At 43.1% G+C, this 220260-nt stretch overlaps 6 protein-coding genes and 1 non-coding gene across 11 annotated transcripts; 6 read left to right on the top strand and 1 right to left on the bottom strand.

Annotated features, from left to right (window-relative positions):
• The first annotated feature begins 3017 nt into the window (after positions 1 to 3017).
• NUP43 (nucleoporin 43) lies at positions 3018 to 15113 on the top strand. Its single transcript, XM_006262045.4, has 8 exons — positions 3018 to 3178; positions 4823 to 4945; positions 5157 to 5234; positions 7185 to 7365; positions 8803 to 8938; positions 9707 to 9858; positions 11163 to 11285; positions 13946 to 15113. Exons 1-8 carry the CDS (start codon positions 3059 to 3061, stop codon positions 14170 to 14172), a joined length of 1140 nt encoding a protein of 379 aa, XP_006262107.1. The 5' UTR covers positions 3018 to 3058; the 3' UTR covers positions 14173 to 15113.
• Positions 15114 to 17901: 2788 nt separating this feature from the next.
• On the top strand, positions 17902 to 49192 carry LATS1 (large tumor suppressor kinase 1). 2 transcript variants are annotated; one of them, XM_019488335.2, is made up of 8 exons: positions 17902 to 18027; positions 23681 to 24194; positions 28569 to 28719; positions 30413 to 31947; positions 40449 to 41031; positions 42307 to 42489; positions 42747 to 42853; positions 44779 to 49192. In XM_019488335.2, exons 2-8 carry the CDS (start codon positions 23844 to 23846, stop codon positions 45283 to 45285), a joined length of 3417 nt encoding a protein of 1138 aa, XP_019343880.1. In that variant the 5' UTR covers positions 17902 to 18027; positions 23681 to 23843; the 3' UTR covers positions 45286 to 49192. The 2 variants fall into 2 exon arrangements, with proteins under 2 accessions (XP_019343880.1, XP_019343881.1); XM_019488336.2 differs by having other exon boundaries at positions 17903 to 18027; positions 30416 to 31947.
• Positions 49193 to 51849: 2657 nt separating this feature from the next.
• On the top strand, positions 51850 to 51920 carry TRNAG-GCC (transfer RNA glycine (anticodon GCC)). The gene has a single exon. It is a non-coding gene; the product is annotated as a tRNA-Gly (tRNA).
• Positions 51921 to 52101: 181 nt separating this feature from the next.
• Positions 52102 to 82167, top strand: KATNA1 (katanin catalytic subunit A1). 4 transcript variants are annotated; one of them, XM_014605527.3, is made up of 11 exons: positions 52102 to 52195; positions 59226 to 59399; positions 60166 to 60323; positions 69591 to 69771; positions 72714 to 72835; positions 74457 to 74562; positions 74952 to 75110; positions 76220 to 76346; positions 77410 to 77544; positions 78181 to 78307; positions 81812 to 82167. In XM_014605527.3, the coding sequence occupies exons 2-11, from the start codon at positions 59238 to 59240 to the stop codon at positions 82008 to 82010; spliced, it is 1476 nt and encodes a 491-aa protein (XP_014461013.1). In that variant the 5' UTR covers positions 52102 to 52195; positions 59226 to 59237; the 3' UTR covers positions 82011 to 82167. The 4 variants fall into 4 exon arrangements, with proteins under 4 accessions (XP_014461013.1, XP_019343883.1, XP_059569885.1 ...); XM_019488338.2 differs by lacking the exon at positions 52102 to 52195 and adding an exon at positions 52252 to 52304; XM_059713902.1 differs by lacking the exon at positions 52102 to 52195 and adding an exon at positions 58634 to 58755.
• Positions 82168 to 85030: 2863 nt separating this feature from the next.
• On the bottom strand, positions 85031 to 116459 carry GINM1 (glycosylated integral membrane protein 1). The gene is made up of 8 exons (XM_014605528.3): positions 116289 to 116459; positions 101947 to 102006; positions 101594 to 101690; positions 98555 to 98706; positions 91817 to 91973; positions 90260 to 90390; positions 87776 to 87939; positions 85031 to 85936 (listed from the first exon to the last, which is right to left on the bottom strand). Exons 1-8 carry the CDS (start codon positions 116394 to 116396, stop codon positions 85828 to 85830), a joined length of 978 nt encoding a protein of 325 aa, XP_014461014.1. The 5' UTR covers positions 116397 to 116459; the 3' UTR covers positions 85031 to 85827.
• Positions 116460 to 120454: 3995 nt separating this feature from the next.
• PPIL4 (peptidylprolyl isomerase like 4) lies at positions 120455 to 157293 on the top strand. The gene is made up of 13 exons (XM_006262042.4): positions 120455 to 120564; positions 124762 to 124829; positions 124914 to 124978; positions 127714 to 127831; positions 130176 to 130318; positions 131176 to 131272; positions 132601 to 132717; positions 136010 to 136134; positions 136734 to 136800; positions 138359 to 138470; positions 139786 to 139882; positions 140349 to 140487; positions 155066 to 157293. The coding sequence occupies exons 1-13, from the start codon at positions 120495 to 120497 to the stop codon at positions 155300 to 155302; spliced, it is 1455 nt and encodes a 484-aa protein (XP_006262104.1). The 5' UTR covers positions 120455 to 120494; the 3' UTR covers positions 155303 to 157293.
• An 8943-nt stretch (positions 157294 to 166236) lies between these two features.
• ZC3H12D (zinc finger CCCH-type containing 12D) lies at positions 166237 to 192974 on the top strand. Its single transcript, XM_006262049.4, has 6 exons — positions 166237 to 166321; positions 173820 to 174218; positions 183721 to 183860; positions 185079 to 185313; positions 187620 to 187726; positions 189521 to 192974. Exons 2-6 carry the CDS (start codon positions 173860 to 173862, stop codon positions 190558 to 190560), a joined length of 1881 nt encoding a protein of 626 aa, XP_006262111.1. The 5' UTR covers positions 166237 to 166321; positions 173820 to 173859; the 3' UTR covers positions 190561 to 192974.
• The last annotated feature ends 27286 nt before the right edge of the window (positions 192975 to 220260 follow it).

Here is a 220260-nt window from a genome sequence, read left to right as displayed (position 1 = left end):
TGGGTAAAGCAAGTCAGCTGTTAATTCTGGATGGGTTTTATTTCCTGGTAATATTTGTTTAAAGGATAAGGAGAATATCAGTTTAGATCCATCATCATTTTTCCCTCAGACAGATCATTCCCAGCAATCTGAAGGGATGCTCTAATTAGTCATTTCAGACAGACAAAAAAGACCAAGAACTGTGGTCCACTGTGCATGTAATCTATTAATGAAAGGTGCAAAGAAGGCAGAGTTGCTCAGTGCTTTTCCTCAGTTTTCACAATAAAAACAAACTGTGACCAAACAGTTAACAAAATATAGACAAAGAAGGGGAAGGACTATAACCATAAGTTAAGAGCACATCTGAAATCTCTTGACAAACCTGAATTAAAGTCATCTGGACCTGACAGAATTTATCCCAGTTTGCTGAAGGAACAAGTTGCAAAAATCTAGTTCTGACAAAAAGATTTGCTAAATCATAACTGACAGGTGAAGTCCCAGAAGGCTAGATACAGGTCAACATACTCCCTCCCAGAAAAGTTGCCAAACTAAATTATAAAACAGTCTATTTTATAAGTACCTAAAGGAAGAAGGGGTGGTTATTAATAGCCAACATAGATTTGTTAAGAACAAATACAGCAAAATCAGTCTGATTTCCTTCTCAGCAGGGAAGGTAATTTGACAGATGGAGGGAATGTAATGGACATAATATATTTAGACTTTAGAAGGGCTTTTAGGTATGGTTGTATATGAAATTTTCATAAGTAGACCATCTAGCCCACATTTAGGTGGGTATAATTGGCTGAATGACTGCAACTTGAGAGTATAAATGGATTAATGTGAGAATGGCAGGAGGTTTCAAGTGGGGTTCCACAGGGATCTGCTGTAGTTTAATATTGTTATCAATTATTTGAAAGTAAGAAAAAGAGTTTCCTGATCAAGTTTGCAGATGACAGAAAACTGAGAAGAGATGCAAACACTTTGGAGGACAGGATTAGAATTAGATTTTGATTGCTTGGAGAACTGGGCAGTAGGCAACAGAATAAAATTCAACAAGGATGAACAAAGTGCTACACCTATGGAAGAAAAAAACAAATGCATAATGGGACATTGGCTGGGTAGTGCCATTGCCGAGACATATCTGGGGATTTTGGTGGATCAGAGACTTGCCATGACTTGGCAATGAGATGCAATCTTCAAAAAAGCATATGTAATTTTGTGCTGCATTACTAGGAATCTAGTACATGTATATATTATTACCAGGAGTATAAAAGACATGCAAAAGAGATCTTACCACTCTATGCAGTGCTGGTTAGGTCTCAACTACTGTATTGTATGCATGGCTCCACAGTTTTAAGGATGTGGAGAAACATGAGAGTATCCAGAAGCAAGTGACAAAGATGATAAAGCAGTTGGCATGCAAGCTGAAAAAAGGTTGAGAGAACTAGGTATGTTTAGTTTGGAAAGAAGAAGATCAAGAGGGGGAGCAGAGGGGAACCTGATAATAGTTTACAAATATTCTAAAAGGCTGCCATAAAAAAGAGGGAGCAACTGTTCTTCCATGCTGCAAAGTATAGGACACACAGCAGTGGACTTCAATTGCAGCAAAGGAGTTCTAAACTAAAACCAAGGAAAAAAACACTTTAAGTGTAAGAACAGTAGGCCGGTGGAAAAAGCTGCTCAGGGAAGCTATGGTATCTCATGCAGTGGAGGTTTTCAGGAGGCTGGATCAGTGGCATAACTAGGGTGGGGTAGGACAACAGCCCCACGTGCCAATGCAGGGTGCCAGGAGCATCACACAGCACTCTGCAGCTGCTGGGTGCTCGACATTGCCCCACGCTCTGGAGCCCAGCATCCTCCCCCGCCCCTCCCCGAGGTGCTGGGCACCATTTCTGCCTAAGATGCCAAAATTGCTGCATAAACCTCTAAGCTGGATGGTCTGGGAATAGCAAATCCTGCATAAGGACAAATGATTGGACTGGATATCTCTTGAGGTCTCTTCCAGTCCATGACTCTAGGAGAATTTTCCAAGTTGGCTTTTTTATTGTTTTTTACATCATAACCACCAATGAGCCCACACTGGAGTCTGTGGTCTCCATCTTAGATGAGGTCAGTCAGTTGCACTTAATCTAAAATAAGGAACTCATCAGGAAATTAGTGTGGACTTCAAATGCTTGTTCCAAGACAGAAATGAGTACCAGAGAAGGAGGGAAAAAGTGGGAAAGAAGCCTTTAAGTTGCTCTGTAAAATATAAAGGAATAAAGGAGTATATAACTATCCATCATCTCAGATTGGGCCCTGCCTGCTCTCCAAGGTATATATATATATGTGCTTTCAGAGGTGGATCCAGGGCTGGGGGGTGCCCTGGCACAATTCTGATTCCCACTCTACCCAGAGATTAAAACCAAGTGCACGGCAGTGGCAGCTGCATGTTTAGTCAGGCAGTGCTGGGGGGTCTGTTGACTTCATGGCTCATTGCAATGCACCTGACACCCTGTAAACCCTTCCCTCCCTCCAGGGTGTTAAGGCCCCTCTGCTCAGCAGCCCCCACGTTCAGCGACCCCGTGCTGGGCAAGGCGCTGTAAGGTAGCGGCTCCTGGGGACGAAGCTCCCATTTCACAGCCTTGCAGGCTGTTTGGAGCTCATACCAGTGAAGTGACATCTGCTTTGGCTTCAGTCTTCAACGGAGTAACAACTCCCGGCCCGCGACAGCTTCTCGTTTACGGGTAACGGGAGCAAAACACACACGGCGTCATCTGCACCCACTTTCCCCGAGCCTCGATCCGCCCACGTCCTCTTTCCGCCGCATTTCACTGTCACCTCTCCGCGCCTATCGCCAATGCTCCAGCTGCCGGCAGTGCGGACTAACCTCCGCACGCCTCCCCTCTCCCTCCTTGCCTTTCTCTGGGGCTACGCAACAGCCAAAGACCCCGCCCCCTCCCGCAGCCTCTCGCCTTTTCCAGAGGCAACATTTTGTCCCTACTCGCTTCCGGTCTGCCGAGACGGCTCCCGGCCAATGGGAGGGCGCGCTTAGCGGCGGAAGAGGCGGGGCGGTGTGGGGTGGCGGGCGCGTGCAGGCATGGAGGATTTGTGCGCCAAATTCGTGTCGCAGAAGCTGAGCAAGGTCCGATGGCGGCCCGTGCCTGCTACTGCGCTGCAGCCGCCAGAGCTCTTCGCCACCGGCTCCTGGGACAACGAGGTGTGGGGGCGGGGCGCGGGCCGCCGGTCCTGGGGTGGGGTCGGGCTGGCGCCTGGGAATGAGGGGACACGGCTGTGACCCTGGCCCTGCTCTGGGGGCAGCCCCGAGCTCCTGTCTTCCTCGGGACACTGCAGCTCCTCGCCTTGTTACAGCCGTGTGGGTGTGCCTGGTCGCCCCCGCGCTTCTCCCGGCTCGCTCCCGTGTGTTTGTGTGCCCTCCTGTTGGGGAGGGGGGTGTATGTGAACGAATCCTCCTATTGTGGGGAGGGTACGGCCCTGTAAGGTGTCCGTGCACCTTCATGGTTATGGCTTTTTCTTCTGGGTAGAAAAGGTTCAGCCTCTTAGTTAATTTACTAAGTAGGTTTGTTGTTAAGAAACATCCATGCACCTCTGCAGGCTGGGGGCTGGCTAGTTGGGCAGCATGTCTGCAGAAAAGGACCCAGGGGTTACAATAAGCTGGATATGAGCTAGCAGTGTGCCATTGTTGGGAAGAAGGCTAACAGCATACTGGGCTGCATTAGTAGGAGTGTTGTTAGCAGATGGAGGGAAATATTTCTTCCCCTGTATTCAGCACTGGTGAGGCCACATCTGGAGTATTCTGTTTAGTTTTGGGCGCCCTACTACAGAAATGGTGTGGACAAATTGGAGAGAGTTCAGACGAGGGCAACAAAAATGGTTATGGGGCTGGCGGACATGACTTCTGTGGAGAGGTTGAGGGAACTGAGTTTATTTAGTTTGAAAAAGAGAAGACTAAGAGGGGATTTGATAGCAGCCTTCAACTACCTGAAGGGTGGTTCCAAAGAGAGTGGAGTTGGACTATTCTCAGTGGTGGCAGATTAGAGCTATGATCAACAGTCTCAAGTTGCACCAAGGGAAATTGTGTTTAGATATTGGGAAGAATTTTCTCACTAGGAGGATAGTAAAGCACTGGAACAGGTTACCCACAGGTGGTGGACTCTTCATCATTAGAGGTTTTTAAGACATGGCTAGACAAAGCCTGGGCTGGGATGAATTTGTTGGGAGTGGTCCTGCTTTGAGCAGGGGGTTGCACTAGATGACCCCTGAGGTCCCTTCCCTCATTTTCTACAGCTCTGTGATTGGTTACTTAAAAAGCCCATTAGAGTGATCCCACAGTTGTTAGCTGCAGCCTCTGCCTCTATTAGCAATTTTCTAGTTTCAGCCTTTCATTCAGTTGGCGATCCCTTTATCATCCTTCTTGTCTCTATACCAGCTTTCCCTACAGAATGTGTTTCTGGCAGAGGAGATCTGGTTTACCCAACTGACTTTTTGTTTTGGTTTGTTTTTTTTTGCTGTCTTGCATGCATAGGAAGCAAAGTCCTACTGGTTCTGAACTGTCAGTCATTGTCAGCTGTTAAAAGCATTTGGATCACAGCAGGTCTTTTAGCCCTCTTTAGTCCCTTTGCTCCTGGTGTTCCTCAGCTTTGTCATTGACTATTAGAGCTCATCCTGGAGTGTTAGCTCGTGATGTCTGATGGTAGTTTTTCTTAATATTGGTCCTTTATTTTTCCTTTTCTTAAACTTGACTCTTGAAAGAGGTTGAAAGCTTTGATGTATTGACAAATTTGTCCAAACCTTTTTCCAATAAACTAGCATCACTAATCTAGTGATGCTTTTTCTCCTACAGGAAAACAAGATTTCCATTTGGTCTGTTGGAGATGCTGAAAGTGTGTGTCCCAATGGGGAATATCAAGGAGAACCACAGTTGTTATGTGATATCAGACACTATGGTGATGTTATGGATATGCAGGTAAAATATTCAGTGTTATTAAAATGATTATAAAAAGAACAAGTGGATGCCAAAATATTGAAAGTCAAATAATTTTTCTGAGGAAGGGGAGGAAATACATTTTTCAAACATTAATTTATGTGTATGCTCTGAAATCTAGACTACTGTAATGCCAAACCTATTTCTGTGTTGTTACATGTTCATAGTAGTAAGCTTAAGTATTTCTTCTTAGTTTTTGGATCAAGAGAGAATTGTAGCTGCTTCATCAACTGGAAGCGTAACTATATTCCGTCACCATCAAAATAACCAGGTAAATAACTTGTTCTGGCTATAAGTTAAACTTTGCTTTTTGCCATTTAAGCTTGTAATGCAAGTTGCTTTAGTGCTTGCGAGGAAAGATTCCTCAGGGGAAAAAAAATAAATCATGAAGTATCTGAAATTCTGAGTACTAAAATTGTGAAGAATTACAAACCACCATTTTTAAAATGAGGAGAATGGTACCATGTCTGTCTGGTTTTTTTTGTGCATATATGGAGCATTTCGTTAATTATCTGATAGACTATTCACCTGGGGGGAAGCATGTGCCACAGATTCTTTTTCTGTACTCATGTCACCAAATATGCTTACAGCTTCAGTGAATGGACTATAAATACATGACTTGATTCAGTTAATGGTGACTATTTCTGATTCTTTCTAATGATGCTTATTTTTTATGAAAGAATACCATCCTCCGTGTGTGTGTTGCCATTTTAATTTAGTTCTTGCTACTGCATAATAAAATGAACACAGAAAGGGTTGTTATTTTGGCAGTTGCTTTTCATTACTGATATTAAGTTAGTTTTTTAAATCAAAATCCAATTGCAGGTTAAATCCTGTGAAGAGACTGGATCCAGGTAAATGACCATCACGGGTCAAAGAAGATTCCCAGCTCATAAAAATAAATGGTGTACTTGGTTACCTGAGGAAGGGGAGGAAATACATTAGGCATTGAATACTACACCTCAGTCCACATTTTTTTTTTTTTCCCTGTTTATATGATAAAACATTGGCTATCTGAATATTGGTTAAAGTGCACAAATTCATAGGAACTCCCCAATGTACTTAGTAATGTAACTGCACTCATTTAACTATGTAATTGAGGACTCCTCTAATCAGTTCACCAATTTCATTTGGTTTCAAGACAGCTGTTGAAGACCTATGGTTAGGGGTCTACCTAAATTGCATTGGTATTTACTAATTTTCAGTGGTTGATCATGACAAAGTTCTAATTCTGTGGTCATTTTGTAGCAGCCCTGGCCCTCAGTGTTGATTGATTGGTAGAGTGTCCCCAGTGTGGGGAGGAGGGATGAGGGGGCAGCAGCTGTCTCTCCTGCTGCCCTTTGTGTTGCCCTGCCAGCTGGCACCTTCCCTTCCACGGCAGTGAGGACTGCTGGCTCCCACTGGGGAGCAAGCATTTAAATTATTTTTGTTGTTGTTGATTTTGGACAATCCCAGATCTTTGCGGTTTCCACACAACCTGCCAAACCGCAAATTAAGTAGATCCCTATCTACAGTATTTTGGAAAACTAGATAATGAGCCTTAATGAAGTGTAAAAAACTTAGTTCACATTTCTCATTAAGTTTGTATTGAATTTTGCTAAGTGCATAGTCCACTTTCAGTCTTGAGGCTTTGCACTTAAATGAAGTACAGTAAAATTTCTGCTACGCGGCATTTAACTAACTGGAAATTTCATTAACTGGAATTTCCAGTTGGCCAACCAGACACAGAGGCGGAGACAGGGGAAAGCTTGTACGCAGCAGTAACTGCTGCCACCCAGCACCTGTGCTGCTGTTATGCTTTCTTGCCCTGCTACTGGGGGTTTTCAAATAATCAGAATTTTTACATAACCAGCAATCCCCTTACCTTGGGGATGCTGGATAACAGAGATTTTACTGTACGTGAGAAATTGACTTTTCTTTGCCAGGGTTTCTTTTTACCTGCTAAGATCCTGAAGTAATTAAATTGAAATGGGAGTATTCAGGTTCATCAGTCACCATCCTTCTTGGGACATAGTGTGCAGTTATGCATTGAGGAGTAGAAAGAAATAAATTACCTCTCTCTTGCTACTTGAAAGATCCTCAGAATAGTATAGTTTGCTCTTGTTTTATCAGAACTAGTCTCTGATACGACTCCTAAATAGTTCAGAAAATTTAGTTTCTCATGCTGTGATAAGAGTGCTGAATAGAATACTTATAATTTATTTTCTATTTGCTATTTTAGACTTTATCAGTATCCCAAAAATGGGAGAGGGTTCATTGCCATGTAGATTCAGATACATCTACCTGTGGTGGTGCATCATGTACAGGGATCATTTGCAAGAACCCAGAAATTGTTACTGTTGGAGAAGATGGCAGAATAAATCTCTTTAGAGCTGAACACAAACAAGCTGTGAGAACTATAGGTATGTTAATAATAATGCTTACCCTTACATTTGTAATTTCAGAAAGGAATGCAGTACCTTTTATTTGGTTGCCACTTCCAACAGGGGCTAAACCAGTAGTCTTCAACGTTTTAGTCCTACAAGCCAGTTGAGTGGCATGGGACCAGTCCTCCAGCCGACCATAGCCCTATGCCTGATCTAGTGCATGGCCATGCTATCCAGCCCATGGGGCTGCTCATGAGTCTGGGAATCTGGCAGCAGGGCAGCACCCATTAATGCTGCCACCGCTACCCCTTCTGGACCTGTGGGGGATCCATGTGGGCTGGAAGTTGAACATTCTTAGGCTAAACAGTCCAGCATAACATTATGACATTTTTTAACTTCAGATTTGGAGGCCTGTATTTGAGAAACATCAGAATAGAAAAGGGAAACAGTTTCTTAAGAAGAGAGATTTCTTTTTTGTGTAGACATGGGCTGTGGAACAGTAACAACTGAATTACATGTAAAATGACCAATATGTAATTCTTTGTCTTTAGAGAAATAAAATTACTTCCTGTTGATGCAACAGAAGCCAGCTACTACTATAAAAGTATGAATTAACAAACATACTAAATGTTGGCAGTGCATGGATATTAGGCCAGGAAGAAAAGCAAAATTGCATCATGGAAAGTTTCAAAGCTTCCTTCTTTTATGAACCCAGCGGGCTTGGATATACAGGATATCCTGGCAACATAGGATGGTTTGTTAACAACTTGTAGACAAATTTAATAGGTCAAATTAAATCCAACCCTTGGAAAGTAACCCTGGCTTTTACTGCACAGTTTATATATTCTCTTAGGGCTGTATAGTTCTTTCAAGGAATATTTTAAAGTGTGCAATCTATTTTTAATTACCAGACTTAATTCAGTGGTTTTATATGTGGCTTAAATAAAATCTAATAACTTTAAAATAATAATAAGATATAATAGAGAATTCTGGTTAAGGAAATGGCTTCTTTGAATGCGGTTAGAAAGAACTTTACAAAGATGCAACCCACTGCATCTTTGTAAACTTGAAACTAGAGCAGACTGGAAGTCTTTCTAGAAATAGAGGGGGACTGAGTTTGTTCTTAGCACTAACTTTCAAGAGAAATCTTAGAAAAGAGGTTAACTTGTAGATTTTGATCTTGAAAGCTGTTAATAAATGCATGTTGCTTAATCCAGTGGGAGCCAGTCTTTTTTGATGGGCATGCCACAGGCTAGCTCTGCAGAATCCCCAGGTGGCACACCAGTCCCTTGCTCTTGTCTAATCTTCTGCTCTTTCTGTTCCCAGTATAGTGCTTCCTGCTCTGTTTTTGCTCCCTTTCCTATATGCTGCTGTGTTCCCTACTCCCTCCCTGATCTGCTGTATGCTACTTGTGGCTGTCTGTGCCACAGGTTGGCCACCCCTGGCTTAATACTTTCCCAACATCTCTTTCAGACAATGCAGACAGCAGCACACTCCATGCAGTGACTCTTCTTCGTATGACTGAAATTTTGACAGTAAATTCAATTGGACAGTTGAAAATATGGGACTTCAGACAGCAAAGAAATGAGCCATCTCAAATATTTTCCTTGTAAGGGTCCTCCTTCCCTCCCCATCCTCCATCTTGGAATTTCCAGCGAGTGTGTGCGCGTTAAGCAATAAAGCAATCTGTCGTAAATCTTGTGGATTATGCTTGTTGATAAAAGGTGATAAGTAATTAAATTTAGTATTATAATTGTACGTGGAGAATTGCAGTGTCCATTTCTCAATATATTATTCTTTTGTCTTGGGAAAGAGATACTGGATCATCTTACAATACTTAAAGTATTATAAGGGCTAAAAGCTTTAAAAGCTAATTCTGTGCTCCTAGTTACATATGTAAGAAATTGAAGTGGGCCCTGATTGAAAGCTTGCAAATGTTAGTGCAGAAATTTGCATTGAAATCTGTAGGCTTTGGATGAAGCCCAGGTGGTGGTTAGTAAGTAATTTGGACTCCCTATGTTTATCTAGCTTATGTCACAAGTGGAATGAGAATATGCTTGTTTTAGTGCCAGAGCCCTTCTTGTTGGAGAGCTTTTCTATACTTCCATATACTTCCATTTAAAATTGACATTTGGGCTTATTTCAATTACCAATAAATGATAAGGGCCATTGTTTAGTGCCTATCTAATTGTAAATACAATAATAGCATGGGCAAAGCATTAAAATTCATTATTTGAATGTCTGTTAACAGCTATTTAAAGCCTTTGGTATGGTTAACATAGCTGTTGGTTTTGGTCAACAATATAGTGTGCTGGGAGGGCTAAAATTTAAGTGTCTGTACAAAGAATTATTTGCTGTTGTTTTTCCCCTTTAATAGGACAGGGGACAGAGTACCATTACACTGTGTCGACAGACATCCTAACCAACAACATATTGTAGCTACGGGCGGCCAAGATGGAATGTTGAGTATTTGGGATGTCAGACAAGGCAGCATGCCAGTGTCATTGCTAAATGCTCATGATGCAGAAAGTAAGTGTCTTAACAGAAACAGATGCCATTACTTTATAGTTTTGTCAAGCTATGAATGGGGTACTTAATGGGATTCTTTTTATTCAAATACTTGATTTCATTTTATACCTTGCCTTACAAGAGTGGTTAATACTGTGTGTTATGCGTAACTAACAGTAATATCTCTTCGAACTAAGAATAAAAATGGATATAATCAAAACCAAGCCACTTCTTATGACCCCTTTAAATGTTTGTCCATGTTCCTGTAAGGCATAGTTATTGGTACTTCTGTTAGCCCATGCAGCACAGGTTCCTGTTTTGATAGGATTCATTTTAACATGACAATACGTGATTGAAGTAATTGAAAACTATGGGTTTGAGTAAGGAGGAAAGTGGTTTTCAGCACTTCCCATATGGCTTCGTTTTAGTTATTTTATGAGTGGGTTACACCCCTGCATTGGCTGAAACAGTAGTACTTCCCCTGTAGCAAAGAGACGGAGTAAAGTTATTTTACAGCACCGCATCAAGAAACATTTCAATATCTGTTACACTCTAATATATCAGATTGTATTAGGAGTATTATACAAGCTTATTTTCTGGAAGAAAACCCAAGCATTCACATTAAAGTCTATTTTGGGGGCTTGTTTTACTGAACAAGCCCCTCACAAGTGACCATTGTGAGGTTCTAGTTGGGGCTGGGCAGTGCTTGGAATGCTGACCCCTGCTGGTAAAAGTGTGCTGTCAAGTACTGGTTTCTGACTAAAAGCTTAGGTAGAAGGACAAGACCAAGTTATTTTTTATTGTGTTCTCATGACTGTTGTGGGTCAGCCCAGAAAGAGGCAGTTAATGGATGCATTGTGTGAAGGGGCCAGAGTTAGCACATGCAGCTGTTAGAAAGGCAGCAGTGTAACTTTTCTTTTTGCCTGATAGTCCACTGTACTGAAGCCTGCCATTTTCTTCCTCCTGACAGTGTCTTTGTGTCCTGGCTAGATGTCCTTGCTATAGTGGAAAACAGTTAATAGCTAAATATTACTAACTACACTTTAAAAACTCATGTCTTATTTTGTTTTTATGCAACCTGAGGCTTTGCGGGGAGGGGCAGGCACAATGGAGGGCAAGTGTGGGCAAGCTGCTTGCTTCTCTTACTGCCTGCCCCACCACCTCCACACTGCCTGCTCTCTGCTACCTGCCCCACACTGGATATACTTGGTGTGATATTTGAGAACGGGTGTGGGCAGTTTTTCTCCAAGAGTAATACAGTATTAACTACTCTACCCATGATTACATATAAGTCTGTAACAAGCTTAAATCTCTTGACTTTTTAGTGTGGGAAGTTCACTTCCATCCTTCAAACCCAGATCACTTATTTACTTGTTCTGAAGATGGATCTCTTTGGCACTGGGATACATCTGTGGAGGTATCTGAAAAACCATCTTTTCTCCATCAAGGTAAAGATTATCTGGAGGCACATCCTTTTGGGCAGGTGCAAATTCTGTTTTGTTTAAGTGGCAACTAGCTCAAAATTTGTCTGGTTGTGGATAGGTAATCTCTCTGCTTATATCAAAGTATTGAAATTGAGAGTGACTTAGGGAGGGGGAGAGAGAGAGACCTTTTATGGGTCTCTTAAGAGACCCGTAATGCTTTCACTTTTGTTGCTGTATCTGATCCCTTTGTACTTGGGTGAAGGAGCATGTCCAGAATTTTCACAGCTGGGTAGATTTCATAGATATTGGGGCTGGAAGGGACCTCGCGAGATCATCGGGTTCTGCCAAGGGGCAGGAAGTCAGCTGGGGTTAGCAAGGTAAGCATCCAAGCATTTCTTAAAGGTATCCAAGGTAGATGTTTGGATCACTTCTGGGGGAAATCTATTCCAGACTCTGGAGACTCAGATGGTAAAGACATTTTTCCTTATGTCCTGTCTAAAACAGTCTTCCAGCAGTTTGTTACTGTTAGACCTTGTCTTCCCTGCAGGAAGCCAAAGATAAGGAACTCTGTGTTGAAGAACAATAGATACCATATCCCTTCCTAAATTGTTTAAATAAATGCCATGTCACTACCTAAAGTCCATTCATAGCATCTTGTGAAGTAGTTTGAGTACAGAAGCTCATGTCTGAGCCAATTATGCTCAAGTGCCACCCTGGCCTACCTTCAGCTAGATTCTTTAAAGGCACTTGAATTATATAAAGCATGATAAAGTTGCACTTAATTGGGTGCCATTTCAGCTGACTACTGATTAAAAGTTTAATATGGTATGCTGTACATCCACTTCCAAGTGCTAGTGTGGCTCTGAGTAACAACTGTGGTCCTTTTAACACAAACTCGCTCATAGCCTTGGGGGACCATAATTTACTGGATATAGTAACAGGCTGACTGAAATGGTGGAGAGCTGAATTCAAACTAATATAGACAACAAAGTGGACATATGAATTGTACAACTTTTTTTGTCCCTCTAGACAAAATTTTTTAAGGCAGCAAATGGGAGAGCTCTTTTGTATGCGTGTTGAAAGAAATTGAAAATAAAAGGGTATTCTGACAAAAGATGCATACTAACATGGTACTCTCCAGGAAAATTTAGAATTATGCAAAATTAATTTACTTTTTACAAATTGAACTAAATATTTAACACTTTAAACCTTCACATGGAGGACTGGCCTGGCCCAATAGTGTGTGGGCCAGGCAGACTCTATGCCTCTGTGTGGGGCTTCCAGCACTCCAGTGGGAAGCTGCCCATGGAGGCAAGCAGAAGCCCACCTGGCCTGATGGAGTGTGACTCCGTGCTTTCATGTGCAGCTTTGCGCACAGTTCCCAGTCCATGCACCATTAGGCTTGGCTGGACCTCCATGTGGGGCTTCCAGCACTCCAGTGGGAAGCTGCACATAGAGGTACAGTCACACACTATTGGGCTGGGTGGGCTTCTGCTTGCCCCCACATGTGGCTTTCTGTTGGAGTGCTGGAAGCCCCACATGGAGGCATGGAGTTCACGTGGCCCTATAACTTGCAGTCTGTACCCACCCACTCCCATGTGTCTCCGCCCCCTCCCACACATGCAAGCAGGAGCTCCCCTCCCCACTTGTGCAGCTCTGTGCTTCCATATCACGGGGCTCCCAGTTGGAGTGTAAAATATGCAATTATGCGAAGGCACGCCTTTTATGTGCAAAATCGCGCAGGCACATAATTGTATAATTCCCCAAGGTGTAACAGGGGCAGACTTTGTTGCAAAAGTACCTTCAGCATTCTTTCATCTGTATTTTAACACTGAATTCTACTTTCCTATAGATACAAAATGTGACTTTATACTGACTTTTAGTGTTTAAAAACTTGAAATTTCAGGTTACAAAGCATCAAGATAAATAAAAGTAGGGGAAGTATTCAGGTACTCTTATGAGGTGTAGCACCTTAAACTTCCCTCTGGTGTCAGTTCTGAAGAGAAGAATTGAAACAGCTAATAATAAATCCAGCAGCATTCACATATTTCATGGCAGGCTTATAGCACTGCTGGTTAAACACTTGTTTCTAAATAGGCTGCTGCCCATAGTCTGTCTTCAATTTTTTAATGACAGTGCTGCATATTAATTTGACTATTAAATTTGTGACTGCATTTCTTTCTGTAGCAGAAATGAAATCAAATCTGGAGTATCATTTTGGGCAGAACAAATAAGAGGAGGGGATGCTAGGGTTAAATATTTCAGGCAAATCGGAAGCAGCCAGAACCATAGAGTACTGTTTGCAGGTTTTCTTGTATGAGTCTAGGCTTGCTTTAGTGTGAAAGTGTTTCTCTCCTAGAGAAACATTTCACATTTCCAAGCTATTTACTAGATAACAACACTAAGGAGGCTCTTTACAATTCTGTTAATATTCTGGTCCATTCAGCTAGAGAAACTGCTGGTAACAGGCTAGCAAAGACAAAGTATTCTTGTTGTTTTAGTGAAACAAAGATATCCCCCATTACTTGAGACTTGAATAAGTCCATTTAAACCAAAAATAAATGTACAATCTTAAACTGGTATTCTGCCATGTGAAATAAATGAGTAATATGCCATCCATAATCATGAACATAGCTAAACAAAGAATGAGCTAATTTTTTTCTCTCTTTCTCCCCACTCTTAAGGTGGAAGAAGTACATTTCTGTCACATAGTGCCGTTAACCAGCCTAATGTTAATCAGTCTGTAGTGAGTGCCTGGCTAAGCAATGATCCTACCAAAGACCGCATGGAGATCACTAATGTAATTCCAAATCCAACTTTATCTGTTAACAGTGTGGATGTCTTAGGACCATGTCTAGTATGTGGTACTGATGCGGAAGCTATTTATGTCAAGAGGCAACTTTTTGCTTGAATATACTTCAGAGGAACACCTGAGCAGTTTGCATGCCTCAAGAGCTCCTCAGGAGAGGTCCTCAGGATTCTAGTTTAATTTTAAAATGAAATGTGTTACTCTGTTAACAGTGTTTTGTACTGAGACCTATAATGTGGTCCTAGTATTGCAGAGAGAGCGCAAGTTAGCTAATACACTTCTGAGATCTGTTCCACTACCCTCTGCTTATTCATAAATTTAAAGGGGATGGCAGCTAGCTTGTTATTTAAGTGTGCCCTCCTTTCCATTTTTTTTTTCCTCCACTGCCTGACTTTATTTGGCAGACTGGAAGCCAGTCAGCCAGGAAAGAGATTTAAGTTAATACACGAGGGTCCTGTTAAGTGAAAAATACTTTTACATTTTAATATTAGCACAAAGTGTTGTTAAGGGCCAAAACTAACAGTCTGTTTCTTTTTGTTTTTTTAAGAGAGATGATGCTTTTCAAATGTGAGATTTTTATTTAAATAATCTTATGCAGTACTAGAAACCCTATTCTTAAGCTGGTGCGTGAGAGCTGAAGTATTCATGTTCAGTGAAATGCAAAATGACAAATAGCTTGCACGAGTAAGCTATTATAAGAGTTCTAAATATGATGAAACTGTATTGATTTAAAATAATGCTGGTGGTCTTTGCAAGGACACATTTAAAACCCACCTTTCACGATGTGCCTGTACCTGCTATGCTTCTGTAAATTCATGGAAGCCAGAGCTCTGACCATTACTATTCTGTATAAGGAAAAAATCACCTGTAAAAACAGGCTTAGGGGTTTGTTTGTTTTTTGTCAGAATCATGGAAGGCTAAGTCTAAATGATGCCAAACAGCAATTGAAGAGCTTTCTGATTTGGCTTTTTTCCTGGTGTTATGTTGCAAGCTTTTGTTGCAAGGAATCCTTTAATGTTTTTAATAAATATTTTTTAACAAAATGCTATTTACTCATTCTTTCTGCCTTTCACTTTGTACTATAATCTTAACTTGAGTAGATGGTGCTTCAAGCAGCTTACAGAGGGGCAAGCAATTTATCTTCTTGGCTTAGTTTTGTGTTGTTACAGGTGATCAATCCACCCTGGGCTCCTATACATGTGCAGGGAGCTGGCTTTGTGCTGGAAATACAGCACATCTGAGCAGACTTAGTAGAGTTGGCTGGAGCACAGAAATAAACATGCTCTAGCAGACTCTGGTGTCACATATATTAGTGTCTAGCTTTGAACTAAAGCTTGTGCGATGAGCTTTAGTTCAAAGCGCCCAGCCGCCATTTTTCAGCATGGGAGATATTGATACACGTGATGCTTGGGCTAATTAAAGTGGCCACCTGCACCTCCTGGAGCACGTGTAACAATGTCCCGAGCCTTTGTTAGGAAGGGAGGCATGTAATTAAATCAACAATTTATTTATAGAAGTCTATTTTGAATTGTGCATCCATGCTGATGTCCCACCATGATGTGGTTCTTTACAGGACCAGTGGTCTGTCTGTTCTAACTGTCTTGCAGGGTTGGGGTATAGCTGTTGCAGCTTGAATAGCCTAATTTTTCAGAGGTGGTGGCAAACTCAAGTCCGAGGGTATCACTTTGCAAAGGTGAGTCTGTGATCTGTCAGTTACATACTGCACGTGCTTTAGATTTTACCATATTTACTCAAATCTAAGATGTGGTTCCCCTCTCCTGCAATCAGCATGGTGGGGAGGGGAGAAGAGAGCCTCATCTTGGATTTGAGTTCCAACCCAGGGGAGATCATGGCTCAGCTCTGGCTTTGGCCCCAGGCTTGAGGTTAAAGCTGGAGCAGAGCTGCTGCCTGCCCTGGGCTGGAATGGGTTGTTTCGGGGAGGGAGCTTGCTACCAGGAGGAGTGTGAAGGGGAGAGATTGGTGGGTGAGGAGGGAATTGCAACCTGCCATCCTCTACCTTACCTTCTGCTCTGGCTTCAATTCCTCCAGCCCCTACCTGGAGCTGCCTCTGCTTCTCTGGCCTGGAGGAGCAGAGCTGCAAAAGTTGATAAAAGGTGGGGAGCAGGCATGGGCTGGGGGAGGTGGGAGAGCAGGCTACCGGGGGAAGGCAGGGAGTGGGGATAGGCACAGAGGGCAATGGGCAGGTGGCCAAGTGGTGAACGGGCACAGAGATTGTGGGGGTGGGACTGAGGAATGTCAGTGGGGGCTGGCAGGGGTCTGCTGCTTTCCCTGTCACAGCAGGGGGGCAGGGATGAATTCAAAATAACCTTTCACTAATTACTTTCTATGCATGGAAAACATAACAAATTTATGATGAAATTTTGCTGGGGGGGCTGGCCCTCTACCTGGGATTTCTTGAGAATCTATTGACAGCATTTAATAGAAACGGGGTGTTGTCTGTGGTGGTTCCCCTAGTTTACCTGTGGCAGGTTAAGGTGTTAGGTCTGCATTGTGTCAGGGTTGATGGTAGGCTTGCATAGAGTTTAGATAAAGGTTTGGAAAGGGATGATCCTGCTTCAGGCAAGGGTTGGACTAGACCCTGGAGGTCCCTTATGGGCTACTTACCTATGATTCTATGATTTTCCATGTGTAGAATCTAATTACTGGGAGTGGGGACATCTTAAACTTAGTCATCTTGGAGTTGGGTAAATATGGTACATCTAAATTAACTTGACCACCGGTAAGAACATAGACCCCAGAAACTGCATGTTCTGGATTTGAGTCTGATTCAGTCTGGTTCTGTAGGGACAGTCTCTTAGCCTCTCTTCTGCCTCTCTTTTTGTGTGTGTTGCTGGGGGTTAGTGCTGGAGCTCTAACAAGCCCAAAATCAAAATGTGCAGCTCCTAGCACAGGCACTCAAGCCCAGAACTGTGATTTGTGCAAGTCACTGTCTCTGCTTCAGTTTCCCCAGATCTAAAATAAGGTTGACAAGTCTTTATCCCCTTTTTGGGAGGTGGCAGGTACCAGCCCAACAGCTATGGGACATGATGGGCAGCTGGAGCCTGGGAGCTGCTGGTTCTGCCTCTGGATGGTAGAAGGAAGTCACTGGGAAGCAGCATGAGATGAGGCTAAAGATGGGGGGGCTGAGCCCTGCCCCCCATTAAGAGGACAGCCCAGGCTCACCCTATATCTTTCTAAGTAGCTGACACCAGTGGCTGGCCTGGCTGCTCCTTCCCACACCTGGCCAAGAGTCGGGCTGTAATTTGAACCCTGGCTGAAGCTGGCTCCCTACTCCCACTTCCTTATTCCTGGTCCCAGTTCCTTTTGGAAAGCTAATTTATACCCAACACAAGCTAGTTTATTCATGAATGACACATTCAAAAGAGAGAAAATTTAATCAGCTATGAACATTTCCCAATTAATATGTAAAACAACGCCCGGCGTTAGGCTCGGAGCCCTAAATAAAGATAAAACGAGGAAGGGATGATGGGGCAGAAGACTTCAGGGAGAGGCGCTACGCTCCCCTAAAGCCCCAGCAGCACATGGTACTGCCATGAAACCACTGCGGCGATAAGGGCCCTGGTGCTGGGGCTACTGCCACGTGAGGTGCAGCCTAGGAACTTCACCCGCCCTGAGCTGAGGGTTCGCACGTAAAGTAGCCGGGAGGGGGAGGGGCTGGGGCACCGGCCCCGCCCCCCGCGCGCGGGCCTGCCCCTCAGGCGGGCCCGGAACGCCAAGGCAGCAAGTATTCCTTTCCGAGGGGCGGTGGCGCAAGGCACGCCGGGATCTCGCCACATCCGGGAAGCCCTCGGCGACGGACCCGCCGACAAGATGGCGGCCCGGAACTGAGCCCCACGGGGGGGTGGGGGAGGGGACGAGCCGCCAGCGCCGCCAACCGACGCGGCGCCGCTCCCCGCGCGCCCGGGCCCGGGGCGCCGCGCCGCCGCCGCCACTCAGGTGGGTGCGAGCCGGGGTCCGCCGCCCCCTGCCCTAGGGCGGCCTGGACCCTGCTGCCGCGATCGCCGTGGGGGCGGGCCTGGCCTCAGTCGCTGCGGGCCCGTTCCGCTGTGCTTCCCCGGGCGCCCGGCCTGGAGCGGGATGGGCAGGCGGTGGGGGTGAGGAGTCTCGTTGAACTCTCTGGGCCGAGTTGGGTTGCAGAGGCAGCGAGGAGGGTGCTGCAGTTGCATATTTGTCTTCGCCTGCTTTGTTTTGTGCAGTGGTTAAACGTCAGCAGGTTTTTATTCGGCTTCGGTAATGTCTTGTGCCGCCTGGCAAACTTAGGCACGTCCTTGTGAAGTTGGGGGTGTTCTTGTGGTTCCTTGCTGCTGTCAGGAGATGCAGCTGTATGGGCACGCGACCCGCAGCTGCCATCCAGGGCAGGCCTTGGGCCAGAGGTTACCAACCACCGGTCTGTGCCTCGGTACCAAGCTGCAAAGGGTTGGCAGCTGGGTTGTGGTATGAGCCCCTTGCTCCGACCTCATTTGTCTGCCTGGGTGAGTGGCTTATGCTGCAGGCAGTTACATGCAGGGTTAAAGCTGGGCGGTGGGGCAGCCCCCAGGGGGAGTGTGCCCGATCCTGCTCCCATGCTGGTCTGCAGTATGAAAAAAGGTGGGAACCACTGCCTTGGGCCACTGCCATCCAGGCTCCCTGTCTTCTTGTTTCGGACAGTAGCGGCATTGACGATCCAGTGTGTTGTGGTGTATCGAGAATCTGGTAAAGGCTTCTGTGAGCAGCTAATGTTTTTTGGAAGTTTGGGCTGGTAAACTGAGATGCTGCTTACCTTGGTTTTGGTCTCCTTAAAATACAAAGAGGAGATAAGTGATACAGCCGCATGGAGGGGTAGAGAACTACGTGAAAAGGGATAGATAGATCTGGTAATATCTCTACCCTGGTCACTGTGTATTAGAACTGTGTGGTAAGAGATTGATGCATCTGAAAATATATTTACCACGGTCACCTGCCACACTGCAGGTGGGGCCACCATCCACTCCAAGTTCAGGGTAAATCTTCTGTAATTCTTCACAGTCAAGGTTGATTGTCTTCAGTGGTTGTTTTATGTGCGTGTCCAGAGATGGCTGATGAGGCCTGTCTGGGATTGACAGACTCTGCTGCATCTTGGACATGTGTTTCTGGGTGGGGTGGGTGGCACTGGATTTTTTATTTGGTCCCCAACATGCTATTTCTGCTGCTCCTGCTTTTCCATTTCTTGTCATGAGATTTCAAAGTGTTGAGACCCCCTTCCTCCATTTGGGTTGGTCCTGGGCAATAGTCTCCCATGAGTTATGGGGAGTACTGCCCACATAGCGAACTTATTTTTGTTTTAAAATGTGTATAAATTCAATGTTTGTGAAAGGTGATGAATTGGCAGCCTTAGGGCTTGAAGTTTCCTATGTGCCGCTCATGTATAGATCGCACACAATGACAGTAGTTGTTGCTTCCTTGTACTTTGTTAAGCTGGAGGCATCAATTTAAATTGGCTTCAAAGCAATTTAGTTCCCAGCTCCTCTTAGTTTTTGACCAGTAAGGTTAAAACCACCAACAGAATAATAAATGATTTCCAGCACTTTTTTTACAGCATTTGTTGTTTAAGGATCTTGGATCCCTTTACAAAATAAAGTATGTATAGCCATCTCATTTTGTAGAGGGGGAAATTGAAGCAGGAAAGTCACTTTGTAAGCCTATAGAGGTGAATAAACAGCACATTCCAGGGCTCCTGACTCCTGTTTAAGTGCCCTATTTGCTTGACCACTGATCTTAAGGGTGTTGTGTTTGTTTGCCTCAGTTACAAGGTGGTGATTGATTGATTAACAAAGCAAAGAAAATTATGGAAAAGCATGCAAGCGTGGAGTAAATAGGTTGTTTTTTTTTGCTTTGGAATTCCAGGATTATGTGAATGTGTTATGAAAATTCCTTGTAAGGTTTTTTGGTGAGGGGTTTAAGGATAAACGTGTGATAAAAGAATGAATTTTGTGTTTGTGCTCTGATGTGGTTATCTATCCATCAGAAGTGAAAAGAATCTGTTGGGGGGGTTTTGTAGTTTACCTATTGTTCATTAGATTATGATTGTTTCTGATTGCTACTAGATTTGGCTGAATTTTAACTGGTAACCAAAATACTAATAAAATGTTGCTCCTTATTGGCTGAGCCATTGAGCCTGTTGTGTGTTTTTTGTTTTTAATATGACTTTGGATAAGGGGAGAAACCCTGCATGTCATCTTCCTAGATGTGGAGATTCTTTTCAGTTCTCTTAGTGTATGTCTCCACCTCATTTTCTTTCATAGCCAATTAGCGAAGCAGTTAATGCAATCTCTGGAATGTACAAAAACAACCCTTGACCATTATCTGGGCCAATAATAAATTGGCAGTGGTGGGGGGAGGGATGATGTCTCTTGGCATTGTTGATTGAGACCTTTGATTTTTCTTACATGTATTATGTAGGGTTTAAGATTATGTTTTGTATGAGAGAGTTTGGATAGGGCTGATCCTGCCTCAGGCAGGGGGCTTGACTAGATGACCTCTGGAGGTGCCTTCCAGCCCTACTTCTCTAAGATTCTATGATAAAGACATTAAGGTAAATAATGATTAAAGAAATGAATTTGTTTCAGCATAATTATCCTTTAAGTCACATTTATGACATGCTTTCAGTTGAATCATGTTTCCCTTCAACTACTACTCTTTTTTTAATGTTAAAATTTCTAGTTAAGAATGACCCATGTTAAGGTTGGCTAGGGAAGCTTAATTGTCCTTGCATGTGCGTGACAGTGATCAAATTATTACATTATTTTATAGCAGGGATATCAAACTGCTTTGGTCCCCTAGGCCAGATTGGACTATTGGACTCCTTTCCCAATCAAGCAGTTGGTCCAATAAAAGAAAGCATTTCACTTAATAAAACTTACACATCGGTTTAAATCAAATTCTTGATAAGAGTGAACCTTTTTTTCCTTTCCCTGTCCTTTAAGGAAGGAGTGAGTTTGCACTTTGTAAATGTCTGGATTCTCCAAAGTAAGGCGGATGAAGCTTGACTTTCCAGTGATTTTTCTGGGAAGTTAAATTAGCAGAGTGTTTTTATTTGTTCAAGTCACCTTTGTGTGTAATAAAGAAATTAAAAAGGCTTATAATATCCACTTCTACCATTCTCCCAATTGGCTTTGAAGAAAAAAGCAAGACATCACTAGAGTGCACTGTTCTTTGCACCTTAGGCTGCCCATAGAATGAATTTGTTGTCCTGCAATGATGCAGGAATTACACAATTTTTTCTTTATAAGATGCACACTGATCAAGGCATGGCTCCATGAGAGTGACCAGACTTGCTTGTTGCACATATCAGCAAACTGCTTATATACAGCACAAATTAGCCATGTAGCATGCACATTATGGTTTTCCTTAACTGTATTTTACAAGTCTTTAAAAGTTGACTGTGTGTGTTCACACAGAATTAATTATTTCTGTGTTAGCTCCATCAAAACAGAAACTTATTTTTAGAATAATGCATGTAGAGGTTCTTGGTATACCTAACCTTTCCTCTTTAGAAAAACTATATAGAATTCTAGTACTCTCAGGTATAAGAGCATGCAAGCCCATCACAGAATTTGTCTTATCATCTGAAGGCAGGGGTGTTCAACTTTTGAGGCACAGGACAGGCCATGGGCTGCAAATCACGTGAACCGCATGCCACGCACACAGGAAGGGAGCCTTTTTCTCCCTTTCCCTGCAACACAGACATCTTGGTCCCATCCCTGCCACATGCACTGCCCATCTGCAGTGAGGGCAATCCAGCTCACTCTTTTGCTGTGTGTGCGCAGTGCAAAACAGCCCAGACTCTCCCCTGGTGTGCACACAGTCTGGGCACTCCATCCCTTTCCTACTCTGCCACCAGCTGCCAATAGCGGGACCAGTTGGTAGAAGCTGGAGGAGGAAGGGGGAACCCAAAGAATCTGGTCACTGTGGCAGGAGCTCACGTCCCCCGTGGTATGGAAGAATGGTGCTTTTAGTTTTTGCTAGACTTGCATTTTATTATTAGTGTGAATATTGCTTCATTATACTCCTATTAAGATATGAAATTGGCTTGCTTAGGGAGGTGGTAGATTCTTCATCACTGGCTTAAGATTTTTAACAAAATATGGTCTAGTTCAAATAGGTTAGGGGTTGATGCAGCTGATATTGGGTGAGGTTCTTAGGCTTACCTTACATAGGAAAATACACTAAATCATCATAGTGGTCCTTTTTTGGTTTTGAAATCTCAGAGTAGTGGAATAATAATAAAAGAACCATCAAGGGACATGTATGTTTCTTATTTTAATATATGGCCTTAAGTGTCACTTTGTGTCCTTCCTTTCCCTTGATTTTTCTCCATTTTCTTTCTAACTCCAGATTCAGGCACTACAATGACCATGTCTTGCTTTAGTGAGGTATGTGCTTGGGTGCTTGAAAATTAGGTTTACTGCTTACATTTTAAAAAAATCTTTGGGTACATCTTAAGTAATACCAACATATTAAGATATTGTTTCCAACAAGGTGATTTGAAACTTCCATGTACATTATAGGTCCAGATTCAAGAAGTAAAATTTTTCATAAATAACTCAAGCATATAGACTAAGGTTATAGTTTTCATTGGTAACATTTAATGAAAATCCATGACTTTATTATCACGCTTTTGAACAAAACACTGGGAAAATATTTCTTTAAAAACAGTTTCTATATTCAATTCAGATTTACTAATTTTAAATAGATTTGGGGTTTTCTGGTACTGTAATAGCACAAAATCTGTTGCACCTAGTTTTTTACCATATCATCACCTTGGCAGACTATTTAAAGTTGATTACTTCATAAGTGCCAGCATATATAAATGTTACTTCTGGGACTGCAGCCAAGTCAGAGACCTACATCCTAGTGAATAAAGCTGATATTGGTCTTCTGACAGTAGCATAGGATAAAAACAGTATTTATAAAAAGTTAAAAAAAGGAAGTTAGTTAAAAGTTAGTTTAGTTAAAAAAGATAATACACAATGTGAAGTGTGAAGCAGGACCGAGATGTAGAACAAACTGATAATATGCTGGAGATCTAAATTTACCTGATCAGCTTATCAGCTTGAGTAGTGGTAAAGCTTGGCGATAGCGTATAAGAGTCCATATTTCTAGTCTCCATCCTTTGCTCGATACCCTATTTTCCATTTGATGTATACAACTTTGGTAATTTTTCACTGGTGCTAAGGTAACAGGTTAAGACGGCCATCAGGATGAATGGTACTAGCAATGGGGAAATCAGTCCTGGTTTACTTTTCCTGTTTCTCCTTTTCTTTCCTTTTTATCTCTCGTCTTCTAGGCACGTGTCTACATTACAGGGTAATGTTAGCAGAGATTCTGTCATCCTGAGGTACAAAAAGATCGTGCACCACAGCCAAGAGCTCTGCCAGCAAAACCCCTGGCATGGATGCAGCTCTGACAGCAGGAGGCCAAATATGCTGTGATTTAGATTTGTTAAAGACTGCCTAAATAACAAGTTGCTTATGATGGCTTTAGTAAATATAGATGAAATGTTGCACAGATGCATTGCAAATAAACTTTCTGCTGGTAGCTGCATGTGTAACTGGAATGCTTTTTGTTACAGGGTAGCTGACTTGGGGCGGAAAGAATTTCAGCTCAACTGGAACCACAGGCAATAGAGAATATTTCATTGTTGCTTTTGAAAGTGAGTTGGGAAATTACCAGCCAGCCACTTTTGAATTTCGTGTCTGTGAATCCTGGTGGCAGTTGCTTATATACATGTTTTCATGAAGAGAAGCGAGAAGCCAGAAGGGTATAGACAAATGAGGCCTAAGACTTTTCCTGCCAGTAACTACACTGGCAGCAGCCGGCAAATGTTACAAGAAATACGAGAGAGCCTTAGGAATTTGCCTAAGCCCTCAGATGCTGCCAAGGCTGAACACAATATGGGTAAAATGTCAACTGAAGATCCCAGACAAGGCCGAAATCCCCCTAAATTTGTAATGTATCATAAAGCATTGCAGGAAATTCGAAACTCCCTTCTGCCTTTTGCAAATGAAACCAACTCTTCAGCCAAAGGAACTTCTGATGTCAATCGACAGATGCTTCAAGACCTACAAGCTGCTGGTTTTGATGAGGTAAAATTATTTTAAGGATATATATTTTGCCAGATATTACAGAAATACATACTTTAGTTGTATGAAGTTTTTGTAATTACAGTTTAAGTAGCATATGTATGATTGGCATACTGATTCCCTGAAATGCCAGTTTGTTTTTAACTGTTACCTAGCAAAAAATAGGAAAAAAACAATTAACTTACTAGTGGCAGAAAATAGCCTCATTTCCCCCTCCCCCTCCCCTGCATCCAGAATAATATATTCTTTCCATAAGATTAGTGCTAGTTGGCTTTTGTTATCATTATCCCTTGTGTAGAGAGGAGTAAACTTCTCAAAGTCTGGAATTTTCCTTGGAGTGCTCTAATGGAATTTTGCATTAGGCTGATCAAAATATGTTGCAGTTAAGAATTGTCAAGTTCTTGAATAGTAAGGAAACCAAAAGTAATTAATAAGGCTGAAATGCTTTTACTTTTCTTCTAAACTAGCATTTAATAATTTGTAATTGGCAGCAATTTAGATATGAAAATAAAAAGGATTGGTGTTGTTGACTGAGTAATAATACACAGTTGCATTTGTCATCTTACTATTCTGGACAATTAATATGCATAAATAAAATGTAACTTAGATATAAGTAGTGTCTTTTCAGGGAAAGTATAGAAATTGTAGTGAAGTCCCACAAGGATGTCTTTTGAAAGTTTGTACTGTAGCTTGTTATAAGCATACAGCTGAGATGATTGTTTTGTGGTTGTTTTAAATCATGTCCTCTACTCCACTATCTCTTGAACTTGTTTCCATTATTTCATTTTAATAGGTGAAAGAATCTGATGTAATCTACTGACAGAATATTTGTTTTCTGGGAATCCAGGATTAAAAAAATAATCATGTAGACAACTTTGTGTATGTTTACAATATAACTTTATGAATACTAGTGGGATTTAATTAGTCATTTATACTTGCATTTGTTGTGAAAATCAGCACAAAACTTGGCATGCAGAATGAGTGCAGATCTCAGATCCTCCATGTTCAAAAAATATTGTCACATGAATATTGATTTAAAACTGTCAAGATGCAGTTCTGAAGGAATGGTTCTGATAATTAATTACAACACTGACCAGAAGCTACAGTAGCAGGCTATTCTTAAATAAACCAAAGAATCAAAATACTTTGTGCTAGTTTACTTGAAATTTTTTAGGCAGGGACTTTGTATGCCATGTTGCAGTATTCTGCTCAGTGGTGATGTAAGTAAATACTTCAAGTAAGTGTAGTTAAGAGTTAGCCATGACTGCCCATATGGAAAAAAAAGGTTTTTTGCCTATCTTAACATTCCAGACTGGGGTGGGATTCAGAATTTATAGCTGAACTCAAATCTGTAGTTTTAAAAAAATACAACTGAGCAAGATCCTAGTTCATTTAAATATATAAATCTCAGTTTCTCCTTCTCTTGGCTGCCAAGGCTTGCTTGAGTTTGGGCTCTCATGCATCTTGTGTGTTACTGTGTTGTAGTTAGTTACAAGAAATATTAAAAATAATGAAAAAAATCTACATTAGGTTTTGCTTGTTTCTTTATCAGCTGATGAAGAAGCACACCTGTATGTCTCTAATTCAAGACTTTTTCCAGTTTTGTAAACAGAATCAACAGGGTAGGTGGGGTGGGCTCAGCTGTGTGGGGCAGGCGGTGGCAGCACTGGGAAGGAGGGGCTACAGGGAATTTTGGGGGGCTGTAGGTCCCCAAGACTCCCCCTAGTGCCACCACCACTGCTACCCACCCCATGCAGCTGAGCCCATCCTGAGCACAGCCCTGGCTTAGCCCCTCTCTGTGGGGAGCCTGGCACAACCCCTGGCCCCAAGTCTGTAGTAGGCAGCCCACCCTCACCCCATGCACAGATCCAGGAACATATGACCCCCCATGCCTTCTCTGGCGGTGCATCCAACAGCGGGGAGCTGCCCAACCTCCCAACACTCCCTGGATGAGCCGCCTGCAGCTCCACCCTGCGTTCTGCCCCAGCGTGGCAATGCCTGCTCTTGCTCCACTCCCTCCCTCACCATGGGGGCCTTGACCTTCCCCCCTACCCATGCCCCTTTCCTCTCCCACAGACTTATTGGCAGGACTCTGCTTTCCAAGCTGCCGTGCTGCATTCCTGTGAATTGGCTATCAGTATTGGCTGATATGGCTAGTTAATAATTGGCCATCAGTATCAGTCAAAAAAATCTTCATCAATGCACCCCTAGTCTTTTTAGTTGTGTGTCAAATTTGTGTATCTTTATGGTAGAATTCATTATTGAAGCTGGTCAGTTTTAATATGTATATAAATTATCCCTAAGAAATATTTTGTGTTGATTACTATTCTCATCATGTCTTACTTTGGGACAGCTATGTGTAGTGACAAAGTATTAATTTCTTTGTGCTGGATAATGCTATGTTCTTTGAGAGCCCTCTCTGACTTCTCTGGGCTGTAATGGTATGTGAGTAGTAAGATCTGATGCCCTTAAATAAGTTTTATTTTCTTTTAAATTTTGCAAACAGGATAATTTTATTGTCATGGCAACATGAATTGTAACTATTTTTAATCTTTTTGCAGTTTTTTTTTTACTTTGTGTGCCTACATTTTTAATTTAGTATTTTATATAGTAAGGTATATAAAGGTAAATACATTTTATATATAGGTAAATAAAGACTACTTAAATATATAAATAGGTTACTAGGTTATTACATTAACAGAGAAAAATAATGGCTTATCAAATAATATCTAGAAACTAAAATCTGTTATTCCCTAATGGTTTTGAAAACAATAATCAATTGGCTGTATGGGCAAAAATCTCCTTAATATTCTTGTAAGAATTGAGCACAGTCAGCTCATCAGCACATACAAATCATGTATGAACTCAGCATGCTTGCTTTGGTTATTTGAAATTGTTGACTACAAATTTGGAAGTTATAAGGCATTCTCTATTGGCTCTCTCTTCTACATTATGTTCAATGGTGAAGGATGTGTCTAGTTGTCAGGCAGCGTTTTCCTTGTATATTCAAAAGTATACATAATGTGAACCAATAGCAATATCAAATGTACTGGCATTTATAAAGTATTCATTGCTGTAGACTAAGAAATGATGAAGTGGTTGCCCAGGTTAAATCTGCTTGAGTTTTTAAAAAAAATTAATGAAGTAATGTGATTCCATGTCTGATGGGAGGGGTGCAGAAATGTAAACTGCTTCACAGTAAGAGATGTCTTCAGACATTTGTTTTTAAATAATCTCAAAAAGAATTAATCCTAAACTTTTTAAAGCATTAGAATGCTTGCTGTAGTTACTAGAGGGACCAAAACTAGCTATTGTTACAGGCTGACTAAACTCCGTATTAAAATATACATTGGCAGAACTGGATTGGTCTTTTCCCATGAGCTTTTATCATTTGAGGTGCATGAAATCTCCTTAATTGTTACCTGTAAAAAGGCCCTTCATATTGTTTTTTGTTTGTTTTTTCCAAAGTTGCAATGAGTCAGTAGAAGACAACATATTTAATCATGTAGATGGAGTATTTCAAATGAATCTGGGGGAGCTAAGCAAATGCAACTCAGAGAACATTTCAAATGAATCTGAATTTGAAAATCTGCAATTGGCTCCTTTGAAAATTCATCTCATAGTTCTTGAACCTCCTCACACCAAAGTTCAGTGGTAGAAGCCTCCTTTTACATACCTAAAAAAAGAATAGGGTCTAAATTTATCAGCAGTGATGATTATTAATGTTGCTTGGTATTGGCCTGTTTTCTTCAAACAGTTTCATTGCATTAGTTTTAAAGAAAGTATAGGTAGATAGAAAGTTTAAAGTTTAAAAGCCATTTTGAACTAAAAGACGAGCATTAGACAAAATTCAGATTTTCTAGGTAGAATTTGTTACTCATTACCTTTCAGAAACATTAAGGAAATCAGTCAGTTTTCAAGCCAGGCAATTTTTTCAAGCTATAGCTTTACAGAGGGCTAAACTGGAGCTTTGTACTGGACGCTGATTACGATCTTAATTATGCAGAGGTCATTGCCTCTCCATAATGTGCAGGTGTATGACCAAAGTGATTGTAATAGCAATTATGAGGTTTGAACAACTTGGTTAGGTACCTTTCAGTGTGATGCTTTAAAAGATAACCTTTTTTTGAGCATCTGGTTATATGTGATGCTAGTACAGTTACTTAGTTTGCTCAGAGAGAGGCTTTTTGTTTTTGTTTGTTTGTTTGTTTTTTGGGTATTTTTGGAAGTGGTAAAGGGAGTTTAGTCACAAATTTTATTAGAATAGAGGATGCCTGGCTAAATCCTGCTGGATTTTCAGAATTTCAGCTGCAGGGCTTTTGACTCTCTCCTTCTGATAGTGAAAAAACAAACTTTTTTTTTTTACTTTCCCTTTAGGATATGGTTGTACAAGCTCTTAGGCAAACTAACAGCCGTAGCATAGAAGCAGCAATTGAATTCATTAGTAAAATGAGCTACCAGGATCCTCGTCGAGAACAGATGGTTGCAGCAGCAGCCAGACCTGTTAACGCAGGCATGAAACCACCAGGTATGTGAATCGGGTAACTTAATAACACAATGTGTGTGTTCTCATAGGAAGGCAATGTTAAACTGTCAAACATTTCCATTGTCCACTCACAATTTGAGGGGATGGAATGTGGGACATACATTTAACTATTAAGATGATTGAGATACCATTTTTTTTAATGGAGAAAATTGTGAGAAATCCTTTTAAAAATATGAACATTTGCTTTTAGGGTATGTTTTCAGTATGTCTCACAAGAAATCCTGTTTTGATTTCTTTTTTTGTCTACTTTCTAATATTTGGATTTGTGTTACTTAACCCTGAATTTTAAGTTGCAACTGATGTCAGGGAGCAGGTACTGCTTTAAAAGATCAATAATAGCATAGTTTTTCTTTTTCTGTATACTTTACTTCTGCCACAAGTTGCCATATATTTTGCTGTTTTTATTTTCAGTAATCCATTTTAGGGTGTCTACTTCAGGAGCCCCTTGTCTGCTCTGCTTCTAGTTTAGTCCCAGACCTAGCTTAATATTTTTAAGGCTGATATTGTGCTTTTGCAGATTTTTAGATATGCCAAACTGGAGCTTATGTTGGAAACTCAGTTGTAGCCATGACTTGTGCTTGCTTTTTTGTTCTATTATAACCTGCCCCAAGGTGTATTAATACACTGGGGCACTGTTCTTGACAGTTTTGTAATATGCATTTAAATCTATTTACTTTTTTAAATGCTGCCTAGTAAATTTAAAAAAAATCAGTTTAGCTTCTGGGTGACTGAAGCCAGGTGCTGAATGATATAACTGTGCTGTTTTCTTGCTCATAAATTATCAGTATTAGAAAAGGACATTTGTTTTCAGCTTATTTTCTTTTAACCCAAATAAATAGGGTAACTGGAATTTGTATGAAACTTGTGATGAAATGCTAGATTTTGGCAGTGATTTTTACTCTTGCTTGTATAACGTGTAACCTTAAGCACTGATTTGGAAACATGATTTTCAGCACTAAAAATAAATATATTTAATCTCAATGTAGCCTTGAAAAAAAGATCTCTTAGATTAGAAAGATACCTGCTCATATAACAAATCTATATTGTAATTAATTTCTGTTATCTGGCAAAACTGCTAAATCTAAATGGAGTTGAAATTAAGAATTCAGTGCTGAATTGGGCTTTGTGAATGCATTGTTTGATTCCTACTATTCTTAATTTTTTTCTTACCAATAACCATGGTGCATCTTTCAAGCAAATGCATTTTTTTAATTAATAGAACTTTGCATATGAGGAACTGAATAAGTTTAACTGGAAATTTGTTTGAGCCTATTTGCCAAGCATATAAGTCCTGTCAGCACATTAACTGACTACCTTACTTGCTTAAAGGCCCTGAATCGATCAAGAATATAAATGAGTTGTCCATTGTGTGCATGTAAGATTGTAAATATCACTGATAAAATCTGTGTAAAATATAGGTTGATAACTTTTTATTTATACAGTGTTTCCTAATGAGATGTATCTAGATCAGTAGATAGGTATCTATAGCTTTCTTATTATTCAAAAAAAAATCTTGAGAGAGATACTATAGCTTTCAGTTGTATTAGTTATGTAATAGAAGTAATGTATTTGCCTAATAAGAAGTGATTGACTTAGTAGAGAAGTAAACTATTTCTGGCTGTATGTAGAATTCTTTTCAAATATTTGCTGTTTTTCTTCCCCCTTGTTGTAAAAGCAGGCAGCGTACAGCAATCAGTTAACCGCAAACAGAGCTGGAAAGGTTCTAAAGAGTCCTTGGTACCTCAGCGACATGGCCCTCCATTGGGAGATGGTGTAGTTTATCGCTCAGAAAGCCCTAGTTCTCAGTCAGATGTAGGAAGGCCTTTATCTGGTTCTGGAATAACAGCATTTGCTCAGGCTCACTCTGTTAATGGACAACGAGTGAATCCACCACCTCCACCACAGATGAGGAGTGTTACTCCCCCTCCTCCACCACCTAGAGGGCAGACTCCTCCACCAAGAGGAACAACTCCGCCACCTTCTTCCTGGGAACCAAATTCTCAAACAAAGCGTTATTCTGGAAGCATGGAATATATGATCTCCCGCATTTCACCAGTGCCACCAGGAGCATGGCCGGATGGCTATCCTCCCCCACCTATGAATCCTCCACCCATAAACACGTCTACACAGGGCCAGAGAGGTATTAGTTCTGTTCCCATTGGCAGGCAACCAATCATCATGCAGAGTTCTGCCGGTAGTAAGTTTAACTTTCCATCAGGAAGAGCTGGAATGCAGAATGGCAATTGTCAGACAGACTTCATGGTTCATCAGAACGTTGTATCTGGGAACTCAATGAATCGCCAACCACCTCCTCCTCCATATCCTATTTCCCCAACTAACAGACAAAGTCCGACAGCTTTGCAGATGCAAGCAGGAGGATCTGCTCCTCCTTCAGCATACACCAATGGAAACATTCCTCAGTCTATGATGGTGCCAAATAGAAACAGCCACAACATGGAACTTTATAATATAAATGTACCTGGTATACCAACATCCTGGTCACAGCCTTCAGTTACACAGTCCCAGTCATCACCTGGCAATGGACACGAAATCCCTACGTGGCAACCTAACATTCCAGTAAGGTCAAACTCTTTTAATAACCATCATGGAAGCAGACAGAGTCACTCTGGTAATTCTCAGCCTTCAGCCACTACAGTAACAGCTATAACACCAGCTCCCATTCAGCAGCCAGTAAAAAGTATGCGTGTGTTAAAGCCAGAGCTGCAGACTGCCTTAGCACCAACTCACCCTTCCTGGATGCCGCAACCAGTGCAGACAGTCCAGCCCATCCCTTTTTCTGAAAGTCCATCTACAAATATGACAGTTATGTCTCCTGTTACAGAGGCTCCCAATTACCAAGGTCCTCCACCACCTTACCCAAAACACTTGCTACACCAGACTCAGTCTATCAGTCCTTATGAGTCAGGGACCAAACCTAGCAAAGATGATCAGTCTGCTTTGCCTAAAGAAGATGAGAGTGAAAAGAATTATGAATGCATTGATGGAGCGGATAAGGAGAAGAAACAAATAACAACCTCACCTGTTCCAGTTAGGAAAAACAAGAAGGATGAAGAACGAAGAGAGTCTCGTATTCAAAGCTATTCTCCTCAGGCTTTTAAATTCTTCATGGAACAACATGTGGAAAACATACTAAAGTGTCATCAGCAGCGATTGCATCGTAAGAAACAACTGGAGAATGAAATGATGAGGGTAAAAAAACCTTTCTTCTTAATATTTGAATGGAACTGCTTTTGAAGTATGAATTTTACAAAATTTATATGAATTGCAGATGTGCTTCTCTGTGTTTGAGGAACAGCTAGCTCTTCAGTGTTTAAGGATGTCCAGTGCTTCTCTATAGAGACTAAGGTTTTAAAATATTATTTAATTTGGGTTGATTTGCCTTTTTAAAGGAAATAATCTTTTTTTTTTTTTTTTTTTTTTTTTTAAAGAAAGGAAATTATTATAAGATTCATTAGTATTTAGCTGCATGGCTTAAAATTTTTACCATGGGCACTCAATCCTGAGTTGGAAAAAGTGATTAGTCCCCAAGAGTGTGAAAAATGTTAATTTTAATTTGTTTTTTGTAGATGCAATTTAGGAAGAAGTGACCATTAATAGAGCCCCAGATAACTACCCCATTTGCTGTCACCAGTTTGTTTGTACAAATATATGATGGTATTTAAGAAGTTTAGTTTTAAAAATGTACTTTACATGACTAGTTATACATCATTCAAAAGGTACATTGCAAACAGCAGAAATTATCCAAATAAGATATTTGAAAGTGGAGAATTCATTCCATTTTTAAATGTTGCAGTCATCTCTCATTAAATGTCTGAGGATTTGATCTTCCATACTGTACAAACTTGCTGTTCAGTATTCCTGGAGGTTCTGGGCGCACAAAAAATGTAGGATCAGGCCACCATGGCTCAGATTCTTTTCTACCTATAATATGTCTAAGTCTTTGCTATCACTAGCCCCAAAAATATGTCTTTCACCTCAGGTGTGTGAATCCAGTTCTACTCAGGGAGCTATATACCTCTCCCATTCTCTCTATATGCATTCCTATGCCCCCAGAGGCCTATCCTAGTCTGTTCTGTTGGGAGACCTATCTGAAGCAGTGCATCTAACTGACAGGTAGCAAAACTGACTTCAGTGTGAAGTGAGAAGTGGGGGTAGAGGGTGGTAGTGGTGCCTACTGTTTGCTTAGTAGCCTGGGAGTCAAGGCATTTACTTTGCAAATGAGACATTGGTTTCTGTGTCCACCTTGCCCTTAGAAGATTTGAACCCAGTGATTCCCAGTCTTTGAAAATGCCTTAACCATCAGGGTATGGGTAGGCACAGCTGAGAACAACCTCCACCCCTGTTGTTGAAGCTGAGCTATTGGTTGGAAAGGATTACCAGCATTAGCGGTTGGATAAACAGCATTGGGAGCATGAGGAGGACCTAAAATCCAGGGCTTTCACTTCATGAGCAACGATTGTTTTAGCCGTAGGCTAATGGTGGGCACTGTTGCGTCTACATGTCAGTGTCAAATAGTTGTCTATGTGGCATTTCTCCATCTAAGGATTTGAAGAATTCAGAAGTTATGCACGTTTTAGAACAGAATTGGATTGCAACAGAGCTTAGGGTAGAGTTAGGTAGCTAAGATTCCACTTTAAGAAATTGTAGAGGAAAATAGGATCTGGGGCCCAGTATATTTTGATTTTGGGTAGAGTATTTAAGACTTAGTTTAACGGAATGTACTCATGGAACTGGGAAAGTAGCTCCTTGTATGGTTGTGCATAAACTAGCTTTACCAGGTTATTTTAGATTTCTTAACAGTATTCAGAAATGAAGATGAAACTAGCTTGAACTTGAATTTAAACTGTCTATATATGTTAAACCTACTCTTGATTCTCTCTACCTACTTTTGCATTTTTTTACAATTACAGTTTATTATTTAAAAAGAAAACTTTGTTGTGTAAAGATCCACACAGATGGCATGGAACAGAAGTTAAATTTGGAGGGAAAAATAGATTATTTTAGCTGTTATCTTAAAATAGTGATTTTTTTTTTTATTATTTGTAATAATACTGAAAAGAATTTGACACAAATATACTTTTAAGTTGATAGAGTTCCTTTAACTGAATCTGTTAAAAGATATATTGGCTTGACTGAGCTGCCATCTTGAAATGTCTCTCTTAAATCTCTATTATCCTGTTCTTTTAAAGCCTTTATTTAAACTATTATTATACAAGTGTTTGCTTAATTGCAGCCTGTGTAAGTTTTAGTAAAATTTCTTCCTTGAAGTTTCTCAGGATCTTTATTCTTAGTCATCTTTCTTTCCTTTTCACTTTCACTAACAGCTGATTTAAACTGTTAAAGTGTGGAAGCTTTGCTGACCTCTGTAGCCTCCATTACTATGTAGGCAAGTAAGACTTCGGAGCAACAGCATTATATTAAGAATAGCATGTCCCTCTTCTATAGGTCTCTGCATGTGTACCTGCATCAAAACTAAAGCATGAAACTGTTTTGTTTTTTTAATTACTTTTGGGTGTTTTGAGTGCAAGAACATCACTAATTTTGATTTGCAAACCTCACTTTCCTTTCTTACTTGGGGCACATAACTGAGTGTGCTCAACAATAGTGTAAGCATAGTTATTACTTATAGGATGACATTCATAACTCTTATTTTTTTCCCTGCATACTTAAAGCAGTCCTCTGAAAACAAGTTTCTTTTTTTATACCAGAGAGATTTTTATGGTTATATTCCTGTTACTCTCCTTCTGTAGGGAAAGTGAGCAAAAAGGCCACTAAAATGTTACACTGAGTGCATGTTCTTCAGTGGCAGAGGTAGATGGATATCTTAAGGAAGTTATTTATTGGAGAATGGGTATCTTGAGAATGCAGCTGTGTCTTAGAGGTGAATTAGTCATGTGTTTTGAAGGTATACAGTATGCAATTGCTTCTGTTACCATTCTGTTGTGTCTAATGGTGCCAAAGGTGTGCCTGGCACCTCTCCAAAACATCTTTGCCCAGAAGAGTGTATAAACTGAATTAGTCATGGTGTAGGTATGAACAAGACTAGGGTGGTGGAGGTGGCATAGTTATTCAGCACATTGTGGTGCTGGAGATCGTGTTTGTGTTTGTTTACATTTAATTTATTTATTTATAAGAATCATTAATGGGAGACTGTTTGGTTTTTTGTAGATGTCATGGTAGAACTGAGTTGAGAAAGAAAGAAAGTTCTTCACAGCTCAGATTGTGAAAAAGTATTATAATTGTAGTAGGTGATATGGAAGGAAGTGTGAAGCCATTTCTGGGAAAAGATGACAGATGGGATATTGACTCTGGGGAATTTTGGTGGAACAAAGTGATCAGGATGCAATATGAAGTATTACTGTTATGAGGAGCACAAATTTGGAGGTTCTTTTACAATGATATTTTTACATTTGATCCAGTAGAAGAGGTAGAGCCCAGCACTGTGACTAAAGAAGATGGAATAGTCTGGTCAGAGAAAATTATCTTGGCAGCAGAGTTTTGATAGAGCAGGTGAGGTGTAAATGAGGTCATAGAGGAATAAATTGCAGTAACCAAGAAAGATGGGAGATAGTGAGGGGTTGGATCCATGACTTTTCTCTGAACATACCCAGGGTCAGGTTTTAAATCTCCTTGTGAGAGTAGAGTTGGTTAGGAAACAGGTTTTCATTGTTTAAAAAACTTAGAGGAGCCTGTGAGGCCTTTCTTATTTTTTTGCAAAAACCTCTTGGGGGGGGGGGGGGGGGGATTTCTTCACAGCTGAATAACTAGTGGCTCAGGGAGACTAGTACGCTTTGGGATGTGGGAAACCTTTGTTCAAGGATCCGATTGTCCTTAGGCAAACCAAAACCAGACCCTTAGTCTCCCACATCTCATGCGACTGTCCTAACCACTGAGCTGTTGGCTTTGTCTAAGGTGCAGAGTCTCTTTCTGGTTTTGACCAAAAATTCTATCCTGGATCTAAGAAATCTTTTTCAAATTTAAGTTTTGTTGAAATATTTCTTTCTCAAGATTCTTTTTTGACTGACTGACTTCTTTTAAAATTAAAATCATTTGGTTGGAAAATACCCAGCTAGTTGTACTGGCACCTTTCTTTTCTGTGATGCGCGCAAATAATCAGCTACGATTGCATAGTGTACAAGTCTGGATAGATGATTTTTTTTTTTTTGGTTATTAAAAAGAATATACCTTTAGAAATTCAAACTCAAGGGTGCAGTAGTTACCTGTGTAACCATATTGCCATATTTTTGTTACTGTTGTTCTCCTTGTTTCTCTTTGTCATACTTGTGTCTTGTTTCAAGTTGCACTCTGAGCAGTAGCTTTCTCTTACCCTGTGCTTGTAGATTGTTTAAAATAGTGGTTCCCCAGTCCTCATGGTGCCAGATGCTACTGCATTAGGAATAATGCCTTAAGAATTTTAGCTGTTATGGAAGAAGAAAGGCAAGATTTTGTTACTGCCTGGATAAAACAATGAAGATGGAGAACTTGAAAAACCTAGATTATGACTGAATATTGGTGATGGTAAGAGAGTGGAGGGAGTTCAAGGCAGTTTGGGAAATAAGGCCAGGAAGTGAGTTTGGTTCTGGTTCGTTTAAACGTATTAGGATATGCAGGAAGAAATAGCAGAGAAAAGCTGAAATATAGCATTGAGTTTGAAAGTCTTGTTGTAATTATCATGATTCAGAAGTCATTCAGGGAGATTAAATCACTGAGGAAAGAGGTAAAAAAGGAGAGGTCCCATGAGACTGCTAGCAAATCAGCAAGCGGTAGAAAGACACTTATTGAAATTGAAGGGATAACTGGAGAATTAAGGGCAGATACTATTATGAAAGAGCATGGGGAACATAAGATCTTGAAAGAAAATGTTCATCATAGAAAACTCAATAAAGATAATGGGAATGGAATATAAACCATGAAATTTGCTCAAGGGAAGGTCACTGGAGTACTTCCAGTAAAGTGGAGAGACTAGATGGTAGGCAGGAAGGCATCTTCTTGGGTTGAGCATAAGAACTTGAAATGGTGTTTACACATGAGATGATGTTTTAAGAGGAAAAGAGTTCAGCGATCACTTCTTGGGAGATAGCATAGACCAGAGAATACTTGTATCAGGCAGAAGTGGCCATGAAGAGAGGAACAGATTTGTATGTTATAAACCAGAAGAGACTATCATTGGAATACTATAGTCCCATCTCCCATAGAGCACAGGCCATAGGACTTCTCTGAAATAAATCTTGTTTGAGCTAGCATATCCGTTTTGGAAAGACCTCTAGCCTTAGTTTAAAGGCTGTAAGACTAAGAGATCAAGTAGACAGAATAACAGAAGGGAGTCACTGGGGTGAAAATAAGGAGCAGAGGAAGAACATGCAGAAAATCTTTGTGGTAGTAGAAGGATGAAAATGTGTTTAAGAGGCAGAATTAAGAGTGGAGGCTGCATTTAATCATAGCAGGATCTTTAGAGAGGGTGAAGACTAGGACAGTGTGGGGGTTGTATTTCTTGTTCCAATTGTTTAAAAGTAATGTGTTTCTTTGGAGGAAAAGGAGTTTTGGGTACAGCCATGGTCCTTTTGTGAGAGGTAGGTATGGGCTTAGGAGGGATATTAGGGGAAAAAGGGCAGGGACCCCCCTGGGTCTGAGGCATGGAGTAGGAGTCGGTAGTAGGGCTGTGCGAAGCTTTGGGTGCTGATTAAATTTGGAGGAGATTTGGCCCAATTTGGTGACCGAATCTCCAAATCCAAATTGAATTGGGAGACCAATAAAAAGGTCCTAACCCATCCCCTGCCTGCTCCCCCAGCCCCCAAGTGCCCCCTGACTTCCACCTGCTCTCCCAGCCCGAATCTTTTTTTTAAGGGCCGGGAGTTGGGGCCAGGCGGGACAGCCATTGATGAGGCTGGGACAGCAGGCAGGAGTTGTGGCCTGTTCATTTCGGAGATTCGGCCAAATTGATTCGGGATAGTGATTTGAATCACTGAATTGAATCACTGTCCCCTGAATCTGCCAAATCCGAATCCGCGAATACTAGCCGCTTCGCACAGGCCTGATGGGTAAGGGTCAGAAGGAATATGGGAAGAATTTTTGTTTCCCTTTCCCTTTTTCTGAAGTAAGTGAATGTCAGGGTGGGGAAAGGGAGGGAATACCCAGAGACATGGGAGCAGGAGTGAGTAGGGTAAGGTAGATTGCTTTTGTATGTTGCTCTTTTTGTTTTGTTATGCTTTCTTGTTCACCCTAAAGATCCTACTATGATTAAATGCAACCTCTATTCTTAATCCTGCCTCTTTAAATGATCTTTCATCCTCCTACCATTACCAAGATTTTCTGCATGTTCTTTCTCTGCTCCTTATTTCATTCTGTTTTTATAAGTTACTTTGTCTTTTATTGTGAGCCACTGCAGGCTTTCTTTGGGAATGGTGGTGCATACGTTTTGAGAAAGACAGAATTTGACAGGGTGCAGTAAAGAAAGAACTAGGGACATGAAGAGTGTTTCAGGAGCCCAGGTTTGCCAACAAACAGAAGATGTGGAATTCAGTGAGGACAGAAAAGTAAAAAAAAAAAAAAAGGAATGGATGGTGAAAATGTGAGCTTGATGCAGCGTGAGTTAAGGTTGATGTAGTTATCACTAGCAGTGAGGAAAAGATGGACATAGAGATGATGTTTTGTGGGCATGGATGAAGAGTAGGGGAGTGAGAGAAGTGATGAAGATGAGAGGCTAGGAAAAATAGTAGTAGATGCTTGACATAAGCATGGTGGTTAAACAGTAATTGCTTGAAAAGGAGAGTCATTGAAGCTATGAATGAAATAATCATTTTAGTAATGCTTATTAACAATGTATTCCAGGGCTATCCAACTCATGGATCCTTCCTGTCTGCTGTTATTCCCATAGCTCCAGCATCAACAGCTGCCAGGAGCTACGCACTTGGGGTGTGCAAAGCTTCGGTCGCCATTTCAGTTCGGAGAAGATTTGGCCCAGTTTGGAGGCCCAGTCACCGAATCCGAATCAAATCAGGAGACAAAAAAAAAAAAAGCCTCCGAATTGATTTGGAAAAGATGCAGAAAAAGATTCAGAGATACGGAAGGCAGTCCTGCAGGGGAACAGAAACTGAGAAGAGGGATTAGGAGCAGTGGGGGGAAAGACTGACATATGTAGCTGGCCAGTGACCGTGATCTTTCCCTGAGTCCCCTTCCAATCAGTGGTCTGGGGGAGGGATGTAGAAACAGCATATATGCTTCAGTCTGCAGCCTTTCTGTCCCTTTCATGAGCTGTTTCTGCCTGAGCAAAAGAAGGGTGGGCGGCTGGCCCAGAAACAGATGGGTGGGCGGAGGTCTAACTGGCATAGGGAAGGCCCCCTGTTACAGGCTACCATCCCTGCTGTTTTCATCCCACTATGCCTTAACACGCACACAAAGTCACATGTCACGAGTTTTGCTTTCAGAAGTTTGAGGTGCAGTTTCCCAGAAACCCCTGTACCTATCTTCTTGAAACTTGGCAGGCCTTATGCCCTCAGGAGGGGCTATCATCCATGCTGTTTTCATCCAAATCTGCCAAAAAATGACAAAGTTAAAGGAATTTCAGTGATTCCCTGTTATAGTCTATGGCCAGATCACCAAATGTCTTTGAATTGGCGTCAGATCTTCCAAAGCTGACTTGGCCTAATTGGTTCGGGACAGTGATCGGAATCTCTGCATTGAATCTCTGTCCTCTGAATCTAATATTTCCCTATTTGCATAGGCCTACTACAAACTCCCCTTCCCGTTTCCTGCTTCTGCTTCGTGTCCCCAGCTCTGGGTGTGGGACAGGGCATGATGTGCTGAGGGAGCCTGAGGGTTTGGGGTAATCCCACATGGCACAGTGCAGTAGGTGAGGGAGGCCACATGGAATGGCTTGCAGTGTATGGCTGGGGGTGGGTGACTGGAAACCCTATGTTATGCGATCCTTACACTAATTCTTCTGCCAACTCATTGTCTTCCAGAATAGACACCACCTGAATTTTAAGGGTTAAAAACAAGCAGAAAAACTGTTCAGGCCTTCTTTATAATTCATAAGAAGCAGGAAAGGGCCAGAACCCTGGGAAAGTTGCCTTTTTAAATTGAGCAAATGAAAACAGAATAATAATGCATAAGTAATTAAGTATGCAGAGAAACAGACTGGGTAATTTAGTTGGAAAATCTGCAGAACAGTATGTTCACTTATCTATGTCAAGAATTAAACAAGGTATGACTCCAATAATCACTTTTCTGAATGAAGACAGCTAGGATCAATTAAAATTGAGTATCTAGAATATTTCCTAGGCTAATCAGTAATATTCATGGGAAGTGCGTCTGTGAAGCAGGGTGGGTCACCAGTTGGCTTCCCTTCAACCCAGCAATCCTGTTGCTTCTAGAAGGGTATGGAAGGCAACTGCCATCACCTTGTCCTCTCTTCCACCCCATTCCCTTCCCTAACCAAGAGTCTGGTGGTGCATGGCACCTTGTGCGTTTGGCTGTTAAATGTCCTTTAGATTGCACATTTTGTCTTGTTACTTTTGTTTCATAGATTTCTAGTATGTGTTAATATAAAAAGAAAAAAACCCTTGGATAACTGCTCCCCATTTTATGTTTTAAGTATTTGATTTACTTTGCCTGACCCTCCTGTGTGTATGATGATTGCCACAAAGGAATGATGCTGTTCACTTGACAGACGAGCTCTGTTTGTTGTATAGGTTGGCTTGTCCCCTGAAGCCCGGGATCAGATGAGAAAGATGCTGTGTCAGAAGGAGTCTAATTACATTCGTCTCAGAAGGGCTAAAATGGACAAAACAATGTTTGTAAAAATTAAGACCCTTGGGGTTGGAGCATTTGGAGAAGTCTGCCTAGCAAGAAAAGTGGACACTAATGCTTTATATGCAACGAAAACCTTGCGGAAGAAAGATGTGCTCCTTCGGAACCAAGTTGCTCACGTTAAAGCCGAGCGTGATATCCTTGCAGAGGCTGATAATGAGTGGGTGGTTCGCCTATACTATTCATTCCAAGATAAAGACAACTTATATTTTGTAATGGACTACATTCCAGGAGGCGATATGATGAGCCTTTTAATTAGAATGGGTGTCTTTCCAGAAAATCTGGCACGGTTTTACACTGCAGAGCTGACCTGTGCGGTTGAAAGTGTTCATAAGATGGGTTTTATTCACCGGGACATTAAACCTGATAACATTTTGATCGATCGCGATGGTCATATCAAACTGACTGACTTCGGGCTTTGTACAGGTTTTCGATGGACCCATGATTCCAAATACTACCAGAGTGGTAAGAGAAATACACGAGCTTGTTTTGGTTATCCGAATTGATGTCATTCCATGCTGATAGATGAATAATAAGAATGAATAGAAGAGTGATTGTGACAGTTTACATCTAAAAGTCAGAACATCTGTTGTAATATTTGGGCACCAACAAAATTATGTAAGCAGCGTTTAGTTGTACCAAAATATATCATTGCATATGTCATTCCTGCAAGGTAAGGGGATCAGTTATACTGATATTACCATATGTAGGTGAGGGGTTTTATCTGTGTTTTATGCCAGAAATCATGTCCCTAACCAGAAATTTCTTTGGCCTTGATCCAGCTAATTTTTAAATCAGGAAGTAGGCTCATAATGCAGTTCATTGTTTTGAATATTTTACCCAAGAGTTGTTGCATCTCCAAACCTCTCTAATGTGTTGCTTGTATATAACAAACTCCTGACTAAATCTCTTCTTACAAGTTTAGAGCCTACTTCACAGTTTATAAAATATAGAATAGGAGGACACACGGCCTACAGGGCAGATCCAGCCTGTGGCGCTAGGGGGCTTTTTAGCATTTTGGCAATAAGGAGCTTTACCAATGTGGTGGCCAGATGACAGGGCAAGGCAGTGGCAGGGGAAGCAGTGACTGCAGCTGTTGTGCTGGTGGTGGTGGCATAGGCCATGTTGCAAGTGGCCCTGTGCTCCTAAATATTGCTGAGCCCTGTTACACACGGGATTTGCAAAGATTGTTTGCTTCTTGCAGAGCAGAATGGATTTAACAATCTTCTTCAGTTGCCATCTCTTCCTTGCCTCCCTTTTAATATGGAAAAGAAGATGAGATTTGGGCTTTGCCCTTTTATTTATTCTCCTCCCCCCCCCAAATCCAACTCCTCCAAAATGATTTTGATTCAAAATTCAACTTTAAAAACAAAACAAAAACAGCTTTGCAGCAGAGTGCACAAGACCTGTATTCTAAGTCTTTTGGAGCAGGGGTTGGCAACATATGTGCCCACAGGTTGGATTTGTGGGGGTGGTGGAAAGCAGCAGTGGGGAAAAGCTGAGTCAGAACATCAGCCCACCTTGTACCCAAGTCTGGCTGTTCCAGCTCACAGCTCTGAAAAGTTGCCCACCTCTGCTTTACAGTTCACACTCATCAGTTTCATTTTCAAAATGCTGGGCTTCATTAAAAGACACTTTTTTCCTCATAAAGCAGAAACAAAAAATTGAGAAACATGGGTTTAATTGAGAACTTGGGTAAAAAAACCCCACTATGTTAACATCTTTATTTTAATTTTGCAGGTGATCATCCACGTCAAGACAGCATGGATTTCAGTAATGAATGGGGTGATCCAGCCAGTTGCAGGTGTGGAGACAGACTTAAGCCACTTGAGCGTAGGGCAGCACGCCAGCATCAACGCTGTTTGGCACATTCACTTGTTGGAACACCTAATTATATTGCACCAGAAGTACTGTTGCGAACAGGTAGGTAAATCTTCCTTAGTTCCATCACTTTGCAAAATGATTGATGTCCAAACATTTTGCTGATGCATTCTGAAGATCAGTACTTTTTCACAGGAAATAGCAGTGTTTTGCCAAAAATTGATATCAATGCCTTATTAATGTGGATAGATGAAAGAAAATGAGAGAGAAATTCTGCAGGTGTTCTATTACACTTTAAAATGTAAGACTGAATTGTGGTACTAGTGTTCTGGTTATTTACAGATCTATTTTTGTTTTAGGATATACACAGCTATGCGACTGGTGGAGTGTTGGAGTAATTCTCTTTGAAATGTTAGTAGGGCAGCCTCCCTTCCTGGCACAAACACCATCAGAAACACAAATGAAGGTAACGTGGAAAAATGTGATGTTAACAGTAGGAAACGTCACCTTGCTGAAAAAGCAGAGTCCAGATTTGTACAATACTTTTACTTAAAGCTTCCTGATTTTTTGTAATTAGACTTTTTTATTTAATTAGTGTATCTGACTAAATTATTTAGTATTTCTAAAGTACCCAAGTGTTCTTCATTGAGGAACTTTATAGAACTTTTATAAAAGTTTTTCCAGAGTTCTTAATTTGTTCATGCTTTGTCAAGAGTTGTGTTTTTACCCATTTTGATACTGAGTCTACTCTTAGACAGTGTGCTGACCCTTTAGTCACTTTGAACTGACATTACTGACATCAGAACAGGAACTTAACAGTTTGTCTCTCATTCCCTTGCTCCCAGAATTAGAAACTAATAACTATTTCTCAAGACTTGTATAGTTATATAACATTTTAGATTCAGTCCAGATTGACTAAAATAAATGATGTATTTGCTTTGAGGTACAGCAGAGAAAATGTTAGTAAAAGAAAATTTAGAACATGATACATATTCAGCCCTGTTTATAGGTCTTGTGAACCCTGTAAAAATCTTAGTTACAAGAGAGAAATGGCTAATGCTGTCTTACTCAGCAGACTCTCACAGATTTATTCTTGGAATAAATGCATTCATATATATTGAACTAATTATATGAATATATAAGTTTACATACAATTATATATTAATATGTAAGCATTTGTATATTGAATTGAAATGCATCTATCTAATCTGTGTATATGTATATATGTGTATGTATAGGTGTGTAATATCTTATGCTAATGTATGTATTAGTCCATTATTATTACATATATTTAAGACTAGATGGAATTGCTGTGAATTTTCAGTCTGACCGACATTACTGACTTGTCCAAGTTGTGACATTGATAACAACAGTAATTTTGCCAGTTCCAGCATCAAACCTGTAACTTCAGATTGATTTTTAGAAAATATCTTTAAGAAACAAATTTTAAATACTTCGAGTAACAAAATCAGTCACATCCTTATGCAAGTTGTTCCAGATAAAAATTTCCCTTTTAGGTGAAACCTTGAGCTTCCCTGTTAACCTTGTTTAGCTTCAGTTTTTGGTCTTTGAATTTTTATGGTATGTTAGAGTCCTCTACTACCAAATTCTTCTTTCCCCTGGAAATACTTGTAAACTGTAATCAAGTCTCATTTTAGCTTTTTTTTTGCATAAAATAAATTAATCAACTTTCTGTAATCTGAAAACTTTCCAGATCTTGACTCTATCTGGGAGCTCTTTCCAGTTAGTTCTTCATAAAATCTGGACACCATAACTTGAAATACACCCCAGTAACGGTCTCGCTAGTATCTCACACAATGTTACATTTTCCTGCTTTTCTTCATCCTTTTGTTTGTATCCCCAAAGACTGGGCTGGCTGTTAAATTATCATATCACGCTGGGAGCTCAGTTTAATTTGATGGTCTAGCATGACCCCAAGTCATTGTTTTCCAAATGAAGTCCCATCATTCTGTAAGCGTGGCCTGCATTCTTTGTTCCTAAATGAATTACTTTGCATTTATTTGTGTCAAAACAAGTGCATCTTTCTTTCTCAGTTTTTCTGTGCCTCAGTACTCCCTTTGAATAATGACAGTAATAGTACTCTCAAACTTCACAGGGTTATTGTGAGGAAAAATATAGCAAAGACTATGACACGCTAAAATACTCTGGATTATATAAATACCTAAAAATAGACTACAGTAAAACTGTCAGAAGTATGTCTTTTTTGCATTTTTGACAAAAAACTTCTTTCCAGGCTTCCGTTTGCAGTATGAAAACAGTGTTCCTTTTTTCCAGTTTTGAACAGTTTATTTCCAGGTTTCACTTTTATTTTGTTTGCAATTAAAAAAAAAAAAAATTGTTAGGTTTTCATTTTTTTTTTCTGTTTTGCAGGTTATCAATTGGCAAACAGCTCTTCATATTCCACCCCAAGCTAAGTTGACTCCAGAGGCCTCTGACCTTATTATAAAACTCTGCCGAGGGCCAGAAGACCGCTTGGGCAAGAACGGTGCAGATGAAATAAAAGTGCATCCGTTTTTTAAAACTATTGATTTTTCAAGTGATTTGCGACGGCAGCCCGCTTTCTACATTCCCAAAATTGCTTATCCAACAGACACTTCGAATTTTGATCCAGTTGATCCAGATAAGTTATGGAGTGATGAGAAGGAAGGGAATGTAAATGACACCCTTAATGGATGGTACAAAAATGGGAAACATCCTGAACATGCTTTTTATGAGTTCACGTTCCGAAGGTTTTTTGATGACAATGGCTACCCTTACAATAATCCAAAGCCCATTGAATATGAATACAGTAATCCACGAAACTTGGAGCAGCAGTCAGATGACGACAATGGACAGGCAGGCAAAGGGGTCCAAAATCGTGATCTAGTTTATGTTTAACAGAGAAGTTGAAAATGATTTAACTGAATGTTTTTTGCAGTTAGCATTTTTTAAAATGTTTCTCAATAAGAGAATTGATAGAAGGTGTTTAAGGTGAATATGTGCACGTTTAAAAGAATAATTTTATGATAGAATATTTTTGTTCTCTGCACATTGTTTCCCTCAAATGCAGGAAACTCCATTTCAAACATTAATTTATTCCAGCATTATGATCATTTTAATTTAGAAAAGAATTGAAGTTAGAAAAAAATAAATTATGTACCAAATTTTATTATCAATTCTTTGTACTCGAAGTACTCAAAATAGGAGAAAGTGATTTCTTTAAAAGGAGATGCCTGTTATCTATTTGTACATATGCTAAATAATTTAAAACAAAAAAACTCCCTTTGTTTCAGTTTTTTTTAATGACAGTTTTGCCTTGTGTTGACCAAATACAGAATGTTATGCTTACAAAGCAATCTGATTTATCTCTGAGACAAGTCTGCTTTGCTTTGTCTTCCCACAATATTCACCCCCATTCTATGTAAAATAAGCCATTTCCCTGGTAAGTATTCCCAATGCCCTACAGTAACTGCACAATTCACAGCTTTGAAACGAAGAAGTGACAGTCTTGGTCAAAATATGACTATAAATGGTAACGTTAAATTTGTGGAGGTTTTATTTATATTTAACTTAAATGACTTTTAAAATAACTGAATTTAGGGCACTGTGGTACTCTAAAACCAGCATGAGTGCTTAATACTAATTTAGCTCCCTTCCTATGGGCAACTCTTACAAGATGTGGGGGGAATTAAGTTTTTGGGGTTTTTTTTTAAAAAATTATATATCAGTCTCTTTTCTGATTGAAATGAAGTTGTAAAGTCTGTAAAAACTTTATAGCTTGGGGGAAAAAATTATAGCTTGAAAAATTAAAAATGATTCTGTTGCTTGTCCCAGCCTTTGATTTAGTGAAGAGGAAGTACTGAGAACACACATTGTGGCTTTTGAGAGAGAGAGAGAGAGATTTTTTTTGACTGGGAAAACCAGTTTCATTTGTTAGACTTTTAACCAATGGGAAACACTACTATACAGGTGCCTGGCAACAAACTTGATAGAGAGATATATCATCCTATACAAGCTGTCTCTGTTTTCATCATTCCATGTCTGGTGCCTCATCCTTCACAGCCTAATTCAAAGCAGAACAGTCTCTGTGGTGCTTTGTATGCTGAAGGCTGCATCTGCTATCATAGTACTGTTCTGAATGCTAGTTTCATTGTGTTAAGGAAGCAGCTAAGTGTTAAGTCTTAGAATCAGTCTATAGCTGTAACATTGAGTGTTGGATGGCTATAAGCAACAGTCCCATCCGCAAGAAAGGTGGTTTCTATAGGTGAGGGAGGAAAAGACTTGTGCCTCTCTCTCTTCCATAGCTAACCACTTTGGTGGGGAGAAGAGGAAAATGCCAGTGCATTTATTTTTAGGTTAAAATAAAAATCCCTGGTGTTTTGGCACCAGTGGGAACAAACTTTCCATCTTCTAATACCCGTCATGCATCTCTAGACATTAATACTTCTTGTTTACTGTGATCCAGGCCATTGTACTAGCATTCTGGCCTAATTAAGTATCATGAAACCATCATTCAGAACTTGTAGCAAGTAGGACTACACGCAGCCCTATGGTGCTATCGTAGGTAAATGTCTTTAAGAGGAGAGTCCTATCTTTTTTCTGGTTTCTTCTGCTGTGAAGGAACTCTCTTGTTGAAAAGACATATATAAAACAACACATTGTTTTGGTTCTTTTTAATAAAAAGGTAACTTTTTTTCTATAATCTAAGAGGGCATGGATCTGTAAAACATAATTCATGTCCTGTGTACCTATCTTAAATACAGCTGTTCTGTCTCACCAACTCTGATATTCATCATGTTTAGTTTTTACGTAGTAAAGTGGATGCAATGTATAAATACTCAAGCATTTTATATGCTCATAAATATAAGCTTTCTTTCAAAATAAACTATTTAAAAAATCTTCATAATAGTGACAGGTGTTCCATTGAAAACTGGCAATTTTGATCTCCTCTACTTGCAGTTACTGGTTAAAAACAATTCAGTTGATTTTTCATTGTTCGTTGACTCCTAAAATTTTCCTAGAAGATGTCTGGTCTAATTAACCATATCATTTTAAAGATTATCAGAACACATTTCTCTTTTCCCAGTCCATCAAGGTCTACAATGCAAAATGAAAATTACTTTATTAAATTGAATAACTGAGATTTTAAGTTAGTATGCAGGTTACTGAGATAAGTACTATTCTGCTGTTTTGGAATACTTACTGATACATAAAAGGGGAGTTGGGTCTTGAGGACCCAGGAGGGGTTCTAAGCTTTTTTGTTGTTGTTGTTACCTGGCATTACACTTCTGATGCTCCTACTTTCTGAACTTTGTGGTCTAGATGCTGCAGTAATTGATACATGTATTTCTCTCCTGGATATCCAAGTACACTACAGAAAGTCTGCTCTAGGAAAATAAAAAATATTCTCATAAGCCATTGTGATGCAGAGCTCTCCAATATGCTCTTCTGCTCCCATGTATGGAGCCCCCATTGACTTCAGTGTAACTCCAGACATGGATCTGAGGCACATTGTGATCCTTAGTATCTATTGTTTACTGTATGGCTATTTCAGTCCTTCATAATGTTTGCTCTAACACAGTGGTTTTCAACATTTTCATTTGCAGACCCCTAAAAAAATCTGAATGGAAGTATGAACCTCTTTGAATTATAGGTTTGGGTATTCATATACTTTTGATTGATCATAGCCATCTTTCACAAACCCCTTAGATATAGACTGTGGACCCCCGGGGGTCTGCAAACTACAGGTTGGAAACCACTGCTCTAACACCTTCCAGGGCATTGTAACATAGGTTTATTCCTATTGTGGGACCAGTTCATGCTAATAATGGACAATAATAATGAGCAGCTGTGAGATTCTGTAATCAAATCTTAGCTCAGCCTTTTTTCAAATTAAATGTTTTTACTTGTAAAGAATTAAAACTGAGTCATGGTTTGTCTTGTGTTTGCCCCCCATGTATACATATAAATTGTATTTATAAAATGTTCTATAATCATGTAACTGTATTGTAAATACTGTGCTGATGTATTGTTCAATGACATTCTATCCTAGGGCAGGCCCTCTTGCTGTATCTTTTTCTGTCTCTGTATTTGTAATAGAAGCTATGGAATATATGACTAGAAAGTCACTTCAAGATTGACTTAAAATCTTACCTTCTGCTGTTGCAAAATGAAAAGCTGTGAGTGGGAATGATTTGTTTGAACTTCTTCAATGTTATTGTAACTATTAGGGAATGCAGTGGGTGGGTTCTTAGATGCTGCTGTGGTTACCCAAGGTACCATTAGACTTGTTTCAGATGCCTTTGGTATTTAAAGTAAGACCTTTAATCTGTTTGCTTTAAGTCAACCAAAGCAAAGACATAGTAAGTTTGAGTTGTCATAACAGTAAAAAAAAATTAGCGCCTTAAGATGCTCTGTGTAAAGGCACTATACAAGTTTACTTTTCTATTGTATTTGGGAGAAGGGTGTTGGGGTGTGTGTGGGTGTGTATACTGTCTTTTGTATCATAAACATTCTGCTGACAAAACACTACAACTTTATAAAAGGGCTTTGAATGAAGAGAAGGAATTATAGCCTTGGCAGACAGTATAATTCATCTTTTCTATTTCTGAATGTAATAGTTATTGTTAAGCGGTGACATTCCCTCTGAGTATTTTCTGAATCTGTTTCTACTTCCTCAATATTGGTTTCTTAGTGTAACATCTCCTGGGATAATAAATAAAATACAATTACATTTTCTTTATGCAAAGTGGAAAGCAAATTCTTGTACTGCTAATCAAATACAATTTGATATTGTTTAAAAGTTGCTGGTCTTCCTCTGTTTTCTTACTTTCCTGTGAATAGCATTACTATAGCTCCTTACTGTTGAACCAAAGCATCACCATGTAGCAAGGATAGGGGATGTTGCTGTATTCCAGGATCTGACATTAGTTTCTGACCCCTGTCCTATAACTTGTCACTTAATAGTTGCAATTTATATTGCTTATCTCTTCCTTCTCCCACTTGAAAACAATCAAGATTACCATGCTTCAGTTCTGCTAATTGTCTCCTTAGATCATCACCAAGCCACTTCTTTTTGTGAAGGTACAGCATTATGTTAGTATTCCTGTATTAGAAATGCTATTTAAAACAAAGTGTTGGATTTTTCTTTTGAAAAAGTCTTCTACTAAGGCCCTTAAAAATGCAAACAGGGAATTATATGCATGCTTTTCAAGAAGATGTATGTTCTGTACTAGTTCTTTCAGTTGATTTGCTCGCTGGCTGGAAATGAAATACAGCTATAGTTTTGTTCATTGATGGCTGGTGAAAGGTTATCCTTTTTCCAAGAGGTCAGACCGAGGCAAAATACAAATGCTGGATTTCAGAATAAGTTATTGGAGTTTTAGAAACATGCATTTATGGCTGTAGTTTGTAGGGAAAGCCATATAGTGAATACCTGTTTGTTTGGGTTTTTTTAAAGAAAAACAAAAAATCCCTGTCTGTCTAGGTTGAGAATAGGACTAAAATATTCAAGTTGTTGAACAAAAACATTCTTACAGATGTCTTGGGGTAAGAATTGATCGTTTGGTGACTGTTTCAATTCTGCTTAGAACTTGAGGAGTTTTATTGCTCTGGCTGAGTTGTTTTTCTCCCTAGTGAACTGTCAAGAATCTCCTGGAAACCTAACCTTTTGGATCCTGCATGCTACTAAGTGACCTGTGTCTGAGTAGTTATAAATTGTTTACTCTCTTCCTAGATCATTCAGGTTCTTTTCCTAGGTGAAAACTTTATCTGACATGGTCTACCCTGACATCCTGGAACCAGTGCATCAAGTCCCCCAATACTTTTTGCATACTGTCCCAGGAGTTCAGACTTGAATACTCATTTTACATGTGGGAACTAAGCTAAAGCAAGTGAACACTTGTGCTTTGCAAGGGAATTTCTTAATTATGCCTAAGTTTTAATCTTAGTGCAAGAGAGATTTATGGTTATTTACATAAACTGAAGTAGACTCTCAGCCCTGGTTCTGGTCAGAGGTTTGTCTCCTACTGAAGGTGTACCTCTTGCTGCCAGCAATTGTTGATCTCTCCACATTGAATCCTTTCTCCTTATGCAGTGTGAGGTACCCATGCCCTAGCCAAACTGCTTGATTCAGAGCAGCTGGGAAAATTAATAAAAAATCAGCCTGGCTCACTAACTTCTCATTTCAGGTTGTCTCTTGGAGAAACAATGGTGCTACTTCTCTAGCTTTCTTATAAACCTCTCCTGAGGTGTCTAAGCGCGGGAGAGACAGCGCTGGTCACAAATTAGTGTAATTATAAAGATCACAGGTTTTAAAAAAATAATGCTTCCCAACAATACTGATGCTGCTTGTTCCGGATTTTGTGAATTTTAGAGTCTCGACACTGTAACTTGGAGAGGAATTGGCTCGGAGACAAAGTTTATCTTACAAAACAACAAAAAAGTGTTAGAACACTTCTCTTCCAGCACGTGTACTGGAAAGGGAGAAGAGCGGTTGTTGCCTGATGTTAGAGTTGGCTGAAAACCATGTCAGTCCACTCCAAAGCAAAGCACTTATTCTAAATAAATCTTTACATTGCAATTTAAGCAACAACTCACTTCTGGCCCCTGAATGAAGCTGGGAAGATTTCTGATCAAGCATCTGAATACCTTTCCATTGGAGAACCTGAGGTCAGGAGGACATTTTCTTTGGGAAGAGGGTGAGAAGGGGTGGGAAAGTAGTGCGCCGCTGCTTAAATTAAGCGAAATGGCATTTATTCTTCCGTGTCTTGGCAAATCTAGCGCTGATGCCCGTCTCCCCGGATGGACGCAGCGCTTCCCACATGCGCGTCCTCCTGCGAGGTGCAGAACAATCATGAGGGAAGCCCAGGAGGGAACGATGTCCCCAGCAATGCTCTAGCACGGATTAGGCCTTGCGACCCCTTCCGCTGCCCCCAGCCCCGGGCCTTCAAATGTGCTCGTTCCAGAATTCGAATGCGAGTCCAGCGACGTAACAACCGGACCGAGTGTGACGCAGTGCCCACAATGTTGTGTCCTGGTTGCGGGACAGTCTAGCAGCTCTTCAGCATACGCGGCTTTTCTTAGGTGGCGAGAGAGAAGAGTCGGGAGGGGTGAGGCTGGGGTATAGGCAGGTGACAGTGCCATAGAGAGTCAACGGCTCCACCGCACGACTGCTGCTCCTCGCTCTTTAGCGTATGTCATCCCCTCTGTCGGGCTGTGACGGAGGTGCTGTACACTTCACCTAGCGCAGATGAAGGTGTTGCATCCTTACCGCCAGTCACCGGCCGGGGGGATCCCTTCCTGTACAGTAATGGATGCTGATCCCGCTGAGCGTCTCAGCAGACCCCGGGGGAGGTGCGGGGTGGGTAGCGAGGGTAGCAGTTCAGACTTTTTAGTATAGCGTTGCGAGGAGAGGAACGAGTTAGGTTCAAGAAGGGCTGCGGAACATTTTTCTCCAGAGCTGCATTGGTGGTTCAGTGGTAGAATTCTCGCCTGCCACGCGGGAGGCCCGGGTTCGATTCCCGGCCAATGCAACTTCGGTTTTCTTTTTTCTTTCTTTCATATTTTTCCTTGCAGCGGTCATCAAGGGGAGGCGGAACATAGGTATTTCTCCCACACTGTCTCTGGGGGCCATATTCGGCCCCCGCACAAGACTGGTAACCGCGCCCCTCCGCCCCGGAAGTGACGCATTCAGATTCGCTTTCCAAGCGGGGCGCGCGGAGGGGCGGGGGCTGTAGTGCGCAGGCGCGCGGGCCCGCGAGCTGAGATCGGGCCAGCCGACCAGTTGCGGAGACGCGCGCGCGGGCCGGTGAGTTGGGCTTTGCGGGCTGTGACGTCACCGCGGTGGGGGAAGGGAGTGCGAGACCCCGGCAGCGGTTGGGGAGCGCAATCCCCTCCCCGCCTCCCGCCGTTGGCAGGTGCCCGGGCGCAGCCCGCGGGGGGGGGTGTGCATGTGTGTCCTGTGGCGGGCAGCACTTCAGCATTTAAGCTCCCCAGTTTTACACTCGTTCAGCTGCTTTGAATGTCCTCTACAGCAGCGTTTCTCAGCCCACAGACCGTGACCCGAAAGTGGGACCTAAGAATATCTGAAAGGGGTTGCAAGTGGTCACAGAAAAATTTGGAAAATCATGGATTTGAAGTACACTGATCTAGCTGTCATGTGTCAGATCCGTGTGGATGAAAGGAAAATTAATGTTATTGGCTATCGGTTGTTTGCTTGTTTTTGTTTTGTTGCGTTTTTTTGGGCCGGTGTAGCTGATAATGTTAGGTGACAAATGGTTGCTGCCCCTCCCTCACAGCCACATACACGCATGTGGCCAGGGTGCATCCGGGCAGTGTGAAGAGCAGCACCCTGTGGGTAAGTCTGTGGAGAGGAAGGGGCATGGGGTGGAGGGGCAGATCAGGGTCCTGGGTGAGGCAGGGAGTGGGGCTGGGACTGGGGGCCCAGTCGAGACAGTGAATGGGACCCGGGGCTGGGAGTGGGACAAAGCCACAAACGGCTTGTCCAGGGGGCGTGGGGTGGGGTGGGGAGGAGGTGCTGTGTGCACCACCCAGGAGAGGCATGGCAGGGCATGTGGCACCCTCAGATATGTGCTCAGGGTGGATGCAGGCTGCTTGGTGTGGGCTTGGGGCTCCCTGCTTTGCTGCCTTTCCCTTGGGAACCCTGTGCTGGCTGTGTGTCCCCTGCCTGCTCGGCAACTGTGGGGGCAGCAAGTTGTGCCTCCTGCTGCTGGCCGGACAGGGTTGCCAGGGCAAAGGCAGCAGAGCAGAGAGCCCTGAGGCCACAGTAAACAGCTGCTTGGCTCCAGTTAAAACATCCTTACATTTAAAAATGGTGGTGGTGGCACTTGAGCATTCACTAAACTTTAGTTCAAGTGCCACCACCACCATTTTTAAGCACTGGGACACTGATCCCTTGGACAAGTGCCTGTGGCTCTGCCCCACTTCCGGCCCTGGGTCCTATTCACTGCCCTGGTTGGGCAGCATCTCCAGCCCCTGCTTCTGTCTGACTCCCTCCCTCACTGTGGAGACCTTGATCTGCTCCCAACCCCAGGTCCCTTCCCTACCCCACTCCACAGACTTACCTGCAGGGTACTGCTCTCCATGCTGCCAGGTTGCATTCCTGTAAATTGGCTATTGAATTGGTATCAGTTGATATGCCCAGTTAATAATTGGCTATTGGTATTGGCCAAGAAAATCTTTACCAGTGCACCCCCTTCTTCTTTAAAGAAGGGAGAACGTGGGAAGCCACAGGTTTCCCCTGGCAGGCTGGCAGAGTTCCAGCCTGACAGGCTCCTGGGGGTGGGGGGAAGCTGGAGGAGGGTGATCAGGCAGTGGGTGCCAAGTGCATCTGCATCAGGGCACCACAGGTGACACATCGGAGGGGCACATGCCCTCCCAGATTTGTGGGCCACAGCGAGAACAGGTCTGCAGCCTGGCCAGACTGGCACAGGCAGGAGCCACGTCTGCAACCCAGCAGGCAGATCCCAGCACTGGAGGATAGAGCAGGGCAATGAGACTCATTGCTCCTGCTAACAGGACCCCTGTGCCAGCCATGCTGCTAGCTGTGTGAGGAATAATGGATGTGGGGGGCAGGGATCGTGCTGCCCTCACCTCCTCCTGTCACCACCATTTCCCTCAGTACACTACTCGACCCCGAAGAAGAGGTAAGGGGGCAGGCAGCTTGGGCAGCCTGAGGGAAGCAGCGGTGGTCAGGCCATGGCAGCAGGGTAGAGCTGTGGCCTGGTGTGCAAGCAGCTTGTGGCCAGAGGAGGTGAGAGCAGTGTGCCCCCCCCCCCCCATTTGTTACTCTTCGCACTGCTTGCGGTGTGACTGGTGCAAGGGTTTTGGTGACGGTGGCAGCAGCAGTAGCAGTGAGTCTCAGTGAATAGAGATGGTTCCTGCCTGTGCTAGTTCATATATGTTACTGGTGTTTCATTCTGATCACAGAAAAATGGATTTTTGGTTACTGAAAAATAGGGGACTTTTTTATCAGAGAAAACTAGGATCCCTGGTCATGAATTAAGGATACTGGCAGTTTGCATTGTGCAAATTGCACAATGATGAATGTCACTTGAGAGTAATGAATTGCCATATGTTGATATTGCTATTAATGTTTCCTGCTGATATTGATTTCTGTCTTTAAAATTAAGACCTTGAGCTGCTTTAATCTGTAGTGTATAAGAAGTATTTTGGGACCAGAATACTTGTGTGTTTTCTGCTTAAACTATTTACTGGGTTGGGAGTGGCCATCGATGTCTACAAATGGGTCCTGGAACAAAAAGGTTGAGAACCACTTCTCTTAGAGCCATGGGTGTGGAATTGTCATTTGTCCTGTAAATTCATGAACTGCTTCTGTTGATATCCATGAGATGGCAGACTCTCAAGTCTCTTTCTACATTTGTTTTAAAACTTGTCTTTCAATGGTGGTCAGTGTTTTGTACTTGATGCAGGTTTCACCCAATGCTGTTCCTGGCCATCCTAAATCCTGGGTCCATTATGGGCATGTGAAACAAGCTAGGTTAAATTCTATTGTTAATGATGGGAATGACTTGATGAGCAGCAGTTGAGTTCCTATTTCAGTAATATCTGGGGAGTCATAAACATGACAAGTCTATTTATTATACTCTGAATAAGTTAAATACTGGCCTTTGGGGATGCAGCATAGAAGTACACATAGGAGTAAACCTGTTTGAAGTCTCTTGCCTGGTGATAATTTTACAAGCTTATTTTCATCATTGTTCCTATTTGCCCATAGATGTCTTGCGTACAACTTGGGGACTGGTCGTAGTTGATAAAACGCTAGACTTGCTGTATTGTGTAATAGATTTAAGTGTTTGTAGATATTTCTCAGTTAATATATATGGAAGTGCCTCAGTGTTACATTTTTTTTCTTTCCTATTCTGTCTTGTTTATTTAGCAAGAGATTTGTATGAGCTCCTTCCTATAATAGATGTACAAAAAACTATAACTCTTGGTTCCAAAATGATACCTTTTATTAGACCAACTGAAAAATGGCAAGGAAATTGTCCTTTTCTGCAAGCTTTTGGGGTCAAAGTCCCTTTGTCAGGCTCTGGGAAAAGTGTAGATGGTACAATATGGTAAAAAGTCCCCATAGGTAGGAAATAAACTTCATTTTTGCACAGAGGAAGCTGAAGATGGAAGGCTGTCCCTTTGGGTCCATGAGAGTGTCTTTGGGGGCTGTGTTGAGTAGCTCTTTGATGTGTTGATCAGGTAGAATTCCTTCCCTGGAGGTGTCAGATGGCAGGCAGGGAGGTAAAAAAAACAACAAACTTCCTTGTTCTGAAATGAAGTTTAAATTCCAAAATCAGCTAAAATTTAGCATCTTCCGTGTTTCAGGGGTGTACTTAGTAGCCGTGTCAGTCTGAGACAAAAAGACATATAAAAAACCAAGAGTTCTAGTTTTTTGTGTCTCTTTGTCTCAGACCAACACGGCTACCAAGTACACCCCTTCCTATAATAGAAGCATTTTCCTTCAGACTAGTTTTATCTGCTTATCTTCTTCACTTGCAATAGATAGTGAGAAGAAAGTGTTATACTGTCCCCCTAATTCACAGCTTCTGACCTTGTTCTGTGAAAGACAGTGTAACAGCTAGCAACAGCTAGATGTTTGTATCAATTGCAAAATAGCAAACCAGTGGTACAAGTAGGAGTAATTTGCACCTTGGTAGTTTAAAAACAATCTCAGTTAGTATCATGTCATGCTAGAATTCACTGGAATTAAGACATGTATCTTTTTACTTTAAACAGTGATGTTAAATAGGAAATAATTTCAAAATATGTTACAATTACCTGTGCCTTTTTAGTACCCTCACCTAGCTTGAGAGATTCCTAAGATCTTACTTGTTGAAAAAATGCCTGCATTTCGTTGGAAGTCCCAAATAAATCCTGCTGATCTGAATTTCTCTTTGTTCTCTTTTCGCATTGTTTGCCTGTTTGGCTTTTCTGTGGGCATCCATCCCTTCCTTCCTCCCTTTTTCTTTTGCCCAGAGCTCATTTACCATGGCAGTTCAACATCCATTTTTTGTTTTATTGTGTTCCATTTTCCTGGTTAGTAGTTCCATGTCTTCTTATTGTTTTATTCTAGGATCATTCACTTGTTTTTGCTTGTTGTTTTCTTGCTGTTTTCTCTATATACAGGAGAAAAAACTGTTTCTTATAGATGTCCCACTGCAGTAATATGTAAAATACAGAATTCTTGCACTGCTCAAAGATTTGCATTATATTTAACGCGCAGCTGTACATCGCTGTTTTACTCTTGGTTTGAAAAGCTTGCCACTGCCTTTAACTTGCCATTACTTGACTTAGAGCATGTATTAGCATCTTGCTTAACCTGCAGATTCAACCTGGGAAAGGCAAACGGGTGTATCTGGTAGGATGAGTCTGAGTGGAAGAGCTTGCTCCTAAACGCATTAGTCCAAACCGATGGCATTGTCTGCGCTAGGATCCTTTAGCTAGCTCCTGAAGAAGAGATTGTTAGCTTTCTTTTAGGTAAAAAGAAAATAGTTTTTTTCCTTAGAAAACGAAAACGCATCGTTTTCCCAAAGTCTTACTAACTTGGAATATATGTTCTTCATATCTGTTGAACTGATGGTTATTTTATATTGTGAAAAGGAACTGGGTGTTGTAGATTAAGCAAATAAAAGCAGAGCCAGACAGATAGCCAAAGTTCTAATACTTGTAGTAGGGGTGCACCAATAGAGTTTGGGGGCTGATACCAGTAGCTGATTTTTAAGGAGGCATATTCACGATACCAATCCAATTTCTGATACAGTTGCATGCAGCTGGAAAGTCTGTTGCGATGGACAGAGAGGAAGGGAGAGAAGGGGTGTGGAGGGGCAAATCAAAGCCCCCGTGAGGAGGGAGGGAGTGGGGTGGGGTACTGGAAGGAGCCATGGCTTGTCCCAGGGGCAGGGAGAGGGTGGGGGCACATGTACCTTTGGATCTGCATGGGGTGGGGTGGGGTAAGTTGCAGGCTGGGGCCAGGGCCACACCTGGCTCTTCCTGGTGCTTAAGGGGCCTGGGCTGGGGCTGCACTTGAGACAGGCGGAAGCAGCACTGGGAGGAGGTTATGGGGCACTGCAGCCAAACCAAATTTTGCTGTAGCCCCCTCCTCCCAGTGCTGCCGCCACCCAGCCTGAGCACAACCCCCAGGTGCTGGGAAGAGTCTGGCGCAGCCCCCGCCCCCCCTCACGCAGATCCAGGAGCACATCCCCCCCTGGCCCCGTGCCCTCCCAGGGTGTGCACAGCAGTGGGAACCGCAGCCCCCACACAAGCCATGGCTCTGTCCCGCACCCTGCCCCGGCTGAGCGGTGCCTGCCCTAACCCCTACCCACTCCCTCCCTTCCTCACCATGGTTGTGGGGGGGGGCATTAATCTGCCCCCCACATCCCACCACTCCCCCCCTCCTCTTCCACTACAACAGACTTACCAGCTGCATGCAGCTCCTCGCTGCCGGCATGCTATACTGCAGCTGTGTGTATGCATGGGCATTTATCTGCCAAATTATCAGCCATGTTAGGCCGATTTCCGATATAATCAGTTTTCTTTATATTGGTGTTGATCCTAATGCTGCTTGTCCTGCCACTGAAGGTGGGTCTGGATCTGGCCCCTGAGGAGCCCCACAGTCCAGATCTGGCCTAAGGGGCCAAACCAGTTTTACAACCCTGATTTAAAGTAACCTGTATAATTGCTGTTGGCATTTTCTTTTAATAAATAAATTGTATTTGGGTTAATGATATGGTCAGTTGAATTCCAATAATATAAAGGCCAAGAAGCTAGAGAGACTCAGAGGGATTGGATGTTATATGTGGGTAATAAAAATATCCAGAATTGTCATAGTTGATACTGAGTACATGTATCCTTGGTAAGGAAACAGAGAAACAGTTGGGTAAAGCATTAGAATTTTTGTTTTGCTTGTAGAGACTTTCTGTTCTGTTCTATTCCATTCTATTCTATTCTATTCAGTTTGATCAGATCTTTTAAAATGGAAAAAAGATCTTTTTTCATAAATTCCTTGGCACAGTGCCCTACCTTTTTGAGTAATTGGAAACATTGCATTATAACAAGATTATTTTCAGAGTATGTTCCAACATGTTAAAGGTTTTTGACTGTGTCTGTTTTTAGTTTCAGCTGTCTCAGCAACTACTCCCTGCATGTGTGGATTACAGTGATAGTAGATTAGGAAGCAGGTGGTGCTGTCAAGTTAGTGCAGCTGGTGCTGATTTCTTCTGTGTCCTTTCAGTTACTGGGCCAAAACTGGCTGTCTTTGAGCTTTACACATGTCTCCTGGGACCTTCTTTAAAGAGGTTGTGGGGGAGAACCTCCTTTCCTGACTGAAGACTCCAGGTTGGGGGATCTACTCATTTGACTACTTAAAAATAAAAGAAAAACTTGGCTCTTGGTGCTTTCACCTTACCCGCAGCTCATGTAGCATTAATAGTGCTGTACTGGTAATAAAAACACTTGCTCACAGCCTATTGTGAAATTCTTCTGTCTACAGGCCTAGGATAAGGTGGGTCACAGGGTGTTTAGCTGTGGTTCTTAAAGGATCTTTAGTATAATAGATTATTTCTTGCATGATGCAATAACTTACAGAATGAACTGCTCCATATATACTTACGGTTATGGAAGAGTACGGTTTCTCTATATTTATCTGTTGACTAAATAGTTACATTTAGAAACTCATCTTCTAACTAATTCATTCATTTTTTCTATTATTAAATGCAACAGAATATACCTGAGAATCTGAAAAGAATTTCAACATTAGTTTTGTATTTTTTACTAAATTTTTAATGTAACTTTTCATTTTTTTTCAGTTTACGTTGAGCATGAGTCTTGTTATGATCAGTGAGAATGTAAAGCTGGCCCGTGAATATGCCTTACTAGGGAGCTATGATACTGCAATGGTCTACTACCAGGGAGTTCTCGACCAAATGAACAAGTACCTCTACTCTGTCCGAGATACGTGTCTTCAGCAGAAATGGCAACAGGTGAGCAGCATTATTTTGTCAGGAAGCATTTTAATGGCAGAGAACTAAGCTAATACAGTCTACCTAGTTTAATCATGAGTAAGAAATACTAAAAAAAAAAAAAAATCCTAACTGTTCTTAACAAGCTGTTGTGTTACTATATTCCTAAGGCTTTGCAGGCTAATTATTTTTTTTCTGGTGGCACTGGCATTATAAGGAATGGAGCACAACACTAGCTTCATACTGCACTAACTTGCTTGCCAATTTGACTTCTCATTGAATGGAATAGTGCCCTTGTTATGGCTTAGTTAGTTGAACTTTTATATTACCATGAGGCAGACTTACTCCTTCACTTGAATGTCTTTCAGTAGTGGGGGTTTTGGCTCCCTCATACAAAATTAAGGTTACTGCATTCACTTCACACTGATGAAGAACAATAGTTTCTCTGAAGACAAACCAGTCTGTTAGGTTGCAGTCTCCTCACATTGTACATTTTTCTTAATACTGATGTGAAGGCCAGCATACTCCACAGCATGGAATCGGCATTAAACATGTCTCTTCAGTTATCTGACTGATCCTTCATATGTTTAAAAAAAAATCACAAAGACTGATTACACTATTTCGTGTCTAGCAAAAGAAATATTTAAAATATATGAGGCTGAGTTAAAGAATCAAGATACAAGTTCCACAAGGTTCTTTTTGCTGAGTGGATTCACAATGGCTTTAGCAGGAGTCTGTTAAAAGTTTATTTGCAATATGCTTTAATATACTTCATATTTTGCATCAGGTTTGGCAGGAGATAAGTGTGGAAGCTAAGCATGTGAAGGATATCATGAAAACATTAGAGAGTTTTAAACTAGACAGTACTCCCTTGAAAGCTTCACAACAAGAATTACCAGCTCACGATGCAGAAGTCTGGTCCTTGCCAGTACCTGCTGAACGTAGGTAAGAAGAAAATTATAGGCACAGATAACATTTTATAGGGTAAAATATGGTCTAGTTTCAATATGAATTTGCTCTGTAATAACTCCCCTCTCCTAGGGCTCAAACACAGTATTTGAAATAATTGATGCTTTAATAGCCAGATGTTGGGCCGCGAGTGAAATTTTCTGCATTTTGCTTCAGGATTTTCCTTTCTTGTCTCTAGTAGCATTCACAGCCTGCTTTTTAGGAGTAACTTTAAAACAGTCATCTTCTGATGGTTCCACGAAACTAGCTTTCCACTGCTGTACTTTTCCTTCTTCTTGTGTTGCAATGATACTGCGTGCAGCTAGTGTAAAAAGGAGGTAGAAGAGGTATCTTACTTGACCACTTTTCATAGTTCCCATTCTTAGGACCCTAGTATATAACTCCTCTACTGGCCTTTGCTGTTGCTTGTAGTTTTCCTCAGCAGGAAATGAGTGTGAAGTTGAAAATGAATGAGTGTGAACTTTGAAATGGGTGTGAAGTTTGTTGTTTTTTTGGACTGTTTCTGTGCTGCATAGCATTTACAACAGCAACAGTGAAACCAACATTTCAATAGCTTTGTCAGGCAGCAGAGGCCCAGGGGCTGCTTGCAGACTAAGGGAAATATTTCAGTCCTCATTCTTATTTGGAAGGCTGCCTTAGCAACTAAAAAGGCACAAATGTAAGCTTAAATTCTGTAGAAATCAAAGGCTTATGTCTTGATCTTACCAACTTTTACATTGTTTGATTTCTGCACCCCTGCAAAATTCTTTGACTTAACTGGACTCCATATAGGAAGAAGAGCTTACAAGTTTAGCATTTAGGTCTTTGACAATGGGGGTGTGCTAATGACTAAGTAGAGTTTTTGTACCTTTTTAGTTACCCAGATCCTAAAGGTAGAATTGTGGTTTGGAAGCTTTCATAAACAGTATTTTTAGTGTTGCTCAAGAAGTATGATTACTTAAAAATGGAGTATTTGACTGCTTTTAGTCTTGGGTTATAGCGGGTCCCAAAAGCCACAATGAGAATTCAAGCCACTTTGTGCCAGGATTATCCTTGTGTTGAAGGTTTGTTGTAGAAATCAAAACAGTTGAAGGGTGGGTCAGAAATGACAGAGATGTACAACATGGTAATTGCCCAGCCTCCCTTTCTAAATAAAATAGAACCTAAAGTGCTACATGGCTAGAAACCTAACTGTCTAGTCCAGTGGTTCTCAAGGGTTTGGCCCTAAGGGCCAGATGAATGGTGTGGGGCTGGTCCATGGGCTGGATTGGGGCCCCACATTGCTCCTGCCTGAACCCATGCCCAGAGGACCCCACATTGCCCATATCTGGCCCTGCAGATTAGGATTGGGTTCCAAGCCTCCCCCCGGTTGCCCCTACTTAGTCCCTTGTGCTAGGATCAGGCCCTATACTGCCCTGCACACCTGATCTAGCATGTAGGGCCGCAGCCTGCAGGGCTCCTTGAGGGTCAGATGACAGCACCAGCAGCTAGATCTGGCCTGTGGGTCAGGGGTTGAGCATCCTTTTTCTAGTCAAATATTTAACTCTGTCTGCTGTGTTTATAAATTAACTCTTTTCCATTTAAATCTGCCCATTATGATTTTATTTTAACCCTACATTTCTTCCTATTTATATTAAACTTCATCAGTCTCCTTTAAATGAACAATTCAATAATCTTCAGAATCTTGGTCCCAGATAGGTTTTTTGCCTGCAAATAAATGGACTTTCCAACAAGTGACAGAATTGCATCCCAAAGTGTCCTGACAGGGGTTAGTGACCATGAACATAACTTACTTTGCAGGGATTGAGGTTTTTGTAACCATGGTGCTAGGAAGTCAGTAAGTGGACTAATGCTTCATATGGCAAGTGACCAGGGCTTCCTGTCAGTCATAATGCTCGCTCTTGCAGCTTACCTTATCTTTCCTTCTAACCTGCATGTTGGAAAATATGCTTCTCTAAGAATTAAGGGGCATTAAAGCTTTATGAAGGTAAAGGAGCCCCACAAATTTTGGGGATCAGAGATCCTCTCCACATGTCCACTTGAATGACTTCTTGAGGGCTGCTCTCTGCACGTGTACTGTATTTCATAAAAATAAATTATATAGCAATTTAAATTGGCTTTAACATTGCAAGTTGGGATTTTCTGAGAACAGACTCTCAGGAAGGGTTGGAGAGTCATCAGTTCTTTTAATGAAAGTGCTCAAAGTAGGCAATTTAGGGCCTTTTAAAACAGGGGTGTCAAACTCATCTGGCCCTATGGACCAGGCTGCACGAGAGCCAGTGTGCAGGGCACTGCCTGCGGCCTGTACCCCAGGTCCCCTATGCTGTGTACAGTGTCAAGTCAAACCCACTCACTGTGTGCAGAGCAAGTTCTCCTATGCTGCGTGCATTTCCAGGTCCAGCCAGTGTGCTGGATGGAGTAAGGGGCTCTGGGGCTGTAGTGTCCCATGTGGCATATCAGGACATAGATTTCATAGATTTTTTGGTTCGGAAGTTACCTTAGTAGTTCATCAAGTCTCACACACTGCTCTGGGCAGGAAAGAGTGCTTGGGGTCAGATGACCCCAGCTAGGTGCTTGTCCAGTCTCTTCTTGAAGATCCCCAGGGTAGGGGAGAGCACCATTCCCTTGGAAGCCCATTCCAGGTTCTGGCAGCCCTTACTGTGAAGTTCTTTCTAACGTCCAACCTAAATCTGCTCTCCATCAATTTGTGGCCATTGTTCCTAGTTACTCCAGGGGGTGCCCTAGTAAACAGAGTATCTCCTATTCCCTGCTACCCTCCCCTGCTGAATTTATAGGCAGCCACAAAATCACCTCTCAGCCTTCTCTTGTGAAGGCTGAAGAGATTCCACAGGTGCTTCTCAAGCAAATCCCAGGATGTCATTCTCCCATTGTACTTGGCCTTGGTGAGGCTGCAGCTGGAGTACTGCATCCAGTTTTGGGCTCCTCAATTCAAAAAGGATGTAGAGAAGCTTGAGAGAGTGTAAAGGAGAGCCACGCGCATGATCAGAGATCAGGAAAACAGACCTTATGGGAGAGGCTGAGAGCCTCCATCAAAGCTGACCTCGTGAAGGAACACCTTGAGAGGCTGGATACCTTCAAGTCAGCCGGCCCTGACAGTTTACACCCAAGGGTACTCAAGGAGCTGGCAAGCATCATAGCTCAGCCCCTCGCACAGATCTTTGAGAACTTCTGGTGAAGTGCTGGCAGATTGGAAGAAGGCCAATGTGGTGCCTATCTTCAAGAAAGGGAGAAAAGTGGATCCAGCAAACTACAGGCCCATCAGCCTGATCTCTGTCCCGGGGAAGGTCTTGGAAAAGATTATCAGAGAGGCCATCCTTAACAGATTGGCTAACGGCAACATCCTCAGGGATAGCCAGCACGGGTTTGTTGCAGCTAGGTCTTGCTTGACCAATCTCATTTCCTTTTACGACCAGCTGACCTATCACCTGGACAAGGGGGAAGAGATTGATGTCATATATCTTGACTTCAAAAAAGCCTTCAATCTAGTATCCCATGTTCACCTCTTGGCAAAACTGGCAAACTGCGGCCTCAGCCGCACCATGATCCACTGGCTGGGGAATTGGCTCTACGGTAGGACCCAGAGGGTGGTGATGGATGGAAGTCAATCATCATGGTGCCCTGTGACCAGTGGGGTCCCTCAAGGCTCTGTCCTAGGGCCTATACTATTTAACATCTTCATCAGTGATGTGGACATTGGTGTCAGAAGCGGACTGGACAAGTTCGTTGATGACACCAAACTCTGGGGTAAAGCATCCACACCTGAGGACAGGAGGGTGATCCAGGCAGACTTTGACAGGCTCAGGAAATGGGCGGACGAGAACCTGATGGTTTTTAACACCGAAAAATGCAAGGTTCTCCACCTTGGGAGGAAAAACCTGCAGCATGCTTATAGGCTTGGCAGTGCTACACTGGTTAGCACTACAGGCTAAAGGGACTTGGGGGTCATGATTGACCACAAGATGAACATGAGCCTTCAGTGTGATGCTGTGGCTAGTAAAGCAAGCATAACACTGGCTTGCATCTGCAGGTGCTTCTCAAGCAAATCCCAGGACGTCATTCTCCGGTTGTACTCGGCCTTGGTGAGGCCGCAGCTGGAGTACTGCATCCAGTTTTGGGCTCCTTAATTCAAAAAGGATGTGGAGAAGCTTGAGAGAGTGTAAAGGAGAGCCATGCGCATGATCAGAGGTCAGGAAAACAAACCTTATGATGAGAAGCTGAGAGCCATGGGACTCTTCAGCCTGGAAAAGTGCAGGCTCAGGGGTGATCTGGTGGCAACCTATAAGTTTATCAAGGGTGCTCATCAGGATCTGGGGGAACATCTGTTCAGAGCGCCCCAAGAGATGAAAAGGTCGAATAGTCACAAACTCCTCCGTGACCGTTTCAGGCTGGCCATAAGGAAGAACTTCTTTACTGTCTGAGGCCCCAAGGTTTGGAATAGACTGCTGCCAGAGGTGATTCAAGCATCTACTTTGAACGCCTTCAAGAGACATTTGGATGTTTATCTTGCTGGGATCCTATGACCCCAGCTGACTTCCTGCCCCTGGGGCAGGGGGCTGGACTCGATGATCTGCCGAGGTACCTTCCAGCCCTAGTATCTATGAGATCTAGGTCCCTCAGTCTCTCCTCATAGGGCCTTGCCTGCAGGCCTCCAACCATACAAATGGTCCTCCTCTGAACCTTCTCAAGATTCTCTGCATCCCTCTTGAAGTGCAGCACTCAAAACTGGACGCAGTACTCCAACTGCAGCCTGACTAGTGCTGCATAGAGGGTTAGCATCACCTCCCTGGACCTGTTTATCATGCATGATAAAGTGTGGTTAGCCTTGTTGATCCCTTTGTTGCATTGATGACTCATGTTCATCTTGGAGTCAGCTATGATCCCTTTCCACTGCTGTGCTGCTAAGAAGGTCATTCCCCAGCCTCTAAGTGTGGGTGGTTCTTTTTGTCCAAGTGCAGCACTTTGCGCTTGTCTTTGTTGAACTGCATCCTATGTTGTTCTACCCATTTTTCCAACCTATCCAGATCCCCCTGGATCTGTTCCCTACCCTCTGGTGTGTTAACTTTGCCCCACAATTTGGTATCATCTGCGAACTTGGACAGGGTGCTCTCCATGCCCTAATCCAAGTCACTGATGAAGACATTGAATAGCACTGGTCCGTTGGACCGAGCCTTTTGGGACTCCACTGCCCACATCTTTCCAGATCGATATGGACCTGTCCACCACCACTCTCTGGGTGCGACTCCCAAGCCAATTTGCCACCCACCTGACCATGTAATCATTTACATCACAGCCTGTCAGTTTATTTACAAGAACAGAATGAGAAGCTGTATTGAAGGCCTTCTTAAAGTCTAGGTGGATGACATCTACCTCAACTCCTGCGTCTAAGCATTTTGTGACCTGGTCATAAAAAGAAACAAGGTTAGTCAGGCAGGATCTACCTGCAAAGAATCCATGCTGATTTCCTTTTCAGCATTATTTCCCCTGCAAATGTGATCCGTAATGATTTTTTCCAGAGTTTTCCCAAGGATAGAGGTGAGACTAACTAGCCTATAGTTTCCTGGTTTCCCCCCTCATCCCCTTCTTGAAAATGGGGACCACACTGGCATTTTTCCAGTCCTCTGGGACCTGAATGCTTGAACAGCTGTGCCAGCGGCTCTGCTATGACACTGGCCAATTCCTTCAGCACCCTTGGATGAAGTTCATCCAGGTCTGCTGATTTGAACACATTCAGCCCCTACAAGTGCCCCTTCATGAAGTCTGCACTAAAAGTTGGTGGGCTGGTGTCCCTCCTGTGTCTGTCTATGATCCAGTTGAGAGGTTTGTCTTTGTCTGTGTCTGGGAATACAGATGCAAAGAACTCATTGAAGAGCTCAGCTTTGTCCCCTTTCTCTGTCACCATTTGCCCTAATTTGTCCTGTAGGGGTCCTATGCTACCCTGCACCTTCCTCTTGCTCCCTATATACCTGAAGGACTTTTTGTTGTCCTTAATTTTTGTCACCAGCCTAAGCTCTAATCCTGTTTTGGCCTTCCTAACTGATTCTCTGCAAGTGCGAGCCAGGGAGGTATACTCCTCCTTGATAGCTACCATGGGTGACTGGTGCCGCCTTAGTCAGAGGGGGCACATGTGCCCCCCAGCAACCAGTTCCCCCACGGCCTATCTTGGGGGGGGGGTCCCCCTTGGCCAATCGCTGCAGCCGCTTCTTGGAGCACAATGATGCTCCACTTCCCGGCTGGTGCTTCCAGGGGGGGCACCAGCACTCCTGCCTGCCCCCCCCCCATCATCTAAGCAGCAAGCACAGCCAGTCAGGGGGTACACCAGTGCTCAGGGGGTGGCATGTGCACCCCCGTGCATCCCCTATGTGGTGCCACTGGTAGCTACCCCCAGTTTCCACAGGCTTTCCTGGACTTTCCTGTGCAGCCAAGAGGGTTTCTTGGCCTCTTTTTCCCCTTTCATGCACAATGGGATTGTCTCCTTCTGTGCTTGTAGGATTGCTCCCTTGAGGAATGATCACCCTTCCTGGACCCCATTTCGCCAATGCTCTTGAGCTTTAACACCTCTAATTAATCTCCTGAGCACACTGAATTAGCCTTTCTGAGGTCTAGCACTTCAGCCCTGCTGATTAGTTAACCCACCCTTCGCTGGATAGTGAATTCAGTCAATCGATGGTCACTATCCCCTAGGTTACCTTGTACCTGCAGATTCCCCACCAAGTCCAGCAAGGCGTTTCCCCTAGTGGGATCGTATACCTCCTGTGTTAGGTAGAGGTCTTGTATGGAGGTTAAGAACCTATGTGAGCAGTTAGATTTGGCTGACTGCTCCTCCCAGCAGATGGATGTCAGGGTAATTTAGGTCACCCATGACAACCTTATCTCTTGACTGAGAGGCTATGGCCTCTGAGTTTGTGGCCATTGTTTCTAGTTACTCCAAGGGGCGCCCTGGTAAACAGAGCATCTCCTATCCCTTGCTGCCTCTCCCTGACAAATTTGTAGACCACCGCTAGATCACTTCTCAGCCTTCTTTTATGGAGGCTGAAGAGATCCAGATCCCTCAGTCTCTCCTCTTAGGACCTTACCTGCAGGCCCTTAACCATAAAAGTGGCCCTCCTCTGGGCTCTCTCAAGGTTATCCACATTCCTCTTGAAGTGCGGTGCCCAAAACTGGACGCAGTATTCCTGCTGCGGCCTTACCAATGCCGCATAGAGGGGAAGCATCACCTCCTTAGACCTGCTCATGATGCACTTCTTAATGCATGATAGAGTGCAGTTAACTCTGTTGATCACTTTGTCATATTGTTGACTCATGTTCATCTTTGAGTCAACTATGACTCTGAGATTCCCTTCCTCTGCTGCGCTTAGAAAGTCATCCCCCAGTCTGTAAGTGTGTTGGTGATTCCTTCTCCTTAGGTGCAGTACTTTGCACTTACCTTTGTTAAACAGCATTCTATTTTGTTCTGCCCACTTCTCCAGCTTGCCCAGATCTACCTGGATCTGTTTCCTGCCTTCAAGTGTATTTACTATAATTTGGTGTCATCCGTGAATTTGGACAGTGTGTTGTCCACACCCTCATCCAAGTCACTGATGAAGATATTGAACAGCACTGGTCCAAGGACCGAGCCTTGGGGAACCCCACTGCCCACATCTTTCCAGGTCGATACCGACCCATCCACCACCACTCTCTGGATGCGTCCCACTAGCCAGTTCACCACCCACCTGACCATGAAATTATCTAAGTCACAGCCGCTTAGTTTTTTTATGAGAATGGGATGTGAAAAGGCTTTTTTTTAAATCCAGGTATGTGACATCTACCTTGACTCCTGCATCTAAGCAATTTGTGACCTGGTCATAAAAAGAAACAAGGTTTGTTGGGCAGGATCTACCTGCTATGAATCCATGGTGGTTGCCCTTCAGCATTATTTTACCTGCTGGACTCCCACAAATATAATCCTTAATCATTTTTTCAAAGGTTTTCTCAAGGATAGAAGTGAGATGAGACTAAACAGTCTATATTTACCTGGATCCTTCTTCCTCCTCTTTTTGAAAATAGGGACCCACAGTCCTCTGGGACTTGTCCTGAGCACCATGAGTGCTCAAACAGTCCTACCAGTGGTTCTGCCATGACACTGGCCAATTTTTTCAGCACCCTTGGACGAAGATCATCTGGGCCTTCTGACTTGAACACACCAGGCCTCTCTAAGTGTCCCTTCACTAGGTCAACACTGACCCTTGGTGGGCCAGTGTCCCACCTGTGCTTGTCCATAGTTTAATTTGGAGATATATCATTATCTGTGTTCAGGAATACCGATGCAAAAAAACTCATTGAAGAGCTCAGCTTTGTCCCTCCTATCCATCACTAATTGCTCTAGCAGGGTCAGTCTGGATCATACATGTCCACCGGCTGGGTCCAGCCCACAAACCATAAGTTTGACACCCCTGTTTTAATTTTATTTATTAATTTTTGTATTTCTGTTTCTTGGGATAAGTCAAAGGCATTGGGAAGGGATGTGTGGGCAAGAAAGAAAGCTTGCATTCTTAAAGTCTCAAGATGAGATTTGGAGGCAGGTTTAAATTTGCTTTTATCAGTAACAACTAAAAGTTCTGCTTCAGGAGAATGGTATGTTTGTGTACCACGTGTTCATCTCTGAAACTACAGTCTGATGCTTTCTGTGATTTCATAAACCTGCTACTGAATTAAGTGTAGCCTTCTGATAGAGAGCCTGACTGAGTATCGATAACACTGAAAATGTTGGGGTTTTTTGCATTTTTCTCTTGGTTTACAGAGGTCATGTAAGCCTCCTGAAGGGGTAGAGTGCTCCAGTGGGTTCTTGACTTCCTAAACAATAATTAAGCTTTCCTGAGAAACCTTTTCAGTCCATGCCATGATAAAGGAAAGTGAACTGTAGCAAAGAAAAACTGCAATATTTCTTTTTGTTTGTAAGCTCCTCAGTACCAGGACTACCTTTTATCTTTTTGGTACATAGTACTAAGGTTATTACATGTGCCTGACAAACGAGTGTCAAGCTTCTAGTGGTGGTGGAAGGGAAAATGGGGTTGAAAAGAGAAATTTTTGTGACTTAAAAAATAAAGTTATCTTTGAGCAAAATACCATTGTAACAAAATAAGTAAATACAAATGACATATGTTAAATAATCTTTGCTTGGGATAAGCAGCTTCTGCACTCCATAGTTAAGATTTGGCAGTGTTAAGTAACGCCCACCAATGGCTTTTATGTATCACGACTAATCAGACCTTCACCAGGACCAAGAAAACGTCAGTCCGCTCCATGCAATGATTGCAGAGGTCACAATAACCGTGCAAGTGCAGCAGTGAGGGGCCCTCACCGTCCTTCTCGAAATCCTAATGATAAAGGGAAAGCAGTCCGGGGCCGAGAAAAGAAGGATCAACAAATCAAAGGAAAAGAGGAAAAGGTAAAAACTTGTGGGTAGCTTCATTGTATTTCTATGCCAGGATAATGGTGCAAAGGAAATTTAGTTTGAAAAAATTGATCAGCTGTAATGTGCTTTTTATATTCAAAGCAGTGTACACACAGAAAAGCTCAAAAAACACGTTAGTAGATTTGTTTATGGAGAAAGACTAACACAGAAGGGTTGAATGATTGGTTGAAGGTTTTGCCTAGATTAATTAACAGCCAGAAATAAAATTAAGTGCTGACTTTTTGCATCACTATTCTGTGGTATCCATGAGATTAACTGATTATAGCGGTAACAGGAGACTATTATTAACACGTAAAATCCACTTTTGGCTTTCCCAAATCAAAGATTTTACTGTATAAACAAAGGTCAGCACTTCCCACATAATTGTTGGAGGGACCTTCTTAATTTTTATAATGTCAAAGTGCTTGGATACCACGGTCATGTGTTTAGTAACAGAAACTATTTGGTTTTATTTTTTTAAGTGTCTAGATCCAACATGTATAAAGCATTATATGTTTTCACATGTTAAATAGTTAAGGGACAAATCCAGTAAGTAGTAAGTAATGCATGCGTTTCATACTACTTGGTAAGAAATGTTCTGCTCTCATTGAGGTCAGTGAGAGTCTCGCAGCTGGTTTCAGTAAGAACACGATTGAACCCTAATGTGTGAACTGGTAGCTTGATGCTCTATAAAGAGGGAGAATTTCTCTCTCTTTAAGGTCGAGAAAAGGGGAGAAAAGCAGGACTTTAAATTCCCAACACCAAATCCTAGCTGAATAATTTATTCAATGGGAGAGGAAAGGAAGAAAGTGAGGTGTTATCTTAGAAGCTAGCTGATTACGTGGATAAAGCTTTATTGGTGCCAAATATTTAGCATTTCTGTTTTTATTTAAAAAAAATTAAATTAAACTATTTTTCTAACCTGCTCTAACAGCCACAGTATTCAGTTTACAATATATAGGATCTGAAATCACATCAACACCAAAAGATTTCACAAAATAATATATTCACAAAATATTTCACTTTCCAAAGTGAAGTTCTGACAGGAAATTAAGAAAGAGTCTTGCTGTTTCAAAATACACATCTAGAATTTTTGTTTTGAGACCATTTTAATTTTGTATTAAATAATAGCAACGTTAATAATAACAATAATAGTAACGTGTTAATAATATTAATGTTAATAATATTATATTATATATTCTAGTCTATTATCTTTATATATTATTAATAATAGTGACATGTTTATGGTTGGGAAAACAAAACCCTTCAAATGACCCAAACAGTCTTTTTCCTGGAACTTTTCTGTGCAGAGAGTTCTCAAATTTTCAGTTACTTTGAAATCTGTAAGTTCTTCTATCCTTCTGCACAGTCTTGATTATTACTTAAAGGTACTGTGAAAACATGAGAGAGGAAAAAATGTTTTGTAGGACATGAGGGCAGAATGAGACCTAGGTTTCCACAAAACTTTCAGCCACTGGTGAATATAGATTTCATAGATATTAGGGGTAGAAGAGACCTTGGAAGATCATTGAGTCCAGCCCCCTCCCCCGGGGGCAGGAAGTCTGCTTGGGTCAAAGGATCCCAGCAGGATAACAAAGATAGTGTCGAATAAGCAGTTGTTGGGGCAGCAAATCATAGTATGGCTAAATTCTTAGAATAAATAAAATATGTATGCATGAGTTAGGCTACTTTCATAAGACTTTGAGGACCTTAAAAGTGATGGGATAATAGATACCTCAGACTTCTCCTTTACACAGTGCCATCTCCTGTTATTGTGCCCAGTCTTGCTCCATTGAAGCCAATGGTAAATAACTTGATTTCTTCAGGTTCAGAATTATGTGCCACTAGGATGACTATTCCCCTGAGCCTTGTTCATTTTTAAGTGAGAAATTTATGAATTAAAATAAATTCAAAATGTTTATTGTCATAAAGCATTGTTAAGTGAGCTTGTACAAGGCCCAAGTAAAAAGTAGGACAGTTCATTTACAGTGGAATAATTAAATACTATGCAATGTAAAGCAGTGATTTTTAACTGGGGTGTCATGGGATCCTGTCTGAGTATGCCACGGGGAGCAGTGCAGTATTGGCATTGTTAGCTGTGCAAACACCTACATGGGATTCACAGGATAAACCCAGAGATTTCAAATAGGTATCTGTTCTAACCAGTTGTGGTCTTTTTAGAACTCTTTGCAACAAAAAAATAGCTCTGTTATTTTCCCATAACCAAAAAAGTTTGTGAAAGGTAAGAGCTGGCATTTTCCAAGAGGTACCTTGGGTCAAAAAAGATTGAGAATCACTGGTATAAAGAATGCATGAATGTCATTTAACTTTGTGTTTGAATAACGCTGAACCTCCTCATGCATTAAATGTGCACATTGCCATAGTACATTATCACCCACTCTGGAAAGAAAGAATAACTACAGTTACATTTGAACTGATTTTTTTTTTCTTTAAGTCCTTGTAATATAAATAATGCCTATCTTCCATTTGTGGAAAAACAGTACCAGTTCTATAGGCTGATTCTGAAATTGGAATGTAGTTTAGTAGCTGGAAGGAATTAGATTAATCCCATGTTTATTTTAATGGGAGTTAGGTGCCTAAGTAACTTTGTGGATCTAGGCCTGAGGCCCTACAATTATTTGAAGCAAATAAACTGCAATGACTGGCAGGAGACAGTTAGAAAAATATGACTTTTATTATTTTATATTTCTAATAGTTAACATGTATAAAAAATATGAGAATGGGAACATAATGGGTTAGTGTTATCTAGAACAGATGCATTCCTTGCCTTGGTAGCTGAGATGACATTCAGGTTTCTTAGCCAGTTCTGAACTTCCACGTTGTTGGATAATAGTGTTGTAATTGAAAAGCCAAAAATGTATATGCAGTACAGCCCTGGTATGGATTTTGTCACAACAGTTTTTTGTTTTTTGTAGAACAAATCCTCTTCTGATATTTCAGAATCTGAGCCAAAGAGATTTGATGGTACAGGATATGATAAAGATTTAGTAGAGGCTCTGGAAAGAGATATAATTTCTCAAAATCCCAATGTGCGATGGTAAGTCTGAGTGTTATCAAGCTTGTATTTTTGTGCTTTTTTTTTTTTTTCCTCATTGGAGGGTGGCTGTAATTTCCAGGGTTAAGGCTTTTAATACATGGAATAATTGTATCTACAAGAGGGATTGGCAATATTTTTGGGCAGAGTGCCAAAAATACCTGTGACCTTGACTTGTAAGATGTTGGTGTGCCAGGGCTGCATAACAGGAGAGCCATGAGGGGCCTGATCCTTGTTGTGGCAGCAGCACAGCCCTGGCCCCTTCCCAGCCATCCGCCCCAAGGCACATGTGCCAAGCAAAATGCCATCAAGTGCCATTCTCTGGCACCCATGCCAGGGGTTGCCTACTCCAGATTTACAAGTTTTCTTTGTGAGTTGAGTGGGTAGCTAAACTACTTTCTTTCAGTGTTTATTGAAAGAAACTTAATATGATAAAAGACCTTGCCAAATCCATGTTGTATCATGGTACATCAGCAGTGGGTCCCTTTTGAAAAAAGCAAAAAACAAGTGTGACCTCTAATTGGCGATGTATCATATTTTCTCCCATAAAACACACCCTGGAATATAATACACATCTTGTTTTTGAAAGGCAAAAGAAAAAAGATTTTTCTATAGTTTTCATTGCATGCAGCTCAATTTGGGCAGGCTGTTTTTTGTGGGGGTATATTATATGTGAAAAAAATAAAGTAATTCCTTTTATAGTTGCCTTTACAGACAGCTTCAAAACCCAGATTCATACAAAAACAGCTTTATTGCTCAGCTCCCTTGTATTCAGACTATCACAAGACTAGGAGGTTTTTGTGAGGATTCGGTGAGAAAAGCTTGTGGCTAATAGGCTTTTTAGAAATGGTTGTACTTTTTGTGTATCAATATAAAAAGGGAAAATAAATATTTATATACTAAGCTGAAATGTGTGGGTTTTTTTTTTCCTTGATTTTTACGTCAGTTCAAACTTTAGATTGGAATTTAAACATTCTTAGAGCAAATGTAGACTGTTCCTAATGTCTTGCAGAACGTTACTTTTTTAGCCACTTGCTGGTTTGTGTGGGGCCACTATGGAGGATGCATCCAAAGTGAGGTGATGCTACAAACTTAAGATAGCATACAATGTTTCTCATTCTAATAGAGGCAGCTCTAAAGTTTACCAAATGCTTTACTCTTGAAAGAGAATTCTCAAAAACAATTTTTTTTTAATCCCTTCCTTCAATACGCCTTTATTAATTGGTCTTCAAGCTTTATAATTTATAGTTGTACAGATGAAAGGTGTCAATTAATGTCATAGTTCCCACTGGGGAGAAATTTTATAGCACACATGGTGCTTACTTTAGCATGTTTCCCCAGACTGCCTTATCAACATATTTCCTTTTTGGATGTGGACGGAAGGGTGAGGGTGTGCGCAGAAATGTAAATTAATCTGTTAATTGCTTGGATGCACTCTGGAACCTGTCAGTCCAGTGCTATGCATAGAGATGAGGACACTTCTCTGATATAGAAACTAAATTAAGCTCAGTTCATTCACATTTTCTATTAAATAGTTATTTGATGATGAGTGTTTGCATCTTGAATTGAATGCTGGTATGACCCTTCTGTTACCATCTACTTAAATTCCTTTCTTCTGTATCAGGGATGATATAGCTGACTTAGTAGAGGCCAAAAAATTGCTCAAGGAAGCTGTTGTCTTGCCAATGTGGATGCCAGAATTCTTTAAAGGCATTAGGAGACCATGGAAGGTAAGAAAAAAATCTTATTCTATGACATATAGTGAAATTTTTAATATCTGTTCTAAGAGGAGCACCTGAAGTTATAAGTGTTCTATGTCTTATGAAACCAACCTTCCCTCCTAAACCAGACCCCTTAGGGGAACTAGTTTCTGTTCTGAATACTAATCAAGTTAAGCTATAAAGTAAAATAAGTATATGGTTATGGGCTGTATTATTGGTATTGCTTAAGGCCAGTAATATTACTCTAGCTTGTAATGCAGCTTGGGCAAAAGCTTCTATTGAATATTTTAATTCTGAAGCTATAAAACAGCTTCTTATGTTTAGATTGTTGCACTGAATTTTCTTCACTAGGTTTAATGCTCAACCTTAATTTCAGACTTTCTTTTTGTTTTAAATAGGGTGTACTGATGGTTGGTCCACCCGGTACTGGAAAGACCCTCCTTGCAAAAGCTGTAGCTACTGAATGCAAGACAACATTTTTCAATGTCTCTTCATCAACACTAACCTCAAAATACAGAGGAGAATCTGAGAAACTTGTTCGCCTGCTGTTTGAAATGGTGACTGAGAGCTCTTTGCAGGGAATAGTGGGTTGTAACTTCATCTCTGGAATAGTGAAACCTAGGCAAGAGCTAAAACAATTAGTAAATTACACCTCCAAATTGCACATACAGGTGTCTGTAACGACTTACACTGCAGTCTAGTCATGGATATGCATATTTTTAGCAAATCACTTTAAAAATTGACAAGGGTTCAGCCTTCAATTTGGTATATACATTAATATGATAGGTTATGCTTGAGGCCATAATTCCCTGGGTTCATGGGACTACTTCAGAATCTGAGTTTTCTTATGAAAAAAGATATGTTGTTCTTCATGGTTGTGAAGAAGACTTAGAAGCTGGAAACAATAGAACCAAGGGAGTGATTTCTGCCTGAGTTGGCAGGCAGTCCGAATCAGTAGCTCTGAGAGGTGTAAAACTGAGTGCATCACACTGGGATGTTAACTCAAGACTCGCAGCTTGAAGTGGGAGACTTGGCAGTCTCATGAAAACAGAGAGTGGCTGTAGAGAAATGTTGTGGCCCTGCCCCCTCTGCTATTTATTCATATACTCCAGCTGCTGTGGACCTTGTGATGTTGTCCATGAACCACTGGGAAAGTGAAACAACTGCCACCTTGAAGTGGAGTCTAGGCCCATATTGTGAGGCATCTAAAGGCTGCTCTACACCAGAGAATTATATTCCTATAAATTTAAGTGTGAATTTAAGCCTATACCAGAATTTATTCTAGTATAATTCCCCGTGTGAACAATCATTCTAGTTCTGATGCCTCCTATTAAGTGACTGCACCCTTGACAGTTTTGGGTAGATGTGATGTTAATTTGTTATGTAGGGCTGTGAACAGTTGCCATATGAGACCTTGGGGTTATTGTGCTTCAGTAAGTCATTGCTATATGCTGTTGTGTCATTACTAGTGAAGCCCCAGATATGTATAGATGGAGGTAGAGGTGGGAGAGGATACATACTTGTTGGATATTTACACCTGTTGTATTCAGTTGTGTTGCATTGTTGTGCTGTTTTATGGATGTTTCTGGAGACATTAATTTAAAAGAAATAAGGTTAAATAAAGCCTGAAATATATTAATGCCATGTCAACTTCTGATCTCCCTAGGCTCGGTTTTATGCACCAACAACTATATTTATTGATGAGATAGACTCTATCTGTAGTCGCAGAGGAACCTCAGAAGAGCATGAAGCCAGCCGTCGGGTGAAGGCAGAACTGCTGGTTCAAATGGATGGTAAATTAATTAGCAATTGGTGGTTCTGGATTAGAGGAGAAAATATAAAGGTTCAAATTTCCTTGACCCAGGGAGTGGATAATCTAATTACAACATTTTTAAAAAGGAAAATTAAAAAGAGGTGCATTGATTGGCAGTAGTTCAAGTTCCAAGACACTGCAGATACGTTTAATAAGTGCTCCTTATTGACTTCCCCACCTCTCTCCATAAAAGCCATCTCAGTATCCTCTTGCAAACTGAATAACTAAGCTTTCTCAATCTTTGGAGTCCATGTTATAACCCTACTTTTAATGCTCCCACAATTTTTTTTCTCCCTAGTTCCACCAATAAAGTAAAGCAATAATTTGCAACTGAATCCTTGCAGCCTCAGGGACAGCCTTCCTTTAAGAACTGTCACGTAGAATTCCAGGTGACTTTCTATTTGTTCTGTAGAAGCGGCATAAGGTTATCATCAGTTACCTATGCTGGTTTAAAATTCAGATGATACTACTTTAATCTTGACCTTTCATTGACTCCATTCCCCTCTTGCTGAAGGAAAAAAGGATGAAGCTGGACAAAAATGAAGACACTAGTTTTTTTTAATAGCTTTTTCATAAAAACTGCACACACAAGTCACTTCTATGACTAGTCTGTCATTTGCTATAAAAGAAATTCAGTTTTACTTGTGCAGAATGTTAACTTTTAATTTTATCTTTGCTAAACACTGCAGAAATGTACTTAAAGAAGAACATTTCATCCTGGGTTTTTTTTTTAAATGCAGTAATTTAAAATTGCTAATCTGCAGAGTGAGTTATGACAGGGTTCCACAAGTAAGAAAATCCAGATTATTTAATTCTAGCAACCTGATGCACCTCTCACTTCGATCTGTAGGGGAACTTCTGTTGGTTTAACTAAAAAGAAGGTCAGACCCCTATAATCTTGCAGTTTATAATCACAGCATGCCTGGTAGAACTGAAAATTAAAGTAGAACTTCAACACAGTAGAGGAGCTCCATTAATATTACAGAGTAATGGGTGCTTTCATCTGCATATATGTATGAATTTCCTATCCCTATCTAACACAGGTGTTGGAGGGGCATCTGAAAATGATGATCCTTCCAAGATGGTTATGGTACTAGCTGCTACTAATTTTCCTTGGGATATTGATGAGGCCCTAAGACGAAGACTAGAAAAGAGAATTTACATTCCTTTACCATCAGGTATAACGACTTCCTTTTTTTATCTTGGGTATGGGGAGAAGATCAGAAACTAAGATCGCCATTCCTTAAATTTTGATACCTTTTATATTTGACTGATTAGATTAGATTGAGATATAGCGAGGGAGGTCTAAAATTTAGAAGCGCCTTGGGGGTGAGGTGGGGGTGGGCAGGGCAGGGATATGCAAACATACGTATTAGCTACTTTAAAAGGGGAGATGGGGCTGCTGCTCCAATGTGTGTAACAGCTGGTATGCTGTGACTTACCTCTGCATGAGCCTATAGTCATACAAGTGAGCCAAATTGCCCTAGCTGACCTTTGACGAAGCAGGGTTAAAGTTGGAGCAGTTTTGCTCTGCTTGTATCACTACAGAATTATGCAGGTATAAACAGCTGCAGTCTAACAGCTTGTATATCCCTGCCCTGTGGGCTCTCTCCCTCCTCCCCCAGAGGTGCTTTTAAGTTTTAAACCTCTCTTGCTATATATCTGGGTCTAATCTGAGACCCCAGTCGAATATAAAAGTTATCGAAATTGAAGTAATGGCAATCTCAATTTTTGATAGTGATACAGTTGTTACATCTATCTTGTCTTCAGAACATGGGTTGCATTGATTTAACCTTTTTGTGTGTGTTGTTTAGCAAAAGGCAGAGAGGAACTTTTACGAATAAACCTGCGAGAGCTTGAATTGGCTGATGATGTTGACCTTGAAAATATTGCTGAGAAAATGGAAGGTTATTCTGGCGCAGATATCACCAATGTATGCAGGTATGTTGGTTGCAGCCCTTATATAGACAAACTCATTATTTGATAATGGTTTGCCATAGTGGGTTTAACATATTTCAAACCAAGTAGTTCTTAGTAAAATACAGACTGATTTAGGCACTCTTGCAGTTTAAAATCTAGCAGAAAAGCTAGCTACTACACAACCATTTATTTAAATTTCTATTCCACAATTTCTAGATATCATAAAGGTAAAAAAACAATTGCGACAGTCCTAATCAAAATGGTATATTAATGAAATGTCATGTTTTGTTGTTTAAACTGAATTATCCCTTTTGTGTGAAGTTTTCCAGTCCCTGGGGTGTTAGTTTTAACTTGCAGAGTTTTTTGGATCATCCCATTGAGGTTCTGAGGGTGCATATCCCCACGCAATCATAAAAGATTAAAGCAACAGAGAGCCATGTCAAGTGAGATGGGAATCCTCAGAGTGAAGGGATGCCTTGCATAAGGTCTACCTGGGCTGCCATAAAACCTTAATTACCACTAAGAGCAGGGGTTGGCAACCTACAGTCCACAGGCTGGGTTTGGCCTGCAAGAGGTTTGGATCTGACCTCTGAAGGTCCAGTTCAGTCTGTATTATATGAAGGGCACACTGCCAACTCCTCAGCTGTTTTTATCATCTTTTTGCTAGTGGCATGGTGAGATTACCTTTGAGTTTGTAGCTAGCTGCTGCGTCTCATGTGAAGGGCTGCTCTTTGGTCCCTGGAGGAGATTGCTAGCTATGGCCCACATTTGCAAAGGGTTTCCAACTGTCCTGGAGCTTTGACCTAGTGGGAAGTGTGTGAAAAAGAAATAGTACTTTGAAATAGTACTTCACAGAGAAGGAAGGAACCTGCGGGATGATTGTTTGTAATTAGTTTAGCTGTCAAGTATGCCATGAGAATTTTCATATTAGAGTAAAAGGATTGTTTAAACACAAATTAGCTGCTTTAGCTTTATCCTGCAGTTACATGCTGCATTTCTTTTGTGGTGTAATATTTTTGTGTAAGTCAGCTTGTGTCTTGCTGCTCCTCCAGAGGCTGTTCTGTTGTTTGTAATTATACTGTTGATGCTGGAAACTGAGCATGAGATGGTGACGCACCTTGTTTAGGTGGTAATACTCCTATAGCTTTTTCTTTGCATGGATTTATACTGTATGAACACTCACTTGTTCCTGTCTTTTTCCTTGGCGCTTACTTGAACAATCAGTGTATTAAAACCCATAATTTGGACTTTACTGCAGGAACAGAGGATGCCTTTGTCTTCTGTAATATTTTAGCATTTTTATAATGCTGTGTTTTGAAAGTATCGCGTAAATCTTAATTCATTATAAAGCCATTAGGGCTAGTTCTAAAAATCAATTTATTCTGTTTCTAACTATGACAAACACAAAAAACAAACTACGTCTTGGATTGAAACCAGGTTTTTTGATAGAAAGATGGAAAGTATTTATGTTAAGGCAAGTTAACATGACTTGGAATAGAGCACAGTCTCTGTAACCGTTGTAAAACAGCTCTTTAAGTTTCTAGTTGAGGCTAGAGAGTTAGTACTGATTCTGCTTTTTAAGGCTCAATCAGTACTGTAAGGGTGGTGTCATACGTTTAATTTAACATTTACTAAGTGCAGTTAAAACATGACCAAATGCACATTTAAGCAGTTCAGTACGTGTTAAGTGCCATTGTGGGTTGCACAGTTGCTCCCTTTCAGGCAAGGATTATCTAACCTATTAACTTTAATAACTCACAGCATTCCAATAATTTGCAACTGTTGCAAATAAACACATGGCTACATCCTAAATGGAGCATCTTTAGTATCCTTTGATATGCCATTTACTTGACCCCACCAGCAAAGGGACTTGGATAGCTGAGCACTGTGCTGACACACCTTGTGCTCAGTTGATGTGTTGGTATATATAAAATGGGAATGAAAAGTTTGTTATTGGGATTCTCTCCTGTCACAGTTCTAGGCCAGCTTAAACAGACAGAGCGCTTGTCAGCAAGTTTAAATAAGTACAAATACTATAAACCTGCATCTAACATCCAAATCCTTTCCTGGTACTTGTTTGTGGTGCTAAGTAATGTCCCTTCCATACCTAACAACAAAAATACAAGAAAAATCTTAGCTAATGTAGTTCATACCCTTGGGAATTTAACCAGAATTTAATTACAACAACGTTCACTCATGCCATCATCTCCTTACTATAGCCAGTTGTTGCTCTGAATCTCGTGGCTTCTTTCATCCATCAGCATGGAACAAAATTGAGATTGTATTATTGCCTCCCATGGGGCTGGGGCTATCCTTTCAGCTTTTTTACTGCCAAATCGAAGCAGTAGCTGGAATTTGGTGAAAGACTTGTATTAGAGACTTAGTTATTTTTGGGTATGAACTTGCTTTTCTGACTTAAACTTATGGTTTTGGAACTTGAAGATTTCAGCAAATAAGTTCAAGCTGTGCAAACTGAAACTTCATCAGTCCTTTTTGTATGTAGACATTCAGCACAGCTCAGTATCTCCTACACTCTTGTTGAACCAACAGAGGACATCTAAATACAGTCAGTAAATGCTTTGATGTAACAGGAAAAAAACAAGGTGTACTTGAAGTCACTTCAGTACAGGCTCACTGGAAGCAGCAGTTGGAGGTGCATGTGACTTGAATATATTCTGTAATCATTTTGTCCCCTAGCTCAGATTGGCCACTTAGTTATTAATTTTACAATGTGAGACAATAGATACCTTATGTAATACCTTGGAACCAAGTGTAGAGCATAAAAAGCATTCAGCATTAAAGAATAGGACTTGTCTTTAAAGTTAAAGAACCCTCCTTGCGCTGTGCTTCCTTCTGTTTACTGCATGCTTCTGAAAGCCATGGCAAACACCAATGGGAAACAGCAAATTTGGCACTGAGGAGGCAGCTTTAAATGGGCACTTTTAATGGTTCCGTTAAATCCCCAAACATACACAAAATTAGACTGGCCTACATGCTGTAGGCTGCTGTTCCCTGGCATAGGTTGTCTGGAAATGCTTTAAGCATTTAATGCCCTAATAAGCATCGTAACTTGGCACATTCAGATTATTTGGCCATCCCCAGTAGCTAGAAGTGTTACTTTCATTAGACTCAGTTCTGAAAAGAATTTCTCTCCAGTTTTGTCAATAATTGCTTGTCCCTACAGCGATGACAAACATGCTCCATTTTGAATACTGTATCAAGCAACAGGGACAAAGCAAGATGCACTCGCATTACTATTGCATATAGCCAGTGACGCAGAAACTTTCCAGGGTTTGAGGGGTTGAATTTCAAGGATCCTACTGCAGAAGGAAAGGGAGGCCCATTGGCTAGAGTGTCTGTCTAGGGGGCCACATAAATATCTAAGGTAGAATGACAGCTACGATGAACGTTTACAACTCTTGGTTCTCCAAACTGAAATTGTGGCCTAATTTGAATGTTTAGTTTAAGTCTTAAGCAACCAAACCTACCTTCATCCTAAGTAACTTTTTTTTCCCTGCCCTACAGAGATGCATCATTGATGGCTATGAGAAGGCGTATTGAAGGCTTGACACCAGAAGAAATCAGAAATCTTTCCAGAGATGAAATGCACATGCCTACAACTATGGAGGATTTTGAAATGGCTTTGAAAAAGGTTTCTAAATCAGTATCTGCTGCAGACATTGAGAAGTATGAGAAATGGATAGTTGAATTTGGATCATGCTAAGACCTCTTAACCAAACTTACTTTGAGAAACCTGCCTTAAGTCTTAAAACAGCTTCAGAAGTGATGAAAAGTAGTTCCAATGCACTGAGTGCTATTTTTTAATTTTTGTAATTATTAAGAGTAACATGATTCTAAATAAAATAATTTTTTAAACTGCAGGTTACCTCTACCTCTTGAATTAACTCAGACCAGTCCTCCTTTGCCTATCTGTTAATGTTAATCAAATGCAGTAGTGGGACTTGTTCGCTCTGCATTTAGGACAGAAGCTGGCTTTATGTGATTGTTTAAATTTAGATTCTTGCTGTTGACTGAGATGGAAACTCCAGTTCCAACAGAGTTGCCAATCCATAACAGAGGCAGGAATGTTAATAAGAATTTTTGCATCTGGTAGTCTTGATGCAGTTTTATTAAGCTACTAACAGTTAATGAATTCAACCCAAGCTGGAGAGGTAGGAATAGACCTGATTTTAGGTTATACGGATAACCATTTTTCAGCATATACTATATGACTGAAATCCATTTACTACTATGGCCATTGGCCAACGTTGTCACATATGCAGTCTCATTTTATAGAGTGGATGTAGAAGTGCTAGAATGCAATAGGAACAAGCAGTACTGCTGTGAGAAGAACTGCAGCAAACTAGTGAAAAAAGAGGAATAAGTAGGAAAATCAGGCTGTCACTAGAGAGAGCTGGAGGCTGCGTTCCTGTGGCCCTCATGGTTACCCAGCAGTACCATTGCTGTGGTGAATTATTTAAGGGGGCACTGAGGGAAATGCTGACTCTACAAAGAGCTCTTCAGTACTTGGACCCTGACCTAGGCAAGACCTAAGATGCAATAATATACCTAGTTGAACTCCTGTCATAATTCATTACCTTCATGATGCCCAAAGTCCCACCCTTGCATCTCCCTTCCCATTTCAGAAAGGTGGTTGGATAAACTGCAGGTGGAGAAAGGTATTGCCTTTTGAAGTAGCCAGTAGCCTGAAAGAATTGGGTAGCTGGCAGGTTTTGGCAGTAAGGTACAATTTTGGCTAACCAGTCAGCTTATTGCAAACTGACCCAATATTTCAACTGACACGAAACAGAAATGGCATCAATGACCCAGTACCTGCACTAGTAATGTTGCAGTGTTGTAGCTATTTTTGTAAAGCATAAATAAACCAAAACACTTGTTCAGTTCAGTGCTTAGAATGAGGTGGACACTAATAGTGCCAGCTCAAGGAGGGCTGCTCTGCTTTTTCTTGGCTATGATAATAGACAGCAGCGACACCACTATGATTCCCTGCAGACTTGAGTATAAATGTCCTGTTTTGTCCTTTGGCACAGATGACAAAACCAAAGGAGGAGGTGCTTTGATCCTTTCCAACACCTCTCACATGGGTGAGCTTGTTTTGTGCGCTGCAGTTAGGACATCCTCCTCTATCATGCTAAGCGTTGTTGGCACCAACACGAAACAGTTGCTTTTTCAGTCTGTTGTCCTTTGGAGAGCTATCAGCCATAACAAGTATCTTGAATGGATTTCACAATATTCACTGTAACACCCTGCCACTCAGCTTAAGAAACGCATGCTGAAGCTGCAGAGTGATCCTTATAACAAGTCTGAGCCTTTTGAGTTTTTCAGTGAAAACTTTCAAAAAAAATATTTTTGCCTTTTCCCTTTAAATGTAAGTGTACTAGTGACCTAGTACCACCGCAGAAATAATTCAGTGGTTCTAGGATTGCATGTGTTATTGACAGCTCTCTTAAAATCCCAGCCAAACTGCAGTTATTTTTCCCCTCATTCTGTGTCTAGAGAACAACTCAAATTACACTTACTGACCCCACAACACTTGCCACCATCCGTTCTATTTTTCATTCATTAGCAAGTTAGTTGTTACAGCTATGTAGTTATATTCAATCACTTTGGGGCCTTAAAAAACCCGCACCCCTCCCAAATTTGCAAGGTATTTTCAAATAATTTAAGTTAGACTAAAGCCATGAGTGAAACAGTAATTTTAAAGTCTCCCTGAGGCTGTGCTCTTGTGTCCTTCCTTTAGTAGTGTAAAACATGCACTACTAAAAAAAAGGGAACATCTGCCTCATTGACATCAACCTGCATATAAGGCATTGCCAGCACTCAGTCTGGAAAACTATTATTCTTGCAGCTGTTCAGCTGATGGTTAAATTTCCAGGTGTCTAGTATAGCTTTCTGAGTGGGGAAAGTAAAAGGTAGACCAGCTTCCCCAGAATCACTCTGGGGAAGCTGCCCACCTACATCAAAATATTTTGTCCTGGAAAGATCTGCTGCTCTTCAATACATAATGTTCAGATCTTTTCATTTTGAACCAGTTAGTGAGCAATGCCTGGATGATGTACCAATGCATCATAAAAAAATTGTGACCCTCCCCCCGTCATTTAAAAGAGAGAGCTAGAACTGGAATGTCATGCCTACACCAGGCCATACTCCTATGTGGCTAGGTATGCTTTATATCCTTGTATCTTGGGTAATACATCCTCCTTATTACATTTTCCAGTGTGTGAAGTGCAGCAAGGCAGACCATGGTTTTGGGGCTAACAACCCTGTATGGTGTCTCTTCCTAATGCACTCTCTCTGTGGGAATGTATGTCACTGATAGAGGCAGCCACCTCTCTATGAATTGTCACTACTGCGGTGTCAGCAGTTTTACTGGTTAAAACTCCCCTGTAGGCATGGCCTTACCGTTCTTCCAAGAAATGTGCAAGGAATATATATTGCCCTAGTTCATAGCATTTTTTTAAACAGGACTAGGCAGTCCAAGTGTTCAAAGACCTAGTACTCCATTCAATGCAAGAAACTGCCCTTTTGATCTTAAGTCATGACACTGTAGCAAAGATGGGTATTTATTTCCCCACCACCACCCCTTTGTAACAAATAATTTTATTAGTTGGAATAGCAAGGTCGAAACTAGATTACAATTTGTTTTTTTCTTCAGCTAACATGTTCTGCAAACTGCTGTTTTCTTTAGCTACATTCATTTTAGAACTTCCACAAACCACATAGTTTATTAAACAATTTAAATGTTAATTTATTTGAAAACTCATGGCAATACAAACTAGTCTGGGAAAACTGAGCCTCCACTCAGTACAGTTAAACCAGTCTTTTAAAGATATTTTGCTCTTCTTGCTGAGAAAATTTACATGGTACTGCAGTCCATGATATACAAAAGAGCACACTAAACCTGCCACACAAGTTTACAAGTGCTATCAATTTTTAGTGGAGCAGGGGCCTCATACAAAATTGAGTGTTGAATAAAGTGCTTGAAATACCAAATTGCCTTTCAGTTTTGTCTTGCATACACAGTAACTTGCTATTATAGTAGTACAAATATTTTATAGTGATTATATTTTCCCCACAAGGCACACTCAATAGTAGCAGACCTAAAACGAGGTTGGCCAGTTGTTTGGTCTTACAGGCACATGTGTAATTTCTCTGCTCTACTCCTGTCCCCTGTGCTAGATAATTACCTAGGGAATTCAGGACATCCTGTATTTCATCCCACTACAAATTCAAGGACAGCTGAACTGGGTTCATTTAAGGGAGCCCGTTCTCCATCCTAGCATTTGGGAAATTACTTCACAGAAGTTAAAACCTGTTGTAGCACTTGTGTTGGGAAGCTGCTATTCTTTGCCAAGAGGAGCAGGGAAGGTAAGTTAGTTTTGGGTCTCAACCTTGAGTGTTCCTTTAACGCAATCAGCCAACTTACAGGTTTCTTAGTAAGAAACAAACAACATAAAGTTCAAGTGCCAAATTTTAGGTCAATTAAAGTTTCATACAAAGACTCAAAAGTAAACCCGGTGTTAAGTACACAATTTCTCCTCTACGGTGTCTGGTTTCTCTGGAACATCCGGAAGGAGACTAATTGTAACCACAGGAACAATGCGGATGTCATCCATGGAAAGCAGTCCTCTGAAAGATACATATTACTCTGCATTAGAAAAGGGTAAACACACCAACTTGCACTCTGTACTGCCTGTATAGGAACCTGCTCCTTGGAGGGTTTGGGCAAGCAGCAATGAGGTTTCACATGGAAGTCTGGAGACAGTTCCCCTGTGTTGATTTCAGACAGCTACCTCAAGAGAGCTCTAATCAGGTGCTTCCTTGTGGAGCCTGAGGGCAAAGATCAGGCCTTTTCTGGTTCTGCTTAGTTCAAACTCTCCTGGAAAGGCATAAGTTTTATCTACAGTAGGAAAGTAGCTTAAGTGGCCAATTCCAGTCTGTTCTCTGCTCTATCCCCACTCTGACAGTTGACTTCACCTGCTCTAGTTTAACAGTGTCCTTTGTGTGCACTGAGGGGGCAGGAGGGGACTACGGCAGATGCTTTGGTAAAGGGCACTCGTAAGTAGCTTCTCAGTTTACTCACCCATTATGCCCCTTTCCCTAAGGGCCTCTATAGAGAAACCAGGATCAATTGTACCAATTACACCATTCATTAAGTGCACTAAGAAAGCTGCAGCTGCAAAGTCACATGCCGGGCTCTCCATTTCAAGCTAACATGACTAATCCAAGTGTAAGATAGTGGGAAAACACTAGATAGATCTGACCTTTTCCCTCTTATCTGTTCCCTCTGACACAAGAGATTGGTAGAGCCAGTGCATGACAGCTCTCTCTCAATGGGTTGCTCAGAAGTTTGCGGTCAGAATCTAAATCCAGACTGACTGGTTTAAGCAGTTAAGTATACATTATAAAACCACATAAATGAGTGGTGACCACTACCATTGTTCAGAAGGGGTTAGTTTTTAACACTACCAAGTCCAGGAGAGAAATGTCGACTAGGAAATATATGTAATGGTTTCAATGTTCTTCAGTTCGTCTCAGGAAGGTAGGGCGAGTCTAGTCACATAAGCGCAATGTATTTTATTTGTTATTCACGATGTACTGGGGATTTGGCTCACTGTCAATGCTAAGCATATGGTGTGCAGGCATAAAATTTATGTGGAGGCTGCACGAGGCAAAGGAAAACACAGTTAAGGATACCTGGGATTGCTGCAGCACATTTCCCATTCTCTCTCTCATTTGGGAATTGGGTGTAGCCTTAAGTCTCACAGCCCAGGAGTTAACAAGATCAGAATGACCCATACTATTTTACTTCCAGCACAATGTAGTTAAAAATCTTCATGTCCATTTTCTTAAGCCTATGGGGGATGGCAAAACCCCACACTTTGCTTGTGGAGCCAATGCTTTTTCTCTCTGGCTATCTACTGTGCCAGACTCCAGGTACTGTTTTCCATTGTAAAAGTGTTGTTAACATGTGTCTTATTAATTACCTCTGAGAATGCAGCAGATGAGCTGCCACCTGATGACAGAGGAAGCAGAGAGAAGCCTACGTATTTCTGCTAGCTGGGGACAGCATGAGATTGACTTACATGGTTTGATGGTTTTCAGATCCTTGGTTGAAGCGTAAAGAATTATTGGTAGGGCCATGTTGCATGGCAGTGAGGTTCAGCCAGAGTTTTTGGATCCTATACTTGACCATGATGCCTTTGTGGGAGCTTAAAAGTATCTGGCCACAGATAAAAACTCAGCTCCTAAACTGGATTTCTCAAAGGATTCCTCCTAAGAATTTGTAATAAGCTCAACAAGAATTTTCAAAAGAAAATATTGGGATGGGAGTTGTTTTTTGTTTACAAACTTTTACCTTGGGAGAATACTTCCATTGGGAAGTTAATGACAGTGGCTGCCTCCTTGAAACATTCCTATGATACTTGTACTTCTCTTTTTGGGGGATAAAACATAAGAATTACTTACTTGTGTTCACAGGAGGGAAACAGCATCTTTAAAACTCTTATTATAAGAGCTGCTCCTATTATTCCAACCACAACTACCTCCATCAAATTAAAGAACACAGGGAAAGATTCAAGCCAGAAACTGCACAACTTGTTTCTCAATTGTTCCACCCACTGGCACATCACCTGCAACCAAAGAACAAGATTGTTTATGACCTACTTCAAGGGCAGTTTGTCTAGCTCCTGCTAAGTCTGAAAGCCTTCGGGCTTGGGAGGGTTTAACGAACGCAAGTTTTGAATTTCCAAAAGCTACTGATCCTAGCAGAAAAGCACAGATCCAGTGAAGCCTGACCTAGATTTAAAAAACATGTTCACTGCTGATACCCAGAACAACCTTTCCTATATGCATGTAGCAAAGAAGGGAGAGCTGGTGGTAGAGCAACAGTGTGCGATACAATGGTATATGAATCAGCCATCTGAAGTATGCTCAATACACCACAAGAGGGTAGTATGACCTTGGGTCTGTCTGGAGCAGCACACTGCTGAGTTTGGAACTCTACCATTATGGTAAACATTAGCTGTACTTTAGTTTGACAGCCAAGGTAAAACCAATGGAGACAGTGCTCTTTCTTCCTCTTGCACCACACGCTATACAGAACACACGCACAACAATAACAGTTCTTCCAGGAAGGGAATACCCAGAAAAATCTTCCCATTTGTCATGACTGGTGCTGACTTCTATGTGCTAAACAGCAGTTGCAGAAGTGCTGCATTTCCTGGAAAGTCCCTCCCCTTCCCTGCAAAAGCTCTATTCATTCCTTCCCCAAAAATTTACATTTGCAGCTGCAGCCTCTCTTACTGAGATCAAGCTGCCTTTCCAAAAGTAGCCTGGCCTCTCTGCTTACACAATGATTTAAGTTGCAGCAGTGAGGAGAGAGTCCACACTTCATGTAAATAACTTTACTGGTCAACAAAAGCATCTGTGATAACATCTTTACATTCATCACCGTCTTGAACTCTTTGCCCTTCCTCTAGAACAAAAGAGCAGGGGCATAGTCATTGACACCAGTGTGAAAATAATTTATAACCGAAGGAAATCCTTTTTACACAACAGAGTTTGTGAGCCTCATAGTGAGGTCAGAGCTCAGTATGATTTAGACCAGGGGTTTTCAACCTTTTTGGGTCAGTGTACCCCTGGCAGCCAGTTAAGAAGGCAGAAATCCCCCAGCGGTCAGATGAGGCGGGGCGGGGAGGGCGCGCGCGCGCGGCAAAGATAGCAGCAGAGGGTATGCCCAGTTGAAAACCCTTGGTTTAAACCAGGATGGTCTAACTCTCAGCTGCTGGTCCTGCTTCCCCCACCCCATTGCTCCTGCTGCTGTCACCCGGGTCTCCAGAGGCGCTCCCCCTCTGCTTTTTGCCCCTGCCTCTGGGGGCAGAGAAGCATAGCTTGTAGTGGTGTGCTGCAGGGGTTCATGGGATTTTAGGAAGAATCTTAGTCATCAGTTTTCAGAAAGCAAAGCCAACCACCAACTCATTACTGTCAGGAAGAAACTCCTGCTACGTATAGATTATCCCTTACTTGTCTACTTTTAGGAGTTTTCTTGTGTTTTCCTTTTAAGTACTGACTGCTAGCCACTCTCAGAGAGAGGAGGCAGGAGTCCTCAAGTCCTTAGACAATCTGGACAACCAGACCTTAGACAATTGCAATTACTACATTCCTATAACACATAACAGACTATAACCTCACTGAGATTGCAGCTGTCTGGCTGTGCCTACACAAGCAGCAGACTGCACAGTTGTTACTGCAGTAATTTAGTACTTGCATAACCAAGTACTAAATGACTGCGCAGTAACCAGTATTACTGTGTCATAGTGTCTCCGCATTCTTTTTCTGATGCTACTGTGCAGTAGCTTATTATTACTGCACAGCAGCATCGCATCACAGTTAGTGACCCCAACACTACTGTGCAGTAGCATCTCATGTAGATGTGGCATCTGGGTGCTTTTTCAGATAAAGCAGGAATGGGAACAAAAACTATAACCAGCCTCTGAAAGATGCACTTCATAAGCCACTGTACAAATGCAAAAGAAAACCCCAAGACAGAATTCTGAAAATGAAAAAAACTCACACGTTATTCTTTAAAAAACAAAAAAAAACCCACCAAAAAATCCCCAGCTTTTAATGCTCTTGCAGAAGCTATATATGTTTTTATCTGCTGCACTCCTCAGCCAGATATGCATGGAAGTAGGCTTATAACTTTCTACTTGCTTCTGAAGGGAACAGTATAGATACACCTAGAGAAGTTATTATAGTAAATTTCAGAACCAGTTAGTACAGTGTTAATGGTTCAGTCTTTATCAACAACACCCTAGTACTGCAACCATCCATTCCTTTTCTTAGATTTGCCACCAACTCTCATCCATGTCTGCCACTAAATGCCAAGAGAGAAAACTTACTGCTCCTTTGTTAACCGGGCTTTAGAAATGTACACCAATAAGAGATTACCTTATATGAAGATGGAGGCTCTGTTCCAAGAGGTGTCTCTGGTAACTTGCCAGGTAATGTCTCTTCATCTACTGTAGTTTCTGCTTGCCTGAGGAGGTACTGACTGGTGGTTTGCAATGGATCCTGAATGTCTACTAAAGAAAGGATTAGTTAAGAAGTTAAATGTTTTAGCCTCCCCATTTCATTACACTGTAATGCAACAGCTGACAAGACAAGCTAGAAGTAAACTACGTCCTGGTTGACGCAAAAATGAACATGAGTTGCCAGTGTGACGAGGTAATAACACTCTTTCTTGCATCAGCAGGTCCATCATGAGCAGGTCTAGGGAAGTGATAATTCCCCTCTACGCGGCACTGGTGAGGCCGCAGATGGAATACTACATCCAGTTTTGGGTACCGCACTTCAAGAGGGATGTGGATAATCTTGAGAGGGTTCAGAGAAGGGCTACTCGTATGGTTGAGGGCCTGCAGGTAAGACCCTATGAAGACAGAGATCTGAATCTCTTCAGCCTCCGCAAGAGAAGGCTGAGAGGTGATCTTGTGGCTGCCTACAAACTCATCGGAGGGGCCAGCAGGGAATATGCAACACTGTTTACCAGGGCACCCCTTGGGGTTACCAGAAGTAATGGCCACAAACTGAAGGAGAATAGACTTAGATTGGACATAAGAAAGAAATTCTTTATGGTAAGAAATTCTTTACGGAATTCTTTGGCCATTGCCAAAATATGGAATGGGCTTCCAAGGGAGGTGGTGCTTTCCCCTACCTTGGAGGTGTTCGAGATTAGACAAACATCTAGCTGGGGTTACTTAACCCCAGCGCTCTTTCCTGCCTGGTGCAGGGGGTTGGACCCGATGATCTACGAGGTCCCTTCCGACTCTAGAAATCTATGAATCTATAAAAGAATGTTGCATTTACATGCACGCTGCACAGTTATCAGCATTTACAGGGAAGATGTAAATCAGTGATTTTTTTTCATTTGACCTCTACATGAACTTTGAACAACACAGAGGTGGTGCTACCAGGTACACTTAACTGTGATCAGCAGTTATCTGCTAAAAGGTGAGAAAAGATCTGATTAATGTGACCTAACAAAACTGCCAGAGTTTTATTTACAAAACTGAAGTCTGAACACATTTTTCAATACAAAGCAAAAAAATGAATAACCAAAGCCATTCCCTATAGTTAATAATAAGCCAGACAGGAATCTCCTCTATACTTTGCATTTCCAGTCTCAAGAAAGTGAGCTTTTGAGAATATTTTCTTGTAACATTAAGCCAGTAACTTTTTGCTATGATGGCCCAATTAATGCCAACATTTCAGAAGAGCTTCTGAAGAAAAAGCTAATTTGAAAAAGAACAATAGGAATAACACATGGACTATTATAGCAGAGAAGTAAACCACAGCAACCAACGTCCTTGCCTGGTCATGAAGAGACCGTATCTCTGGCATGTCCCTTCACATGTGCACATCACAGTTTCCCTATCTAGAAAACAGGAATGGCAATCCTTACTTGCCTTTATGAAGTGCTTTGTGACTGATGAGCTAACTATGACATACCTTTTCCTGGGAGGTTGGGAAGTGTAAATAAGACATCATTATCCCTGGGGATGGAATAGAGCATGCTTTCTTTCAAAGGAACAGAGTAGTTGGAATGTCTCAGGACTCTCTGGTCCTTAACTAAGATATCCACCTCAGTAACTTCCTCCTGCTGCACCTGCAAAAGGAAAAAACATTTCAATATTACTGTTCTGAGCAAGGGCGAGGAATAGGAGTGGCTGAAAACAAGTAGTGAGTAAAATGGGCAATGTATTCAGGGCTGGATGTACAGAGCTCACTGACAAACTGACCGTAAACTCCTTTTTATTTATTTAATCATTTCCATGATTTCTATCATATCCAAACAAGTGATCTTACAGCATGGGCAGGCAAAATATGGCCCATGGGCTGGATCTGGCTTGCCAACTGACTGGATCCAGCACACGACTGCCCCCATAGTTCTCCACATGAGACTGAGACTCCACTTGCTCCTGCCAGGGCAGCCTGCGCCACACTCCTGCTGGCCCAGGCCTGGCCAGCAAGCAGCTTCTAGTGGGGCTATTCCCAGTGCAGCTGCAGCTGGCCAGATGCTGCTCTGTTCACCTCACCTCCAGCAGGAGCCACCCAAGTGAAGCTTCCTTCCTGCCTGCCCAGAGTGCTGCAGCAGGGGGAAGAGCAGGAGAAGGAGCTGCCACTGGAGGCAAGGGGAGCAGAGCAGCACCCAGCTGGCTGCAGCCGCACCGGGAACAGCCCTACTGGAAGGTATGTGCGCTGGCCGGAGTCGGGGCCAGCAGGGTTCTGCTCCCCTCGCCTCCAGCTGTGGCTACTGCTCCTGCCCCTGCCGCACCACTCTGGGTGGGTGGGAAGCCTGAGCAGGGCAGCTCCTGCCCACCGCATGGAGCTCTGGCTCCAGCTCCCAGTTGCCTTCCACCTGCTTCTCCTGGCCACAGGTGGCTACTTTTCGTGGAGCGGTGTGGCAGGAGCAGCAGCCATAGCTGGAGGCAAGGGGGGCAGAACAGTCCCAGCCAGCATGCACAGCTTCTAGTAGGGCTGCTCCCAGTGTGGCTGCAGCCAGCCAGGTGCTGCTCTGCTCCCCTCGCCTCCTGGTGACAACATGAGCCCGGCTGGCTGAAACTGCATTGGGAACAGCCCCACTAGAACCTGCGTGCTGGCCGGGGCCAGGGCTGGAGGGTGCGGGCGGGAGCACAGTATGGGCTGCCTTGGGCAGGACTCAGCCCTACGCAGAGTGCTGAAGGGGAAGCTGCCGACTGGGTGAGCTCTGCTGCTCACATTTAACTGTTCACATACTGATAACCAGGAATACCTTACTGGTTATCATTTGGCACAAGACAGGGAACAGTCCGGCAGGAAAGTGGGGTCACGGTGCCCCTGAAGGCAGGCAAGAGGGAGGGAGGGAAGAGCAAGGAGAAGGAGGAGGGGGACTAGTGCCAGGTATGGCAGGGAAGCAGTAGGGAAGCCACAAGAGGCCTGATCCTTCTTGTGACAGCACAGCCCCAGCCCCTTCCCCATTATCCACCCCAAGATGTGCGTATACCCGCTGCCAGCAACAAGCTGAGCCAGAGCTCCACAGACCCTAATTCAACCACTTGCAGCCTCTCAGCTGCCTGCCATGGCCAGCCTGGGCTCCGGGCAGGCTGGTGCTGCCTGCCATGGAGCCTGGGCTGCTTGCAGCTGGCAGCATGGAGGCTGCAAGCAACTGCACTGGGGTCTGTGGAGCCCTGGCCCAGGTAGTTGCTGGCACCAGGTACACATGCACCTTGGAGCAGGTGGTAGGGAAGGGGCCAGGGCTGTCCTGCCATAAGAAGGATCCAGCCCCTCGTGGCTTCCCCACCATCTGCCTGCCCCAAGGCGTGCATGCACCTGGTGCTTACAATGATCTGGGCCAGGGCTCTGTGGACCCCACTAGAGCTGCTTGCTGCCTCCCCACCACCTGCTGCAAGCAGCCTGAGCTCCCCAAGCAGCTGTGCACTGGCAGCAGCAGGAGGCAAGGGGTTTTCCCAGCTCACTGTTGCTGCCTGGAGAATGAGTACAGGTAGGGGCTGCTCCCTGGTGGATGGATGTTATCAGTTAACCATTTAACCAGTAACATTCCAGGAGTTTAAACCGGTACTTAATTAATCAGTAGCTACATCGCTAGTATAACCCAGACGAGGTCTGCAATGTGGAAATTTATCAGCCAAAATGAATGCTGCAGCAAATGCAAGTAGCAAGTGTGAGCTACTGGCTGAATGCTCTTCTCGGGCAGTGCTCACCAACTGCCTAGCAACACTGTAAGCATATTATTCACAATCTGTTCATTGTCTGCTCATAACCAGCAAAAAAAACCCTCGAAAGCCTCTAATATAAAAAAGATACAGTTTAACCTGCTAAAACTAGCAAAGTCATTCAGAAAGGAATGCCTCCTATTTTTGCCCCTCAGCCAAGTATCACTGAGAAAATATTAAACCTGCACAGAAATTGTTTACATCCTCACTGAATACGCAACTATTTTTCAACCATCTCCTTCTCCATCAGTCATCTGTTTCCATTGGTGAACAAAGTAAAAGTCCTTGTCCTTATTACACAACCTCTGCTGCTTCACAGTCATCCCAAAAATGTTGCACTTGTAGTCAGTCCTTCAACCTCTGAGCTGTACAGTGGGTGGAGACTGCCTCTGTAGTGTGCAAGCTGGTGTGTAAGTGAGCCCTGTCTAGCAGAAGCAACTTCAGACATGCTTCTGTCAGGATGGGCCCTCTGCATGCTGTGTGTCAATTTCTTCAGGGTCTTGACCTCTGAGATTACTAAGGCAAGAAGTCAATAAGAACACGAACCATGTCCACTTAAAACAGAAAAATTAGGAGGCACCACTTTCTGACTGATCCTCGTATGACATTAGGATACATGCTCTTGTTCACCAGTGGCTGCTGGTGGTGGTGGAGACTGCATCGAAAAAACAGATGTGCATTCAGAGATGATTAACTATTTTTTTGTGCAAGTTTAAAATTGTTTCAATAATATTTGGCTGAGAAAAAGAAGAGGCATTAATTTCTGACTGACCTTCATAGCTTCCTAGTAAGGTCTTCCTAGTACATATCAACAGTGTAGTTAACATAAAACATGGCTAAGTTATATTCACTCATAACTAATGCTTCATTGTAAAAAGTTTCAAATAACATATACCTCAAGGGTGGCCAGAGTTACTCACCCTGGGAGCCACACCTGATCCTCCACTGAAGTTCAAGAGCCAGAGAAGGGGTGGGGGTGGGGGAGGGCGGGTGCTGAGCGACCTGGAGTGGAGGTGACACCCCCCCCCCTCCCCCATCTGAGCTGCTCTGGCTTATCCCAGGGGGGAGCACGCTGCAGCCCCTGCCCAAGCAGCCCAGTGGCTGAGCTGGCAGTCCTGGAGAGAGGAGGGTAGGCTCGGGGTGCGCTCCCTGCAGGGAAAGCCAGAGCAGCAGGAGGTGCAGGGCTGTGCTGTCACCGGGAGCTGCCTCGGGGAGAAGTGGGCGGGGCTTCAGCCAATTTGCAGAGAGCCACAACCACCGTGCCAGTGAGCCGCATACGGCTTGTGAGCTGTGGTTTGGCCACCACTGATGTACCTAGTTCTTAATAAACTACAATCAAGTAGTCTGACAAGCTGCTGGATTCTCTAAACAAACGTGCAATCTGCAAAATGCCTGTAAATGAAGTCCTGGGCTATTCTGATAATTCCTCATTAACAAAATACCACTGCTACATTGCAGTACTAGATTTCAAAATAAAATTTCACCTAACACCATGTGAGTAGAAAACAATAGATGTGCATTAGACTATAGGCTTGAAATTTCTCTTGGCAACTTGAATCATATTGTGTGCTCAGTGCCAAACCTCTTTGGTTTGAATATTGGTTACCAATGCAAAGGAAATTCTGGAAAATAAGTCCTACACATTTTAAACACTGGTTAGACCTACTTCCTCACTTCCCATCTAGTTATAACTACTCTGCATATTTTCAGAGATATTGGATTCTTTTTAAGAGACCATCAGCCCTTAGTGTTCATCTGAAATCTTGTTTTATGACGTCACTTTCTGGGGGTTTAAATTCACACACAAGAACCTAAAAGGAAGAAAAATCTACATGGCCTTTTATGATGAGACCAAATGCTGTGATCTGGTGTGAAGCTAAGCACTCCAGTGACAAAGCACTTGAGCACAATTTGAATTTGGAACAGAATAGAACTACTCATGCTTACAGTTAAACGCATGCTTAAATGCTTTCCTAGGCTGCTACTGGCAAGACAGAGCTAACAGTTCCCTGACCTGAAAGGCTGACTATCTCTGCAGAGAAGCAAGGTTTGTTTGGTAATACTTTTTTTTACTGGACCAACTATGTAGCTCGTCCAGTAAGAGACAAGAGAATATGCTAGATGTGAATCTGCAAGAGGCAAGGTTTTCCTGGTCATATCTTTTACTGGACTCCAGTAAAAGATACTTCCAAACAAACCTTGCTTTTTGCAGGTTCCCTGGACCATCATGACTGCAACACCACCACTACCACCACCACCCTGTTCATAGTTTCATAGTAGCTAGGGTCAGGAGGGGCCTGAACACATCATCTAGCCTGACCCCCTGCCACAGGCAGGAATGAATGCTGGGTTCACAAGACCCCAGACAGGTGATCGTCCAACCTCCTCTTGAATATGCCCAAGGTAGGGGCGAGGGACCACCTCCCTGAGAAGTTGGTTCTGATTTTGGCCACCCTAACTGTAAAATATTGCCTTCTAATCTCCAACCTAAACCTATTCTCCATCAGCTTATGACCACTGTTCCTTGTCACCCCAGGTGGTGCTGGGGAGAAAAGAGCTCTGCCTATTTGCTATTGATCCCCCTGATGAGTTTGTAGGCAGCCACCAGGTCCCCCCTTAGCCTCCTCTTGCTGAGGCTGAACAGGTTCAGGTACTTCAGTCTCTCCTCATAGGGCCTGTCCTGCTGCCCTCTCACCAAGCGGATGGCCCTCCTCTGAACCCTCTCCAGGCTGGCCACATCCCTTTTGAAGTGCAGTGCCCAGTACTGGATGCAGTACTCCAACTGCGGCCTGACCAAAGTCGCGTAGAGGGGGAGTATCACCTCTCTGGACCGGCTTGAGATGCACCTATGGATGCATGACAAGGTATGGCTGGCCTTGCTGGCTGTGGTCTGGCATTGGCAGCTCATGTTCATCTTGGAGTCAATAATGACTCTGAGATCCCTTCCCGCCTCTGTGCTTTCAAGACGGGAACTCCCCAGCCTGTAAGTATGCTGTGGATTCCTTCTCCCAAGGTGCAGCACCCTGCATTTGTCTACGTTGAACCCCATCCTATTCTCATCTGCCCACTTTTGTAGTCTGTCTAAATCTAGCTGCAGTCTCTCTCTCCCTCTCTCTCCTCGCCTCGCCTCACATCTTAGTGTCATCAGCAAACTTGGACAGCGTGCTTTCCACCCCGTCGTCCAAGTTGCTGATGAAGATGTTAAACAGTGCGGGCCCGAGGACAGAGCCCTGGGGTACTCCACTGTTCACATCTCGCCAGGTTGAGTACAACCTGTCCACCACTACTTTCTGGGTGAGCCCCATCAGCCAACTTTTTACCCATCCAACTGTGCAGGCATCAATGCCGCAGTCACTTAATTTATTGATGAGGATGGGGTGAGAGACAGTGTCAAAGGCCTTCTTAAAGTCTAGAAAGACTATGTCCACAGCGACACCACCATCCAAGGATTTAGTTACTTGGTCGTAAAAGCCAATCAGGTTGGTCTGGCAGGACCTGCCTTTAGTGAACCCATGCTGATTGCCCCTGAGCATGATCTCCTCTGCAGGCCCCCCACAGATATGCTCCTTGATGATTCTCTCCAAGAGCTTCCCGAGCGCCGAGGTGAGGCTTACAGGCCTGTAATTACTTGAGTCCTCCTTCCTCCCCTTCTTAAAAATAGGGACCACATTAGCCAGTTTCCAATCCCCCGGCACCTGGCCAGATGACCACGAATACTCATTCAGCTGGGCCAAAGGCTCTGCGATGACCCCTGCCAGCTCCCTCAACACCCTTGGGTGGAGGGCATCTGGACCTGCAGATTTAAAAATGTCTAGCCCTTCCAGAAGATCCCTAACTACATCTGCACTGACTGAAGGCTTGATAGAGCTATCCCCAAGACTGTCCCTACCTCTGGTAGGTGGGATATCCTGGTCCCTGTTCAGGAAAACAGAGGCAAAGAAACTGTTAAAACTGTTCCTCACTCATCTTTGTCAACTTTACAAGTAACTGAAGCCAATGAAAGAATCCTGCAATTTTTAAAAAAAGCAAAGTCTCATTTAAAAAACAAACAAACAGACATTGTAGGTGAGCTTAGCTTTCCTGGGTAAATGCATTTTTTTTTTTTTTTTTTTTTTTAATGGAAGCATATATTTATATACAAGTGGACTAAAACAGGTAGCTGCAATATCAATATGGAAAAGCTCTTATAAGACAGTTAATGCTATTCAAATACAAAATAGAGTAGTAAAAATTCTACTCTTTAAAAAACAAATCAACCAGTCAGCCTTAGTTTGTAGTAAGACACCAAACTTTGAAGTCTTGTATTTATAGCACAGACCATCCACGCAGATAAGCATCCCATCTATCCCTAACACTGATAGTTGCTTTAGCAGGTACATATCATTCTCAGAACACTGCCCCACATAATTAGAGTTAAAAGTTTAAACCACTGTTCTGGATTTAGAAAAGGCTAACGAACACAATCGAATTTTACCTGCTTTCCATCGATTTCTGTCACCTCTTCCTGAATGACAATTAACTGCAAATTGGAGGTGGAAGCCAAAGGCCACTCATGAACCATGATTCGAACACTGACAATTCCCAAATGTCTTTGATCCAGTAGGTTATCAGAGTTTCCATTCTCCACTGTCAACAGATAATTATGCAGTTAACAAGGTCACAAAAGAGAAACACACACCAACCCCACAAATGACACAGATGAACATAAAAGTGTCGACAAATGTAACTGGCTAAGAATAACATGTACTCAAAGATACCAACTTCTCAATGCCAATAAATGAGTAAATCACTACTACTTCTCAAGTACAACACCCAGAAGGCCAGCTATGCTGTAACATGGGTAAAGCAGCCTAGTCTTCATTTTCACCTGCCCTACAATTTTCTGTCATTGCTATTGCTGGTGGTAGCCACCATAGTTTTTGCTGCTATGTCACTTAATCCCACTCACGGTAGAGCTAAAATGATAGAGGGCAACTGTCTTCCTGAACTAGCATTCAAGCAATCCAGCTGGCACTCTACAGTTACTTCTCTGTTGCATTCGCATCTCAGTTGTTCAACATGATGCACGAGGATGAGGATGCAGACAAACCAACTGTTTGTACAACAGCTTAGTTTATACAAAACTGCTCTGATTGTTTCTGTAGGTAAGAAGGTCAAATGCCCCCTCCCCAACACTACTTTCTGGATACCTCCTTGGCTCAGACCCCCTCTTCCTTTTTCAAATAGCCATTAAAGAGAACTGCTGCCCTCTGAGTTCCAAATGGCAGTTATCAAATTCTTCAGGACAATGTACACTGCTCTTCCCCAGAACCAACATCTTCAGGATCCAAGAATTCTCTCACGCTGTGCAATGGGGTCTCCCTTGCCCAAGCTAGGCTTCTCTCCCTCGTAAATTGTTACCCATGCCTTCTTATGTGCCTTCACCAATCCCATGTTCTAAGGCTACCCACAAGACCCTAGCACCCAACCAGAAACGACCCTAGCAGGGTGCAGCTTGTGTGGGGCCTGGACATGAAGAAGCTGGCAGCAGCAGTGGGGTGGGGGGTAGCAAGCGGCTGGATGTGAAGCTGGTGGCAGCAGTGGCAGAGTCACCAGCACTAAGTGGGCCCTGCAGGACAAGCCACAGCCGCTCTGCCCAGCTCCGCAGGGTCCCCCAAAGCTTGGGGCCCAGGGTGGTCCCCCTGATTGGCGCCCCCAGGGATGGCCCTGCAGTCAACATCCCGTTAGTAGATAAAGAATAACCCTCTTCTCTTATTCAGTGCTTCCCTGTATACACCTACTAATCCCTCCTATCCCACCACTGTGGAAGTAAAATGAAGCTTGCAGTGGAACACTTTCAATGAGGATAGTAAGGCATGTTGTTCAAGGCCAGTCTAGACATCATGGCTGGTTGTCAGTGCAATGCACAGCTTGTAGGTTTTGGGGGAGACATAAATGTCTTCAATCATCCATCAATACTTTGGCATTTCCGTAGCCTTCATATTTAAGTCCCATTAAAAGCAAAATGTCTTTTTCCCCAAAACCAAAACAATGGTTTTAAACAACACCTTCCCTCATATCGCCCCTCACAGCTTCCCCTACCATCTGACCCCCCTGCTACAGTGGTGGTAGGGACAAATTTAAGATGAACCTCTGATAATTAGATTCTATACATGGAAAATTATAACAAATTTATAAATTTTCCATGTATAGAATCTACACTTGCAGATTTCTTGCAAGTTATCTTCAATTCTGGTAATTACAGTATGTAATTAATCCTCAGAACAGGATCAAATGGTATATTCTGTTCTTCAGATCATGGAAACAAGGCAATTAGAGAGTGGTGCCAAAAGTATGCATTTCCAGCTCTGGATCCCAGGCCTAAGACAAAATAACTGGTTTCATCACAGTTTCAGATTTATATAATACATTTGTAAAACAAACAAAAACCTCCACCCCAACTGCAGATTATTGGCTTAGAAACTAATGAAAGCAGGAGTTGAAAGTACACAGCATCCTGAAAGATTAGGCCTTGAATTAGTCAATAAAACCTTGGCTTGCATTTTTGAGTCAACTGTCTCTTAAGTAAATTACACTTTGAGATGTTTTAAAATCTGTATCAGAGATAGAAAGAGATAGGAACATACCTAACTACAAGCGACAAACAGCAATGTGTTACTGCCTGCCCCCGCTGTCCCTCCCAAAAGGAGCTGTGTTAAATTAATAATTTATCATGCTCTGGGTTTTCAAAAGACAAGGTCATGTCTCAGAGAAGCAATTTTAAAAGCATTAGCATGTTCTTAGGAAAGATCGGATTATAAAGGGGAGATGATCTCAGAAACCAACCTTGAGACTGATCATACCTAGTGCATCAAAAAACCATTCTGAATATAAGAGGATCTTCAATCAAATTAACATAATAGTCTCAGCTTCATTCATTATGCAATATGCTGTGTATCTCCAAGAATCAAAACACTTTTGAGTGGCACTTGTTGAACCACAGCATTGAATTAGTGAGGAAAACAACTATTTCCTCTTCCACAGGACAATATTAAGATTGCATGCAGTACTTGCACAACATAGCAGCCTAACCTATGAAAACCTTGCCTGGCCCACTGGATGTGGAATTAAGATATCTCAACAAAACATACTTGAAGAGCCACATAATTCTAATTCCAGTTTCTCCTGCTGAACTTTTTGGATATGTTCCAAACAATACAGAGCCATTAGCAGGGTGGAGTCACATCCTTGCATTTACATGGCTTAGTCGGTGCTACAAAACCCTCTGTTTTCAGAAATACATATAAGAGCTGTATTTCAACTGAAACCGTTTAAATACAATCATATTCATGCATCACAGAAACAACTGAGCAAATCAGATTTTTCCCCCTTCACAAATTAATTCTGTATTTGACTACCCTGGAAATAAATTGTTTTTGTGCTGACCTTTGGAGTGTATTACAGTAACAAGTTATGCTTTTCTTTGGATAACAAGGAAGTAGATATCTCAGACAAAGAGCTGAGAATTACTCACTTATTAGAGTTGGACACTTTATCCGGATAACACCAATCTTCATAAGAAAGTCATTTACATATACTTGCCCATTAGCATAGGTGACATTAAAGAGAACCTTTAAAAGAGAGAGAGAAGGTAGTTAGGAAAAACTGCATACTTAAATTCATCATGTCACATTTTCAGTTTCAGAATTACATAGTAAATACAAAGAGAGACATTACAGAATAAAATAATGACATCAATGAATCAGAAAAAGTAGAATATTTAGCACAGGTTCATGAAGTCAAATCCTCCCTTCATATCTGCATGCCCAACACCTACTGGTTCATAAGTAGAATTTGGTTCATAACACATTCATAGGTCAAACACACCTGTTTTCCTTGAAGTTCCCCATTGGCTCTCAACACAGTAACGTTGACTCTGATGGTCTCCTGAAAAACAGTAATGAAAAAGGCAGTCCTGTAAGACAAAATGCATCTTACAGTGCAATAAGATGCTAAGCCCACAGACTACTTCTGTATGCTATACTTGGAAAAAAATGGGATGTGTGTAGGACAAGCAAGCACATTCCCCAGTTGTCCCATCTGGAAAATAGTAACCTGTGAAATGTGCTTGTCCTATTCAACACCTGTTCTTTGTTGAAGACAAAGAGGTGTTGAAGAGGTGAATAGGACAAGTCCTATTAACTTGTCCTATTCAACACCTGTTCTTTGAAGAGGACTGATAAGGAAAAGAATGACGACTGCTCCCTATTTAGTGGAGAAGTGTAACTGTAAAAAATGTGAGAGATCAGTAGGGATCCAGGTTTTCTGTATGCAACAGAAAAATATGAATTTTCTCCTTTAAAGGAGAAAAACGCAGGAAACAGCAGGTTTCTCCTTGCAGGTTGGCAGAGTTCCAGCCTGCAAGGAGCTGCTTGGGGCTGGGGGAGTGGGAGGAGGGTGATCATCACAGGCAGGGGGTGCCACATACATGTGCATGCACACACATGGCAGCAAGGCAGCATGGTAGAGAGCAGTTCCCGCAGCTCCCTGCAGGTAAGTCTGTGAGGGGGAGGGAGGCATAGGTGACAGGGGAGGGCAGAGGGTGGCAAAATGGGGTGGTGGCAGCAGTTTGCAGTAAGCCCCGACAGTGAGTGAGGGAGTTGGGGCAGGGTTGGCAGCTGGGGCTGGGGGCACTGCCCCACTAGGACGGTGCACGGTGCCCAGGGTCAGAATGCATGGCTGTAGGACCCAGCTGCATAGCGGGATGGAACCATGGGTGGCTCGTCCCGGGCGGGGCTGGCGGGGGACCTGGCTCCCCACTGCTGTGCACGCTCCCAGGGAGTGGTCAGACACTAGAGGTGATACATCAGGGTGGTATGGGGGGGAGCAAGTGCCACCTGATTTGTGTGCCAACAGCAGAGTACGGGGCTTCAGCCTGGCTGAACCGACATAGGCAGGAGCCATTTCTGTGGCCCAGTGGGCAGGACCCAGCATGGGAGGGCAGAACAGAGTGGCAAGACTTGTTGCTGCTACCACCGGGACCCCCAGGCCAGCCATGTCACCAGCAACACAAGAAGTAATGGACTAGGGGGAGGGCTGCGCTGCCTATTCCTCCTCCTGCTGCCAGCCACTCACACATCTGGCCACAGCTCTACCCCAAAGAGGAAGTTGGTTGTGGGGCAACATGGGTGGCCTGAGGGCAGTGGTAGCCCCTGAGCCCTGGTGGTGAGGTAGAACCGCAGCCTGGCATACAAGTGGCTGGTGGTAGAAGGAGGTGAGGGCAGCAGGGTGTGTGTCCCATTCCCCCCCCCCCCCCGCCCAAACGCTCTGTTACTCATCTTGCTGCTGGTGGCACAGCTGGCACAGGGGTCCTAGAGGCAGTGAGTCTTGCTGCACCGCTCTACCCTTCTGCACCAGGTCCTGTCTGCTGGACTGCAGAAGCAGCTCCTGCGCATGCCAGTTCGGCCAGGCTGCAGCCCCATGCCCTACCATAGGCCCACAATTCTGGGGGGGGGAATGTGCCCCCCACACATTTCCCCCCAACATGTACTCAGGCATCCCCACCCTGCCCCCACACAGTGGGGGAGCTGAGGCTTGGGGGAGGGGAGCAGCAGGTCAGGAGTAAGGAGGGGCATCCACAGGGCTGGGGGGGGTCTGTGGCTTGAGAGTGAAGGGCACTGGCATATCAGGGCTGCTTAGCACCACAAAGCAACAAAGGGAATAGCCACAGCTGGACCTGCATCCTGGTAAGTGAAGGGGAGCTCTGATTTTCCATGATTAACAAAAAAACAAAATAAAAAAAAAAAAATCAAAATATATAGATATTTAGAATTTATTTAATGATAATGACTGAGGCACTGGTAGGCTTCCAAACTGCTTTTAAATTGTAAATAAATCACTAAAGCATTGTGTTCAACTGATACTTATATAGGTAGGGGAGTTTCATTTTAATCGTGGGAAAATGCAGATTTTGGAGTTCGTAATCAGATCAGAAATCATCAAGCAAAGCCCTCAAGAAAATACATCATTCAACATATGGGTATGCTTGAGACACAGCAGCTAGAGATGGCTGAGAGCACTTATTTAGGCTGGAGGGCCACTAAGCCAGTGTTGATGAGCTACTGAGGGCTGCACATACATACGCACACATGTGTGCGCACACACACACATGCACACAGGAGCTCCCTGCAACAAGGCCAGGGCTGACCCCAGAGCGGGAGCATAAGCCTGCCTAGGGCTGCTCCATACTGTCCTGCCCCGCCAACAGGGCTCCTGGCCTATGCGCACACACCCCAACCCCGCAGCACCCACGAGCCGATGGTGGGGCAGGATGGGACGGCACCGAGGCTAGGCTCCATTACCCCAGAGAGAGGCTGAATGAGCTGCATTCGGGCTCCGGCCTCTACTGGCATTGCAGGGGCCACTGGATGGAAGCAGCCCCATCCACTCACCCATCTCTACATGGCAGGCCCTAAGTGAGCTGCACTCAGGCCCTGGCCTCTGCTGGTGGTGCATGGTGCTGGATGGGTGGGTAGGGCTGCTTCCTCCCAGCGTCCCCTGTGCCAGCAGAGGTCAAACCCAAAACCTAAGTGCATCCCTCGCAGTGCCTGGAAGATGGGAGTCCAACACTGCAAGCCCTGGGCACCACCCACCAGCAGAGGCTGGGGTCCAAGTATGGCTCACCCATGGCCATACGGGGCTGGACTTCATCTCCCAGGCCACTGCAGGGGATGTTGGGTAGAAGCAACCCTGCTTGCCTGCCTGGCAACAGTAGAGGTGGAACTGCCACCCATACCATCCACTAGCAAAAGCTGGGGCCCAAATGTGGCTTGCCCAGGGCCTGCCGCATGGTGCTGCTGCCCACCAGATAAAATGAACTGGTGAGCCAGAACTAGCCCATGGGCCGTATTTTGCCCACCCCTGCAATAATGTATGCCACCTATTCCACTCCTAACAAGACTGTTACTTACACATTTTTAATGCTTCATCCAGTTTTACTTCCCAGAAATATAATAATGCTATTTAATACAAAATTTTCAACCATTAAGTAAAGGGCACAAAGTAACACTTCTTTTCAGTTTTCAAAGTTGCTCGTTCATTTCTCCACTACTTTTCATTATCTTTCCAAGTCACATACGCATTCCCAACCCAGACATTTCCCACCCTTTCCAGACCTGGATCCAAGAGATTTGCTCACTTCTCAACTACAAATTGCCTTGATTTATGAAATTACTGCCTCCCAGCATCATCCAGTCCCTTAAGACAGCTACAACCTCTCCTCCTCTCTTATTGGCAGGACCAAGTGACAATTCCTTTGTATCTGGTACCTTTCCTCAAAACCTCCCTAACCTGCCATGGTCCATTCCCTTTTTGTAAAACAAGGAAATAAAAATCTTCCTGGAACTTGACAATTAGTAAATACATTACCCTTTTCTAACAAAGCAGAGTTATTTCACAACTCCTCAGTCAACTATCGCATCTCAGCCTTAATGGATTTCACTGGGGTTTTGCTCTCTTTTCCATATAGGTAATGTAGCCTCTTGCTGCTGGTTCATCTTCTCCCTCTGCACAGTATACTTTGGTATACCTTTCTTAATCAAATTCCAAGCATCTCAAAGAGTCGCACATCACTATTTTACTGATACCTACCAAATATTCTCCAGCCATATAGATACCTACCCTGGGCTTTCAACCATGTTTTAAAGAGTTTAGGTTCACCTAGATTTTACAAGTGGCGTTTTTTTTTAAAAAAGGGGTTTTTTTACAAGTTCTAAGGGACAGGGAATGCCTTATTATCTGCATATATTACATAACAAAGCAAGGCACCATTCCTAAATAAGACTTTGCATCTTTGCTGCTATTTAAAAGATCCATAATAATTATTATTTCACATCCCCTACACTGGCCAGTCTAAACTACACCTGAAATGGAGTTAGCTGGAACTAGGGTTAAATTAAGAGTGAACACAATTTAAAACCCAATGCTCCCTGAGAAAATGACTCATACAAAAGGCAAATCTGTTCTCAGTGCCTGTTACAGGAAGCAGATATCTACACCACCTTTTCTCAGTCATCCAAGAGAAATGAAAACCCACCAATTCATTTGGGGAACTAAAATTAGTTACTCCAAATATAGGTCAGATCAACAATAAAACTATAGGACTCGGACCACTGTACTTTCAGCTAATTCCCTTTCCCTGCTAACGACATTCTTCTCTTTAGGTCCATACTAATTAGATATTTAGAAATGGATACCTGATTTAGCTCCTGACCTAACATTAAGAGCAGTATTGTATTACTTTACATTTACATCTTGCATTGTATTTCTTTAAGGTAGGAGATTTACTAAAACCTTTGCCTTGTGATTTTCAAGCTACTTTTGCTGGGTGAAGAAGCCAAGGGCACAATTTCAAGGCTGTCTTAATCTTCCCTCTCTTTTTAGGTTTCTAGTGCAATTTTAAGAAGTATTCCACAAAGTTATTTTTGTTATATCTCTCTTTATATGAATATCAATATATATAATCTCTCTATAGAATGACTCATTTAAAATACAAGTAGGGGAAAAAAAGAGCTCCATATAATTGTTCAGAAAAATAATGAATAGGGAAAGCTCATGTTTTGTAAGTGTTCAGCTGGGAAATGAAAGGCATAAAGGAAAATAGATGTACTCACACACAAGCAAATGTAAAAGCTTACTAAATGAAATTATGCATTATTCTTTTGGTTTTTTCAAAGTTTTTCAATCCTTCCATGGTTTTCCAGAGTAGCTAGTCTTAAACAAAAGCATATATTCTAAACTTAAATGCATCAAGTTCCTCATCAAGTAGGGGTGCACTGACAGAGATTTTTTGGGCCAATACCGATAGCTGATTTTTAAGGAGGCATACTGGCCGATACCGATTCAATTTCTGATACAGCTGCCTGCAGCTGCAAAGTCCGTTGCGGTGGAAGGGGACGGGGGAGGGAAGGGATGTGGGGGGTGCAGATCAACATCCCCCCGTGGTGAAGGAGGGGGCAGAGGCAGGTGCTGCCTCACCGAGACGGCATATGGGACAGAGCCATGCCTCGATGGGGGGTGTAGGGCGACTCCTGCTGCTGCTTGCACCTCTTGTGCCCCAGGATCTGCATAGGGTGGTGTGGCTAGGCTGCAGCTGTGGGCTGGAGCCAGGGCTGGGCTCAGGGCGGGGGCTATGGAGCGGGCTGCAGCCACCCCAAATTTCACCATAGCACCGCTCCCAGCACCACCGCCGCCACATGCCCAGTGCAGCCCTGGCTCTTCCTGGTGCATGGATGAAGGCGGGGCGTTGAGCCACGGCTGTACTGGGTGCACAGCACCAGCAGCACTGGGAGCGGGGCTATGGTAAGATTTGGGGTTTTGGTCTGGGGTTTTCCATCTGTAGCCCCCATCCTGAGCCCAGCGCCCACCAAGAAGAGCCTGGCACAGCCCCGGCTCCAGCCCGCAGCTGCAGCCTGCCTGCCCTATGCAGATATGGGGGCACCCCCCCACCCTCCCGGGGTGCAAGCAGCGGCAGGAGCCACATCCCTCCCACCCCCCAAAATGAACCGTGGCTCTGTCCCGGATCTGTCCGTCCCCCTCACCACCACCAATGCCCCTTCCCTCCCCCCTCCCTGTCCAGCACAATGAATTTACCAGCTGCATGTAGCTCTGCTCCTTGCTGCCCGAGTACTACATGCATGCACAAGCATTTATTGGCCAAATTATTGGCTGCGTCGGGCTGATTTCCAATACAGTTAATTTTCTTTATATCAGTACCGACTGGATACTGGACTGATGTATCAGTGCACCTCTACCATTAGGTAGAAGAAATTAAAAGTTTGAAGCAATTCCCCATCTATATGCTGTCAACATGCAGTCACAATGCCTAAGTCCAGACAAAGCTGAAGTGCTGATAAGCTGCCAAAACTCCAAAAGGCTGTAGGTCCTGATCTATTCAGGCCATAGGTTAGCAGCGTGAAAACATTCCCAGGGTCTTTAGTCTGCTTGTGTTAAGACAATAGTAACTCTTCTTTTGAGTAGCCTCTTGACATCCTTGTTCTTTCCACACATATAACAGCCTTGTTCCTAAGCCTTATAAATGCAGGCATTTGCTCCCATTTGGTCATACTGAATCTATCTGCATGCTAGATAGAGGTTTTGAAGTTTTTCTCAATCTAGAGTCCAAAGAGAATTCAGTGTTTTGGCACTAAAAAATTATTTACTGTTATTTTTGCCTCAAACATATTTGCACTGGTACCGAAACAGCTCTCTGACACAGTGAAGGAGCTGTTATCTCTGAAAGCTGCTAAACCCAATCCTAAAGGCCTCAGACTGAGAATAAAGTCACTCCAGAAACCAAGTAATAAAACTCAAGATGCCTATTTTGCAGTACAGTCTGTGTCATTACAAGGATTACTGCCTGGTTTTTAAGGCTTCTTTGGCTCTCCCCCTTTTTATTTATTTAAAGTTACTTTAAAGGACAACTTTATAATAGTATCATGTTAGCATTAATTTGGGTTTTTGGTTGTAGCCGTGTTAGCCTAAGGACATTGGCAGGCAAGGTTCTTTGACTAGATGTGATGTATTTTATTAGACAAACTGAGCAGCTGGAAAAAAGTTCTTAGTAAGCTTTCAGGCACAGTCATCCTTCTTCAGGCATAGGGAGTCTCTGCTGTTCTGAGATTCTAAGCCACTCTCATTTCTAGGTAGCCACCTGCTACCTAGAGGTCTGTAGAAAAAACATTTAAAGCTATGTCTATGTCCGAATCTCTGAATTGATTCAAAGGGTTCCAATTCCATTCAGAGAGATTAAAGGGTCCTCTGATTTGATTCAGATTCAGAGATTCAGCCACCAAATTGGGCTGAATCTCCACCAAATCCAATCAGGGACCGAAGTTTTACACAGCCCTAATGATAACCATTCAATAACCCAACATGTCTATTTCTGCTTCCTGTTTCTATGGCAAATCACTTTGAAGTCCACAGGAGCTAGGATAATTCAGCCACAATTCAAGTATCAGTATTTATCAATCTTTTCATGATCCTACAGGACCAAGAGTCACAGGTCTTACCAAGCATCCTCTAATTTAGCTTTAGGCCAAAGCTAATTTTATCATCTTCAATAATTTTTTTCCTTCTCCGAAGGAAAATGTACATGTCCAATATGCAAAATTACATTCAATAACAAACAAAATCATAAAAATCATCTCATTTAGAACTGTCTAAATACACATAACTTTTTAAAAACAAAACCAACAAAATTAGACCCTGCAGCATTTGGAAAACTGAGTTTAGTTTCAAACCTGAGCAGGAGCTGAGACCAGCTGAAAACCAGGTGTCTGTTTTTAAATTGCCAATGTCTCTGCCCATGACACTCTCACCTGTCAATTCACTGCCACATACACATGCCCTCAGACACAACCTGATTTATAAGCCCCAATATAGAAACAACTGAAAAGTTATTTATGCCTGTTACAGGAAGTGGATGTCTATACTGGACTCTTAAGATTTCCCACTATTGTTTTAGCACTTGTACACTGTGTACATGTACAGTAGCATTTCTACTGACATATGTGGATCTGCCCTAAGCAAATTTAGAGTGGTAAAAACAGAGCAAAGGCCAGTGTGATATTTGTGCTTCTCTCCTTCTTAGCAACAAAATAAAACAACAGGATTGTTCCGAATTTAAACAAAATCTGTAAAAATGGCAAACCAGGCCCTTTTTTCTTATTCTGCACTACTCAATTCTGTGCTATGTTACAAAGGAATCCAACTGTGAAAGTAAGGGCAGGATGGAAAGGCACTGCCACTGAAGGAAATGGGAGCAGGATAAGAAAGGAATGGTAGTACAGGAGGAGAAGAAGGAGAAAAAAAGAACAGAATGAATTTACAGGAAATATTCACTGCCCACCAGGCTTTATAGATTTTTTCAATCCATACAAATCATTACAATGTCTACATAGGTTTTTTATGAAAAATTCATTGCAAAGTCATGCTGCTTAACCACACAGGAAACCTGGACTCAGGAACAAGGTTAGTTACAAAGCCATTGGACATGAGACATATTTGTATAGGAAGAAATTATCTAATTCAGGCCCCCATACAGTTTCCTTAGTACAGAGTTACTCCTAGGAAGTCCAGCACATTCTTGCTATGTCACACACATAAAGGCCCCATCTACAAATTCTATCACATTACAGAGTCTAATTACAATTCAGACATCCCCTAAAACTGATAACAAGGTGCTTTCTGGACTAAAAATCTCTTATCACAAGCTCACAGAATGGTACATGGACAACAGCTTTTGAGGATTATTACCATGGGTGGCTCCAAAATTTGGTAAAGGGGGTGCAGAACTGACTGACACCATAGGGGTGGCTATGCCCTCACTTCAGCTGCCCTCCTGCCCTGCCCTGCCCCACCCCACAGGGATAAGTAGACTATGCTATGGAAGCAACAGCTGGGGACTTAAAGGCCCCAAATCAGGTAAGAATCCCCCTCTCTCCCCCTCTGTGCTTCCCTCCACACCTCTCATTCCACTCTTCCTCCCCCCACTGCTGCCTCTGGCTGCCCCAGGGGTGGAAGGAGCTCCAGAGATGCTCCTGACCTGCTCTAGATAGGCTATATGGGGGGGCCAGGCTCAGTTGGGGATAGTAATACTGGTGGCAGCAGGCAGGTTTCCCTTCTGTGACCCTGCTCCCAGGCTGGTAGAAAATAAGGGGGGAAGGAGGGGAAGGAAATCAGGCAGGGAGGAGGAAACCATCTGCCACTGATCCCAGTTCAACCCAACTCCTCACACAGTCTGGATGGAGCAGGGCAGGAGCATCTCTGAAGTTTCCTCTGCCCCTGGGGCGGCCAAAGACAGAAGGGACAGTGACAGCCATGGACAAGGAAGGAAGAGAATGGGAGAGAAGAGGAGAGGACATGCCACTGAGCATGGAGGGGAAGGGAGAGGGGATTTCTTACCTGATTTGGCGACTTAAAAAAGTCCCTGGCTGCTGCTCGCAAAATCTGGTCTGGGTGGGGGGGGGTGCAGAAGGTGACTGTACCAGTGTGGCCCCTCTGAATCTGCCTTTGCCTACTGCACTGAGAACTGGAAGGAGGAGATCCTGTTATACAGGCACAACTAGGACTTCCTGTTTACTCATAAGAATAATAATACCAATAAAAGTTTGTCAAATAGACTAGAGATAGTAAAAAACATGGTGGTCCTGGGGTAACACACTAAAAGCTAGCTCCCCTCTGTAATTCAGAGAGAATTTCATGACACAATAGTAAAAAAGGTCACAGCTTCTAAGGTTGAAACAAGCCTAATAATTGACTTGGAAAACAGGTTCCAAATTTCATATTTTAGGCAGGTCTAACCAGTTACAGTGTAAGCTAAGAAAGATGCCACCCAGAGGACCCAAACATTTAGTCTGGTTTTAAAGTAGAACTATGGTCCAGTGATACTTCAAACTGTAGTTATGTTTGTAACTGAGTTAAGGAACAACTATGCTGGAACCAGGTTCCCTGATATAGGACAAAAATGACAGCCCCTGGCCACTTTACAAAGATTTTTCTTACAAAAAAATCCACTGCTGAGCTTTTCTACAACTAACACTTCTACAGAACACTTATTATTAAAGTAGGCAGTATAGTATTAGCGTAAGAACTTAAAATTACACTCCACCTGTAAGAGAAAATTAGATGATAACACATGACACCTGCTTTTCTTGCATGTGCACAATTGCTTGCTTACTTCCTTCTTTGCAGAAGTTCTTCATGTAAAAATGCTTATTCTCCTCTTTTTCCTGGTTACCTTCTAGAATTTCTCACTATTAAATCATGTTCATGCTATGACTATTTTACCAAATGTTTTCAAGGCACATACTTAATTCCAAGACAACAGGAGAACATTATGACATCATATTGCATTCATTTAATAAAATATTCATGGGAAGATGCACAAAGATTTCACAGCAAGTTTGGAATACATTCCTAGTTATCACTGCAAGACAGATTTCTTCTATGGTTTTAACAGGGCATTATTAACATGGCCATATTCTACAAATATTTTAAAAAGGTGACTATTGCATACATCAGTGCACACACATGTGGTTTACATAGTGAAGGTTACATTATCTGAACAATCTCAATAACATTATTTTTCTGCCTTGAATTAAGAACACTCCCAAAACATTTCAGTATTCCATAAATAGACATTATTCTGAATACTATTATTTTTCTTGCAGATAAGCAAAATGCCACATATCTGACAAATATGGAAGCCACTTAAAGTTAAAAAATGGAATCTAAGTAATTAAAGATAAATTATCAAAAAGCAAACACTCACAATCTAGACGCTCAACCATTTAATTTATTTAGGCAGATAAAAATCAGTGGTGGTACAGATGTAAAACGGAATAATAATAAAGCCATAAAACCAAACCAACAGTGCATTTGGACATCTCTTCTCATCTGGCTCATACTAAGAAACATTTAATTAAGACAAATACACTAATTCTTACCCAAGCATTCAAAATTATATATTATACCTAAAATTTTTGCTAGTAAAAAACTCCTTTGTTCTGATTTCCTAGCTTCCTTTGTTTGATCAGGTCACTGAGGACTTGAAGGGTACATTTCAAGTCAGTCTTACTCTTGCATCATTTTAAAACTTTTCAGTACATCCTGAACATATTTATATAAGACGTACTTAAAAAGTAACTTTGGGAAATCAATTCTGAATTTCTACTGTAGAAAGACATCAAATGACTCATCCAAATTGTGACCAAAAGATTGCAAAATCCAAAAAAAAAAGAGGCGGAGATAAAGCCAGTATTTTAAAAAGGGCCTATTTGAGAAGTCAGAGGTATTGTGCAACAATGGAAGATCTCAAATACCAGAGCTAAACAAACTATTTCAAACTTATGAAATTGAAACTTATGAAAATGATTTACAGGCCAATTACTTTTATGCACACATTTCAATGTTTTTCATTCTGTTACAGTTTCCCATAATACATTTCCTGAATTAGAAAAGTTACCTTCTTAACCTACACTTGGAGACTAACTTTAACTTCAGAGTTAAACTAAGATTTTCAGCAATCAGTAGTATTCCACCTAATTGCCATTAAAGTGATGACTGTACACAGCGCTCACTCACAAAACATAGTTGAAAATGCTAATCATTTGCTGAAGTTGTGCAACATCCACATGCCCACAGACCCTGAACTATTCAGAGCTACGATTACTCTGCTATTATAGCCCTTGTGTAATATTTAGGTTTGTGAAGCCTATTTTCAGTCCCTTCAGTAGATATACTGCAACTAGTCAGTTCATATTTAGACAGGAGAGATTATCCTGTTCAGCACTCAATATATTTTATGTCTTCTATATCCAAAATGGTCCTCTGTACACTACAAAAATTTGCTCAGCTAAAATAAACATTTCCTCTGCCTTCCTCACTCCATATGAGGGAGTCTTTCAGATGACTGCCAACTGATATAAGAAACATTTCAAACAGATCTCAACCTTTAGGCACAAAAGTAAGACTGAGTCAAATCTATCTATTCATGCCACAACTGCTGCTGTACCAGTTTCCACACGCAGTTAACATAAACAGTTGTAAGAGATGACAGCTTATCATCTTTTACAAATAGTAAACTCTGCTGAGATTTAATCTTACAAATACATGCACAAACGCTAAGGAATAGTTCCTTGGTACAAAAGGACTTCAAACACAAGGCACTGCAAGGCATAACAGCACAACCCTTTTCAGGTACCTGGCCTTGGGATAATGGAATCCACAGTATGCAGGCAATGCCTAAGCCAGGGGTTGGTGACCCACAGCAACATTTGCTCCAGCCCGCAAATGGGAGGTTTCAGCTGCAGCTCTCCCCGTGCCACATGGGAAAAACTGGCAGCAGCATGTCTGCCCTTCCACCTCTGACCTGAACCGAATCACTCCAGCTCACATCCTAAGAAGAGTGCTGACTTGTGGCCTAAGCTTCCTCTACAAAGCATGGAGAAGATTAAGTGCCTCAACAGAGGCTTCATAACAGTGTCAGTAGGCTAAGCTACTGGATGGGAAATACCAAAGAACTGTTTGTCTAAAATCCCACTCTTCTCAGGGACTTAGATACCTAACCCTTGGCTGCGAGGAGCTACTTGTTAGGTCAAGCTTCAGAGCCCAAAGCCCTCTGGATTTATGCATTTAAGTCATCTCACTGAAAACCTGAGAAGGGGGTCATGCCTCTGTTAAGACACAGCCAAAGGAGGCTGGTGATAGCAGTGCCTCTATTTTGTATATACCAGCCCAGGGGTTACGGAACTTGTAAAGGATACAGGAGGCTCCTATCAGTCCTAGGATTCTGCTGGAGGGGGTTCAAATGCACATCCAACAGACTGCCACAATCACCAGGTTATTTGCTAGGATGAAGCAGACCAGCAGAGACTCCCTATGCCTGATGAAGGGTGACTGCACCCAAAAGCATGCAAAGAACTTTTTTCCAACTACTCAGTTGGTCTAATATAAGATATCACATCTACCCAAAGAACCTTGCCTGCCTATGACCTTAGACCAACATGGTTACAACCAAAAACTCAGCAGGATAAAGCAGAGGCTTTCCACTGAGTTCAAAGGTAAGGGAGAGGAACTGTTTCCACCACCACCTCCCTCATGATCTTATTGTCCTCTAGTGACCATACTTTTTAATTAAAGTGACCTCAGCCACTGTGTTTTATGTGAAGCTCAGTCATGCTGGTGTGTGTTAGGGAGGACCAGAGCATGTCTGCCAGACTAGGCCCCTCAAAGGAACAGGGGAAAGAAACTATCAAGATCAGGATTAGTAGTATAATTAGTAGGCATGACAGAGGTGCTGAGTCTTGCCAACAGGGAAGCAGTTCTGTGCCAGCACAGACGCAGTAATTCATGTACCTGAGGAACTTTACTGGCAAAAATGTTGGCCCTTAGTTTTTAAGGATCACATTCTTGGACTGACACCTAAATTTTACCTAAACCAATGGTTCTCAGCTTAGAAAAATGCCAGCTCTTATCCTTCCAACTCATTTCTTGACTGCAGGAAAAAAACAACCAAGCAATTCTTCTGTTGCAAAGAACTGAGAGAGACTGTAACAGGTCAGGATACTTGTGACACTATGGTTTCCTGTTTGAAGTTTCTGGGTTTCTCTCATGAATTGTACATAGATGTCTGCACATCTAACAGTGCTCCTACTTCATGGCACCCTTAGAAAAGCCTTGCAGCAGCCTGCTTAATAATTACTGACCTAAGTGTTTTGGGGAATCTGGGGCTAAAACGTTTGCATGGTCGGAACCTCAGTCTCATACCCAAGAATCCCCCCCAGAATAGTTGAGTACAGTTCCCCTATCTGCGAGGAAAGGCAGACACCAGGAAGCAAATATAGATTTCTTACCTTACAGTATAAAATGTGCTACTACAGGCCTTTTTTTTTTAAATCAGATTTCTTAGAACATTTTTTTCATTTAATCCAAGTTACAGGGATGAGATCATGATAACAAATTCACATGACAGCTGTTGTCAAGATAACCCAGCAGCTCTTTCCTCAATTCACATTTCTGTGGTCAGATGCTCTGACGTTTGCTGCTATTGTAATTAAAGGCTGCCTTAGCCTCAATTCAACTAACAGCACAGGAAAAAATGCCCAGCTTTTTGTGGTCATTCTAGAGGTCACCGTACACGTGCCTCACAAAGCGTGCTCTGCCCAAGGAAAGGCCCTTTGCATGGCAACAAAAATCTGTTACACACAAAAACCCGAGACAGCTAACCACAGGAGAAAACATTTCAGAAGCACGCACAAACACACATGCATGCACACACAGCAAGTGTGCTCACGCGCACATACACGGGGGCTGGATTAGATGTCCGTTCCAGCCCTTCCCATGACCATGACACAACACACAAGAGACGCACATGTGGACCCACACAACCCGCGAAGACACAGACACGAAGTGCACACTTCACATGCGCAACCTAGATGCCCAAGCCACGGGTCGGCAACCTGCGGCCCACAGAGCCACAGATGCATGTGCACTCGCACACACACAGGCAACCCCCTTCGCTCCCCCCCTCCGCCGGGCTCCCGTGGAGGGGCGCTGCCCGCCGGCGCAGCCAGCCCCGGGAGACAGCAGGCGACGGGCAGGGCGCGGGTGCTGCCCCTGCCGGCCCGACACGCGCCCGCCCGGTAGAGCACGCCCCCTCCCCCGCGCACCTGTCCGAGCGACGCCGGGGCGGCCCGGGCGGGCGGCGGCAGCAGCAGGAGAAGCCCCAGGAAGAGGAGAAGCAGCAGGAGCCCGCACGGCCCCGACGCCGCCTCCATCTTGGGAACCGACCCCCGCCACACTGCCAGGCGCCGCCGCGGCCGGGGGCGGGGCCGCCGCGGCGGTGACAAGCGGGACACGCTGCCCCGGAAGCTCCGTCGCGGATTGGCCAAGCCCGTGGCCAATGGGCTGAGTGCGACGGCGCTTGCGTGTCACGCCTCGCCCCGGCGTTGCCTTTGCTTCACCACCTAGAGGGCGCTGAAGTGCCGCCCGAGCCTAACAGCCGCTGCCTGCGGGAGTAACGCATGCGCAGTGGGGAGGGCTTTCTGGCCTGGAGTCCAAGGGGCAGCGAATAAGAATGGACCTTCTGTGCCCCAGGCAGCAGCCTCCTCCAGAACCAGGTTTCGCATCAGAGAGCTGTGCCCCCTGCAGCCCCCTTCAGAGAGGAGGCTGGTGGTGCCTCTGCATGGTACAGGCTGATTCTGGCCCTCAGTGGTGTGGGCCTCGTGTTCAGTGTTGCGAACTCTCATCATTTTTGGCATTGGTCTTAAAAGTCTGTGCTTGTGGAATGTGAAAAAAAACCTGAGCTCTTTTATGTAGATACTTAAATATAAATAAAAGAAAGAGCTAAGTTTTTCACATTCCCCAAGCATAGGCTTTTAAGAGCAATGCCAAAAATCATGAGAGTTGGCAACACTGTGCATTACTTTGCTGAACACCAACATGGCCACTGTTTCCATCACCGCTCTCTTGTCATGCAGATTGTGGTGTGCAAAGGCCCCTTGGAGAGCAGGGCCATGAGTGCCCCGCTGGTTGGTCTGTGGTGTCGCTTGCACACGCTGGCAGGAGTAAGTTGAAGTGACACTTGCCTGGTGATGTGTTGCCCTCCACCAGTGGGGCATAGGTGGTGTGTATTTTAGGGGCTGGGGTACCAACAAGGACCTGATGGTGATACCCACGTAGGGGGTTGTTCTGATCACAGACTTAAGGAAATATACCTAAAATGCACTAGCTGTGAAGTAGTTACATGACAACATCTTAACATACAACCAGGCAGAAAAATAAGGGGCCCAGCCCTGTCCTGGTGAGTTTATAGTGTACATAGAGGCTTACATTAGTATTTTCAGTATGTTCTAAAGCAAGTAGGCATCCAACTCCCTTTGGACATCTGGGCATGAATGCCTAATTTTTTGGGCCCCAATTAAATCCCACCCTTTATACTTCCTCTTGAAATCCCTCTGCCCGGTGTCGCCCCCATCCCCCAATGGAGCACTTATTAACCTGTGACCTCACTCCTGTCCCTGTTATCATTTCAGGTTGTCCCAAGTAATTAGTTGATGCATGCTCAATAGCCCCAACAACGGATGTCGGGGCGGGGAACCATTTTCTCTGTGAGTGCAATGCCTATGTTCCTGTTGTGTGTCAAAGAGGCCTGCTAAAGTTCATATTCAACTTGACTTCCTTCTTCTGTTTTCTCTATTTTGGTTTCCTTTATCCCTTGATCATTCTTAGGTTATGTTAGTGAAACCAACCAGCCACTATCCTCCAAAAGGAACTTCCACAAAAAATTATGAAGGACACCTTATCACCAATAGGAGAACTCTTTCCACCAAACCATTACTCCACCTCTGGCTTTGTAGTTCTTGTCCCCAGAAGAACCCTACCTAAAACCTTTGGAAGACAAGCCTGGAATCAGAAATTTGTAATTTTACTGGACACCAAAAAGTATAAATTCACTGAAGACACTGGCTTTATAGCTTGTGATAACTCACCACTTCCTCTGCTAGCTTCTCTTTGCTCCACAGGTTACAGTTGGTGTCCGGGAGGGTGTGACAAGGGATGGATCACTCTAGACATGCCCCCAGTTGTTTAATTGTTGGAGGGCGGTGAAAAAGGTATCTGTCTTGGGAGCTCCTTTTGTGGTTGGGGGAGGGAGGGGATAGACAGAGCTGGATGTGAAAGCAATCATTGCCACAGTGGTAGCTGATTGTGCCATTGTAACCAGTACAGCAGGAGTTGATGTAGTCTTGGGCACCATGTAGCTGCCCTGAGCATGGAGCTGTGCTGCTACCCCTCTAAGTGCCCCATTCATAAATTCTCCCTCTAAAGCATCTACTACTGTAACTGTCAGAGAGGGAGTATTGGGCTAGATGAGCCATTAATTGCTCTAACTTGCACTTAGCCCATATTGTCCTAAGTGGTAGACTGTGACTAATTCTTTTCCAGACCTGATAAAGGCTGCTTGAAGCCCCAAATCTCTCTCCCAACTGTATAAGGTGATCCAGTAAAAGAGATTCCTCATTTCCCAAATCTTGCTTCTCTTGTAAAGCTTTAATTACCTCGTTTGAAGAACAGAATCAGGTCTGCTAATGATTACTATTAGGATTAATTCCATCCCTCTTTTTCCTCTGAAGTCTTCACAGGAGATTTGTGCTTGGTCAGTTAAACAAGGTGTGTAGTCAAAGATTAAAATCTTCTACAGAACATTCAACAGAACATGTAGTGTTTCTATTTACGCCCATGTTGTTGGAACCACTGGGAAATCAACGGTGTTGAGTTTAGAGGGGGATAGGGGAAACTAGGGAGGTTGCACTGGTGCACTTGCAACCCCTTTGATTCCTGTTGATTAAAACCAGTTGCCTGGCAGTGGCATTGCCGAGTCAGGCAATGTTGAGGGAGTCAATCAATTTTATGGCTTCTTGTAATCCACCTGATCCTTTCTAAACTCTTAATTCCACGTGTTAACAACCCTCTCCTTTTTAATGGTCTTGATGTTCCACCAATCCAGCCCTCCATTGCTGTGCACTGTTGCTATCTCTTAACAAAGGGGCAGGCAAAATCCGGATTGGGCCTACAGTGGACTCTATTTCCCAGCAGCTCCTGGCTGCATCACTGCAGCTGGTTTCTATGGAGACCCCAGGAGTGGCAGAGCTGTGACAGCATGGGGCCAAGTTTTCCATGGAGACAGGTCCCAGCAGCATTGGCAAGGCACTGCAGCATGGCAGGGAGCTGCTCCAGGGCCCTGATCTTGTGGCAGTGACAGCGTGGTCCAGAGCTGGGGCAGAGCTGCTGCCCACGTGCCTTGGGCAGGGGCATGCAGGCAGCAGATCGCAGCTTTGCCCCAGCTCTGGACCATGCTGGCTGTCATCACTGTAAGATCCCAGCCCAGGCCCTGGAGCAGCTCCTGCGCCTTGCCAGTGCTGCTGGAGCTGGTCTCCATGGAGACCCTGGCCCCCTGTGTTGTCATGGCCATGCTGCTCCTGGATCTCCATGGAAACCAGATGCAGGCAGCCAGAGACACCATTTTGCCCACCCCTATGATAGTGGCTCCCAGGAACGACACCCCTACATCACTGCCCTGCAGATTGAACTCATTCCGGTGAAGTCATATGTATGTTTGCTTCAGTCTTAAACTGAGTAACACAGCCCTTGGCTCCTAGCCTTAGTGAAACATCTAGTTTCAAGTGCAGAAAAATAGGCATTGCTTCCACGTGAGGATGCACCTCACTCTCTACACCTCATACTTCTACATCCGCCCACAGATGGGAGCTACATTAAAGTTGGTGGAGGGGGGAAGGGACCTGGCACTTCTAAACCCCAACTGCGGAGAGAGGGGTGTTGGCTGTAATCGTGTTGGTCTAGGGATGTAGGCTGGCAAGGTTCTTTGGGCAGATGTGATATCTTATTAGACCAACTAAATAGTTGGAAACATTGTTCTTTGCAAGCTTTCAGGCACAAACCCACTTCTTCAGGCATTGGGAGTCTCAGGCATTCAGGGTCAGTACCTGAATGCTTGCAAATAATTTTTTCCCCCAACTTTTTAGTTGGTCTGATAAAAGATATTGCATCTACCCAAAAAGCCTTGCTTGCCTGAGCCTGCAAGTAGGGAACAGATACACCTTCAGAACCGAAATCTAGAACAGAGGGCCAACTCCCACCTTCCGCATGCGCACTGAAGGCATAGGAGACGCAGGCTTTGCCCCCGAACAGCCCCGCCCCTCCCTGCGTCCTCCAATGCGCATGCGCACCGTAGCCCTCCGCAGCGCAACCGATAGGGGGCTCTTGTCACGCGGGGGGGGGCGTGTGCGCATGCGCGGAGCGCTTCACCAAGCGCCGGTGGGGGAGGGGAGAGCGGAGGCGGAGGGTAGTGCGGGGCTATGGCGGTGCTGCTGGAGACCACGCTGGGCGACCTGGTGATCGACTTGTACACGGAGGAGCGGCCGCGCGGTGAGGCGGGGGCGAAGAAAAAAGAGCCAAGGGCCGGGCCGGGCCGGGCCAGCCACTGGGCGACTGATCGAAACTGCGCTATTACCAACCGCCACTCGCGCCGTTAAAGGCCGTGAAGCGCTACGCATGCGCGAGGGTGTTGCTAGGTGGGAGGTAGTACGCATGCGCGAGGGGTGGCAGGCAGAGGCTGGAGGGTGTTCTGAGCCGCCCGTGGCGGGCGGGCGAGCTGGCTGCACCTGCGCGGTGGCTGAGTTCTGACGTAGGAAACAGTTGGGGGGGGGGGGCAGAGAGAGTCATAGACCTGATAGTCCATGGGACAGGGGTGACCAAGCTGGGGTTCCTGAATGGATAGGCCAAGAAGAAGAAATTGGGGTAGTGGATTAGGCAGGGAGCAGAAAGCAGAGCAGTGGATCAGACAGAAAGAGCATGGATTGGGAATGGAGCCCAGGGCATGGAGCAGAAAGCAGAGCAGTGGGTTAGGTGGGGAACAGAAAGCAGAGTGTGGACTGGACAGAAAGGGCAGTGGGTGGGCAGGGAGCACAGCACATGGAGCACAGCACATGGAACAGAAAACAGAGTAGTGAATCAGGCAGAGTACTGAGTACTGGGCAGAGCTGCAGATAACTGGGTTTATTTCATCTGGGGAAGAGAAGACTGATGGGGGATTCAGTGGTAGCCTTCAGCTGGCGAGAGTCCAGCAGAGGGCACTGAAAATGGTTCGGGGTCTGGGGCCCATGACTTCTGAGCTGAGGCTGAGGGAAGTGGGTTTATTTAGTCTGTAGAAGAGAAGACTGAGGGGGGATTTAATTGCAGCTTTCAACTACCTGAAGGTGGGGGTGGGATTGAAAGAGGATGGAGCTAGACTGTTCTCAGTTGTGGCAGATGACAACAAGGAGCAATGGTCTCAAGCTGCAGCAAGGGAAGTTTAGGTTAGATATTAGGAAAAACTTTCTCATGAAAACGGTAGTATAGCAGTGAACATGCTGTCCAGCGAGGTGGTGTAATCTCCATCCTGGGAAGTTTTCAAGACCTATCTAGACAAGTTTTGTCTGGGATGATCTAGTTGGGGATGGTTCTGCTTTGAGCAGGGGTTTGGACTAGATGACCTCCTGAGGTCCCTTCCAGCCCTCATTTTCTATGATAAGGCAGGGAAAAGGGCTCAGAGTGTCACTCAAGGAGGGCAGCTTAATCTGTAGCATACCTGCCAAAAAGTTTGGCCTCTAGTGGTCCAGGATTTATACTAGAGGAAGAGATTGTTTTTGGTGCTGTCTGTTTATTGTTCATTGGCCCAACTGTATAGTTATCATTTATACATATAGTTACCACCTTGGGATACCAAGTATGCCTCTTCAGGCTCTGGCCTGAGGAACGTCTGATTAGTGCCCAGAAGCTTGTCAAATTTCTCTGCCAGCTATGCAGTTGGTCAGATAAAAGATGTCACCAAAACCCCTTTACTTTTGGGGAGCTCCTCTTAGAAACCAGGTTCATAGGGGAGGAATTGGTGTAAGTCAGCAGCTTGAGCACTGATTTCACAGGATCTGAATTGACAGAAACCCTGCTAGAAAACAGCTTGGTTGTCTCTTGTTTTTTATTTATACTTTGAGCCCTTTTTCTCAAGAAAGGTCATATTTCCTTGTTTGGTAAGGATTAGAGCATGTTTTTGCAGCCAGATGCAGCATTTATACTAAGTTTGGTTCTCCTTTCTAGTCTAAACAGGAGGACGCACTAAAAATCACTCCTGGGAGACCTTCTCCTGTGAGAGTGAATGTTTGTACATAGTTTCATAGTTGGTAGGGTCGGAAGAGACCTGAGCAGATCATCAAGTCCGACCCCCTGCCATGGCAGGAAAGAGTGCTGGGGTCAAACAACCCTGGCGAGGTGTTCATCCAGCCTCCTCTTAAAGACTCCCAGGGTAGGAGCCAGCACCACTTCACTTGGAAGTTGGTTCCAGATCCTAGCCGCCCTGACTGTGAAGTAGCACCTCCTGATGTCTAGTCTGACTGTACCCTCTGCCAGCTTGTGACCGTTATTTCTTGTCACTCCTGGTAGTGCTCGGGGGAACAGGGACTCCCCCAATGCCTGCTGGTCCCCTCTGACTAGTTTGTAACAGGCCACTAGATCCCCCCCTCAGCCTTCTCTTGTGGAGGCTGAACAGGTTCAGGTCCGTTAGCCTCTCCTCATAAGGCCTGCCCTGCTGCCCCCTGATCATGCGGGTGGCCCTCCTCTGGACCCGCTCCAAGTTGTCCACATCCCTCCTGAAGTGCAGTGTCCAGACCTGGACGCAGTACTCCAACTGCGGCCTGACCAGTGCTGCATAGAGCAGGAGGATCACCTCCTTGGACCTGCTCGAGATGCATCTGTGGATGTATGACAAGGTATGGTTGGCCTTCCTGACCGTGTCCCCACACTGTTGGCCCATGTTCATTTTGGCATCAGTAATGACTCCAAGATCCTTTTCTGTCTCTGCGCTGACGAGAAGTGAGTTCCCCACTCTGTAGGTATGCTGCTGGTTCTTCCTCCCCAGGTGCAGCACCTTGCACTTGTCAGTGTTGAAACCCATCCTGTTCTCATCCACCCACCCCTGTAACCTATCTAAGTCCAATTGCAGCCTATTCCTCCCTTCTAGCATGGCCACATCCCCCTACATCTTAGTGTCGTCAGCAAATTTGAACAGGGTGCTTTTTACCCCCTCGTCCAAGTCACTGATGAAGATGTTGAACAGTGCAGGTCTGAGGACTGAGCCCTGGGGGACCCCACTGCCCACACCCCTCCGGGTCGAAAATGACCCATCCACCACCACTCTCTGGGTGCGGCCCTCCAGCCAGTTAGCGACCCACTTGACTGTGTAGGTGTCAATGCCACAGTCCCCTAGTTTTTTAATGAGAATGGGGTGGGAGACCGTGTCGAAGGCCTTCCTAAAGTCCAGAAAGACTACGTCCACTGCTACCCCTGCATCTAAGGATTTTGTGACCTTGTCATAGAAGGCCACCAGGTTGGTCTGACAGGACCTGCCTCTAATGAACCCGTGTTGGTTGCCCCTAAGCATAATCTCCCCTGCTGGCCCCTCGTGGACATGCGCCAGGATAATTCTCTCAAAAAGCTTACCTAGGATCAAAGTAAGACTAACTGGCCTATAGTTTCCTGGGTCCTCCTTTCTCCCTTTTTTGAAAATGGGAACCACGTTGGCCCTTTTTGCATTGTGGCCGAGTTGCATCAAGCCACAGCAGAAATTAAAATTGAAATGCACAAAACAGTGGAAGTAGGTTTTTTATTAAATAAAGCAATTTTAAATATGCTGGACATGTAGTGGGGAAAGGAAACCCCCAAACATCTCACATTAAACTATCTAACTTAATGAAAGTATTGTAGTCAGTGAACTGATTTTATGGTTGCCATATCCTTCAAGATTTCAGAGCAAGTAAATATCTTCAGAGGCCTCATTTTTAGTGCCCTGTTGGTTTCTGAACTTTGGCAACCAATGTCAACTTCTTCAGTATTATTTAATATATTTGAATCACAGATTTTAATAAAGATTGATCTTTGATTTAGATTGTCATACTTTCACATTTCATTTTAGATAGGATTATTTTTTAAGAGGAATAACATTTCATATAGATTTTGATTCCAATTTAAGCCTATTTTTATTTTGAAACAGAATTCATTTTTGCAATTAGGATATACATAAGTAGAAGGGATTTGGGATGTGAAAAGTTTGTGGTGGTGAAGTTAAATGTTTAAGTTTTCTGTATGCAGACCTTAGGTTCCATGTATAATTTCAAGTGGATGTGGATTTTATTTACTTAATTTTTTCCTTATTTATATACCTCAGTTCTTATCCGGAATCAAGTTGTCATACTACACACAGTAGAAATCTTGGTTTATACAACAAAATACCAAGTAAATGCATTAGCTAGTAAATTGAAAGGCCAACTATGACTTTGTCCCTGGGACCTGCTATTTAGGAAAGCGTGGAAACAAGGGAAGGGAAATATATGTAGTTGCTTGTTGTACAAATAGTATATAAAATCCTAAATATGACTGGTGAATTTAGGTTCTAGGAAGAGATCTGTTCCTTAGATGTACAGAAGCGCTCAGAGAATAAGAAAGTACTAATACGGGTTATAAGAAAACCTGTGTGCAAATGTAATTATTAATAGAATTTTGTTTCCTACTAAGTTTTGGTACAATTTCTTACAGCTTGTCTGAATTTTCTGAAGCTTTGCAAAATCAAATACTACAATTACTGCCTAGTTCATAATGTACAGGTGAGTATATAATGGACTTTTTTTTTCCTCTTTGTCTAAACTTACAAGTACCCAGACTAATTGCTTTGTACTTTGCTGTTATAGAGAGATTTTATTATACAAACTGGTGATCCCCAGGGGACTGGACGTGGAGGGGAGTCTATTTTTTGGTGAGTAAAACATATTTTTGTAGCTAAAATGAAGTGATCTAGCACTTGACCCCATCTGGACTTGCTTAGCTAAATTCAGCAGGCAGGATTCACTGTTGGGGTATAAGGTGCAGACCCTTTTGAGGGTGCGGACAGGCATCTGCCCCATTCTAACTCCCCATTCAGGCCCCCACTCTAACATAAAGCACCATGAGTTAGAGCACCCCCCTCAGCCCAACAGACATTTACCTGTTGGATCGGGGGGGCAGAAGGGAACGGAGTCTGTCTTGACCAGCCCTCCTGGCCAACAGGATATAGCCTACCTGCACTGCCCCTCTCCCCAGCCCTGTCCCCCTCCTTCCAGCTCTGGGGCTGACAGCAGGGAGGGAAGGAGAAGCAAGCAGCAGCACTCTGCCAACTGGGCTTTGCATGGCCTGAGCTGTAGGGGGGAGTGGGGTGGATTGGAGCCCCTTCCCACTTCATGGACCTTCCCCTTCCCCTCCAGTTGCTCCTAGGCGGGGTACTGGCAGGGGAGCCAGACCAGGCCCTTGAGGCGAGGGTGCTCTGATCCCCTCCCATCCCCACTCCAGCTCAGGCTGGGCAGGCTGGCAAGTTGTGCTGATCCTTTCCCCCATCTCTGCTTTACCCGGCCTGAGGTGGGTGGGGGGAAGGAGGTGGAATGCTGCTTGCCTCCCTCTCCCACCTCCCTCCCTGCTGACCCTGGGGTGAGGCTGGGCTGCATCAGTGCAGCCCTGAACACAAGAGAAATTAACCCTAGGGAACACAAGTTCACTAAGGCGCTTTTTTAAAAGCAGAGTGTCTTCATCTGATACCTCATTTGAGGAGGGCTAATTTTTCTCATGATTGGCTACTTTAAAAGCTCTCTGAAGTTATGCACGTGTGTCACAGCATGGCTGTAGAGCACTTTAAAGGGCCCAATCATGCGAAAAATGTAACTACTGTCTGCGCCCTGAATCTCTTGATTCCTTGTGTATTGCCTATGCTCTCTTTTGGTCCTATATACTGTATTTTCCCAAACAGCTGTCTTGGATTTGGGTAAATAAAGTACTTAATCTTCATTTTTTTGGACAGCATACTACCCTCTGTACTTTTGACATCAATTTAATGATGGGTGTATACATGATGGTATGTTTGGGTACCCATACAACGTGGACCAAATGAGCCCCTCTGTGGAAGGCAACTCAGTGTGTGATCAAACTAGTCTCTGTGAAAGACAGCATATTTCTCCCATAGTGCTGAGAAATTTGGAGGGATGCCATTCTAGTTGTATCTTACAACAAAACATCTTTATTTTTAAAGGAGATGGAACAGGTGACTCTACTAAAATTTCTATATTTATGTGTGAAGATCATGCTGAACCCTCCATCAAAATCTGTAAAATTGTTATTTGAGTTCAATCACTTAGATTAAACATGTGCAGTGTGCTTTCTTGGATTGAAAATTGGAGAATCTGGTGTGGGTTGTTTTAGAGGGTTACATTCAGGAAACTGGAGATTAAAAAGAAAATTGTACTCTTCTTATAAAACTTCATCTTCCAAAGTAATACATTTAGCAGATGGAGTCATTCAGACAGCTGTAACTAGAATTTTAATTAATTTTGAAATCTTCCATAACTGTATCCTTCGAAAATGATGTTTTATGGGGAAAATGAGTTGAAATCATGTGAAGGATGCGGGGAGGGAAGGACACAAAAAAGACTATTTATCTCCTGGTAATTGAATCATGTAGCAGAGTGCAGATAATTGGACTGTTGCATATTTCATTGTTTAACACTCTTCCAGACTTGTTTTGGAGGGAGTGCACAGGAAAAATGCAGGTTCATACTAGACTATAATGGAGTCAGAGAGAGATGGCTATAACATGGGCAAAAGTTGTAGGGTCAGCGGGAGGAGTACTCAGCTGTGTCTTTGGACCGTTAAGGGTCCAAATGTATTGATATGTTTAGTCATTAGATCACAACTAGTCTCTGCCTCATTTGCACTTTTCCATATGGTATACAAATGTTACTTTATTTGCCTTACTGTCTAATTACTCATGTGCTTTCTCCCAGAAATGCCAAGCAGACTTGCTTCTCTCTTGTTCTGCTGCACTTAGTGGGGTTGCATCAGGTTTGATTAAAATTGGTATAAACAGGTTCACATCTCTTACACTGAAAGTGTTGTTTTAAAATGATTTCATTAAACTTGTGTAACTGTGAGTATAGACCCAGTCTCTTAGCTGAGGGGAAAAACAAGTATGAGATTAGACTTCAGGACTTTAAGCAGTGTATCCCATCTAGTATACCTTGACAGTTGATGTGTGAAATTTAATTTTTAGCTCTTCCTGTTAGTTAGTTTTAGACTATGCACAGATGTATTAGTTTTCTCTTTGTTTTAAAAGAGGAATTCAGAGTGTCAACCACTTTTATATGTATAAAGTTACACTTAAGTTTTCCACACTGTACTACAAGTCAGTTTTTACAATAATTTTGACAGTCTAGCAAATTAACATTTGTACATTGTCATACCTAGATACCAATTTTTTAAATAAATTATAAAACAACTCACTAAAATGCCTCCAAGAAAAACTGTCTGTATTGTCTATGATACATATTGGCTCACCTACTCCCATGTAGATTAAACTGGCAGAGATGCAGTGTAAACTAGCAGTTTTATTACACTGTTCTATAGCATTTGTTTCATTGTTGACCTTTTTTAAGTCCTGCTGTTCCATAACTTTATTGTATATATTTTCAGTAAACTGTATGGCGATCAAGCTAGATTTTTCGAGTCAGAAAAGGTGCCAAGAATTAAACACAAGAAAAAAGGAACAGTGTCAATGGTGAACAATGGCAATGATCAGCATGGATCTCAGGTCAGCACACAGAATTGGGATGTCTTGCTCTGAATCCAGAATAACCAAAGAGAAGCTGAAGAGTTTACTGAAAGTTCATTACAATGCAAATAACAGTTACTCACACATTTCTTCCTTTGCTATGGACAAATCTGTCTAAATAAGGGCAGTGGGACATACATTTTGTATAATTCCTAGTGGCAGCCTATGTAGTTGCCCTCTGAAAAGAGGAAAAATTACTGTCTGGAGCTAAAAGCTTTCCCAATTTAAGACATTTTCTATTGGAATTTTATCTTTCAGAAAGGTGATTTGTTCACAAGGTGCATCTACATGTTGCTGTGCTTTAGTACTTCATTTTGGAAGCACTAAAGCATGGCACAGTATGAGCTGTTACTGTGTCATGCACGCTGTGCATGGGTACATTTTCCAGCTACATCGCTGTACTGGTGCACTATACTGTGGGAGTGCGCCGCTACAATGAAGTAGCTGGTGATCACAGGTAGACCCACGTGATCACTACATTGCCATAGCACACCATACGGCGATGTAGTGCGACCAGTAGATGCACCCACTGTGTCAGTAACTTGACTTGCATGTTCCTACTAGTCTGTGGAATGAAAGGTAAACCTCCTTTTATCAGTGTACTTTAAATACATACCTGGAGTATGCACTCATGGAAACTTAATGTAAGCAGTGCTCATTAAGTATACCACATTTAAGCACTGCTTACATCACTGACAAATACAGTTACTTACAGAATATTACAGTTAGCTTACAGTTAATGGGAGAGCAGTTACATTGTAAAGTAGATAATGGGGCTTCAAAGTAGTTTTGCACTTATGTGGTTTATGCACTTAATATGCAAATAACTAGACTTTACAGTGTAAGCAATAGACAAATGGGACAGGCATTGTGTTATGCAGTTCAATGAGTTATGCACTTATCTGGTAGGCAAAAACGTGGAATACGTTAGTAAATAGATACTGATAAGGTGTCATCAGTTATTTTTTAATGAGCTTATAACTTTTTATTTTTAATAACCTTGCTTAACTTGGAGAATGAAATCATGCTTTATTACATGTGTTCTCCATCCCATTCACATATTAGTTTGTTATTGTAGAACTGCTCAGAGATGCTAGCTTGATAGAATGCTAATCATTATTTTTGGCCTCAAAAAGACAGTGTAGTCTAACTAGCCTCTTGTGTAAGTATCCCTTACATCTACATTATTTTAAAAAATAAAATCAGTTTTCTCTTTTGATCTTAGGAAAATCTGTCAGTTCCTCCTAGCTTTCATATCAATAGAATTCATTTTTAATTCATAGCATTTGGTATCCTAAAATATTTCATTTGAGAGAGAAGTCATGGAGAGAAAATTATGTGGAGTTGGCAAAAAGATACAGTATGACTGAGATTAGGTTAAATCTTGCTTTACGCTTCTAGCCATAATAATGACAGAACAAGGACTAATGTTATCAAGTTGTAGCAAGGGAAGTTTAGGTTAGATATTAGGAAGAACTTTCTCATGAGGGAGGGCATTAAAGCACTGGGAAAGGTTACCAAGAGAGGTGGTAAAATCTCCATCCTTGGAGGTTTTTAAGACTGGCTAGACAAAGCCTTGGCTGGGATGATCTAGTCTGGGATGGTGCTGCTATGAGCAGGGGGTCTTGAGGTTCCTTCCAAACCTAATTTTATGTGATTCTATGCTTCTCTAATTATGTCCAGGTAAATACACCAGTGAACCCAGACTTTCAGTCTGATTGTAAAAGATGGGTATCGTGGTTACTTTTAATAATTACCTGCTGTAATAAATGAAAGTTGTTTGGGTAGTTTAAATTCTCATAGTTATTCTACAGAACTGTGTCAGTTTACAGTGGTGCTCAGTGTTTTCGTGTCACGGGCCAAATGAGTGACATGGGGCTAGTCCATGGGGTGGGGGGGGGGCCTGCACACCTAGATCTGGATCACGCTGCCCCCAGCTGGCCCTGTGTGTTGGGACTGGGACCCTGTGCCACCTCTACCTGGCACTGTGTGCTGGGATTGGGTCTTACACCACCCTGCATGCTGGATCTGGTGTGCAGGAGAATAGTCCGCAGGCACCTCATGGACCTTTAGGGGAGCCCCTCAGGCCAGGGGACAAGAGACTGGAAGCTGGATCTGGCCCACGGACTAGGAGTTGAGCACTCCTGGTTTACACCACTTGAGGGTCTAGACAGAAATTTTAATATCTTAGCTGCAGCTGACAAGAGAGATAACAGTCTTGCACTGAGGTCAATAGGTGTTTTTTCAGTGAGTGCAGTACAGATTACAGCGTGGCTCTGTTTTAGTACTTGTGGTAAGCAATTTTGTATCTTGTCTTTTTTAGTTTCTTATTACCACTGGAGAAAACCTAGATTACCTTGATGGCGTGCACACTGTGTTTGGAGAAGTAACAGAAGGCATAGATGTATTGATGAAAATAAATGAGACCTTTGTTGACAAGGAGTTTATTCCTTATCAGGATATTAGGTATGACTGGGTTTATCTGCTGCTTTAGAGGGTGCATTATGATATGGCAAAAACTGGTTTCTTGATCCTTCTGGAAGCGAATTAATATAAAAATGTCAGGATGTTTGTGACTGGTACGTAGAATGCTTCTTTATTCCAGTCCTAATGGTTGATATTATGTCACTATGTGTTTTAGAGGGATTTAGGTCCTTCTCTGAAAGTGGGCATACCCACACTGAAGGTCATTACAGCTATTTTATCAGTAGAAATATAAATTGTGGGCCTAAAATCTGCATTTTCATTCTAAAGCAGATTATGTTCATAGAGCCACATTGACACGTGAGTTTTCATGATCAGGCTTGCTGATGGGATGGAATTGTTATTTAGACCACACAAAATAATTTTACAATATTCTTAATCTCTATAATTACTTTAGGGGAGTTCATCACTTCAGGGGAGTTCAGTTCAGTTTTTTTGACCCCATGTAACTAAAAATGCCTGTAATGTCCAAGTCTCCATTGATAAAGTATGCAGAGGTAAGAGGTTAAGAAAGATTGAATTGATGGTATTCCTAAGACTTAACTAGGTAAACTGTTAGTCTAGAAACAAGTGCCTTGAAAAATTAGCCCATACTAATTAAACCATTCATTTTACCCTTTATATCCCAGCAGGCTTTGCATGTACCTCAGTTAGCTTTACTAAAACAGTATTTCCAGCTATTATTTACTAGCATAACTATATCCAGCGTTTACACGGTTAACCCAACAGTAATATATAAACATAAGTATTACAAAGATTGTTTTGTTGTTAAGAGCCATGCTCTTTGGTACTTAAATAAAATCTGTTAATACTTGGTTTTATTTTAAATTTATCATTAGGATAAATCATACAGTGATTTTAGATGATCCATTTGATGACCCACCTGGTTTGATGATTCCTGATCGCTCTCCAGAGCCCACTAAGGAACAGCTGAATGTGAGCATTCTTAACAGCTTTAGGTGTTGGAAGGGAATATTTGGGCTGAATAGATAGGTCTTCATTGCAGGCTAGATCCACCTAAGTATTTGTGTGTGTGAATTATCCAAATGGTTTAAATGAGGCTATCCAGGCTTCTTTTCTTTTGAAAAATAATTCAAAGCTTATTCTTTTTTTCTCTCTTAAGAACTTTTATCAGCATTTTGATATAAGAAAATAGTTTTAATTGGAGAGTACTACTTATACCAGCAGACATACTGATGTGTTTTTTGTCTGCATTCCAATGGAAGATGTTTCCTAAGAACAGTTCAAATTATAACTCATTTAATTGATTCTGTTCTGCAGTTATTAGAGCTGCTATATAGAATTTACTGTTTGTGGGGAAAGAATGTTTCAAGAGCAGGAACATTATTTTTTTCAGTCTTAACAAGTAGCGTGGTGATTTTTGTTTTAGCACTGGTCTGGAATAGAAGGATATCAAAGATGGTATATTTGCATTCCCTATTTCTAAATAAGGGGTTTGGTAGTCCAGTGCTTACCATGCTAACGCTTGAAAGTTTTTTATACTGAGAGACACTTGGGGAGGAAACAGAGGGATAAACCTCTAGCTCTGTTGAAGTGTTTTTAACTGGGAAGTTCAGAAAAAGTAACTACTTAGTTTTAAATATGTTTACATGTGGAGGCTTGACTAGATGCAATAGTAGAAAACAGACTTCCTGTCTTTGAACTGGAGTGGGCAAAATGACAGATCAGCCCAGTGGCCAGATTACATTTCCCAGCAGCCCTTGCCTGTGTCGCTATGGCCAGTTTCGATGGGGATACCAGGAGCAGTCGGGCCGTGACAGTGTGGGGCCAGCATTTCCATGGAAACCTGCCCAAGCAGCACTGGCAGGGTGCATGGCTGGACAAGTTGCTGCTCTGGGGCCAAAACTGGATCTTGTAGTGGTGACAGCATGGTCTGGAGTCTGCTGCCTGCATGCAGGCAGGGCTGCTGGGAAATGGAGTCCACATTTCTAACACTGTTTTACTTACTTCATTTTAGGGAAGTGTATCCCTCTTTCCTAAAAATATTTTAGTAAAATGAGTTGGCATGTATGTTTTGGGGAAGAAGTATGAGATACCGAGGTGAAGGATGTTAGAACATCTAACTGAATCTAGCCCAGACCAACTGAAACTCATTACTGTACTAAGCGAAGGCTGTTTCCTTGTCTCTGGCAATCTTGGCTCAGTTCTTCAGTATGTATTTCTTATTTCTACCGCAAAATACTGTAAAAACGATAAAGCTAGGTCAGGGTTCGGTGGTATTAAAATGCTGTTTCATTTTTCAGAGTGGTAGAATAGGAGCAGATGAAGAAATTGATGATTTCAAAGGAAGGCCTGCTGATGAAGTGGAAGAAATTCAAGCAGAGAAAGAAGCAAAAACTCGAGCCATTCTTCTGGAAATGGTAAACCTCTCCCTTTCTTTGCCTCATCAGAGAGAGTGCTTCCTTGTGTGCATATGTACTATACATATCATGTGTAGGTGAGTATGTATTTAAGCCAACTGGTTGCCTTTAATTTTCTTAGAGATATGAGTATCATCCATCACCAGATTTTGATACCAGGGACCCTGAGTGAATTAAAGAAATCAAGTATGGGAATTTGGTTGTTCATTGTTAGGAGGATATTTCTCAGTAAGACTGATGCCATCTTGGTTCTAAACTAAGGACTAAAAGAAGATAAGGGTTTGGTAGAGCTTGCTAGAAAAGCTTGTCCCATTTTATACCTTTATTCTACTAAATAGTTTTTTTCTTTGTTGTTGAAGATTTTCAGCATGTTTGTGGCAGGGTTTAACTTAAAATAATTTTTCAGATTCAAATAGTGGAATTGCAGATACAGAGGAGAGCAGTGAGGCTTCTTCCTGCTTATAGAATTAGAAAAAAATAATAAAATGAACTAAAGAACAACAAGCAATATTATTAATTTGATTTGAGTATGGTAGCAAAGTGCTCAAGTGACTGCAGTTTCAAGGCCACATAAACAGAAGTAGCTGTGTGTTTTGTTTTGTTTTATTTTTTAAATTGCTGGTGGTAGGCATTTAATGTATAGCAGAGATTGATCCCATGGTGTGGCCAGGATGGGCCCCTATCCTGCAGAAGGATGAATGAGTGTTGAGCCCTTCATTCTGTAGCATGTAGCTGTATGACTACTGATACATTTTTACGATCAGAGCAAACAAGGTTAAGTTTGTGAATTATTAGCTTAGTAGTCCACGCAGTGATTCTCAGTGGGTACATCTATACATGTGCTGTACTGCGAAGTAGACTAATTAGCTGTCTATTCTACAGTACACTGTCTATTCTAGTGCCAGTATTAGGGTGCAGTAAACTAATAACTACGGCGTAACATAGTATGTCGGAGATAGTAAAATCTTACAGTAGAGTAATTAACTGCGCTGAAATGTGCGTGTAGGCACTGACCAGAGGCGTAAATTGCTGCTGGTCAGCCCAGCCAGCTGGAAGCCTGATCTGCTCTGGCTCAAATTGCTGCTGTCCTGGATGCACATGTAGACACTGTACCTAGGAGCAGTTTAATCTGGCTTGAACAGCTCTGAAGTTTATTGCTTTGCATTAATTGCAGATGTAGATGCACCCAATGTAAAGCAATGCATATTTTAGGGAGCAATACCTATAGGGTGCAGAACAAAATAGATTATATGATCTATTTTCCATAACTAATTTAAAAACCAAAACTAGAAAAGTATTAAAATAGCTCGGACTTTACAAACATGATAAAATTGATACTGAAACATGATACTGTTCAGCAGTATTTGGAATTTAAGCTCATACCATGGTCTCCTTTCTGAAATGTATTTTCCTTATATTAGTTCAGTAGAAAAATAGCTAAATCTGCCTTGTTTCACAAGTGTATCAACCAAGAGACAAAAGCCAAGAAGTAGTTAAGTAAAACAAGTCTACCAACGTTAGTGTAAATACAGTCTGTAATTATACAGCTGAGTATCTTGCATGCTTGCATTTTTTTCTTAGAGACACTTAATAAGTTGCATCGCTTCCATTCTAGTGAGAAATGTTTGCCATAAGAGTGTAGGCAGCAAAGCTGTGTGTACTGCAGTTAACCACTGCTAATTCATAAGCCAGAGCTGACTATCAGTTTGGTTTTTCTGTTTTATATGACTGAATGATACTTTCATTGTAATTTCTCATTTCCTTAGTAGGTTGAGGCAAGCTGGAATTTAATATGGCTATTGCTAAACTTTAGATGAGGGTAATTCCACCTTCCAAGAAAAACAGCACATAGAGAAATGACCCAATTCTATTCTTTCTCTTAATGTCAGCAGCGAGTCTTATGATTGTATGAATGTACATGGCAATACTGAAGCATTCTTATGTCAGCTGTGTCTTACCCCATCCACCCTCTTATGGTTTATTCGAACTATTTTGAGAATGCATGTGCACAATTGTAGACCTCTCGGTACTCTTGCAAAAGATATAAGTGGTGCCATTTTACTGATGGGAAAATTAAGGTAGAGAATGTCGCCAAAAAAAAAAGCAGGAGGTCTTCCTGAGCTTATTAGTACATTGAGTTTGCCCAGATTTAACTATGCTGTTTCTGTAGCCAGAAGCACTCAAAGGAGTAATGTAGCTGGCACCACATCTGACTGCCTTTGAATGGCCAGCATGCATTTATACCTGAGCTGAAAGGGAGTAGCTTTCACTATATATGTGGACTTCTGTGGATGTGGCAAGACTCCTTAACCATTCTGTCACCGTGACCTTCAGAGTGTAAAATGACTTGTCCCAAAGGCATGCTTATGGACAGGATTGAGAGTAAGAACCCTACGATTTCCTAGTTTCTTGTTTTAACCAAGAGACAATTCTGTTTGCAGAAAATATTCTTTTTAAGACTTCAGAATGATTTGCAAACATTTTTCCAGATTGCTATTGATTGAGTCTTGGAAGCATGTTTAAAATTTTCTAAAACCAGGGGTCAGTAACTGGATGAAATCTGGTCCACAGACCTAGGGGATTTATGCTACATTTTGGTAGGGGGAACGTGTTTTGTGACTTTGCCCACATGGCAGTCGATCACTGGGGAATAGTGGCGGCAGCAGCACTGAGGGAGGCAGGCAGGATATGCATGACTGTGGCAGTGCATGCTGTGTTGGAAGCAGCCCATGCTTGGCGCTAAGGTCTATTAAAGCAACCTCCCTACTCCAAAATGTTGCCAACCCCCGCAAGACAGGTCCTGGCTCCAGGATGGCTATGGAGTCCCCTAAAAGATGTTGTGATCCCTGTTCTGCCCTGCTGGTCTCTTGGGCCACTGCCTTGCGTTCGTTTGCCATGCCTTGATGTCTAGATGAGATATGCGAAGCTTCCCTCAGAGATCAAAGTAAGGCCTTGGTGTTTCACTATGTCTCGTTCATCCCTAGGTGACCTCCTTTGGGTCCTGATCCCCATTTGGGCAAGATGCTTCTGGCCTTTCCCTTGTCCATGGGCTCCCTGGCACTGCCTTACTTGCCTTTGTGCCTCGGGGCTTGTCATCCCTTAACCGTGGCCCTCTAGGCCTTGACTGCCTTAAGGGCTCTCTGCATTCTGAGTCAGATCACTTTCACCTCTCTGTCTTTTCTGCTACACCCTGGTCCAGGTATTTTGTGCTATGAATGTACTTAGGGCCTTGAAATGCAGGAAGCTTTGTGTGGAATGAATGGCAAAGCTTTCTCTTTTGTTTGTGCTATAGGTGGGAGACTTACCAGATGCAAATATCAAGCCACCAGAAAATGTGCTGTTTGTCTGTAAACTAAATCCTGTGACCACAGATGAAGACTTGGAGATAATATTTACACGGTTTGGGCCCATTAGAAGGTAATCACTGCAGAACTGTTTGTTTTAAATTATTAATTCCTAAAGGAAAACCAAACAGTGTAAGTGGTCTCCTTTAGACTTAATTTATCATCACTTATTCTGGTTTTCTCTGGAAAGCCACCCTGACTCCCTTTTATGTCATGTGGCAGTGGACTGCTGGCTGACATGGTGGGGGTATTTTGGCCCAAAGTTGCCAGACTGTCACATGACTTATTTTTACACATTTAGCAGGAATTTAGAAAGTGAATATAAGATATTTGATTTGTCTTAACTTAGTTAAATGTTCTTTGATTGTTCATAGTTTAATGTACTTTCTATGTTTATGATGGAAAATAGATTGTGTTTTATAGTGAGTCTTTGTTTTTAAAATGTCAGACCTAATCCTAAAGCCCATGTGATTTTGCATAATTGTTGCTTACCAAAGCAGTTCAATTTTAGTCACTCATCAAAATCATAGAGATAACTGTGTGAGTAAATCTTATAGGATCATCGCAAAAGATGTCTCATTAAACTAGCAGCAACCATTTAAAATTGTCGTTGCAAACACATGCTTTCAAACTGAAAAGTGTTGACTTTTTCATTTTGTGCCAATTCTTTAGCTGTGAAGTGATTCGAGACTGGAAGACAGGTGAATCGCTTTGTTATGCTTTCATTGAGTTTGAAAAGGTATGTTCTTGTGCATTTTGTGAGTAAATTTTGCTTCTAAAAATACTCATACAATATGCTTATATTATCTCCTCATACTTTCCCCACATTGGATGGAATGGCAGTGTGCAATCTTGTCAAGTGTATGTCGGGTAAGGTTCTCATTTGACTGTGGCCTGTGGAGGATGCAATTTTAGCTCAGGAAAGAAATTAAGAGCATGCCTATGTACATCTGCATTCAGCAAATAATTTAAGAACATTTTGTTTTTGGATCCAGTGGGACTTAAGCATTTTCCTGAAGTTAAATATATCCCAAAATGCTTTGCTTAAAAGGGAATAATGAAAAAATGGAAAGATAAATAGTGCAAGAAGACAGTAAAAGATAAAGAAGCGGGAATGAAGATGAAGGATAATTGCATAGTGTGATGATGTTCTAGTGTAGGGGTGCTCAAACAAATGTGGCCCACCCAGCCTTGGAATCCAGCCCACTGGACTCCCCATGAGTTGTGAAATTAATTTGGCTGTGGGGAGCAGTGGCAGTTAATATTGCCACCCACCCCCCTGTCAAAATCCTAAGCCCATGTGGTAGAGCAAAGCTGAGCCATGCCCCCTTCCCTCCCTGCAACTGGGTTAGGGCCACACTCCCATCCCCCCCTGCCCCTGCCCACTGTGGGACTGGACCACTACCCCATCCCTCTTCCCAGCCAGGTTGGGGCTGGGCCATGCCTGTACCCTGCCCCTCCCCCTTCCTGGCTGGTTCATGACTGGGCCATGGCCCCTTCCCCTCTTCCTGGCCAGTTTGGGGCTGTGCCATGCCCCCTCCTCATACCGGGCTGGATCAGGGCCGAGCCAAACCCTCTTCCCCCATGCAGCTGGATCGGGGTTGGGTTGCCCCCCACCTCCTTCCACATGACCGGATGGGGCCATGCAGCACCTGCTCCAGGCACTGAATTGGGACCACCAGCTAGATCTAGTCTGTGGAGGGACTCGGCCCTGTCCTTTGGCTCACTGGCCAAAAAGGTTGAATACCACTATTATAGTGTCTATAACTGGCAGCAACTTTTACCAGTTACCAAGTAAGAGCATCCTGTCCTTGGTATGTGATTTGAGCAGTAAATATTGTTCTGAAGGTGTAAATCTTTTTTGGGTGGTGTTATTCTATAACCTGCAGAAAGGTGGTGTGACTGAAATGGAAAAGTATATCAGACCCATTCATGTAATTGAGTTATACTCTTTAATAAATCAGTTGTCTTAATAATTTCTCTGAACATAGTTTTCTGAACATAACACACAATAGTTATATACATTTATGCCAGTATAGATTGTTCTAAAAATGGAACATTTGCACTGAGTTGACACAAGATGTCATCACACTTAAAAATAGAGATGCAAAGAGCTCTGTAATTTAGCTCATTCTAGAAACAGAAATATGTATTTTCACCCATTTGTGGCTTATTTATTAGGAATCTCTGTGCTGATATTGGATTTAAACTTTGGATTTAAACATTGATTTCTTAGGAATATTTTTATAAATCTTAATAAATCTTGACTTAAAATTTTCTGGAAATATCAATATCAGGAGGAAGATTGTGAGAAAGCATACTTCAAAATGGATAACGTGCTCATAGACGACCGGAGGATACACGTGGATTTTAGCCAGTCTGTTGCAAAGGTGAAATGGAAAGGAAAAGGTAGCTTTATTTGTCACTCTTTGATTTTGCACTCCCTTCACACGCTAAGCTAGTGAATAGGGCTCCTAAACTAGGATTGTTGTGTAGCCTAAGTAGTTCTGCTACAAATGTTATCCTCTTTTAAGGGAATAGAGTAATGTTACTGGCTGCATGTGATAATTCAGCAGACTACTAAATCAGCTATATTTTTCCTTTGTAATAGGTTTACCCAAGCTTTAAAAGGGATCTTTTAGGATAGTCTTTATTAGCTGCATGGAAATGTAATTCAGTCTTCCTTTTAGGTTTCTGTCCTTTTCTCAGTGCACAATTATAATTGCAGAATTAAAACTGAGACTGTGTCTCCACCATGTCCCGGTGCTCTTGGGGAAGGATGCTTTCACATATGCCCTATCCACCTGCTTCTGTTCGCATGTGTCAAACCTGGAAATGCAGCAGAGAATCTGCCTGGGTGTGCTGCTACAGCTGCTCTCAAGTATGCTGGCAACAGAGGTCTGAGAAGGCACCCACAGAATGGCTTTGCTGGTACATATCTGGGTTTTCTGTGTGCAAGCAGAAGGAGATGGGTAGGGCCTGATTAAGAGAATCAGTATCTCTGAGAGCACCAAGAAACAGTACAGACCTACCTTGCAGTGTGTTGACATTTAATACTCCTGTTTGCAGTACCAGCCAACACCATAAGGTGGCAGCAGCTAGTTTTAAAGTAAATGTGGGAAGTATGAAAAATGAGATCCACTATGCCCCTCTGTAAATATAAACTCATGAAAAGGATTTTAAAAGTATGCATCTGTTTGGCGGGATTCTTCCCCTGCCCCCCCCCCCCTCCCCCCCCCCTGCAGTATCTCTTCCTCCAGGTGTCAAAATGGAGCAGTAAGTTGTTTAATTCTGAAAATAGGAATTTAAGCTTTAAGTAGATCAATGTAGGACTGGCTCCAGCCCTTTAAAAAAAAATTGGAGAAACACAACCAATTGCTACATTGTGTCCTGTGATCTTGCCAGTGTTCTGAATCCAGTGGCAAGGAGTGGCAAGGAAACAATGGCTTGGTCAGATCTTCTCTGGCATGCAGAACTAGGAAAAGAAAAATTGTGGCCTGATCACACTCCTATGTTGCACTTGGTTTGGTCATGCAAATTGCGAGGCCATTTCTGGAGCTGGCGACTTCTGTATATCCTTTTAAAGTAACGATGAAAGTTGGGGAAACCTTAGCCATAAAGTAAACAGCAGTTTTTCCATGGAATGTGTGCTGTATGCCTGTGGCTTTGCTGGCTTTGTAAGGGGAAGATGAATGTCTGACTGATGCTGTTTTCTTCTGACCAGGTGGGAAATATACTAAAGATGATTTTAAAGAATATGAAAAGGAATCTGGTAAACCTTCCAAATTATCTCTGAAAGAGAGAGCTAAACCAAAGCAAGAGTATCCTTACCCATTCTTTTACCTGCGTGACACCTTTACCTGTAATGTAATAGGCTTCCAACTAGGCATAATGAAAACATAAAAAAATTACACTTTCTCTAATTTTTCAAGCAAATGTTTTGGCTTCTGCTAGATTAGAATGAAATGTTTTTCCCTTGTTCATTTGCTATCTTGAAAAAAATACCATCAGGTCATAATGAGGTGTTTTACATTCAAATGACACAAATTATAACAACCTCCCTGCTACAGAGTAATGCATTCTAAGCAGAGGTCAGCCAACTTTACTCTTGGCAACTTCAGTATCGTGTTTATGTATGTGTTGTTTTTCATTTAAAAAAAATATTGGCCCTCTAAATGTTTACACCTGTGGTCAAGGGTGGGTACAGTTGCTTTGTGAGCGTTTCCTGTTTTTAATGTATATTAATACTAAATTAGTGTTGGTATGGTCCTTAACTATTTGCTGTAGTTCCAAGTACAATCTGATGCTGGATGAACAAGAAGAGGAATCTAAAGCTAGTCACTCACACTCAGGCAAAAAGCACAAGAAGAAGAAGCACCGGCATTCTGATGATGAAGAGGACAATAAGCGGACCAAAAAATCCAAGGTACTGAACTGTCATCCTTGTGCTGGGAACTTAATTTGATACTGATCATAAAAGGTTTCCTCCTCTTAATAACTTCCCAAAAAGAAGAGTTGGTTCTGTCCCTGAAGACCTTAACTGCCAAGTCTCTCAACTAGAATATTTTTGAATGAAGGACAAGCTCTGCAGTATCTGAGACTACCCAGATAGTCTTTAGTTTCCATGATTTGGCATACCTGGATACCGTGAGAAGGCAACTTCTCTTCTAAGTAGCAGTGTTTCAGCACTGAATATTTTATTTGCCTGTTACAAATGATAAATTAGTATAATTTTAACCATATTTTCATGGATGTAAAATATTTTTAATGCACTTGCTGGAATAGTGCATGTGAATTTCCTCTTATGGGGGCTCAGAAACTGAGTCTGCTTATGATTTTTACTCAACTTTTAGGTGACTCAGAGGCATAAATGTAACATCTCTGTTCCTGTAGCATTCTAAATTTGCATAAGATGACTTGGGGTTTTATATTATAAATGTGAGTAATTGCTACCATTTAGGGGCATCCCCTTGCTTCACTTGTTCCAGTGGTTTAGGGTGAAATTCTATTTAAAAAGTAGTCTTATAGGGTTTTTTTTAAATTTCTTTCTGTAATATCATTCATGCAAAAACATAGTTGATTAGCATTGTTTTTTAAAATGTTGTGCTGTGGAGTTTATGGCAGATTTCATAAGCCTTAAGCAAGGTTGGTTTGGTAATATCTTTTACTGGGCTGATTGTATAGCTGGACGTGTTTGGCTACAAAATGCCCTTCCTCAGGTCCGGAAAAGAAGCAGGTACCACTTTAACCAAATGCTGTTTAAAGCTATGATTTTTTTTTTCCTTCAGTTCCATTGTGTAAATGAAAGTAGTTCAATGATTCTCAACTAGGGTGCTGTGAGATCCTTTCAAGGGTGTTGCAGGGTACTGCACAATTGTTAGATGTACAAACATGATTCACAAAACTCACAGATTCCAGGAAGGAATTCATGATGTTAAAAACATTCAAACCTGTTGTGGTCTTCGTAAGTTCTTTGCAACAGAAAAAATTCTCTATTTTTCTGTAGGCAAAAAAAGATTGAAAACTGAAAGTTGGCATTTTCCAAGAGATGCCTTAAGTCTAAACTCAAGGCATCCCTTGTTAAAAAGTTTGAGAACCACTGAAATAGTGACTTGAAGGACAGTAAACTTGTGAAACAGAGAAGCTACCAGAAGTAGCTGCAAACATACTAAAGTTGAAACAGAAAAACCTACCCTATTTCTTGAATCCATGACAGGCTTCCCCCACAGCAGTCAACAGGGGCAGGGAGTGAGTAGGGAAGCCTTGTCTTAAATTTGAGTACCTATATGGGGAAGGTAGGCTGAAGCCAGAGCTGCAGCAGCCACCTACCAGCCAGGGAGGGAGGGAGTGCCAGTTTGGGGGGGTGCAGGAGAGACCTTAAGGTGGCAAGGGAGTGCACAGAAGACACCTGCAATGTGCAGCATGGGAGACCACACAGCTTGCCCCCCTTTCAACCTCCCCCATCCCTTGCTGCTTACTTTTGACTGTGGCTCTGGTTCTGGCCTGGGCTCTGGCCCCAACATGACTGAGCCCAAATCTACCATTGCTACTTCTGCATGGTGGGGCTGGGGCTGCTGCCATGGCTGGCTGCCCTGGAGCTAGAGCCACCGCAGAAGCAATCTGGGTGAGGGGCAAGCATGACACAGGGAGTGGGGCAAGGGGTGGTGGGTCAGGCACAGGCTTGGGTGGGGGGCAGGCACTCGAGACAGGTGGAGTGGGCGGGGGGGCAAATGGCAGGAGAGGCAGACACAGGCATAGGGGAGGACAAGAGGCAGAGGGACAACAGTTGGGAGGTCTGGCCTCTTTCTCCCCTAGTGCTGCCTTCCTTACCACAGAGGTGGGGGAGCAACAAATTAAGATGAACCTCCAATAATTAGATTCTGTTCATGGAAAATTATAACAAATCATTTTCTGTGTATAGAATCTAATTATTATAGGATTGCCTTAAATTCAAAGTCATCTTGGATTCAGTTATGTACGGTAATTACCAAATGTAAAAGGATAAGACTATTCAGAAGAGAAGAGAACTTTTATTACTTACAGCACCCAGGGAGGTTAACAGAGGGAGCAAGTAATCATAATGAGCTATAAAACTACTCTCTCTGTTTAGTTCATGATATTTTGTGTCTGGGGGAATATTGCTATCAAAGGGTGGTCCTCTTCAAGTACAGGCTATAGTTCAATCTTTCTTATAGGTTCCAACATGGAGTGTGTGGTTAGCAGGTGTTTGCTTTCTGTATTGTATTAGGTTTGCACAGGTATTTGGGTGGTTCTTTCAAAAATGCACTTTATTTCTTTTCTACGGTGTCTTTGCTGCATAAAGGTTGGTGAAAGAAGGCTTGTGACTATTTTCTTCAGAGCAAATATTATCTCTGAGGACCTGGCTATAGATTACAGGCTTTCTTGGTGTGTTTGGGATGATTATTAGTTTTTTGGAGATAAATGTGGTGGTCCATAGGTGGTTTGTATATAATACTTAGTAGCAGGGGTTGTCAACCAGGGGTATGTGAACTCCTGGGAGTACTTGGGAAGGCCCCAGCGGGTACATGGCAGCGGCGCAGAGAAGCAGGGGTACTTGGGGAGTGTACCGCGCGCTGCTGCCTGCCTCCACGTGGCACGGTGGCAGTGCATGGTGCCAGCACCCGTCCCCCAATCAACTGGCTGCAACCAGTTGCCGGGGCGGCCGCCCCCCCCCCCCCCCCCTTGTCAACCGGCTGCTGGGGGGCCCCCCTTCTCTCGCTCGTCCTGGACTGTAGTCCAGGAGGGATACCCACCAGAAAGGATACACTCCTTAAAAAAGGTTGAAAACCCCTGCTTTGTAGAATGCCATTCTGAATGTAGATTGTGGCATCTGGAAAGTTGATGTTAGTGTAAAAGTATTCCAGAGAATCTGATAGAAGGGCAGTGGTGGTTGGAGCTGTGGTAGAAATCAGTGCTAACGTCATCTGTGTATAGCAGGTATAATAAAGGTTTGATAGGGCAGTTTTCTCAAATGTCCTCTTCATGAGCCACCTTTAAGAGGTTGGCATATTGGGGTCCAAGTTTTGTCCCTGTACCTCCTCTGCCCAAGATTTGGAGGAAATGTCTGGTGAAAGTAAAATTGTTGTGGATGAAGGTGAATGAATGAATTTGTGCAGTATCTTGTGGTTGTAAATCCAAGTGTAGTCCATGTATGTGTGGGTATTTCAGGCAGGAAGTAATGCCTTCATGGTGCAGGATGTTACTGTACAGGCTATTGACATGCATGGTCACAAATCTGGCCTCCTTGGAGAGGTGCTTAGTGTTTGGGATCTTGTGGAAGAAGTCTGTTATGGCTTGTGGGAAACTTGCTTTTTGAGTGACAAGTAGTTTTAGGATGGTTTCTGTGAATCCTGGTAGCTCTTCAGTGAGGGTTCTGAGTTTGAAATGGTGGGTCTGCTAGAGTTTTCTTATTTATTTATTTTAAGGAGTATGTAAAATAAGGACAGGGTTAAATGTGGGAGCAGTAGTGTAGACCAAGCATAGGCATCTTTCCTAACATGTCACAAGAACTCCTGGTGGAAGAAAAAACCCTGAATCAGTGTATACTATAGCTTTCACTATTTATGACTGCTCCTGAAATAGACTGTTTGTTTAATTTTCCCAGCCTCCCTCATTGAAGGGAGAACCATTTTATGTTGTGTTCAGGCTAAATTTTAGCAGTGTGAACAATTTACTTCATTGAGAGATGGTCTTCCAGGATTAGAGTACATATTATTATATTTAGAATAACTGAACTATATGTAATGTATGATTTATATTGGCCATAAATAAGAGATAAGAAGCAGTGGTAATTGCATTGTATTTTCAGCTTGTGCTTGCATGTTGGCTAAGCTGTTTAGACGTAGTAGTTTGAGATGGACCTATTGTATTGGTCACAAAGTACTATTTTCAGGCCATATTCTGTTGTGAGGTAAAGAAATTATGGCATCCATCCTGCATTTTAGAGGCAGTGAGGCACAGGGGAGACAGCGCTCAAACAGGTGACCTTGATGGGCATAGATAAAGGGCTGGAGGTACACTGAACCTGGCTTTCACATGCAAGCATGGCATTTCAGACTGAATAACACACTGTAAGTTATGCTTAATGTAAAGCATTAAGACACGCTCTAAACTTTAGAGCGTGTCTTAATGCTATACACTAAGCATAACTTTAGAGTCTAAAGAGTTCATATAACCCTACTCTTCTATCACGTTTCTTATTTTGATATTTTTTTCATAACAAGATCAGAATTGATCCCTAAGAATTTAAGGGTTTGTCCTTATTCTGTTTCTCCATAAGCAGGACCATTGCAACTAGAATTTATTATGCTTCATTACGTAAGTATATTAAAATCTACATTGAAGGAATTTTCATGCAAAGTCAAGTACTCAGATATTGGGAATACCATCACTGAAGTTGACCATGCAGTCTTAGTTTGGCTTTCTTTTGGTATGTCCTTTGTCTGTTTATTTGATTACTTACTATTTTTTCTGTAGGGACCCTGACTTATTTAGTGATCATACAGTTTATTCAAACAGCAAAAACAACCAAATTGGGCAAAGAAAGTTTGCACCATGAGGTGCCAAAGTGGAGGCTCCTGTCATATGGAGCAGAATGCTGCTGTGAGAGAGGTGTCACCCTGGGGAGCCACCATGGTGAACCTTTCCCTGGTCCTGCAACTGTTGCAGTTGTATGATGAGCAAAGATTTAAAGCCCTGAATTGGGCAGTAGTTTTAGGGCAAAGGAAGGCTTAACCTGGGTCTTGGCAGTAACACGCAGTGCCTTCTCTCAAAGCGGCATCCTGCTGCTGCTCTTAGCTCCCTCCCTGTGGTCCGGTGCCATCTTTTCTGAGCACCCAGGACTTGTGTGCTAAGTTCTGGCCTACCTTTAGCACCAGCTTTGGTCATTAGCTGGTTAGACCCTTTAGATCCATATCACACTTCACTTCAGTTAATGTAATATCTGGTAGGATGTTATTTTTTACATGAACGAATAGGAAGATGCGAGAGCTTGTCAGGGTTTCCCAATAACTGAAAGTAAGTTCTTCATTTGCAGGTTCTTGGGAGGGTTTTTCAGTGCTTGATCATGCCGTACCTGGAGGGTCCACCCATCCACTTGTATCTTAGCTTGTGCCTCCAAACCCCCTCAGCTGATGTCCAACCTCTTACCACATTTCATTTCTCAGTCCTCTGTATTTCCATTATGACTGTCTATTTTCTCTATGCTGTCCAGGTGCCCATAGGAATGTCTACCTTCTCTGTTCTATGGCAAAGCGCACAATGCCCCACCTTACCCAGGTGCTAGAAGGAGCCATTCCAGGGGAAGCCCTGCATACTCTGTAGCACTAGACTGAAGTATTTTCCATCACAATTTTGAGGATAACACCCCCCCCCCCCCCCCCCCCCGTTTGATGCCTAGGAGGTGTGAGAGGATGGAGCATAGCTATTGTAAATGGCATCCTCACAGTTTAGTCGCCAAGGAAGTCTCCACTGATTATATATGAACTGTGTTTTTCAGAGGCTCACGATTCACCTGAGTTTGGGGAAACTTTCTTACGAACAGAGGGAAGTACACTGCTGAGATACCCCTGTTCAGATGTTAAGTCCCTACTGTAAAGGTGTTAGAATGTATTGACAGCCAGTTGTAAAGACTTTTTAAATGTAAACCAAAAAATGCACTCTTCTTGGAAACATCTGCAGGATTTTAGGTGAAAACTTTAAAAAAATCAAATTGAGGCAAACATCTGATTTAGAAATTTCTAAACTGATCAGTTAGCTTGGCAACATTTTTATTAGGAACTGAAAACAGGGTTTTATAATGGGAAGTATTGGGCAACTTTAACTGCGTTTGATGCTACAGGCTTCACTTATAACAACAGTGATTAAAGAGGAGGGAGGGGGTTTTATGATCTCAATAGTTTCCGTGATGCTGAGTTGTTTTTCTGCTAATTGACACTTTTTTTTTTTCACCTTCAGTGTGTTTTGACTCATCCTTTTTTATAGTCCACCACTTGTTTCCTGAATCTTCAGGTTATGTATTCATGTTTAAGAATTATTTTTGACTCTTACCCTGTGTTTCTTGATTCCAGAGGTTTGAGCTAGTTGGGTGTTGTGGGGTTTTCTTCAGTAGGTAACAGGATGTGGGTTGGGAGCAGGTGGGTGCAGCGGTTTTAAGGCCAGTGAACAGGAGCTTTCAATACTTCACACACTTCTATTTGAGAACAGTATATTTATTTATGGCTTTGTTTCCTTTCCAATGTTTTTACTTTTGCTGTCAGTGTATGCTGCTTTGGATTTTCCTATTATAATGACTGAGTCTGTGGGAGGAATAGCAGTTTTTTTGTCCAAAGGATTTTTATTAATCATACAGCCTTGCTAACTTTCAGTTTTGCTGTAACTTTTAGTTGTTGATTTTAGCAAAGCTGCAGTTGGCATCACAACTACAAACCCAAACTCCCTAGGGGTTTGTTTGCTTGAGACCACCATGGTCTTGTCTGATTGCTGAAGGTAGTCCCAGAAGCCAGAAGCATGGCTTCTAGAGCAGGGGGATCCCTGGATCCTTCTGACTCTGAAGATCCTGGCCTTGCAGTTTCTTGCCCTCCCTGGTTCTCCATGGCCCTGATTCAAGAAGCTAGCACCCAGTATGCTCCTAAGAGAGACACTTAACCTCCTGTTGGAGCAGCCCAGCACAACCCACCGTTCCAAGCAGCACAATATTGGTGTCTTGAGTAAAGGCATTTCTTGGGGCAGAGGGCAGCCAGAAGTTCTCTGTCCCCTCCAAAGAGATTAAGCAGTCTCTCCATTCCCAGTCCAGCCCATACAACCCAGAGCACCCCAGATGTTCAGCTGTTCCCTTTCCAGTCTCTCAAGCTCCCCAAAACTTTTCCAGTTGTCTCAACTTTCAGACTGTTCTGACCAGAAGTTTACAGGCTGCTTCCCCAGCCTGCTGTCCCATTGTCATATTTATCTCATCCTGGGTGTGGGGCATCTCACCTTTTGTAGGTATGTCAGCAAAGCTATTCAAAACTATTTTGATGCTAAAGGTTCATCTTGTCTTGTCCTGCACATAGCTAGATGTGGAACTTAACCCTTTGTTGTTTGTATACAGGTTAATGAGATAAACTGAGTCACAAAATACTATAACAACATGAATACAGTCAGCCCAGAAATAGCAGAATAAAATCTGTAGTCACAGGGGTTTTTTAAGTATTTTTGGCCATACTGTTTAGTGTGAGTCTGCTGACCTTGCTGTTTGTCAGATATTGTTCTCTTCTGGCTTTAAGCTTTTAATATGTCAACAACCAGGTTTGATCTAAAGTTTCTTATTTGAAAAGACAGCTGCTAGTATGAATGCCTATTTGATCTTTGCACTAGAAGAATGGGTTTGTTTATGTGTAACATATGTGGTGGTAACCCTGCCTTCCCATGTGGAAATTTGGCTCCTTCAGTTGCTACCCCACGCTTTGCCAAGAAAGCCCCCTTGTAGCAAGACTGCATCTTGCATCCCAAACCTGAGCTTGCAGACAACTGCCATGAAAAAGTAAAGCCAGAAAAATTCCTTCCCTATCCCCGCCCATTGCATTTGCACAGGGAATTTCTTTATCCCTGGTCTCTAACTTTGCAGTGAACTAAGAAACAGGATGTCCTCACTTAACCAATGACAGGTGTAAGATTCAGTATCGGAAAATCAGGAATTGGCAACCAAGGGATTGATCTTGTTTTCAAAGTATGATCTTCCCCTTTCCCTTTTCAGTTAACAAAAACATGTTTATAGTTCTGGTTTGTCATAAGATGCTGGATTTTAAATAGGTCTGTATGTGCAGAGGAGCAGTTAAAGGGGGGGAAAAAGCAATAAAAAATTAAGCTTTTTGTTAAATATTAAAATGGTTCTCATACAAATTCATAATATGTAACATATGATCTTTTCTATCCATAACCGAAACTCTTCTCCAGACTGGTCATTTTGTATATTGATATACAGAAGCAGTATTTTCTTTGGTCTTAACAAATGCAAACTTGCCCTGCCCATGTATTTCCTGGAAGATAGATTTGAATTGAATAATGGATTCCTCAACTGTCCAGATCAAAAGGGGCCACTTCACATACTGTCTTTAATTTCTTTTAACTGGCCTGGCATTTGATTTCCCCACAGTAATCATACAGTAATTCCATAGCATACAATAATAATACTTTTTCCCAGAGCTGCATTTAACTATCTAAACCACAAAAACATTCTTTCTCATCCTGAAATCCCCTACTTCAGTCCATATACACCTTCTCACTTCTGCAGCAAATGAGACAGAGGTCATTCAAACAGAAGTCTCCTCTACTTACAGCCCCCTGAGACATCCTGACAGCAGATCCATTATGTGCAGTGACTAAGGTGGGCTCTTATAGAAATAATAGAATACAATTGTGTAATTGAAGAAAGTATCATGATGTATATGGACATGGTGTTTGTCAGTAGGGCTGAAATCTTTAGAATCTGCAGTACAGACCCCTGCTGTTTGTGGTAACCAAGTAATTGGTAGCAGCAGTAGGTAGTCCCTAAAACGGAAATGAGGCACATGCTGGCAGTGGAATTTGAAGCTGTTTGAGAGCAGAGGATTGTTTAGACTCAAGATTCCTGATTGAGTTCCAGGTCCTGGTGAGCAAAGTGTTCTAGATTTTTGTGCCCACTGCCCTTGTCCCAGCACTAACTTAACTGTCTTACTCCTTGGCAGTGTGAATTGATTAATCTGTAGCTAAATATGTGTGTTGGTGGGGGGGAGGGCAGGCGGAAGGGATGACCTTAATTTGTATCAGCTGTTCTGCAAACATTTTATGTAGCTGTTCCTATCCCGTAGGAAACAAACTAAATTTGGGCATCTTAGCCCTGAATGAATAGGGTAAGTTAGTACAGTTTAGCTTCTATATAATGGAGAATATAAAGCAACTGATGTGTAAGGTAAGTCGCTTCCCACCTTTAACTTGGTATAATTTTTGTTTATCATACAGTCTCTGCACAGCCTGTCCTAAACCTCGTCCCCTACCCTGTCCAAAGCTCCTTCTTCAGCTTGTCATCTCTGTCTCCCCAGCTTCTTATCCCAGTTTGTTTTATATCCTGGCCTGAGGGAAACTTCAAACAGCATAAGCTTTGGATAGTTGGCTCTTGATACCTCCAGTCTCACAGCATGATGTGCAGGATACACTGGATTTGTGATCAAACAAGTGTGGAGAGAAATGGTAACAAAGCCATTGTGCTCCTGTGAAATGGTCCCATTGTACAAGTTGTCAGCAGTCCTTCAATATGAGGATGTCAGTCTTTCATTAAATAGAGAAGTCAGTGGTGAGTCCATAGATGATTGAGGAGGCTGGTCAGAGATCCACATGTTCAACTGCAGACCTGACAAATAGTTCTGGGAGAAAGGAGCAGATCTTGGTGAAGTCAGGTCACAGTTCTTTCCCTTTGTCTCTCTTGCCTATTCATCTACATGATGGGGCAAGTTTTCTCAAAGTGATTGATGCCTTGTGTCATGTGTTATGGTACCACTGTGGACAATTCAGTGCTCGAGTCTCCCACCTATTGATGTTTAATATTGCCTTTCTTCAGATTAGCCTTCAGGGTGTTCTCAAATCTCTTCTTTTGCTCACCTCTAAAGTGGTGACCATCGGTGAGTTGGGAGTATAGAAACTACTTTGAAACCCATTTGTTAGGCATCCGTATCTCCTGTCCAGTGGAGTTGGTACCATATAAACATGGCTCAATGGTGGTGCTGCATGCTTTAGCGAAAATGCTAGTGTTCATTTTTCTGCCCTGCCAGTTGATGTGGAGGATTTTCCAAAGACCTTACTGATGGTAACATTCAGCTTTCAGGTGTGTTCAATATGTCATCCAAGTTTCACATCCATTCAGCAGTATTGGGATGACAGCATCCTGGTAGACAAGAAGTTTGATTTCGGTCCTGATGTCATGGTCATTGAAGGCATGATTTTGGAGACATCCAATGACAACTCTATCCCTCTCCTATTGGAACTGGAGTCAAGCAAGATAGAGAGCACCGATGCTCTCTTCCATCTATTTATCCAAATCCAAGATGACTTCAACCTGAAGGTGACCTCCCTAGTAATTAGATTCTATAAATTCTAATATTATAAAAGCCTTTCTCTGTCTGTCTGTCCGTAATGCTTTAGTCACGCTCTCGTTGGCTGACTGAAACGGCCAGTCAGAGTGCAAATAAGTGTTTGGACGGGGTGGCTGCATGGCGGAGCGCTGCCACTGGTGGGGGCACAGAACGGAGCGGGGGGTGAGGGGCCAGTCTGCCCTGCTCCCTGCAGGTGGTGACGATGGAGCAGAGGGCGGGGTAAGGCCACCAGAGCTGGCCTTGCCCCCCCTCCCCCCCCCCCTTGCTCCTTAGAGGTGGTGTTGGGGGTGGGGGCGAGGCTGAGGCCACCGGCACTTGCCTTGGCCCACCCCTCTCCTTTCCATCATTGCCAATGTGGGCTGACACCATGGCGGTGGGAGGAAGAGCGGGTCCAACATGGGTGGGGGAGGAGTGGGCACACCGTGGCAGCAGCAGTGGTGGGGAGGGGAGGGGAGGGGAGGAGTGGGCCCAGACCCGACGCAGCAGGGAGGAGTGAGCCTGAGGTGGGGGAGAGCAGCGGGCCTGGCCCAGCCCGGCCCAACGCAGCAGTGGCAGGGGGAGGAGAGGCCTCTTCCTCCCCTCGGGCCCAGGCCCACTCCTTCCCCCCCCCACCTTGCATTGGCTCCAAACTCTCTCCTCCTGTTCCCCTGCCACCGCCAGATCGGCCTGGACCTGCAGCACCCCTTCCCCTGCTGTGGCAGGCCTGCTTCTCTCCACCTCGGGCCTGTGGTAGGCCCCCTCCTCCCCTCCCCCTGCCGCTGTGGTGGGAAGGTGGGGATGGGCCTGGACTCCAAGCAGCAGGAGGGAAGGGGGGAGTGGGCCCAGATTGGGAGTGGGGGTGGGGGCATGGGCCTCAGTCCCTGCCCACTTCCACCCCCCATCATTCTTAATGGGCAATTGCCCAGTTTGTTGTAATTTTTCATGTATAGAATCTAATTAGTGGAAAGTTATCTTAGATTTGTTCCCCTACAGCTCTAGTGGCGAAAGCAGTGGCAGGGAGAGAGGAGCTGCCCCTTGCCCTGTCTGTCTGTTTTGCCTGCCCCCTGGTGACATTGCCCCCCTCCTGCCTGCCCTTCTTCCCCTACCCCCATGCCATGTGCCCCTTGCTGCCCTCCCTGCCTGACCCACGCTGCCTGTTCCCCTCACTCCTTGACACCCCCATTTCTGTGCCTGCCTTTCACTCCCTACCCCTTCCCTGCCTGCTCTCTCCTGCCTGCTATTCCTCCCCAGTGCTTGCCCTCCCATTATCTGTCTCCCTTCTGCTACTCCACTCTGCTCCGGCTCTGGGGCAGACAGCAGTGGCAGGCCCAGCCCTGCCTTGCCCAGCTAGGCAGGAGTGGCGGGCACTCTGAGCCAGGCCAGGTTGACCCTGAGGCCATGCCAGAGGCAGAGCAGAAGGTAAGGTGGGGCAGCCACTGGCAAGGAGTGGACTGTGTAGTCTCCCCTCAGATGGCACAGGCTCTCACTCCCTTCTACTGCAAGTTGCCTCCACACCATGTGCCTTGCATCTCATTGCTGACAGGCTTCCATCTGGAGTCAGCATCCAGCGTTGCATGGAGTAGAATCTCTTTAACTAATCAACTGGTTGTATTTCAAATCCCAAATAACCGACACTTCTATTACTGATCTTCAGTTGTGTTTTGTGTGCCTGTTCAAGTTGAAGAGCTGTAGATCAAAATGTTTGGATTCACTGTCAACAAAGACTAGAATTCTTTACCAACCCATCCCAAATCAACCTGCTGTTCCTCCCCATATTATATACAATTAAAGGGCAATCCTTGGAGAATACTGAGCATTTCCCTTACCTGGGTAGTTGCATTTTCCCAAAACATAAGATAATGACATTCAACACTGGATAAAATCTGCTGGTGCTGCCTTTGGACATCTCTGAAATGGGGTCTTTGCTAATGACGACAGGATCCAAACCAAACTTCTCATCTGCCAAGTTGTTGGCATCCCTATCTTGTTGTATGGATGTGAAATTGGACAACATCGACAGCACCTGAAAACTTTGCATTGTACAGGCAGAAAACCTGAGACAGAGGTGAAGTACCTCTGTAGATCCTCAAAAAAAGCCTTTTGCAACAGAAAATAGTATGTGTAGCCTGGTCTGCTTAAGCAACTGTGCCTGTGCCTGAGTGCAACATGCATTTGTATTTAATGAATGTTACAGCCTGCTGGCAGTAGTCCATATAGCCTCTCTTTCCTTACCTGATATTTTTACTTGGATATACTTTATCTCAATTGTATTGTTTATGGTCACAGTTTATACTTACAAATTTCTCTCCACTCCCCTTTACTTGCAAAGTCCTAATCTTGAAGGAAGTGTTGTGTGCAGTTTTTGTATTCGTTAAAAAGATCTCTTGAAGATTTTCAAGTTTTCTGAAAACATTGACAGTCTGATTTAGCTTAGTTAGTGGATTTGGAGAATACAGTCAAGTTTATCTGCTGTGTAGTAGATATAAGGACTCCACAGCAGACTGATCATTTGGTGAGTGTTATATTGATTTAAACTGTTGCTTTCCACATTTATCACAGTTGTATATATAGACTGGGTATTTGCCTTTATTTAAAAGGCATGTTTATACTTGCCTCTGCTGTGGGATAATGTGTAATTTATGCTTGAATAGTATGTTGGCTGCTTCCTCTTGAAGAATTGCTATCTTATTCTGTTTTCTGATATTTGCATATTAGTGAAATGTACCTTCTCCCAAAGAACATGATAATGCTAGCTTTTTTAAAGGATTCCAAAATATGGGGCTAAGGTTAGCAACTGGGATTTTACAAGACATTTTAAGACAGTGGTGAGCAAAATATGGCCCATGGGCTAGATCCAGCCCACGGTTTTTGTAGGGTGAGTCCCACACGCACCCACAGCCCCCCTCCCACTGCCATACATGCAGACTGTCCACCCACACACCCTCACACACCCCAGCTACCCTCCCATACAAACCCCATACCCCCCCCACACACACACGCTCTTTCCCCCCACACACCTACAGCCCCCTACAAACCTATACCCCCCCACAATATACAAGTGTAAGACTTCATTTTAAGCTACAGTACGTTAAGCTACAGTTGTGCAATCATCTCTATGTATACTGCACAAATACATGTAAACCAGGGCAAAAATATTTTTTTAAATCAAATTAATGTTTTAGATGTTTGCATTTTAGAATATAATTTGGTATTTTTCTGGTATTTTTGATGGCAAAACCCCTTGCTGAAAGGAGTACTTCCGGAGGCAAGGGGGGAGGGACTTCTGGTGGCATAGGTCAGGGTTTAAGGGGCAGGACTTCCAGTCCCAAGATGGTGACAAGGGGGTGGGGCACTGGCTAAGGGGCAGGGCTACCCATGCAGCCCTCCCTCTGCTTGAAATAATTGCTTCCTCCCCTCCCCCCACTGTTTTAAGACCTTTGTTCAGGGAGAGGCAAGGGAGATGTAGAAAAGATGGTCAAGTCTCTTGAATAAGAGCAGATTGGCTTCAGGAGAGGATTAAGAATTGTATAAGTCACTTTTTGTAAGTCATGGTTCATTATCATAAGCCACAAAAATCTAAAAAACACTTATAGAAGCCCTTTTGTCTGGGTGCCATTGTCTTAGCCTTTTTAATGGCTAAAAGGTCCAAGTTGTCTTAATTGTCAGACATTCCAGTACTGACTCAGCTGTTGTTTTTCTGACCTGCATACTTAGAAAATGACTAAGTATCTTTGTGTTTTGATCATGTAGATAATTGCCATAAATGATGCACTTTCCAGCTCTAATGCCAGGTGATGTTTTGTTCACAAATTTTGAATAGCAAGTTTTCTTTGAAAATTTATACTCTTTAAAATTGCATTTGATTCCTATTTCAGTCTTCTTCTAGCTTTCCCTGGTTCATGTTTACGCAGAACTTTGCACCCTTGCAGTGCTTTGCTGTTAGGAAGTAGAGATGGACCTGAACAGAAAATTTGGCTACAGGTTCTCCCCCACCCCTTGCTAGGTGAAGTCATATTCTGAACCCAATTCTGAAATTTTGAAGATGATCCCAACCTTGAGGACAAGCCTGACAAAATCCCCTTAGCTGAGACCTCTAAACTTTACCAGTTTGTCACTTGCTTTTTTGCTATAAAACTAAGAACCACAGCAGGCAACCACATAAAGGCCAGTCTTTCAGCTGACATGGGCCAAAGGTTGAAACCTTACATGACACTTCTTGACATAGCTACAGTTTATAGCTCCAGGTCTATTATGCTTCACATAATGGATTTGAGTTGCCTAGAGGTAGTCCAGTGTTCTGAAAGCCAAAGATAGGTGCTTACCTACTTTTTTGTTTTCTTCATACCTTTCACATTTTTTCCTCTTCACCTGTAATTGCATGCTGCCAAATTTCCTTGACAGGATTCTGATCGAAAATATGAAGGAGAATGCTGTAAAGAGAAGAGAAAGAGTGAAAAGAAAGACCGACATCATAGCCGTAGTCGCAGCCGATCTCGAGACAGAGATAGACATTATAGCTCCAGCAAATCTAAAGAGAAATACCAGGAAGACGCTCAGGAACGAGAACGGAGCAAAAAGAGAGATGGAAGCAGAAGTCCTAAAAAATCAAGAGAGAAAGAGAGGTCCAAATACAGATGATGGAGGAGGATGACAATGATCAAATGAATGGAACTGAAATACCTTTCTCTTTCTTTATCACACCTTTGAACAACTCTGCTGACACTGGAACAGAGCTGTCAAATTCTGTCTGCTGTCATTTTGGTTTGATACCTCTAAGAGCACCAGTGAGCAACTTCCTATAGAAAGAATACTGCTTGAATTCTGTCACATTGTCTCAATAAATCATGTTTTATTTTATTTGTATTTCTCTGCTAAATCCATTGATGCACTCAAGGAAGGCTCTTGAGTTCTTAAAAACCCTCTCATGCCCAGGTATTACTGTGATAAGAATGGAATAAATCCCTAGATAGTTAGCTTCCTCCTCTTCCCCCTTGCAAAATAAATAGATATTATTTGCGGATGAATTCTCAAGGCTTCTTACCTTTCTCTGAAATCCAGGTCTTCAAAATGGACTTATGATCAGAGTGCCAAAGCAGCTGAGCTGTGCCCAGTGGTGCCTGTGTGAGGCGAAAGCACTGTGAATCTAGGTGCAATAGTTCCTCATCTGTAGGTCATTCTGCTGGCAGCTCATGTGAAGATGCTTGACCAGTTTATTGTAACACTTATTACAGTAGTGCCTACAGTAGTGCTTACAGTCAAAGAACACAATACCATTAAATGATGCATTAGGCAATGAGGCAGTTCTTGGTTCACAAAGGCCTCTTATCTGTGTCAGACAGGATATAATAGATGGACAAAACGAAGTGACAAGATCAAAGAGGGCTGAAAGAATGAGATAATAGAAATGGATAGAGTTATCAAATTCATAGGTTCCCACTTAATTGCCAAATGTCACATAGGACATTCATAATAGAAGTAAGTGAAATCATTTCCATATTGACAGAGGCATGTGTGGCTATTATTGATTGGGTATAATTTTTTTAAGGAGTTTAAGAGACTAGGTCCTGTTGAAATTCAGTGGGTTATTAAATGCCAAAGTCATTTTTGAAAATGAGAGAATAACTTTAAAAAATGATTATGTGCATGCATGTTAAAATCAAAGGGGAGTTGAGAAGAGGCATTTGCACTGATGTAGAGAGGGGGGCATGCCTACACAAGATGCTACTGCGCAGTGGTCTATATAAATACTAAATAAATGCACAGTAACTGGAGTTACTGCACAGTAGCTGTGGCAAACGTGTCTCAGTGCCACAAAACACTACTGCTCAGTAGCATCATGCTATGGTGCGGTCAGCATCTTCTGCAGACATGCCCACTGAGAAGGATAAAGGCACTGGAGAAAGTATAGTATGATTAACATCTGTCTGCAATGGTTTAGACAAGAATATAGTGGCATGGAACAGGGGCTTGGATTAAATGATGTCCTGATGTTCTTTCCAACCCTGTTTTCTATGATTTACTATTGTTGCTATTCAGTTTTATATTTCCTATGTCTTTTATGTGTGTGACAGCTTGAGGGTTGCCTTACAAATTCCATTTTTGTTCTGTGAATACCATTTATGACTGCAAACGTGAGTGTGCCACTGCAAATTCATTTTGTAGATTTGTTTATAGATTTTATTGAGTTTTATAGTTCATGTAGGAGGAACCTGACCACTCATACAGAGGCTACATTGGGAAGCTGTGACTGAGTAATTAAGGAGCATGAATATTGGAAGTCTTCCCTAAAAGAGCAATGGGTGTTCTGCTAGTGGGGCCTGTGGATTTGAATAGACTCCATCCAGAGGTCCATGTGAAGTTAGGGATTGGAAAATCCCTCACAGGAGGGCAGGGGCTAGATAGTGTGTTAAAGGGGGTAAAGGAAGCTATCTATTGCCCCATGCAGGCAATAGATCTGGGTCTGCAAGGTCTATCAGGGTCTTCAGAGCAGATGAGTTGCCTGGCCCTAAAGTACTTATACAAAACTACAACATGCATGATGGTGAGGACACAAAGCTGGGTTTGTGTTCAGGAACTTGTGTTTTGTAACTCCTGTGCTTTATTAAAAATAAATGTATAGTATCAAAGAATTTCTTTGCTAAGCCTACATTCCTTGCCTTAACTGTCACATTGAATCTACAGGTCTCTTGGGAACAGTTTAAGCAACTTGAGCCTTAGAAGACCTGAGCAACTGGTTCCAGGACTGTGGGAGTCCTGTTGCCCAAGCGTGTCAGACAGGGGCCTACATTTGAGAATGTATTAGAATGACCTAGAGCTGAGAATAGAGACAGGGCACTAACCATATCCAGGAAGCTCACAAACACCTGAGAGTCAGCAGAAGAATCCAAGTGCAACAGACCCACAACTGGTTCAGGTTGCAGCAGTATTTCTTCTAGTTCTAAGAAACATAAGAGGTAGGGCTTTTGTCTCATGTCTTGTTTTTTACTGTCAAAAATCTTTGACATCAGAGTACCAGAAATGGCTTCTTTTTGTGTGTCCAAATAAACATTTAAGAACTGGAGGCATTTTTTTATTTAATTCGCTGACCTTAATGCCGTTGGAAGAAGTAGAGTGGATGGCCTTGGAAACTGAAGTATTATTTTTCTTTGTAGAATAAAGAAGTGTCAGTGCAGACTTTCCATGCTGCCTTACTAATGTGTTCAATTTGTTGGGCTCAATGAGGAGGTAACAAGGTAACATCGATGGTCCTTTATACATATACCTGAGATCAAATGAATTATCTTAGGTTCATTTTGGCCTAAATATCTATAAATTAAACTTTATCTTTCCTAGGGCAACATGGTAATCCATTCTTGGATGTGTACACCCATTTACTGAGGATCTACGTTGGAAGTCAGTGGAGATACGCACAGACTTAAGTTTTTAATCAAGGCCCAGAATCTGGACTTGAAGCAACTGGTTCCTTTCACGCAGGCAACTAAATAGCCATCCAAATGGTTAAAAAATGTAATAGCATCTAAGCCCCATTCCATTTAACGTTGTCTAACCTTAAGCTGCTAAAGCGTTTAAATTCCTTTTCACAATTTTACCTGGTATCACTTGATCACCCAAACTGTGTTTAGTAGCATCTGCTTGTCTGTTTAAGCCAACATTTTCAAACTCGAAGACACAGCTAAATAAAAGAGCCTGGTGCTTGGTCCTTTGGAAAATTTAGGATCCTCATTTACTTAGACGTAGGCTTTGTACAAATATTCATTTCTAGTGGCAGAAAAATTCCAGTGCTAGAAAAGATCTGAGGAGAGGGAGCAGTACAGACATTCAGTTGGCATCTGTCCTCTCTCCGCTACTCCTTGCACGTTTCCCAAACAGGTGGGCCCAGCCTAGGAAAAGCATGGGGTGCTCCAGTCCTCTCATTTTGGGGGGCCTGGAGCAGCATGACAACCCCACCGCCTGCTTCTCACACCAAGAACTCTGGCATGAAAGGCAGGTCATGGGCTCATAGTGCTGTTCCATCCATTTGGGTTCTGATGCTCAGAAGCTGAACAGATAACCCTGTGACAAAGTCCCCGCCTGCCCCACACGCCTAGGGCTACGGTGTGAGGAACTTTGGGGGCTTTACCCTGCTACTCCAGGGAGAGCCTCCCAGAGCCTGGTTCTGGGCCTGATCTGCTGATTTTCCCTTGCTACCCCTTGCTGCTCAGCTTGGGGGAGAGAAGGGGAAAGGGAAGAGGGGGTAGGCAAGGGGAAGCTGATCTGGTCAGGAACCAGGCTCAGGGAAAGGCTCCCCAAGCCTGTCTCCTGGCTCTGATGGCTTTTAAATCACTACCCTACCATCCAGCTGAGCAGCAGAGGGTGGCAAGGGGAAGCAGGAAGCTGGCAGCACTACTCCACAAGCTTTGAAACCAGTGCCTGACAGTCAAACAGATGGAATAATGAGGCAAAGCCCCTGCCTGCTTCTCGCACTAAAAACTACATTAAAAGCAAGTAGAGTGCTAGGCTCTGTCCTTCATGCAGCTCCAAGTGCCTGGCAGCTGAGCAGAGAGAGTGCTCTGGCTGAGCCCTTACCTGCTTCTCACATCAGGAACTCCTGAGCAAGAAGCAGGCAGGGAGTAGCTCATGGCTGCTCCTCCCCTCTTGGTCTACAGGATGGGTGGAAGCAGCTGCCCCCGTGCCTGTGCTGGGAGCGATTTCTATCTGGTTGTTCCCAGGTTATTTTTTCTCCCAGAGCAGCAACTTTTACTTCTGGAGAAAAAGCTTGCACAACTATACACAACTGGTTTCTGCAAGAAGAACACTGATGTCCTGGTAGAAGCTGAACATTTATACATAGCCATATAGTGCTTTTAGAAATAATGCTACTATGTAGATAACTCTTATCTGAAAGGTTGCTAAGGAGGGAGTTCATATTGCACACAACTGATATTTTTTCAATGGTTTCATAACTCGGAGAATCCCTAGACCAAAATCATTCAGAAGCCTTGTTTATCCAGCTTTTACAGCAGTTGAAGAAAGCTGACTTCTTGTAGTGTGGTTCTTGATGTGAATGCTCATTTTTCCTTTTCGTCAGTCTTACGTTAATGTTCAGCTTAATGTTGACAGCTTGTGCATGTGGCATTAAAATAACTTCCCTGATACTGTTCATAGTGAAATTGAAAACCTCAGAGCAGAACCCTCAGGTGCCTTGCCTTCACTTAGCTGTGGCTCTAATTCAATGCAGGGGGATTTTTCACAAATTTCAGGGTGCTAATGCAGTTCTATGAGTTGAGCCTTGGGGTTGCCTCCCCTTCCTTTTATAGCATTTCCTTCCTGTAAAAAGTTTAAATTTTTCTATTGCTCTGATTTTCACAGGAGCTTTAAATAGATCTCTTTTGTCTACAGGCAGCTCTAACTGCATATTTGTCTACACACAACTAACAGTAACATTTCACGGGCAAGCCCCACATTATCTCTAAATACTGGTCTTAATATATGAAAAGTGAGTGCAGGAGGCCAGAGTCTCAAAAATTACACCTTAAACTTTTTGGGTGGGCAATGACAGAAACAATTTTTAGAACCACTTCAAATGTGATTGATACAGAAGGATGGATGACATACAGATGAAAAGTAAAAAATCATAATCCTGCACCTTTCTACATACATTCTTTCTACATATTAAAATCTTTTTTTGCTCATGGCTTTCTGTTTTGCTCTTCTCAGATATTTTTATATTTTGTCAATTGGCTCAAATATGGCTTTCTTATAATTTCATTCTATTCAGGTTCAGGTCAGTTTTCTCATCACAGTTCTACTGTCTGAAGGATGCATCAGCTGGTGTTTCCCTTCTTTAAGGCAATGACTGACTGAGGAAAGTTCCAGTTGAGTGTGTGTGCGTTTCTTCATGCTGCTTTTTGGGCATGGGGGATCTTCTCCCAATTCTAGGTCACTTTTTCTGTAGTAAAATCCATTCTTAAAATTTGCTTCTTCCAAAATTCTATTAAATATAAGAGTTGTAATAATTCTGATAAATACTTTTAACTGTACCACTAAGGTAGGCATGTCTGATCTGAGTAAGCATCTTGACCTATCCCATTCTTTCTCTATAACCTGTCAATTCATAATGGCTGATCTAAAGATGTGTAATATCCTACCAACTGCAGGATAAGGTGAATTAGGGGTTGGCAACCTAGAGCCTTTGGGCCAGATCCAGCTTGCTAAACTGAGATGTTGGTGACAATGGGGGGACATAGCAGTGGCTGAGTTGCAGGAGCTGGCCTGTTTTAGGACTGAGCTGCATTACTTTGGCCTGCCACTCCTGAAAGATACCAATCCCTGCCTTATGTTATAAACTGTCTGAAACGGGGATCTTTTCTTTCTATTTGTTTTCAAGAGTACATAATGCACTTGGTTATTAGGTAAAAAAAATCTGAAAAATGTTAAATTACAGTAAGATTTGTAACTCTAATACTTATTGTATATAATATTTTATCTCAAGCCTTTGCTCTGATTAACTTTGAAATTGTTTTGTTAGTGTTGAACACATTATGGCCTTATAAAAACAATGTAAGACGTTGTACCTGTTAGAAAGGATGCCATAAACCCTTGCAGTGTTCAGGCAAATCTTTAAAGCTGAAGGATATTTAATGATCTCTCAGGTTGAAGGGTTATAAACTTTTGAACCTGCAGCCTTCTTGGAATGTTTTGAATGTGAGAAGTGTAATGCAGAACTGGGTAAATCCAGCAATTCTCATGTAAAAGGGGAAAGAAAAATAGATTTTATAGCTCTTTAAGGCAGTGGGGCTTTTATCCTGTTTTAAACTTTAATTCTGTTCATATAGAGTCAAATCTTGGGTTGGGATCATAAGCATTTCCAAAAACATAGGAATTCCCTCTAAGATCCCTATGGCTAAGTACAGATAGTCAAAAAGCCTGAGGCTGAATTGATTCCGTCTTCACAGGTTAGTTTAAGCTGAGTAGATTGAACCGATAAGCAAATGAACAGACATTCACTTTTGATTCTGGAAATGCAGCCACACACCTGCAGTGGCCCAAGCCAGAAGCCAGGGGATGCTAGAATACACCTCCCTGCTCAGCTGGAGCAGACAGCTTGGGCCAAGGCTAGCCTGCCCACCTTGGGCGGGGGGGGGTTGTGGGAGAGGAGCAAAGCATCCTGGGATGCTGGGAGACAGTGAGTTAACTTGAATCTGGAGGGGATCTGGGACAGAAGCTCAATTTAACTTAAATCAATTAAGCCTGATACTATATCCATCCAGTTTTATCTTTAATCAGTTTAGGCCGCTTTGAAAGCAGTTTATGTGCACTGAACTTCTGGGCTAGGGACAGACATTCAAAAAGCCTGAGCCTGAATTGATTCAACCATTGCAGGTTAGTCTAACCTGGCTAGGCTGAACTGGTTTGAAACTGGACAGACATTCTGTCTGGACTGAGGACATTCAGGCAAATGCCTGCAGTGGCTCAGGCTAGAAGCCAGAAGGTCCTAGAACAGCCCTCCCTTGCCTTCTGCAGGGAGCTGAGCTGAGGGGGGCATGGCCAGGCCCTGGCAGGACTCTCTCATTAGGGAGGTCTGCCTGCACCATCCCAGGCTTTTCCCCACTGGCTGCTCAAGGGGTGGGAGTGTTGCCAGCCCGCAGCCCTGGTCTAGCAGTCTGAGGCAAAGGGTGGGGGGATGCAGTGCATGCATCTGTTGATGATATGAAGCTTTTCAATCTCCCTCCCTGTTTCATCAACTGTCTGCAGCAAACTGACAGGCGAGCAAGCCAGCCAGGGGGCTGATAAGTCTTTATCACTCGATTATCAAAGCAATAGCCTCTCTCCTCATTACCTCAAACTTCTTAAACAGCTTACCAGCTGACTTGTTGGTTAGCTCCAAAAACCCTAAGCGGTCACTGTTCTGTCTGCCCCTTCCAGTGAAATTGGAGAGAGGGACACTCAGAGACACCTTTTGGCATTAGCTAGCATACCACATGCTGGCTATGGTCTGTGTTGTGGCAGAAAGAAGGAAAGGATCTCTGCTTAAGCAGCGAGCAGGCGGGGGGGGGGAGGCACAGGGAAACCAGCAGACCCTGCTGTGCCTGCAAGTTGGTGCCAAGCTTCAGCCAGGGAGCAGAGGGGAAGGACCAGCCCTGCTGTGGAACAGAGAGCCCAGCCCAGAGAGCATGCTGGGATGCTGGGGGACTCTGATTTAACTTTAAACCAGCAAGGGGTCTGGGACAGACATTGCATAAACCAGTTTGAGCCAAATCAGTTAACTGTGATACTATATTCAACCAGGTTTATCTCAAACTGGTTTCAGCCATTTTCAAATTGGTTTATGTACACTGAACATCTGTTCTGTTACAGGGTTAAACCAATGTCTGATCACTTAAAGCTTATTTTTTTGTGTAATGTCTGTCCCTTGCCCTGTTGTGTTACAGATTTGAAACGGTTTCCAATCACTTATACCAGTTTATGTGTAATTTCTGACCCTCATTCACGATTCTGTGATCAGTGCTGCCTAATTTGCAGGCTTGGGTGCATGCTGTGTGGGTGCAATTCATTTCTAAGAGTTCAGTCCTGGGCTTGGCAAGGAGGCAGTACAGACGTTTAAGACAGTTTAAGCCCAGTTTAAGACAGTTGTACCCATGTAATATACAGCATTTATTTATATAGAGAGAGAGAGCCTACATGAGCCCCATCAGCTAAATCACCTACAAGTTCCTGTAAGACTGCAGGCTCAATCAAAGTAGTCATATCTGTTACTTATTCAACAGCAGTGACAAACACAGGCTGCTACAACTTCAGATTGGTAAAGTGTTATCCCTTCTGGTACTGGCCATTTTGCAGCATAGTGAATTCCCAAATCCAGAACCTGTTTGTCTCGATATGAGAATGCCTCCTAGTGCATTCTCCTTCTGCGCTAAGCATGCATTGCCTCAAAAAACCTCTCCAACTATATCCGTTTCCCTGAAGAACATAACAACACCTTTAAGAAGCAATAAATCTCTTGGCAGTGGAAAAATATGATGGGCTTGTCACTAGAAGGAAGCACCAGCAAAGAAAGGAAATACCTGTAAAACCACAACTTGGCTGAAAATTATTATTATTACTATATTGCTTTGCCGTATAAAAGTTTACTGAACTTTTTATTAAAAAATATGGTCCGACTCTGTCTCTAGTAAGTGCCTCAGTAGTTGTGGGGTTGATTGGCTAAAATTTGAATGATGTTAAACTAATATTGGACATTGTGGGCACTGTTTAAAACTGGGCATAGTTTAGCTTTTGTAATGAATACAAGATGAGTGAATTTCTTTCCTCTGTAGTGTAGACTAATGAACATAGAGGCTGGTTACATGTATTATGTGTGTTACTGTACTTCACTGCAGAGGATGAAATTATTCCCCTTACATCACTCCACAGATGTATTCAAAGAACTGTAATGATTTATGTAAATGAGCCACGGGTCACTGTCCTGGCTGCAGTAGAGCGTGTGTTGCATGGCGGGAAAAGAGTAGGGACCATAGCCTCCTCTGAGAGTTCATAGTCTTTGCTGTATTGCTGTTACAAATGAGAATATGATCCAGAGTTATAAATGGTTGCACTAGGTTTCCTTTTTCTCTCTACCATTACACTTCTGTGTGGTGATTTTGCCATAGTGTTGTTTTGAAAGTTTAGAAGTGTACAGAAAAGCCCCTCTCCTCTGTTAGTGAAGAGCTCTGAATATGCTGCAGCAAAATCTGTACTATAGGAAACAAAATCTTGTATTATTTTTAGCTCTAGTGGAGTTTCACTATTTATCATATAAACTGTTCAGTCGTACCTTTAAAAAGGTTCTTTACTTCCTGTGTGCTGGAATGAGTTTAATGGGTTTTATATAACAGACAGAGGCTGGTGAAGTATGAGATTTAGGACTGTTCTGTTGCTGATTATTTAGGCACTCTACTTCACAAAGAGGAAAAAAAAGACAGTCCCAGGCTTTTAGAAGTCATACTATCACTTAAGACTAGATGTAATGAGTGGGTCTAACAAGCAGTAGGATGGTATTGGGAAGGGTGGATGGAACCCAGCTGTGGTACCACATGGTGGTATAAATTGAGGTCAAGTAACGTAAAGGGCTATTTTTGAAATTTAAAATAACCAATTGAATAAAACAAATCTCTGACCCATAAGGTGTAGAGGCCTTTTCTGAGAGAGGTCCCCATAACAGTGACGTAGGGCCCCTCTTAAATGTGCAGGTAAAGGCGCAATGTGATCTAATGCACAATTCAAACAGTCATGTCTCCTTCCATAACATACATGTGTGGCAGGAGGCGAGATTGTGAATCAGATCCCATCACACCTTGCTACTGGTGCAGCTGACAGAGCTCCCAGCTGCAGGGGTGCACCATAAGCTCCTGCTACTGGGAGTCTCATCAGCTGAACCAGGCTCCCAATGTGGGGGTGCCCCAGAGGTTCCTGGGGCAAGGAGACCACAGCTGATGTGGTGTCCCAGCGGTGGGGACTGGCAGCTCCCGGGCTCAGGATGCACATGAGCCCTCCCAGATGGAAGTGCCAATCAGCTGATAGAAATCCCAACCACAGGGGCCCCTGGCCACATATTCAGTTAATGGCATGGTAGGAAGCAGCCCAAAGTTATTATGTGTATTTTGTGGAATAATTTTGCAGCTTATTCCACTTTTTATCATGCCATTAATTGATGGAACATGTGGCCAGGTGACCACTTAGGCCATGATTAACTGGTCAATCACACCTTAAGTGTAATGTGTAAATGAGGCCATAATCTACTTTTTTTTTTCTTACTCTGGTAGGGGACTGCCTGCAGCATCCTAAACATCTTGGTGATTTAAAACCACTATTGTTTTTGAGCCTTCATATGTTCCAGATGTCCAAAAAAGCTTCTGGGCTAGGACTCTCATGGTGAAATTTTAGGCCAGTAGGTTTGCTTACAACCAAAGTTAGGGGCAAGAGGAAAATAAGTTGGGATTCTAGCAGGGAGCTAGGTTCAGCCTTAGCTATGGAGAGACTAGTGTGTTCCTGAAAATAAATGTTCTTTCTAATCCAGGAATCCTTGAATAAAGAAATCTTGGTGTTAAGTAATTTAAATGGCTTTTGTTGCAGGTTGGTTGAGTAGATCCCTTGCATTCAGCCACCCAGGGAAGGATTTATTGAAATAGATGCTAATTGGAATATGAGCCCAAAGGATGGTTCTTAGAGGTATGTATGAATAAGAGCATTGGGGTGGTGACCAGATCTTCCTTTGCTGCTTCTTTTCCTTCCCCATTTTATGCTGGTGAAGTTTTCTTGCTGGAAAACTTGTTTGAGAATGCCAATGGCTGCTGGGAGCTGTCTGTGTTGGGAGTGGCTGAGTTTTGCATATATGACTCACAAGCAGTTGGTCCTAAATGTTTAGTTCCCTCTTCTTGTTCCGTTGAAAAATGAAACAAAAGTCTAAAAACCTGTGTAGTGAAATGATAACAGCCAGTCAATTGAGGAAATCAAGCCTCTGCATGCTTTGGGCTGTAACCTGCTTGCTGCACTTGTTTGCTTTGAGTTGACATCAGACTTACAATAAGCTTCTAAGTACAGCAGTGACTTCCGTGTGGGCTTCAGACTTCAGCTGGGTGCACTAGTGGGACGCTGTTTCCCTGACACAGAGATTGTGATATCTGATGTGCAGTGCTGCCTGTAAGTACAAACTTGTCTTTTCTTTTTTTTTTAATTTTTCCAATGAATGCAGCGATGAAGCCTGGTGGGAGAGGGGAAGTTGTCTTTCCCCTACAGGATTCTTCAGAGCAACAAAACACATTAGACTGTCACCTCACAGGTTGCATGTGTGTGCTGTTTTGTTTGTAATCCAAGAAAATAAAGATGCCTCTTTAAAACCGTACTGAAAATAATGTGTTCCTAAGTAAGATTCAAACAAGAAATGGCAGATTTGGGGGCTGGACCTGATGATCTTGCGAGGTCCCTTCCAGCCCCTTACAATCTATGAATAAGTGATGGTGTCCCAGAGACAGCTGACGAGCACCTAGCAAAGGGGCTGAGGGGGGAGCATTAGTGCTATTTCAGCTGCCCACATGCTCCTGGCGCTGCTGTTTGTGTGTGTTACTGAGGAACGACTGCCAGCAACTCTGGCTTAACACCTGCTGCAAACAACCCTCAGGGGCACAAACTGCAGCCAGATACTGGAGCAACAAAGTAAATTGCATCCTGGTTATGTTCCCGTCCCTGACTGCCCTTTGTGCCAGCAAGGTGAATGGGAGCATGACTAGGGAACCTACATGCTGGCCTTGTGCCATCAAAATTGCTTCCTTGTGTCAGGGTGACCCTTCTGTTGTGATTGTTGCATAGATCTATCGGAAATGCAGTTCAAAACAGAGGCTTGGGCCCACAGTACTTCTTGCGGCAAGTACAGTAGGGGGCCTTAAAGACAGATTGGTTGAAATTTGTTCTTAAAAACAGTTTTAGACGAAAGGAATTAGAATATAAATGCAGTGAATCCTTAAAACAGGCCAAGCACCTTTGCAGTTTGTTTAATTTCAATTATGGGGGTGGTTTAATTTTTTTAAACTTTTTCTTTTATGTTAACTAGGCATGCCTGGGATGCTCTTAAGTCCTTGGCAAGAATTTTTCTACAAAACAAAAATTCTCAAGAAACTCACAGTGCTTGCTGTTTCATAAACCATTTACAAATTACATCCTTTATGTAACAGCTTAATACATTCTAGATAGTTTATGCCTTTTAGAGACATAATATTTATGCATTTATGTGTTATACCTGAGTTAGAATAGATCTGATCAACAAGCATGTCACTTTGTGGGATTTTTTTTAAAGACAGCTTTTTAAAAATGTCAACAATGTTTTGTATTCATGCAACTGGTCAAAAATGCAAAATGTGTATTGGAAATGTTCATACTTTTGTGAGGAAAGAAATAGATTTGCCAGTTTTTATCCAGAACTTCAAATTTGGATATACTATATTTACAGTTCTTGAAATTTGGAATATTTTGACCAGGTCTAATCAGAGGTATTGATCAGAGGGGGGTTCTTCATAAATACACGGGTAGGTAAACATCTGGGAAGGAGATGAAGGTGCTCACTTTGAGCTAAAGAATGATGTTGGCACAAGAACAAATGGGTATCAACCTGCCATGAATAAACAGAGGGTAGAAATTAGAAGCAGGTCCCCAACCATGATAGCAGTGGGATTCTGGACCGGCTTCCCAGTAGGCACGCTAGCCCAAGACCCAGAAAACAAACCCCTTTTTGAAGATGGAACTTGATCAGTTTATGAAAGAGGCATTATGATGTGATTGATTGCCTGTAGCAGCAGGGGGAGCTGGGCTCAATGGTCCAAAAATCCCTTCTGGTTTTATGTTCCTACCTGGCTCTGAGCAGCATCTTGATTAACTCTTTATTCAAATGTCTGTTTGTTGTTTATTAATCCTTTGTAAGCTGTTTATAAATGGAGCCTCAGGGCAAACTATGACCAAAACTCTTAGAGTGAAGTTATGCAAATCTAGTTACACTTTCCATTTTGTGATTTTTTTGCGGTGAAAATGCCAGTCACAATATTGCTCATTTTTGCATTTTAAGAGACACCAAGTCTATTTATTTTTTTTATTTTTTTTTTTATTTTTTTTTACAGAACTAGGCCCTGGCTGATGATGACATTGTTGCTATTAACATCATTTCCTGACTTAAAAAACCCCCAAACCTAGCCATTCACATACCCTGATGGAAAGCAGGTGTACAAGTTCAGAAAATGCCTAGCTGGGGAGGCCTGTCCTAGTCATTTTTCAGTCCAGGCATGGGTTATGAGAGCAAAAATGCCTCAGCCTGGAGCACAGTGGGTGACTGCTGTGTCTTTTGCTCATTGCCAAACCAGCAAAGTTCATGCTTCATGAGTCCTGCACTAACCCTTCAGCTTTGAGCCACTGTGGGGCTTTTGGGACTGGCTGTTGAGGTTGCCTTGGGCCTCATGCCTTTAGGCATATGTGTATGTCCCATTAAAAGTCAGGAAAACCTATGCATGTACTTAAACACAGGGCAGTTTTGCTGAATGCACACAAATAAGACAGCAGTTGCCTTTATGTACCCTCCTGTACTTTGGTTACCTTGTGCTTGGCCCAATGATCTGCTTTGGGAAATTGTGTAGTTTTAGGAACAGGTTAGATGAACACTTGTATGGGATGGTTCAGATAGGGATGATCCTGTGTGCAGCGGTGGGTTGGACTGGGTTACCCCCTCCCCCCAACCCCAAGGTCCCTTTTAGCCCTACTTTTATATGATTCTGCACTACTACACTGCATCCATTTTCTGGTTGGATCCACAGGCCAGAATATGGCACAGAGGTAGGTGGCAAAGGTGATTTTTATATCTGTAAATCAATTGTTAGCAAGTAGAAAGGTTCTGGATTTATTATATGAGACCAATTCCTGAATGGCCAAGCAGTGATTTTCATTTAAATCAAGTTTCTACACTATAACCTTATAAATCTATCATGCTCAGGACCGAGCACCTGCCAGAAATTGGAAAATTTCTGATTTTTGAAACCAGAGTGGCGGCTGGTCAGGGGAAGCAGAAGCAGCTGGTCCCAGAGCAGCGGCCACATGCGGCGCGGCCATGCAGAGTGGTGGATGGCAGTAACAGCCACTGCATGCAAGCTTCCCCCTCTGCTGCTCCTGGACTGGCCGCTGCTACTCCCCGATGTAGTGTATTTTTAAAAAGTGCTGGATTTTTGAGAATTTCAGATGTTTGGTGTCCGGATTTATGAGGTTATACTGTATTTATGTATATTAAAATGTTTCTCCTTTTAGAAATGAACTTATTTAACATTTAAATTTGGTAACTGAGGTGAAAGCCTAATTTATTATAATGTATTAAAATTTTATTCAGATTAAATGTATGTATTTTTAAATTAAAGTGGAAGCAGCACACACTTGCTGCTGGACAGGTGGAAGTCATTGGCAATGGCCCCAGAGTTTTTTCACTTCATTCAGTTCAGTTCAGTCCGGTGACCAGCTCTTCCATATTTCAGAAACCAGAACTTAACTATGGTGATCAGAAGCAAGCTGGTCACCTGGTTAACAATAGATAATCCTACCTTTAGTTAATTAATCAGTTTTAAATTCAAAATTAATTTAGATCAAGCATTTTTCCTTTAGACATCCAGGAAGCTATAGGTGACTTTAATTAATTAAGATAAACATTTTAAAATGATGCTCATGTATTTTAATTCAGACATTGTATCCAAATGCATCTTTATCCAAATCACAAATAACAAAATATTAAGTAAGAAATGTCATGCAACATTTTCTAACTTAGCAACAAAAAGTAAAATGTAAAAACCTGAATAAATATATGGTAAGGCCTGTAATTGCTTGTGTGAATTTGTATAGACACAGCATATCCTGCTGCATCAGTCTTCCTTTTTGGGAGAATGCAACCAACACGTATAAATGCAGAACAAAGAAAGAATTTTTTAAATCAAGGATTTTTGCTCACTGGTTTATTTAAATCATTATTAAAATGTGTGGTTTAAATCAGTACAGTGACCAACTGTTTTAACTAACTCATATATTTTTATTTAAGTGCCAGCATGATACAGGGAACAAAAATGTGAAGACAAGACTTTGTACAGTTTTATAGGTCAGGCCTTGATCCTGCAGTGGAACCTCTGGGGAACAGGATTCTTCCAGTACAGTTTCAGGAGCAGCATTGATGACTAAAAAATAGATGCAAACAAAACAGGGCTGTTGTTATCATTTATATCGCAGTAGGCTGCATGATGTGTTTAGCACTGACTGTGTAGACAGGATACAATCCTTGTGTCCAAGGATTCAGATATGGATTTTTAAGATCGTGGAGTGCCCAGATCCCCTTGAAAGTGAATAGACCCAGTTTCTTTAAGCTCCTGTGAACATCCCCGCCCTGCTATCTATGGCCCCTGTCCTACAGGTAGACTCCTTCAGGAAGGTACCTGGAACCCCATTGCTTTGTGTATCAGGCATTTTCTGTCATGATTCCCTTTGCAAAATTAAAGTTTTAGAAGACAGCATGAGAATTACCAAAATACAGGTAGTTCTTGTTTATGCCAGGTGTGTTGGGTCACTTTTTGACCAGCATGAATTAGCATAGCTGTATTAACTTGATGGAAGTATTCCAGCTCACACAAACTAAAAGTTTGTTCCTCCAAGATCTTTTGTTTTATGTCCTACATTTGAGTCTGGAGAAGCCAATAGTACACGTCAATTCCAAAAACAGTTATTCTGAGTTACTAAGAAAATTATTTTTTTTTCCTTTTCAAATAGTTCACCATTAATCTGAATCTTGGCATCATCCATTCCTGTTCTAATGCTCATATGGAAGAAGGAAAAATAGTAACGTGACCTGTGAAATAAGAATTTACCAGGGCATGATCTGCTTTCTCAGATGACATTGTAATGTGATGAGCTGGCATGGGGAATGAGGCTGGACAATGGTAAAGAGCATCAGCCTCTACTACCTGACCTAAAAAGAACAGGTGCCATAGCTTAGAGGCCATACCTGAGTGCTAAACCTCTACTTGTGGACTAGCTGCTGTGAGGAGCTCCTAGTCACATCCATACTTCCTCTGGCTTGGAAAGCTGATTCTGATGGTACAGACAGTCAAAATGTTCAAGGCAGAATCAATTCAGTCTTTGCAGGTTATTTTAAACACAGGTTAAATTGAAACAGAAGTGAACAAACATTTACCTTTGATACAGGAAATGTAGCCACATGCCTGCAGTGGCTCAGGCCAGAAGCCACAGCTCTCTGGCTGTGTTCACTTCTTTTTTCTGCTGTCCCCGAGGTCTGTGGGATTTGCAGTCCAGAATCACAGCAGTGGGACTCTGCAGGGCAGTTCATCACTTCCTCTTCCTGCTTCCTGGTGTCTCTGGAATTTGTAGCCCACAGTTGCAGCCAGAAGTAAGTTTAAGTAGGAGAAAGGGTGTTTAGCCCCCACCTTCCCTGGCTCCCCAGCCGGGGTTTGTCTAGGGGGCCAGTCCCCCCTTGCAGACTGGGCTGCATCTCCAGCCAGGTTTGTGTCCATCCCCCCCCCGGTTGTCAGCCAGCCCTCCCTCACTGCTCCAGCTAGGGAACAGAGGGGTGAAGCCAGCCCCACAACACAGCCCAGCCCAGCCCAGGACTGGAAAGCATGCTGGGATGCTGGGGGACTGTGATTTAACTTGAACCAAGAAGGGTCATAACAGCTGAGGCTACTATCTAAACTGCAGTGCCCATGGTGAATGAAACCAGGTCTTGTGAATTTAAAAGCATGAATCTCCACTACTTGAACGTGGGAACCCTATTCTTTCACTCAGCACTGGCAGGTTTATAGCCCTGGGGCTGTGGGTAGCTGTTGGTTGGCCAGACAATCAGCTCCCCTGTCAGTGTGGGTTCTGCAAACATGCCTGAGGACTCTCTCTCTTATCATAATCATTTATTTATATTATCATAGCATCTAAGATCAGGAGCAGGATTACATTTTGCTAAGCACTGTACAAACACAGAGCAAAAAGACAGTCCCTGTGTCAAAAAGCTTACTTATTCTGTGTTAAAAATTAACAGGAAAATAATGGCTTTGCTGAACCCAACAAAAGATTTGATTAAGAATCAATAGCACCAAGTTTCTGTAAGAAAGATTTCAGTGGGAGAGGAAGCACATGCAGTATATGACTTTGACCTTTAGACACACTATTGCCATTGGACCTTGGTTAATTGGGACTCTGTTATCACTGCCAGTCCATGCATAGTCCCTGGGATTGCCCTGGCCGACCTTCTGGCAAGATCCTATGCTACTCAAGAGGGGAACCTCTGCCTTCAGTCCTGCAGGGCTTGTCAGCCCCTCAAGGCTGTTGCTGCACTCTCTTCAGCCCCCTTCCAGCAGAGTTTAGTCCTGTTTGAAATACTAGTGGCTCAGCTATACTATTGCTCCCATTAGTGTTGTTTTTCCTCGGGCTGCAGTAGCTGATGAATTTAATGAAAAGAGCCAGTGCAGTCACTGCCTTAAGGATACATCTATGCTGCAACTGGGAGATATAATGGCAGGGTGGCAGCATAAGTCTAGCTGGCAGTGGTCCCACCAGCAGTGATGATGTAGCAGCTAACGTAGCATACCTAAGGACCCTAGGTATGGACTGGGGTTGACCCAGACTGGAGTTTGCATAACTACTATTGTTACCAGATTAGGTAGATTAAAGTTAGTATGGGTTTTCCTCCCCCAGCTACAAATCATACCTTCTCTTGTTAGGGAGATGTGTCATGTATGTAGTGAGGGGCTAGAGCAGGTTAATTTACTCTAGCTAATGCTTGGGAATAGTCATTTCTGAGTTATCTGTTTCTCTCAGCAGTGACTGCAACTGAGTTTGAAAGCCCTGTTCACAGAGATTTAGCTTCCTACCACTACTTCTACTTCTTTTTAAAAGCAACATGTTTTTATTCTCTCTACATTAAAACTTAACTGAAAATGAAGATAATACCAGGAAATCATTAAGTCAGACCTCATCGGAACATATGAATGATTTCACCTGAACAAGAGTTGCACAATATCAAAACTTTTTGGCTGTGTTTATTTAAAAAATGGGTTTTTTAATAGTTCCAGGTAATATTGTAGATCACACATTCCATCTGCATCTCTTGGCGAAGTTTGCTGTGTTTACTGAATTGCTACGACAGCTTATATCATTCCAATTAAGTGTAAAAGATTTTTATCTGTGGACTATTAACCGCACTGAGTGAACTGAAAAGCTCCTTCTGCGTTGCATTTGAGATGATTTCCTGTGTGATACAGTGGCTTGACAAACGTGAGAGTTATGGCGTATGCATGTGAACGTACCTACATGCGTATCTCTTGCTGATGGAGTAGTGTGATACCTGTATGAATGTCCCAAATTTCTGACAAAATGTGGGTGCTCTGCTAGGGAGCTCTTCTGGGAGTGGGACAGAAGAATATCCATGACCTCTGAGGACATGCTGGGGCATTTGTTTAACAGAGAAGACACCAGGTTTGACTGGCCTCTTGCATATGATTCATTGCATGCTGAGCAGGTAGATCTGAGACAGTAGGTAGTTCTTTGGATACCCCATGTAATCATATGATTTCTAATCTTTCCTCTCTCTGCCCATCCCCAAATTGATGCCTGTTCAACATTGCTGAAGACAAGAGCATTCTCTAAAAGGAAAACAAAAGCTTGCTGAGATGTCCTTGTCTGGCAAACCAGTAACAGCACGCCACAGGAGAGGTCCTGCTGCAGAGATGGACGTACAGCAGGGCAAGCTGGAGTTTTTCTGTAAGCTGGGCTATGTCAAGCAGGACATCTTCAAAGTGCTGGAGAATCTGGGCCAAGAGGCCCTAGAAGATGATGTGCTGAAAGAACTGATCCGGATGGGGAGCAGACCTCAGGCCCATGGCAGTCAGGCTCAGCACCCACTCCCAAAACTTGTTGCCCGTGGATCATGTAGCACTCTGGCAGTGCCCAAACGGCCTGAAGAGGACACAGCTGACTCTTCCAGTAACTTGAGACCCATTGTGATTGATGGCAGCAATGTTGCTATGAGGTAGGCAATTTCCAGGTTGTTCCATTTCTCAGCAGCTTTGTGTATTAATGCTGATGGCCTCATGCTTTCCCTGCTTTGGGTGTGAGGACCTTTGAGGGTGATCCATCATCTATCTCTCTCCCTTTCTTAGTGGGGTGCAAGTTAAAGTGTATTCCTCTTCTCTCACAGTACCTTTTGACTACTGGTGTTTAAAACACCATTGCTTCTACATTTTGCTCGTCCAAAGCTAATTACCAATTTCTGTTTTCTTTCACTTTTAGTTCAAGTACTCAGGACATCTAAATCAATATACTGAGGAACTACTGGGAAGAAAAAAGTCACCTAGTAGATAGTTATTTAACTATTTATGGTAATACTATATGTGGGGGGGGTTAATATGATTAAATTTTACAAATCTACATAAATAGTAACAAAAATAGCAGCATGGTATTTCCATCCATGGGACTCAGTGGATCGCTGGTTAGATCCTGGTCTATGCTTATAAATCCAGCCAAATTTGCAATATGATGATCATCACTCCTGGCAGATCAAAAACATACCAGAAAAGTACGTAGATAGAAGGGGAAAATAGATGTCTTCTTGATTTGACCAAAACTGCAGTTGTTGTATTTCAGTTCTGCAAACAAAACCCCAGAACAGAACATGCCTGGTTTGTGTGTCTTTGGTCTGCAATCCTGGCTTACTTGAATGTGGAGTAGATTCCATCTGCTCAACTATGCCTCTGCTGCTGAATAATCTCTCTTCTCCTTTAAATGGCTATGTTCTTTTTGGGGGAGGAGCTTGAAAATGGTGTGTTTCAGAGACCAGGTTGTGGGGTCTAGATAGAGGCAACTTAGATGAATGCTAAAACATGTGAATGCTTATCCATAACTGAATCTGTGGAGTTCCTATCACAAGTTTTTAGGGCACATGCTTTATGGTGTGGCAGCGTTCCCATTCTCCAGGTAGGACCTCTGCCCTCATTGATTTTGTGAGGGCTTTTAAATAGGGTGGGGAGCAGAAAACAACCAATCTCCCACCTCCACTCCAAGGGTAGTGGCAGAAGCTAGCTGTATCTCACTGTGGTGATTACTTGAGTAAGTCCTGGGAGAAGGTGGTAGCCCAAGAGTTAGTGTTCACTGATGACTGATAATTGACCAGAGAAGGGTCTTTGGTATAAGGATGAGGATGAAAATGTTAATTTTAATAGATGGCACAAAGTTTTTGAGACAAACTTTTATGATGGGACTTTGTTGATTTAATAGCTGGTTCTGATTTACTTGTGCTACGTGGGCTGAAGTTGAATCATTGTAGCTCAGACATGTGTTGCACCATATTCTGTGTCATTTAGCTCACAATAAATTAGGGAACTATTTTTTTTAAAATCCTATTACTGCATTGTAAAAAATGAAAAGGCCAAACAGTTCTTGAATTTTCTGCTGAAATTCCCCCCCAGGGAAGGTTCCTGGGAAACCAGATGAATGTACTCTCCATGTTACGATGGTTAGTACTTCTCATTTTCAAACCATGTTACCGGTATTGACTGGTAAATTGTCCTACATAGTCCATTGGAAAGTATGCATCATTTGCCAGAGTGGTCAAGCACTTACTGATGGCCACACAATGAGTCAGTGCCATTTAGGATTCAGAGTGTTACCCCAGCTCTGACATTCAGAGTTCTTCATGGTTTTCCTGCTCTGTAGCCTTGTACTTTTGAGGTCACTCGGTAGTGCTATACTGTAAGTGCGGTGGGTGATCACTACTGTGTTGCATTACTTTGCTAGGTTGTGTAATCAAAGTGCATTTTTAAGAAACCATCCATTCTTTGTACATTTAAAAAGGAAGCCTTCAATATATCTTTTTGGTGAGGAGGGAACCACAGAACTGAGACAGGGAGAGACAGTACATTTCTCTACTAGATTACCACATGGGTTGATGTCTCACCTTGGAATTCCTGGCTTTTCAGATAAAGTAGTTTTCAATTTAATATCAAATAAATGCTCAATCTTCCTGTTTGTTCTTTAATAGCCTTGAAGTTGAATCTAAAAATTTACAGCTCCTCCCAGCTGTCTACCAATCTCTGTCTTCAGGGTTATCACTGGGAAGTTAGTGATAATTGCATAAAGATTAAAAAAAAACCCTAGTTGACACAATTGAGAAGTTATTGCCTTCTGTTGAACAAATAGAGAATGGGAAGAGCTGTTTTCCATTTCCTTCTGTGGAAGCCTTTCTGTATTGTAGGTAATTGAATTTGGCTCTGGAGAGCCTTGAGGCCTCAGTAAATGTGATAGATATCAGACTAACATGGCTAACTACTTCTCGTTGAAGTCAGGCCAAAAGCAGGGTAGATTTTCACCTTATCGGCTAACTAGATCAGAGATGCAGAGCGTGCGCTTTCATGAACCTTGAGTGCATTTCATCAGGTGCCAGAGCAACTCTTTGTCTTTAAGTCTTGTGTAGAAGTCGGTATTTCAGGATTGTCCCAGACTTGAGGCAGGCAGCCACTCCTCAGCACAGGGGAAAAAACACGTAGGGTAGTCCTATTGTAAACATTTGTAGGGAAAGTAGAAGGAAGAGGGATTCTTTGTTTCTCCATCCTAAGATTTTTCCTTGGGATCATGTAAGCCTTCCCAGAGAGATGAGCCTCACTTCGACAAAGGCTGCTGAGAGCTCTTCAATCTATCCAAGCTGTAAAAGCTGGCAACTGAAGAGAGACAAATTCAGAGTAGAATTTTTTAACAGTAAAAGTAATTACTAATGAAACAATTTACCAAGGGTTGTGGCAGATCCTGTATTCACAAACCATAAATCAATATTGAAGGTTTATCTGGAAGATATGCTCTGATTCAGCCTGAGCTATTGGACCTCAAGCACGAATTAATTCAGGGCAGTCCTATGGCTTGGTTTATGCTCACATTTCAACAGCCCCTCCTGCTCTTTAAAATCCAGTAAGATGCATTCACTCTCTGAGAGGTACTAAGGAGCGCATTTAGCTAAACCAGTTCAAGTGACTGCTGCTGCTGACAGACCATAGACAGCCAGTGTATGGTATGTAGGGGTGGGGAAGTCACTTGCTAGCAGCATGCTGGGATTCAAGGAGGCAGGAGTTCTGTTCCCTTGCTGGCTGATGACCTGCAGTGCGACCCCAGGTAAGTCATCTCTCTGCCCACCTTATGTGTGTGATCTTCATTTAGAATCAGATGTTGAAGTCTTTGGTCATGTCCAGATGAGCACAGCTATGCTGTACATGGGACCACAGACGCATCTGCAGTGCCAAATACTGCACGTTCAGGTGTTCTCTGTGCTGTAAGGGAGCTGCGCAAGCATTTTTTTTGGACCCCTGGATATCCAGGGGTCAAAAAAAATCCATGCAAAAAAAAAAGTGGGGCAGCACATGCAGGGTAAGTACTTACCACTCAAAACCGGAGCCATGCTCCAGCTGCTGGCCAGGCTTTGGTCAGCAGGATCACCGCTGCTGCAGCCCCAGGACCCCAGGTAAGGCTGCTAGGCCTAGCCCAGTGCTGGCCACAGCCTCCTTTACATCCACCCGGGGCAGCCTGCCATGCACCACAGAGCACGTTGGCACAGGTGTTCCACTGGGACAACTAGTTGTCCCTGGGGAACCAAGTGCCCATGGTCATGTGGACATGGCCTTTGAGGCAGTAATTGTCTAGTTGCTCAGTGCAGTCCTGAAGCATATATAGATGTTTGCTCTCCCAGGAGAAATGCTCCCAGGAGTGATTTAACCCTGGTTGTTCCCAGGTTATTTTTCTCCTGGAGTGGCCATTTTTATTCTGGGAGAAAGAGTCTGAATATCCATACGCTTGTGGTTTCTCTTGGGGGAGTGTCTGCTCTTCCAGGAGAAAATGAATGTCTGCACAGGGTCCTGATCTTGTATGAGACTTTAGGTGTTGCTGTAATACAAATTAAAATAATGTGAATAGTGTATAAAAAGAGATACAAGTCTTTTGCATTTACCCAGTATATCTGCTCTACCTTCTGAGGAATTTAAATGCTGAAGATATTAGAAGCCAGTAACAAATACTTTTAAAAAATATGAAATAATGTCTTTGAAAAGAATCATGAAATTAGTTGAATAAAGTATTGGGTAGAAGCCATCAGAAGTTATAAAACCTAGTGGAAGAAGAAAAAAGTTATTGGGGTATAGTTTTCGCAGCTGTATCTTGTCAGTTGAGCTGTGGTCTGGATGGAGTCTTTCTGGGAAGTAAAGCTTGATTTGGGTGCTGTCTTTTTATTTAGATTCACCTTACTGATACTATACGTATCCAGTGCTAATCCTCAATGTGTAGGTTCTAGAGCATTGTATAATAATGGTGGAGATAAGTGTGACTACAGATTTGGGTAAGTGGGGCACAGGCATACAATGATTTGTCTACAATTGCTCTGCAAGCTGGAAAGACAGGGTAATAAAACACCTGTACACAGTGCTCCCAGTCTGGTGCTGTGTACCACTGAGTTGGCTGTCTCTTGCTTGTAAAACCCCTGCTTGTGGAGATGAGTTGGCTTTTCAGCAGGGCAGCTTAATCCATTTTGCTGTGCTACAAATAAAACTCCATGTCCAGACTACTGGGGAAAGCCTGAGAAGATCCAGTTAATATAAGTGGAAGTCTCTTGTAAAAGCTGCATACTGCTATAACATATACAATGCACAGCTGGGAGGAGGGAAATCTGAGTGCTAGTCTCTGGTCTAAAAAACTGTTCTGATTTCCTTCCAACAATTGTCTAATATGAAATACATAAGCTGATGTGAGAGCAGAGACCATAACCCACTTCCTTGCTCCCAGTGGAGTGCTCTCACTGCTGTGCTAGAGTCAGATGACTCTTTTCCTGGTATTTTGTGGTCCCATGAATGTTGCATTTTGCACAGTGGCCCATCTTTGAAATGAGGAGTATGGAAGGTGCCCCTATCCAGCCTTGTTTTGTAGCCAGTTAGCTAGGGCATTTGGGGTGGGGGAGGAAACGTGGGCTTGTGTGCCCTCAGCCTGAGGACATATAACCCAGATCTCTCACTTCCTGGATGAGTGCTCAAGCCACTAGACAATTGAATAAATGATGGGTGCTGTCTCCACGCTCTTTAGGTACCTAACCTTAGAGAAAGACTGTGTGCTCTGGATCCTGAATGGACAGACAACTAATATACAGCTGTGGGTCAGGTGTCTAAGCTCTAGAGAGGGTCTGGAATATAGACAGTCTCTGTGCCTAGTGTTTCCTAGTATCTCTGTGGGTTTCCCTGCTGTGATGGATTAGATTTTATTGTAATATTTCTGATTTAAATGTATTAATGATGCAATAATGCCACATGCCTCAGTTTCCCTGATTAGCTTGTACAGGAGGGAAAGAAGGGGCTGAGAGAGATTGAAGCAACAGCTGCCTTGCCTAAGTGAGGATATGTGGATATGCATTTCCAACAACAGAACAGAATAGCCTTGTTGATGCTTCAGCAGGGATTGGAAAACATCCTTTGAAGGTGACACCCAGGTGGTGTCAAGATAAATATGTATCAAACAATGGCTGGAGGAAAACTTGGAAGTCCCTGAGGCACTTGCAGGGGGAGAACAGCTGAGCATCTAGCTCAAGGGTGGGCAAAATGGTGGATCTGGCCATTGCCTGGACTCCATTTTCCAGCAGGCCCTGCCCACGTTGCTGTGTCTGGTTTCCATGGAGACCTCAGTGGTGGTGGAGCTATGACAGCGTGGGGGCAGGGTTTCCATGGAGACCAGCCCCAGCAGCACTGGCAGGGCATAAGGCTGGGTGTGGTGTTGCTCCGGGGCCAGGATCTTGCAGTGGTGACAGCATGGTCCAGACTGCCAAGGCAGCGTGGGTCTGGACCATGCTGTCACCGCCACAGGATCCTGGGCCCGGAGCAGTCCCTGCCCAGCTGTGCACCCTGCCAGCACTGCTGAGGCTGCTCTCTATGGAAACCCTGGCCCTGCGCTGTCACAGCTCTGCTGCTTCTGGAGTCTCCGGAAACTGGCTGCAGCGACCAGGGCAGGGACTGCTGGGAAATGGAGTCCACAGCTGGCCCAATCCAGCCCATGGGCTGGACTTTGCCTGCCCCGATCTAGATGTTCCCACTCATTCTGTGGCCTATTTAGCCCTCCCTATTCACTCTCTAGGGGCCTTGGGCACCTAACTATCAAGGTGATCCACCCTCCTGAGGCAAGAGGTCTGGTGTTTTTCTTTGTTCAACTGTGCTGAAGTCTAAGATGGAGGCAGCTACAAGGCTAATCTGGCTTTAGCTCTTAGGCACTCCAGAAAGTTTTGCCTTTTACTTCTTTCATAGGGAGCTTAAAATACAATTCAGTGACTGGAAAGCCCTAGGTAAAGATACTGTGATGGAGGAAACTTGGCTTCACTAGACACATTTATGTTTTAAAGTAGGATGTAACAATTATATAAAACCCCTTCAGGTTATCCTAAGTAAAATGTAACTCTTAATCCTTCACAGGTCAGATTCCTTCCCCAGTCTTCTGTGGGATCCCTCTACCCTCAGTTTATGTGTGTATAATAAAAATAATGGAAGTACTGATGACTGTATACACGTGAGGTACTGTGGGTCAAAAACTGTTCTTCTTTCTATCGTGTGACTTGGGTTCAAGTTACTATAGATTACAAGGCACAGGTTGCTATTCACAGGCTTCAGTTGTTACAAATACATTGAATTCTGTAACAATAAACAGGCTCTTTTCAGACACATAGAGCACAAGAGTCCAGAAAGGGGGTTTCAGACTGGCTAAGCACCACATCAACAATTGGGTGAAACAGCACTATCAAGAAATAATTCTGGTGAATTATTATCTACTAGGGGTGTGCAAAGCTTCAGTCGACGATTTGATTCAGAGAAGATTCGGCCCGATTTGGAGGCCGAATCACTGAATCTGAATCAAATTGGGAGACCAAAAAGAAACCTCTGAATTGATTCGGAAAAGATTCAGGAAAAGAATCAGAGATTTCGGAAGGCAGTCTTTCAGGGGAACAGAAACTGAGAAGAGGGAGGAGGAGTGGGGGGAGGGAGACTGACATCTGTAGCTGGCCAGTGACTGTGATCTTTCCTTGAGTCCCCTTCCAATTACAGTGCTCTGGGGGAGGGATGTAGAAACAGCTCATAAGCCTTTGTCTGCAGCCTGTTTCTGCCTGAGCACCGGGAAGGCCCTTGTTACAAGCTATCATCTCTGCTGGTTTCATCCCACTGCGCCTTAACACACCCACAAAATCACGTCATGAGTTTTGCTTTCAGAAGCTGGAGGTGCAGTTTCCCAGAAACCCCTATCTCCTTGAAAGCTGGCAAGCCTCATGCCCTCAGAAGGGGCTACCGTCCCTGCTGTTTTCATCCAAATCTGCCATAAAATGGCAAAGTTATAGGTATTTCGGTGATTCCCATTATAGTCTATGGCCAAATCTCTTTGAATCAGCACCAAATCTTCTGACGCTGATTTGGCTGAATTGATTCAGGACAGTGATTCAAATCTCCGAATTGAATCTCTGTCCTCCAAATCAAATAGTTCCCTATTCGCACAGGCCTATTATCTTCGTCTTCTGCTCATTTTAAACTTTATATATTTATTTAATTTTACCAAACTTCTGCCTTTCCCCGCTTTGTTAAAGTCAGTGGGTATAAAATTGTGTAAAACTGAGGTAGAAGAATGGGGGAGCAGGCCCCTGGTCCGCTGAACTTTATTTATAAATGCTAGCATGAAAGAGAGAAAAGAGCCTAGATTCCTTTTCAGATAGGGTGACCTTACATCCCAGTTTAGCTGGGACAGTCCTGGATTTTGAAGGCCAGTGCCAGTTGGCTTGTGTGAATTCAAATGAGTGTCCTGGAAATGCAGGCGTATGAGGCACAGTCTGGCAGGAAGGCAGAGCAGCACGATGCTCCAGGGAGGCAAGCAAGAAGGCACCACTGCCTGCCTGGCACACTATGCCCCCTCTCCACCCCACCTCTGTCTGCAGCAGCACTGTTGACTTGGTAGAGCCCGGGGGAGCGGGAAGACGGTGTCCCAGTTGTCCTGGATTTCCTTATGGTGAGCCCATTTTAAAGGCATGTAGCTAAATGGATCTTCTGAATTCTAGACCGCATTTATCTGTAGTTGAGGAAATCCATGTGCCCTTCAATAAACAAGAATTCCTATAATGGATAAATATTCATTTTAATTTTTATACCATTGCCCAATGCATTGTAAAGGGCCTAGGATTTAACCTACACTCCGGTAGTTAATATGAAAGATTTATGCATCATTCTTGCATCATTCATCATTTTCTCCTTTTCAGGTCACTACTGCAATTATGACTAGGGACAAAATGAAACTTTCAGATCCCTTTGCCTAGTCAGGGTGATACAGATTGTTTATCTAATTTGTGTTTTCCCTCCATTCTTCAGTGTTGAAAACATTAACATGACTGTGGAGGTGTTGTCCAGGAAGTTCAAAGTACAACAATGAGGTTTCTGTAGATAATGTGTTGGTATTTATCCATTTCAGGACCTTTGGGTTGGGGTTTAATCTCTGTCCAGTGATTGTTGTATACAAACCCATGCATTTATTTTCTTGGGTAGGGATGGCTAAGCAGAAAGAAGTCACCTTCCTAGGCTTCCTATTATAGTAATTGACAAGCAGCAAGAATATCATGGCATAGGACATATAACACACCTTTCTGCTAGGTTTCTCTTTTGTTACTTTTCTGTGTCCTAATGTTACCCCTCTGTGTCTTAATTTATTTTGAAAGTTGTTAACCCTGACTTTTCCCATAACTGGATCTGCTACAGCTTACATTGGGTTTACTCTTTCTCTCCAGCCTGGAAAGACCAAACCCAATAACCAGTCAGAATAAGGTGGTCTGAGGCATTAGGCTGTTGGGGCTTCCTACCACCCCATTTCCACGCTGTGGTCTTCTTTCTTCTGGGATTCTGGGATCATGAAGAGAATGACTTCTCTTCATCCTGTGTGTGACCTGTAACCAGCCTGGCTACCATTTTGAAAGGAGCATGGAGTGAGAATGGGACTTCAAAAGTTTCATTTTGGAGCAGAAAAATCCCAGCTTCCTGTGTTTTTCCTTAGTAGCATTGTGTGGTCTGTTCGTTTTGCTTGTACCATGACTCCTGGCTCAAGCCATGGGGCCAGGCCATGGGGCAGTCTGACAGAGCCCAAGGTAAGATCAGGCAAGACCTAGATCCAATCTCTACTTGGAGATTATGGCAGTCAGTTTGGGGTAGTGGATGGCCACACATCCAACTACTTCAGTCCTTGAAATTTTGTGTGGAAGACCTCTTAAAAGCATCCAGGCTGTGATGCAAATAAATTATTTATTTAATTGTAAGATGTATCTAGAGTTATGCATCTCAAGCTCTCTGCTCGGTATTTGAAGGTGACTTTCTCAGCTGTTGGTGTCAAGGCTGAACACAGGGATGTCTGGTCTGTATAATGGATTCGGCTGCAGAGAGCTGTCTGAGCTTGTCAGAGCTTTTTCCTGGTTCTTAACATATTTTCTCTTTCTCTGTTGCTTACAGTCATGGGAACAAAGAAGTGTTCTCATGCTGGGGAATTCAGCTGGCGGTGGACTGGTTCAGAGAAAGAGGTCATAAATACATCAAGGTCTTTGTCCCAACCTGGCGAAAGGAACCACCGCGATTTGATAGCCCTATTACAGGTAGGCAAGCATCCCAAGCACAATTCAAAATAAAATGATTGCAAATGCCATATGTAGTCAGGACGCTGTGAATATAGTGCAAGAATATAGTGTTTTGTCTGTACAGGAAAACACATTTGTGGAAGCAGATAATAGATGTTCAAGGCATTTCAGTTGTTGTAATGATACAACATGTACAAACTATTGCTGTCAGATTAAACTATGTCTGTGCAGCCTGTGTAACGGATGCTAGAACTTTCGGTTTCAAAAACATGAACTAAAAAAGAATCAACTTTGCCTGTCCACAGGACTGTGTCAAATGTACTAGCACCAGGCAGTAAGGGGTGGCATAAACACCTACTCACAGGATGTTCATCCACGCACATCAGACAGTACATAACTGCAGAGGCTGAGAATCATTCAGGAGAATGATGCACAGAAAAATCCATGTAATCTCAGTTTTGTAGTAAAAATTGACTTGCGCATCTAAAATTTGGCTGCAGCACAGGCTCAGAGGCACTGCCATCTCAGCTGAGTGTCTGTCTTTCCCTAAAACTGTTTGTCTGGGACTCCCAAAGTAGATGTCTCTGCACCCAAGTCCTCTGATGGGCCCAGTTTGATATGTGCACTCAGAGCACACTGGGCATTGACTGACAGCACTGAGATCAGTGCACAGCCACTTGGTGGTAATGGGTGCCAGTGTCTACTTTGTGCATTAGTAAGTAGCCTTGTTAGAGAGCACTTGCCCAGGAAATGGAAGACCTGTGTTCTGGGCCTTCTTTCACCCCCGGGGAGTTCAAATCCACATGTCCCACCTTTCAGGAAAGCGCCCAGATCTATAGGTTGGGCTTGGGGGCACCTTCCACCCCTTTTGTATAAGTTAGGATGTTATATTGAAAGGAGCACATGAGTCGTGGAACTAGGAAGAGAACATGCAAGAGGGAGCCTGACTGTCATCTGATGAGGAGACCAGTCCATTGGGAGGGAAGGAGTCCTTAGGACCTGCTTTTCCAATGCTGTTGGTACATCATATTAAATTATTATTTGGTGCAAAATGCCTAAGCAGTTCCTTTGTGAATTTTGCTCGTGGAGCCTCTGGAAAACACCCCATTTATTTAGGTCCCTACATGCAGACTTAGGAGATGGATCTAAGTTTTCAAAGTGCACTTAGATTCTTATGGGATGTGCTGGAGACCTGCTAAGTGCTGACTTTCCTCCCTGTTTCCTTTTTGTTTTCAGATCAGCACATTCTCGAAGAGCTTGAAAAGCAATCAATCCTTGTGTACACCCCATCCCGCAAAGTGAAAGGGAAGAGAGTGGTCTGCTATGATGATCGCTACATAGTTAAAGTGGCCTATGCCAAAGATGGGGTTATTGTTTCCAATGACAACTATCGGGATCTCCAGAATGAGAATCCTGAGTGGAAGTGGTTCATTGAGCAGCGACTCCTCATGTACTCCTTCGTCAGTGACAAGTACGGGATGGTTGTCTTTACATGGTTTCATACATTGGTTTTCAGGCCTGAATGCTGTCAGCCAAATTCAACCCTGGCACACATGAAATTTTTAAACTGATTTCAAAAGGAGTGAACCCATTTGTAAGGATGTCCATGGGTCCATCTCTTTATTTCCTCCTTCCTAAGCTCTGCTCCCCCAAATTTTCAGCGGTTCTCTGAGAAACATTGCTAAGTGGTAACACCCATGTTCCACATTACTCCTAGTCCTTGCTATCTCAGAGAACTGCTGTCACAAGTTTGGACTGAGCTTGATTGTCTTTTAAAATATGCCCCACAACAGAGTATTTGGACAGAGACGCAGTGAAATCAATATTTGGTAATAGAGAGTAATTTTACTGTGGGACAGAATAATCCTCTCCATCCATCTTGGGTGGGGCAGGATGGCACCTTAGACACTAATGCAATCAGGAAGCCATAAGCTTTTGTAGGCTTTTCCCCACTCCACACACTTTCAAAGCCTCCAATATAGCAACAATTCTTCTAGCTTAAGGAAAAAGGCCAGGATTTCCAGTCAAATCTTATTCCCTTCACTCTGACCTCCTTGCTCTGAACTAGACTAGAGGACATTGTTAGATCATACATTATTGAGGAGTTGCATCTCTGCTCTATCTCTGAAAAAGTTATTAGTCCCAGCCTTTATTTACCTCGGTGGCAGGCATTAAGAAAAAGGGTGACCGAGCCATGAAGCCTCTTAAGCTGCAGTATGCTCAACAGATCATAGGGAATGTTACATCTCCAGCCACTCAAACCACATTAAAAGAAGAGAGAACTTGGCACTGAAGTTCTGTCTTCATATAATGTTGTTTGTTGTTTTGTATCCCTAATCAGCTGTATATAGTGCGTCTCAAAGTTCAGCTCCATTTCCTAACAAACAGAAGGATACAGTCCTGATTATTAACTAATTACATAAGGTTTCTTTTTTTCTGAGTCTTACAGTTGTCAGAATGTTTTCAGGACCCTGACCACAAACAAGCAAACAAAAAACCCTAGCTATTGCTGCCAATTTTGCTTGCAGAACTTCATGTTAAGTCAGTCTTACAAACAGCTTTAAACCTCAACCTAGGAGCTGATTCCATTTCATATAGAGAGATTTTTGTATTTAGTTCTTGACTTGTTTATTTGCCTCCACAACAGGAATCTTTGTTGTTGTATCACTTAAACAAGGCCACAAAAGGAAAGGTTAGAGCAACAGGGTGTGTTGAGAGATGTGTAGAGTAGATTATGAGCAAAGGACCAGGAGATCTTCAGTTCTCAGCTCCTTGGATTACTTCTGTGTTGATCTGGTCACTTACCTTCTCCCTCTCACTTTCCCTGTGGGTAAAAGGGTTCTTCCACACAGGTGTCTTGAAGATTAATTCATCAATGGTGCTCATTTTTAATTCATTCTATGATGTCTCCTTGTGAAGCACCATGTTAAAGGGACAAGGTAGTCGTAATAAGTAATTGAACTGAGCATACTTCGAGGAAATACAATATTGGGGCAGAGTCTCCAAGTGGGAACTTATACAGGTTTCTCTCGCTTTATGCTGTACATGCATTCCTGGAAAATGGCACATAAGTCGAATACGCCTACAGGGAACCCACTTTACAATGTAACAAATAGGGATATGTCCCAAGACCTCAACTGTACTGACCCCCAGACCCATTTCTACCACTTTTACAAGACAATCTGGGTACTCACCAACAGCAGACAGTACACACAAGCACAGGGTGCTGTCATAATGGGGATGGCAACTACAGAAACAGCTGTTGCAGACAAGGAGTGAGGAGCACAGATCCACACAGGAAACTATATTTTGGTGTGTGTCACTCCCACAGTGCACTGCACAAAGCAGCTGACTGTGGGCTTCCACCACACTGATCGCATAAGATTGAATGTACCTCGCATATTATGAATTTTTGGTATAAAAGGGTCATTGCATAAGAGTGAATACGCACATACAGAACCCACATAAAACGAGGGAAACCTGTATTCAACAAAGATCTATCACTAGGTCTTCTAAAGCCACATGTTCATACAAATGCTGCCGGCCTGTTGCACAGGAAGATGAAGTCTGGAGTGTGTGTTTGTGCATGTGTACACCTGTGTGTGAAGGTGCATCCTTCTTTGTTTTGGTCTGTATATATGTTACAAGATTCTCTTCTGTTATAACCGTGCTTCACAAACTATTTAAAAATTCTGCAGGTCTCAATCTAGAGCTTGACAGAAACACCTTTGGGAGCATGTACATTTCACTCCAGTGACTTATCTACTTGGTTTTCAGATTTATGCCTCCTGATGACCCCTTAGGCCGCCATGGACCCACTCTCACTAATTTCCTCAGCAAAAAGCCTGCCCTTCCTGAACCAAAATGGCAGCCCTGTCCGTATGGTAAGCTTTCTTTTTAGCTTCATACAATGCTACCTGCCTGCTTCCCCCCACCTATGGGTGACTGGTGCCTCCTGAGTCTGGGGGGGGCACCCGCAGAAACTGCCAGTGGCATCAGCAGTAGGGACGGGGCTGGCGAGCACCTACAGAAGCTGGCGGTGGCATCGGCAGCAGGGGATGGCCCCTGTCAGGGGGAGCCTGTGGCCCCCCCTCCCCCCCCCGTCACCTATTGCCTCCCCCAGCCTTGGGAGTGCAGGTGGAGTGTTGGTGCCACTCACTGAACAGCATCTGTCCTCTTGTAGTGAACAGGCAGGGATCTGGAAGGCTGAACGTCAAGGTGCTACATCTCGTCCCAAACCCTCTCAAATGTGTGGTATTCTTAAAGCCAGCTCTGGTCTTCCCTCTCACTTCACTGCTTCAGAAATAATCATGTCTAAGACCATGAAAAGCTAGCTCCTCCCATGCCTTTGTTTCTGCACTGAGAGCATATCCTTCAATCTTGTCTACTCAGAACAGCAAGACAACTATGGGTTCCTGTTGTGCATCTCCCTCACCCAGATGCACTGAGGTGATCCACAAATAGGTCCATGCCATACTGGCCAAAAGTGGTTCTCCATCTGAATTTCCTCATATAATGTTCTAATCTAATCCTGGGTTTTTGCTCTGGACCTCTCTTTAGATAGCAGTAATACAGAAGGATACAGTTCATTCAGAAATAAGATCCTTTAACCTCATTGTAATAGTAAGCTCTGCCCCTCCTCCCAGCACCTACTGATACATGAGAAGATATAGATGGAAGAGCCCATAGCCAAGTGAGAGGATTTTAATCATCTGGACCCATCATCTTCACCAAAGAAACCAGAAGGGATCCACTGCTAATCCCAGCCAGAGAGAGTACAGGATGTGCCTGGGACTGGCTCCTGGCTTGTGGTTACAAGCCAAATGATTTCTGGCCTTAGTGTGTGTCCCATTTTCTATTTACCTTGCATCACTACTGCTTCACCATGCTGCTGTTGTGGCGTTGTAGTTGTGATGGTCCAGGAAATACGCAAGCGACAGAATTTTCTTCGTAACTGTACAGCTGGGAGAGAAGTTAGGCTATCTTTCTAGAACAAGAGGCCCTTTCTCAATCTTGAGGAAAAAGCAGATACAGCCTAAGCTAAATACTGGGTAGAATAATTACTTTTAACTCCACTAATGTATATGAAATTGGTCACCAAAAAAAAGAAGAGGGCAGATAATTGGGGAGAAAAGAGAAGTTACAAGAAGTATCTACAAACCAAGTAAAACCAGTAGAAATAGATAAACCTAATTATGTAAAAGAATAAGACCAAAAAGGATGAGGGCTGTTATTACCTGGGAAGCACAGACATTAGCAGAAAGAGCAAGACCCTGTTTTTTAGTGTCCAGTACAGTGATTAATTTTTGTTGCCAGGCCTGTCTCCTGAAGGTATTTTATAAGTCCCTTGAGTACAAGGACAGTGAGATCAGAGATGGAGCGGTGAAAAATTTTCTCCCAGGGGTGACTTAACAGTTCTCTATCAGCAACTGTTAAGTCAGGTGCCAAAAGAATGAAAAAGGAATAGCAAAGAGCATGTCCCTGCTTCAAGGAGTGGTGCTGGTAGGTTGATTACCATATAATGTTTGTGAAGTGCTCAATAAGGGAGGCTTTTAAAGAATGCGAGATAAAACAATAAACCATAATTCTGTGTTATTTTCTTGAGCCCTTCCCCCCCCCCCCCCCCCCCCCGCCTGCCTTTAGGTTTATGCAAACATCATTCTGTTTTGTTCTTTCAGGGAAAAAATGCACATATGGCAGCAAGTGCAAATTTTACCACCCAGAAAGGCAGTATCATGCTCAGCTGTCTGTTGCTGATGAGCTCCGAGCCAAAACAAAGGCTTCCTTGTTAAGCGTGGGGGCAGAGGAAGAGTTGAAGACCACCCCTCCTACAGGCAGAGGCGAGACTGCATCCCATGACACTTGCCCCAAGAGGCAGCAGGAATCCAGTGGCGTGAGGGGCAACAGCTCTGTGCAGAGCTTTACAGTCGATCCCCACTGTGTGGAGTGGACCCAAAGGAGCTACATGGAGGATTCAGTGAGGGCCTGGGCAGACAGGTCTCAAAGCAAGCTGGAACCTGAACAAAGGTCATTTCTGCAAGACCCATTGAGAGATCAAAGGCTCATAGAAAAGCAGCTCTCCATGTTATCACTTGGTGACCAAATATACAGTGAAAGTGGGCCAGCAGGCACGTTGCAAGCTGAGGACGGGGTGGACGGTCCCCATCAGTGCTGGGATCTTAGACACAGTTCATACTTCACTCCCCACTGCCACAGTGTGGAATGCACGTGCTTACAGGGGTGTCATTTCCACCCAAGTTCTCATCTGGGTAGGTACCCAGCTCATGGCGGGGCTCAGCCCTGCTGCAATATGCAGATGCAAGCAGTCCAGAATCAGCGAATCCTTTATGGCCCTGACAGCTCTCAAGCCAGACGAGGCCTGTATTCTTCCATGGCCCCCCTGAGCGACCCCTTTCCATACAGCAAGCATGAAGATGCACGGTACCAAAAGTATTTATTGAGCCAGCCTCCAGTTCAGCCATTTCTGTTAGAGTCTGGTAAGCGGTCTGGCTCCTTTCCCAGGGTGGATGGTTGTCCACATGGTGAATTCCGGCAGAGCCGTGCTCCGGGCCCTCTGGCTGGTGAGCGGGCACGCATCCATACAGCGCTGTGCTCCATGTTCCCTTATAACGATGTGGATCGAGTTATGTCCTTGTACCCTGATCTTGAGGACGTGTCTAGCTTAATATTATTAATTCAAAGACACAGGAATTTATGAAGCAGTGGAGATTCTCTCCCTGCTTCGGTGCCTAAAACAGAAGCAAAAAATGCAGGACACCTCACCCCACTGGGGAGAGCTGTGTCCAGGGAGAGGGAAGGCTCCTGTTCCCTGCTCAGGCAGCAACTCACTGTATAGCCTTGGGCAAATCACCTAGCATCAAGTTGTGACAGGCAGCCACTGGCATCTGAAGGAGGTGGGAGGGAGGGGACTGTGACTCAGGGAGTAATTCCCTCCTTGAGGCACAATCTTTACCAATTATATCAGGTGCAGAGGGACACTGCACAATCCTTAGGATTCCCCCTCAGGCAGAAGGTGCACACTGCCAGCCTTTATGGAGGGGGAGCTGTTGTGTCTTCTCTCCCCCAACTCTTGAGGTGCCAGGTATCTCTGACCATGCAGCAGTAAAAATAGCACCCTGCCCAGCACGCAGGCACCACAATTGTGGCAGGACTTTGGCAGACTCTTCACCCACTCAGGGCTTTAACTTTTCTCCTCTTTACTTGCTCCTTGGGCTCCTAATGCTTTGTTACAGGTCTCTGAGGTGGGAAAGTTGAGTTAAGCACCTTTAAAATGCACATTAGGAATCTGTTGGAAGAGGGTCTAGCATTGCAAAGGTACATGAGGCAAGGACCAGATACAAATTTGTACCTCTGGATGATGGACCTACTGATGCAGACACTTCCGAGAACAGTAGGGTGGATTTTCACGGAAGGAGGCCCATTCTTTTTAAGGAAATCCCCTCAAAAAATCTGACTTACTTAAGTGTGACAACTGACCAGGGAAGACCACAGGGTATCAGTACCACACACAAAAAAAAATTTCTTTGTTTTGCAAAGACTCATTTTTCTTTGTCTTAACCCTCCAGTTACTCTGCTTATGTGATACTAGTTGGCTCGGCAGAGTGAGGCTCTACTTGCCATTCCTGTGCTTGGCAAATTCAGAGCAATGACAGGAAATAATGCCCGCTCTTTTACCTACCTGAAAATCTATGTCATTGGAAACCCAGGACAGTTGATCCCAGATGTGTTACTGCACAATTTGATCTGATCTGGGGTGGGGGGGCACTTCAGACAAGGAAAAATCCTTCTTATTTATTCTGAGAAAGGAGATGTATTCAACTTAAGGAGGATGAGTCAAACATCCCTAGGCCCCAGTATAGTCCAGCTTTAAAATCCTAGCCTACAGGCTTAGTTACTGCATTTGAATAATTCTCCCTGCAAGCACTGGGCAAATTTTGCTACGTGGGAGCCCTGTGCAGATGGACATTACTTTGTGGACATAGGCCACCACCGTTAATCACATAATATGGTATGTTATCTAACAGTAGTTCAACCTCCCCACTATGAGGCAGATGGCTCTTTATTGTTCTGCATCATCTTAAGTAATGACAGCACTTAAGTTTCACGCCAGACCAGTTGCATCCCCAGTGAATGACTAAAAAATTTGCTTAGAGACAGGGAGATCAGAAGTGGATGCCAAGCATACTTCAAAAGAGCATTTTAAACCACCACTCTTGATCTAATAAATACTACCATCTTAACAGTAAGTGTTATGCCACACTGTACTTAAGCCATGAAAATTAAACTTTGATTAGGGTCTTTATCCTAAAGCCCCATTAGACTTCTCCCTCCCCCTACCTCCCAGGAGACAACAATAAAGATAGTGAGCCAAAAACCCATTAGGTTTTTCATACAAGAAAATATTGACCTTTTATGTTCCAAATAGGTTCCAAATATGGCCTTGTAATGTGATTATATAGCTGGTTTGTGGATATAACTGTTTAAGCTGTGTTCCTTTGGGACGTGGTTGATTTTGGTAAGCTGTAAAGCTGCTACTCTATGCGCAGTTCCATGTCATTCTTTAGGTTACAAAATCTCTTATCTTAAAGTTGACCCTGGAAGGGTTTTTTTGGAATTTTACCAAAGTCTGAGTATGTTTGTGAGATGTTGTAGGATTACTGAAGTACAAATTAAACATTTTTCAATCTGGCAAATAACTTTTTAACCTCAGTTCCTCCAATTAATATGTTTAAACAGAGCTGGCCTTAGGGGTGGGGGATGTAGGAGATTGCCCAGGGCATCACGGACAGGGCACACCCCCCCACACACATGATGTCACCCTTTTCCCCAGGGAGCCCTTGTGGCCCCCAGCTGAGCCTGGCCGGCTCAGCAGGGGGAGTGGAGTGGAGGGAGGCCACCCTTCTCCCTTGCTCCCTCTCTCCAGTGTCCACGGTCTGTGAGCGTCCCTCCTTCCAGAGACAGGCAGCTTCCTCTCACCCCTCTGCCTCCAGCAGGAGCTGGGCGACTGCCATCAACAATTCATCATCTCCCAAAAGCAGGAGTGAGTGTCAGCAGCAATAACTAGGGACCTACTTAGTTTGCGATTTCATGGAAACTGTGAAATCAGTTGATGGCCATGAAATCAAAACAAAAAACTCACTAAAAATAAAATGTTGGCTCCCTAGTGGGTTGGCTCCCTAGCCTTGCAGCCCGCCAGGGGGGTGGGAGGTAGGGAGCCACCGGCACCAAGGACAGCAGTCAAGAGGGTGTCTGCTCCCCCAAACTTTCACTGCTGATTGGCTGAGAGGGTTGCCCGTCATGCAGTCCTGCCCCTCTCTACCAATCAGTGGTGAGGGGTGGGGCCACATGGAGGACAGCCCTCTTAGCCAATCAGTGGCAAGGGATGCGCTTGTTGTGAAAAGGCCGGGAAATCGGTTCTGCGCATGGACTGCAAACATCCCTTTCTACTCGCCACAACTTAGATCCCTACCAATAAGAGCAGACGCGCGGGTGGAAGCAGCGAGTGTGTTCTCAGTGCCCGGTCCAGCCAGGCTTGATTCACTGTGCCCAGCAGCTACCTGCAGCATGGCAGCACTTCCCAAGAGCTCCTGGCACCTTGCCCCTGGGCAGTGTGCAGACTGGCTACCTCATTGGGCAGGACCACTGCTGAGGAGGACGTGGGGGATGAGGATAGGCTGGCAATGGAGGGTGGCAGCGGCAGTGGCAAGGCTGGCAGGGGGCAGCTGGTGGTGGCAGGGGAGCTTCAGAGGATGAAGTGAGGTGTCTGGGGAGCCTGTGCCATGCTTTCCAGCTGCCTCCTTTTTGCCCATGTGCTCAGCACCACCACCGTGTGCCTCAAGTGCTCCTTGGCTTCGAGCTGAAGGGGGAGCCATTTCCCTGGGCACCGCTGCTGAAGCCTTCTGCTCAGGGCTGCTGCTTTCCGCCACCACCAAAATGCACCATTTGCATTTGTCAGCAGCGGAAGAGGCTCTAGCATTGCAAAGGAGCATGAGGTGAGGACCATATACAGATTTGTACCCCTGGATGATGGACTTACTGACTCAGAACACTTCTGAGCACAGTGGGGTGGATTTTCCCAGGGCACCATTTTCCCTAAGGCTGGCTTGGTGTTTAAATATTCCCGTCATGCACTTCCACAAGCATGTGCACAGACTTCTTCTCTCCCTCAGGCGGCAGAGAAGTAAAGGATCTCTTAAGTTGATCCAGTGTTCCTCCTTGAGGGCATTTGCTTGAAGAGTACCACAGTCAGTCCTGTATGTGCTGTGTGAGCATCACTCTATCTCCCGTTCAAAAGATCTGGCAAGTCTCGCAGCTTGAGTCGCTCTGTGAACACAGAGTGCTACCTACATCTTGTCTGGGGAATCGGAGAAGCATGTCCCATAATCTGGTATATTGCCCGCTGACTGTATTACGCAAGCAAAGCCCACAAAGGACCTGATCCTTCCTAGCCCGGTAGCTTTCTACAGTTTTCCACCCCTAAGGGACGAGGAGATCAGGTGTCTTACGTGTTCTCTTTGTTGCTCACCGTGTTTGGCAAACTGCTTTTTATGGAGGGAAGACCTCTCAATGGTAGGGTGGAAGGTGAGCACTTAACTTCCACATGCGTATTGGAGAATCAGACTCTGCCAGTGGCTTTGAATAGTCTGTACTGCCATGAGTGGCAACCACCAAGACAGTGCCGCTGACCTCTCTCTATGACTCTTCATGCACAGCTACAGGCTTCAGAGTAAGGAGAAGGAAATGGAGTATGGTGCCACTGGAAAGTCCAGCTGTTCCCATTTCTAAGACCCAGTCCACTCCATGCACCATAGTTTAAATGAAGACAAAGAGCCTCTTTTCCCCTTATGTAGAAAGTTAGAGAGAACTTACTACTCTTTAAAACCTATTTTTTTACAGGTCACACTGTTTACCCCAGGAACATTTGGGTTCTGGTAACTTTTTTTCTGTTAAAAACTACATGCTTTATGTAAATACAGCAGATGTACTTTGATTATTTCTGACTACAATGACCCGTGTTCGCTGGAAGCAGAGCGAGAGGTTTTCCTCCTCAAGGGGCCAATGTGGGCTATTGAAGCCTGCTGGCTTACACCCAAGGTTACAGGTTTCGAACCAAGGTGTGGAGGACGGCTGGAACTGCTTGGCTAGTATTTGTGTTTCCTGTGACACTTTTGAAACTGCCGAATCACGAAGTAGGGCAGAAAGGGACCTCCAGACGTCATCTAGTCCAGCCCCTTGCCTGAGGCAGAATCATCCCTGTCCAGACCATCCCTTACAAATCCATAGTCTAAACTCTGCATCTGACTACCTTCAACCCTGGCACAACACTAGCACTCTAACTTCCCGCAGGTTAAGCAGGGGAACCACACCAGCCAATGTCCTGTTTCTATGAAATGTCAATATACACTTAGGAGATCCTGGGTAAGGGGCCATGGCACCTTGCCAGAGAGGAAGACAAAAACTTCCACAGCCTGTACCAATCTGACCATGGGGTAAAAATTCCTTCTTGACTCCAAAGTTGGCAATCTGTTCGATCCTGAATGGAGAGGCAAGACCCTGTAGCCAGGAACCTCTGGCTTTGGTCCCAGCGGGAGCATTGGCACACCCCAGTCAAAGTCCCTAGCCTTGGCTCTAGCCAACACCCAATACCTCTGGAAAGGCTTAAAAACACCCTGATGCATGTAGCAAGAAATGGGAGGGGAGGGGAGGGGAGGGATGTGGCAACAGGCAAAGCCCAGAAACATGGGAAACACCCATAGTAGAATATAGGCATAGCTACACCTAGATCATCCCTGATCAGTGGCTGACCAACCTCTTCTCGAACATCTCCAGTGATGGAGAGTCCATAACAGCCCTAGGTAGTCTGTTCCACTGCCTCACTGTTCTAACAGTGAAGAAGTTTTTCTGGATAACCATACTAAACTGATCTGATTTTGTACTGGCAAAGCACAGGTCAATATTGCCTAGAACCAGAAGGTTGCATGAATGGTATATTTTGCCTAGCTGCAGTTGAGCACAATTTTGATGGCCTTTTTTTTGGTCCTAATTCCCATTTTCCTAGCACTTCTTTCAACAGCACAGAAGCAGCCTGAGCTCAGCCAAACAGAAGAATAATGGAATGACTAAATTGGGCTTTGAAGCCAATTGGTGTTGGAATAATTGTCACCCAGATCCAGTCAGCCTCCCCAGAGCCCCGAGGCTGCTGCCTCTCTCCTATCACTGCAGTTCATTTCTGATGCTACTCTTTAGGACCCAGAGGGTGCATCTACACAAAACATTTATTGCAGTTGCCTAATTAGCTCTGCAGTAAACTACATGTGTAGTCCTATTAGGACAGAGTAAACTAATTAACTCTGCTGGTAATCTAACTATCCTACAGCAGAGTTTTTTTTACTCTGCAGCAATGCACATGTAGATGCTGACAGAGCTGGCTGGGGCACCAGGATGCTACATTGTGGGGACTGCCTGCTGGCTAGTCCAGCACTGGAGCACCCTCATCCAAAGAGCGTTGAGCTGGGTTGGAGCAGCCCTGGGCAGGCAGGCAGGCAGGCTAGCCCCCCCGGGTCCCCTGCTGGTCAGGGCTGCTCTGACCCAGCTCAATGTGCTGCGGTCTTGGGTGTATGCTCAAACACAGCACCTGAGCACAATAAACTCTGGTGCCATATGCACCACAGTTTATTGCTGTGCATTAATAGTACATGTAGACATGCCCAGAGGATTATAGGGAGAACAACCCCCAGAAGTCAATTATTTTCCCAGACTTGCTTTTCACCAGCGATAATGGATGGCTTTTCTGTCCCAAGATTCAGTCTGATTGTGTTTCCATTCCTCCCACCAACCTATTGCTGTCTGAAACCCTACTGATCAATGCTGTGACACCTAGGAGTGCCATAAAGCCTGGAAATGCTGAAGAGGCATTTAGGTACCTGAGTCAAATGTTTAGGTGCTATTGACACTCATGAAACCCCTGCCTGACTCTGTAGGCACCTATCAGGGCACATGCACAAAACCAGCTGCAGAGCTGGCTGGAGCCCAGTAAGAAAATCTGTGTGTTCTTGACCAAAATGGACCACTTCAAATCATAGATTCATAGATGCTAGGGTCAGAAGGGACCTCAATAGATCATCGAGTCCGACCCCCTGCATAGGCAGGAAAGAGTGCTGGATTTAGATGGCCCCAGCTGTGTCACGACAGTAGAGAAAACTGCCATTAAGCAAATGGTGAGCACACCTGCAAGAAGTTGCAGCATGTGACTTTACAGTGACATTGCTCTTGGGTCTTCTTATCTCTTTGGCAGTCTATTGCAGAAGACTGAAGTCCCTCAGACTCAAGCAATGCTAGGATAGGGGGTTCTTGTTTTCATAAATACTGTCACACAACCGGTAGACTCTCAGTATCATTGCCAGATGATGTCCTTAGGCAAGCACAGAGGGCCCATGCACCAGACATGCAGCCACATGCAGTTTACAAATGCCCCAGACACAAGGCTGTTCCAATTCTGATGGCTCTGTAGTTACAGTTGAAGCTAAGCTCACCAAGCCTGCCTCCCACAAAATCAGCAAATATTCTTGGAGCTGCACATGCCACATCTTATATCCAGAATTATATTGATTATGAGATATTGAAGTGGTGATTTATTGAAGATTATATGAGATATTGAAGTGGTGGGGGCAGGGAAGTAATTTTGAAAAGTTTTTTAAATATCCCTTTTATTAACATGAGAAGAATGTTCCTTGTGTGTTTGGTGCATAGTAGTTTTTAAAAAGAGCTGGCCTACAAACTACCTGTTGTATAAGGCTCATATAAGCATTTGATAGAAACCCATGTGTTACCTACAGGCATAAACAGGAAAAGAAATACAAAACCAAGCTTAGAAGCTAAAATAAAACACAACAGCATAGAGTATTCGTCTTACACAGTGCTGCTGCTGCAACAAAGTCCATGTACAATTATCCAAAAGTTTGCAATGCATTTTTTTTTACTACCATGTCTTTCTTGCATTTAATGCTCACATTAATGCTCCCATCTGACTAGTGAGAAATTAGGTTGCTTGGCCCTTAAGCTGTATTACTGGATGTCAAACTACTGTACATAATGTAAATGTAACGTTCTGTAAACCCAGATAAAACACTAATCCCAAACTACGGTGTTCAGTGAGAGCTATAGGAAAGCAGGTGATCATCGTACTAGGCACGTGAAATTTACACTGCAAGTTTGACATGTATCTTGGGCATCTTTTGAAATTCGAATAAAAAGTAAATGGAACAATAAAGAAAATATCTGTTTTCTTTTGGTGGTAACACTGGATTATGGGTGAGAACTGCCCATAAATAGAATAGTACTTTATTTTTCTGTGACCCTTAGCAGCAAATCTTGTTTTAGAACATCAAAGGGCTGCAAAGTTAATGAAGAGTTAGGAAACACCATAACTTCATTCTTAATAAAAGCTGGTAAATAAAATAGTTGGAAAAACTGCAGCAATGGTTAGTCACAGAATCTGTTAGAGAAAACGTGCACTGAGAAAGTACCTTCATGAGCCTACTTTTTCCATAGTTTATCAGGCTGTGATACTTAACAGGATCTGTTCTCTCTCAGCTCATCTATAAGCAGAGAGACTTTTCTGATGATGATTCTGTTCTAAGTGCAGCACGGCAGCAGCGTTATGTCATCAAGTGCTTTAAAACAGCATTGCCATTGGCGGAGAGCCCAAGCAAGCAGCCAAAATTTCATTATTACACCACAAAATAAACATATGGGATTCCAAACCCTAGCTCTCAACTCTTTGCTGCACAGTCCTTAGCACTTTCCAAGAGTAGAGTTTATTCTTGGATTTAGCAGCCCAGGGGATGAGATGGGGATTATAAACAGAAAAAAAACCCCAGGTAGCTTCAGCTCTGAAGAGGCTGTTATTTTGTATCTACAGCTTAGGCAAGTTTTGAGTCCAAACTGCCAAGATGAAAACTAATCCATGAATCCATGTTCGACAAGGTGAGGAACTCAAATTGCTCTCATACCTCATTGCTAGGTACACATCCTGGTTTCCAGGCCTTCACAGAAGGAAATGAAATGTGCATTGACAGTCTTTATAAAGAAGGGTGTATCTGTTTTCTTAAGAGACTTGTGTCTTGTGAAGACCATTATTAACACAGCAAATAAATTTACATGATCTAAACCAGCGATCTGGAAAGTCCCCTTGATGTCCTTCCTTTGCTCCCAGAAAGAGAGAAACTCCTTGGAAGCTGCAGAGGGCTCTCTGCTACATCATTAGGCACAAACCACAAGGCAGCACAGAGATCTCAAGGTGCAGTAGAAGAAAACAGATGAGATTCAGGCGCTGGGCAGGGACACAGGTGGTTAGGATCCTACTTTTGGCTCTGAGAGACCTCCCATATGACCAGGCAAGTCACAGCCCGTGCCTCACTTTCTCCAAGTATGAAATGAAGTAAGGATAGTGATATTTCTGCCTCACAAGGCTTGATAAGTCTGAGGTGCTCAGGTCTCACACGGTGGGTGCGTCTGGAATTAATGCAAATGAATAAACTCTGGTGCAGTTCATGCCAGAGTTTATTGCTCGCAGGTGCCATGTCTTCAAGTGTGCCGGGACCACAGCACATTGAGCCAGGTTGAAGCTAGCTGCCAGGCAGCCCCTGCACTGAAGCACCCTCATGCCCCAGCTAGCCCCATCAGCATGTACACATGCATTGTGATGCACTAAATAATGCCACTGTAAGATAGCACTTAGAATTTATCACACACAAGTGATAAATACTCACAAAGATACCCAGCTGCCAGGGCTATGGACCCAGGTCCAGAGCCCCCTTCTCCTGCTTCCCGCTGCAGGCTCGGGCAGTGCAGCTCCCCACCACTGCACACATTCCTGGGGGGCAGGGGGAACTTGTGCCCCCCAGATCTGTATGCAGGGCAGGCTCAGGCTGCAGGCTCAGGCTCCCACCCTGCTTTCCTCCTCCATGGCCTTGGCAGCCCAGCAGACACTACCCAGCATGGCACGGAGCAGTGGGGCTGTGTGGGGATCTTCTTGCTGCTGCAAACTCTGCACTGCCCTGGCGATGCACCTCCTGCTTTGAGGGGTGCAGCCTGGGGCTGCTGCTCTCACTGCAGTCCTACGTGCAGGATGCGCATTGCCAGGGCAGTGTGGAGCTCGCAGCAGCAAGCAGCTTCTTTGCATGGCTCAGCTGGTCCCTGCCATGCCAGGTGGTGTCCACTGGGCTGCAGAGACCCCAGGAGAGGGAAGCAGGGAGGCAGGGAACAGCAGGCCTGTGCAGAAAAGCTACTTGCTACTGTGAGCTCTGTGCTGCCCTGGTGATGCACCTTCTGCACATGGGGCTGCAGTGAGAGCAGCAGCGCGGGGTTGCACCCCTCAAAGCAGCGGCAGAAGCAGGAGGCGCATCACCACGGCAGCACAGAGCTCACAGAGGCAAGGAGATCCCCAGGCGGCCCTGCTGCTTCCTGCCACACCAGGTCATGCCGGCTGAGCTGTGGAAGCCCTGGGGGAAGGAAGCAGGGTGGGAGCCTGAGCCTGCACCTCCCCACATACAGATCTGTGGGGTGCAGTTCCCCCCTGTGCCCTGGGAGTGCACATGGCAGTGCAGCCCTCCCCCTCCCCTGCAGCCCCGTCCTGCTCCCCGCTAGGGTCCTGCAGCCATGCGCTATGGCCCCAGGCCCCAAGCCCTGCCAGGTTGGGCAGCATCCCCAGCCTTGCCCAGCTCCCTCCTTTCCTCCCTACAGGGCCCTCAATCCCCCTCTGTCCCATCCCATGTACCTGCTGGAGCTGCTCTGCAGGCTGCCTGGGGCCACGTGCATGTAGATGCACGTGGCACCATGTCTCACCACCTTCTCCCGCTCCCTCCCAGCTCCCTGCAGGCTGGCACCCTGCCAGCCTGCAGGGAGATCATTGCAAAATCTGCAGGTTTTTCTGGTAAAATGAGAAATCCGTGTTTGCCTCAAATTTTTTTTTTTTAATTTTTTTGCAAAAAAATGTCCAACTTCGTTATAAAGGAGCTTCTTTTATTAGTTTACTGAGGCCTAATAAGGCCACACGTGTAGACACTGAGACTTTACTGTGGAGCAAAGTAATAAGCTCCACAGTAAATACCTCGTCTAGATGCACCCAGTGAATGCTGAGTAAAGCCTATAAACCAACTAGATAATTGTGCCCTTTATTTACACTTAAGACTAATTGTAATTACAGAACACAAAGAGATTATGTTCATGTTCAAACCATCCTTTCCATGTAATCCACCACAGAGTTCAGAAGGAAGTATTTGAATTTATCACAAACTCTTAAACAGAACAAGATGGAGTATATGGCTTCCTTCCTGCCTAAAAAATCTTTGTTCCTAGGAGAATACAAACAAGCATTAAACATCTTCACAAATAAAACAAAACATAAAATTTAGCCTTGGTGAAAACCTTTAACAGACTTACAGCGGATACTGTGTGCATAACACTCACACTCGCACAAATACAATGGCTTAAGCACGGCATGCACTTGCACTTACTCCATGGCTATCCCCTTTTGCATTAACACCTCCAAACACTCTTCTATTCCTAACTCTGCAACTAATTTACTATGCGACTCTGGGCAAGTCATCACCTTTATATCTTGAGGTATGTCTCTGCTGCATCGTGCAATGTGGACACTTGGTTTGCCCATTAGTGAAATGGTTGTAAGAGCCACTGCAAGTATACAGGCATGATGGCAGGCCAAGATTCTTGCATTAGAAGTGCTCTATAAGTGCAGTTTAGTGTTATTACAAAGCCACGTGGGTGGCTACTATTACTAAAAAAATCATTATGGCTTAAAAATTCCTTGGCTATCAGCCCATTACAGTAAGTCAGCTGTGTATTTTATATACTATAAGCAAAATTACTCTACTGAACAAACTGCTTTTTGTGCCTCTGGCAAAAGGAAAACTCCCTTTGCAAGCCACACCAACTTGCTGACTTTGCAACCAGAACCAACTTTAGGACAAGTTTTTGAACAGACTCTCTCCCCACACATTGCGTTCTGTGTGGCAGCAGCTGAATTGCTTTGATTTGATTCCACAGTCCTCTCAGAAATCATGAGCTGGTGCGCAGATCAGACAGAAATAAGCAATAGAGAGGGTAGTTTAAAGAAAAAGTCATGGCAGGCAGGGATCCTGAAATGGGTGTTGTGGAGATTGATAATTTAACCAGGGCCTAAAAGAGACTCGACATATTCGTGGAAGATAGGACTATCAGTGGGGATTAAACATACTGAGAGGTGCAGCCTTCAAATTAGGACTCCCTGGGTGCATCTACATGAAACATTTACTTTGGAGCTGCCTAATTAGCTCTGCAGTAAAGTCTCAATGTCTACATGTGCAGCCCTATTAGACCTCAGGAACCTAATTAACTTCGCTGCATGGTTGTAAATACAAGTACTATCCTGCAGCAGTGTTTTTTAGTGCACAGCAACACACATGTAGATGGTCATGGGGTTGGCTGGGGCACAAGGCTGAGCCACAGTGCAGAGGCTCCCTGAACTGGAGCACCCAACGTCAAGTGTACAAACGTTCCTTGTGCCCCAGCCAGTCCCTGCGCAGCACGCTGAGCTGGGTTGGAGAAGCCCTGGGTCCCCTGACAGCTGAGGCTGTTGTGATCTGGCTTAACGTGCTGTGGTTTCAGGGGCACATGAAGATGCAACACCCAGGATCAATAAACTCCAATGTGATATGAACCAGAGTTTATTGCTCTGTGCTAATAGCACATGTAGATGTGCCCCCTGGGTCTCTGAATGCTGGAAGTGGTAAGGGAAGAACAGGAGACAGCTCAGTTTGCATATGCCCTGCATAAATACTGTTTCCATTAGCATCACCCTCTGCCACTGTGAGAAACAGGGTATTGACTTAGATGGCGCTGTGGTCTGACCCAGCGGATTCTTGTGGTGCTAATGTACAGCTACAGTAACATATAACATGCAAACTCTAAACAATAAGTTTCTTATTTCAAATAGAAATCCTTCCCACCCTGCAAACAGAAGGCATTCTAGGTCTGGCTGTTCACAGCCATGGCACCCCACTCCTTTTGCCCTTGTCTCCCCCCCATGATTGGGAAATGCCACAATTTCATTTCTCCATATCTCAGCTATTATCTGTCCACTACTTCTGTCCACCTTGGGGTGACAACTCCTTCCTGATTCAGGCTGACACATTAGCAGCTTCCCATGCATCCCATGTTCAGCTCATTCTGTTTCATGCCTGATCCATTGCCAAGTCCTGGACAGTGAACATCTCCTGCACTGTTACTGAGAATATCTCCTTTAACAATGTTAGCAATGCCCAATTGCAGCATAAGTCTTGAAGCTGATCTCTCCTGCCTGACAGAGACCTGACCTGGCATGGCTGAAGACTGATTCTACCTCCTTCCCCTTCAAATCTAGACTTGGGCAGTAGCCTTTTCTGAGAAGTCAAATGACTGTAAAGAAGGCCATCTCTAAGCAAACCTGAGTTTAAATTCGCCTCAGTCCCTATGGAAATGTAACCCCTGGAACTCCCTGCTGTAAGATACGGAGCGAAGTCGGTGGGCACATCTACATGTGCCTATTATTGCTTCCGGGTATGCATCAGAGGGGCTAGCTGCAGAGGGGCTGGCTGGAATGAGGGTGCTTTAGTTCATGGCTGGGTGGCAAGCACCTGGCTGGTGTAAGGTCTACAGGTGCGCTGCTGAGGAGTTTTTATACTATGAAGCAGGAAAGCACTTGTATTTACAAGTACTATCCTGCTGCAGAATAAATTAGTTTACTCCAGCCTAATAGGGTGCATGTGTAGACACCACAACATTTACTGTGTAGCTAATTAGTCTACTGCAAAGCAAGTGTCTTGTGTAGACACGCCCAGTATCTTACAGCAGTGATTCAGCCAGAAATGAGGCAGTCTTTATGTATAACACATAGCAAAGCAAACAGCCTCCAATGACAGTCTGCTTGCTGGGCATGTCTACATGTTCATTAACGCACCATAATTACTGCTTATTTAGTACCCGTAATAAATGGTAGTAACTTAATGTGCTGTAATTAGCACTACTGCCCATTGGTGCAGATGAGTACTTTTTGTGTGATGTTCAATGCTCATTTGGACTAATCTACTGTGCATTAGTACATTAGCACACTTTTTGTGTGACATGCTAATGTGCACAGAATTAGTCTGCTGAACATAACACCTATGCTCCCGAGGGCTTGAATAATTGATAAATGGCACAGTAACAGTGGCAAAAAATTTGGTTGTCTGAAAATCCAGTTGTTATTACATAGAACAGTGTCAGAAACAGGCATGGATTCCATTAGTGCCTTTTAAAATGTTATTTCCAGCTATATGTATGTTTGTGCCACAGGGTTTGGTGCGGGGGGGGGGGGGGAGGGGGGAAATGGGAGAAAGATAGATAACACATGGAATGAAAGACAATGCTATTCCTAGATTTTCAATCAGAAGGGTTACATATGGACAGGGCCAGTAGAAAGCTAACACAGACCAGATAAAATTAACAAAACAAGACATGAGGAACACTGGGAGCAATTTTTTTCCATCAAAAAGGATATGTGGGATGCTAAGATATACTGCAGAAAGCAAACTACATCCTGCAATTTAAAGGAAACTCAGTATGTTTATGCACAGAATCTATTATAGCCCTGCAAAGCTGTGGTCCATTCAATGACTGCTCCACATGCAGTGTGAGGGAAACTGCAACAGAGAAGCTAACTTAAAAGATACGATGTGCTATTGCCAAAAAATACAGAGCTCCTGGCAAACAATCATAACTATTACCCAAAACATCATCAGAATGAGAAATGCAAAGTTCTGCACCCCCCATAGGAGGTCTGTTAGGCAGAGATTCAAAGAAATACAGAAGCTTCTTAAAATGTTATTTCAAGCAGAAAAGCGCACACAGACTGTCAGTCTCCTACACTTATACTAATTCTGCTATACATGGAAATTCAGTGGAATTGGAGCACTCAACTTGTTTGAAAAAAACTGAAGATTTGTAAAGCTATTTGAGCTGAATAATTTATACAGAAGAACTAACTTCAGTCTGGCAGGAGAGGAGAGAAACGTAGATATTAAGTGGCCATTAAGCTAACATGTTGTGGGGAATAAAATTGCCGGGGGAGAATGCAGGCCTCTCTCCTCAGGTGTACGATCCCATATGTTTGCAAGATGCTGCGCTCTCAGTCTGGGAAAAGTGTGGTTATTTATTAAGGTCAGCGCGTGCTTCCGGTGTTCCAATTGTGTATTACAAAAAACTAGAAATCTTGTTCCAAAATTATACCTTTTATTAGACCAGCTGGAAAATGGCAAGAAAATTGTCCTTTTCTGCAAGCTTTTGGGATCAAAGTCCCTTTGTCAGGCTCTGGGAAAAGTGTAAATGGTAAAAAAGTCCCCATAGGTAGGAAATAAACTTAATTTTTGCACAGAGGGAGCTGAAGATGGAAGGTTGTCCCTCTGGGTCCATGAGAGTGTCTTTGGGGGCTGTGTTGAGTAGCTCTTTGATGTGTTGATCAGGTAGAAGTCCTTTCCTGGAGGTGTCAGATGGCAGGCAGGGAGGTAAAAAAACGTCCTTGTTGTTCTGCAGTGAAGTTTAAAATCCAAAATCCAATTGTGTATTTAAATTCTACAGGGCAAATACAGAGCAAGATGAAATTAAGAAAATATATCAGAAATGTCTGGAAAGTGGAAATGTCTTCAAGCCTGATTTGCATGAGGTGCATAAGTCTTCAATAAATAAAATAAAACGAAACCTACTCAGATCCACCACGTGGTGCTGATTTTGTAGTTCACCAAGATTTGCTGTTCTGAAGAACTGCCTTGAATGCTAAATCTGAGGGTGTGGACACGTACATTTGGCACCCTTTCCAAAGGAATGTTTCCAAAGAGCAGCCACTGTTATGCTTTAATTATTGTGTGTTAATGAGCTGAAAACAATTAAAATATAGCACAACCAACTTTCAACCTGGATGAAGCTGTGTTCAAGTTGGGGGGCTTTTGTTACATCTGGACTGCTCTCAGCATGTTCACCCAGAACAGAACAGAAAACAGTGCCTGCCCTCTGAAACAATTCATTCATTCCCCTTTTGAAAGAGATCCAAACCTATGTGTGTCCACACCCTCGCTGGAAACAAAACTGCCCAAATAGTATATGGAAGGCTGTTTTGGGGCCTTTCAGGCCTGCTCTTAGCTGGAAGGATTGGCAGTGATAAGAGACTGCCACCTAGGAACCTGCTCAAACTTCATCTCAGCTGGTGGCAACACACCCTGCAGGGTACTCCTATGAAAGCTACACCAGAGAAGGATAAATGCCAAGCAAATGGATCCTTTGCTTTCTCAGCAAACCAGGCAGAAAGCTTCTTGTTCCCAGATCCTACAGACTACCAGGCCATTGTTCCACTTCAACTACCTGTGAAGCATGATGTGCTAAAGTTCCCCCCCCCCCCCCCCCCCCCCCCCCCCCCCCCGGGACAGCATTGCCTATGATTAACCATGGCTCATTCAAGCTAATTGTCAGTCACTCCAGGGCCAAGCTGTCAGGCTGCGTATTCTCCCTGGGCACGGAGCAGCACTCAGCTTGGAAAAGCTATGTGAAGGAAGGGATGTGACTCTCTTTTTGTCCCAGATCAATTAGGGTCACCTTAAATGAGACTGCCAGGGGCTAATTTTTGTGTCAGAACATAAAGCTGAAACATGCCTGTTAATACAGAACACCAGCACTGCTATCAGTCAGCTAGCGTCTAGTCTTCTGTTTAGCCGTTTACCACTGTAAGGTTGTAAAATTCACAGAATGAGCTATATTGCCTTGAAATTTGCTGTGCCTCATGGGGTTACAGGCTTGTGTTAGCAATCCAAGTTTGGAATTGTTTAACAGCCTTTGGTGGTCCTGATATACAGCACTTTTAAGGAAAAAAAACAAATGATGTTGTACTTTTAAAAGGATAATTGGGGCTAAAACGTTGCCGGTGATCCTCTCCAATCTGATCACAGTTGCTCATGATTTATCTTGACTAGTAGGCTATTCCAGTGGGAAAGTAATATTGAAGAAGTTATTTGAGGTTACTCCAAATTAGGATAGTCTTAGCTCAAGGCAAGTTTAAGCATAAATGGGGATCAAAATTATACATTTGCTCAGTTACCTGTTACTGTTAGATATTTAAAACTGAAACCAGATTTTCCAATTGAATAAACATTGTGGCCAATACCGGGATGGGATTTAATTAGAGTATCCCTTTCTACTGAGTCCAGGAAACACCAGTTTACTGACTTTTGTGCGGGGGTCTTAACTAGCTTTACTTTTTGACTCATCTCAGAGCAGAATACTTGTTGTTTCTAACCACGCAACAGGTTTATTACTTCACCTGGAGCCACCTATGTGTGTAATCCATGTTTCAACAACCAAATGTAGATGCAACAAATGTTCTAATAGGCAACCATTGATCCTTTGGATCATGATGTATGTAAGAGGTGTAGTCCAGTGCCTAATGAATCTGCTTGTACAGAGTCCTGCAATCATCACACCAAGACCTTCAACATGTATGCCTAGGCAAGAATGTGGTAGTCTGGAGGCTACCCAAGACCTACCATCCCCTTTTTAGACCACGGAGACAGAATCTAAAGGCCAGACCAAGTCCAGACATGCACGTACCAAACACGTAAGCAGCATCTTGCAAGCAACCGCCGTAAGCATTATTAAGGACCAATGATTATATCAAGATTTTCTTTATTATATATACTTCATCACAGTCAATGAACAAATCTTTGGTATCTCTAATACATTTATCATCCACCCAGTAATTTTCCAAGGCATAAAAATGCTCATGCTCTTAAGACACTCTATGCTATGTGAACAGCTTGAGCTAGGGTGCAGACCCATATGAACCATTCCCAAATGTCACTGCTTTGGAACTGGTTCACAACATTGTGATGTGCTGTGTCTCCAACCCCAGGGACTGGGAGAGAGCATCCAGACCAGTATGTCTTGTAATGGGTGAGTGGTGGGGGAGTGTTTCCATGCAGGCTTTAGGGGCCTTATCAGGTGGGTGACCTGTGGCTGGGGATATTTTCACTGTTTTGCTTTCTCTTTTCTTCCAAACATGATAAGGGAGACATGATAAGGGCTTACAAAATACTAAATGGGGAAGAAAAAGTAAATAAGGATTTGTTATTTATTGTCTCTCACAGTACAAGAACTGGGGGCCATAAAATGAAACCAGTAAGTTTAAAACGAACAAAAGGAAGTCCCTTTTCACGCAGTGTCTAATTAGCATGGACTCATTGCCACAAGGTGTTGTGGAAGCTGACGGTTGAACCAGGCTGGACAAATTCTCGGAGGAAAGGGGCAAAGTAGGTATTGAACCTGGGAGTTGGGGTACAGCCTCTGAATCAGAGCTTCCTGGACTTTAAATGCTGAAGGCTGCAAGTAAGAGGAACAAAGGAAAAACCCTGGTTAAAACCCTCCCGTTCAGCATCCATTGTCAGCCACTGTGACACACAGGGTGCCGAGCAATATGGATCTCTGGTCTGATTCAGTCACTGGCAGTTCTTAATGTTCTTATATCGGCTCATTGTCAAAAGGCACCAACAAAAGGAAAGAAAAAGGTGGTGGGGGAATTCAGCCCTGTCTGTGTACAGAGGTGCCTAGTTGCAGCAATATACATTGTGGGGATGCGAGAAGAAATGAAGTGCAGCTGCCTGGAGGGCAAATCAGACCCATGTAACAGACCACTTGGTATCCCCACATAACATAGAATCGGTTCACAATAAACCGGTTCAAAATAGTACTTGATTTTCCAGGTACTTCTTGAACCATTCCAGGCTGATTTAAACCAGTTTAACAGGCTTGTATATCTGCCTGCTTCTGGTTTAAACTGCATTTAAACTAAGTGTTCTGTATGGCCATGCCTAAGTGACAAAGGCTTAGTAAATTTAAATAATTATTTCTGTTTTGCTTTCAAGTCTCTCATAGGTTAAGGTACTTGGGCTTATTAAAGGAGAAGATTTTATACCAAGATTTGGGGTGAGGTGGGCACACAAGTAGGGAGGGACAGATTACAGCAGGACCTGGACAGGTTACAGGGTGGGCTAACAAAAAGAGAATGGGTTTCAATACTGACAAGTGCAGGGTGCTGCACCTGGGCAGTAGGAACCAGCAGCACACTTATAAGCTGGGAAATTCCCTTCTCAAGAGCACGGAGGCAGAAAGAGATCTTGGAGTCATTATTGACTCCAACATGAACATGGGCTGACAATGCGAGGTCATGGTCAGTACGGCTTAACCGTACCTTGTTGTGCATCCACATGCATCACAAGCAGGGCCAAGGAGGTGATCCTCCCCCTCTATGCGACACTGGTCAGGCCGCAGCTGGAGTACTGTGTCCAGTTCTGGGCACCCCACTTCAGGAGGGATGTGGACAGCATTGAGAGGGTCCAGAGGAGGGCCACCCGCATGATCCAGGGACAGCAGGACAGGCCCTACGAAGAGAAGCTATGGGACCTGAACCTATTCAGCCTTCACAGGAGAAGGCTGAGGGGGGACCTGGTGGCTGTCTGTAAACTCAGCAGGGGGGACCAGCAGGGTTTGGGAGAAACCCTGTTCCCCCTAGCGCCCCCTGGGATAACAAGGAATAACAGCCACAAATTGTTAGAGAGTAGGTTTAGACTAGACATCAGGAGGCACTACTTCACAGTCAGAGAGGCTAGGATCTGGAACCAACTTCCAAGGGAAGAGGTGCTGGCTCCTACCCTGGGGGTCTTTAAGAGGAGGCTTGACATCTACCTGGCTGGGGTCATTTGGGTCCGGTTTTCTCTCCTGCCCAGGCAGGGGGTTGGACTTGATGATCTACAAGGTCCCTTCCGACCCTACTTTTATGAATCTATGAGAAATATTAATACAGACATTCATAATAAAAAACCCAAACCAAATAGAGTCTGTAAAGTCTCACTAAAGAACATCAAGCTATTTAAAGAGCAGAGAACGATGCAGTCATCTGAAGCAAAATCTTTTGCTTCTGATAACTCTGGTGAGGAGAGCTTTTCTTGGGGGCTTATCCAGGCATTGGTAGCATTCTTGCATTCTGCAGCTTCTTTGGTTTGCTACAGAAATTGTCAGCTGAACCCTGTAAGGAACTACTGAAGGAAGAGGTCATCCACATGAACCAGTAAACTCCTCTGGTAAGCCTTCAATGGCTTCAGGCTCTCACACATTTGAATCTGTGCTTGCTATGTTTGGATCCAAGTGTCCCATTTTGCAGTCACAAATGACCCAACCTGCATAGCTGTTTCAATGTTCACTCTACAGTTACAGATTTAACACTCACATTTCAGAGACTCTCTATAGTACACTAGCATCAGCCATTTGGGAACTGGTCTATGGTATACTGTGGAAGAAACTGTCTGGCCTTCCTTGGCCCATTTGCAGAAGGATTAATAGCCCAGCCACAGAGTCAACAGAGACACTTCCAGGTCATGCCGCTTTGGGGTATAAGCAGTGCCAAGTGATGGATCCAGCACCGTTAGACTGGTGTGGTCATTTACGTGCACATTGCAACTGCCACAAAACATGGAGCTGGTCAGGATAGAGGGCATTAAGCAGGAGCTCTTGGCTGTTCTTAACCAGAACTATAATCCAGGCAGCTGTCATTCACCGTAACTCCCCATATGTAGACTGGTATTTCTGGAAGACGGCAGTCTGCCACTTCTGGTGGGGTCATGTCTTTGCAGGTCTGAGATGACAAGCAGCAATTCACAACATTGACATGAGCAGGCCTTCTTGAAGCTGAGAGGTGGTGGGGCAGATGGAAGACATTGCTTGGGGGGTGGGGGGTGGTGAAAGGGACGGTGTCTAGGCTGTCTGGTGCAGCACAGGAGCCCCAGCTCAGGGCAGATGTGCTACAGGCCTCCCCTCCTCCCAGCCCATGCCAGACCTTTCTCTGCTGGGAGATAGGGGCAGCTGGGGGCTGCCTTCCACAGGGCTGGGGAGGGGGGGGGGGGGCAGGGGGCTACAGATTGGGAGTGAGGGGCCTCAGCATGACCCAGGAGGAGAAGGGGGCAGTGACCAGTGACTCTGGGTCAGGCACTGGCAGGGCCAGGGGTGTGTGGAAATGGGTCCAGATACAAAAAAGGTTGAGAACCACTGTGTTAGACAAATGTTTATGTCCTGACTTGAATGTGGGAGAAGGTTGATTAGACACGCCTGAGGTTCCTTCCAGCCCTATTTTCTGGGATCTTAACTACACCTAACATAGCTGGAGGTGCTGCATGGAATGCAATTCCTTTGAACACAATGACGCATCTAGTGAAGTGAGCTTGGGCTCACAACGGTTTGCTCTATATATCTACTTTGGTTAATCAGAAAGCATGTAACATCTACCATACTTTCTACATGCTCCCTCTCTATACATAAGTTATTGGATTTCAAGGTGAGAAAGGATCATTAGATCCATCCAGGTTTAAACTCCTGTATAACAAAGTCCACATAATTTCTATTAAATCTAGTAATTTGTGCTAGACTGAAGCATGCCTTCCAGAAAGGCCTCCAGCCTGAATTGAAGACTCCACGTTGCAAAAGAGTACCTTGACATTTGTACCATCTATTCCAAACCACTCCCAATAGCTATTGCTTAGATCAGGGTGTAGCTTTGTGTTGTGGAGACAGCATGTGCTTTTCTGTGTCAGAAGTTTTCATTTGCATCATCTTAACTCTGTTGGTTTCCAGAAAAAAAGGAACCAGGTGGGCTGGGCCCCAATTCCCACCTAGCACTGTGAAGTAGGTCCCTACTCATTGGTAAGATGAGCATCTCAAAGTATCATGCTATGCAGGAAAAGGTAAAAGGATATACTGCCTTTATTAAAAGATTATGGCATCAGGCAATACTCTCCCTTCTGCCAAATCTATAGCTCACTAAATATTAACTTTTTTTTCCTCATAGCAATGGTGCCTGCACTAAGAATTCCAAGCTGACTTCTAGAATAAATGGTAAGTTATCCTGTGGCTTTTGTACTGCCAAAATACAAAAGTATTTATCGTGCAATAACTACTGGAAATGCTATTATGCAAGGTGCTGTACAAACATTTGAGAGAACTCCAGTCCTAGCCATTTTAAAATCTAGACAAGACAGGATAGAACAAAATGGAAAAAACAACTAGTGCTATCTCCATTTTTACAGGTAAGGGAATTGAAGTACAGAAAGATATGAATTTATCTGAAGTCACATGAGAAATCCATGGCATACTACTGAAATGAACCCAGGTATCTGGGGGTGAAAGAGATCATCACCTGATGTCCCATGGTTGCTGCTTTAAAATGTTGTAGCAATGACCAAATACATGTCAGTACCTTTTGTTGAACCACATGAAAGGAAAAGCAGTGGTGCAACAAAAGGAGGTCATACACTCTACTGCTTTATTGCAGTGGACGTTTATTACCTCTGTGATACTTCTCAGGTCTGGCCAGTGGGGAAAAATACTTCCTCCTCAGCCAGATGCATGGGTTTGGTTGGATGGGGAAAAACCCTGCTCTCCCCCACTCAGCCAGACTTTGCAGAGGGATTTCCCCCGTGTGCTTGCAAACACAAAGCAGGGAGTGCAAATCCCCTCCCCTCCATGCTTGCAGATGTGCAGGGGGAGAAATCCCTTGCACAAGGATTTCAGTCTGTAGACATCCCCAGAGCAGTTGTGCCGCTACGTGTGCTGCAACATATGGTGGCACAGCTGATCGTTCATCATTGAAGACATTTGCTTCTAGCCTGGGAGTCCTTTTCCTTAGCCAGGCAAGAACATCCTCTCTGGCACTAAATTCAGGTTTAAGTCAACTGCCAGAAAGTTACTGTCTTTGGTTTTCAATATATGAAATAATTTATCCACCTGCCTCCCTCCCAAAAAAAAATCACTTTAAATTTAAAAGCCCTTATGTTATAATGATTCTTCTCTTGCCACATATATTTAAAAAATAATCCTCACACTGCTCAACAAATTCTCTATATTCTTTATAATGTGCTTTGTTAGAAGACCCAGGTATTTTTGCAGTAATTCTCTGGTTTTGTCTGAATCTGACCTTGCATTGTAACCACACCAAACACCATGGGAAGTGGAGGAGGGGTGGAAAAATAAAGAAAACACAACTATGGTTGCAATTCTTACCCTTTAGTTGCTGAAAGTCCACAATACAAATACAGCAACATTAAATTTGTCCTGAGCGGCTGTGCTGGGCTATTAAATAGAAAGGAAAATGGAATAAAGAAGACATGAAGAGCAGGGATGGAAATGGACACATACATTAGTGTGTAGCAGAACCTTAGGTTTGCATTTTTTTAGTTGCTCAGGACATTCATAGAGAATGAAATCATCTTGTTACCTTCTCTTCATCATCTGCAGAGCAGTTTTCAAAATCAGGAAAAGAAAAAGCAGCATGGGGTCCAGACTTATACTTGATGGGGGGAGGTTAGGCGGGGTCCAGCCCCAGATGCCACATGAGAAGGGGCACCAGAATGGCATTCTCACATCCTCCTCACGATGTTTGTGCCATTACTATAGCTGTAGTGGCAAGAACTGGGGGCTGGCAGACCATGCTGTAATAGCAGCAGCAGTTGGGGACCTTGAGTCCCTGGGGCAGGTAAGATCATGCCCATGTTAAAAAGAGTGTACAGGTGGATGTTAAGTATTAAGTCAGGGGTAAAATAAAGCTTGCAAACCCTGAAATGCTAGTACAATCTCTTTCTGGTAGACCAACACACTGCACTGGCAACTGTTCCAAAGCACTGAAAGGTTTCTTTCTCAGGACCTTCCTTAGTTGCTGTTTCCAGGGAAGATGGCTCTTTTCACAGTCTAGCATAGGCCTTCCCCTTTCTCAGGCTAGATGCCTTGAATCCTTCCTTCCGTGTACAAGGGTCAAACATGTTTTTTTCATTCTTCTATTGGTTTCCACCTAGTTCTGTCCCAAAGTAATTGGATTGGTAGGAAGAGAGTTAGCAATTCATCAAAATGCCTTCCAATTTCCCCATTTCCCTGGTAGAAAGTCGGTAAAGGCTTTCACAGTTTGTTATGCTATTAAAAGCTGTCATTGTGAAAAGCTGACAATCTAAAAACAAAACAGAGGAAAAATGACAAAGAAAAGGTTGAAACAGAATTTAAAAATTAATTTAGTACAAATTATTTAGAAAACCCAAATCATTCCCGAAATATTTTATCCTAAATAGGAAACTGTAAAAGGTGCTGGAAACATTGGAAAAACAAAACAAAAAAGGAAAACCTGGGTGACAATGGGAAGCAAACTTTAAACCATGGGGGCTCTATCAGGCCTGGGGTTGCGGTCAGAGCCAGAGCTGCAGCTGCTGATTGCCCCGTTGTCTCTGCACCCTGCAGTCCTCCCCTGCAGTCTCAAGCCCATGTTGCCCCTAGTCTCCATCCCATGCTGCTTCTCCCCCTCCCTCCCCTCTGCAGAACTCCTCCTGACCTTGATTTTGCATGTGCAGGCTCCATCCTTGCTGCAGCCTGAAGCATGGAGCATGTGCTCAAACCTAGCCTTGTAGCAGCAGTGCCAGGTCCACACAGCTACTACAGGGTGGACGGGAGCTGTGCTCAGTGCCCCCAGGTTGCAGCAGGGATGGCACCTGCTGGCATGGAGCAAAGGTAAGGGGGGGGGAGGAGGTGGAGGGGCAAGCAAGGGGTAGAGAATTCGGGGGGGGGGAGAGGGAGATGGGAAAAAAGGGACAGGGGCCTAAGGTTGTGGGGGCAGAAGTGGCATGGAAGGGGAAGGGAGGGGATGGGAAAAGGGGATTGGGGGCCTGAGGCTGTGGGGACAGGCAGCAGGAAGCAAACTGCCTTCCCCACCTCCACACGGCCTGACCCCTACCACCTGCCCCTTTCTTGTCTCCTCCACTGCTCCTTCCACTGCCTGCCTTCCTACTGCCTGTCCCCCACCACTCCCCACTGCCAGCCCCATTACTGCCCCCCACTACCTGCCCTACCATGTGGCCCCCTACTACCTCCCCTGTTGTTCCCCCATTGCCTGCCCCATTACTGTACCCCTCATCATTTCTCCTCTCCTGCAGTGGTGGTGGGGGGCAGGGGAGGAGATAAATTTAAGATTGCCTTCCAATCGTTAGATTCCACATGCAGAAAATTATAATAAATATATATATTTTCTATGTATAGAATCTAATTATTGGGGGGTCATCTTAAATTCAGGGTCATCTTGTATTTGGGTAAATACAGTATTTAATGTTACAGAAACCTTTAGGTTATACAAGATGTTCTATAGATGCAATGATTCAATAGATTTTATGCATTTCCCATCTGCACAACAGGGATGTAATAGTTAAGTTACATGGTATCAGTTATTTTGTGAAATAAATGCAATACTTAACTTTCTTCTAATGTCACTACATTAACTAGAAAGAACAAGAATATCTGAAACTTTTAAAGTGCAGGTTTTAGGAAAAAATGACATCTTAAAGGAAAATGCACCTACTTCAGAATGATAATAATGGAGATACATCACTAGATATTTGTTCTTACTTTGCGAAAAGTGCCTTCTACTTAAAACACAGATTGTCTGAAAGTATTATTAAAGTTTATTTTGCTTATCTTCCATCATATTTATCCAGCAATTTAAAAGCCTCTGCCACAGGGATAGTCAACAACAGCCTACCTAATAAATGTTTAGAATACAGTTAGGGACCTAATCATGTTGCAGTTTTGCAGAAATCACAAAATTGGGCAATGCCTGCAGAAAGCCCCCCAACTTACTAAAAATAAAATGCTAGCTCCCCAGCGGGAGGCAGCTGTCCAACTGGCTGCTGTAGCTTGGCCACGCAGGCCGCCAGGGGGGAAGGGGAGAGGGGGCCTGAGGGCACAAAGGGCAACAGCCAAGAGGGCTGCTACCCCACCCCTCACTGCTGATTGGCGGAGAGGGCTGCCTGTCATGCAGTCCCTACCCCTCTCCATCAATCAGCAATGAGGGGTAGTGCCATCTGACAGACAGCCCTCTCAGCCAATCAGTGGTGAGAACAGGGCCACTGGGACTGCTCAGCCAAACAGAGGCGGTGGGGGGGGGGGGAGAGGGGCCTGAAAATGGTAGGCTGGCTCAGTAATTTGCCTGCAAAATCGACCACCTGCCTCCTCGACTTGGGTAGGGGGTCCCTAAATATAGTAAACAGACCGAATAAAACAATCAAATAATCTATTGATTTTTCCAACCAGATATTACAAAGTGAAGAATTTTTTCCTGACCTTTAAAACAGTTTTTAGGATAAAAAAATCAAACATTATAGGTACAGCCTACAGAAAGCCTTAAATGTAGGCATTGCTATTTAGTTTCCTTTTAATAAGTAGGCCCAATTCAATCACTCATCAGCATTTTCATGCTTCCAACTTTTGCCTTGGGATTTGCTCCGCTTCCACCTTTTTTATTAATCCAGTGGTTTTTAAGTTGCAATAAGTTGGGAAGAAAACCCAATAAAACCATTCATCTGGCTCAGTGCAAGAAGAATGAACATCTTTGCGACTTAAAAAAAATATCCCGATTCTGGCTCCTCCCCTCCCCCATGCTGACTGGGGAGGAAAAAAGTGTCTTAGATTTGAGTAAACATGGTATAACTATTGTTATATCTAATGGTTTATAAGGACACAAACATCATTTCTCTGAAAAATTAAGCAGTTTCAGAAAGACAAATACATAATGTGACTACTACATACCTGCCTTTCTAAATTACAGCAATGATGCATCCACCTTCAGTTCCCTCTTCGTGCTCTCCTTTCCATAGCATAACAGAGCCTTAAAGGTTTTCTTCTCGTCATAGAGCTTGGGGCCCTCAAATATTTCATAGAGATTTTTTTCTTTTAAAATAGTAGTGAAGCACGCACGTAGCGAAAGTTTAGATACACGAGTCTCTGGAATAATTTTTACATATAGACTATACAACAATAAATCAAGGACTATATCTTGAGGTCTACACTTAGATTATTCAAAATTAAATGTATATTTGCTAATGAGGTATATTTCTCTCTTTCTAGTCCATGCTAAAAGAACAAAATGAAGAGGCTGAAATGAAGCCTTTATTAAAAATTAACACAACCCACAAATTCATTTTTAATGCCCTCCGTTGTGTTGCAATTCATTCACGTAGTTACTGCTGAACGCAAGTGAGGGTTACCACAGTTTAGAGTAAATGCACGGTAACTCCAGAAAGTCGCACATGGCATTTCTAAGCAATTGTGTGTATGTATGAAGTTCTGTAATTATTTTAGAGTTATATTTTGAAACTAGACTACTAAATAAAAAGCAGAAATGTACAGAGTAGCCATTTGTAAGTAGGTTTCATCTTTATGTGTGCGCTGCAAGTCATTATTTTTCCTTCCATTACCTGCCAGTCTAGTAAAGTCACACACTAAGGATGGGAAAAGGCAGATAAAGAAATACTGTATTGCTCATCACATTTTCTTTCAAATATACATTATATTGTCTCTGGATATCTGCACCATAGATCACTCCCCTAGAATATAACTAAAAATCATAACTCTGGTCCTTAGTTGAGATAACCAAACTAACTAAGTCATAAGTCAGCAGTATGAATTCAAACCCACATTTTAAACCCAAATTATCAGTACACTGAAATTTTAGACATTTAGAACAGTAAATTTCATGGAATAGCAGTACAGAAGAGGATGCCATATGACTGGGTAACTAGGAAAATGTGCTCAGATAACTGGAAATAATGGAAAGGATGGCCTTGTGACTAAGGCACAAGACACACAGATGATCTAGTGTCTATTTTTGACTGTTACTGAAACACTGAGGCACCTCCCTACTGGTGAAGTAACTGTATTTGTAAGTCTATTCCATTTTGAAGTATTCCAACTACAAGGTGAAATACTACCAGGATGAGTAGCATATCTGAGAGCCAAGAAGCTAAGCATGACCATTGTATTCCCCTCATGGCAATACTATTAGAATGAATTTACCTTTCCCCACCTTCAACTGTTTACAGAAAACTGCCACTAGTAGCGCAATCAGTACACCAGTCAGTATCTAACAACAGCAAATTAAAATACACATTGCAGAGTTTGACCTAATAGGATTAGATGGTTCAAGTGGTTCAGTCACATTGGAATTGTGGGGGAAAAAAACTGCTGTGAAAAAGTCCTATTTAATCTTTTTTTTTTCCTTCAAAGATAATGTGCATATTATAATAATATACAAGCAGTCCTCGGAGTTACGATACAATTGGTTCCTGAAAACCGTGTCTTAAGTCGAAACATAACTTGGAACCAATTTTCTCATAAGAAACAATGTTATAAATGGGGGACTGGTTCCTGAATCAAGGCCTGATACCCTATTTTCACCAGACATACTCCAGAATGTTGTACCTGATCAATTATAGATGAGTAATAGAGCTACATTAATGTATTTATATTGTAAATAGCAATCACATTGATTTGGAAGGACTTTGTTGATGTGACTTTGCTGAACTTTTTGAAGGGCTCTTGGTTGGTCTTTTTGAAGGGTTCTTGGCTGGAGTCTTTGCTACAGGTTTTTCTGAAGTCTTGTCTGCTTTCTTTAAGAAAGTGTCCAAGGAAGTTTGGACAGATGTTCTCCAGGGAGATGAGCGACTCAGCAAACTTGTTCACTGGTGCTGTCACATCAGATCAAGCACTGTAAAGTCGAAACTGACATCAGAAAGTTGAAACAGGGTGTCAGTTTATAAACGTTGTAAATGCAAAACGTTGTAACTCGAAACGTTGTAAGTCAAGGGCTGCCTGTACTTCAAGAACTAATACTAACATAAAGCAGCAACTCTAGAAGGAACACACAAAAAATCAGCCAGACAACTGGGTTTTACTTGAGGTAGATTCTACAATCTGTAGTTTAAAATGTAACTGCAAAAACATTCTTTACTATTTCTCATTTAATTGTCCCAAGATTAGCTATTGAAAATATTACTTGTTAAATTCCTACACTGGTGCTTTATTGCCTCGGCAGAGATAACCAATTTAAGTAGTAGATACTTATCCTTTCCAGAGGAAAAAATGTGATGTTTAATTAAACAAAGTGAAGTGAGTCACATATCAAATCTAATTCCATCTAAATGATTTTACTTGGTTAACCAGCAGTTAAGATAAGCCTAAAATGGTTTTAAACATTCTTTAACACTTTTTACTAAAATATTCTTTTTACCATAATGTAGGCTCATACACTGCCTTCAACTACCTGAAGGGGGTTCCAAAGAGGATGGAGCTAGACTGTTCTCAGTGGTGGCAGATGACAAAACAAGGAGCAATGGGCTCAAGTTGCAGCAAGGGAAGGTTAGGTTAGATATTAGGAAAAACTCTGTCACTAGGAGGGTAGTAAAGCACTGGAACAGGTTACCAGAGAAGTTGTAGAATCTCTATCCTTGGAGGTTTTTAAGACCCAGCTAGACAAAGCCCCAGCTGGGGTGATCTACTTGGAGATGGTCCTGCTTTGTGCAGGGGGTTGGACTATATAGCCTCCTGAGGTCCGTTCCAACCCTAATTTTCTATGATTCTATAATATTAAAAAATGGTTCCTTTAAGAGGAATTATGCCACAGAATTATTGCACCCCGGATTATTTTTTTTTATAAAGGTAGCACCTAGGAAACCCAGTTATGGACCAAGTCTCTTTGTGTATAAACAGAACAAAATGTTAGTCTCCTGCTCCAAAGAATTTGCAATCTAACTAGGCCAGAGGGAGGAAAAACACTGAAACAAGACAGGTTGGTATGACATGTGGCTATTGGTTCTCCAGCCTCCCAATTGCCATTGCATACAAGCATACATGGCTTTCTTACTAGAAATGTTATTTCCACATCTATGATAACAAATGGAAGCATGTTGTACTGCCACTACAGTTTGCTCCTTCAAAGTGAACAGCGAAAATAAAAAGAACTCCCAACAAACACACAATGCAGTAAAATTTCTGTTATCCAGCATTTAACTAACCAGAATACTTAATTAACCAGAATTTCAGTGGTGTGACACACAATTCTTTTAGAATTTGCACTACAAATATGGCACTGTCTTCCTTGAGTATCTTCCTCTCAGATAACCAGAATTTTTAGATAACCAGCACCCCCTATTCCCCACTCATGCCAGATAATAGAGATTTTACTGTAGATAACTTCTTGCCATAGGTGCTGAGATTGCAAGCTCCAGAAACCTCTAGCTCTTTTTGTATCTTACACACTGTACAAATTTAAAATTTTCTCAAAAAATGGTTTAGTAATGATAATTTTCCCTTCTATTAATCAAGTTTAGTGATCCAAAAAGAAAGAATGAAAAACTTCATTTAGTGACAAGTGTTCATAAAAAGTATTGAGACAAAAGTTGAGACTGAGCTACATTCAGGGGAAAAAAGGATC

The sequence above is a fragment of the Alligator mississippiensis genome, chromosome 1 (genome assembly GCF_030867095.1).
Source record: "Alligator mississippiensis isolate rAllMis1 chromosome 1, rAllMis1, whole genome shotgun sequence".
NCBI lineage: Eukaryota > Metazoa > Chordata > Crocodylia > Alligatoridae > Alligator > Alligator mississippiensis.
Note: the sequence above shows the minus strand (reverse complement) of the source record. Positions and strands in the feature narration are given on the sequence as shown.

What these genes read in the sequence shown, in the direction of transcription:
- NUP43 (XM_006262045.4), top strand. Translation starts at nt 3,059, where the DNA reads ATGGAGGATTTGTGCGCCAAATTCGTGTCGCAGAAGCTGAGCAAGGTC. An exon ending in CCGGCTCCTGGGACAACGAG is followed by an intron (nt 3,179 to 4,822) that starts GTGTGGGGGCGG and finishes TTTCTCCTACAG; the next exon opens with GAAAACAAGATTTCCATTTG. An exon ending in ACAAGCTGTGAGAACTATAG is followed by an intron (nt 7,366 to 8,802) that starts GTATGTTAATAA and finishes CATCTCTTTCAG; the next exon opens with ACAATGCAGACAGCAGCACA.
- LATS1 (XM_019488335.2), top strand. Translation starts at nt 23,844, where the DNA reads ATGAAGAGAAGCGAGAAGCCAGAAGGGTATAGACAAATGAGGCCTAAG. An exon ending in TTCCAAATACTACCAGAGTG is followed by an intron (nt 41,032 to 42,306) that starts GTAAGAGAAATA and finishes TTAATTTTGCAG; the next exon opens with GTGATCATCCACGTCAAGAC. An exon ending in AGAAGTACTGTTGCGAACAG is followed by an intron (nt 42,490 to 42,746) that starts GTAGGTAAATCT and finishes TTTTTGTTTTAG; the next exon opens with GATATACACAGCTATGCGAC.
- KATNA1 (XM_014605527.3), top strand. Translation starts at nt 59,238, where the DNA reads ATGAGTCTTGTTATGATCAGTGAGAATGTAAAGCTGGCCCGTGAATAT. An exon ending in CCAGTACCTGCTGAACGTAG is followed by an intron (nt 60,324 to 69,590) that starts GTAAGAAGAAAA and finishes ACGACTAATCAG; the next exon opens with ACCTTCACCAGGACCAAGAA. An exon ending in TTACATTCCTTTACCATCAG is followed by an intron (nt 77,545 to 78,180) that starts GTATAACGACTT and finishes TGTGTTGTTTAG; the next exon opens with CAAAAGGCAGAGAGGAACTT.
- GINM1 (XM_014605528.3), bottom strand. Translation starts at nt 116,396, where the DNA reads ATGGAGGCGGCGTCGGGGCCGTGCGGGCTCCTGCTGCTTCTCCTCTTC. An exon ending in CAGAAATCGATGGAAAGCAG is followed by an intron (nt 91,974 to 98,554) that starts GTAAAATTCGAT and finishes TTCCTTTTGCAG; the next exon opens with GTGCAGCAGGAGGAAGTTAC. An exon ending in TCCCAACCTCCCAGGAAAAG is followed by an intron (nt 90,391 to 91,816) that starts GTATGTCATAGT and finishes TTTCTTTAGTAG; the next exon opens with ACATTCAGGATCCATTGCAA.
- PPIL4 (XM_006262042.4), top strand. Translation starts at nt 120,495, where the DNA reads ATGGCGGTGCTGCTGGAGACCACGCTGGGCGACCTGGTGATCGACTTG. An exon ending in GCCTAGTTCATAATGTACAG is followed by an intron (nt 124,830 to 124,913) that starts GTGAGTATATAA and finishes TTGCTGTTATAG; the next exon opens with AGAGATTTTATTATACAAAC. An exon ending in CGGTTTGGGCCCATTAGAAG is followed by an intron (nt 136,135 to 136,733) that starts GTAATCACTGCA and finishes CCAATTCTTTAG; the next exon opens with CTGTGAAGTGATTCGAGACT.
- ZC3H12D (XM_006262049.4), top strand. Translation starts at nt 173,860, where the DNA reads ATGTCCTTGTCTGGCAAACCAGTAACAGCACGCCACAGGAGAGGTCCT. An exon ending in GGCAGCAATGTTGCTATGAG is followed by an intron (nt 174,219 to 183,720) that starts GTAGGCAATTTC and finishes TGTTGCTTACAG; the next exon opens with TCATGGGAACAAAGAAGTGT. An exon ending in ATGGCAGCCCTGTCCGTATG is followed by an intron (nt 187,727 to 189,520) that starts GTAAGCTTTCTT and finishes TTGTTCTTTCAG; the next exon opens with GGAAAAAATGCACATATGGC.